The sequence below is a fragment of the Polypterus senegalus genome, chromosome 1 (assembly GCF_016835505.1).
Source record: "Polypterus senegalus isolate Bchr_013 chromosome 1, ASM1683550v1, whole genome shotgun sequence".
NCBI classification, from domain to species: domain Eukaryota; kingdom Metazoa; phylum Chordata; class Cladistia; order Polypteriformes; family Polypteridae; genus Polypterus; species Polypterus senegalus.
Window position 1 is genome coordinate 274,374,889 of NC_053154.1, and position 254,937 is coordinate 274,629,825.

The 254,937-nt window shown below is 37.9% G+C and overlaps 2 protein-coding genes across 3 annotated transcripts; both read right to left on the reverse strand.

The window, feature by feature from the left end:
* Positions 1–677: 677 nt before the first annotated feature.
* On the reverse strand, positions 678–129,224 carry loxl4 (lysyl oxidase-like 4). Its single transcript, XM_039774556.1, has 15 exons — positions 129,135–129,224; positions 122,816–123,126; positions 103,557–103,741; positions 99,588–99,802; positions 38,590–38,628; positions 35,198–35,408; positions 34,730–34,910; positions 22,765–22,919; positions 20,454–20,621; positions 19,384–19,546; positions 14,194–14,437; positions 13,102–13,217; positions 11,450–11,586; positions 7,037–7,148; positions 678–2,940 (listed from the first exon to the last, which is right to left on the reverse strand). Exons 2-15 carry the CDS (start codon positions 123,102–123,104, stop codon positions 2,870–2,872), a joined length of 2,286 nt encoding a protein of 761 aa, XP_039630490.1. The 5' UTR covers positions 123,105–123,126; positions 129,135–129,224; the 3' UTR covers positions 678–2,869.
* A 33,918-nt stretch (positions 129,225–163,142) lies between these two features.
* Positions 163,143–239,215, reverse strand: zgc:123010 (uncharacterized protein LOC641500 homolog). 2 transcript variants are annotated; one of them, XM_039774579.1, is made up of 16 exons: positions 238,807–238,891; positions 219,515–219,618; positions 218,689–218,772; positions 218,146–218,208; positions 210,879–211,046; positions 208,378–208,503; positions 206,616–206,658; positions 204,687–204,777; positions 204,411–204,552; positions 204,182–204,286; positions 194,927–195,017; positions 194,322–194,358; positions 190,659–190,736; positions 179,587–179,689; positions 166,152–166,279; positions 163,143–165,298 (listed from the first exon to the last, which is right to left on the reverse strand). In XM_039774579.1, exons 1-16 carry the CDS (start codon positions 238,856–238,858, stop codon positions 165,163–165,165), a joined length of 1,551 nt encoding a protein of 516 aa, XP_039630513.1. In that variant the 5' UTR covers positions 238,859–238,891; the 3' UTR covers positions 163,143–165,162. The 2 variants fall into 2 exon arrangements, with proteins under 2 accessions (XP_039630513.1, XP_039630504.1); XM_039774570.1 differs by lacking the exon at positions 238,807–238,891 and adding an exon at positions 239,028–239,215 and having other exon boundaries at positions 163,146–165,298.
* Between the last annotated feature and the right edge of the window lie 15,722 nt (positions 239,216–254,937).

Below are 254,937 nucleotides of genomic sequence, written 5' to 3' on the forward strand. Positions count from 1 at the left end.
GAATACAGCACTATCATGAGCACTACCAGGTGACCAAACACAAATGTCCCTGATCGTTAATCTGTCGCCAACGACCACCTGCAGAACAAAAGATGTCCATCCTTTTCTGTTAACATAATCCCAATCCCATCACTTGGTGCATGAATAGGGATACGTGAGCCATTGATTGCACCGTACACCGGAGGTATTTTGTGTGCCTCGAAAATGCAAAGCAAAAAATGCTGTGCCCTTTCCACATCAGGTAAAGTGATGTATTGCCTCATTAGTTTGGTGCATATGGCCTGACACACCCAATATACACACCTATGAACAGTGGTTTTGCTCACACCAAAAGTCTTGGCAACAACCCTGTACTCCGCACAGACAGCCAGTTTATAAAGTGCAATGGCAATGCACTTCTCAGTTGGGACTAATTCCCTTGTGTATTCTACGGCAGGGAACACAACAGGACCTACTATGCTGCATAATTCTATGAATGTTGAGCTGCTTATTTTGTACACACAGTTCCTCAGCAAAATTACTGCGGATGATTTCAAAGAAATCCCTAATACGTGGCCTCTGTCAAGTATAGGGAGTTCACCTTCCCTTTATTGTATTCAGTCGCTCTCATCACCTCCGATTAAAAACAAACACGGCAATTGTAGACGCAATTGAAATAATAAAACCAACACCCATCATATCATTCGTCAATTTTAATTTCAAGATTTAAAACAAACTTTATTCGCATAAAATCACTCAGTGGAAACACAGACAAGTTGCATTTGGGTTTTGTCGACTTTTCAGAAGTATCGCTTCTGTTTTGCACATATTTGCAATGGAAACGCAGCTAGAAACCTCTTCAGTGCCAGTGTTTAAATCAAGGAAGGTACTCTACATTTTAGTGTGGTAAGCTGAAGTTCATGTTTCTTTTCTATCATGTTCCCTTTCTGAGGATCTTGAAGTGGCATTGAGATGCCATTATGAATGTGAACTATGAACCAATAGATTTTCATACCACCCTGCTGGAATCCTCATTGTTTGTTTTCATTGTTATTAAATAAGATAAGATGTAAGATACTGTACATGGGAATCTTAATGAAATTGGGGGTTTTTGCAGTTGATGTGGACACAAACTCTGAGAAAATGTCTATACAAAGAGCAAAAGCAATGCCAAGAAAAAAAAACCTCAGTAAGCAAAGAAACATTTAAAAATGTCCACTTACTTATTTTTAGAAACTTTAAATAATAAGTTAAAATTTCCATTTGAGTGGCATTTGAAATTCTAAAAATAATAAAATAAGTGAGCATGAATTCTCAGAATGTACAGCAATGGAGACCAGTATGTATATGCAGAAACAGACATATATGCCAGTGTGTCAACAGAATAGCAAAATGGTGGTTTTAGGTATTATGGTGGATAAAAACAACTGACTGGAAAACACAGCAAAGAAAAGTCAACAGTAAAAATGAAGGTAAGACAGCACCCCTTTCTATCTAAACCTTACAAGAAAAAGTTACTAAAGAAAAAAAAAAGGAAAGAAAAACAAAAGAAAACAACATATACCCTGAGTTTGTCTATGGCCTTAGTAGACCAGAGCAACCTTACTTAGGATGTATCCAAAATGCATGCATTCATTAGATAAATTAGAAAAGCTAATGTGTGCAGAAGTAATACAAATGATGGCTTTTATCATCCAAGCATTGTTCGCAGCAGCACCATTTCCATTTGAGACAGGAACTTACCATAATTTCTGAATGGTTTTTCTACTTTATGACGTCTGTGGTGTTTTCTGGAGTGCTTCACATTTAAATACAATTTAGCTATGGTAATGATTGCCCTGGTTTCAATGCAATAGAGGGCCAGTACACTCTTTGTGTCTATTCCTTGCCTTTATTGTAGAATTCCCATATTTCAGTCAAACTGGCTTAATTTTCAAGAAGAATTTCATTAAGTTCCTGAGATTCCTGATTCCTGGTAAATGCTCCATGCTGTAGATGAAGTGTTTGTCATTTTGAAAATTCACAGTTTTCCAATCCAGTCATGCATTCAATAACATTGATAAAAGTCTATTGGCAAAGCATTCAGCCTTGGCAACCTGAAAAAGACCCCATCGTAATAAGCTCTATAGTAAGAAACTATGGCATTCCTCATAAATTGCCATTTATCTCTGAATACTCAAGTGCATGACATGAAGGACTGCAGTTAGAAGTGATACTTCATGGACATAAATAATATATGCTTCTGATGAGTTCATCAAAAAAAAAGACAAAAATCGTAAGAAATACATCTGAACACTGAAATGTTTAGCATAAAGTGCATTACATATACTGTAGCATGTCCCCCAGATTCCTGTTTCTTACAAAAAGAACAGATTGATTCCTGGAACGCGAATGCTTCTTCAATTACTGCTACTTTTATAATACATCTTGGACAATGAGGAAATGTATTTTTCTTTGAATATCTACATAGAAGATTTTTTTAATTAAAAAATAAAATATTTTAATTATAATGATATTTTACTGTAAAGAAAAATTCACAAAACCTTAATGTTTAAAGTGATACTTTTTAAAGATATATATGCATGGAAAAAAACTATCCTAACTCAATAAGACCCACACTTATCTTTTAACTGCTCCAGTATACTGACTGTCACAGGCTAGACGCTAAGCCTGCAGTTTGAGTTCTGGTTAAAAATATTCCTGGTCAGTCTGTGTTTACTCCTGATTTACTCGCCAGTCATCTGTGAAAATCTGTGTTGTAAGTTCATTTACTGTATCCTGTAGCGTTACTTGCGGTGAAGGTCCATGTGATTCTTTTCTGCTCATAATCACACTCTCCAGCTTATTCTTTTTTCTGTATCCAAGATTGAAGAACATCGCTTGAGAAGCATTAGATCTGATTGTTGGAGATCTGTCTCTGGTGCTCAAACAGGTCCTCAATTTCTGGACTATATGCATCACCTAATCAGGAGCCAAAATAAACAAAGTTATTATTTAAATAGAATATGTAAAATAGTAACTGATCATGTTAAGAAAATGATATAAACATTTTGTATATGAATGCTAAATTATATTTGCAGGATGCACACATTTCAAACACTTATTTAAATATTAAAAGTATACATTAGACAACTTGCTTTCTTAAAGATGTTGCAATTTTTTTATAACAGGACTATATAATATTGAAAGCCTTAGCCAGTGTATAAGGTTTGATTGTTACTTACATTCTTTTACTTTTATTGACTTATTAAAAGAGAACTCTTGGTGTGGGTTATAAAAAATATGAAGATGCTACATTGTTACTTGGCCCACTATTTCCAGTATAGGCAGAAGTAGACTTTTGTACCATGTTAGCCATTATGGATGTAGTGAGAAGTTAAATAAAACCTTTTATTGGCTAACTAGAAAGATTACAATATGCAAGCTTTTGAGGCAACTACATCTACATCTTGCCTGAAGAAGTGGCCTGAGTTGTCTTGAAAGCTTGCATATTGTAATCCTTCTAGTTAGCCAATAAAATGTGTCATTTTGCTTAACTTCTCACTACAGTATAGGCAGATAAATGAATAATTTGTAAAGTAGATGTTGGGATAGTGTTTGTTACTGTAGAATAAAGGGCCACCTGATGATCAAATGTACACACTTCATTGAGCTGGTGGTTCTGTTACGGTGGCTGACTCGCTTTGGTGTATCTGGGCTGACAGGCCTGTACATTAGGCTCTCTTCAAATCACTGCACAGCACTAGTGAATGTTAGACATGGATGGGGAGACAATAATAATTCTGAGGCTTTCAATACATAAAATCCATAAATCTGATGCCACTGTTGTATGTGTAATTAACATCCATCCATCCGTTATCCAAGCCGCTATATCCTAACTATTGGGTCACGGGGCCAACACAGGGCGCATGACAGGAAACAAACCCTGGGCAGGGCGCCAGCCCACCGCAGGACGTACACACCCACACACACACCAAGCACACACTAGGGACAATTTAGGATCACCAATGCACCTAACCTGCATGTCTTTGGAAACCGGAGCACCCAGAGGAAACCAGGGAGGACCTGGGAAGCGAACCCGGGTCTCCTAACTGCGAGGCAGCAGCGCTACCCACTGTACCACCCAAATTAACATTCAATTCCAATTTATTTACTCCAATTTCTGCTGTTTAAAATAAGTCTTATATTTTTAACATATGGTAATGTGTACTGAAACTAAACACGGAGGCAAACAACCATAAATTTACTCCCTAGAAATTACATTAGTTTCAAAAAATCTAAATCTATAAAACAAACCATACAGAAATAAAATCTACCGGGAAGAGACAAGGAAAGATATCTATGCAACTCAAACAAAAATCTTGCACATTTAGCAAAACTAATGTGCAAACCAGGTCTGGATATAAGCATATGAGGGAATTTTCCACTAGAAAATATAGAATGTGCTTTTAGCTAATTGGTCACACTGAACTGCTCTGACTAAACTGAATAAAGGAGGATGTGCGCGTTTCTGGGATGGACTGGTATGTTTGTTGTCCTGTGCCAATTGCTATTTACTGAATAGGCTTTGGCTAACCACATCTATAAAATTGAATTTAGTAGGTTCAGCAAAGGATGGATAAACTCGTGGAATGGTAGCCTTAGTGACTCAACAAATGCTTCTTACTAATCATGTGCACCATAACGATGTCGAGTGAATCAACCCCTTGTTGTTAGTCAGGTCCACATGAAAGTGGCTGCCTGGCAGGTTTAATACGGTATACTCGAATACAAGACAGGATTCAGCCCTAGATCTAACAAATGTGACAAGCAAGGGATGTTTATATGCATATGATTTTAAGTTAGGTGGATCATCAGATATCCCAGAGTTAGTAGACTCTATACAAATAGACCTGGGCAAAATTCAGATTCAGGGGATATGCAGAAATTAAGACTAATGTAAATAATATGTTTTAAACAGTGGGATGCACTTACACATTACATGTTTGTAGCTTATTCATACTGGGCCAATTTGATCAAGTCAGAAAATGGATGGATGGAGGGCTTATCACTGAATAACACACCTTATGTGATAGATAGATAGATAGATAGATAGATAGATAGATAGATAGATAGATAGATAGATAGATAGATACTTTATTAATCCCGAAAGACTTTGAAGTTGTAATTAACATGTCACTTCACGAGTTAACAGAGATTAGGAGTAGAGTTTAAAATGTGAACTAGATCAAGCAGGATGAACACCAGTTCCTATTTAAAATCTGTTTTTCAAAACGGACACGGGGGACAACAGGTGTTTTGTCACATTTTAGTACCAATCAAATAATCCTGCGTTTCCATAGAGAGCGCCTACACACATCCCGTTTGTACCTTTAACTTTCATTTTTTGATTTCAGTAGCATTTCTTGATAGTGGAATTTATACAGCTTTTCCAGTACTTTTGTTCATAAATTGCTATTTTACACATTTCTTATTTTAATTTCCTTGATGTACTTATACTATATACTGCCCATATTTGTGGCATTTTATTGTCTTCTTATGTTTTGTTCACTTTCATTAGTATTTATACATTAATATCTTCCAATTACTGAATATTCCTTTTACACTATGCCATTTCAACTTCCTCAATTCTTTTTGCCTTATATTTCCATTACTGTGACTTGCTGGAGTTTCTAATTTTGGAGTACTTGTTAAAACACCTTCTCGTGTTTTCATATTTGTTGAATTTTTGGTTGATTGTTTTTGCATTTGTAGGTTTTAAAAATGTATGCAACAGATATGTGATTAGCAAAGAGTCAATTTGCATCATTTACTCATGATTTGTATGATTGAGAGCTTCTGTTTCTCGAGTTAACTCTAGAATCCCTAAAGTCCACCAAAAAACTTGTAATCCTGGGCCACTTTAAATTCCTTCACACATCTCTGTCAGCATCTTTTGTTTTGCAAATGTGTTGATCAGAACAAGCAGCAAGCATTTATACTTGAAAACATCACTATTTGAAAACACTATGCCATTTGAACATAAGTTGTCATTTGAACACTTTTTTTTTTTATTTTGTCTGTACTCCGCATTATGTTGCATGATACTGAAAATGTATTAACATCAGTTGTTTCAAATGATTGAATCCTAAATAGAAAAATGTGTCGAGCAAATCTGACACATTTCATCTGTCACTGTTTTCATAATTACGGTGAAAATATTTAAATCAAAGTTTAGAAATGCATTTTACCCATATTATTTCCAAATACACAATTTCAACCATTCCTTCCTTATTTTTCCATTTTTAAATCTCTTCCTATGCATTTTTCTGTTTCTGTCTGTGGAGGCAGAAAAATCTGATAAAAAAGGGCGATCTATCAGCTGTGGGTGACACATTGTGCTCTCTCTGCTCTTGACACCAAAAGCAAGAAAATGTGATAAAGCGGCAACACCATAAGGAAACTTTTTTTACACATTAGAAAATATTCCTTCATACAGAAGATTGTGAAAGCATGAACAATTTGGCAAGGAGTATATTTGTAACACATTGCCATCCTTCATATCTTGACTTAGTATTATTTTGAAAATGTAAGGAATTGATGAACTAAGATTTTAGTAAACCCCATGATTTCATCAATTCTCTAATGCATTCTATTATTCCAAAAGTGTGATCTATATTTCTGCAGATTGGAGCACAAAATATCCTGCTATATTTTAATCACATGTTCTTTATCCAGCAGGTCAGCACATTTAACACATTGAAATGTTTGTTTTGTATAATTCTTTTAGGTAAAGTAGGCAAGTGGAACTAATTCTTGTAAACCTTGATATAGGGACTTAGATTTTTTTTCCCTCTTTTTTTTCTTAAGACTGGTATTGCTAATTTTATTTGGGCTCCCTTTTCCTGAAATAATCCAAACGAATATACAATGCATTTTTTATCTAAAATATTTTGATTCTTTTATGTTTAGGCCAGCCCTCATCTATATTATCTATATTTCATTTTTATTATCATCACAGTATCTACATTATGTTATATCTCTTGCAGGTATATAGTACATGCATGCAATGTCATACCTGTGTGGCAACCGTGCATCCAGATCCGATGGCCATCATATCTACACCTACAGCGCATCACATTGTTGGTGAAATCCGATTCTGCCATATCTAGATTTGGGTTGACTTCAACCTGTGAACCACAGAAGAAAGCAAGCAGATTAGAGAAAGCATAATATAGCTCGTGGAAGGAAAACAATTATTTAGTCTTAAGAGAAAGGGGACTTTTTCAGAACCATAAATTACTTTGCAGGTGTATCAGAAGCATACCATAGGGGAAAACTTCCTTTGTAACCTTGGATTGAGCTTTTCATCTCCATTCTGTCATCAGTGATATACAAATTACAGGACAGTTCTATAAATGACAGGAATGGAGTGACTACTGTTGATATTCTGTACAGCTTCGATAATCATGCAGGTTTTTGTGGTTGTACATCATCTCACATTTTGTCTTTTACCTACCTAGTTCTACTTTACAAATGATCTTGCTCCATCACAGTGATCTGTGTTTTAATTAGATAATCCACACAAGTAGAGTGCTGTTTTTATGGAAGCAGCACATTTCAGCGACACTCTTTGCAAGGTCTATCACTAGGCAGTTAAGATTACAGAATAACACAGTCTCTCCCTCTCTCTAGCTCTCTCTCAGTCAACAACAACAACAAAAAAAAAATTGTTTTAGTGAATACCATCACAGGGGGTTTAGAAGTACAAAGTTATTGTATAATTGTTAACATATACTTTGCAGTTTCAACACCATCAGGGTAAGCCAGGGTCCTAGAATGAGTCAGAGGTAGGGACTTCACATGATTTTGCTGCCTGTCATGGCAGTAGACCACTGGGTAACATGAATGTCTCATGGCACTTGAAGCCCTGTTTTAGCTCCACACTAAGACACCTTTGTGGAGATTGAGTGATTTCGCTGTTTGAGACATTTTTCCAGAGGCTGTTGTTTGCTCCCGCAATCTCAACACATTAATTTAGCACTTCAAAAGTAACCCAGTGCTAGACTCTGCTCCTTCAATGATCTGACACCCCATCTAATACAGTTTCCGGCCATGCAGTCACTGGTTTTCTCGTGAGGCATTCTAGTAATTGACCCGATGCCAAAAAGAAAAAAAAGAATTTTCAAGCAGTTGTATAAGTGGGAGTTCATTGTGCTAATTGCATTTACACTTACTCATTCTCAGCACTCAATAAGGATGTTGCCATTTCTTATTTTTTTTGTTCACATTTGTGATGCAGTTGCTTGGTGCGATAGGAGATGACACTATGTCTATGTCACATATGAGTTTAAACTCAGTGCAAAAATATCATACCTGTGCATGCAATGTGATAGTCTATCACATTTCAGTTTCTAGGCCTTTGAATTTAATGTAACATTAAATGACACGATTGTCCTTTTACTGCAGAATAGGGTCATGGAATATTCTTATTTTTTAACTATTTAATTGGTTGCATCTTCACATGGATAAAAGGTAAATACTGTAAATCCTAGTATGCTGTGTACAATGTTATATTAAGTGCTTCATATTGCAATGTATTAAAGGTTTTTTAGTTGAATATAGTTTTGCAATTAGTTTCTTCATAAAAAAAACCCTACTCCCTGATAAAGTCTCTTCACTTGCCTGAGTTACAGTTGTAGAAATATTTAATTTGTTTATATAAAGCATATTTGAAGTCCCTTGATATAAGATGGCTTTTTTTTGCATGCACATATTCTTAGTAAAGCACCTAATGGTAATGTTAACTGTAAAGTTTATTATAAAAATAAAAATTGGTTGCTGATAGCAATGTATAGCACTAAGAAGAGCTTGAGTACTAAGGGCTACTATAGTACTAGGAAGACCTTGATAAGACTTTGAGGTATTCTAAAATTGAAGACGCATTAAATTCATTGTAAAACAGAAAAGCTGTTGGTGCAGATTATTCTGTGTAATCTTAAAACATTTCCAATTCTGCATCATTATTGTTAGCAATGTTTATTGAAGGTAAAACAAAATTAGTATATTACCAAATACATTATGCCAAGCGTCAGTTACAATCCTTAAAAGAAAAATGAAGACTTGCTAGACTATGAATCATATTCACCAGTTTCTCTTTTGAATAATGATGTTAAGATCCATATGAAAGTTTTTGCTCAAAGAACAGAGAATGTTTTTTCCCCCTGTAATATCACAAGACCAGACTAGATTCATTAAAGACAGATGTTTTGTGTGTGTCTAAATGTTGGCACTTGCTTAGTGTACTGTATTTGCCTAGAGAATATATTTGCCTACATTACAACGTCATCGTGATTGTCGCCATTTGAGTTATATGCGAAAACGTTATATTGCTGTCTACTGTAAGCTGGAACACTTAATGCTGAATGTCTAAACCCAATACAGGGTGAGTCAAAATTATTCTAACATTTGAAAGGCAGGAATAATTTATTCACAAAATATACTTCATATGTGCAAAATGATTTACAGGAATATCTCATCCTGTTCGCTGTCATGTTCAACACATGAACCATATGTAGCACATAAATTGTCCACAAAAATTGTATATAAGTATATACACAGCAGTACCATTAGTGTTAACATAATTTTGGCTCACCCTGTACATGCATACCATATTCACACAAAGATAGACAATAAAATAAGCACTTTCTATCTGCCTTTACAAGTATTATATTGTGTAGAACTGGAAAATTATCAATCAAAGGGGGTCCCACTTTAGTTTTTAGCAGAACTCTCCTCCTTCATTCCAGTTCACAGTTCCATCTGCATCGCACAATTCAATGCCATGTCTTTTTCCCATTTAAGACATCTTCCCTTCTTCAGTCATTGGACAACCCTACACTGACATGCCTCAAACATGTCACTGAGTGGCTGCTACTCTTTGCCTTCAGGCTTCTCTCAGTATTACACCACATGTTAGTCTAGAGCAGGGGTTCTCAACATTGGTCCTGGGGACCCCCTGTGGCTGCAGGTTTCTGTTCCAACCAGATTCCTAATCAGTGACAACACCTTATAGCACTGATCTCATTTAATTAGCTGGTATTTTTTTTCTTTTATTTGACATTCAGAAAAGCATAGCAGCATGATTTTTACATTTATAAGACATTTATAAATATTTCTACTTTTGCTATAGATTTAAATGCTTAACTCTCTTTTGTTGATTTCATTATACTTTGCCCTTTCTCTGTGCAGTTTTTCCCCCTTCATTTTATCTTAATAATGCCAACTTAAAACGAGCAGAGCAGACACCCAGGCAAACAACACTGAATAATCAAACGCTGCAACTACTTTAGCGTCAGACCCACTAATTAGTAAACAATGGATTAATTAAACACCTAGAAAAGTAGAATGAAAATCAAGATAATACTGTTCAAAAGAAAAAAAAAATACATTATTCCTATATAACTGCTTGGTACATTTTAATATATTTTTTTTTAAGCAAACTTAGTTTTCTAATTAATATATTGTTCCTTAAACACAGAACTTGGCAAATATCAGTTCACTTAATTAGCCCAGGAGTTCAATTAAAAACAGAAGCTGGTTGGAACAAAAACCTGCAGCGACAGGAGGTCCCCAGGACCGACGTTGAGAACCCCTGGACTAGAGCACTCCATACACTATTATTATCAGCAAATATGGACAAATAAAAAAAACACATGTTGGCTAATTTGTTACATGTTGGACAGTACTGTGTGTGTGACTAATTTGAAGTGCTAGCTAACAGTATAATACTACAGTTTTCACTGAAGTTTGTGGTGTAGGTCACAATTTTGGAATGACAATGTGATCTAAAGGTGGATAAACTTGGACTTGACAGACCAGTTCTGAGTTTCTGTGTTGGTAATCCAAATGATCGGGGCATTCCAGTTGAAAATTCTGACTAGGATCTCAGAAATTCTGACTTCCCACTTCAAATAAAACACAGTATAAGTTACAAGTCAGAGGTGAGATCACCAAAGCAACTACCAACAACCTTCTATGTAAAGTTTTGAGTTCAGTAGAAAGTGTAATGATGGGGTATTTGGACAAAGACAATATCTGTCCACTAAACCTAGGGCTCCAAATTGGCTTTGAATGGCATTGTTCTGCACTGTACATTAAGTATGGTTTTTGCTGTTGTATATAATGTTGTGATTTGACATATTGTTTATTCTACCATCACTTTTGCTTTCCTGTTTTTTTTTAAATAAACATATTTTTGTCAGCAATATTACTTGATATTAAAATGAAAGGATAGTTTTGATTTCCTTTTATAATGCATATACTAAGTTGGAAAACGCAACAAAAATATTGATACATGTTTAAAAATATAATAGCCCTAAGCCTGCTTATGGGTACAACACAAAAGATTATAGCATTTTTTGGCAGAAAATTATATTTTAGCCTAATCAATTTTGACATTGAGAGTTGGAATGACAGATGTTTCTCCTACCTGAAAGATATAATCTCCTGGCCTGACATCTGTGATGTCAACCCATTGGCAGTCTATGTCATGTCGGTAAGTATCCCAGCAGCCCACAGTAATACCTTGATCTCCCATGTTAACACAAGCGTATCGTTTCTGCAATCCTGTCAGATAAAGAAGCAATTAAATGAATTAGTTAATGGCTCATAATTATAAAATTATATAGTAACTCTTATGATAAATACCATCTCAAAGCACAATAAAACTTTTAAACACTGTACAATCTGTTGCACTACTGTATAAAAAACAAAGCAGTTAAAGTAATAATTAATTTAAATACCCTGAAAAAACATGCAGTACCGTAAGCATATTTAGACTTCACACTCTAGAGAAGAGTGCATCCTCCATCAACTGAATGGATAACACTATGAAAGAACTGAAGAATAGAAATGTCCTCTTATAAAATACATACTAACGATGCACTGGGATGCATTCCAGGTGATCCAGCTTCATTTGATCAAGCCCAGACCTGCATCCCAATAGAAACTATCAATGCATTTGCCCTCTTAATCCAGAGCTACCTGTTGACTGTCCCTGCGGCTTTAGTAGCTGACTGGGTGACCTTCTTCTTCAACACCTTCATAATGTAAGCAGTGTTAGGGTTTTGAACATTGAGTGCCCTATAAATTTTCTACAGCACACCTCAATTGGGTTGCAGTGTGTTTGCCAGCTTTCCTTAAAACATTGTTCTACTAGCTCTTGGTAATTCACACATTTCCGCTCATTGACCTCCATCAAGCTCTCTTTCAAGGACACAGTGAGCATTACCATCTACCATCATCATTTGCCTGGTGGTGGGTGAGAAGATGATCATGTCCCAGTGGAGAGTTATAAGTGTGATTTTTTTGGAACCTCAACTGCCACTCTCAGCTTCCAGTCGGCTTTGGGAGGGACAAGAGGGGAAATATTCCTTCAATGATAGCAATGATTGGTGGCATTGATGCCTCTGGCAACATGATCTGCAATTGCCTTCATCACCTGGTTGCGACCTGATTGTGAGCTGATAAATCTGGTGTTTAACCGAGACCAATACTGTAAAATGTTAAATCTCTTTTCCTTATTCAAATAAACATTCCAAAGGTTTCCCTTAAGAGATCAATAGCAAAATGTTAATCTATCTATGAACCTTTGTAAAAACTATCAATATGTTTTTGTCTCTGTGTATCTTCACAGGTATTTATTGCCAAAAGTGCCTTATAAAGGTATTAAGAAGTTTACGAGACAATATAAATAATATGCTGAGGTGGAGACTGCTTTGTTGTGTCTCCATCAGAATGATATGTCCTGTAGCAAACCTTGAAGAACCCAAATTGCAAAGCAGTGGTGAGGAACAAACTAGTGGAATGGTGTCATATCTATTGGAGTGAATAGTGATTAATTTATTTACATTTATAAAATGTTTAAAGTGGGTCTCAACATCTGGGCACCATGTCTCAGAACAGCACTGAGATCTTTTGCTTCCTTGTTTATGTATGTCTGTTTGAAAAGATAAAGGTCTGACACGATAGGTTTGTAGGTGGTGAGGCTGCAATCTGCATAAACCTTACAACTTAAAAAAGAGTCTTTTATTATTTTATTCCAAAAATAATGATACAAAAATCAGTTTGTTATGGACCTACCATCAGGACAATAGGTGTCTTCAAGACAGAAGCTTGCTTTGTGTCCTTCAGCTACTTTGCTACCATTTAGGGTCAAGAGATCATAATGTGTGAATACTTCAATACTGTGGTAGTGTCTGAAAAGCAAAATAAAGAGAAAATGACCAACATTTTAAGGGAATAGAAGCATTATATAACTATTACAGACTCATACCAGAATCCTTGTTCCACCTCCAGTTTAAAAATGGATCTATATTATATAGCAGCTTTTCCTTGGCATAACTACAAGAGGATATTTAATGACCTTATTCTAGCACCATTTAGTCATGAAAGTGTGTTTGATACTCAACAACACCTTAGACAGAAGTCTCCTGTATCCATGCAGGTCAGTTCCTTGCTCCAATTTTGAAATATTCGTAGGTACATTCACAACTATTAATGCTGAGATTAATGAGGCTATGACTGGATTATTTAGAAGGCGACAGCTGGTGGTGCAAAATGACTCTTGTGTTTGTAAAAGGCAGACTGAAAGTCTTTCAGGAAAAGAAATTTAATGTCGAATGCTACAAGGTCAACTCATTAGCTTAGGAGTTCGGTTATAATTTTCCATCAAATCTCACGGGGGGAAGCCCAAGCACGACAAGGTCAGTGATGGTTGTTGGGCAGATGATGTTACATTCCACATAGTGTAAAGTATACAAAACATGGAGCATTTTCAAATAAGAAATTGCTTGAAAGTATATGTCTAGCAGTTTTGTTCTTTGTGTTTTTTCTCAGTAAAGGAATTAAGGTTCATTTTGCTATACTGATGAGAGGGTAGACAGACAGATAGATAAAACAAAAGCATTATTTTTCCCTAAGGGAAAATCTGACTTTTTAACAAGCCCAATAAAGAAATATGTATTATTATATTATGACAAACAATAAACGTTCTGCCAAATACACTCCAGAATGACTAAAAAGATAGATATCTTGCTCTTTTATTTTCTTTTTATAGCCATTTAAGATATTTTCCCATGGAATGGAATGCTTAAACACCATGTATTTATGTATTAAGGAAGACAGCAAGAGGAAAAATAATATATTTTAATTTATATAAACTTTTCCTTCTACCTGTGGCATTGGTGCCAGGTCCATGATTCACGTGATGCACGAGGACGGAAATCAGCTCGTCCTAAGTTATGGATACGAGAAGAAAATCTTAGCAGGCGGCGGTGCCCATATGGCCAGTTCATACGGTTTGCAGAAGAAGAAAGGCAATTCTCCTCATGGGCGCAAGTAAGGAGGTGCAGTGGCCTGTCCTCAAGGTATGCAGTTTCCTGGACCATCTGATAATTTAATACCAGATCAGGGGCAGCTGGAAAGAAAAAAATAATTGTTCTATAAATAAAGATAATTGTTCTATAAATACTTACATATTGATCTCAGTGAAGGACAGTTTATACTTGTAAATAAAAACATTTGCATATAAATACTAAATGACTGCTTCATTAGCTAAATGTATCGATACCTTTAACTCTAAAGGTAAGATATACTGGAGAGAAATATAGTGCTCTTTAGGTTTGGTCTCATGTTATTATTTAAATTATGTTCTCTGATGTCTTCTAGTTATATTGAATCTGTTGTCTCTGTTTTGGATTCTTGAGATGAGGGTGAGGTTATGCACATTTCTATCACATATATGCCCATTTGTGCCGCATATGTAACATTTATAGAATTTTTAGTAAATATATACTACTTTGTTACAATATAATTCAAGTATATACTTATATGAAATTATAACAATGAATTATTAAACATTAAGAATAAGGATAAGGATTTAATGTAACTAAAGGGTTAAATAAATGTAACTTAAAGCTTAAGGACATGAGGGTTTTGCCTCATCAGCCACCAGCATATTTTTCCAAGGTTAGAATGTGGTAAATGAGTAACAAACACGCCTCCAGAAAGTGAGGACACACTTATGGGAAGCATACGCATCCCTCCTATGGGGCAGTGCTAAGATCAATAAGATGATCTGCAAAACACCCCTCTTATCAAAGCAGAGTTCAGAGTAATGGGAGAGTTATCAGGAGTCAGAAATTACTGGTGGTGTTGGTTGATTGGAGAGGGTAATAAAGTTCTGCATATTAAGTCAGATGATTATGATGTATTAGATGTAATGGTAATAGAAATGTCTAAAAGTAAATAAATATATTAATTTATGTCTCACTCCAAGGACTGAGACATCTGTGCATAACTCTACAAACTCTGCATTCTCACCTGGGCTCCATGTCTGCCATCTTTGAAGGTAGAGGAAACATTTTTCCTTGACACATTCAGCCAGAAAATACAGAGTGATCCATGTTTTGTCATCAGTATATACTCATGCACTATCAAGGAGTTTATACATGTAGGCTACTAAAAGGCAAGTTCATTATTTTCATAGCACACCATGCTCTCGCCAATACCATCCCAGTGTATTCCCAATAAGTGTTCGTGCTGAACCCAGAATAAAGGTAAAATAACATTCATTTCCACGACAGTTCCTTAGGTCTATCAATGACCCTATTACTGGGATGCCAGATTAGATTAGAGATGTTTATTGTCACATACACTAAGAGAGCATAAGGAAATTCTTGTGCCATAGTTGCGGGGAGGGGTGAGAGAAATCGGGTTCAGGGAGGTAGGTACAGACAATAAAATGATGTATAAATAAATACAGTAAATAATTAGGAGTAGCAAAAGATAAATAATACAGTAAATACTGTAAGAGTAACTCATGCAAAACAGAACTATGCATACATACAGATTGTGTTAAATACAAGGGAAAAGAAAGGTATATTGCAGTACATGTTACGTACAATATAATTACAAAGAAACCAGCAGGTGGGTACAGTAAAGGGCACGTAATGTTAGGTTTCCATTTAAACATACTATGTATGCATTTATAAAGGCAAATTTATAATTGCTCATATTGCCTGAGCCATGGACATACAGTAGAGACAGATGTCATAGGAAATGGTAAAAACAAACAGTAGTTATATTTAGTAAACCCACAGTATACCAAACAGCATTTTTACTGTAATTGTCATTTTATATAAACAGTATCCTCTAAAGGGCAGTCAGCCAAAAAAATCTAGGTGGTAGATTAAGCAAAGTGAAGTGCAAAGGTGGCTATTGAGTCAATATATTTTTGGCTAAGGTACCAGAAGACATTGGAAAGTTTTGGCGGTAGGGAGGGGCTTGAGTTCTGAACTTAATAAGGGAAAGGCGAGTGGCTTTTAGAAAGAGCCTGACCGCGGTCTGTGTTAGAGATATCACTTAAAGGGTATTATGTCCTGGGACACTAAGGCACCCTGAAAAATACCTGGGCCCTTAAAATAATATTGGCATTTCAACAGGGGCAACCTCTACAGCATTGGAACTCACTATATTTTTTTCCAAGGGATGTAATGAATTGGAGGTACTCACTGCACAAATCAATATGAACAACACATATCAAATGTTATAGCTTTATCAAAACCACAAATATTTCATCTTTGTAAGACTGCTAGAGTATAACTTCACAGACATGCCTGAATACTGAAACAACCACCATTATCACCAGTTTAACAGTTACGCTCCAGGTTTAACAAGGGTTTTCCTCAACTCATCAGAACGTTTCGGGTGAGACCTTTATATCACCTGACACCAACTCAAATCACATCTTCTTTAGCCTCCAGCTGGGCCTCATTCCCTCCACCTCCATTTTTGATGCACCTCTTAACCCAGCACTCTGTGCTGTCACCCATGGGAGTAGAGGTACTCTATCGCATCCTGAAATGTAAGTTAAAACTCAACCTTCAAGTCCTGCAACCCATCACAAATGCACTATAATATCAAGTTTTTTCCAAGTATGTGACTTTGTTTTGAAATGTTTGTATCAAACCCAACATGTAACTTGGATGTTTTCACTTGGTTTGGAGTTTCACTGTGTTCAGGTAGCATGTAATGCCTGTTAAAAAAATGTGGCTTAAAAAATCTATACAAATCAGCCTTATCTATCCTCTTACAGCAAAGAAGTAAGTCATTGTGAGACAACCATCTCATCCCCATTTTAAATTGTTCACTTTTGTGGAAGCTGCATGGATAAAGTAACAAAAGTCATATTGTAGCCAGCACTGCTAAGATGGCAGTGATAGACATCAAAGGTAATGCTTAAATACTAGTACAATACAATTGCCCGAATCAGACAGGCAATGTTTTGATTAAACTAAATGTAGGGGCATTTTAAAGCCATCTCCTGAACTACTGCATTAAGTTTCATAGAATACTGCAAGTCTGTGGTGGGCTGGCGCCCCACCCGGGGATTGTTTCCTGCCTTATGCCCTGTGTTGGCTGGGATTGGCTCCAGCAGACCCCCATGACCCTGTAGTTAGGATATAGCAGGTTGGATAATGGATGGATGGATGGAATACTGCAAGCCAATACGATAAGAGCCACAGGTAAATAGCCCTTGGGAATAACTGGCCATTCACTGCCAGTGTTCATTCAGTCTAGAGTCAGAGCAGATAATCCATTATCAGGGAGTTAAAACTACAGGAATATTATGGAAAGAGACTCTGATTCAGTGACTAGGTGAGAGAAAATATCATTGTAGAGTGCATTTTGCATATGAGAAAGCTCCTTTAGCAAATAGGCAAAAAGGTAGGAAAACCTTAAAGACACACTCCACCCAAAAATTTATTATTTTTATTATCTGCTACATTCTCTGGATTGTATGTAGTAATGGCCAGGTCTTCAATTCAAAAGTCTGATCTCATTTAAACACACTTCCCGCCATTTATTAGAAGATTTTCCAGAAGTATTTTATTTAACAATATTTTAGCCAAAGAACATTTTTGAAATGTTATGAATATCTGACTAAAAATATGAGACATGAATTATGCAACACAAGTAATCAGAGATTTTTTTTCATAGTTGTTTTGATATTGTTTGCTGTTTGTTCAGTACTGGTCCTACTTTTAGCCATTTGTGTCAGGAATTTTGTTCTCCATAAAAAGAGGTTAGGAGCATGCACTGATAGAGTGCATTGCTGCACCCACCACATGGCGAACAAACTCAGGATCCTAGATTGGGACCCTAGTGTAGCCATGCGATGGGTGACAATTCAGCACCACACTAGTTCAGATGGAATGGAACAATATGAGGCTTTTATGGTGGCTGGAGTGCCAATTCTGCCACCAACCCCCAGGTTTTTCCCTGCAGGTTGCAGGGCTGGATGCAGATTAACGTCATACTCAGGACGGAGCAATTGCAGATTAAGGGACTTGCTCGAGGGCCCAATGAAGTAGAGTCACTTTTGGCGTTCATCTGATTTGAACCAGCAACCTTCCGATTGTCAGTGCAAATCCCTAGCCTGAGAGCTACCACTAAAAAAACATAAAAATATGAGATTTTTTTTTTGGCCATTACTACAAACAACTTGGGATGAATAACAAATAAAAACATGATCCTTTTTGGGTTGAGTATTCCTTTAAATATTTGGAGTATTAACCCTTTCAACCCTGGATTTTCTGTTTTTATGGGAAAAATGATTTTGTGAGATATTCTAACTTTGGGGTGTCCTGGAAGCTCAAAAATGAAAAAAACAAAAAAAAAATTACTATTAATGTACAATAGCTGCCAAATACTTGAGGAAGTAAAATTAAAAGTGGTGTGCACAGTCCAGAAGTGTCCATTTTCACTTCTGTGTTTCGTGGACTGTATGCCAGTGTCTCCAGTCTGCGCTAATAGTAGCACGCCTGGTTCCAATGGCTGCAAACGTACCTGTGCTTTACAAAAACGGCTGCATATATATGTACTAGTAATAGGATGTCAGGGCTGAAAGGGTTAAGCAGCTGAGTTTTATTCTTTCTTGATTTTAAACTTTGATGATCATTTCTATTCATTGGTCCACTTACTGAGCCGGGGTAATTCATCAAAAGGAATGCGATCCTCTCCTGACCTCTAGGTGCAATGTGGAAACCAGCTGTGTGCAATATAAGGCGTCAGTTCATGAAAGAGGGTGCTCACAAACCCACTCCTACCCCCATACCTGACATTATGAGGTGAAAAGCATCTAGTTTGTCTGTGTTGTGTATGAAATGTTAACAGTCATTTTTGCTTTCAATATACGTCATATAACAAAACAAATTTTTTATCAAATTGTGCAAAAATCTGAAAAAATGCAGCCTCAACAACAACATCCCTACAGTGATCCAATAAATCAAAACAAATAAGACATAATTAATCAAAGTGCCAAGGTTGGACTGATCCAGTGAGCTGCACAGGTAGACTCACCTTCTGTGCAGGTGACTCCAGCAGCATGTCGGCCCCCCCCTCGAGGGCAGTGCACCTGTGGGTTCCGTCGGCACTGTTGAATAGTGAGCTCAGTCCCAGAGCAGTATGTCCCACTCAGCACCACCTCATTTGCTTCAGAGTTCCCTGGCCAATACCAGGTTTCCTATGGAAATTTACAAAAAAGGGTTGTTAGTAACTAAACCAGAGAGCCAAGCCAAACAAAAAAGTGAAATAATATGTCATTGATTTTTTTTTTCTCTTAATGTTTATACAAAGTTCTTTATTGTTCTGTGTCACTGAATAAAAATCAAATAGTATTTCAGGTCACGCCTATCAAACCTCAGCTAAATTACATCCGCTTTAATCTTCAGAGGAAAAAGCCAATATTGCTGCATATCCCATCTGCATGATTTATAGCAAGCCAGTACTGTTGCTTCACTTTTGATTTCATTATTGAACTGACAGTATCAGCCAGCTGACAGACAATGCAGAGACGCACCATACGAAAAGAATTAGTATACTGTACAGAAAAGCTGCAATTGAAACTATGTATAGGGTGGTCCAGATCTAATTATGCAATTTTCATTACACTATAAGTTATTAAGTTTATTACATAGAAAATCACCCGAAAAATCCCGGACTATCGAGAAGTGTGCGAATTGACGACATGAAGAATCGTCTATGCGCCGAACTGGAATCGTCCCCGCATAAATCAAAGTCAACCAGATGATCTGGATCTGCATAATTAGATCTGGGCCACCATTTACATTATATATACAAACTTTCATGGCTTAAGAAACAGCAAAAATGATGCTTTTCACTAGAATGTAATGAGATTATTTTAGCTGACTAGGAATATCTTTAGATAATTTTGCCACCTTTGATTTTTTGAAAGACTTGATTATTTCTTATTGTTAAGTTTTTTAGTATAAAATAAATAAGAAAATATATATGTCATTCAGGTTCAACACAGATTAAAGAAGTAGTGTACAGAATAATTTATCAATAGCTTTCCACCATGCATTATTCATTCAAGTCTGAAGTGAGCATGTTATGCTGAAGATGATCACCTGCAATGCATGAGAAGCAAATCCAAAACCCAGTTGTCGACATACAACCATCGCTTCATTGATTCCCCAGGATTCACTGCACACCGAACCCCATCTCATTCGACCTCCCACTTCCAGGAGTACCTCAACACGTCCTTCTCCTTGAGCACGACCTCCTGCTAGGCGAACCTGCAAGCAACCCAAAAACAGGCACATTCCCATATATTGAATTGGTTTCTGACCTTAAACATTCATGTTTTTGCTACCCGAATGGTGCCCATTGGTTAGGGGCCTTAGAAAAACAAAAATGTCATATTTAGCACCTCTTTTTTTATTTTCTATGATGGCTGGCAAATTTGTGCATAGTTTTTGTGAATTTCAGTATTTTTTACAATCTATTGTTATTGCCCCATATTCCTCATTTAATTTTGTTTCACTGGATGTTGGTTTATAAGTACCAAACACAAATAAAACATTGAAAAGGTAACAGTAGGGTTTTGATTGGAATGGAAACTACCCTGTAATATGTTGTACCTAAAAGTATTCCACCACTTCTGTGGACTCTGACACAGTATATCGAATTCTGAATTTAACATACTGTATTTCATTTGCAGGGAGAGAAAAGAAAGAAATGAACGATTCATCAACTGTACTGCTAAATGCAATAATGGAGGTAGAGCACAGAAACAGCGAAGTAGGAATTTGCTGACAGAAAAACACTTTTAGATGTTATTTGTATTTTTTGGTTTCATACAATGAACTGTAAAATACAAAAAATGTACAATATTAAAAAGCTTTGTCCATGAAAATTTATAAGCTGGAATGTTAAAAGTTTCAACCATGAACTCAAGTTGCTGGAGACACTTTAAAAAATGAAAGATCAATTTTTGTTGAAAAGAGACTGGGTAGGCCAAATTTATACTCTATCTATAGTATGAAGGCCTGCAGTGTCAGAAGCTAATAATTGCAGGAGATATTAATTGCGTACTAAATCCTGATTTAGATCATCAACAGCTGCAAGTGCAATTTATAAAACTTCAACTATCATTTCAAATGTTTAGCATAGAAATAAATTGCAAATTAGAGTGATATCTGAACTAGTTGCTGAGATTTCTAAGACAAAGTCAGAATATGAAATTTCCACAATGATATGCCCTCCAAAAGCACAGTTTAATCTATTTTACCAGGCGAGAAATACAACACCTGATTCTTAAGTCATGCCTGTGTGGTGCTCGGCCGGGACGCCCAGGAGGACCAGAGGAGGGCTTGTGCCTCCTCCAGACCGAGAGGGGGCGTCCGTCCTGGTTATGCTGGAGGCCTCGGGTAGAGGGCTTGAAAGCCCAGCCCTGTAGGGACCCGTGGCCACCGCCAGGCGGCGCCCCAGTGCCTGATTATCCCGGTGTGGCGGAAGTGCCAGGGGGAAGACGACAGGGGACACACGGACGGCTTCCGGGTGCACAGCCGGCACTTCTGCCACACAGGGGTGTGTCCGCGGGAGATTGCCGGGAAGCAGCTGGAGCCCATCCGGGTTTCTATAAAAGGGGCCGCCTCCCTCCAGTTATTAGCGGAAGTCGGGTGGAAGAGGACGGAGCTGGAGTGAGGACTGGAGGCGGCCAGGAGAAAGAGAGGCACAGGACTATGTGGCCTGGACATTGGGGGAATCGGTGCTGGAGGCACTGGGGTTTGTGAGTGAACTAATTGTAAATATTGTGAAAATAAACGTGTGCTGGGTGGAACTATGTTGTCCGTTTGTGTGTGTCCGTGCCAGCGTTCACATCTGTTATGTTTCTGGCCTAAAGCTTCACAAAAGTTCTGAATACTTCACCAGGCTTCAGCTCCGCACTTTCAGTATTACTTAGGCCTAAAGGAAGGTCAGTTTTTTTACAATATGTTGTTTAATTGGAAAGTTTACTAACTGTAATTTTGATTGTATTGTCTTACTTATTGTGATGTGATTTTTAATTTAATAAGTTAAATTTAAAGCATTGCAATATTAAAATAAAAAATAACACCCACACTGTAATACCAAAATATGACATTAAATAACGGTCAGAAAAAAATAAAACATAGTTTTTGAGAACTATATGACGATCAAATCAAGACAGATATATAAACTGATAGATAGATGGGATGTGGCCCATGCTATGATAGCACATCATTTTCTTGCAAAAAAATAAGTGACTTGGTCTGTAGAAAGACCCAGGTAGATATTCTATGAGTAACAATTAGCATGACAATCCTTACAACATATGTTTTTATATATTTGTCTATATGTTGATCTATTCGTCTATATTTACAAAAGCATGAAGCATTAATATGATATAATACTCACCATGCTATCAATGTCCAACTTGGGCGCATTGCACCGTACGGAGGCATCTCTGTTATGAGTACATCCTACTTGGTTAATATCTTGAAAGGAGCATTCTGTTATAGTGCGTTCAAAACCTGTACAGTGCACAGCACTCATGTGAATGGGCCCCATTCCTGTAACAGAAGAAATATATTATCAATTACAATAAATCATTTTTGGTGCTTAGTTACTAAGGTGCATTATTGATTCTGAACAGACTTCATTTACTTGGAAAAATAACATTTATTGCAATGTCTAATTTTGTTCTTACAGTGATTCAATTACTTTTTGTTGCCCTTTGGGGGAGGCGGTAAAATTAGTGTGCTGACTTCCAGTATTACTATTATTATTAATAATAATAATAATAATAATATAACTGATCAGTTATATTATTATTGATAATTTAGAGCTATGTCAAGTAAAAGTTCTGAATGCCAACTAACAAACAGAACTTCCAAAAGTTACAGTCAAGAAAACAAGCAAAATGTAATTTAAACAAGAAATGAAGGTACACCACAATTATTAATGTTCAAATGTATAATTTAATTGTATGTTGGATTGCATATATAAGGCCCTGCGGTGGGCTGGCACCCTGCCCGGGGTTTGTTTCCTGCCTTGCGCCCTATGTTGGCTGGGATTGGCTCCAGCAGACCCCCCGTGACCCTGTAGTTAGGATATAGCGGGTTGGATAATGGATGGATGGATGGATATATAAGGCCAGAGCATGAGTTGAGCAGCAAGTAATCTATTTAAACTAGGAGCTTACAATATCAAGTAATTAATTCTAAAAAAAAAAATACATATTTTACCCATAATTTACAGATGTTACATTTTTTTTCCAAAATAAAACCACTAGATGTCACTGTTTTAGCAAGACAAAACCTCATCAAAGACTTGTGTGTTTAAAGTGCAAGTAGCACACTGGTTATGGAAAATGTAAAACTGGAATTTCAAAATCCAGCAGTATTTCTTTACATTTGTCACAGATAAAAATTGTTGGGATGATGTGGTGTGTTTCTACCTAAATAATGAATTAAAAGATTAAATAAAAAACCAGCAAGTGCAAGTGAAGCAGGCAAGGGAGCTCATTAATTCTCTCCTCATGAAAATGCAAGTAGATTTTGCTTTGTTTAAGTAGTTAGAGACTAGAAAATATTGATACGTCCTCCTTTGTGTCATAATAATAATAATAAGTGATTTCATTAAGGATGGGTTTGCTTTTGCCTTTCACTCCTCTGGTTGTTTATTTACACATGAATACAAGAGCCCTTCAGAAATGTATGCACTTTTATAAGAAGCTGCAATGAATTGTACATTTGGAGGATTTTAGAATGAAGCTTAGCATGCAATGAGCTATGCACAATAAAGAATGAAAACATAGTACTGCACAGTTTTTTGCATGCAACTTTCTCAGCAACAAAGCTGTGAGAGGTCTACTTGTATACATTTTTAGAACTTTAAAGGGTAAAGCAAACATACATCAAATGGAGCACAGCAACTTGTGTTAACAGAGTAGAAAGTAAAATAAATCGTACAGTACATACATGTGGCAAGTATAATTCATAAAGTAAGAAATTATGACAGTCCTGTCATTTGCCATGACACAGCTACACTATCACCCTATCACCGCATCTGTAATTAAAGTAAATGAAATACACTGCTTGTGTTGGTCACACTAAATGCCCAATACCTTCAATTAAATGTGAATTGGTCTGAAGATCACCTGCCTGATAGAGTTGGTTCTGTCTGATTGTAAGCAAGTCAAGTTATCATACTGCAAGACTATATAATCTACAGTACTATGAAGTTTTGTCTCACTTTGGACAAAAGTATGTGCTAAATAAATAATGTTTTATGGTGATTAACTGAAGATATGTATGGTACTGATATGCTTACATACTCTGCCCCTGTGAATATTCATAATATAACCAGACTTGAATGCTGCTGTTATATTCCAGTAATGGCTGCTTTTTAGTAGTGCAGCTCCACCGAGGCATTTTAAACATTGCTCTGGCAACGGTGCAAAAATTTGGTTTTGTTGAAGGTTTCCCAATGTCATTAATGCAAGAGGTAGTGGGTGTTTTTTCATCCTGGCAATCATTTACTCAGAAGTATACTTGTATTGTGATTCTCTTCCTTAACGGCTGTTTAGTCTCAGCAGTATTTTCTTTAATATAATATCTATACATCTCTGAGTGTACCAGCCAGAAGACCCTTAAGTTAGGCATCGCCCTGGAGACCATTACGTTTACATGGAAGGTCATAGTTTATCCTGGCCTCAAAGTCCAACATCCAGAGAGGAAATTAATTGAAGTGCACTCCCTTGAATGTTGAGTCAGATAGCATTTTTATGTCTTACAGGATGATGATTTGTTAAATGTGACTAATGCGGAATAGTTCATTGTACCATGTGCTGCACATTGTGGACTGCCCTCATTATTTTGCTTGTTAACCACTACAGAAGACCACTGAAAAGCAGTTCAGTACTCATATTGTCTTGCGCATAATCAAAACAGAACTTTAAACAGTGAGATGTGATTTGGAATTTTGGCTTTTTTTGTTGATCTCTTTTTCTCTTAAAGTGAGCTGTCACAGAATTCAGATTTGAAGATATTCTGAACATGATATTCTGAATGGGTAGTCGGAAAATCGAGAGTACACCTTATGAGAAGGATTTAAGAGTCATAGTGAACTCTAAGCTATCGACTTCCCGACAGTGTTGAGAAGCCATTAAGAAGGCTAACAGAATGTTAGGTTATATAGCACGATCTGTGGAGTACAAGTCCAAGGAGGTTCTGCTCAACCTTTATAATGCACTGGTGAGGCCTCATCTTGAGTATTGTGTGCAGTTTTGGTCTCCAGGCTACTAAAAGGACATAGCAGCACTAGAAAAGGTCCAGAGAAGAGCGACTAGGCTGATTCCAGGGCAATAGGGGTTGAATTATGAGGAAAGATTAAAAGAGCTGAGCCTTTACAGTTTAAGCAAAAGAAGATTAAGAGGCGACACGATTGAAGTGTTTAAAATTATGAAGGGAATTAGGACAGTGGATCGAGACTTGTATTTTAAAATGAGTTCATCAAGAACACGGGGACACAGAAACTTGTTAATGGTAAATTTTGCACAAATATTAGGAGGTTTTTCTTTACACAAAGAACGATAGACACTTGGAATAAGCTACCAAGAAGTGTGGTAGACAGTAAGACGTTAGGGACTTTCAAAACTCGACTTGATGTTTTTTTGGAAGAAATAAGTGGATAGGACTGGCGAGCTTTGTTGGGCTGAATGGCCTGTTCTCGTCTAGATTGTTCTAATGATAGTTTGGATGATATCACACACTTAGTGATGTCCAGTATGGTTTCAGCATTTTATTAGATTAACATAAAATAGTATTCCCAAACTGCAACTTGATCCAATTCAGATTGGCATGAGACCTGAGCCCACCCCGAACAGCAATAAGCACAGAGCTGGACCAAATACCAGCCCACTGCAGAACCCATTCAAGCACACACCCACACTCACACTGAACTGATTCAGAGTCAGAGATCAACCTGACAAGCACATCTTTGGAGATATGGGAGGAAAGTGAAGTGACTGGCGAAAAAATATCTAAGAAAATCTGGAATGAGGGTACTGAAGTTCAAGTCAGTACATTAATAAATGCAATGGGCAATGAAACAGACTTAAGTCTTACAATACATACAAGCATAATTATGACAATTTACTAGTTGCATTTGGAAAAGAAAACGCAGTTAGTGTGAATGAAAAAAAAGAAGATTAATTTATGAGCCTATTGCTACGATCACATCCAAAGAATGTGTGAGCTGTATGAGTTGTTAGAAAAATGAAGACTTACAGAGTAAAAGAATTGACTCATTAGTGATAAAAAGCTGTATAGATGAGCATAGCTACTGTCAGCATTGCACATGGAATGAAAACAACAACCACCTTTATTTACAGTATATAGCACATTTTTATACAAATGATACTCAAAGTGCTTTACATGATGAAGAAAGAGAAAAAAAAGACAAAGTAAGAATTAAAATAAGAACACTAATTAACATAGAATAAAAGTAAGGTCCGATGGCCAGGGAGGACAGAAAACACAAAACAAAAAGTCCAGACGGCTGGGGGAAAAATTACATCTGCAGGGGTTCCAGGCCATGAGACCACCCAGCCCCCTCTAGGCATTCTACCTAACATAAATGATCATGAAAAGCACAGGATGATGTGCAGTAGATCCCACAAGAGATCAGACGAGAGAGATGGTGTGAAGCAGGTATGTGTATTTCAAATGTGCTGTGCACAAATGGGTGAAAATAAGCATCAGAAGCACCCAAGAAGAACATAACAGAGAAGGTGCGGGTGATGCAGCTAAGTATAAAACATGAAGCAGTTTAGTTGACTCATCTTAAAATCAGAATGTGAAAGTCTACTGGATGAAGCAGTGCCATTGTCAAAGCTGTCCCCAAGGTGAAGTAAAAGGAGAATGACTTTATCAGAATATTCTACATGTATGTAGGTGCCATGAATAAAAAAAAGAGCCAGCTAAGCAGATTGCTAATTTACAGACATTGGCCAAGACTCTCTACCTATCTGGTTAGCATCTGGAAGGATAGATGGACAGATGAATGAATGTGTCTTCCCATATCTTTAACATCATTTAAGATTATGTTGGAAGTACAGGAGGCCAACGAATGAGGGGTAGCACTGGGCATTGAACATAACATATGGAGCTTGGATTAAGCACCAGCATGATAAATCATATTTCCATGCTAACGGAAGCAAAATGATATTTTAGAAACAGCAAACATGACCTTAGAAAAAGACATGTCAGCTAAAAGACAATGCCTGGGGGGAAACTAAGTCTCGGGATATGTTTTGAATGAAGAAGCTTTTTTAAATGGAAATATAAAGTACAGACTGCAGGAGCACTTGGGAAGCGTGCAAAGAGAAATGAATTTAGAAACATTGCTTAACATGATATTTAACTTACCAAACTGGCAGCGGTTACAAGAAAGCGTCACTCAAAAATCATAGTGATTCTTTTTTCAGGAAAAGCCGAGATTTATAACTGTATACTTTGACTGACGTTATAAATAGCCCTATTATAGGGTGGAAAAAAACTTAAAAATACTTTCTTTCTGTTCGGGCAGAGAGCCTTGATTACAGTTTAAAGCCAAAAAATGATATTTGAGCTGTGTACCACAAATTTAATTGTTTGCAATCCTCAGTAACAGTCCATTTCATATGTGATTGTCTAAGTGATCAGATTTTAGCCCTCTCATTACTGTACAATTTGGACTAATAGTATAAAGTGAGGCTTCTGTCAGAATCTGGTGGTACTTAAGGTTATTTTATGACATTCTTCAACATTTTTTACAACTCTCATCACACTGGTAAATAATAACTCTATTAATATGTTTTCATTTGGCCTTCCTTTTGTGATGTTGAGATTCATTATGTACCTCAATGGTGGAGTAACTTTGTCCTGCTGTATGTATGTGTTGATTTTCCCATGCGTGTCTCAGGTACAATTTCTTTCTTTTTTTTTATAAATGCAGTATTTCCATATTTTTTTTTTTTCAGCTATTTGAAAGCAGAACTCTGAATAGCAAACATTTAAAAAAAAAAATAACAAATTGGCAATTTAGAGTTTTGGACCAGGCATTTCAAAAAACTGCAGACTCTTCTTTTTATTTTGGGATATTGGTGACATATAGTGTATCTGATTATAAGCTTTCTAAAAGAAACAATTAATTTATACACTATTTTGAAAATTTCAAATCAAAAAAGGAATATCAAAATCAATGCAGGTCCCAAAAACAGGCTTTTAAAATGTCTTGCTAGGATTGCCAATGATAATGATGATAATTTACTATCATTAATAATAAAGAATACAGTAAAGTGTTTTAGATTCAACACACACTACACACATTTAGAAAATCAAAAAAAAAAAAAAATCAACCAGAACTAGAAACAGACATTTTTCCAGGCCACCTTATAAAATAAAATCTGGAAAATCACAAAAAAACAAACAAATTCTACAACAAACTAAAAACTAAAAATAAAGGGCCTTACTGGCAGTCTTGTGGTTTTTTAAATCAATAATATTAGAGTTTCTTTTTTCCCTTCATTGGGTGTGTAGTGTAAGTGGAGGTGGTTAACTTAGTTATGAAAGCCCTTATAAGACCCTCTATCTGTTTCCAAGATATTAGCTGGTCTTTTTTAAGACACTTGCTACACAGCCCCATTCATTACTGAATTTCAAATGAATGCCAGTGCTTTTCATATCTAGTATTTTTGCCCAGTCACAGCATTTCATTTCTCCCAGGGGTAAGCAAATACCTGGACCTGTTGCTCAGCAGTTCCTACTGCTTTGACATCTGGAAGTTCTGTTTTCTGGATGTGAATACCATGCTCACTGCTTAAAACGTGCAGTCTACAGAAATCTGACTGGCAGTTCTTTAGAACTTCACTTTAAAATGTTCTTTGTGTCAAATACAAATGTGCCTGCCTAGACTCCCATACTGTAAATCTGATTGCACATGCTCGGTTCTTTCATTTTCTGAAACCATTTGTTCTAATTCAGTATTTGCAAGCAGGTGGAACTTAAATGTGACTTTTTTCCTATTTCCTTAGGTTCAGGAGAATCTTATATATAAACATCTACATGTGGAAGAGTGTGTGTCTGTCTGTCCGGCCTGGAAGTGAGAGATGGAGTCGGGGTAAGGGCTCGAACCCCGAGGAAACAGAAACTCACTTAGCCGCTAATACACAAGCGAGGCAAGCAGATCGGTAAAACGGTATCCCTTTCACTTTTCCTGCCGCCCCTAATGCACAAATGATGTGAGCACGCCGACAAAACAAAACCTCCTAGGAGAGAGAGACCCAGAGTATTTCATTTCAATTACCTGACATCTCTACATTTTAATTATTTTTCTGACCATTTCAATAGTTTCTAGGACCCCGGGCTTTTTACAGCACAGGCTTACACAGCTAGTTAAGTACAGATAGATAGATAGATAGATAGATAGATAGATAGATAGATAGATAGATAGATAGATAGATAGATAGATAGATAGATAGATAGATAGATAGATAGATACGTTATTAATCCCCAAGGGGAAATTCACATACTCCAACAGCAGTATACTGATAAAAACAATATTAATTAAATAGTGATAAAAATGCAGTGCAAATTAAAAAATGCAAGGTGAAGAGTGTGAGGCAGGTATAACAGACAATAACTTTGTATAATGTTAACGTTTACCCCCACGGGTGGAATTGAAGAGTCGCATAGTGTGGTGGAGGAACAATCTCCTCAGTCTATCAGTGAAGCAGGACAGTGACAGCAGTCTGTCGCTGAAGCTGCTCCTCTGTCTGGAGATGATCCTGTTCAGTGGATGCAGTGGATTCTCCATGATTGACAGGAGCCTGCTCAGCGCCCGTCACTCTGCCATGGATGTCAAACTGTCCAGCTCCATGCCTACAATAGAGCCTGCCTTCCTCACCAGTTTGTCCAGGCGTGAGGTGTCCCTCTTCTTTATGCTTCCTCCCCAGCACACCACCATGTAGAAGAGGGTGCTCACCACAATCGCCAGATAGAACAACGGTTCTTAAGTTCAGTCCTGTTGTATCACTGTGGTGTAGGTTTTTATTCTAAAAATCAATGGGTCAGACTTACTTCTAATTGCTTTTTGCTTCAGAAAAATGTGAAACTCTGATATTTATATGTAAAAGTAATTCTAGAATTTGTATTGTTTTCACCATAGCTTTTAATGTTAACTTTCTTTATTTGTATCCATTTTACTTTTACTGTAGTAGTTGCTCCATTAATTGTATCCAAATACCGATAAACAGTGGGAAGCAGGGAAGACACAGGAGCAAATGACACTGAATGCTAAGGTGGAAGGACTACTTCAGTGAAAAGTTCACTTATGTGCTGATGATTAAGAAATGGCTTAAATAACCTGAACATAAAAAATCTTAAAAAGCAATAAAAAGACAAATAATACACCTTAGTGTAACCTTAACAAATGCTTGGCACAGTCAGATAAAAATTTGGCAAGTGCATTTTGTAATTGCTGGTTCTGGACTGAAACTGACAAATAACAGCTTGCTTAATGAAGGTAAGAGTTCAGTTAAAAGCAGAAGCTGGTTGGGATAAACACCTGCAGTTAAGGTGGTCCACAAGACTGAATCTGCAAAGCATCAATTTAAGCTTATTATTACTAATGAGAACAAAAATGATATTATACAGTATCATTGAAGCAGCCACTTCCTTTAGCATTTAGTGTCATTTACACCTGCGTATGCACTGCTTGTCACTAATGGTCAACAAGTGAATACAGTTAAGGAATCAAACATAAATTTAAAAACAAATTAAAAGACATTGAAGTGTTCAAAGACATTGTGCAACATACACATTTGTTATACATGTAAATATCATACCAGAGCACTTTTCTGAATGCAGAATAAGTAAAGAATTCAAGCTAAATAGACAAATGTGCGAAGCTGGATGGTATAAAAACGTGTAACCAAAGTGGAACCCCAGGACTGAACTTGAGAGACACTAAGATATGAAGAAACAGTAAAAATGGAAATTCTGATCAGTAGCAACAATAACAATGGTGCCAAAACAATGGCAATGATGTATAAAATTGTTTGCCAACCACCAAGTTAGTGTGTCGTGAATAACATGTACATTATTTTAAGCAAGACTCTTGGTTCCTGACAATGGGTTATACCAAAGCTTCAAAGTTTAGACTGTATGAGAAGAAATCAAAATAAAGATATAAAAGGGAACAAAGCAGCCCCCACTGCCTGGCATAAAGGGAGCCGTGATCAAGTGATCATCTTTTTGTTCCCTCATTGGGAGCATCATCAGCTGATACACAAACTCCTTTAAAGTAGAAGTGCCACATGTTTGCTTTCCCCACCATGTTCGTCACAGTATTTTTGAAGTCTTTATCTCAAAACACAAACAATTTTCTCCTTGCAACAACATGCGGCCATCTTTTAAAAATGACAATGCTCTCGTTAGTTCTGACAGATCGGCAGTCCAGGGCGGGCATTGCCATAGATGGACTTTGGGGGATCGGTGCTGGAGGCACTGGGACGTGCACTGAACTTGAACTGTAAATATAGTGTAAATAAACGTTTGTTGGGTGCAACAAATGATGTCCATCTGTCTGTGTCCGGGTCAAGGTTCACACCATATATATATATATACATACACTCACCTAAAGGATTATTAGGAACACCTGTTCAGTTTCTCATTAATGCAATTATCTAATCAACCAATCACATGGCAGTTGCTTCAATGCATTTAGGGGTGTGGTCCTGGTCAAGACAATCTCCTGAACTCCAAACTGAATGTCAGAATGGGAAAGAAAGGTGATTTAAGCTATTTGGAGCGTGGCATGGTTGTTGGTGCCAGACGGGCCGGTCTGAGTATTTCACAATTTGATCAGTTACTGGGATTTTCACGCACAACCATTTCTAGGGTTTACATAGAATGGTGTGAAAAGGGAAAAACATCCAGTATGCGGCAGTCCTGTGGGCGAAAATGCCTTGTTGATGCTAGAGGTCAGAGGAGAATGGGCCGACTGATTCAAGCTGATAGAAGAGCAACTTTGACTGAAATAACCACTCGTTACAACTGAGGTATGCAGCAAAGCATTTGTGAAGCCACAACACGCACAACCTTGAGGCGGATGGGCTACAACAGCAGAAGACCCCACCGGGTACCACTCATCTCTACTACAAATAGGAAAAAAAGGCTACAATTTGCACGAGCTCACCAAAATTGGACAGTTGAAGACTGGAAAAATGTTGCCTGGTCTGATGAGTCTCGATTTCTGTTGAGACATTCAAAGAGTCAGAATTTGGCGTAAACAGAATGAGAACATGGATCCATCATGCCTTGTTACCACTGTGCAGGCTGGTGGTGGTGGTGTAATGGTGTGGGGGATGTTTTCTTGGCACACTTTAGGCCCCTTAGTGCCAATTGGGCATCGTTTAAATGCCACGGGCTCCCTGAGCATTGTTTCTGACCATGTCCATCCCTTCATGACCACCATGTACCCATCCTCTGATGGCTACTTCCAGCAGGATAATGCACCATGTCACAAAGCTCGAATCATTTCAAATTGGTTTCTTGAACATGACAATGAGTTCACTGTACTAAAATGGCCCCCACAGTCACCAGATCTCAACCCAATAGAGCATCTTTGGGATGTGGTGGAATGGGAGCTTCGTGCCCTGGATGTTCATCCCAAAAATCTCCATCAACTGCAAGATGCTATCCTATCAATATGGGCCAACATTTCTAAAGAATTCTTTCAGCACCTTGTTGAATCAATGCCACGTAGAATTAAGGCAGTTCTGAAGGCGAAAGGGGGTCAAACACCATATTAGTATGGTGTTCCTAATAATCCTTTAGGTGAGTGTATATATATATATATATATATATATATATATATATATATATATATATATATATATATATATATATACTACACAGCAAAATATCTAATTGGCATCATCAAACGTTGAAAGGATTTGCTTAGTGAAGCTCGCTGGAATGGCAGACAGTGTTTTGCTCAGGCATAATAATAAAAGTGATTTTCCTTCACTGTAGACAATATATGAATTAGCAACAGACAGTCATCGATGTGCTGTTCTTACTGTTGAGAACGACTAGTGGCCTCACCGTTGGTGCCGTACTTAGACTGTATTAGAGCCAATGTATATCCCTAGTGCAGCAACGCTGCAAATAGGAATTTGACTAGTTAGGTCTGCCTGACATTTTATTCAGCTTTAAGCAGGATGAAATGTTCTTACCTGTGTAGAAGCAGCTAATTTTACTGTAGTCCCACACATTTATCTCTCAATCTGTACTGCTGATAAAGCATACTTTGTTGTAGTGGCATTACTTTGCTAGCAGCTCAAAGCATAAAAGGCAAATTAAATACTCCCCAGTAAACAAATTTACAAGGCTCAGTCAATTATAAAATGTCTATCTGATGGACAACAACAAAAGCAGCTCAGATGATCAAATTAGGCAAATACCCTCAAAAATAAATAAATAAATTAAACAATGGCCTCTGATTTAACTGGAAAACAATGCACTTTATCTCACTAAATTGCCCCAAACAGAACACTAAACAAAGCACCTCCCTAAAGGGGTTTATATTTTGACAGGCTTAGGTGTATTTTTTTGCTCACCTATAACACTGCTTTGTAGAAATACCCAAAAGGTCAGAATAAAAAGGAATTATTTAATCCATGAGATGACCAGGTCTGGTCAAAAAACAAAAAGAAAGTTACATTCTGTTTTTGTACATAATTATATGATGCCAGCTGAGACCATTGGGCATACGTTGCAAAGCTGGGCTGTCTGCGGCTGAGCTGAACAAAAGTGTAAATGCCTCCAAGCTAAACTTCTGCCAGGCTTGGCTGCACAGCTGGAACTCGAAGCAGATGCTAAATTAGGTCATGTGAGATGCTTAAAGATACCACCCTGTCAATAAATAAAAAGATAAATGCAAGGCCGTTCTCATTAAAACAGAAAATGATTCTACAGAATGTGTTAGAAGATTGTTTTAAAAGGTTTAGTTTACTGACCCAATGAATGATATCAGTGCAAGTTACATTTGCATTCATCCATCGACAACATCCACCAAGGCATTTTCTAATTTTATTTTCTTTTGCCAAACGTCAGGGGCCAATACACCATCCTGGGCAGGACTCTGGTCCATTGCAGGGCACAGTCAAGTAATGTATTGTGTAAAGCCAATTTTGAATTGATTAAAAGTACAGTGTATCTACTGTGAGAGAAAACTAGTGTGCTATAAGTTAAACTTGTGTGTCACTGATAACATGGCAGTATTTATGACCTGATTAAACAGCTAGGGACAGAGAGAGACAGAAACGACTAACCTTGACCCATATAAGCTCCAGGCAAGACTTCCTTAGCAGTGCCAAATCCAAGCTCGCGGCACACTACGCTAGCAGAAGTGAGGTCCCAAAGATGATCGCAAACTGTGCCCCATTTCCCTTCTTTGAGAACTTCTACTCTTCCCTCTCCAAGATGGGGGCCTGCCTTGAGTCGGACATTCAGCTAGCAGGAAAGAAGCAAGAAAATGTGCAAAGAAATATAAGGAAAAATAAATCAAAGAGCATTTAACAGTTACTGTGTTGCACATTTTTATTAATTTCCCTTCATTTCCAATTATTCTCTGCCATCTTTTTTCTCTTCAACAATTAACTCAGAAAGAGATTCTCCTCTTTTCCGTACCAGATTTTGCTTTATTCCTTATTTGTTTTCTGTGCAATATCCACACTCCCTATTGTCCTATGATACTTCTTACAGTTTTATTTTCTCATCACTGATCTTAGCATACTTACTTGTCTTAGTGGTTCATGGGGTCTAATTGTGGCAGTGTTGACAAAGTCGGGACCCAAAACACACCGCGCCACAGCATGCATGCCATTCCTGCATGGGACAATGTTGACGGACGAGGAGAGCTGAACACGGCAATATGACAGATTTGGCTCATTTCCTTGGCAGGCAATTTTCTCCACCCAAAAACTCTTTTTACGAGCCATGGTGCTGAGTCTAAGGAAATAGAAAACAGGGCCATAATTTGAAGAGATTGACTTAAAGATATATTGCATAATAGGCACTGGAAATAACACTCCAAATAAGCAAATGCAGAAATTAGGCAGAGGTTAAGAAAGGCAGAAGAAGAATACCAAAAATTTAAGCACCAATCAAGAGAAAAATGAAAAGAGCAGACTGAGCAGGTTAGAAAAGTCAATATGGTGCACTATTTGAGCACATGTAGATGGTTTATATGTTTATAGGCCCATTTTTGCCACATGTACAACGTGCAGAGTAAAAGGAAAGCAGGATGTGCAAGAAGGAGCTCTGGGTGGACCCTAAAAACAACACCTTCTTCTACTTTCGGCTGCTCCCGTTAGGGGTTGCCACAGCGGATCATCTTCTTCCATATCTTTCTGTCCTCTGCATCTTGTTCTGTTACACCCATCACCTGCATGTCCTCTCTCACCACATCCATAAACCTTCGCTTAGGCCTTCCTCTTATCCTCTTGCCTGGCAGCTCTATCCTTAACATCCTTCTCCCAATATACTCAGCATCTCTCCTCTGCACATATCCAAACCAACGCAATCTCGCCTCTCTGACTTTGTCTCCCAACCGTCCAACCACAGCTGACCCTCTAATGTACTCATTTCTAATCCTATCCATCCTCGCCACACCCAGTGCAACACCTAAAATTATAAAATTAAAGTACAATGCTACATTCACAGGCTGTAGCAATTTTAGGACTTGCAACATCTCACTTTCCCAATTTGTTGCATTCATGTGAATTTCTGGTTGTCACTTTGGGAGAAACTTTATTAATTTGTTATTTGGTCACACAAAAAGAAATTAAGGATTAGCTGTAATTTTTACTAAAAAAATAAACACATTAAGAGCATATTGCAGTGTTAAAAATACAATGTGTCCTAAAATTTCACTTCTGGACCTTGTGAGCATTATGTTTAATTTTAAATTAATGAATGAAATGAGAGGTTACAATAGGTTACTGGGTCACAGTTCAGCTAATGTGGGTAACACTGCTTTCGATCTACCACTTCAAAAGGCAGTCACATAAAATATTCTAATGGAATGGTGGTTGTTCTCATTTGTCCCATGGCTCATGAATGTTGTGTAATAATTAAGCTTCACTGGCTGCTACAGATAAGTGTGCCCTAGTTCAGTCTGCTTTTCTTTGTGGCTAATAATCAAAACACGTAAAGAAGGCTTATTAGAACATAGTGAATAATTAATTTTTTATTACTGAACACATTGTTGATTTTACATCCATCTATCCATTGACAGTTTACCTGAACTCAATTGTCTAAAGAATAAACTAGATGCCAGTTTGTGTCTGAGGTAACGCTGCATGACAAAGCAATTAAAATACCGTATATACTCGTGGACAGTATAATTTCTGGTATTTTATAATGTCAGTCATATAAGTCGAATGCGGAAAACTCACACTATTGGTCCAAGAAATTATGATATGCTAATGCCCACCTGAGAGAGTAACCACGGAGAAACACTGCCTTTTTTTCTATGTGGGTGCAGCAATGTGCTGTATCAGCGCATGCTCCTAACTAGGGAATCCATTCCCAGACATTTTTCATTTCCGCATTCCTGGAAATGAAACTCCCGGGAACGGCCAAGCTCACATATATAGCGTGTAAAAGTGTAAACATCGATCAAGACATAACAGAGTTATAGTTGAAAATAATTAAGTGACACGGTTTATTGGCCCACGGTGTATTGTGTTGCCAATTAATTCAGTCAACAACAGTATAGCAGCAGTCAGTCTCCCGGCTCCCACTAAGACTGAGCACAGTGGACTGGGAGGAGTCTGCACTCTGCAGCTCACAAATGCCGATGTCTGTCAGATAACAGCTTTGAACAGCAACTTGAAATTGCAATGCATCCATCTGTTGCATCCGCATTATCTGTGCCAAGAAACTTGCCATCACAGAATGATGACAAGAAACTGGATGCATCAGTAAAAGCTGAAATGGCTGTGTTTCAGAGCAACGGCAAGCGCAGGCGTTGTTTAGAACAAGTGTATCAGTATCTGATGACTGTGCCGCCTACTTCAGTGAAGGCAGAGCATGCTTTTTCAGTGGCTGGCGTACTCTGCATGAAGGTCTGCTCTTGCCTGGACGCTGGACACGTTGTGCTTTCTACGCTCTTATTACCGCAACTAACTACTGTAGATACATGTACTTATATGACAGCATGAACTGCTTGTAGATAAGGTTAGTCTTTTATTGGTGTCAACATATTGCAGTAGTATTACTAAAAATAAGTGTCGGTTGTTCTAAATAACCCAGGATTCCTGGGAATGACATGCGGGATTCCCGAATTCCCAGGAATGGATAAACCCATCCGGGAATGGATTCCCTACTCCTAACCCCCCTCTCTCTCTCTCTCTCACTCTCTCACTCTCTATTGTGCCTACGTGACCACACGGTAATACCTGAACTATTCCAAAGCGCCGTTTGCACTGATTTGTGTTTTTTGTATCTCATACCCTCATACATTATTATGATAAGAGCAACCCTTTAAATGTCGCTGAAGTAGCGAAAGAAATTGATAACTGCACTGCTGCAACAATTGATTGGGGGAGGCAAGAAGATGTAAAAAAAAATGTTAAGCACCACATTTTTGAACAGACGTATAAGTCGGGGTCTTATTTTATGATCAATTTTTCAGGTTTCAAGACCCGACTTATACGTGAGTATACACGGTAAAGAAAAGAATACAACTTTGTGAAAAGAGAAAGAAAGGATGTGAACTCGTCTCTTCTGTACAAAGAAGTGAGCACACCAAATGTAAAATAATCCTTTATTCATGTGTCTCTTATTTTGCATTAAAACATTTACCTTAACTCTACATTAGGCTATGTAACTAAACTAAATAATAATAATTTAATCACACAGCTAACCAGTCAATGATTTATTGTTTTTATAGTCCAATAATGATTCTCTAATTATTTTCTTTTAATTAACTAACTAATGGTTGATTTGAAGTCAAAGTTAAAGAACTTTCGCCCCGGTAACTGCAGTTGTGGTTCACTGAAGTCAAGACACTGCAGAAACATTTATTCTTGTATAGTTATTTAGGAGGAGTAATAGCTTTATATACAGGTAGATATACACAGCTACACTAAAAAGTACTGGCAAATGCCATGGCGGCAGATGTTACCTGGTATTTGGATTATTGATCTTGCTGTTCCAGAGTTTTCTGAAAGAAACAAAAGAAATGTTTATCTTAGTCATCATGCCCACTTACACAAAAATGAAAATTTTATAACTGTTTAAATATCTAGGATTAATTCTATTAACTGGACTTCTGTCTTAATTAAACATGTTACGATATCACAGTTTTACCTTTTTGTGCCAATTCAGAAGTTACAAAGCAGGTTTGCTTATAGAGTAATAACCAAGCATTTCCATTTTACACAGGAATGCTGTAGTTTTTTTTTCTTGATCTTGTTTTTTAACTCTTTTCTCTGATATACTGTATTTTAAAGGCTTTGATTATTGTAGATGTTGCATACAAATAAATACACCGGTAGATACGACATCAAACCTGCTGATTCTCTTTGACATTGAGTGTCTGCCTTGTTAATTGCCAGTAAGAGAGAGAGGTTAGGAGGATGCGCTGATCCGCGTATTGCCATACCCACCACATGACAAACCACATCAAGATCCCAGATTAGGTCCCGAGTGCAGTCGGGCGACACCTCAGCACCACACTAGTTCAGATGGAGTTGAACAGTGTGAGGTTTTTTATAGTGGCTGGAGTACCAATTCTGCCACCAACCCCCAGATTTTTCCCTGTAGGTTAGAGGGCCTACTTGCAGGGCTGGATGCAGATTAATGTCATACCCAAGATGGAGCAATTGCAGGCCTTGCTCAAGGGCCCAACCACATAACCGGACATTCTCAAACCCACTTGAATCTAATTCGACATTGTGAGGGTTCCATGCCTATGTTGGTAGCATCAAGCACAAAACAGCAGCCAACCCCGTAATGCAGTACCAGTCCATTACAGGGCTCACGGCAGCATACACCCAAACTCATGCCAGCTCAGTTAGGAAGCTCTGATTACCTCAATCAGCACACCTTTACAAGGATAAACAAAGGATCAAGTGAAAAAAAAAGCATTCAGGACATGGGGACAATGTACAGATTGCACAAACCCAGACATGAGATCTAAACCCAGGATGCCTGATCTGTATGGGAGTTTTATTAAGCAACATGTTGGCATATTTGGATGCCAAAACACGTAAAAACATTAATTAAAAACAAGAAAATGACAAAGGGGATGTTTCAGTTTTAGATCAATCATAAAAGTACAGATTTTGTCAATTCTCTAAAGAATTTAAATCTCAAACTGCTATAACTGGCTGAGTACAGACTTGGAGCAGAAAGAACGCGAGCTAATGAAACAATGAGCTCAATTAAAAATCAAGAATGAATCAATGATTATGAAGCTGTTGGGCTGAGCATGAAGCTCCTGTTCTAGCAGTATGAGATGGTGTTTATAAAGATTTGTTCTTATAATTTCATGAATTTATTTAAGTGACACTCTTCTCCAAGTAATATGGATATCACGAGTGCACAAAGACATCCGTTTCCATAATTACAGGTCTGGAACATTGGAAGACTAATCAGCTTGGAGAGTCAGGGGTGGGAATTAAACCTGTCATGTTATGCTTTTATTGTGTATTGTCTTAAAATTTAAAACATTAGAACAATCTAGACGAGAACAGGCCATTCAGCCCAACAAAGCTCGCCAGTCCTATCCACTTATTTCTTCCAAGAAAACATCAAGTCGAGTTTTAAATGTCCCTAACGTCTTACTGTCTACCACACTACTTGGTAGCTTATTCTGAGTGTCTATCATTCTTTGTGTAAAGAAAAACTTCCTAATGTTTGTCTCGATCCACTGTACTAATTCCCTTCATAATTTTAAACACTTCAATCGTGTCACCTCTTAATCTTCTTTTGCTTAAACTGTAAAGGCTCAGCTCTTTTAATCTTTCCTCATAATTCAACCCCTATAGCCCTGGAATCAGCCTAGTCGCTCTTCTCTGGACCTTTTCTAGCGCTGCTATGTTCTTTTTGTAGCCTGGAGACCAAAACTGCACACAGTACTCAAGATGAGGCCTCACCAGTGCATTATAAAGGTTGAGCAGATCCTCCTTGGACTTGTACTCCACAGATCGTGCTATACTGTATAACCTAACATTCTGTTAGCCTTCTTAATGGCTTCTGAACACTGTCGGGAAGTCGATAGCTTAGAGCCCACTATGACTCCTAAATCCTTCTCATAAGGTGTACTCTCGATTTCCTTCTCATAAGGTGTACTCACGGTTTATTGGCTCACGGTGTATTGTGTTGCCAATTAATTCAGTCAACAACAGACCAGCAGCAGTCAGTCTCCCGGCTCCCACTAAGACTGAGCACAGTGGACTGGGAGGAGTCTGCACTCTGCAGCTCACGAATGCCGATGTCTGTCAGACAACAGCTTTGAACAGCAACTTGAAATTGCAATGCATCAGTCTGTTGCATCTGCATTATCTGTGCCAAGAAACTTGCCATCACAGAATGATGACAAGAAACTGGATGCATCAGTAAAAGCTGAAATGGCGGTGTTTCAGAGCAACGGCAAGCGCAGGCGTTGTTTAGAACAAGTGTATCAGTATCTGATGACTGTGCCGCCTACTTTAGTGAAGGCAAAGCATGCTTTTTCAGTGGCTGGTGTACTCTGCATGAAGGTCTGCTCTTGCCTGGACGCTGGACACGTTGTGCTTTCTACGCTCTTATTACCGCAACTAACTACTGTAGATACATGTACTTATATGACAGCATGAACTGCTTGTAGATAAGGTTAGTCTTTTATTGGTGTCAACATATTGCAGTAGTTTTACTAAAAATAAGTGTCGGTTGTCCTAAATCCTTCTCATAAGGTGTACTCTCGATTTTCCGACCGCCCATTGTGTATTCAAACCTAACATTTTTACTTCCTATGTGTAATACTTTACATTTACTGACATTAAATTTCATCTCCAACAAATCTGCCCAATTCCATACGCTATCCAAGTCCTTCTGTAATGATATTAAGGATTCCAAATTATCTGCTAATCCACCTATCTTGGTATCATCTGCAAACTTAACCAGCTTGTTACTTATATTCCTATCTAAATCATTTCTATATATTAAAAATAGCAGCGGCCCTAGCACTGACCCCTGTGGAATGCCACTCTTAACATCGGCCAGTTCTGATGAGGTTCCTCGCACCATCACCCTCTGCTTCCTGTGTCTGAGCCAATTCTGCACCCATCTAAAAACATCACCCTGAACTCCCACTTCTTTTAATTTGATGTCCAACCTCTCATGTGGCACCTTATCAAATGCTTTCTTAAAGTCCAGATAAATAATATCATAAGCTCCACTTTGATCGTATCCTTTTGTTGCCTCCTCATAGAATTCCAACATGTTAGTAAAACACGACCTCCCTCTTCTGAACCCATGTTGACTGTTCAGAATAACTCCTGTCCTTGCCATGTGTTGCTCAATCTTATCCTTAATAATTCCTTCCATTAATTTTCCTGTGATGCTTGTTAAGCTTACTGGCCTATAGTTGCTTGGATCAGCCCTGTCACCCTTTTTATATAATGGGATGATATTTGCCATTTTCCAGTCCTTCAAAATCTCTCCAGTGCACAGTGACTTCCTAAAAATATGTGTCAAGGGTTTATATATGTACTCACTAGCCTCCTTAAAAACACGAGGATAAATATTATCTGGGCCTGGTGATTTGTTTGATTTCATCTCCTTCTACAATTTCCAAATCCCTCAGTACCTCCTTAGTAGTTGCGTTTACCTCTGGGAGGTTATCCACTTGCTCACTTGTAAACACCTCAGAAAAATGTAAGTTTAGGGCATCCGCTATTTCACTGTCTGTGTCTTTTAATTCTCCTTTACTATTCCTGATGCACTTGACCTCCTCCTTAACTGTTCTTTTACTACTAAAATACTAAAAGAATCTCTTGGGGTCTTCTTTCGCCTTATCTGCTATATTTCTCTCTAACTGTCTTTTAGCCTCCCTGATATCCTTCCTAATGCAGCGTTTCTCAACCTTTAAGTATTTGCGACCTGAGTTTTCATAACAGTTTTAATCGCGCCCCCCCTAACATTTTTTTGAAATGTAGATGCATATTTTATTATACCTACTTAACTTTTATTGACATTTATCTAACTCTATATTTATTGTTCTAGTATCAGAATGTAGTTTAAGGTAATTTGTTTTTGTTTCAACAGATGTTTTTTTTTTCATATTTTTGATTCTTGTTTTCTTTTTTCACATCTTCGCGTCCCCCCTTTTTGTTACTTCGTGCCCCCCTAGGGGGGCCTGCCCCACAGGTTGAGAACCACTGTCTTAATGGTTGCCCTCATGTTCTCATACGCTCTATGATTCACTTTGCAGTAATTAGTCTTATATGCCTAATACAGCAGTTTTTACCTTTGCAACTTCTTTTTTAAATCTTTATTAATCCACCGTGGAGTTTTTTTAGTTTCCTATTAATTCCAAATTTAGGTATGTATCTGTTCTGCATTACATGTAAAACATTTTTAAACCTGTTCCACTGCTCCTCGACTGTCTCCACATTTAAAAGCTTATCCCAGTCTATCCTACTTAGACTTTGTCGCATCTGCTCAAAATTAGCCCTACCAAAGTTCAACTTAATTTTAGTCTTTGCATCCGTACTCTTACAAAATACCGAGAATTGTATTATATTATGGTCACTTGACCCTAGTGGTTCAATCACCTCTACACCCTCAATTCTATCCTGATTATTACAGAATACTAAATCCAGACAGGCTTCACCCCGTGTTGGTGCTTTAACATGCTGTGTTAAAAAACAGTCGCTGATTACTTCTAAAACTCCTGCTCTTGTGCTCCTCCATCTGTAAGGTTATCCCAGTTAATATTTGGATAATTAAAGTCCCCCATGACTATAATATCTCCCTGTAAACTTGCCTTTTTGATATTACTAAAAAGATGTCTATTGAAATTACTGTCTGAATTGGGTGGTCTATAACACACTCCTAAAATAAGACCTCTTTCCCTAATATTTTCCAGGCGAAGCCACATGTCCTCACTAAGATGGGGCACATCATCCAACTGAAGATGACTTACATTTAAACCCTGTTTGGCATAAACAGCAACCCCACCTCCTTTTCTGTTCTGTCTATCCTTCCTAAAAAATGTGTATCCCTCTATGTTACACTCATCCCCATCTTTGTTATTTAGCCAGGTTTCCGTTATTGCTATAATATCATAATTATGCTCTGCTACATACAATTCCAACTCACTTACCTTATTTTTGATCCTTCTAAAATTAAGACAAGCTATTTTTAATGTGTTACTCTTTCTACATTTAAATGTTTGCTTAGAATTTACATTACTATGCATTTTCATTTCTACACCATTGTTTGTTCTTCCATGTATAGATCTCAATCTGGCCTGTCTTAAACTCCATTGGTGCCCCTCCAGTTCAGACGTAACCCGTCATGGCGGAACAGGTCCCATCTGTTCCAAAAGGAGTCCCAATGCCCCATAAACCTATACCCTTCTACTCTCCACCAAGATTTGAGCCACGCGTTAAGCCTTCTAATCTCCTCAATCTTACCTGGACTGGCGCGTGGCTCAGGCAGAACTTCACAGAAGACTACCTTGTCAGTTCTGCTCCTCAGCTTGGCACCTAACTCTTTGAATTTGGATCACAGAACTGACAGACTACCCTTATGTATGTCATTTGTTCCAACATGGACAATGACAACTGGATCCACCCCTGCTCTGGCCAAGAGCCTATCCACCTTCAGGAGGTCTCCCACCTGTGCTCCCGAAAGGCAACACATCGTGCGAGACTCTCTCTCTCTCTCTGGTCTACACCAAATACTAGACCGTTCACATATTTTTTCATCATTGAGCTGCTTTTGCCAATTTAAACACCAACCCTGATACCAGTACATCAGAGAGCACACTCCCCCAAGCTAACAGTATCCTGTACCTCTTGGAATGTTGACAGGGAATTTATTCGCAACATGAAAAGACACCATGCTAAATTCTGACTTTTAGACATACCTTCACTTTATGGGCAACCAGTGTGTAAAATCAATGGGACAAAAGGTTCAGCATACTGCAGTGTCATTTGACAAAACGTGCACTTCCCTTTAGAAGCCCACCCAAACATTTGTCTCCAGAGTTGGGAAGGAAGCCAGTAAAAAGCACATTTACCACAAACAGGGTATCTTCTGAAAATATTTCCTTGCATTGGAATGAGTGAGGTATGCTGTCATAAGGTCAATCGGATACTACACAGACTGCAGTGGAGTATACCAAACCTGCAAACAGGTCAGAAACATTTTAAGACACTTGAGCTATTCTGGGCACAAACATTTAAACATTACAAAAAAGAATATTGCTAGACACACAGAGTACTGGAAGTTCCAGTGGATTCTTGTTTATTGGTTACAGAAACACTGAAACAAAATGTTCAAAGGGAAACTCTGGCAGAAACAAAGGCATTTACTGAGCCTGTGTCAAAGACTATGATTTGTTTTATTTAGATTCCAAAGGATGTAGTATGGGGGTGGCAAAGTGGTAAGTGCTGCTGCCTCAAATCTCTAGTTAGAAGAGAGCGATTCTCGGTCAGGTCAGGTTGGACAGTTCACTGTCTGGACAGAGTCTGCAAGTTCTTCTTATGTCCTCATGGCTTTTATTTAATTACTCCTACCACTGCCATATTTAGGAAGCTCAGATTAAATTTTAAAGTGGCCAAGTGTGAGTATGTCCTTCACTGGACTTGCAGCCATTGCAGAGTTGTGTTGTTTGTTTGCTCCCAGTGATACAAGGTTAGCCAATGAAACCTTAAATGGAGAGAAAAGCTTTAAAAAATGGATGTGAAATGTATTATCTTTAAATTGCTGTTTTTGGGATTCCAAATAACATGCCACTAACCAAAAACATGAAAGAGATTTCTCTGGGCTTTCTTTGTCTAGCTCAGGGGTGGGCAATGTCGGTCCTGGAGAGCCGCAGTGGCTGCAGGTTTTTATTCCAACCCAGTTTCTTTATGAGAAGTCAATTACTGCTGATGAAGCCCTTATTGCTTAAGTGACATTTTGATGCTTCATTTTAGCGGTCTTGTTTGTGAACGTTCCCCACCCTTAATTGCTTATTTCAATCTTGAATAGCTGCATTCACTGTTTAATGGCAAAGCAGCCAGCAGTTCTCCTTCTAACTTGTTTCCATTTACACCTCTGTGGGTTCATCTTGCACGGTTTGATTTAATAAAACACTTAAAAGAAAAATGTGACAGACTGAAAATTAAACATTTTAGGCTTCAAATCATTTGGATGACATCCTTGGATAGGAAAATATCTACAATATAAGACACTTACATTGCAGACTAGTAAGCCATATAATTAAATAAGGTCTGAGATTTGCAAATATTGGTTTCTAATTAAGCAATTGTGTTGGAATGAAAACCTGTAGCCACTGCGGCTCTCCAGGACCGACACTGCCCACCCCTGATCTAACTCATTCATCCACTCATTCAAAGCAGAATATCTGGTAGGTACGTGAAGGTATGTAACTGGAATGATGTACCAATACAGACTTTGAGCTCTCATTGTACTTTTTTGCAACAAACAAATGAATATGATGTCTGGTTTTCTGAAACAGTGGTTAGATAACTTCACAGCTCAGATATACACACATTTGGATTCTGTCGCCACTGTTCCTATATTGCAATTGTCTTTTAAATGACAGTTACTAAATGGTAGATAGTAGTGCTTCTATTTTATGGATATGGCATCTTGTCTTTATACCTCTCAACCAGTTGCTGTCTGTGTGACATTTGCATGTTCTTTGTCAGTGTTTCTCCTGGTATTCCACTTTTCCTTCTACATCTAAAAAACGCACAAGTTAGGTTATTTAGGTTAACTGAAGATTCTAAATTGGGACTATGTGGAAGTGTGCATTAATAAGCTTTATGATGAATTGGTGCCACTCCACAAATTGGTTCATGCATTGTGACCACGCAGATGAGCTTAAGGCCTAAGAAGGTTTGAGAATGTTATGAATACACACGAGTTGTGACTTGACACAACTTCTCTATTTTCACCCCATTACAGAGCCTCTAGGTTAGTTCCTTAGTTTCTTTTGTATGGTGTATGTATTTTCACTCAGTGTGCTTGTGGCTTTTCCTTAGAAATTCCATCTCCACATTGGTGGAAGACTGGTTGAACTAAGCTCATGAGTGCGTCATGTGATGAACTGGTATCTCATCCTAAATTGTTTTCGACCTTGACTAACTGCCACCATAATTGGCTCTCATCATCCCTGAATGGGAAACAGGAGGCACAGAAAAAAGCATTTTTAAAAGTCAAGGTTTATACATTTATCCATTTTCTAAATCTGTTAATTTAAAGAAAGTTGGAGCAGTACGAGGCTTATCTCAATAATACTGGTTATAAAACAAGAACTCTAAAGGAGTTAAGGAAACAGGTTTAGTTTATGAATTGAAATACATTTTAAACAAAACATTAGCAAGATTTAACTCCAGGACATTAGAGTTATGAAGCAGCCATGACAACATGTCATCCTAAGTTTATACACCTATGATTGTCTTTTATTTTTTAAGCTGTCTGTATGTCTATTTTCAACCTAATGCAATAGTACAAAAAGTTTCTGAGTCGTGGATTAACAAGCTTTATCCTTCCAAAACACCACAGAAAAGGACAAATTTATAGAATTAAATGATTAAAATCAAAGTACAGTAACTTCAACAGTCATTAAATCACAGTGCCTGCCATCAGATTCAAATCTAAATCCAAGTAGTAAAGAAGTATGACTCATATTGTTTCCAAAATCCACATCTGCTGCTTAGAAACAAAAGCAGCCTGTACTGATATGTTCTTTGTAATGCTTCCCCTCCCAGCAGGAAAAAATGTAGTGGAGCTCCTGTGAGATGTCTTTTACAAAGAGAGCAGAATTCAACAGCTGTTCTTGGGTTTTCTACAAACTAACTAATTAATTTAATTAGACGAGAAAAACTAATGAATTGATACCCAGTGGTACTGCTGTTGCCCTACTACAAGTAGACCGAGGTTTAAGTCCTGGGTGCTCCCTGCATTGAGCTGGCATGATATCCATGTGGGGTTTCTCTAGGTGCTCTGGTTTCCATCCGCAATTCATAGACATGCAGGTTAGGTGGATTAGTGATGCTATATTGTGTATGCTCGCCATGTGATGGGCTGGTGCCCCTCCCTGGGATTGTTCCTACCCTAAATCTGATGCATGCTGGGATAGCCTTTAGCTTTGCAACCCTGCTCTAAATAAGAGCCATAATAATACTTGGAAGGTGGATAGGTAGAATCACTAAGACATCTGCCAAAGGGAATGCTAAAATAATATATGGAAGCCAATGATAGTGAGAGATTCATGAACAAAAGCATTTATTTAACTCTATAAATTCTATAAAATTACATGAAATGGCCCAGCCACACTAAGACCCTGCTATTTATTAAATATTTCTTTAAAAAAGTACTTGGAGAATGTAGTGAATTCTTCTCATGTAGTTTTTGCACTGCCTTTATTAAAATTAAATGTTAGCAGGTCAGGTCAGGTGCACTGGTACAGTAGGTTGCCACGCCAACCACACAACAAAACAGTTTGGAATCCTGGTCAGCAACCCTCCAGGCAGACAGGTGGTTCAGTTCCACCCTGCAGAAATGACTATCTGCCACAACCGGGTGTTACGTGGACATCTCCTTGTCCTGGTCCAGCCATTCAATGAGTCGGATCACCCTCAGGGAATCGCACCACATAGTCGTAGTGCCGTAACACGCGGTCCAGTCCCACCCTCTGGAAATGGCCATCTAACTGGTGTTACATGGGCATCCTTTTGGCCTGACCCAGCCGCTCGGGCTCTCAACAATGAGCCGGATTGACCTCAAGGAATCACCCCACTTGGCTATAGTGCCATAACTGACGCTCCATCACAATGCACAATGCCTCATTTGGGACTCTGTGAGCAACCGCTCATTCTACACAAAGTCAAACCAGAAGTACCCAATGATTCTCGAAAGAGACATAGTACTGAAGGAGTTTAGTCTTCATCTCAGGTCACTGGATTAGCGTCTATGTGTTTCAACCATATAGCAAAATGGAAGGCACCTGGAATCTAAAGATTTGGACCTTTGTCCCATAGCAAAGATATTGGGAGTGCCAGATACCCCTTTCAGCGACCTCATGATCCCCCATGCTCTGCCAATACATCTACAGTCTTCATAGAAGAGTCACCAGAGACATGAATGTCACTATCAAGGTAAGTAAACATCTCAACGTGGTAGACACTCTCTCTGCAAACAGGCACACTGCTGATGGCTGTGCCCAAGAGGTCAATAAAGGCCTGGATCTTGTTTTTTATCCCATTAGTTCGCAAGCCCAGACACTCAGACTCCTCATTTTGTCTCTTGATAGCCCCAATCAGAGCATCCATTGACTCCGCAAAGATCAGAGCATCGTCGACAAAGTCAATAGATGCCACACTGCCACAGGACCTCACGACCCTGCCCAACAGTCAGTCCATGCAAGCACTGAACAGAATAGGAGCAAAAACACACCCCTGACAAACCCCAAAATCAACTGAGAAAAATGCAGGGGTTCTACCTCCACTCTGCACAGCACTCACAGTACAGGCTGGCTATGACATCCAGCAGCTTCACTGGGATCTGAATTCTCCGGATGTCACACAGGGCAACTCGATTACCTGAGCTGAATGCATAATGAAAATAAACAAAGTCTGCAAAGAAGCACTTCTGATGATTGCATTTACGCTCAACCATCAGTACCAGGATGTGGTTGATGGTAGAGTTCTTAGGCATAAAACTAGCCTGCTTCAATTGCTGATAGGTGAACAAGTGATCACTGAACCTATTAAGGATGACCCTAGTGAGGGCCTTACCTGGCACTCACAGCAATGTTACCTCCCTGTGGAGGTGACACAATCCAGGCATTCACCCTTCCCTTTCCAAATAGAGATGACAAGTCCCTGTTTTCCAGTCAGCTGGCATGACGCCAGTCTCCCAAATGGAAGTAAAGATTGCTTGCAATATCAGGAGGACAGCCTTAAAAAAAGCCTGGAGAAGTTCACCCTGAATACCACAGATCTGTGCAGCGGTCCCTAACCTCAGCTGGTTCACCACCTGTGCAATCTCAGTGGGACTGTGTGCGGTTCACAGCTATTTGGAGGATCAGCCTTAAGAATATTAGCTACAATGAAAATACCTTCACCGAGCTGTTACCTGGCTTCACTTGGGAAATGTCCAAGACCAATGTGCTGCCAATTAATCAGGTGCATCAGATGTTCTATGTAACTAACTCAGTGCTTTTTTGTATACAATAGTTGTAGTTAATATTTATATAATATTATAATCTTACTGAAGTTCACTAGAGCTGCTTAGTGTTGAACATGCTACATCCAAGTTCCTAGTCCCTAGTGACTGATTTTGACTTTTGATGATGATCAATTCAAATCACAATTGTACAGGTAACTTTATTCTTTTGAATTGGATCAGGTTATCAGTAGTAATAATTTGAATTTTAAATATTTATGTCTACCTACCTTGCACCCTGTGTTTGCTGGGATAGATTCCAGCCTCCTGCAAATTTACTGGCTAAACATTTAGGTGTCCCATGCAATGACTTTAATGTTACAAATGCTTAATATATACTGTATACTAAAACACATATAGACATGTACCCCTACACGTCCTTGAGCCAGGAGGCCAGATGTTGGATTTATTGATTTTGGGAATGGAAGGGAATATACAATAATTGAATATAAGCTCATTTTTATTGGAACCTATCTGCAAAATGTCAAAAAAATGATTTGTCTGTGCTATGAGGAGAAAATATATCTCATGAGATTTTCAGTACATCACACCACAGTTTGAGTCTGAGTAACGCTCATGCCTAGATGCTGCAGGAACTTTACAGAATAAAACAAATTCACAATTTTCTTGATTTTTTTTTAGCTGTTACAGGTCTGTAACAGTCAAGTCAGTAAATGTTTGTACATAGTGCACAAGGCAAAATATCAACAAATGCTATATGTATATGTTAAATGTCATGAACAGAGGAATAAAACACTAATACATTTTGTTGACTATACAGGTTGGCCTCGAAGCGATTCTGCCAAACTGTTATGTGGCTAAGGAGGGATAAGCAGTGCTTCACCCATGTGGCTTATAGCAATGTTGAAGTGCTGCTGACCACACCTGAGGATATAATGGGGGTGGTGCAAGGAGCACTTACAGAACCTACTGCAGCACTACTCTTTGAATGTGCAGAGTCAGGGTACTTGGAGAAGGACTCACTCATCATTGGAGCTGAGGTCGCTGAGGTAGTTAAAAAACTCCTTGGTGGCCAGACCCTGAGGATGGATGATATTTGTCCTGAATTCCTAAAGGCTCTGGATGTTGCTGGGCTGTCTTGGGTGACACACCTTTTCAACATTGCGAAGAGGTCAGGAACAGCTTCCCTGAATTGGCAAACTGGGTCGGTTGACAGGATGCTGTGTTCCAACTTTAGGTGGCTCACATGCTCTCCCCAGCCTCCCTGAGAAATCCTTTGCTAGGGTTCTGGAAAGAAGGATCTGGCTCTTGATCGTACCTTGGATTCATGAGGAACAAAGTGGATTTTGTCCCGTTCGCAGAACACTCACAAGGATTCCAGAGGAGTATGTCCATTCAGTCTATATGTGTTTAGTGGACTTGGAAATGGCATACGACCGCATCCTGTGTCCTCTGAGGTGGTGCTTCAAAAGTATGGGGTACTGGGCCTGCTGTTGCGGGCTATTCGGTCCCTGGAAAACTAAAGCAAAAGCTTGGAATGGAGGGTCCAATTGTTGGTCAAACTCACAAGGATTCTGAAGGGTTCGCAGGAGTATGCCCAACCTGTCTACATGTGTTTTGTGAACTTACAAAGGTCATACAACTGCATTTTTCAGGGTGTCCTGTGAGGGATTGCTTAGGGAGTATGGGGTACCAATCCTACTATTGCAGGCTATTTAGTCCCTGTGTAACTGGAGTGAAAGCTTGGTATGCATTGCTGACAGTAAGACAGATTTTTTCCAGTGGGTATGAGATTCCACCATGGCTGCCTTTTGTCAGAAATTCTATTCCTAATTTTTTATGGACACAATTTCTAGGTGCAGCCAAAGGATGGAGGGTGTCCAGTTCAAAGACCGCAAGATTGCATCTCTGCTTTTTGCGAATGATGAGATGATATGTAAAGTCCCTTTAGAGAGAGATTGAACTCTTTTGGGGGCACTTCAGTTAACAGTAAGTGAGCAATGCATCTTACTAAATTGACAGAACAACTACATGTGAAGGCAGCTTCAGAAGTCGCAGTGTTTGTGCAGCTGGTGTCTTTTGCCCTTGACATGGTGTTACCACAAACTCCAGATTAAGCTGCCAAAGGGTCTGCTTTTATAAAGAGGTGTTAACACATTCTGGTCAACAACTAAATAAGTGCTCTTTATCAGCAGCACCTGACTCTAATTACATTTCTAATTTATTCTGGAATGTAAAAAGAGTACACACTTTTTTACATGTGATTTCTGTTGGTATATTTTTTAACCTAATTTTACATGTTGGTAAGGACTAGATGCTACTTATGGACTGTTATGTAAGCCATAAAAATGAATTTATTGATAATAATTAACAGTTGTAAATATATGATTTATTTTATAATAGAGTGTTCTGTATTCTAAAGGCAATATTTTTTCTGCCTATGTATATCATAAATTCTATTTCATACTAGCATCCTTTTTTCCATTTTGGGAAAAACATTGTGGAAATTGCAAACATTAAAAGAAGATCAAGACTCCTGGCAGTCTATAAGGGTATATGTTGATACATAAACAGATAAAAGCCTGTGTTAGGCAGACAGAAATAAGCTGAGATAAGAGCTGTTCAATATCTTTTAATGTGTCCTGATATCTGCATATACGCTATACACATTGTAGAAACATGCAAGTAACTGTGAAAAAGAAGCCACTTTCAAGCTCTTCAAATACAGTGCACAACATTAGTCTCCGAAGTAAACTGCAGTATGTGCATCTTAAGTGTCTCTTCTAGTGCTAAAAGGATTAGAAAATATGCAGGTTAAAAACTCACAAATAAGGCCCATGATTGCATAAGTCTCCAAACTAAAGAAATAGCAGGACTCAAGACTGGGCTAGTTAAAATGCCCAGCCTCAAACTCCCAAGTAACTCCCTCTGAGTCTCGTCTGCAGGGCTATTTAAAAAGCACCCTCATTATAACGTACTCCTATACACCCATATTAATTACTCTTACAGGCAACAATTACAATGGCTGGGTATTACTATAAAAATGGTAATCAGAACCTTTATCTACACTAAAATAACAAGCCACAAGTTAACTACTCTGTTTTGCTTTTAATCATATTTTTTACAAAAACGATTATTCATATTTCATCTTTTTCTTAGCTTTTCTGATTTCTAAACAGGAGGCTCACCCTAGGTGACCACTTCAAAAAACCTTATTAAGTTAATAATTAATAATATAAATTATTTATTTCAGTTAATAAAAATGCTCTGAATTTATAAATTAATAACATTTAAAATAAGGCAGCATGATGCCACAGTGATGAGCACTGCTATATCACATCTGGATAGTCCTGTTTTTGGACTCCAGCCCAGTCACTGTCTATGTGGAGTCTGCACACTCTTCTGTTCCTGCAAGGGTGTTTCTTTTACACCCCAAAGGTGAGTCTTAAAATCAAGTTTAATCAGAGATCCTAAACTGTAATTGTGACTGTGTACAATGATGGACTGGTACTCCATGCAGGCCCACCGCCAGAAATATTTGGGCCCCAGACAACTGGGTACGTGTGGGCCCCTCTGCCTTCCCCCGGGTCCCCACATGCCGAAACCTTCAAATACGTATACAAAATGATCAAAATGTAGTTTATCCGACAGCGACAATGCTGCATTTATGAATACCATACTTGATGAGTTAAGCCTTCTCGCACATCAAAGTTTCACTGCGAGAAGGAAAGCCAGTGCTAATGGAAGCTCGTAGCGGAATTGAAGCAATACATTAATGAGATAGGCCTATGTATTATCTAACGTGTAACGGTACAATTATACCAATGCAATAAATAGGAGTAACATCTGAATATTTTAATATATACTAACATTTAGGGTTATCTACATGGTGTATAATCAGTATGGTAACTTGCTGTATCAAACTTCAAAGTTTTCAAAAAATCCGGGTGATCCAGAATCTTTAGTGATGCACACAAAACCAACTCGCACTCATCACTGCTTTAAAAGCAACAATAAACACCTAAGCAAATGAATGATCAAACTACGGAGACGGACTTCTGCTACACAATATACGTCAACATCCACGATAGTGCACAACAATATCGCTCTTGTCTGAGACAGAACAGCGCCTGTGTGTGTGAAACGGAAGTATTCAATTACAGCGGCAAAGTCAATCCATTATCCACGTACCCTGTACAACAAATATACTACTCAACGTCAAGCTCAAGGACGTCAGTGTCGGCTCTCCTTTGTCTTTGAGAGACATGGCGCTGCCGGCCCCCTTTGACAAGCGTACTTCACACGACACAAGCACGATATCTACTTGCGTGGAGCGTGCGGCTATTAAAACACTCACTTGTATTGTTGTAAGCTAAATGATGTAACTTTTCTATTACATGTAACTTGAATAATTGTCTGAATATATATCTACACGCACAACATCAGCATAAAAAGAATCAGGATTGAAGGAGCCCCCTTCCGTTAGGGCCCCGGACCAGAGTCCCGTTTGTCCCCCTCTGGCGGCGGGCCTGCTCCATGCAGAATGATTTCATGCTTTACAACTAGATAGTGTCAGCACAGGCTTCATCCTGTTACTCAAAACTGAATTAAGCAGAAGAGATGGATGGATTTACAATGTTTGAAACAGAATTAATATAAGGAAATGCTTTAAAAAATCATAATTGAAGGAAAAGTGATTTCCAGTGTCTTTTTAAATTAATGAGTATGACTAGATGCAACAGCTATGTTCCACTGTTTACAAAGACTAGGAGTGAGCAACATGAAACATTGGCCTGTAATGAGTGTCATGAATGAATAACTATAACAAATACCCAGGTATACCTATTCAATTCACGCATTAAAGTGTTATGTAGACATACTGTATATGTGATTTTTGATAAATATCTACATTAAAACATGGATTTAGCCTGCATTTAAATTGTTGGGGAAAAAAATATTAGTTACACTATATTAGCGGTCACTACAGTATATCAGAATTTTTTGTCATTGTGAAGTCTGTCTGTCTGTCTGTATGCATGAAACAACTTGGCTCCCAGTGGACTGATTTTGTTAAAATTTGGCTCACTTACACTTGAAAAGTTCGGTCAAAATTGTCAGAAAAATTCAAAAGTGAGATATCTCAAATTGAGAATGCCCATTTAAAAAGCACAGAAGAATCTTCAAAGTTATCTACAGTATCTTAAAACAGGAAAACATTCAGTGAAATCTCAATTACTAAATAATTTACTATTTCAACTTTTAAGTTTTCCTGTTTTGTATGCCTGGTAGCTGCTCCTAATGGCAAGACAACTTGCTGCCACATTTCACTGCTTGTTCAACTTAGATTTTTACTCTCCATCAGCTGCTTCTTTCAGAAATTGTACACTTAACAAGTGTTAACTTTAACTAGCTATAGACTCTTCAAACCCAACAGCTAAAACCAACAACAGTACATCAAGCATGGAAACTGAAATCTGACAACTGTGGAAGCTATTTCAGCCATCACACACCTATCTACGCCTCGTTTTTAACTGCCTGATATTGTAAATGCAATTAAAAATTACATAGAAAGCATGAGGGATAGAGGCCTTATATTAAGTGTGTGTTGAGGACTGTTCAATGTCGGCAATAACTTCAATATACATCTTTTACTGACATTCAAAAGGCCAGTTTGCTGGGCAGTATTATATTCATGGGGAACTTTAATTAGGCTTTTAGGCCAACATTGATCTCCAATTTCATTTTACTAGGATTGGTCGATTCCAATACCGATTTATCTGCTTTATCTTTTTTTTTCTAAATTCCTGCATAACCAAACGTGTAAAGCCTTATGTTCCATATTAAAGTGTTACCCATGAATTTTTACAATAAAACTGAAGACTTACAGGTATTTCATGTTAATTTTTTATTAACATATTATAATTCTGTAGATTTATTGTTTATAAAAATACTAAAATAAATAAAATTACCTTACTATACATATATTTTCGTTAACTAATAAAACATTTACATAAAATCTTCATCATTAATACATATGACATAAAAGAGAATAAAACACTTGTTATAATTATAAGCCACAATTATAATACAGATTTCATGTTTATCAATAAGATACCAGACTAACTTACTTAAAAAGTTTGCAAGTAAAATCAACAAATTTGGCTCCTAAACTTATTTACTAAGCAGCTAGAACAAAATTTTCTGTATCTTTTTTTTTTTTTCCTAATTCAAAATTTGAGCTGCTGTACTAAACACAAGGTTGCTCACAAGCAATGTCTGTTTTAATTTAAGGAGAAAATGAAAAGGCCTGAACTCAGTAAAGCAGCTTCTCTTTTAATTTCTGCCAAATACACATCTGGACCCTTATCTTCTGCTCCAAGTTCAGATGGACAGCATCTATATCTGCTGTTCATCTCCATGCACAGGGTGACTCTTTAGATTACCTGTTGTCATCTTATTACTCCATATTTTTTAATATCAAATAGAATATCTTGGTCTTTCTCTCCTAAAGTCTGCCTGGCTGCTCTCTGCTTCCAGAACGTTCCAGCAACAAAACTACACATGTGGTTCTGACAAGTACTGTAATACACTATGTAAAAGAGCACTAAAACTAAATTTCAGTCAGCCTTACAAAATCAAAATGCTAAAAAAATCATTTTGGAGGCTAACCAATTTACCTATCACTAATCAAATAATTGTGGAATGAAAATCAGCTGATTTATGTAGATAGGTGGCTGATTGATCAGCACATCACTATTAATTATTGAACTTTGAGCCGGGCTTGACTTACAAATATCAGAGTGCAAGAATAGGATTTATTAGATGTAATCTGTGACTGTTTTTAACATGCTATGTTAAAGTACCAAAGAAAGTGAAAGCCTGTCATGATTTAGTATTCTGTAATAACCAGGATAGGATTCAGAGGATACATGTAGCTGATCCATTTGCATCTGTTGCATTGTTTTTAAATATGAGCTCTGCCAAAAGAAAACAGCTAAGTTTAATTTCCGTAGGGCAAACTTTAAGTTGATAAATTGTAAAAAAGTATAAAACATGCAGGACAAGTTTATCCAAATTTAAATGAAGAACTAAAATAACTTGCACATGAAAAAAACAACTATATAAGGAGTATAAGATTAATATTTTCAGCTCTAACCATAGGGCTTATGAAAGCAGGGGAGAGAGAGACATTTGGAAAGCTAAAAAGTAGTTGGAGAGAAAGTAGAAGATGACTTTCAATAGTTTAGTAGTAAAAGAACAGTGAAGGAGGAGGTAAAGTGTATTAGAAGGTGTGGGTGTGAGCTAAAATATACAGTGAGACAGCAATAATCTGAATTTAAAATTTTTGTAAGGCTTAGACATATGAAGAAGTTGATACTTTTCAAACAGTAAAGTGACTGCCAAGAAGGTACTTAGTGATCTGGAAATTGTAGAGGTGGAAGTACTCCTTAGATTAAATAGGATGAAATCTAACAAATCACCTGACCAAGATATCATTTATTCTATAACAGCAGTTAACCTTTTTCCTTGGCTTACCACACCCTGCTAGTGCAAACTTCCCTGCTATTAGGGGCCAGAGGGCATGCCACCCAGCAAATTCACTGCTAACTACATGGAAAAGTCACACCTCACCTCGTTTTCTCCTCTTTGCATTTACACTTGGGATGATCGTTTGCTGTTCTTCTTCACAAATCAACTGACTTGTGGCTACCTTTTCAGAATCCCTTTCCCCAAAATTAAATCATTAGTGCTCCCCACTCCTGCTTCCTCATCTGCTTCACCACACACAGTACTTTGGCTACTCCATTTATCTCCAGTCATCCACCCATAGGTCCTCCTCACAAACGCTATGCTTAGCTGTCACCTCTGCTACCAGGAATGCCAGATCTCTCGACCCTTGTGGTTCCCATGTTTAAATAATCTATGTCTAAAGATGCACAACCCCTTGACAGCACTCTATAGATAACTGTGGATCAAGCAGGATGTTGCTAGAGAGTTTGTGGTCAATCAGAATGCTGCCTTTTTTTGAACATTAGAAACATTTTAATAAGAACAGCCCACTCAATCCAACAAAGCTCACCAATCCCATAATTTCTCCAAAAAAAAAAAAATCAACTTGAGTTTTGAAGATCTATAAAGTCTTACTTTCTACCACACTACTTGGGAATTTATTCTGTGTGTTTATGATTCTCTGTATGAAGGAAAACTTTCTACAGTTACATTTGTACAAAATATACCCTCAAATTTCCATACAGTACATATCCGAGTGTTCTAGTTGAAAAGTATTCACAGTACAGTATTCAGTCTTTTCATAATTTTAAAACCTTCAATCATGTCACCTCTTAATCTCCGAACTGAAATAGAAAAGGTTTGGTAACCTTACGATCTATGAATGGATGTTTTTGGTGTACGTTTGCATGGTCCTATACAGATCTTCTAAATGAAGGATTGAGAATAAAGAATGTGTGGAATGACTGACTTCTTTCATAATCCCGTTCGCCTTTCTGGGGTAGCTATGTGTTATAGATATAAACAGAAGGATGCTTGGTGTCATTAATCATTTGTGTTGCCTGCAAACTTCAATTTCTTTACAATCGTTATCTGAACAGGTGCCATAAATCAGAATGTTATGCATCTAGCAAGAGTGGACTTCACTGTGTACTCGTAAACGTTATTAAGAATAGATAGAGAAATCTGAGTTTCATCATACATCTGAGGAGATAACGGCTTTCAAGGGCCTTCTTACCAATAGCTAAAATGTGTTGTGCTGTCATTTAATATCCGCAAAACGTCCGATTATGAAAACAAAAATATATTTAGCTTCATCCTAAACTGATTTTTGGGTACCTGGTTAAATTCATTACATGCTTCACAATTGCTAAGTGTTTATACATGCCTAAATATTTTAGATTGTTACGATGACCACCACCGTGCTATCTTGGAGGCATCACTGTTTTGTTCTAGTTTTGCAAGGTCATCGCCATTTTGTTTAAGCAGATGACATTTATTGCTAGTCTTGTGATAGAATATCACCGATATGCATACCTTCCTCAAGCAATCAAAGTTGTGGCACAGGCAAGTACTTTATCTGTGGATTTAGAAAACAAAACAAACATCAAGGATTCCATAAAGGGGTTGATGAAAGCTGCAAAAACATTTTTTTATTTTATTACCACATCCTGGTTAGGCACATTTCCAAAGTATTTTGGTAGAACGACAATGTCACAATAAAATGTTTGACACACATGTCTGATTTTGTGACTCTTTAGGCTGTTTTGTGTCCTTCTTTACATATAAACTCTCATGACAACAATAGCTTTTGTCCAGACAAACAAACAGAACTTATACTTAGCTTCAAAAAAATATTGTCAAGAATTTATGATAAAAACATATTATTTCCTACTTCCCTTTGTTTCCAGAAATACCTCAGAAAAGTGGAAGGCATGTTTTCTGAAAATGAAACTTCTGCTGCCTCAAATTATACATATTTGGCAAGATTTAGGTTTTTTGTTTTAGGTTTGGACTTGTGCCCTTTGGTGTCCAGTTGAAACTGCAAACACTGTGCTTTTTAAAATTTATTAAAAATGCTTTATTTTAGAGGACAATTTACTCTATTAAATTAATGTACAACTTGATTGTGAAAAAAAGAATATTTGACTTGAAATATACTAAATGTGAAGACACCAGACACACAAGACACAACAGCTGTCTGGTTCAATAAAAGAATTTTCACCGTGGGAAATCCTTTCAGTAAGTCACACAGCTCTTAAGAGGACAATTAACACAGCCAACACACTGAATAAATACTTGCTCTTTGGCCTCACAGTTTCTCTCTGTCCACCTCTCTCCTGAGAGTGTTGCCTTCCTTCCTCCCAGCTCTGTCTCTCCCAGATGTGGCAGGGTGGTTAGTTTAATCTCAGGCCCAGGAATACTTCTGGTGACAGGGCATTGCCTAATAGAAGTACTTCCACTTCTGATGAAAGCCTCTAGAAGGCAGAGATGGTTCCTCCCTGCACTTCTCCTTGGTAAAAGAGATAGTGTACCACCAGATTGTAGCATGGGACTACATTTCCCACCATGCCTATGGGTTGAAACCTAGGGGCAACAAGACAAGAATACTGCCCTCCTTATTGGAGAAGTTTAGGCTGTGGAAAGGCCAGCTCCTCCAATCCCTGCATACTTCTTGCCTCTCTTCCTGGCAAATGATCAGTAGTTGATCTGGTCAGGACACCAGACAATCCTTGACGACACTCATACAAATTTCGTACAACAACTTTTCTTCACACAAAAAAAATCATAGACACATGGACTGAATCCCCAAGTAGTGTGGGAGAGGGTAGAACTTTAGCGATCTTCACATCTTGACCATGTCATGTTATTTTGAAGAATTATAATTAATAGGATTAACAAGCTTTTAGGGACAAAAGACCAGTTCTCATCGCTGTCCTAATACATTTCAAATACTCTACTAATATATAAAGATATTTCTTTTATAATGGCTTTCTTGAATATATTGTTACAAAAATACGTATTATCAAAAATATTACGTTTGTTTTTGATGAAGTACATAAACAAAATAAAAAATGCTACAACATTTAAAAAAGTTACCTAATTCTTTGAAAAATCTGAATTTTACACCATCGTTGTTTCCTGCATCTACAAAATTTTGTGTTGGACCACTAATTCAAAAGTTTCCATTGCCACTACTGCTACAAAGTTATATAAATAAAGAAAATACACAGCCATTTCCCAGGACACAGTAAGATCTTTTCAAAGTTCACTCTATGGAAAATTCACACGCTCAGATAGCCATGTGGTTGCTAGGTGGCAAACAGTTAATGGATACTTGCGCTCTTCTCTACCATCGTCATTTACTTCCTTTTAGAGACATGTGGTAAAAATCAAAATGAGTCTCTTAAAATATTTCATGAAGAATATAAAGATAGCCCAGAATTCTAGTGTGAAATATAAACGGAAAGGTAGTTTTAATTCATTCATTCATTCGCTAGTTAATTAATTAGCACAAATGGAGAAGGATATTTTTATTCAATTATTTTGTTAGAGCTTTATTATAGCTTTACTTTAAAATACTCTCTGTATACTTTAGGAGTTTTGGCGAGTTTATTTTATTTTTTGCTATTTTATAATATTCATTATCTATAGTACATATTGTCTTGTGCACCATATGATTACACAGCCACCACCTTTATAGCCAGATTTCCTTACTTCTCCCCAGCATTGGTAAACTGGTCAAGCTATGTAGGTATTATTGTGCAACCCCTCATACTGACTGGTTTGATCAGCTAAATATCATTTATTTTTTGTACAATGAAGGAATACTGAAGTCCACACACACCACCTGCATGCCCAAAACATCTATAACTAACTTAAGCCTCGGCTTTTCAACATGCCACTAACAAACTTTGGTTTCATTAAAATTACACTTTACAAAGTAAAACGTGGCTTTGTATACCTGCTCACCTGTAAAGAATGAACCTCTGCATTTAGCTCTGTTACTTAGCACTTGTGTCATTGTAGTTACATTTTTAGTCTATTTATTTAGAGAATATTTTCTGTGTTTAATTATTGTCATGTCTTGTTGATTGATTTTATTCATTTGTTACTGATTATTGTTTTTGAAAATTAACTGATACAGTCCAATTTTCAGTGTTTTTAAATTACCTAATTAACAGAATTGTAAACAGCAATAATCATCAAAACCAATTAACCCACAAAAAAGTAATCGTAAACACCCAAATACGATGGAAATGATCAAGTGCCCCCAAACAGTGGCATTTCCAGTAGCTCCTCCCACTGCAATATCAGATTTCTATGGGAAACAATGCACCATGCATACATGTCTAAGCTGTTTATGGCTGGCATCACACTACATAAGTCACTAAGACTATGTAAATGAAGAATATGAAGAATCTCATGAAGTGTGATGGGGGCTTAACTTAAACTTTACGATGCGCCTTTTCTGAAATATAAACATCCAAATACTACAAAACAAGACGGTGCTGAAGGTCAAGGACAGCACTGTTTTATACTGGCCGTAATGTTCTGGCTACAGGGAAAAGCTAGGAGAAGGGGCATCTCGAGCATCCAAATGATTGGTTGGACAAGTTCATGTAAATAATATTTGAATTAGGTAATAATAAGAGGTGTAAAACACTCCTTGATAACTGTCTGTCTGTGCCAGAAGTTTAACATCAAGCGATCTAGCCTTTGTTACATTTATTTTGAACAAACTCACCTGAACACAGCTGAGCAGCCAAGACCTAAGGGACACAAAAAAAAAGGCGCCCATGATCCATTGAGTCTTGTTCTGACAATGGGATGCCTTCCTGTTCCTTAACTAACATTAAAGTCCACCTAAGTGCGATTTTCTTTAAAGTAGGAGGTTTTGTCCTTCTGTATTTACATTTACTTATTTGGCTGACACCTTTATCCAAGGTGACTTGCAACATTTATGATACATCCAGGAATGGTGCACTGCATGATAACGTGCAGTGAATCCACCTGACTTGAGCGTTCATAGTTTTCATCCTCTTTCGAATGTTTAGCATTCGTTTGCTCAGAGGTTGATGCGCTTGCTGCTTCCTGAGCAGCACTTCTTTACTCCACCCTAGCGGCCTACTTCTTCTCTTCTTTTGTCAGCATCTTTTCGCATTAAAACTGATTAACTCAGTGTTTGTGTTGTAATTACTTAGCACATTTTCCTTAATTTTTCACTTAAGCTGGCACTTAAGTCTTCAATCTGCTTCAAGAATGATTTAAGATATGAAGAGGTAGAGGAAGAATGACACCCGTACGCTTGTGCTGCATGGCAGCCCTGCTGAGAGTTGATTCTACAATAAAATAAAATTAAAAATAAAAGAGAAATAACCATGGAGGTCAATCATCACCTCGAAAGCGGATAGTAGACGTCACGTAGTATATGTGTACCAAATTTCAGGTCAATAGTTCAAATGGGTCCTGTGGTGGGTTGGCACCCTGCCCAGGATTGGTTCCTGCCTTGTGCCCTGTGTTGGCTGGGATTGGCTCCAGCAGACCCCCGTGACCCTGTGTTCGGATTCAGCCGGTTGGAAAATGGATGGAAGGATGGATAGTTCAAATGGTTTGCGAGCTACATGTGATTTAAAATCCTGGACAGATAAAAACAGACAGCCACGGTAGCGTATTATATAAGAAGATTGGTTACATTTCTTTTGGTTTTCCAGTAAGAGCACAGGCAGGTCAAGTGACTTGCTCATGGTCGCACAGTGCAAGTAACGGGATTTAAACCCACATCCTCGGTATCTGAGGTCTAAAACCTTAACCACTACACCACACTACCTACCTTCTGTCACTTATTCTGAAGTTTGTGCGTGGGGAGATTTAGCCAGAGCTGCACGATTAAAGAACCTAATTTTCAGGAAATAAGGACCGCTGCAAAAACAAGACTGCAATCTCAGGGTAGATTGATTTCATATAAAGAATTTCATTCTTGGTAATTAGTTGATTTTTTTTTTTTTGTTCATTTGAATGCACCAATGTCAAGAGCCCTGGCACATGGATATTAACTGGGAATCTTGAAAAATGGGTCATCAACACAAAGAGATGCTTCCTAAGTCGTTCATTTTCTGCAATTACTGTGCACTTTTCATAACATGTTCAATCAAAATCAGTAAACAACTGAAAGGGAAATTTTGTAATGCTGAGTTTTCCTCAATTATACCACTGTAATTACAGACTTTAACAATGTGACATTATTTCTAAGTAAAAACAAACATGAGAAATGAAGTATATGATGCTGACAAGCAATTACATTCAGACAGGTGCCTGCAGAGGTAGGATGAAACAGTCAGATGATGAAATCAACACTTTATCTGAAAAAATGCTCATCTGAGTGTTACTTTCCATGTAGTCATTATGCCATTTTAGGACTTGCAACATGATTCAGATACCTTCTTTAATGAGGTCTCATTATCTCATGTACTGTAGTCAAGCATTTTTTATCAACAATTTAGGAATACAGTATCTCAAAATGAACGTGGTGTCAAACGACTCACCTTAAAAACTGATTAACTCATCCAGTACTTTTATCTCCATCAGCTTTCGTGTCATCTGCTGCAAACTCGTCTGACCCTGCGTTCTTTCCCACAGCAATTTTTAATCTTTGATATCAGTATTATTTGATCTATATCTAGCAAGATTAATTATTTTAACATTCAGCTCTCAGTCAACCTACCATTTTTATACCTTTTAGCTATCATTTTTCATATTAATTAAAGCATGATATTGCTTTGTTTTAAAGTAGTAAAATGGCACAACAGTTAGCATTGCTTCCTCAAGGCCCTGATGACCAGAGCTCACTTCTCAGTGTGACAGCCATTAGCAAATCCTCCACTTGACTGTTGGTTTTCTCATTAGTTTGTGTTGCTGTCTCACTTTGCCAGAAGACAGGATTTGACATTGTCTCTGTTTTTTTGGAATATTTCATATTCTCCTCAACACCCTGTTGGATTCCTAAGGATATTCCATTTTTTTCCTCGCGCACCAAACTCAGAAAGTTTAGATTAACTGGCAGTTCTAAACTCATATTATGAAAACGAATGTGGTTATATATGAGCATGCATGGATCTAGACTTGCACTGGATGCTGTTGGGAGATGTTTCTGCAAATTTACAGTGAATAAAATGGCTACAAATGATGGACATGCATGACAATTTCGTATGTCAGTCACAGTGCATGGGATCTAATCCTTCTATTAGTCAACCTGAAGGGGTTATAATTTGTCACGTTTAACATTTGGGAATCAGTAATACTTTATTCAAAGGAAAGCATACTGTATTCAACAGAATCTGGTTCTGTATAGTGATGTGTAAAAGATACTTTTATAGCTCTATAAATAAGGAGTGACCCACTAGCTTGTTGTGTGCGCTTATCAACCCAGACTGAAATGTCACAATTTTCATTTTCATAATAGATTAATCTGACAGTTTTCCAAGAGACCCTATTTCTATTTCTCCCCTAGTGGTAACTAATTAGACTTCAGTGGAAGCTACCAGGACGACTCGCATGTAACTCCCCATCCCATCACCATCACCATCACCTTTGATAGTTTATTTGTTCTTTAGATTGTTAATCTTCTTCTGATGTTCAATGTTTTACACATTAATAATCTGGTATGAATTTAATATATCAATTTTTGTTCCACAGTACAGTACCTTTAATGCTTTGCTGTAGAGTGCATAAAGGCTTTCTTTAAAACATGTTTATAAGGTTTGATGTTAACGAAAAAACAGCTTACAACATTTTTAGTGGTAAAATAAAAATGTTCTTTTTCAACATATAAACTTTGCAAGTAAACTACTTACAAAATGTGTACCTAACAAACGCCTCTCATCCAGGTGGTCCTCCCAATGAGCATAACTGGTGAAATCTTATTCTGGAAGTCTATTCTAGTACAGACATTTATTTCAATCATCAATCTACTTTCTAACCTGCTTATTCATGTCTGGATTATGGGGAGCAGTGGCACTGAGTGTCATGCTCAGTAAGTTCACCTGCACGCTGCTGTGAAGCCGAGCAGCCACAGGTTTTTCAAGGGGGAAGCTAGCTGTTTGCTTGTTAACATACTCATCAGTTCCGCATTAATACTCTGCAGGTCACTAAGCAAAGTACCTGCTCCCAAAAATGTATAAAAAGGAGTCTGAGTAGAAGAGAAAGGAAAACAAGGATTGAAAAAGAAAGAAAGAAAGAAAGAAAGCTGTAAGACAGTAAAGTCAAGAGAGACGTTTGGAAAAAGCACGGCAGAAGATCAGAAGCGTGAGCCAGTGTGGTGGACAAGTAACAAGATGGTAAGGTGGCCACATGGAAAAATGTAAAATGGCACTTCAGGGATGGTTTGCTCCTGCTGAACAATCAACAATCAATGAAACAAAGGCAAGTGGCAGGACAATGGAGATCCACTGATCACGGATGAGGGGGAAGAGACGCGACGTGAGAGAGAGAGAGAGAGACAGAGGGAGATGCACTGGGGTTCAGAACAGAGAAGAAAGTGGATTCATTTATTTATGGTTTGATTTTAATTCCCACAGTGTAATTATTTATTTGGATTGTTTATTTGACTACAAGGCACTATTTTTAGACACTCTCTTGTTTATTGCTGAATAAAAAACTACAGCACACTTTGATGCACCTATCTTGTGTTCTTGAGTCCTTGTTGCACTATTCCATCACGATCAAGACTATCAATGTCCCGGATGCTACAAGACTGCATGTGACCCGGACTTCACAGGAGCCTATACCTGCAGTGGAAACAATGTTTGCAAGGCAGTAACCAAATCTGGTTCCAGCTGGTGTTATGAGTCATACAGACTCATACACACATACTTGACCAGTTTACAGTTGTCAGTTGACATAACATTTACCTTTTTGAAATATTGGAGAAAAATCAGGGTACCCATAGGAATACTAATGTAGGTGTGGAAAGAATGTCCAGGATTCAAACTCAGAGACATGGTGCTATAATACAGTAACACTAAATACTGTTTTACCATGATGATCCTCATTGAGTTTATTTTAAGTGTATTTCTAATCTAATTAAGGCTGAAGTTATTTTGTCATAATAAAATTTTTGCTGTATGTTTCTAAAATGAAAGCCAACACAAGTAAAATTGTATTTGTAAACTACAAAAAAATCTCTTAAACCACCAAAACATGTTAATCTGACCTGCTTCAATGTAATAAACCTCACAGTCTCCACTAAGGTCAGCGTCTGCTGTCACCTAATCCAGTATCTCAGCTCTCATTTTTGTGAATCATTGTGTCTGTTGCTTTTGCTATTCACTAATTTTCAGATTACCTGTTGTGACATCACATCTCAACAGATCATCATTGATAAGACTATTTAGTTGAACATCGAGACTCATGGGAAGAAACAGATAATGTTTTTTCTCAGAGGAATGGTGTCCTAAAATAGTTCAGACCTACTGCAGACTGAAAAAAGTAAATAACATTTGGAAAACTATTTAAAATTGTGCTGAACTGTCAACGGGAATCAATGAAGAAAGGTTTTAAACAAAATGTGGAAGTCTGTTTTGTCTCGCTTGTACAATATGGTCAATGACTTGACTTTTATTTCAGCATTTTACAATTTAATGGTCTTGTGGTATAGCGGGTCCACGGCTTCAAATGAAAAGGGGCCAGGTTTTAAATCCAGAAAGCCACATCACTCTCCTTGGGCACGATTGCATGGCCATGGGGTGTTAATTGAAGTAGTTGGAGTGAGTCGCTCCTGCATGTGTGGGTGCGATCATTCGCAATTGCTTCATTGGCTTCCTGTGGCGTGTAATTAAGGTGCTGCGTCCACTGAGGTGGGTGGGTGTGTGTGTATATATACAGGCCAGCACAAGGGAAATGGGGGAAGATCAAAAAATCTAGATGGATCGAGGAAGAAAAAGGAGGTTAAAGGACATGAAAGAGCAGTCTTGGAAGGTACGATGTGGTCACCTGGAAGGAGGAAACAGCACGAGCTGTGGCCCTGTGCAAGAGCGTTATTCGGTTGCGCTCTAGGGGCTAGTTCGCCCCACTGAATGTTCGGGTGGAGTGAGCAAGGCAGGTGTCCTCCCGATGGATCTGAGGAGCGACTACGGGAGCGCGAAGGTAGAAGGGAGGAGAGCCGACCTCAGACGGTCTGGCCATGATGCTGGTAGGCAGTGAAGACGGAGGTCGGCCGAAAGGTGTTCATGGCTGTTGGGTCTCCACTCAAGCAATGGGTGAGCCAGGGGGAATGATGAGATGGAGGTGTGCTGAGATCGGGAGGAGAGAGACTGCATTTTAACTTCTGATTTTAACCTTGGATTTTTAAGAGTCATTGATTTATTGTTTTATCCCCACTTTGCAATGTCTTTATGGATTATTTATTTACTAGAACTGTAAATAACTGCACTTTGTTTGGACATAACTGTTTGCTTTAATAAAAGCACTTTATGAGTGAGGATAGAAGGGAGCAGGAGATGGACAAGCAGACCAGAGCAGCATCCACAGTCATGCAGACATACCAGTCAGACAAGTTGTTGAATGCTTGATCTATTTTTCTTCCCTCACCTGTGGTCACAAGCTTTGGGTACTGACTGAAAGAACTGGATCGTGGATACAAGCAGCAGAAATGAGCTTCCTTAACAGGGTGCCTGGGGTCAGTTTTAGAGACAGAGTGAGGATTGTAGACATTCAGTTGAAGTTCAAATTAGAGCCACTGCTACTCCACATTGAAAGGAGTCAGTTGGGGTGGTATGGGCATCTGATTAGGATGCCTCAATGGATGCATCCCAGGGGAGGTGTTTCAGACATGTTAAGCCTGGAAGAGACCACATGGCAGACCAAGAACACACTAGAGAGATGGTATGTCTTGACTGGCCTGGGAATGGCTTGGTATCTCCATGGAGGAGTAGAGGGAGGTCAAAGGGAAAAGGGATGTCTGGGCAGCTTTGCTTAGACTGCTGCCGCCAAGACCTGGATAAATACATGTCATGCTGATGTGCTATTGGCTCATCCTGCTCTCATGAACATTAATCATTTTTTTCTTATAGTTTATCCACCATAGAAGAGACCCCATCAGCTATGGTCTGCTCCTCTAAAGATTGCGATGCTGATTCTAAGATCAATTATGTATAATATATATTAAGAGTTAAGAGTTTTGGACAAAAATCCACTGGTGTTTGATAATATCAAAAAGTGTTCAGATATCTGTCTTTCTAAATGATGTGTTAGCTCGTAATGATTTATCCAATGTTCTTTACGCACCACCTAGGCTTCTGCATAGAACCACAAGATGATAAATACACAAAAATTTTGTCTTTCATTTTATAAATAATTATTGCATTTAAGAAAAAAAATAATGCAGTCCATAAAAAAGAAGATAACCAGGCAGACTTGCTTAGCCATTAACACCAACAATCTTTTTCTACATCATACCCACGTGGAAATTCACCTAACTGCCCAGCTCTTATGCCATTTCCTCTCTTTCCAGAGGTGGTTTGTTATGAGGTGGGTGCGGCAACATCCTCCTCGACCTCCTATACTAAGAGTCTACTCCTGCCTGTACGTATCACAACCATTAAGGATAAAGAACAGGAGATAATCACTTAAGGGAGAAGACAGAGATCATTGTCACAGACAGGCGAAGGTGATAAATAGAATTCAAAACAAAACTAAAGCATCAAATTAAGGGGGCAAGGCAAATATGAAGGTCAAAGTTAGGTTGATACAGAAACAAAGTCCTGCAATTAATCACTTTAAATCTGATTAACATAAAGAGTTTTTTAGTTGTAAGGAATATCTACCGAGAGTTACTGAACATGGGAATCACTGCCTTATTTATACCATAAGTATACAGTACAGTATTGATGTCACAAACTATGATGATTTTAATCAAGTGAAATGTCTTAATAAACTTTCAAAACTGCAACATCCAAAATGATGCTATTGTAAAAAAAAATTAATTAACTAATTCAGAATCATTATAAAACTGTAAAATAAAGACATACACTACTTGGAATGTAGATATCCCAAAACTCAAGAACAAGTAATAGCAATGCCAAGGAAAAACTTATTACAACCAAAAAGAAAAAAGAAAGAAAACCATAAATACATAACACAGCTCACCAGAATCACATATGATTTCCTTCCTGTTGCAGGAAGTCACTAGTTTTAGTATAGATAGATAGATAGATAGATAGATAGATAGATAGATAGATAGATAGATATTTTATGAATCCAAAGGGGAAATTCACATAGAATACTTGAATAGACAAGTCAAGGTGTATAAAAATCCATCTCCAAGTATTAAACAGTGTCCATGGAACGAGTTCACATGAAAGAAGTGGTAGGAGTTAACAGTGAAATAAAGAAAAACAGAGAAAAAGGTAGAAAGATAAAGATAAAGTGATACACAGAGCTGCTGGAAAGGCTGCCACTCGCGTCGGAGTCATTTCTTTTTTTGAATCATCTAGGATAAAAAGCAATCTTTACGCCATTGTGGTTTGTTGTGGTGCCCAATTCCTGCAATTGAAAGGACACTACACTAGCTGCCTGTTTTCCAGGTTAAGGAAGTAAAAAGGAAATATTGTGCCATATTCTTGTCACTCTCAGACCAGACACTAGAAAACTAGTACCTGTAAACATTTTTCTTATCAGAGGCAATGGTATTAACTGTGGCTTCTGCACTTAGATAAGGGATGTTCTCTGAATATTAAAAGCAGTGTCCCACTGACGCCAGTGATAGGGGTAATTCTGCATTTAATATAGATAAATGATTTTAAAAAACAAATATAAATAAGTTGATTAAATTCACAAATGACACTTAAGTGTGTGGATTAGCAGATATCCCAGAGTTATCAAAATTTCAGGTACATGATACTAGACAAAAATCTGATAAGGGCATGTAGCAAAATAGTTTACTGTAAGAAATAAAAAAATAATAAAAAATGAACCTTAAGTAATGTAGTATTTAGAAAGTAACAATAATGAATATAATGACACAACTCCATCCATCCATCCATTATCCAACCCGCTATATCCTAACTACAGGGTCACGGGGGTCTGCTGGAGCCAGTCCCAGCCAACACATGGCGCAAGGCAGGAAACAAACTCCGGCCAGGGCACCAGCCCACCGCAGACTGAAGGATCCTAAGACACAAAATTGTGCATGCCCTATTATGAAAGCATGGAAGTCCTGGTGGACTTGTTACTGTCCATTTAGTAGAATCACACTTAGGAATGGACCTGATTTCTGTAGAGGGTGAGACAAATCAGAGAAAAAGAAGAAAGTCCTTACTGTCAAATTTTGTCAGATTTTAGTAAGGTAACAGGTCTGCTTTTGAAGCACAGGACCATAACCATGTGCATAAGATCAAGAGGATAATACATGTAAAATGTATATGAACCATGTGGTATACTGTGTCTGAGTGAAAACATCCAAGATCTGACAAACTGCACACAACAAAATGTATGTGCCATTTAGAAACAGAAAATGCACACCAGCAAAACAAAAATTAGAGTCATTAGAGTAACAAGTGTTTGTGACAAAAAGAAACTTGATTTGCTGTTTCTTTTTTTTTTTTGCTTTGCTGTTTGTTTGTCACCATGCTTCCCATTTCCTGCCAGTTCTAAGACAGCTTCTTAGCAAGCCCATATCCACTACGCCACCTGCTTGCTCAGTGCTTTCCACACCACTGCTGCTGCTGGATTTTGCTGACAGAGCAAGGCACAGCTGTAATTGCAAGCTGCTCTGGGAATGTCTAATTACAGCCATTTCATAAGACAGCCAAAAGACAGAGCTCACTAAATTACAGGAGCAAATGCAGCTAAACAGTATAGCAGTGTGTTTTCAGTGGGGACACGACTGAGCTGAAAGCCTGTGAATGAGTCCTAGGCTGACGTGACTCTCACCATGGACAAAGTCTGTGTGGGCGTAACTGCGGCCAGGCAGACCAGTGTTTCCACATCAGTCAAAGTCCAATTTAAAAGTATGAACAGCATTCACAAACACCATACGCAAGGAATTACTATGGCCACAAGTGCATTAGACATTTCAGTTAAATGTGTAAGAGTACTAGGAGTTGCATTGCACTTGCACTGTTAATGAATATGATAGTTTCTCAGATTCCATAATTTCTACCATGGTGCCATAAGGAAGGGCATTTTTTATTAAATAAATCAGACAAGGGAATACGAAGTCATAAAAAAAATCAGAGAACACAAAATAATCATACAAAACAAATAATCATCCTTTGATCTTTCTGGAATTCGTTCAAATAGCATGTCTTATCCATCTACCTACCATTAAAAAGCTGTAAAATTCACTTTTCTCAATTCTCAGTCCTTCTTCTCCAGATCACATGATGCTTACCTCCATCTCTATGCTTAGTTTTGTCAGTTTTGGGACAGCCATTTACACCCTGCTATAGCAAGTTCATCAATGGTTTCCCAGGAGGTCACCTAATTCAAACTATCATCCTCAATAACCCATTTTTACTTAAAAAGCCCTAACCCCTCTGAAGAGGGTCAGGGACTCCCACTAATGGATTCTTGCTGAACTCTCTAAAATGATGAAATCATGATGGCACTAGCCCATGCTTGTATAACATCTAAAATCACTAACAAAATGATGTCCAAGGCATTTATTGAAGGTAGCAGGGCCACTGCTATCTAGATGGGATGGAATGGCTCTTGCTGCCCACACAAATCACTCTCCTCCCAGACCCTTTGCCACTCCTTTGCCCTCCTAATGACAATTTATACTCAAAATGACTAAGCAGGAAGCAGATATCCTAACAGCAGTCACATGGCTTCAAGCTATTTTAGATATTACATTAATCCTTAGCATGAATAGCAAGGAATATCTGCTTAACAGTTTTTAAAATGCTTTTTGGTGTGCATAGTGCCAGGTAGGGAGGGTCAATTCATGAAACCTGATGAACCTTGTAATTTACTACAGGAGAAAGAAAGGAAGCTGAGAGGAGAGAGAATAATTAGAAATGAAGATGAAATTGTTCATGTAGCCTATAAAATGATGCCGAAATAAGGCTTCCAAATGCTATGTGTGCTTGCTGTAGGTAAGGCCATGAAACTGCTGAAGTCATGACATCTCTGCATGGAGAGGACCATGTGTTTTAGATCAGTGAGTAAGGTACAGCCAGAAAAATAAATGATTACCTCTGGAAGGAGGAAGTCTCAAAATATAGCACACAGGCCTCACTTCTTCATGTAGGGATGTGCCAGGTCAGACAGTGATTAGAGGCTGTTTTGTATATTTTTACAAACTCCGCTTATTAGAGTACAAGGTTGATAAAAGGTAGCCATCTGGAGCAAAAGAGTAGGCAAGATAATTTTATCTCATGTTCTCAAAGGAGTGTCTCTCTTTAAAAACTGAGTCAGTAAGCAATTATAAAGTTGAGGTTCAGACTCCACTGAAATCTTTCTAACATATAAGACAAACTTACTATAAACTATACGATATATTATAAACTTTAAAATAAACTATATGTATATATAAATACTGTATATGTTGAAAATAGGAGTATGTCAATGGAAAATGCATTTTTGACCATTACAACATTTTCTTCAAATGATACTGTGGCAGCATATTTAAACTTTGGTCAGTCAGTCATTTTCTAACCTGCTTAGTCCTGAACAGGGTTGAAGGGATTGCCAGAGCCTATCCCAGCTAGCACAGGGAGCGAGGCAGGAACAAATATTTAAGTGGTATGGATAACTTTCTGCCATGGTGCTTGACATACAGGAAAAATAAAAAAATAAAAAAAATTGCAGAAATGTGACTGTGACTGGTAATATGGAACAATAGGGTCATTGTGTAGGTAATACTAGCTTATGGTGTAATAAAACCATATATTAAGAAATATCTATTAATGTGGTTGACAATATAATAATATTTTTTAAACGTTTACAAGAAAAGGTGGCTTGATTTTGCATTTTGAAGATACTGACAGATGATGAGATCTTTGTGAAATAAGAGAAGCATTTCAAGTGTGCCATCTTACTTTCCTTAAGTGAGAGCTTCTCAGTTTTCAAGTTGCAGTTTTACTCTAATAGACTCAATTCTGCCTACTTATTGAAACAAGAATATATCTGAAGTCCAATCAGATGACTTTTATTATACCTAAATCATGTTATTTATGATAAAGCCAACTACTGTTAAACATGACCTTCATGGCAGACACTTGTTTGGCAGCAGACAATCCAGTATCAAAACCAATAATGTGAAGCAACAAACCAGTTTTCAACTTCATTATTCTCAGAGGTCAGTATATTCCATTATTAATATAGTCAAAAATTGTACTGAAGCATTATAAATGTGATATCTCTATGTCATCTGACCCTACATACTGTCTATAAAAAGCATTCTCTACTTGGAAGTTTTCACATTTTATCATTATACAACATTAAATCACAGAAACTAACAGAAGAAGACTCTTTAATGTCAATGCGAAAAAGTGGTCTAAATTGATTACAAAAATAAAACATAAAATAATTAATTATATTAGTATTCACCAATTTCAAGTTGGTGTTTAGTAGATGAATGTTTGGTAGCAATGAAAGCCTTGAGTATATGTGCTCAGGTCTTTATCAACTTTGCACCATCCAGATCCTGCAATGTTTCCAATTCTTCTTTGCCAAACTTCTCAAACATTGTTATGTTGCATGGAGATTCTGTGTGAACAACCTTTTTGAAATCCAGCCACAAACTTTCAGTTAAACTGAGACCAGGGTTCTGACTCAGCCACTCCAGGAGTGGGGTCCTAGTATTGTTAGAAAACAAATCTTCCAAGGCGCAGGTTTCTTGCAGACTGAATCAGGTTTTCCCTCAGAATTTCCATGTATTTTGCTGCTTTTATTTTACCGTCCACCCTCAGAAGCCATTCAGGGCCTGCTATAGAGAAAGCAGCCCCACAGCATGAGGCTACCACCACCATGCTTCACGGTGGGGATGGTGTGTTTTTGATAATGTGTAATGTTTGGCTTAGTCAAGCATGGCTTTAAGTCTGATGGACAAAATAACTAAATTGTAGTTTTATTAGATCATTTAACATTCATCTGTCTGACCTCAGCATCTCCCTTCTCGTAAACTTTAACTGAGATGCCATGTGCCCATTTTTAACAGTGACTTTCTCTTTGCAACTCTCCTATAAATCTGTGATTGGTGAAGCACCTATCCAACAGTTGTCGCATGCACAGTCTCTCTAAATTCAGCCACTGCAGTATTTAACTCCTTTATAATTATAATAGGTCTCTTGGCAGCTTCCCTCACTAGCCTTCTTCTCACATGGTCACTCAGTTTTGGTGAACAGCCTGCTATAGCCAGATTAACAGCTATGTTATACTATTGCAGTTTCTTAATAATTGATTTAACTGATTTGGAAATTTGCTTGTATCCACTTTCTAAGATATAGGGTGGTCCAGATCTAATTATGCAATTTTCATTACGCTATAACTTATTAAGTTTATTACTTGGAAAATCACCTGAACAATCCTGGACCATCGAGAAGTGTGCGAACTGACGACATGAAGAATCGTCTTCACGCCAAACTGGAATCGTCCCCGCATAAATCAAAGTCATCCAGATGATCTGGATCGGAATTAGATCTGGACCACCCTGTATTCTTTTTAATGTCCTTTTCACAGAATTGCTTGAAGTGTTCTTTTATCTTCATTGTGCAGGTTAGGCCATGATATCGACTCACCATAAGCTGGACTTTCTATATATGGGTTCATTTACACTACAACTAACTGAAATCTCTTAACTACAGGCAGGTAATCTTCATTTAACTACTTCTGCGATTCCTAAAACCAGCTGGCTGCACCAGTGATGTTTCAGGTGTGTTATATTAAATTATTTTGTGTGTTATATTTGTAATTTATTTAGAACCTTTTTCTGTCGAAAAGCCAAATGAAATCTACTGTGACTCAATGTAGTATAACAATAAAACATAAAAATATTCAGGTGGGTGAGACCATTCATATTTATCAGTGGGCAGGACAGTACGGGCTGAACGATAGCATCTTTGACAGTGGCAAGATCTGTTTTAAAGGTCATCTGAAGATCAAAGTATTGCAGTATATGTGCACCATTGTTCACATATTCCCATCAGTGTTGCTTACAGTGAACATGCATCAGGTTAAAGTATAAACACAATGTGTCTGCTTCAGTACTTATTAATGCGGTAGTTCAGGTTCAAAACAAACAAAAAGTAAAATCTACTTAATGTCACAGGATAAGCAGCTACTCTGTTAGTAAAAATGCTTATATAGTATAACAATGGCAAATTAAGCAACATGGTATTCTTTGATGCACTAATGATTAAAAGATTTTTAGTCCTTATTTAGAGATGACACATTTTCATTGAAGTAAAGACAGGTAAGCATTATTATAGTCATGGACAACAATGATTAAGAACTATTTATTGATAAAGTGCTAAACAGATGCAAATCCTTACTGATTTCAGACTTTTTCCTCATCTGCTGGTTAGTAACATTGTATTAATTTATCCCCATCTGTTAGTTCCTATTGCAGATTTTAAAGCACTAACATACATTCTGATCCCTATGAGACTGCATTATGGGAAGACAGATTATGGTAACCTTGTCTTATGAATCATAAATATGCAGTAGGATAGTTAAATGGTTAAGCATTTTAAGCTACATTATTTGCAGGAAAATGTGCTATATAAATAAATGTTGTTGTTGGTTAACTACAATATTACTGAAACTGTCTTGGATTTTTTGCACCTAGACTTTCAGATGTCATGACTAAAAAGCTCCCCGTAACTATAATAGTATTAAGTAGGTTTGAGCATGTTACAGTATTCTACAAACCAAAACCTAACATCTGGGTTTTCTATTCTCTCACCTGGTTCCTACTACTCTTTGTTCACTGTAGGGCCGCTGGGACTATTTATTCCAGTGGCGTTTGGCACAAGGCAGCAAATATAACACACATAGAAATCAATTTTAAAAGCAGTAATATGAGTTCTTTCGCATGCTGTCTTCATAACTAAGAATAGTAAGGGAGTGCTAGTAATACAAGCAGTGTGAAAGCTGAAGGTTCAGGCTGCAAATCCTGTCACAGTCATTACTTCATGAAGTAATCTTCAGCAAGTCATCTTTCAACAGTGTGCTGCTTCATTCGACAATAATTGGAAGACCAAGGTCCAGCTGTAATTTACTTTATAGTGTAAAGCCACTGCTGCAATACAGCCCTTTAAAGATGAAAGGAGTAAAAATTGCTTCCTCGTAAAGTTTCAAGGGTAAAATATACTCTCAGTCAGTGGGTGAAGAAGAAGACTCCATGAAGAAAATCAGAATAATGGAATAACACAGAGAAGGAGGAGGATGTTGGGAGGATGTACTGATTAGTTAGCAGATAATATAACTGTTCTTACCAAGTGTTATTTTTCATTTCCCTGGTGCTGCTATTAATCCATGAATTTTAGTGTTAGGCATAAAATGTTTAGCCCAGTTTTACTGTGTACCTCACTGTATCTAAATTAGATCATAATAGGCACAACTTTTTAAGTACTTGACGTGACAGGTCACAGCTACGACACTAGGATCTACAGCATCAGTGCTGTGAGTCTGATTCTGATTCAGAGAAGCCCTGAGTTACCAAATGACTTCTTTGCTTCTTATTCTAACCTTGTATTTTGCTGTTTATACATTACCTCCTTTATAATTAAAGACCAAAAGCTGAAACATTACGTTGCCATGTCTTTTTTTTAAACAAATACTGTCTTTTTTATTTTCCAAGGAAAACTTTGGTGTTTTATTTTAACACTACATTCTACTGTCTGCTCCACACTGCCAATTTCATAAACACATTTGTTCTGAGGGTCCTAAGTGGCCAGTTTTAATTTCAAGGCAAAAAAAGCTTTTAAATGTACAATGTATCCTTAAATTATAAACATCCATAAAAATATATGTGAATGTTTTTAAAGTCTGCATTTGACATTGAGCATTATGTTTTCAACTTCACTGTAAAGGAACTGGTAGAATAGCATGTCATGTAAAATTAAACGTAAGAGAGTTTACTCAATAACATAAGGAATCCAGGGACATAATATTTGAGTATGTGTAAAGTTAATTTTTGTTAATTAAAGATCATATTTTTTTATCTGTATTATTTGTCTAACTCCACATTATCTTAGTGAGCTTCAGAAGTACAGTATGAACATACCTATTGTAAAAGTTAAAAAAAAATAACATTTTTATGTTTATTCATTATAAATAGTCACATAAAAACAACTGCACTAGCTTGATAGTAGTAGTGGCTTTATGCTTCAAAATCTAGAGTGTTACAATTTAAAAGAAATCATTTAAAAATTACAAAGAAATGAATAAATCTGGGGCACACTGTGTAATGTTCAAGGCTTTCTGCCTCCTAACTCTGAGTGGAGTTTGCATGTTCTTTTGTTCCTGACATAAATTTCAGTGTTGTGGTTTCTTCTTGTATCCCAAAGACTTGCATGTTTGGTTAGCTGTTCACCTAAACCAGGATTGTATGACTGACTATGGGTGCCTATGTGTATATATCTGCTGTGATGGGCCGACATACCTTCCAGAGTCAGCCTCTGTTTAATGCTCTATACTTCCAGGACAATTTCCAGTATCCCACAGCTCTACACTGGAAAATGAGTTTGGTACTTCAGAATTTATTGTCAGATGTGCAAAGTACAGCAAAATGAATTTGCACGTCATACCAAAATGCAGCACATCATAGGCTTTGACCTTTTGCCACACTGTATTAGGTTAAGGAGGTTTAATAACTGCCTTTTCACATCAGGTCTGACACTTGAAGTGAGAGACACAGACAACAAATGCCTGTTTGTACAGAGCCAAGACAATGGCATACATCTTGTCAAATGCACATATTTCATTTTACTGTAGACCGTTCACATTGGTCAAGCATGTTTAGTTTACTGGGAGCTAAGCTGTTCATGCAGATACTTTTGTTAACAGCTATGAGGTTTCACGCTTCAGCTACACAAACCGGCATGTCAAATAACACAGTTTTGTGAATGTACTGTCCCATGCTCGTCAATGTTTATGTTGAATTTACTGTATGATTTATTATTGAATTTACAGAATGCTTCTGGATTAATGTATTAAAACGTTTAGGAATTTCAAAGCCCCAGCCTCAGCCTGACGCCACAAGGCATCACTAATTGGGTTTGAACTATTAAATCCTACTGTTACACAATTGTAAATAAAAAATGTGTTATAAAACTCATTCGTTAATGGTGATTTGTCAATAAACAGCTGTGTTGAGTACTGACCTTATTTCTTTGCTAGTCCTTTCGATTTGACTATTCCTTTATTTTCCAAGATTCTGCTACCACCAAAACTTTAGAAGGCGGGAAAGATAATGGCGCCAAGCCAGAGTTGGCTTTCGCCCTCTGCGGAGGATATGAGGGATGGAGCTCGCAGTGCTCGCGTAGCCATGGAGGCGCCTGACAAAATTGACAGCCTGTATGATTACTAGACAACCCCTCGAGCAGGATAACAATTATTTTTGTTAAGTTCACATTAATTAAAATGTTATAGGACAAATACTTTCTGCATTTATTAAAACTAAACTCCATAATGTTTATCACAATGCACAACAACATGGCTTTTTGATTTTGTAGTAGGAAATTTGAGGAGGTTCACTTTCTGTTTTGAAGAACATATTTTATGGTGCAGCAAGATGCATAAACCTGGTAGTCCAAATCTTTTACTTCCCTTCCAAAAGAATTTATCATTGCAAAAATTGTGAGGAGTGGGAAGAACAGCTACGGAAAATGTTGACTTTTGTATGACAGTAGAAATTAAACCGTAGTAACAAAAAGGTAAGGTGGTGTTCATGTTTTTAGTAGTTCGGTTGTTCAGGTTCAAATTTATTGTACACGGTACAGTTGCATTCTTAACTTGCCTATCTAACCAACTTGCAACATGTTGCTATGATCAGCAGGTCTTAGTGCAGGCGTACATTATGTGGTTTTAACCTGAATTGCGAGTTCCCAAGTGCATTTACAGTAATTATTTTCACATTTACAAAAAAAATCTTGTGAAAGATGTCGTAATGTCGCTTACACGTAAGACATGGGATATGTTTGGACCCTGGCCGCTGTTCATCAGAGATGAGATGTCCTACGACTTACCACGAGCAGATTCTGCAAGCAGTTTAGTACATCTTCTTTAGGTTGTACAGATGTATGAAACAGAGTGTTTGAATGATCTTAAGATACAGCCAATGGCCGCTATGTGGCATTCGATTGTTTAAGTAGAACAAGAAAGTCACTGGAACAAAGACAATGTTTACCTTTAGCAATAGCTGCGGAAAGGAAAACTGCAGATATTTGCTTTTTTTTTCTCAAATTCACATCTTTGCACAGTTAGTGTATCGATTCTTTGGTGAGGGCATTCGAAAGCTGATAGAAGACAGTAATAGCAAAGCATGTATCACACATGAAATTCCACATCACACATTTTTTTCAAACAGGCAGGAGTTACGGTTTACCGGTAACTTTATTGATGATGTCACATTTAAAAATAATTAACATTTCTAGTGCAATTAAATCTTACATAATGGGCATTTCTTTCCTAAACCATCTGAAAAACACTTTAGTTTTAAAATAAGATAATACAGGGTGAGTCAAAATTATGTTAACACTAATGGTACTGCTATGTATACTGTATACTTATATACAATTTTTGTGGTCAGTTTATGTACCCCATATGGTACATGTGTTGAACATGATAGCTAACAGGTTGAGATATTCCTGTAAATCATCTTGCACATATGAAGTATGTTTTGTGAATAAATTGTTTCCGCCATTCAAATCTTAACTCACCCTGTAATGGCCTCCTCCACTCTCATTTTGGGAGGGATTTGACCTTAATGCTATTAAATCGAATTAAACAATCACCTCTTATGCTCCTTTTAAGATAATAAGGTAACAAAATGCCATGGGTGTTTTACTGGGAGTTGAAAATCCTTCTGGGCAGAAGATCGCAACAAACAGATTCGGAGCAATTTAGTAGATGATTCAAGATTATACAAGAAAAAACATACAATCCTAGAAATAAGGTTTGTAACTGGATGAATTTATTTTTAATAATCCATTATAATGAGAAGTGTTTAATGGGTTATGAAGTAACCTGGCAGAATAGAACCAAGTACCTTAGTGGTTGTAAATGAGGGACGGACAAGACGTCTGTTTCATGCTTGGCCTACACAACTGGTCAAGCAAGATACTGTATATTCTTCTTTCATCCATTATTTTAATTCTTATTTCAGTAAATTGACATTGGATTGTCGGGTAGTGCCAGTGTGAGTAGTTTTGTGCATAATAAACACTGAATAAACACTGGACAGCACAGCAGTCTCTCTCAGGGCAGCCATACACACACACAAATTTAGCTAATTTAGTGATGCCAGGTAACCTAATCTGCACTAAAATCAGACAGGAAAAAGACATAAGACATGGAAAATCTGTACAAAGATTGCTTGAGCCAGGATTTGAACCCAGGCCTCTAGAGCTTTGATGCCACAGCAGTAAACACTCTTCTGCAATGACTCATATATTTCTCAATACTTTACATTGGTAGTGTTTAGTAAGTTAAAAAATAAACCAGATCTATAGTTTAAATGAATGTCGCACTAGCAAACATACTGGGCAAAATAGGAAGAACGTTTGAATTTGCTGACTGGCATTTTCATGCTTTACTAAAAAAAAACATCTAAGAACAGTAGTAGATCCTGAAATGAGTTTGGCCGTTTAATGTAGCCAAAGTAATTGCATGAAATTATAGACAATATTTGTAAAGTCAAGAAAAAAACAGTCAGAATTACAAAATATATAATCGTATTTAACAAATTTCCTACCTAATTACATGGTTACAAATCTGCTTAAAAGCCAACTACAAGGGCTTAAAAATACATAATATAATTTTAAGAACAACGTCATTATCCCTGTAAAAAACAGTGTTTCTTCTGGCAAACATTTGCAGCAAAAATAAAAATAAAATAAACAAGTTCAGTGTGCTTTATTTCTAGAACCTGAACATCTTTTAAGAATTTCCATTGTACAAAACATTCCAATTTAAAACAATGCACGAGAGTACAAATTGTGTCCAAAAATTAAGATCTCTGCCATTCTTGTTTCAGTTTAAGCAAATTAAACCATTTCTAAATCTGTATAATCAAGGGGATGTTCGTGTTGTACATGGCCATGTAGTGCTTCTGAATGATATTTCTGATGCTTGTTTGGTTTTAATCATTTTTAACAGTTAATTCTATGACAGCATTGTCATCCATTGTCTTTAAAATCACTAAATAGTGAAACTGGTAGGATTTTACAGTCAGACAAAGCATTCTCCGGAGCCTTTACTGTTTGCTTTAGTTTTCTGGGCTAAAATGTTCAATTTTAGTCTATACTGTTGACTCCTGATTTATTTTGTCTTGTTTTCACGTGGGGCAGACATTTTCTGTGTTTTTCAATTTCAAAAGAATAAATTAAGACACAAACTTATAACCTTTTTTGACATTCTTATATACTTTCTATAGTATGAGGTCATTGACTGCTTGGAAATGATGTCTGTAGACTTTTTAGACAGTTTAGCAATTGAATAAGCACCATGGTGTTTTTATTTTATTTTTTTATTTTCTGTTTTGTGTGAAAATAAAGAAAATGGCTATTACAGAAGATGAAACATGCAGATTTACAGTAGACTAGTATGCTTTTGGTAAAGACACCACATAAAAAGATCAAAGATATAATTAAAAATGTCCTCACATGCCCTTGCTTTTCTCATAGTACTGTTTAACTGCTTATTTGCTTTGTTGGCCGTGAAGAGAAAACACAGTATAATGTTACTAAAAAGCACATTACGGAAGACATTTCCACTATACATAAAGGCATATACAGTATATACACTCAGGGCCTGGAGATCCTGATCTGGATGAAGTGTGTTCAGTAATAGAAAGAATGACAAAGACCTACAGGTATGTTAGCGGTCATATGCACAACCAGTTTTCATCCATGATATCCACTGGAGTAAATATTTTTATGCATATTTACAGTTTCTATGAACAAAGTGTCTTTGAAAAGAAAAGACATGTTAATTTTCTTTAAGTCACCAATTAAAAAAAAACAAAAAACAAGCAGCTATAAGATTATCCAAAATACAACTAAAGTTTAAAAGGTATTATTTTATCTCAGTTATGTAATACATAGATCATGTAATTTAAACAAATCAAGATAATTTTATATAGCCGTTACTATCAGTTATTTATTTTGCTTCTGGTTTAGTTTTTCTTCTGCGCTTCCTACATAAATATGAGTATCTTTGTTCAAGTTAAATGTTTGGTTTGTTTTGTCGTGAACTTTTTTTGTTATTCTTGATTACTTTATCTATGCATGTATACTTACAGTTTCCTAGGTTGTTTCTCAGAATCTATATACAGTATAGAAAGCGGCGTGGATTCACTAAGCCGCCGACAAGTAAGACACCTATGGCGCACACAGGAAGAAGCCACGCCAGAGATGAGTCGCCATATGAAGCATGTAAAACGGTTTGCGAGGGGTATCACATGGGATCCTTAAAACAATCCTTTACAACTGAGGTTAAAACACAATGAAGTAAGCAGTCTTTAAAAACCGAGTTTTCAGTTACGACGCACGACCTCGTGCAGCATAGCAAACTGTTTTACAAGTTGCTACATACGGCTATTTGCATCCGTGACAAACATGCGTCTTCTTAGATGCTCCTGCAGGAACACGGAAAGTCTACGTGAGTCACAGGTGCATCTGGACTGTGCAAAGACAACAACGACTCAAGTGACGAGCTGGAGGTGGACTCATGAGCGATGGCGGTCCGCCAGTTTTCAGTCACGGACGATTGTGTGTTGGTTCGTTCCATGCAATGTTACAATGTTGCTTTTCATGCTGATTTATTTCATTATCGATTTTTCAAATGTTAATTTTTTCCCTGTGCTTAAAAATCATTAAAAAACCGGCCTGATTATGCGGCGTATGGTACGCCACGGGTTGGCTAGTAAAACATATTTTCTTTGGTTATTATTTACTTTAAATAATGGTCCTCAGTTTTTGTGATCTTTGTGTATTTTTAGTTTTAGATGCTATGTATGTAATGTTATACAGTATATAGTATTAATATCTGCTGATTTTTTTTTTTTTTCAGAAAAACAACGCAATATCATATTAGCACTGATCACTCCCTGTTGTAAGAGCATAGATGGATGCACTATTTATAAACATGCCTTACATAAAATATGGTGCAAACAAAGAAGACATGAATACATCTATACGTTCAACTAAAAATTCATATAAAAGCTACATTTATTACAGTGTTATAGAAACTAAAAAATGCAAAAACATCAAAAGCATATTATGGATCATACAAGTGAGAGGAGGTGCAGTGGTTAAGGCTTTGGATTTCAAACACTGAGGTTGTTGGTTCAAATCCCCTGACTGGCACTCTGTGACCCTGAGCAAGTCACCTGCCTGGGCTCCAATTGGAAAACCAAAAGAACTGTCACTAATGGCATCATAAATGAGTATAAGTCACCTTGGATAAAGGTGTCAGACAAACAGATTTCAATGTGCTGATATATGTCTAAATGAGATTCTGTTCTTTTCAAACATCTTTACAAAGAAAACACATATTAACATATATATTTTCATAAAAGCAAGACTAAGGTGTTGTACAGTGTTAGCCATTATGAATGTAGTGAGAAGTCAAGCAAAATGACGCCCTTTATTGGCTAACTAAAAAGATTACAATATGCAAGCTTTCGAGGCAGCGCAGGCCCCTTTTTCAGGCAAGATGGCCTGAGTTGCCTTGAAAGCTTGCAAAGGGCTAAATGCAATAGTAAGGTTACATTACATATATTAGGGTTTGGGGTAAATGAACAAAAAAGCTACAAATTATTGCATGCTGTAAAAGGTGCTATATAAAATATTTGTTTGACACAGGTACATTAATGGTAATGTTTTTACACATTAGATATTTTATTTTATGAGAATTTATTATGCACTTGAAGTTTATGAGTGTCTTTTATTACAGAAACAATTCAGCTTTCTTTTAACACTGATAAATGATGCCCTACAGCTCCCTCCTGACCACATCCTTCCTCCCTAACAGACTCTCTCTATCAACCTTATTCTTGGCAGGATAAAGGGCAGCAATTTTTTTTTTTTAATTTCCTGCTCATACCTTTGTTTTGAGATGAATTTACCAGTCAAGGATGGACAACAAAGTGAAGTCCAGCGCAATTTGCTGTGTTAGATGTTTCTACAATAACTGCAAAAAAAGAAAGCAGGCTTCATGAATGCTGTGACACAAGATTTTACAGGAATCAGAATCTGGCAACAGAGCTCCTTTTCACCTGCATCCAACGACAAAATACATGAAGAGCTACTGTCTCAGGCCAAAGGCGCTAATTTTGAAAAAGTCACCAAAGCAGCCGTGTGTTATTTTCACTTCATAGAAACCAACCCTACTTAAAAGTGAGGTTTGATTCTGATGTCCCTGTTTTAAAGAAGCTCAGAAGTCTAGTATGAGAATGAAAAAGGTATGTAAGAGAAACATGATAGTGGTCAGCAACATCCTTACACAGCTCTAGAGTCCTGTTGTTGAATCAACCTAATATTTATAGCCCGTTTTTCATTTTCTTCTGCTAATTTTAAAAACATGAGTGAAAGCTAATTAAATGAGCAGCACAGAAAACATGATTACATGATTACAAAGGTCATCTCATTTTTGTCAGGAAAATCAATTTTCTTATTGAAACTATTATTACATCTGCAAGGTTTTATTGAATTTACTAGTTGCTACTTATACTTGTAAGCACATTATGCAAACAATTGCTCCTGTTATCTTTCTGTCCCAAACATAATATTAGCTTTTTATATTAAACAGCCAATTTGTTCAATTAAATTAGTCTGTATTATGTAGTACATCTGTATGTTTTCTGTGAGTCTAGTCACTATGTACGTCTGGTACAAGAGCTCTGCTTCAAAGGGTGAGTAGATCATAGAGGAATAACTAGGAGTAACCAAAGGCAAGAATCACTAGACATAACCAAAGCCAAGAAAGATTGCAGAGAGTTCAAAAACCAGAGAAACGAAACAAAAAATGTTTTCGATAAGTCTGAACGGTTTTGGAATCTGTTTAGTTAGATGAGGAAGTATACTCTCCAGAGACCTTCAATATAATGCAGCATAGTGATTGACACTGCCATAAGCTATGAGGAAATGCACAACCGGGACAGTCCGTGCCGCAGCATTCAAAAATGACGCCATAAAAACTGTGGGGTTAAAACAGCTCAAATAGAAAATCAAAATCATTACAATAAGTGTTACTCAAGAATAAAATTTGAATTAATGTGAATTTCCCCTTGGGATTAATAAAGTATCTATCTGTCTATCTATCTATCTATTGCTATCTAAAACAAGAGTTCCGAAACTTTTTTGGGCCGCAGACCCCTTTACCAAAAACTTTTAAAACCGTTGACCCCCTAGTCATTTACTTTACTTACTCGAAATTAATACATTTGTACAGTACTCGATATTAAATATTTCACTAGATATCAAACTTTTCATTTTAATCACTCGTAATTAATGATTGAAAAAGTTAAAAGGACTACAGAATATGGCATTATCTTGGCAACATTTAATATCAAAACCTGCACTAATGAAAATTAAAGCAAAAAAATACGTGCAGAGTTTTTTTTTACATTTTTGACATTTATGAAATAAATATGTAAATTTAAAATAAGTACAAATAGTCCAAGCTGTACTGTCTGCATTCCTTTTTTTGTTCAGTCATATTATCATCTAAAGAAATAAAAACTTTCATTAACAAACAATTTCGACAGCCCATGTGATAAAAAAACAATAAAGTATGTTCTTACTTGAAACAGAAGATTTTGGTTAAACTCAATTAAATAAACTGTGTCATCTGATTTTCTTTTTCGTAGTACTGCTCCTCAATAAATAATTATATTCAAAGTTCAAATCACAAATAAGTACATGTCACATCAAACAAACCAACTTATAGTTTTTTATGAAAGCATGACCGTACAAGACTGATAGATTCTGCTCATATCGAATATCCGTCGTCTCGTCCCACCGTGAGCAAGTGCGGACATGCAACAGTTTTTCATATCCGCACTTGCTTTGATACGTTCGATAAGACAATCCACAGACATGTTTCTGCTACGTGTATTTTCATGCATTTTTACGTGTGACTCTTTTAATGACACATTTTACCTTTTCGTTCTCAGGTTTGGTATGTAATATGCTTTTTATCAAAAAAGTGTTTTTTTTAAATTATTTTACTTCTTAATTAGGTACCTATTGGAATCATAGATATTTTGAAGTAACAAACAAATAGAAGTAGTAAGGGGGTCTATTTTTGCTGTCGTCAACCCCCAAATTTTTTTATTGAAACTATCAACCCCTAGAAAGTTCAAATCGATCGCGGGGGTCGATATCGACCACTTTAGGAACTCTTGATCTAAAAGAAACCAATGGATTCCTTGAGGTAGAAAACCTCAAACACAGCCAAAAGTTTACAAAGTTAATCCCTAGGCAAGATACAAAAAATATTCAAAACTGAAGACCCTGACACATGCATAAAGTATATATTTTCAAAATGGATATTTTTAATAACTACAATAGTTCAATCTTGAATGCATTTTCCAAACCAGTTTATCTCTTACTGGTGGGATGTGAAAACCTTTGGACACATTAACATTCTGCTCTAGAATGTTAAATTCATTGTGAGCAATGTGTTGTACGCAATTCGTTCTACAATTTTTAAAGGCAATAATCAACAATTTAGTACCATAGAAGTTTGCTAGAAAAATAATAAAACATATGTGATTTATAAGTATTAAACTTCTCCTAACTTAAATTCACACCTTTTGAATTTAAAGAATATAAACATTTACAAATGTATTTGAACAGATCACAAGATTGAGGGAGTTATGCCTCAAACAAAAGCTGTTGTTTCCTGACTGCAGTTACTTCCCTACATATTCCCTGTCACCATCACCTAAGACAGTTCCTTATGAGACAACAGAAACTTGTGAAAATTAGTCTGAATGTGGTATGATTCTGTCTGTTTTAAAGTCCTTCTAGTTTCATTTTCAAGCAAGGCTGGTTATAATTATAAGTTGTATCACCCAACCAATATTTTTATACTCAATCTTTACATGCTGGGGCGTGAATTGCTTCATGAACTAGGAGACCACAAATGAGGAAGCATCTACTTTTAATTTATATCCATTTACTCAAGAGTTCACCCCTATTTGAGCATGACATAAGTGAATGTGAAAACCCAACAAAGGAAATAATAGGATTGGGATTGTAACCTTTGTTAATGCATTGTTAAGTGGTAGAGCTAACCATTATGTCACCTTGCTGCCTGGTTTCTGAATTACTACGTAAATCTTATTAGGTAAGTTTCATGAATCTAACAAACTCTGTCTAAAGTAGGTTGCTGATACCATTTACACCCTAATAATCATGTTTTGTCTTTTTCTTTATCTGTCTCACCTGAGCCTTCCAAGTGCTTGCCCCCTTCTCTATTATCTGTTATCATTTGTACCAGGGCACAAGAGTTATAGCCTTGACTAACTGCTGATGCTTCACCACTAGGGTGGCAGCTTCTACAAGTTAGATTCATCTTGAAAATTTTTTGATTCAAAAAGGCACAGTGGGATATCTATATTACTAGCATGATGTCCTCCACAACTAGTGACTTTGCTTGACGCAAATAGGTGTGCTGTTAACAGAGCAGTATAACTTTTTCTGCTGGTCACTGTGCTTCTCTGAATGTATTCATTTTATTAGAGTTTACTTCTTCTTTCCTACTATGATTCCAAGATCTTTACTCTGCTTTTATCAGGTAAAGACTTCTGCTCCGTTGGCTTATTTGCTTTACAGTTTAAGCAAAAGAAGATTAAGAGGTGACATGATTGAAGTGTTTAAAATTATGAAGAGAATTAGTACAGTGGATCGAGACTTGTATTTTAAAATGAGTTCATCAAGAACACGGGGACACAGTTGGAAACTTGTTAAGGGTAAATTTCGCACAAACATTAGGAAGTTTTTCTTTACACAAAGAACGATAGACACTTGGAAAAAGCTACCAAGTAGTGTGGTAGACAGTAAGACGTTAGGGACTTTCAAAACTCGACTTGATGTTTTCTTGGAGGATACAAGTGGATAGGACTGGCGAGCTTTGTTGGGCTGAATGGCCTGTTCTCGTCTAGATTGTTCTAATGTTCTAATGTGACTTTCATATATGTTAAACCAAAATTTTAAAAGGCAAAATGTTGCCCTAATATAAAATGTAACATGAAAGTGTTATTGTTTCAAATACTTCTTTGTCTCTGATTGCTCCTGTCATGAAGCTACACTCCCTTTGTGACATGATTGCGTTTCTACAATACAAGCTATTATAGTAGCAGAACTACTGTCACATGTGCAAGTACTGTGACACGCAATAATTTGCCACTATCCACCACAATGATAAATAAAAACAGGTAATGCAACCAGTCAAAATGATAATCACACTTTTACAATATATTATTCAAATTGCCATTGGATGTACTTATTACAAACATAAATGTATAAATTAAAAGCAGTATATTAAGAGAATGTTTCAGGACAGAAGTTGACTACATTATTCTAGTTTTACTTAATTATACAAAATCCAAAAACAAGTAGCTCTTAAGGTTTCTGGCTCAGTCCATACCAGTACTAACTGTGTGACCCTAATTAAGTTTCTTACCCTTCTCCAATTGTAATTAAAATATATATGCACTATATAAACATTTGTATATTGATGAGCATGGAAAGCACAATGAGATCATATAGAAAGACAATGAGTAAAATAAAGGGTGTCTTGTGTTTTAAACAACATAGCAATACTTTTAATGTGGTGAAGTTCCTGATGTTCCAGCTAAACAAATTCTTACAGAATCAGGAGTAATGGGGCATCTGTATACAAACTATAAAAATGGTTTTTGGAAGAAAACAAGCCAGTCTCCTTGGAAGCACATGAATGCACCTCAACAGGAAAATGTCTATATTTATCCTCTAGAGCTGCTCTGCCCAGCGACCACTAAAAATAGTCCATCGATGTGGCACTGAGACGGGACTCCACGGCCACAAAGCCTTTCAGGATCTGGCTTACTCACGATACCTCCTCAGAACTGGGCAGACTAGCATTCAGGAGAGTGCCAAAGGATTTAGTTTACTTAAAAATAACAGGAGTATAAATGAAGAATGAAGACCATTAATTATTAGAAGTTTACTTTCCAGTACCGGCATGTCATAACTATGCATTTTCAGGACTGAGTGTATATTATCCACTCAAATCCAGTGAAAAATGCTTGAGCAAGCATTTAAAGATAGTTACTTTATAGTGGTGGTTTGTCATAAACATATATTAAGGAGGGAGGGGATGCTAATTCACTGTATCATCTACATGAATATTCATCCTGCTTGCATAATCATCCAAACTGTATTGCTGATTGTGTAGAATTTAACTTTTCATATGCAAAATAAAAATTTAAATTAATCGTAGTATACTGAGGCAACTAATGACAATTAAATGTGCTTGACAAAAATTGTGAAAATCGCCAACACAAATGTAAATACATAAACTTAAAAACTATCTCCTGAGTGAAGCATTTTACACAATAGTCTCCATTAGCATCTTTAGCTCCGGTCTCTCATATTCCTATTGCATTTCAAGTACTGCAGTCCAATAGGCTAGCTTGGTAGTTAGTAACTATGCATATCAAATGGCTGATCTCGATATGGTTGGTTAAGATTTGTTTTTATTCTTTCAACCCCACTTTCTCTGTTAGCACCTACAGTGCATTTAGTTACTGTATTATGTACATTTATTTTCTTGTTTTTATTTTAAGATTTTTCCATATACTGATTCCACTTTGAAGTATCATATTTTTAGTTCTCTCTTTTCTTATCTGGTTGTATTGATTGTATTTTCTTATACATTATAAATTGTTACTGTATATGATAGAGTGTTCAATAAAAGGTACTGTATAAATTAAATAGTGATCAATTGATTTCAGGACAGGCTAATTTATTACAATATATTTTTACAACTTTTAAGCACAAGAAAATGTTGTACTGTATGGTTTCATATGATATTTGTCTGTGGTGATACAGTGTATTAGATAATCTTCTCTAGTTGTGGCATAACTATCGGAGGGAGGAGGTTAAAATATTTATTATATATGCAAAGTAATAATTTAAACACATTAGACCCATGTGTGCAAGTCCCCTGATCAGGTTTCATGCCGATGCTGATAACCGATTCCAAAGTGTGCTTAGAACTGACTGATTACAGTACTCAGTTTTCTTTTTTTACTTTTTTCTTTTTCATAACTGGCCATATGTATCCTTTATTTCTTCTTGTCGCCCTTGGTATTTTTATACATGAACTGTACTCTGCAGGTGTTAGTTGTTCATTTTTTTTATTAAGGAAAATCCAATACTGTAGCCTAAATTAAACTTTTTATTAAAATAATAAAACCCCTTAAAAATACATATTTTAATAAAAAAATATGTACACAAATCATTAGGCAAAATACATACTATACAGTGTACATCTGGTATATACTGTTGTGAACGGAACCCGGGCACAGAGAGGCAGACATGTTGTTTTCCACCACCACACGTTTATATACAAATATATTTACAAGTTATTAAGGGCTCACACAACCCCCAAAGTCCTGGCCACACACAACGCCTCCACACTCGCTTCTCCTGCTTCGTCCTCTCCTCATCCGACACCAGCCTCGAATGAAGGGAGACGGCCCCTTTTATCTTCACCCAGACATGCTCCAGGTGCTCCCCAGCAATCACCCGCCGACACGCCCCCGTGTGGCAGAAGTGCCGGCTGTACTCCTGGAAGCACTCCAGGTGTCCCTGCTTCTCTTCCCCCCAGAACTTCCTGGTGTGGCGGAAGTGCTGAGGTCCAGGGTTCCCAAGGCATTGGGGCGCCCCCTGGCGGTGACCACCGGCCCCTACAGGGCTGGGCTTCCAAGCCTTCAACCCGTGGCCCCCAAAGCAACCAGGGTGGCGGCCCCCACGTGATCCAAGGTGGGCGCACACCCTCTTCCTGTCCCTCAAGGCATCCCGGCCGGGTCGTCACCCCTGGAATCCCTGAGACTGTATATATATATATATATATATATATATATATATATATATATATATATATATATATATATATATATATATAGAATATACGGGGGCCTTTATTATATTTTACTATAGACTTTATTATACTTTATTATGGAATAATACACCCTTGCAATGTAATAGCCTTGTCCCAGTGCTTCTTTTACTCATCTTTTGTTGCCGCGTCTAGAGCCTCCTGCAATTTTTTCGTCCTTTTTTTTTTGTTTTTCTTTTTTTTTGCAGTTTACTGTAATGCTGACGATTAACAGTCTGTTCATTCAGAAATTCTATTTAATAAGTCCATTAATGTTAAAAAACATGATCATCATTGTCTTTGATATTTACACTGACCTGATGTGCCTTTTTGGCTTGTAGAAAAAAACATGCATCTCGATCAAAAATGCCCCTTGTAAAATAGATTAACAAGATTGCAGGCCTACGATACCCAGGCCTAACTACGACATAGTTGATTTTTGGGTCCCCCCTCCATATGTGGGACTGTAAAAACCCACAACTTCAATAAAATAAAATGTTCTTAAGATGTTTACCAAGAAGATACAAGGCTATAAAGGCTTAACAAATGTATAAATAAAGTAACTTAATTTGTGCCTTAAGTTAACAAGCCTATTGTTCACTAAGTAGAAGAGCCATATTCTTCTTTATCGATATGAGCTTCTCTGTGTTTTTTTAAAACAGTTTGTTCCTCTTCTCAATCAAAATGTTAGCTGCTTTATTAACAGAGGCGTCTTCTCTGTACTCCCTCATACAGTGTGTTTCTGTTCAAATTAAAGGACATAGTTCAGTAGAAGGCACATGTCTGTTTTTTAATCTGAGTTAGTTGCAGGCCCTTTTTCTTCCATTCACAGTTCAGCTGGACAACATATTTGAGATAATAATTCCTCAAGTAGTTTGCCTAGTGGAGCATTACAACGTCACAGCTGTAATACTTAGAAAAGCATAACAATAAATAGTTTCTGGACTCCTGTTCAAGTAATTGGAGTAAAAATCAGCTGATTGAAAGCAGCACCCAATTAATCGGAGCATCACTTTTTTTCCCGTGTTTTCATATTGTAAGCGGTTGTATGGCACAATTGTTAACACTTAATATTACTAGACTAAGGATCTGCAGTTCAAATCCTTTTACTACCAGAAGGGATCCTACTCCGTTAGGCACTTGAGCAAGACCCTTAACCTGAAAGTTCTCCTCGGAAATTAATAGAGTGTAGCAAAAATACTAGAGAGCTGAACAGTACAAATAGTCACTGCTGACACTACATTTGTTATTTACCAGTTATGAGGGCAATACACAGAAGGTTAAAGTGCCCCGTTGGTCTTGCAGTGATTCTCATTTTTTTTTTCTTTTTGTTTTTATTGTCTTTAAATCTTAATTTTCCACTTCATCAAAGATCACCTGCTTGCTTCTAAAGGAATAAAATGGCAATTTGTCATATTCTTTTGCTATTACCAGCTACACTTATTTTCTTCCTTTTTGCATTTTGTGTAAGCCAAGAAACACAACTAAGAAAATGTGCATACTTTGTGCAGATGTACTTTGACAAAACTGGAACAGTGGGCTCGTTTTAAATGAGGAAATCTGAAAATACAGGCGGATGTGCCATTTTTGGAGCTTAAAGTGTATGTAGTTAGTTTAGGTACAGTAGGTGATAGCTGGCCACGGAGTACAAGATATCAGCCAGCTTACTTTATGCCACAAAAAACTTGACTGATTAGATAAGAATAAATTGTGCGAACTCTTTCATATTGTGACTTTGTGTGTCCCAAATAATGTTTTCTAATTACAGGTCAATATTTGCAGCTAAAGATAGTAAATACACCAGTAAGTAAACATTACTATAGTTATTTATGCAAAGAGAAGTTAAATGTTAAATTCGGTGATTCAGGTCCATATCTATTCAACAATAATAATAATTACAAACATAAAATTGTAGAAACAATTAATTAATTAATATCCTGGGAAATTGCTGAGGAAATGGGGAACCTTGAAAAAGAATTAAAAATCAGAAAAGTAGGAGAAAGACAAATTCAAAAGCATAAATTTACCAGAACAGTCTGAAACTCTGAACCAGTGGTTCCCAAACTTGGTCCTGGGGACTCCATGTGGCTGCGGGCTTTTGTTCCAACCAACTTCCATTTTTCGTTGGACTCTTAGCCTAATTAAATGAGTCATTATTTCCCAGTTTCTGTGTTTGGAAGTCAATGTAGAAATTACAAAACATATTTTTATTAAAATGTACTAAGCAGTTCTATCTAGAATATGTAGCTTTTTTAACTGTTAAGAGTGTTTTCATCCTAATTTTTGTTCTGCTTTTCTGGGAGTTCTGGTTATTTAATTGATGATTTGCTAATTAGCGGGTCTGACTCTGAAGTAGTTGCAGTTTTCATCATTCTGGGCGTCTGCTCTGCTTGTTGTTAATTGTCACTATTAGGGTTAAATGAAGGGAGCAAGTTATACAGGAAAAGGGGAAAATAACAGGAAAACAACAAAATAGAGTTAAGCATTTATAGCTTTAGAATGCAGAATAAAAGAAGTGAAAAAAGACCAGCTATTTAAATAAGCTGTCACTGATTGTGAACCTGGTTAGAACAAAAACCTGCAGCCACAGGGGGTCACCAGGACCAAGTTTGTGAACCACTGCTCTAAACTAAATAAAAATGCAACAAGGCAAAAAACATACATTTAAAAAAATGTTAATAAGATTTGTGCACAAGAAAGAGGCTAGAACATCAGGCTACCTGATAAAATACGTTAGGAATTTCTTTAAGCATTGCTGTCATCTTTGTAGTCAGAGACAACAGCCATCAGAAACTAAAAAATAATGGATTGCCATTACATTAATCTAGGAAGGACCTATAGCTGTAGATCTTATGGCACCTAAAATGCTGAACTTTATTGTTATCAATGGTGATTCATTACAATAGGTTTCACACTACAAAACACCAAACAGGAAAGGCTATGAGCAGAACCCAGACCTAACCATGACACTGCGACAGTCTATTTTCAAAGCTTTCTTCTCGTTACTATATTGCTTAGAGTTCTATACAAACAATTCAATGCATTACTGCAAATCAATGCAGAAAGTGTAAAACAAAATAAGGTAGAAGATTCCCAAAATATAGCCAGCAACAAATCAAGCAGATGTAAAGCCTTTAACCATGACTTCGAACAATATGTTTCAAAATAAATAAAGTAGATGATTGTGTATATAATTCTTGGCAAGGATGCTTCAGAAGTGGCACAGAGAGGGGATGACTCTCCAATGAAACCTCAAAAAGAGAAGGAGATCCACACTAACAGAAAAGTAGAGACAGAGAATAAATGTGCATGCTGTTGTGGTAATCTTGATGTGCTAGAGGTACAGTAGGCAGAGGAATCAGTCCAGAGTTGCAGTTTTGCTGGAAGCATGTAATGATTGATGAGGTGACCCAACTGGAGCAAATGCTACCTGACCCCCTCTGGAGTGGCCATTGAGGACTGACAAGAGCTACATGACTTTTTGGTCACCAGGTGAAACAAACATTTCATCCTTATAATGGGAGTAGCAGGTTACTATCATGGTGGAGTGAACAGACGCAGTGGCTTCTCTAGGTCTGGTAAAAAGTGCATGTTGTCGTTATTATCATGTTTGTCCTGAGTGTCCTGAGCATCTCATGTGTAAGGTATGATCAAGAGATGCTGCTGACTATAAAGTGCAATCTTGAAAAGCGTGTGGAAGATTATAGACTTTCCATATTGAAATAGGAACTTTCTCAGCCTCCGACTGCTGTGGAGATCTCCAGAGTGGTCTGATAGAGCTGACCGATTTAAGACATGCAGGAAACAGTGTGAGTGGAGATGAAAGCAAGGAGAGAGGGCTGGAGTCCATGCTAGGCTAAAAGCAAATCTGAACAAACTGACCATCTTATTGATTTTGCTCATTAAAGTTTGATCCTTGGAAAATCAGATGGATTATCTATGGCTACAGTTACATACTGTATGCAGCATGAAGTGAAAGACCGTTGTGTTGTTGTTTTGAATGAAACCTGGCTCCATAGCAGCATCTCCAACGTAGCAATCCAGCTGGACAGGCTAATATCCTTTGGTGCTGATAGAAATGCAGAGAGCTCTGGTAAGACCTGAGTTGGAGGATTATGTGTGTATATCAACACTGTGTGGTGTAGTAACAGTGAAATTGTTACAACTCACTGTTTATATCTGGTGGAATATTTGCATGTGAAATGCTGGCTCCTTTACCAGCCACGGGATTTCACTGCCACACTTGTGGTGGCTGTGTACATTCCTCCCAGTGCTAACACCCAGGAGGCCTTGTGGCAGTTCTACAGTGTCATCAATGAGATAGAGACTGACCATCCAGACAGTTTTATTGTGGTTGCTGGAGATTTCAACCACGCAAATTTAAAAACGTCCACCTAAATTCCACCAATAACTGCACTTTACATCTAGTAGAGTTAAAATGTTAGATTGGTGTACACAAATGTCAAAGAGGCTTACAAAGCAGCCCCTAGTCTCCACATTGGAGACTCAGAATACATTTCTGTTATGCTTTTTCCAGCACACAAAATGGTACTGAAACACAGTAAGACTTATACAGAAACAGATTAGAGTCTGGCTGGAGAATGCAACCTCGGTATTTCAGGAATTGAGGAGCTGCCTCATATGATGATTTTCACATTAATGTCAATGAATGATTTTGTTTTTGGCTATATAGTGAAGTGCATAGGTAATGTCACAGTTATTAAAACCTTCACAACAAAGGTGAATCAGAAGTCTTGGATGACATCAGAGATCTAGAGAAGGCTAAGGATCAGGGATGCTGCTTTCAGATTGGGGGAAAAATGAGCTCTCAGGATGGCAAGAAGTGACCTCTTCTGAGCCATCAAGAAGGGTAAGCTGGAGTACATAAGAAAAATTGAGGGGAAATTGTGTGACTCCAGCGACAGAAGGCGCATGTGGCAGGGAATGCAGGCCATAATGGACTATAAAATAACACCGCAGGTTGAGGTTATTGATCACTCTCTCCCTGAGAGGCTGAATGCATTCTGTGGCAGGTCTGAGGCACTGAATAATACACCAAGGAAGAAGAACACCCCTCCTGATGGTGAGCTGGTGCTTAGACTGTGTACAGCAGACATAAGGAGAATATTGAGCAACATCAATCCACATAAAGCTGCAGGACTAGTTAGCAGGAGTTTTTATAGACATCTTCAATATTTCTCTCCAGCGGTCTGTTGTACATACACAGTTTAAGACTGCCACCATTGATCCTGCGCCCAACAACTGTAACCTGCCTCAGTGACTACCGGTCTGTGGCACTGACCTCTGTCATCATGAAATGCTTCAAATGACCAATCATGGGTCACATTAAAGCTAGCCTTCACTGGGCTCCTTACAGTTCACGTATCATGCCAATCGGTCCATAGACGATGCAATCACACTTGCCCTATACACCATTCTACCCCAACTGGAGAAAAAGAACAGCTATGCCAGAAATTTTGTTTATTGACTTCAGTTCAGCCTTCAATACAATCATCCCACAGTAGCTAATAGTGAAACTTTCTGAAACGATTGAACACCTCAACATTGTAACTGGATCTTGGAATTCGTGTCTGAAAGACAACAGAGAGTACACGTTGGCTGCTAAGACTAAGACACTAAGACATTGCGGACCATCAAACTGAACATGGGGGCTCCTCAGGGCTGTGTGCTCAGTCCATTGCTCTTTACACTGCTAACTCTTGATTGTACTGCCAAATCCAGCACAAGTCCATTAAGTTTACTTATTATACAACAGTAGTATGAGTCATCAGAAATGAAGATGAATCATCTTATAGAGCAGAAATGGAACAGTTAGTGAGCTGGTGTGAGGACAACAATGTCAAGAAGACAAAAGAGTTGATTGTGGACTTCAGAACAAAGGCTGAAAATTTCCCAATGCATATCAGTGGCTCTCCTGAGGAGAAGGTCAGCATCACAAAATTCTTGGGCGTCTACCTCACTGAAGATCTCTCCTGGACTCTCAATACCACACACTAGGTCAAGAAAGCTCAGCAGAGGTTGTACTTCTTTAGGAGGCTGAAGAGAGTGAGAATTCCTTTTCCCGTCCTCACCACTTTCTACCGGGGCACTATTGAGAGTGTCCTGACAAGCTGCATCACATCTTGGTTCGGAAACTGTAGTGTGTTTCACAGGAAGACTCTGCAACGTGTGGTGAGGATGGCTGAGAGGGTTATCGGGGTCTCTCTCTCCTCCATTGAGGACATTTTTAAGGACAAATGCAAGAAGAAAGCCCTCTGCATTGTGAGTGACTCCTTACACCTCTCTCTTTTGTTGTCCGTCGTACACCAACTTTGCCACAAGGATTTGCCTTTTATCACATTTAGGGTAATGCTGTTTGCCTTCTCCCAGTTCACCATGATGTCATTTTTCATCTGAAGAAATTGCTTCAGGCACATCATTTACATGTATGTGTGGATGGGGCAGAGATCTTGATGGCTGCTGCCAACCCACTCATTCTTCAACTGTTAGTTTTGGTGTACATTTTTTTTACATGCCCCATTTTAGGTGCATCTCTGTCCCATGATAACAACTTGTCATCACTGTCTCTGACAAACAGCATGTATACATGCTCTTCAATAAAATGATTATTCACAGAAACCTGATTTCTAAAATGCCATGTAAATCCTTATTCAAGATGGAGCAATTGGGTTATTGGCTTCTGAGAAACCTGGCTAAAAGAAGTAGATTTCACCTCAAATAAACTGATTATGTGGCCAAGTAAACCTTTACTGTTAAGGATTTTGTAGTCTGTTCATGTTTGTTGTATTCTGTCAACCTGCTCATGTAAGCAAATGTTTGGGTGATTACATTATTCCTTGCACTGGCTGAAATAAGCTAATCTTAGCATTTCAGAAATCTCTAAATTTATGTTGATCAGATATGAATGTACAGTGCCAAGCTCAGCAACACAATCTCAAGAGCAGTAGGGTAACACATTAAAAGTAAAGTGTGTTACATAGTCCGATTACTTTTTAAAGTAACAAGTAACCTATCACAATACTTATCTTATTGAAGTAACAATACCATCATTATTATTTTTCCAGTAGCATTGGTTGTAAGGCAAGAAGCACATATACTGGGTGGTTTAAAGGGCTGTTTCGCACAGCCAATCAGAAAAGAGTTTGCTGCGTACAATTCAGTAATAGACACCTATAAACAAAGTGTCAATTTGACAAAACTTATTTATAAAACACAAGAAAACTATTCTATGTGTCATACTTATTTTTGAATTCATGGTGGTCAATGATGATGTTTAAATCTTTTTTGCACAGTTTAATGATGTTGGAGCATTTTGTCAAAGGAGAACTGAAGAAGATTACTTGTACATGTAAACATGGATTATTAAGAAAACAGATTTCTGCCTTAACCAGGTTATTCGCGTTAACCCGATTGCAAGTGTGCATGTAAACACACTAAATGTCTTGTAATACATATTATTGCACCATTCTCCCTGTAGTATTGTTAAGACATAGTCAACAACCTGGCAAAATTAGATACAAAGCAGAGGTCATCTTTGGATGGGGACTCAATAAATCACATTGCACTTTAAATTGAAGGAGGAAAAGCAGAGCACCCCTAGATAAAAACCTACATAGAAAATACAAACAGTGCCCAGAATGCTATTAGGGCCCAATCTCCTGGGGCACCGAGGCTGGAGTAGTAACCAATGTGCTAGTCTGCTAACAAGGAAACAAATTTCCAAAGACTAAAATACATAACACTTTTATTTTGAAAAGTTCTATATAAGGGCCACCATTTAAATATTTTCATTGCCTTGGCTTACCTAACAGGTTATTTACCAAACAAATATATTTCTGTTGATCAAATTTAATACACAATATATATGACAGGCAGACAAATATGACAATATGTTAGAAAAATATTAAGTGGACTTACTTATACATTTTGATATTTGGCTGTGCTTCTGATGGAAATCCCAGCATTCCACAAGCCACCCTGCTGGCAGTGAGGGTCCAGCCCATATCACATACTTGCCGCCATCTTCCTGCATGTTTAACTTCAACAACTCCTTCTGTGATGGGAGCACGATTTTTGGCACTAGTCAGCAATGGGCGAAGGCGGACCTCTTCTATTTTCACAGTATTGGGGTTCTAGGTAAATAGGATTCAAAAAAAGCCATTAAAGGTGAGCTAATAGGCTTATAGTTTAGCTAGATTGATACTCAAAACAGCTACTCTCCAGCAAGAGCGTAATATCAACAATCAAGACCTGATAGACTATCTGGAAGAATCAACCACAGTGTGATGTAACATTCCTGAGCACAATGTTATTTTCTCCATTCATTCATTCATGAAACCATTCTTATTACATCTTATGTATATCATGCATATCTTGGGTAGGAGACTGAGGCTTACATTAGGAAGAAACTGATCATTACTGTTAGTATTACTGCCAGGAACTCATTAATATTTATTTTTATTGTTACTTAGGTGATGTCAACGCAATGCTATTTTATTGAATGTCTTCTTGATAGACACCAATGTTTCCTGAATTTTTTGGGTTATTGGCTGTAAAATTCTTGATGGTCACAAAACTCGTTGCTACCTTGTGATTGGACAGCAACATGACAAAACAACTTCCATTGTAAAAGATGATAATACGCAAAGATTTCTGGCTGAACTTTGTGTCAAAATGTAGGGAGGGGATCTGACAAAAGAGTACTTTATTAAAAATTAAGTATAGCAGGGTATTGATTGGTTTTGACTTTGGAAAGTATTCTTGATATCCAATTTGATTAGCTATTTGGTTATGTTGGAAATTAGGTAGTATGATGTATGAACTCTGCCTGTTATTATTTCGAATTGCCATATTATTAGATAGTCATCCCCTGTGACAAAAATCTTAAAGTAGGTTTTTTGGATTAAAAGTATTTATTATGACAAAAACCTTCAAGTAAATATATTGTGTTGCTACAAAAAAATGAATTGTGTTTAACTTGCTAAATGATTCCTAACAGGTGTACAGCAAAGCCAATTTGAAGTACTGTAGGAAAGTCCCATTCTAATAGAACTAAAAATTCCCAATACTTGTTCTATATGTATTTCCCCAAATGTTAAATATAAAAAATCCCCCAAGTATAAAAATCCCTCGATATTTTTTTACGTGTGTCAGAGCCTGAAGCAACTGGCAAGAGCATGCAGCTTCAAGCCTTACTCCCTCACAGTCTTTGGGTCACAATTCATATCCTAGTAGTTATGCTTTCTGTGTGGAGTTTTCATCTTCTAAAATTTATTGTCATGTCTAACAAGCCCAGCGAAATTCTTACTTTTATTTCACCATAGACCAACTGACACTATTATTTGCCCATTTGCTTGTATACTGTACTAAGGCTGTCCTTCCTTTACTGTCTACTGTATATAGGTGATTTCATTTAAGGGAGAGATTTGAAGCCACAATATTTGCAAATCCTTCAAAGGCATCTTGATAATTTAATTGTAATTTAACTTATATTTATCTTAATGTATATCATATTATTAGTTATTCTTACATTCAAGTTTGATTATAAAATATTTAGTGTAAGCTGTTGCAAAAAATAAGGATTTATTCGTTAATTCATACCTCACCCTTTTGCCATTGGGATTGGCTGTTTCTGTATATCCAGTAAATATAAGGGGGTTACATAACAGTTACGCTGTAGAAAAACGACCAGTTCTAACGTGACAGATCTCTGACAGGTCTCTGTCAACACTGAATTTCTACTATTGATTTTGATCCTCCTTCCTGCTTTCTAAAATGTCAAATTAATTTTTAAAAAATTGTTCTTAACTTACTCAACATGAGTATCTAAAAAGTATAAATTTCCATGATTTTAATAGTGTCTGTCGAGTTATTATTATTATTATTATTATTATTATTATTATTATTATTATTATTACCATGGTTATTTTAACTTCACCTGTTTGTTGTCTGGTACAAATCTTGTAATTGATATTTAACCCACTTCCTGTTGTCCAAATGACTTGACATTTTGCACACTTACTCACTTCCAATGACAATACATGAATCAATAAACAGTTTCACAAACTGATCAATTAATCCATGTTAATTAAAAATGAAATTTTCATATGAAGAATAGGTAAAGATTTCACCAATAGATGGCGCTAGTAACAGATAAAAATATTAAAGGAAGCATTAAAATATTGATTACAAAATTATACTAAAACAAAACTAAAAATACTTTTTAAAAACCACGCTTAAATTAAGTTAAAAAGTGTACTCAAAAGTAAAAAATAAGTCACTCATACATCACTCGTAAAATAAAAGGTGGGCGCTTTTGCTAAGATTTTACGAAGTGTTTTTTGAATGTTGATTGATGAAAAGCGCCCACGCATTTATTTTACGACTGATGTATGAGAGAATTACTTTTTACTTTTTAGAACACTTTTTAACTTAATATAAGCATGTTTTTTAAAAAGTATTATTTATATATATATATATATTATTATATATATATTATTATATTTGAGGGATACTACACTAAAGTATGGGGGAAAAAAACCTTGTTACAGTATTTAGTTTTTAAAAAGCTGAACCGGACATTAAATATGGAGCTTCAGTCAAACTGTACATATGATCCAGGACACCTGACATAATAATAATGTCTCTTGCTATTTTTAATGCGTTTGAGACTGGCCAATGTCTCAAAAAACAATTTTGATGTCTACATTTTGTCGTGATCTTTGAACCACACCATTTTGAGTCAGCAGGGATAGCAGCAGCTCAAATAATTTTCTAGCAAATTGAAATCAGAGTTTGGGAAAAAGCTAATTAAGTTGTTTTATTTCTCCTTTAAACTGCTGACCTCAGCACACATCTGGTTTGGTGTGTCCCGCTGCTCATTTCTTGCTTGTCTTGAGCTCTTTTGAATTCAGTGGGTTTTTTTTAGAAGTCTGAAAGCATCTGTCTTGCACCACTGCTTCACAGGCACACTCCCAGCATCCACATCATGTCTGAAAATGTTAACTAGACTCATGCACTCACAAATTAGCTCATTTGCTGACATTACTGTTGTTGATGAAGGATATGCTGAATATAATAGTGAGAAAAGAGGTAAAAAGACAGCTGTGAAAATTCCTTTTTGCATAATCAGAGAAATGCATATTGAAACCTGTTTAACTTTGCACTCAACCAGCTCAAAGTTATAGGAACATTGGGCTTTACTGCTTTTGTCTGTCTGCATAGTTAAAAATAGTGGAAGTGACTTGTTCTGGAAGGTTTCCCAAGGAGTTGGACACAAATCTGAAGCAAAAAGAGCAAAGGCAGGAACCTATCCAAAATGGTGCTATAGCAGACGATTATAGTGCACACAATATCTCTCTATTTTTTATAGTACTTTAAAGCTGTAAGTCAAACTGGCAGGTTTTTGTTAGACTGTGGGAGTAAAAGCCAACCCAAGAACAAATAAACTGGTTCCAGCCACTGTGATGTGCATCTACCATAAAACTTGTTTAAATATAAGAACAGTGTAATAAATTGTGCTTATCATATATTACAACTAAATGACTTTTACTATCAAGGATTCAACTCAGTGTCCAGTTCGCATGTTCTCCCACATCTCAAAGATCTGCATGTGAGGCTAACTGGCCATTGCAAATCCATTCCATCTAACTTGATGTGTGTGTGTGAGTTGACCGTGTAATTTATTGGCATCCCCATCAAAGGTAACATCCTACCTTCCTGCTGCCATGATGAGCTCTGGCAACGCCTATCTGTGTTGATGAACTAGACAGATCTGAAGATGTTATACTTACGTATATGTCTTGTAAAATCTGAATAAATCATATAAAATATCAACGGAAGTTATCAAAGGAAGTTTATCAGCTTCTGTAAATTAAATGACCTTACCTGATTGATTATGTTGTTGGGTCGTACCTCCACTCTTTGCACATTCGCCGGTCTTTTCTCCTCAGTGCAAATCACGCCCAGGTCTTCTGAATGCTGACAGTCACTGATTCCCCATCCAGCAAACTTACAGTCAGCTAGTGAGTTCTCTGTGCCCTGGCAGTGCACATTATCTAGCCAGATTGGCCCTGGGTAAAACATGTAAAACAAGTTAATTATTGTGTTACCCTAAAGAAAGGCCTTCCTGAACACATACTGTATGCTGTGATGCAAGTCTAAGCTTCTGAATGAAATCTAACTGCCAAATGCTGGAGGGCCAGGAGCAAAAACTAGAAGCAATATTTGCCTAGCAAGTGTGCTTGGTGAATTTAAACATACAGTATACTATGCTTTAGTTACTTGTCTATTTTTATATGCTTACTTGCTCAGAATTTATGTTTATTATACTAAAGTTTGTTGCCATCTGACCTGATTTTGCCTTTTGACATTGTGAAGAAGTATCTGGTCATCTGTGTACCAACCTTTTGACAAAATTCCACTTTTCCCTCAAGTTCTCTCTCTATTAGTTGACCAATCCATCTTTGTGCTTCAGAAGGCTTGTCATTGTGTGCATCAGAGTCTTGCTATATAATTATTTAGTACTGGTTTATACATCATCATTTTTCTTTCCAAACTCTTTAATTAATCACTGTCCCCACCTGCTTCATTTCCTAGCTTTTCTTTAATTTTTGCTTTGTGCCCTCCTCCATCCTAACCTATCAGCTATGGAGGAGGAACAAAAGCTTTAGATTCGTCAAAAATTTCGATCTCTGGTTTTCAACCCTGATACCGGAAACATTGATATCTCGATAATGGATGTCTGTGTGTGTGTGTCTGTGTGTCACCGTTTCTTGAGGGCAGTCTAGAGCTAAATCAGCTGGATGGAAAAATACCAAACTCGAAACTTAAGCCTGTTATGAGTACTTTTTGAGCCACAAATTTGGATCTCTGGTTTTCAAAGGATCTTGATGTTTTAGGGTCTCCTGATTCCCGAAAACATTGATATCTCGATGATGGATGTGTCTCTGCCTGTGTGTCACAGTTTCTTGAGGACAACCTAGACCTAAATCAGCTGTATGGAAAAACACCAAACTCGAAATTTAAGCCTGTTATGAGACAACAATCTGCTGATTAGTTTTTGAGCCAAATCGTGCAAGAGAAAGAGGAACTCTAGAGCAGGGGTGCCCAATGCGTCGATCGTGATCGACCGGTAGATCGCAAAGGTAGTGCAGGTAGATCGCGTTGCATTAAAAATATATATATTTTTAAACGTTAGTCTATCATATATCCTCCCAATGGCATTTGCCACTTGATTGACATACAGGGCAGCCAGTCTGAGATCTCTTTTCTTCTAACACACTGGTCATCCCGCACACACGATCAAACGCGCAAGCTACTGCAAAACTCTGGCTATCTAAGTGATCTAGTTAGCCTTCCAATTTATATCGACTAAAGAAGGGATTTAAAAAAAAAATTGTTTGGGGATGGTATGGGCTGGATGTGGAATTGCAAGAGGAATTTTTTCTCACAATGTCACAACTGAAGTGCGTTTGTCTGATCTGTCAATCTATCATTGCTATTCCAAACAAGGAAAATGTGGAAAGGCACTTTCAAACTGTTCACAAAAACTACGAAACTGACTTCCTTCCGAAAAGCGATCTGAGAAAGAGAAAGGAGAGGAAACTAAAATCGCAGTTAATCAGACAGCCGTCATTTTTCACTCGGCTGAATTCAAAAGCTCCTTGACTGCATTATTTGGCTCTACTTAGTTATGCGAGTCGGCCTTTTCTGACATGAAGATTATTAAATCCAAACAGAGTAATAAATGTATTGAATTGTTATTGTGCCATAAAGGTTATTCAGTTATGCCAGGTACGACAACATACATTTTATGTATAAAGTATACTCAGTATATATACATATATATAATTTTTTAATGTAGGTAGATCATTTTGACCTGGTAATTTCAGAAGTAACTCGCAAGCCGAAAAAGTGTGGGCACCCCTGCTCTAGAGGAACCTTCAAATACCATATTTCTGCAATTAATTATAAATTCTTCTCGTCAATTTGTATCATAATGACCTATTTTATGATCAGAAAGATTAGCATCAGAGTGGTAAATAATTAGTGAAATGCTATAGAATAGTTTGGGTAACTTGGTTCCTGGGTCGTAAAGCCTACTGACTCTCACGTCCATATTTTTTTTTATCTGTACTTTTGCCTGAAAAGTATTAAGACTCTACCCTGGCTGACATAAAGTCCAGATGATTGATCTGGTGCCTGCGATGTCAAATATTTGCACATGGTTACAACATTCAAAGCATAAGACAGAGCAGTCTGCACTGTATCCAACAATGTTGTCAATATATTACTCCACAAGCACCAAACGCATAATAAAAAAAATGAGAAGAAATGCAATATTTTGCATAAAGAACAAATGCAGCAGTGCTTTCAAGTACTCTGAGATCCTGACAAATACAAAATTCTTATACTGCTGTGCAATTTGCCTAATGCATACTTATCTCTTAAACAGACTGGCTAAAAGGCAAACTAAATTAATACTGTATATTCACATTACTAAAAGGAAGAAGAATTATTAACATCCATCCATTTTCTAACCCGCTGAATCCAAATACAGGGTCACGGGAGCCAATCCCAGTCAACACAGGGCAGGAACCAATCCTGGGCAGGGTGCCAACTGACCGCAGGACACACCCAGACACCAAGCACACACACTAGGGCCAATTTAGAATCGCCAATCCACCTAACCTGCATGTCTTTGGACTGTGGGAGGAAACTGGAGCGCCCGGAGGAAACCCACGCAGGCACGGGGAGAACATGCAAACTCCACGCAGGGAGGACCCGGGAAGCGAACCCAGGTCTCCTTACTGCGAGGCAGCAGCGCTACCACTGCACCACCGTGCCACCCGAACTAATAACAATGATATATAAAACAAAAACTTAATGAGAAACAAAATATCAAATCAAAGAAATTAATAGAATCATTTAGTGCACCAATGCCACACAGTAATCAACAAAAAAAAAATAATAAAACAAACTAAAGGAAAGGAAACTGAGAGCAGGGGTGGTGATCTGGTGAAAACCATGGCACCTACAGCATCTCCATACTATTGACTACATGTGTGAATACGTTTGATGGGGATATTTTCCAGGTTGTCCTGACATAAATAACTGGGTTACTTATCCCAGGAATTTCCTGGGTTCAGTGTGTGAAAGAGGCTTTAGAATGAGATTTGGGAAAAGTTAATCAAAGAACTGTTTTTAAAATTTTCACACCAGCCAAACCCATTCTGTAGGGACCTCACGTGTCCTTGTACATTAACACAGGCTCTTGTGTTTTCTCAATACTTGGTCGCCTCAGTTCCAGTTCTGGAAAGCTGTAGTGGCTGCAGGTTTTCATTCCAATTAATTTTTAATTAGGTGCCAATTCCTGCTGTTAATGAGACTTGTCTCTTATTTACATACCCCTCAGCTCTGCAGTCTCAGAAATTATTTAGAATGTAAGTTTTACTTTACTGTGAAACTTTATAAAATGTTCAGTTTTCATACACAAGAATCAGATTTTAGATTTTGTCTTACTTTTTATTTTGATGTTTTTATTAACAATAAAGTGTGTAAAAATATGGAGTAACTGGTTTGATATAATCTGCACCCCAGGCTTGTTCCTAATATATAACATTTTTGAAACAATATAAGAGAAAAATGTGGAGGAATAGGGTGTGCCAGTCCATGCTGGTCTGCTAAAGCCACCAAATTAAATGACAAGTTATTTAATGAAAAGAAATAGCTTTTAATTAAGAAAGTGGCTAAAGAAAAAAAAAAACACAACAGCTATTACGCCCTTCTAAGACAGGAACTAAGGACTCACGTTGTAAGCTAACTATCGATGTGACTCTACGCTATAGTGAATATAAAAGTGTCATTTAAAATAAAAATTACCAATAAAAGAAGATAAAATATATGTATGTCACTAAATGCTCTCAGCACAACACTGAAGAAAACAAAACAGCCTTGAGGGCTATTGGGTTTGCATGCTGGTTTACTAAATAAAGTATTTTTTCCTTGAGATTTGTTTTAGAGCAAACCAAAGCTTTCCTTTTTTTAACCTCTTTCTTTTTCTAATTACAGTGCTCTACTGCCAACGCGGCACAATGTTTTAATGTTTGAGGTGCTTTTTATTGATATAGTTAGCTAAATTAGAGGGCAAAGGAAGAAACAGCAGTACATAGTAGTGCAGTAGTGCAAACTGAGAAGGTAAAACCCCATTCTAGGCTTGAGATGCCAGATCATTCAGAAGTATAAATTCCACGTTTTAGCTATCACATTTAGAAGAATTATTTATGTTGCTCCAGTGTTTTTAAAAAAAAAAAAATACTTGTTATTTAATTTAATCAGAAATATACTGTAAATCTACCAAGACATATGCAAACACTTATGAAGTGGCGGGTGATGCTTTGCAGACTGCCTTTTATAGGCTTGCACATAGCTACTAATTTTTAATTTGTCAGATCCACTCCTGCAAAACCACTAACAGTCTCTGTTTCGCCTATTAGCTGGGTCAAAACATTTGCTTTCAAATGATCATTGTTTCTCATGGCCCCACAGCCCTGGCACTTTACATGGCAACTGCCTGCTGTTTGCACATTCAGATTCCTAATTAACAGTACAACTGCAGTCGTGACTTTGAGGAAACAGCTGGAGCCACCACTTGATTCATTCTCTTGATTCACAAGGCACTGCCCATGTGATAGATAGTGTTTGTCATCCTTCTTTATTATTAGCCACTGCTTTCAACCTTCCTGGGCCGGATTCTTGTAGGTTTACAACACCCTTCATTTTTTAACAATACTGTACAATGAATGTTTATTTTGGTGGCCATCAGAATTGCTGGTCTGCTGTAACATTTCCATCACATGCATTCCTTTACACTAGAACCAGTTCAATAAATGACAGGACACTTCTCACATCATACTTTGATTTCAGACACAATAGATTCTCAAAGAACAAGCATGTTACCTGCACATGTTCTTAAGGCTAAGGTCTTTAAAGTGAATGGTCATGACCTTATACTAATTAATTATGGGATGTTTTCATGTTGATTCATACAAAGGCAAAGATGCAAATATCATTTGGGTGAAGTGGTATTCCCTTTGGGATAAAAAAGTGTTTTCATTGGTTGTTACATTAGTCAATCCATCTCTCCAACTGTGTAATTACGGTTTATCATGTCTTTACTGAAATTTAAATGACACTGAAAAGTATGGAACTGTATTTATTCTAGAATTATCAGTGCTATTAAAAATCAATGTTTTAGTTGGAATTAGTTACACCAGCGTTTCTCAACCTTTAAGTATTTGCGACCCGAGTTTTCATAACAGTTTTAATCGCGCCCCCTAATGTTTTTTTGAAAGGAGCCCACTAATACCAATTTGTTCTTTTTTAATTAATGATATATCATAGATGCATTATTTTATTATACCTACTTAACTTTTATCGACATTTATCTAACTCTATATTTATTTTTCTAGTATCAGAATGTAGTTTAAGTTAATTTATTTTGGTTTCAATAGATGTATTTTTCATATTTTCGATTCTTGTTTTCTTTTTTTCACATCTTCATGCCCCCCTTTTTGTTACTTTGCACCTCCCTAGGGGGGCCGCCCTACAGGTTGAGAACCACTGAATTAGATCATAAAATGTTTTTGTAGTAGTAGGCACAGTTCATTGAAAGAGTGGGAGCCATTGGTCACAATTGCCTCTCCATACCTTTGTTTTTATGATATAATACTCTGCATTTTCATGGTCGTCTATGGTAAATGCCAGAGGTAGTCACACAGTAGGTAATAAATGTGCTTTGAGCTCCATTGTGCTTTGTTACCCAAACTATTCCATAACAATTCAGTAATTATTTACTGCTATGATGCTGATCTTTCTGATGATAAAATACGTCATTACTATAGCAATTGATAAGAAGAATTCATAATTCATTTCAGAATCACAGTGTTTAAAGGTTCCTCTAGAGTGCCTCTTTCTCTTGCACAATTTGACTCAAAAAGTAATCAGCACTCATAACAGGCTCATGTTTCAAGTTTGGTATTTTCTCCAACAGACCATAGGTTATGGTGGAGGAAGGCACAAAGCTAAAATTAAAGAAAAGCTAGGAAATGAAGCAGGTGGGGAAAAAATTATAAATGACAGAAAAGAAAAATGACAATAGAATACAATACAATTTATTTTTGTATAGCCCAAAATCACACAAGGAGTGCCTCAATGGGCTTTAACAGGCCCTGCCTCTTGACAGCCCCCCAGCCTTGACTTTCTAAGAAGACAAGGAACAACTCCCAAAAAAACCCTTGTAGGGAAAAAATGGAAGAAACCTCGGGAAAGGAAATTCAAAAAGAGACCCCTTTCCAGGTTGGTTTGGCGTGCAGTAGATGTCAAAAAGAAGGAAATCATTACAATACAATACACAGAACAGAACAAATCCTCGATACAGTATACAAATAAAAATTTTAGAAGTACGTAGCAGAATTTAACAGTAGATGATATCAGATAATATGATTTGGATTTGTTTAGAGTCCTGGAGACCTCAGCCATCAAGCTGCCTCCCCCATTTGGCCGATCCACGGCTGGAACAGTGCTGGGCCAGCCAATCCGATGAAAGGACCCCTCTATATATAAACCAGTACTAAATAATTATATAGGAAGACTTTGATGCACACAATGACAAACCTACCGAAGCACAAATATGGATTGGTCAAATGTAATGAAGAGAGAACTTTAGGGAAAAGTTGAATTTCTTTCTGAAGTCAATAATTAAATAAGTATTGTAAATTTCTTAACATGCCATTTTTAGCTTAGCTAACAACACTTGAATTATTTTCATCAAGATGTAAAGCCCAAAATAAATTAAACATTTGTAGAACTTACAACAGATTTTAAAACTGGTCTTTCACCAAACATACAAAAAAAGTTCCTTTCAGAATTCAGTGGCCCAGGATAGACAGTGCATTGTCAGTTTTACCCAATGAAAGGAGTCTAACAGAGAGATCATCAAGGATCAGTTTGCCTCTGTGACTGCCAACTTTGGAGCATCATGCTAAGTTCATGAGCAGCCTTCAAGGCCCAGTCTGCAGAAGTCTGACAGATAAGCAATGTAAAGCCATGTGACCATTTCCTCATCTTTGCCTGTCTTCTTCTTTTTGCCTTCTTATGTCATTCCTCCTTAGAAGGAATGATTCTTCTCACTTCCAAGATTTGATTCTCTGCTTTGTAATTTTTGGCTGCACTTCATCTTTTTGCATTCACAACTTTGACTGCAGAGAAAGCTACAGCCCATATTGAATTAAGAATCTGGTTAACTGAATCAACACAAAAAAGCTCCTAGGATTGGATTTCTGGTAAATCTTTGAGGATCAGCTTAGTAAGTACTGATGCCAAGGAATGGTACTTGTGAGATCTGATCTCTAACACACATATAATCTCTAATTTACATTCCACTTCACAGCTACTGTGTGAATTTCTCAAAAGGTTGATGGAGGACTTAGCAAAAATGAGATTGCAGTGATTGTAGCCCAACAAGTAATTAGCATCACCACTGTTATCAGAACATATCTGGGAAACTTCAAGGAAAGCAAAATTAGCAAATGTTAAGACAAGCAAGCATTTTGTTTATTGGTTTTCTTTGACTGAGGTTCTCTGCATGCTTTCAGCTACAGATGCAGTTCCTTCACTGCTATTGAACAAATTTAGGCTTTCCTCAAATCACTATCTAAGCACAACAAGAATGCACAACACAGGGTTTCTGGTAAGCATTCAATTACTGTAGGAAATTCTTGTACTACAGCTCAAAATGTTTGAATTGATATAATGGTAGGAATGCTGTATAAGGTGTTTAGTGGACATAACTACTAATTTCTAAAGCAATTTAGGTCCTGCTAGTCTCCATCGTCCTCATCAGCTGCCAAGTGAGTGTCACTATAGCATAATGGCTATAGAACTAAACTACAAAGTGTATGAATGCAGCACTGCTGGGTTGTCATGAGAAGAAAGGACTGTGAGAGGAGGACTAAAAAGTAACTTTACATAATATTACTTTAAAGGAAACAAAATATTCCTAACAGGAAGTGAAGACCTGGTGAGGCAACCCTCTACATGCAGTTGAAAAACTGCAAAATCTTTTATCCTAGCTTCTCGGAATATCCGCACAATCATGTATTCAACCATTTCCAACCAACCCCCTCAGAGAACAGCCATCGTAGCCTCAGAGCTCCAGTTCTACTAGGTGAACATCTGTGCCCTCATTGAGACTCATTTTGTTGATAAAGGATCCGTCACTGAAACCTCAGTCAGATATACATTCTTCTGGAAAGGCTGACCAAAGTCTGAGATATGGATCCATGGAATCAGCCTCGCTGCCAAGAATGAACTCTTCTTGAAAATCAAGACTGTTGTTTTGGCCTCAGTTCACACATAATGATCCTACACGTTCCACTGGCTAAAGGCTCCCATATGACAATCATCATATGCTCCTATGCCGGATTTAAAAGAGAAAGAAAAGAACAATTTCTATGTTTCCCTTAACAAAGTAGTCCAGAATGTTCCTACTTCAGACAAGATCTGATTACTCAGAGACTTCAATGCACGAGTTGGAAGGGGCTCTGACGTCTGCAGTAATGTGATTGGGAAACATGAAACTGGAAATTTGAACACAAACAGGCTCCATCTCTTATCCTTATGTGCGGAACACCAACTGTCTATTACCAACACAATGTTTCACCTCCCCAACAAACACAAGACAACATGGATGCATCCTCAATCAAAGAACTGACACCTCCTGGACTAAATGGTGGTCCGTTGGCATGATCTCCAGGATGTATTGGTCAAATCATCTCATCATATACCAAATTATATATTCTGTACTTAGACTACCTACTAGAAAACAATCTACCAAGCCACACCTCAGTGTTGCATCCTTTGCCACCATTAACACTAGAAACACATTGACAAGTCATCTTCACACTCAGGTTGAACACATCCAGGTCCCAACCACGGATGGTGACATTATGACTACCAATCCTAATGTTAATGAACTGTGGATATCACTACTCACAGCCCTGCAGTCCTCCTCCAAGAAAGCCCTTGGATTCTCCAAGAGGAAAAATCCAGACTGATTTGAGGAGGCCACAGACAAGAGTTTTCCCCACCTAGAAATCAAACATGCAGCATTCCAAACTCATCTTGCAAAGTCTTCATCAGTTTCCATTCTGAAGAGGTGGAAAAAGAAAACTAGATCAATTACACAATGTAAGCTCTGTGAAACACAGAACAACTGGTAGATCAACAAGGCTACTGAAATCCAATGCTACACAGATGAAAAGAGGACCTATGAGTTCTAAAATGCCATTAAATGAATTTATGGTCCATCTCAATGTAATGTAGCTCCAGTCCAGACTGCAGATGGTGCAACTCTCCTCAAAGACAAACAACATATCTTGGATCATTAAGCAGACCACTTTTGAGAACTGTTAAAGTAAATGAACCCAGAGAATTCTTCTGTCCTCAAGAAATTCCCCACACTCCCCCAGGTTCCTGAAATAGATGAGTGTCCAACTCCAAACTGCCATCCAAGCCCTGAAGAACAAGAAGGCTCCTGGTGAAAACACTAACTGCCGAAATATATAAATATGGGGGACTTAATCTTCTTGTCAAGTTGACCTATTTTTTCACTCTGTGTTAGAAACTTGGCAAAATTTCCAGCTCATAGAGACACGCCACCTTTGTTGCCATCTACCGGAAGAAGGCGGACCAATCGGGCTGTGTCATACTTCTCCAACTACTTTGTCATGTTGCAGACAGAATAATTCTGGTGTTGCAAGCTGGCTTTCATCCCAAACGCAGCACAACTGACACAATCTTCATCATCCGCCAACTCGTAGAGAAGGCTCAGAAACACCAGCAAGACATCAGCTTTGCTTTCATTGACCTGCAGAAAGCGGTTTGTCAACCGTGAAATGGTTTGGGAAGTAATCTGTAAGTTTGGATGTTCCCTGAAATTTCTTACTATGCGCCATCTCTTCCATGATGGAATGAGGCCGAAGGTCCTTGTTGGTGGGAAAACGGCTGCTCCCTTCGAAATCACCGTTAGTGTCAAGCAAGGATGTATCCTGACTCTGGTCCTTTTCAGCATTAACCTTGTCACTGTCACACTTCTCACCAGAAATGCATGGAATACTACTGATGGACTTCGGATCCGGTACTGACTGGAAGGCAACATTTTCAACTTCCGTATTAAAATTTCCAATTTAAACTACAGTGATCCCTCGCTATATTGCGCTTCGACTTTCACGGCTTCACTCCATCGCGGATTTTAAATGTAAACATACCTAAATATATATCACAGATTTTTCGCTGGTTCGCGGATTTCTGCGGACAATGGGTCTTTTAATTTATGGTACATGCTTCCTCAGTTTGTTTGCCCAGTTTATTTCATACAAGGGACACTACTGGCGGATGGCTGAGAAGCTACCCAATCAGAGCACGTATTACGTATTAAATAAAACTCCTCAATGATATACGATATGCTTCACACACATCAAAGCTCTAACAGCCCGTATTGATTTTTGATTGTTTGCTTTTCTCTGTCTCTCTCACTCTCTCTGACATTCTCTGCTCCTGACGAGGGGGTGTGAGCTGAGGGGCTGTTTGCACAGTGGCTGATTGCTTAGAAGATACGGACGTTCCTCTAAAAAATGCTTAAAGACTACCTTCACATTGATCCCTTCATTGCGGCCGCTTTATTGCAGTGCTCGCATATTTAAAAGGCCAACAGTCCTATTGATTTTTGATTGTTTACTTTTCTCTCTCTCTCGGACATTCTCTGCTTCTGACGCGCACTCCTTTGAAGAGGAAGATATGTTTGCATTCTTTTAATTGTGAGAAAGAACTGTCATCTCTGTCTTGTCATGGAGCACAGTTTAAACTTTTGACTAAAGGGTGTTATTTCATGTCTAGAGGGCTCTAATAATGTTAAAAAACGTATTTAGAAGGTCGTAAACAGGTTTTCTATGCTCTAACTGCGAAAATATTACATTTATAAATAAAGAATCCTACTTCGTGGAAATTCATTTATCTGTCTGGAGCGGATTAACCGCGATAAACGAGGGTTTACTGTGTAACTGTGCGGAGAATATTTATAAACAGTGTGGGAGAGTTCTAAGGGCTTAAAATATATAAAAATAACCATACAAACATATGGTTTCTACTTCGCGGAGATTCACCTATCCTTTTCTGGAATGCAGCCCCCGTGATCGAGGAGGGATTACTGTATTTTTTTCTTCTAGTCTTTTGATAAAATGTAATCTCTTTTTCATTTTGTAAGTTTTGTCTATTGTTTAATGTTACTCAGTATTTCTAACTTCTTTAATAAATAATATTAAAAAGCTCAACGGCATTACTGCAGCCTTTAAATCCAGACTTTAACAAGTTAGGGTGCTTAAAAGTAGCAACACAGTAAATACACTGCTATTCGAAAGTCTTAAGTCACCAAGAAACTTTCATTTTTTTAATAGAAATTCATAGTTTTTTTTTTATCATGAAAATTTCTTGGTGACCTTAAACTTTTGAATAGTACTGTATTTACTGTGTTGATGCAAAGCACACAACATATAAGATACAAAGCACTTTACCACTGCCAATGTGAATAATCTGGCTACTTTTAAGCACCCTAGTACTATATATTATATTACAAATATCAAAGTCAAAGTTGATGGTCAAATAAATTGAGAAGTCATAGTTGAAGATTTTATGTACTGACTTCATGACCCTGCTCATACGAGGTACAGACAGCAGACCAATAGTATTGCTAACACAAGAGATGTTGTCTGCCATGCCTGAATTGTTTTGGGAGGAGACATTTAACGAGTCATTTGGCAGAGCTGGTAAAGATAAGCTGATGTCATATTTTCACATTAGCGAGTCTTAGGATTACTGTATTGAAAATGTATTGAATATACTGTTTTGTATTAAATCTAATCATGAATTTTATTAATACTATATTTTATATATATATATATATATATATATATATAGTAGTGGACGGCCAGCACCCATGCTTGGCTGGGACATCTAGAAGGACCAGGAGAGGGACTATACATCCCCTGGACCACAATAGGGCAGCCTCCCTGGTCGGTATGGGGGCCATGGGAACAGAGCATGGAAGCTCAACCCTATTGTGGCCCGTGGCCACCACAGAGGAGCGCCCGAAGGATTGGAGAGCCCTGGATGTCAGCACTTACGCCACACCCGGAAGTACTGTCGGAAGGAATTGAAGGGACACCAGGAGTGCTCCCGGGTGCTCATGCGGCACTTCCACCACACCAGGAAGTGCTGCCGGAAGACCGTCACAGAGTACCTGGAGCACATCCGCATGGCTATAAAAGAGGCCACCTCCCTCAAGTAGACGAGCCGGAGTCGGGACAAAGAAGCCAACGCTTGGGAGGAGAAGTGGAAAGGTGGCAGGAGAATTCCGGAAGGGAGAGAACTGAACTGGAAAAGGGTGTTTGGTGCATGGGCACTGTGTTGTGTGCTGGACTTTCTAATTACAAATGTGTGTTTTGAAACATTCTGTGTTTGCCTGTTTGTGTCCGGGGCTGAACTTACCACTATATATGTGTGTGTGTGCGTGGGTGTGTGTGTATGTGTAATATATACATATATTGATTTAATAATTTAGGCTTGTGTTAAAACAAATACACATTTTAATTCATAAGAGTAAAAAAGTAAAGACTGAATGGTATGAATATCTTATATTTTTAACAACAATGTGGAATGTGCTTTTTCCATCATAAGAGATAATATTATAGTAATAAACTATGTCTTCATCCTGTGGAGCAGGCATAGAATTACCTGCAACTCAACATCCGCAAGATAAAAAAGTATGAGGTTGACTTCCAACATGCCAAAGATCCTCTAAGACCAGTCTCCATTCAGAGGCAGGACATGGAAGTGGTGCAGAGCTACAACAACCTAGGGGTTCACATAAACAGCAAACAGAACTGGTCTGACAACATAGTGGTACTGTGCAAGAAGGGCCAGTACAGACTGTATTTCCTGAAGAGACTCCTTTTGGTGTATGCAGTAAGCTGCTGGAAATAGTAGCCAGTGTGCTATTCTATGCTGTGGTCTCCTATAGAAGCAACTTCAGCTCAAATGAAGTACAATGCCTAAACAAACTTATCAGGAAAGCTTGTTCCTTTACAGGGCTAACCACAGACAAACTGAAAGCTGTTGTGGAAAAGAGGATGGTGGCAAAATTCAATGCCACAATGAAAAATCCCCTCCATTAGACCCTTTCTTACGAGAAACACAAGGAGAGGGCAGTTGGATCAATCGTCTTGCATGCCGGCGTAAACGATATAAGGCACCGACAATCAGAAATCCTGAAGGCTGATTTCGCAGCTCTGATTAAAGACACGAAGGAGAGGACCCCATCGGCAAAGATCTTTGTTTCGGGTCCACTACCTCTCGTCAGACGATCCAACGAGTACTACAGTCGTCTGCTAGGGTTGAACAACTGGCTACAGGGTTTCTGCAAGAAGAAGGATGTCGGTTTCATCAACAATTGGAATCTCTTTTTGGAAAGGCCGCGTCTCTTCAAGCGTGATGGCCTGCATCCGAACAGTTTCGGCGCCCGGGTCCTCTCCGAAAACATATCGAAGGTAATTTGTTTTTCTTGACTATCTATCCTTGCTCTTAACCCCTTCCGAAATAATACTGCTGTGCCAGGACATGATGAATGTTTAATAGAGTCTTCCGTTAAAGTGCACACCATTAATACTGTAATAAGCAATCTCAATGCACGTAGAAAACCTAGGAAATACGGCATAAACTCCAATAATCTAATTAAAATCACTATTTTAGAGGAACAATGTATTAAAACTATAAAAACAGATCACAGATTAAACAAAAAATACACACAGAGCGGCGCTAATAATAATAATTTAGTTCCTATTCCAAATAACAATAACGCACATAGTACTCATCTCTGCACCTCTGAAACATTAAATATGGCACTATTAAATGTTAGAGCTTTAACTAACAAAACGTTTTTATCAACGATCTTATTAGTGATAAAAATAGATCTTATTGCACTAAATGAAACATGGCTTAATTCAGATGCGCGCAGTTTTAATCGAATCTGCCTCCGGATTACAGTTTTACTCATTCAAACCGCCAGGGAAAAGGGGCGGATTGGCTAACATTTACTCGAGCGATTAAAATGTAAAGATGTCAGTTTTGGTAAGTTCAAGTCCTTTGAGTATCTCGCCGTTGTTATTCATGGAGATTCTCAAGTTCTAGTACTATCCGTGTATAGACCTCCTAAATATAACGCGTCTTTTTTTGAGGAATTCTCTGACTTAATGTCAATTTTAATTACTAACTATGACACACTCCTAATAGTTGGCGACTTTAATTTTCATATAGATAATCAGTGTGATCTAAAAGTAAAAGAATTTATGAACCTCCTGGATTCTTTTGATTTGAGACAACTCATAAATCAGCCTACACATAAAGCAGGTCATACATTAGACTTAGTGATTACTAAAGGACTGAAAGTTGATATAAAACAGATCATTGATATTGGTCTATCAGACCATTTTCTTCTACTTTTAATATAGAAATAATGATAAAAACACTCATGAGAAGCATATTGTTAAAAACGCTTCTTTGATTCGCAGCAGCTTTAAAACTTACAAACATTTTAAGCAATCAGTCCGTTTATAGTGCCAGCTATAATAGCGAGGACAATGTAAATAGTAAGGTGGAAAGATTTAATTCTAAAGTGAGAGCTGCTGTTGACATAGTTGCACCTGAAAAGACAGTGAAAAAATCTTCTAGCATTGTTATACCATGGAAGACCCAAAGAGTGTCTGATTTAAAGAGAACATGCCGTAGAGCTGAGCGTCAATGGAGGAAGACTAAACTTACTATCCACCACGAAATATTAAAAGTCAAAATAACAGAATACAATAACACTGTCCGTCTTGAGAGACGCTGCTATTTCTCAAGATTATAAATAACAATGCTAGTAATCCCAGAGTCTTATTTTCAACAATTGATCGCCTACTAAACCCAGGTAGCTCAAAGGAATGCCTCCTAAGTGCTTCCAGTGAAACCTGTGAGGCTGTCGCTGTATTTTCAATCAAAAATTAATGATATTAGAAATAACATAGTATATCTCCCCAACACTAAGGATCCTCCTAAACCCCAGCATCCTGTTATAAACAAATTAAACTCTTTCACTAGGATAGATTTACCTGATTTAAAGAAAATAATCTCAATTAAAACCCTCCACCTGCGTCCTTGACCCGATACCAACAAGGTTTTTCAAAGAAGTATCAGGCGTGCTAATTGATAATGTTCTTGACATAGTAAATTCGTCACTAGATACTGGGGTCTTCCCAGACTGTCTTAAGACTGCTGTAGTTAAACCCCTACTTAAGAAACATAATCTTGACCCTCAGCTCTTGAAAATTTTAGACCCATCTCTAACCTGCCTTCTTAAGTAAAGTTCTGAGAAGGCAGTCATTATGCAGTTAAATGACCACCTAAATAAACATGCTATTCTTGATAAATTTCAGTCAGGTTTTAGAACAAATCACAGCACAGAAACTGCACTCGTTAAAGTAGTAAATGACTTGCGGGTAAATGCAGACAGAGGCCATTTATCTGTTCTCATCCTCTTAGATCTGAGTGCTGCATTTGACACCATTGATCACAACATTCTTAGAAATCGCCTTAGTCAATGGGTGGGCCTCTCTGGCAGTGTCTTAAATTGGTTTGAATCCTACCTGACAGGGAGAAAATTTTTGTTAGTTGTGGGAATTACAACTCAAGATACATGATATCCAATATGGTGTTCCACAAGGCTCTATCCTGGGTCCGCTGTTATTCTCAATCTACATGCTTCCGTTAGGTCAGATTATCTCAGGGCACAACGTGAGCTACCACAGCTATGCTGATGACACACAGCTGTACTTATCAATAGCACCTGATGACCCTGATTCTATTGATTCACTAACACAATGTCTGACTAGTATCTCAGAATGGATGAATAGTAATTTTCTCAAGTTAAATAAAGAGAAAACTGAAATTTTAGTGATCAGCAATAATGGATACAATGAGGCTATTAGAAATAAACTGGATACATTAGGATTAAAAGTCAAGACGGAGGTAAAAAGCTTAGGGGTGATTGTTGACTGTAATCTGAATTTTAAATCACATATTAATCAGATCATTAGGACAGCATTTTTTCACTTAAGAAACATAAGTAAAGTTAGACCTCTTATATCACTGAAAGATGCTGAGAAATTAGTTCACGCGTTTGTTTTCAGTCGACTAGATTACTGTAACGCACTCCTCTCAGGACTACCCAAAAAGATATAAATCGTTTGCAACTAGTGCAGAATGCAGCTGCTAGAATCCTAACTAGGAAAAGAAAATCAGAACACATTTCTCCAGTTTTGATGTCACTACACTGGTTACCTGTGTCATTCAGGATTGACTTTAAAATTCTGCTTATGGTTTATAAAGCCTTAAATAATCTCGCCCCATCTTATATATCGGAATGTCTGACACCTTATATTCCAAATCGTAACCTCAGATCCTCAAATGAGTGTCTCCTTAGAATTCCAAGAACAAAACTTAAAAGAAGTGGTGAGGCGGCCTTCTGCTGCTATGCACCTAAAATCTGGAATAGCCTGCCAATAGGAATTCGCCAGGCTGATACAGTAGAGCACTTTAAAACACTGCTGAAAACACATTACTTTAACATGGCCTTTTTATAACTTCATTTTAATCGTAATTTAACTTAATCCTGATACTCTGTATGTTCAATTCATCATAATAACTATTCATGGTGGCTCTAAAATCGTACTGACCCCTACTCTCTTTTCTGTTTCTTTTCCGGTTTCTTTGTGGTGGTGGCCTGCGCCACCTCCACCTACTCAAAGCTTCATGATGCTCCAACAATGATGGACGGATTAAAAGGCAGAAGTCTACGTGACCATCATCATCATCAAGCCCTTCCGTGAGAACCCTAAATCCAAAGAGGACTGTTTCATTTATGTTAGGTAGAATGCCCAGAGGGGACTGGGCGGTCTCATGGTCTGGAATCCCTACAGATTTTATTTTTTCTCCAGCCGTCTGGAGTTTTTTTTGTTTTTTCTGTCCCCCCTGGCCATTGAACCTTACTCTTATTGATGTTAATGTTGATTTATTTTGTTTTATAATTGTGTCTTTCATTTTTCTATTCTTTAATATGTAAAGCACTTTGAGCTACTGTTTGTATGAAAATGTGCTATATAAATAAATGTTGTTGTTGTTGTTGTTGTTGTTCTTGGGGCACTATCAGCCAAGGTGTACTAACAAGTGCCTCTGGGGATCTTTTCTGTCTACTGCTCTCAGGCAATTCAGCACTTCCTCCCCATGTCCAAAACTAAAAGCTTATACTGTACAAATACACTTTAAGTTTTTTTAGCAACTTTTGCACAATATGCACTGTAAAAAACTTCACCGTGTTACAGTGTGGTGCTGAGATGTTACCTGTTGCACAGCGGCACTCGGGTCCCAATCCGGTTGGTTGGTTAGTCGTGTGGTGGGTGCGTCAATGCACTGTATTCAGTCTCAACCTCATACATCTATTTGTTTATTTGTTTATTTGTTTATTTATCTAACTGATTGTATTATTTGTCCTGTTACTCTGTATCTTTGTTTTTTATGTTTCTACTGCTGTATGTCTCTAAATTTTATATAATTTAATATATCTACTCCAATCTAATTTAAACAAGTCATCCTCTTTTCATACCATGCAATATTAATAAATATTCTTCTGTGTATTTTTTATATACAAAATATAAATAAAATCAGGATTAAAAAAGGATATAGGCACGACATAAACCATGATGCAACTGTGTGGCGATATGATATGCTACCATACCATCTGTGCCCACCATAGACCCATCATTTCTCTGATTTTTTTCAGAATGATATTTTTTTCAGTAAAACTGGATTTTTCTGAACCCCAGGACCTTGAGATTGAGACATTAGAAAAAATAATTTTTCCTTAAGTTGTCGGCAAAGAGTCAAAAATGTCTTTTCACTCAGTCAGCAAGTCAATTAAGGGGCTGTAACTTTATATACTGTATATACAAGGCAGTAGTTTTTTTTTTATTAAGATGAGATAAAGAATATAATTCGATCCATTATGTGAATCTGCATTTTCAATGCTGTGAGCCACACTATCCCATCGGCTTAGGAGTTTATAAGGACATATTGTCACATGCACAAAGTATAGTGAAACTCTTACTTGCATGTGTTAAGCAACACGCAACATGGCACCACTGCACTTATCACATTCTTATTTTGAAGAAGGCAGGAAACAACCCAGGGTGGTATTGTAGTTCATGGCAAGGTACACTCAGCTATATGCTCCCTTGTATTCCTCCAATTTAGTGTCATCCATTAATTAGATATAATAAAGTATTTCATCTAATAAAGTGTTTAAACAGAAATTCGACCCAGCAATAACATAAGTACATCTTTGTATTCACTGGGTCAAAAAGTGCTCCTAAAATGTCATTGTTTTTAAGAGACATCTGCCACAATAGTTGGTAAAGATACCATTTGCATTATAAGCTATTACCACCATTGAACAAAAAATTAATCTTTAAAATATTCAAATGATTCATGCACACATGTAGTTAAAAAGTCATTCGTGCCCCTTTATAATCAACCTTACTGTATCTACACATGTACTGGGAATTCACAAAGATTCTCTAACTAACTCTTGCAGTCGAAGGCAATATTACATCAGTTAGCACATTTTGTTTGGAGAATGCCTAAACCAACCACTAAGTGGGCCATCAGCTAAAACGTTCAGCAAATTGGAGTTTTCTGGAGATGACCGTGTGTTTATTCTCTTATATGTAAATTATGTCTTCATTAACCAAGTTTCAAGAATTATTCTTTCCATAGGATTGTTTTGTTCAGTACTTTGTGTCTCCTGGTAAATGTATACACTGCATAAATCTGTAAACAAAAAGTTTTCATTCCAAACTTTTAGAAAAAATTAAGAATTTCGTACTTTCTTTTCTTTCACTGCATTTTTTTTTTTTTTTTGTCAAGCATGCCGGGTTACTCACCTTTTCCTTCTCCATACTTTGCACTGTGCGCCCACGTTAGGGCACCTTCAAAGCCAAGTTCTCGGCAGGCTACATTGGCTACGTTAACGTCGACATCATCATCACAAACTGTTCCCCAGGTGCGATTGTAAAACACCTCAATACGTCCTTCATTGGGACCCCTGGAGACCCCAGCAAGGCGCACCTTGATCAGGGGTGCACGACGTTGACGAGAATGTCGCTCTTCTGGGGATCCCTGTACCACAGACAACAGCAAGAGAGCTGCTGACAAGAAAAGTCCCAGCATCATGCCCAACAGGTCTCACAGAATCCTATAAAAAAACAAATAAAAGTATATACATTTTTAACTGGCTCATCTTCAGTTAGGATTTGTCACCAGAGATAAGCCATTGCTTCTCTCATTATACTGGCAAAGATTGATCATGAAGGGAATAGTCTGTTTTATTATTATTATTATTATTATTATTTTTTCAATTTAAAAAAACATATTAAATTCATTAAACAAAAATGCAGTGATGAAATACTGTATGACATTGCTCCGGTTCCTACAAAACAGTGGCGGTGCCTGCAGGAATAATTGGTGACTGCACTCTGACCAGATGAATTCCAATATGGGAGCTGTCACTCTCTGCACCACTTACACTTAGGAGTCAGTGTGGATTCCTGTCAGAAAAATGTATGTTGGCATTTGAGAGAAATACTTTTGTAACTGAACAGAAAACATGAAGTCAGACTGTGCTTTGCAAATGATGAAGACTGTCTTTCTTCTACTTTTAGACAGGAAACACAAAAAGGGACCTTTCACAAATTCAGATCCTGCATTTTATTATGATTCTGATTTATAGCAATACCATTGAAAAGGCAATTTTAAAACAGTACATCGTGTCATACACTCTGTGGTGATATGATTCATTTTGTCAAACAGTAAGCAATTTGACAACTCTGGATGGGAAAACGAGGTTATACAAATTATATGAATTGACGGAAAATGCTTTAGTTACACACAGTATTAAGTTTTGCCTTTAATTTTCCACAAGTGAAAATTTACCTTCCACAAGTGTAAACATTTTCACTAGGTTTAAAAACATTACTTAAGAAGCATTTTATTCTACATCTTATGATGTATGGTACATAATGGTTCCTTTTCATTTTCACCAAATGCAGTGTAAATATATATTCAGAAACTATTCAGACTCCTTTCAGCACGATTCAGGTCCAAGCCTTTAGAGCCCTGGTGCTTCCTGATTTGCTATATGGTTGCGAGACATGGTCGTTATCCAGTGAACTGAGACAAAGATTGGACTCCTTCGGTACCATATCTCTTCAGAAAATCCATGGGTAGTGTTGGTTTGACTTTGTGACGAACGAGCAGTTTCTCATGGAGTCCCAAATGATGCACATTAGTTGCATTGTGGAGGAGTGTCAGTTATGGCACCACAGCCAAGTGGCGCAATTCCCTGATGGTGATCTGGCTCATAGGATCCTCATTGTCGAGGACCCGAGTGGCTGGACCAGGCCAAGGGGATGCCCATGTTACACCTGGTTGCAGCAGATAGATGGTCATTTCCAGACGGTGGTACAAGACCGCATGTTTACCTTGGGAGTTGCCTACCAGGATCCTGAGCTGTTTCCTTGTGTTGTGGGTGTAGCAACGCTCTGTACCAGTGTATGCTCCTAACCTGACCTGTAAATGTACTTGTAAATGTATAAATTTGCCATCTTTGTCAATCAATCTACACTCAATAACCCAGAGTGACAAAGTGAAAACGTCTCTTCAGAAAGGTTTGCAAATTTATTTAAATCTAAAACAAACTTCTCATTTATATAATATATAATCCCGACATCGCCGCGCAGGGATATTAGTTTTCCCAGAAACATCTCCTGCAAAACTTGCATGGATCTCCACGTTGTATGAGCTGTTGTTCCATCCTATTGAAACCAGGCATCAACCACCTCCACTTCTTCCAGCTGGGGCTGGAAAAAGTTCTTTAGCATTTCAATGAAACGTTCTGAAGTGACAGTGACCATTGCACCCCCCTCCTCAAAAAACATAAGGACCTACAATGCCAAATTTTGCAATGGCGTACCAAACTGTAATACACTCACTGTGCAGGAATCTCTGATGGAGTTCACGAGGGTTGGTTTCAGCCCAATAGTGAAAGTTTTACTTATTTATGCAACCATTGAAATAGAAATCTGCCAAGTCGCTGCACATGACAATGGCGTCTCGATGAACGGTTTGCAGAATGCTCGCACACAACTCTCTATGGCTCGCCCAGTCTCTCTCAGTGAGTTCCTGCACTACCATCATTTTGTATGGATGGAAATCAAGGTCCTCATGAAAAATCCTCCTCAACGATGTGTTGGAAATGCTTAAGGCAGAAGCATGTTTACATGCTGAATGTCTAGGAGACTACAAAACTGATGCCCTTACAGCTTGGATGTTTTCAGGTGTTCATTCAGTATGAGGACGGCCTGGAGATTTTGTGTACGATGTTGTACCCCATCCATCCATCCATCCATTATCCAACCTTCTATATTCTAACACAGGGTCACGGAGGTCTGCCAGAGCCAATCCCAGCCGGCACAGGGCGCAAGGCAGGAACAAACCCCGGGCAGGGCGCCAGCCCACCTCTATCTAAATTTAGCCACCCACTGAGAAATTGTTTTCCAATTTGGAGACGTCACCGTTAGGAGGAATGCTGAAGTGCGTTCAGAAAGCGCATTGCGTAGAGATGATGGATTAATTGTTTCTTGAAGAATGCTTCGACAGCGAAAGCACAGTGTGTACCAAACCAAGGCATGTTGCCAACTGAAAACTACAAAGGATCACCTATCAAAGGAACACCCACCCCAACCCATTCGGCTGCCACAACCTCGTGCAATGACTTTGAGAAATGCTGTACTTCATTTTGGCTCACTCTGTATATATACAGTATTAGGAACACTTTTTAATCAGAGTATAGCATTAAGTCAGTGAAATTTCTGGGCTATTGATCTGGTCAGTTAAGTAGCAGAGGGAGTTGTTAATCAGTCCCAGATGCTTTGGTGTTAATGAAATTAACAATAGGTGCACTAGAGGGGCAACAATGAGACAACCCCCAAAACAGGAATGGTTTAACAAGGCCGTAGAGGGTCCTTAACTCTTCAGCAGGACCGGTATCTGCTCCTTTGGGCAAGGAGGAACAGGATGAGCACTGCCAGAGCCCTACAAAATGACCTCCGGCAGGCCACTAGTGTGAATGTCTCTGACCAAACAATCAGAAACAGACTTCATGAGGGTGGCCTGAGGGCCAGATGTTCTCTAGTGGGTCCTGTGCTCACTGCCCGGCACAGTGGAGCTCGATTGGCATTTGCCATAGAATATCAGAATTGGCAGATCTATCACTGGTGCCCTGTGCTCAGTGCTCGGCTCAGGTTCGCCCTGAGCACATGTGACAGACATGAAATGGTCTGGAGAATCCGTGGAGAACATCATGCTTCCTGTAACATCATTCAGCATGACCAAATTGGCGGGGGTTCAGTGATGCTCTGGACAGTCATATCCATGGAGGGGTGCATAGAACTCTACAGGCTAGACAACGGCACCTTGACTGCCATTAGTTATTGGGGTGAAATCCTTGAACCCATTGTCAGACCCTATGCTGGGCCAATGTGTCCTGGGTTCCTCCTGATGCATGACAATGCCCGGCCTCATGTGGCAAGAATATGCAAACAGTTCCTGGAGGATGAAGGAATTGATACCATTGACTGTCCCTCACGCTCACTTGACCTAATAGAACACCTTTGGGACATTATGTTTTGGTCCATCCGATGCTGCCAGGTTGCACCTCAGACTGTCCAGGAGCTCAGTGATGCCCTGGTCCAGATCTGGGAGGAGAGCCCCCAGGACACCATTCATCATCTCATTAGGAGCATGCACCAACATTGTCAGGCATGCATACAAGCACGTGGGGGCCATACAAACTACTGAGTAAGACTAGCATGCCGCATCATTTTTTCACTTTGATTATTTGGGTCTTTGAATTCAGCCCTCTGTTGGCTGATAATTTTCATTTCCATCAAACGATGTGGCATCCTTATGTTCCTAACACATTACCTAGTCCATATCAGTATAGATACCCAGCATGATTTTTTTCCCCATTGAGATCAGGTGCGTTTTCAAATTGTTCCTTTAATGTTTTGATTAGTTTATATATATGTGATCATTTCAGATTACATTAACTGTCGATTCAGAATTGAATGTAAGAGTGAATGTGTGTGTGACTAGGCTCTGGGAATGACTGGAACCCCGTTCAGGGCTGTTTCCTGTTCAGCTATCATGTCATAGGCAGACAGTGGGCCTAGTAAGTAAAAGCTGATTATATAATAAAACCAGGAAGATCCAGTCAAAACTGACTGACTGTGTGGCCTCAATGAACCACCAATTTTATTTCTTCAGTATAAATTCAGTTCAAATTACGAGGAAACTATTCATTTCCACAACCTTGCCATATTCAATCCACTTTTTTGGTGAGTAGTTGTCATAGGAAACATCCTTTGATAAAATATAGGGTGGTCCAGCTCTAATTATGCAATTTTCATTACACTATAAATCATTAAGTTTATTACATAGAAAATCACCTGAAAAATCCCAGACCTTCGAGAAGTGTGTAAACTGACGACATGAAGAATCGTCTTCGTGCCGAACTGGAATTGTCCCCGCATAAATCAAAGTCATCCAGACGATCTGGATCTGCATAATTAGATCTGGACCACCCTGTATTTCAGGCTTAAACTAAGAAGTAGAAATTCTACAATTTTTTTTAAAGTAAATGGTGACATCTGCTGACTGGAGAAAATATGGTACATGCAATCTCCACAGGGCAGCCATATGTGGTTACACAGAACCAAATTAGCTTTGCATCCGGCTTAGTGGTTACTTAAATTTCTGTGTGCGTCTGTACAGGTTTATACAAATACATAAAAATACATTTACAGTATATTTTTGGTATAACCTCTTTTTCTATAACTAGACCAAGCTGGTTTGTTGTATAACATAAATAAATAATAAATATATATGTTTGTGCATATAGTAGGTATGCGTGTGTGTTTTTCTGTGTTTATATATACACTTCTATTCATCCATTCTCTCAATTGGCTTTTGCCATAGCAAGGTCCCAGATAGCTGCAGCCATCAATGAGTGAATGACTGGAAGCAACCTAGGCGAAGGCATCTACTGTACATGCATCTGAGGACCACTTTAAAGACCCCAGCTACTAGAACAACATGTCTTTAGGAGATGATAGAAAGCCAGAGAACTCAAGAGAAAAACCATGCAGACACATTAAGACTGGGCTAAAAACTGAATTAAGGTCCCAGAAATTCCAATACACGGTGTAACTTTATTTCTGCCCAGAGTGAAATCTGGTCTTTATCGAAGCTCATTAAATAAATATATACATATACAAAGACAAAAGATATGAATATTTTTTCAAATAGCACATGTTGCTGGTGTAACAGCCAGCAGTATCTGCTACAGAGGGACATTACTATAAAGGAGCCGGACAGACTGCAGGGTGTAAATACGTTTACTTCTTTTGACCTCACATTTCCTTACTTTTACTCTTTCTTTGCAGAGACAAATTACGATACACTTTTCAATCCTATTATTTTAAGGTTGAGCATTAACTACAAACCTAATAATGACAAATATACACCTGAATTCACATTTATTACAATTTTTAAAAATCACCTCAATTAAAAATGTTTTAGTTAAAGTAGACTTTAACAGCACTTGACTGAGTTTCAGACTTTTCTGTTTTGTTTTGTTTTTTATCTTTCTTTTTTTTACTTTTTGTAATGTGCACACTTTACAAATGCATTATTGTGCAGGATGTTAAATGTGGATTGCATGCATTTAGGAGTAAAAAATAACCCTTGATCCTGGGTGTATTAATAAAACAACTTTCTTTACAATTTTAGAAACTTGAGTCTTTTGTTATTCAAAACAAATATTGTTTTACTGAAATATAATCGACTGGATGTATTTAGTGTTTTTTTAAATATTAAAACATTTATTTTGTCATTCTTACAGAAAACACTTTAGATTCTCGGTCATGATATTTTACAACTCAACCACGAATGAGTGACCTATAATAACAGAAATGAACACTCTGTGAAAGTTTGAAATAGTTGAAATATAGTAAAACAAACTAAAGGAAAAACATTTTAGCACTTTATATAGCACAGCATACATATAATTAGGTGAACGTCTGTGAGAAACAGAGAGTCAACAAGGCTGCAGCCTAGAGATTAAATAAAAGGCTACGTACTCACCTGAGCTCACTGGTGCTGGGTGACTCACGCCTGAACTGCAAAGAGAGTGAAGGAGGCTGCCACTCTGCCTACTCTCTTTCTGCTTCCCGCCCTAACCTCGCTCCCTCCTTATTTCCCTCCTTCCTTCCATTTCTTTTTATTGACTCCTAAAATGCTGCTCTTCACAAGAGCTGAAGTGCTGCCTGTTAGCTATGCAATCCCCCACCACCATCACCACCCACCCCACCTTTGTTCACTTTATTGTGCCAAGTATACAGCATTTCAGTTCAGTTCATTACTGCTATTTAGACTTTTAAAAATACTGTTAGAATTTTATTTTTAAAATATATTCGTGTTTTTAACAGATTCAAATATTCACCACATATATTCTAATATATGCGGTGGGCTGGCGCCCTGCCCAGGGGGTTTGTATCCTGCCTTGTGCCCTGTGTTGGCTGGGATTGGCTCCAGTACACTCCCGTGACCCTGTAGTTAGGCTATAGCGGGTTGGATAATACAATATAATATAATATAATATAATATAATATAATATCTGCGGTGGGCTGGCACCCTGCCCGGGGTTTGTATCCTGCCTTGTGCCCTGTGTTGGCTGGGATTGGCTCCAGTACACTCCCGTGACCCTGTAGTTAGGATATAGCGGGTTGGATAATGGATGGATATATTCTAACCCTTTTTTTTTTTTTGCTTTATTGTTTTACCATTTTTCTTAACACTTTTTAAAGTAGGCTTGACAATCCTGCCCAAAGTCGCACTTTAAGGTTGTATTTTCACTCACATTGTCATTTTAGCTTACATTCCTCTTTGCTGCAAATCTCCTTACCATATGTCAGATGGTTATGAGTTTTGCTGGCTTCCCATTGTAATGTTGCATTGTCCTAGTTTGGTTCCTGCTTTGATCTCAGTGCTGCCAGGATAGGCTCTTGTCTCTTCATGGCTAACTGGATTATGCAGGACTGAAAAGTAATACATTTGTTATTGTATTTTGCCTAATTCCTTTTTCTTTTTATTCTCCTATTTGCGACAAAATCAACAGATTTCCAAAATGCTCACTTCTATAGTTTTTCATTGATACATATGGGGAATATTAAAATCCTTTAAACTGATTCTAGGGGTACATAACAACTGAACATCACTTCAGTCTAAACTCTGACCCATTAACTAAGCACCATTTTACATCTCACTTAAGTTTGAACATACATCCATCCATTATCCAACTCGCTTTATCCTAACTACAGGGTCATGGGGGTCTGCTGGAGCCAATCCCAGCCAACACAGGGTGCAAGGCAGGAAACAAACCCCGGGCAGGCTGCGCGCACACACACAGCAAGCACACACTAAGGACAATTTAGGATCGCTAATGCACCTAACCTGCATGTCTTTGGACTGTGGGAGTAAACTGGAGTACCTGGAGGAAACCCAAGCAGACACGGGGAGAACATGCAAACTCCACGCAGGGAGGATCCGGGAAGTGCAGGTCTCCTAAGTGCGAGGCAGCAGCAGTTTGAACATTAAACCCAAAACTTTTGGTAATCTTTGAGAGGATTCCACCCCTTCTATAAATCAGGACCATTGGCAGTACCATGATATGGATAGGACTTCCTGGGTCAAGGCTGGAAAGACTTTGGAAGATATGAGACTAATTGTAAAGAGTGAAGTGCCGAGAGAAATCCTGGACGGAAACTGTGAAACCTGCAAGAGATGTGGGACTTTGGAAATGATTTGTTTTTAATCAGATAATTATTTAAAATACTATAGCAAAGATACACTGGAGTGGCAGCCACTACTCAATGGAGAATACATCCAGGAGTTGAAAATGTCTGTTCTTCATCAACCCTCAACACAACTTGTGGCAGTTTGTGCAACTGACCTGTTGTACCTTCCCCACCCTCTGACTGCTCTTCTTCCAGCTAGCAAACAGCTTAAAGTTGATCAAGCCTATTCCACCCAGATATTATAAAAGAACTTACACACAAGCTGAAGTTCCATGTGAACTTAACATTTTAAACGTAATGATTGTCTACAGTAATGTGAGGGACACCTCTAAGTATATTTGCATTAAATTGGAAGTTTGGTATTTGTTAGGGAGCATTTTTATGGTGTATGTTTGTGATGATATTATATTTACATGTGTTTCACAAATCAAATTTCATGCAAGATACATTGTTGTCGCAATAAAGTATTTATTTACTTAATAGAAAATAAAAAATTGCTAAAACAATCAACGTCCAGATGTGCAAAGCTGGTAGAGACTTATCCTGAAGCTTATTTCTATAATTCCTGCCTAATTTGCTTTTACTAAAATTGAGTTGAGGCAACTTTTGTAGAGTTGCCAAAGAATGGTACCAAAACCTCCTCCGAGAGCAAACATCCAAGAAGAGTTTGGTGATGAACAATGCCTTTTTCAGCATGATGGAGCACCGTACCATAAGGCCAGAGTGATAACCAAGTGGCTCGGGGAACAAAACATTGAAATTTTGGGTCCATGGCCATGAAACTTCCCAGACCTTAATCTTATTGAGAACTTGTGGTCAATCCACAAGAGGCGAGTGGACAAACAAAAACCCACAAATTCTAACAAACCCCAAGCATTAATTATGCAAGAATGGGCTGCCATCTGTCAGGATTTGGCCCAGAAGTTGATTGACAGCATGCCAGGGCGAATTGCAGAGGTCATGAAAAAGAAGGGCTAACACTGCAAATATTGACTCTTCACATAAACTTAATGTAATTGTCAATAAAAGCCTTTGAAACCTTTGAAATGCTTGTAATTATACTTAGAAATATCTGACAAAAAGATCTAAAAACACTGAAGCAGCAAACTTTGTGAAAACCACTAGTTATTGTCATTCTCAAAACTTTTGGCCACGACTGTATAGACACAAGTGGGAATGTGCAAACTCCAGGATTTGAAACCACTCTGTGATTAATTAGCCAACAGGACTGACGTATCAATGAGTGCATTCAAAATCTGTCAGCAATGTAATATCCATTCATACATTTTCTGTACTAATCTATTTGACTACTGGTACTAGAGAATCATAAGCCCATTCTGGCAGCATCGGGTACAAAGCAGAAACCAACCACTGCATACACATTCACTGGGACAGACGTGGTCTGTCTGTTATGCCATATTTAGCATGTGGGCAAGACCTACTGCTCACTTGTTTAATTGCATCAGGCCCAGCCTTGTCTTTATTTTAGTCTGCGATCTGCCTCCTTCCACGGTGCCTCATTTCTGTCACACAGCCAGCTAAATAATAGGTTGTAAAAAAATAAATAAATAAAGGTTTAGTAAAAAAAAAAAGGCAGAATGCCTGTAAAATATGTATACAGCTACTTGTTTTCTACAGCGAAGGAGAAGAATTCCTGCTGAAGTGAGACTTTGGTTAAACTCCTGAAAACTGATTTCCTGTTGCTGCAAACAAAATTCTAGCCTAAAGGATTAGAACATTTCATTACTTTGAACATGCCAACTGAAATGGGCAGTATACGTGATTATACTGCACAGAACATCACCCACACACATACGAATTCTGACCGATGCTTAATCTACAGTAGTAGTCAACGCTCAATCAATCATATGAAGCATGAGAAAACAAGACTGTTTAGTTCATCAAGCCTGTTTGGTTAGCTTAGTTGTCCAAATCCAGATATCTCCATCCATGTTCACCATTTTAAATGGAGTCTATTCTCATAGACATATAACATCTTGGTACAATACCTGTTCAGCTCAGGATCACAAAGCACTAAAGTTGGATCAGGATATTAATGGTACACAGTTTCCTTCTGTTTAGGACACACAGGACACATATTGCCTTAGAAACGCTGTCAAAATTATTACAGATCTGAGCCATCTTACACAGCTTATAAGGCTGCTTAAAAGGGACTTATTTCATAATTTCATAATTGTACTTGTCGCGCATGAGCAGATTTATTGTGCGTGCTTTTAATATATACTGTAGCAAAGCGTGGTGCAAGCACGGCTCATATCGATTAGATCCCTTTTTCATGGCTGTTTTATTGGTTTGCTGTCCTGAAAAGGACTCGCTTACCCAGCTGTCAGTGTTAGACTAACGGTCACCCGATTACCGCTATGAGTTTTCCAACTCGGATAATACAGCATTTGTGTTTGTCACTGCTCTCACAGTTGCTGGTACCACCGTTACACAGACCCTTCCTGTAAATACCACTGTCCCGTCTGTGTTCTTTTTAGCACTCAGATGGCAAACAAATCCCATGGAGGTCTTTGATTGCACTGCGGTCTTGCTGGTATTGGAGAACCCGCTGTTTCTGTAACATTCAGAGAGTCAGGAGATGATCTACCTATCAGGACGGTTGGAGCTGGGGCGACCAAGGTGCCTGATGCTGTGGAGCTGTAGGGTTCCAGCTCACCCTTGTGGTGCTATGGGGCAAGATGATCGTGGTGAACCAATTGTTGTGCGGTGTCCTGTTTTCACTCAGTACACTACATCCAATAGTCGAGACAGGCTGTGGAGTATACAACCACAATCTGACACCAGGGTTCAGGGGGAATTCTCATTGATAATGGCTGTAGTGCACCCTTTTCTGACAGTTGCTGGATACAATATACAATACAATACAATACAATACAATACAGTTTATTTTTGTATAGCCCAAAATCACACAGGAAGTGCCGCAATGGGCTTTAACAGGCCCTGCCTTTTGACAGCCCCCCAGCCTTGACTCTCTGAGAAGACAAGGAAAACTCCCAATAAAAACTTTGTAGGGAAAATGGAAGAAACCTTGGGAAAGGCAGTTCAAAGAGAGACCCCTTTCCAGGTAGGTTGGGCGTGCAGTGGGTGTCAAAAGTAGGGGGTCAATACAATACAATATACACAACAGAACAATTCCTTAAGACAGCATAATAATAAAAATTTTAGAAGTACAGTTTAACAGTAGATGATATGACATAATTAGGTTTGGATATTTTAGAGTCCTGGAGACCTCATCCATCTAGCTGCCTCCCCATTTGGCCATGCCACGGCTGAAACGTTGCTCCGATGAAAGGACCCCTCTTTCCCATGATTCCTGTGATCCTCCATCAGGGATGACTTTACCATAGGCAGGCAAACAACTTGGTAGGTGGGCCGTGGCGCCAATGGCCACATTTGGGTACCGAGAAAGAAACAGAATAGGTGAGGGTTAGTATTCAAATATAATTATCATGTTACTTATGTTATAGTGCTAATGACTAACAACAGAGATGCAGTCTGTACAGTTAATCAGCAGCTCTAGTCAGGATATGCTAAACTGAAGTAGTGAGTCTTCAGCCGGGATTTAAAGGCTGAGACTGAAGGGGCATCTCTTATGGAAGCAGGAAGACCATTCCACAGTTTAGGGGCCCTGTAACTAAAAGCTCGACCTCCCACTGTTATTTTATTAATCCTTGGAATCCTAAGCAGACCGGCATCTTGAGATCTTAATGTGCGCTCAGGTTTGTAAGTCATGATAAGTTCAGACAAGTAAGCCGGACCTTGGCCATTTAATGCTTTATATGTTAAAAGGAGGATTTTGAAATCTGCCCTGAACTTAACTGGGAGCCAGTGTAAAGATTTAAGAACTGGGGTTATGTGTTCATATTTTCTTGTTCTTGTAATAATTCTTGCAGCGGCATTTTGGATTAACTGGAGGCTGTATAGAGAACAGTTTGAACAGCCAGTGAACACCGCATTGCAGTAGTCAGTCCTACTAGAGATAAATGCATGAATTAATTTCTCACAATCCTGTTTATTTAGAAAGCCTTAATTTCCTAACATTTTTAAGATGGAAAAAACATGTTTTGGACGACTTTGTAATATGCGCTTTAAATGACATGCTATGCAATGGATGTGTGCTGATGGATCTGGGTGAAGGAATGAATGACTTCAAGGCTCCGTCTCACTTTCACAATGTATTGGGGACTGGGTGTGGGGTGCAGGCCAGAGTTTCAAAAGCAAGGGGTACTGGGGTACACAATTCCTGTCTGAACATTAGCATCATGGGAGTGAAACCAGTGGACTCCTGAGTCACAGATTGATAACACCCACAGGATGGTGGGCAGCTATTGATCTCAGTCCTGTTGGTGGTCTGCTGTGAGCATGGATACCTGAGTGACCAGGGTGCGCAAGAAACACTCCCCAAGGCTGTCATTTTGTGGTATGCAGGAGAGTGGTCTGGGTCTTATGGACTTGGAGGAGTCTGCAGACCTCTTTCATCATCTCTGATTCAAAATTACGGCCCTGATCAAAACATCTCCTCCACGAGCCTTTCAGCGTATGCAGCCACACTCTGATTGGGAATTGCATACACCTCTGGCTATTTGGTAAAATAGTCCATTGCAATCAGGACATAGCAGTTTTTGGATTAAAATTGAGGAAATGGGCCCAGGATGTTCATTGGGGATCCCACTTGTACTTCAGGAGACTCTGTGGTACTATCAGTTGCCAGAGAAGCTGACCAGAATAGGACTTTCCCAGCGCTAATAGAGCACTCCATCTCTTAATTCCAGGGAGTCCCACTGGGACATGCAGGATTTCAGGGTGGGGCCATGTGGTGTAGTTTCTGCCCATGTTGGATGTTGCCCCTTCTTGAACCAATCCTTGGGTTTGCTGAAATCACCATGTAAGTCCTGCGCCTGTTTGAGCTCCTCTGTGGCATGATCATGCATGCTGGGGAGCACTTTAGTTTTATTGTCAATGCATGGCACTCAGAGCAGGCTCCCTGGCGTTGTTCTGCCTGGGTGTAGTGATGGCAGTCACTAACGAGGCAGGGACAGCAAGAAAGAGCGTCAGCATTGGAAGGCCATGTTTCAGCCCTGTGCTTGGTGTCAAACTGGTATCCTTGCTGAGTCTTGAGCTAGTGCACCAACTGACCCCTTGGGCTCTTTAAAGTGTAAGAGCCAGGTGAGCGAGGTGTGATCCTTCCAAAGGGTGAAGGGTTTACTATACAAGCAGGGTCGGAAGTGGAACAGACCATATACTGTATGACGGCAAACAGTTCTGTCCTTGTGACACAATAGTTTCTCTTTGGCTTTCTCAGACAGCAATTGAAATACCTGATGACTCTCTCGCCATCCCATTCGTCTTGGGATAGGACCACTGCAATTTCCTGATTGCTGGCGCCAGAGTCTATATTAAATTATTTCATCTGGTCTGAAACAACCAGTACAGGTGTGATGCTAAGGATTCTTTTAAGCTGATAAAAGTTGACCTCGTACTCAGGGGTCCATTGGAAGGTGGAGACCTGGGTTGTGAGCCAATGCAAGGGAACTGCTGCTGTATGTGGGCAAAACCACAAACAAACCTTCGATAATATGACGCCAGACCCAGGAAGCTGGGAAGCTTGGAGGGGGTTGAGGCGAAATGCGCACAGCAAAGTCTTTGTCAGGGTCAGTGGCAACCCCTGTGCCTCTGACCAAATGCCCCAAAAACTTGACCTCACAACTTAAAAGCTGGCATTTTCCTGGGTTTGAGCCATAGTTTGGCAGCCCTAATGGTGGAGAATACTTCTGCAAGATGCTTCAGCATTTTATCGAAGGAGGGGGGTTGTGTGCCAGGAGAACATCCAGATATACAATGCAGCGGTCAAGTGGTATACTGATAAGGACCAGCTCCATCCACCACTCGAATGTGGCGGGCTCGTTTTATAAATCAAATGGCATGACATTAATTGTAATGATTGTAAAGTCCATCTTCTCCTTAGAGTCTGGTGTGAGTGTCACCTGCCAGTTTCCACTGTGCAAGTCCAAGGAACTGAACCAGCTTGAGCCACGGATGCATTCTAGTGTGTCTTCAATCCAAGGTATGGGGTATGAGTTGGGTCTGATGACTGCATTTAGCTGAAATTACAAAAAAAAAATACATAACATCTAAACCCTTAGGGAAAATGTGCAAATAATGATAGGAGTTGAATCCTTGTTCTGAAAAACCTGTAATTCAAGTACAAGATTGGACTACTTAACTATTCAAATAAGCTAAAAGAACAAACAGCAAAACCAAATCATGGCAGCATATATATATATATATATATATATATATATATATATATATATATATATATATATATATATATATACAGTGGAACCTCGTTTTGCGAGCATAATTCGTTCCGGAAACGTGCTCGCAATCCAAAGCACTGGTATATCAAAGTGAATTTCCCCATAAGAAATAATGGAAACTCAGATGATTCATTCCACAACCCAAAACTATTCATATAAAAATGATTAATACAAAATATAAAGTAAAATACATAATACAAATTAACCTGCACTTTACCTTTATAAAGAATCATGGCTGGTGTGAGTTTCTAAACTCATGTGGGATTCCACCCAACGAGACAACAAATCCCAAAGCAATCGCAGTCTCCCAGCGCTGTAGCAGTTCGCCATATAAGTGCATCCAAAAAGATCGCAGACTGCTATAAGCACCTGTCGTCAATGGGTCATACAAGGAACATTATAAAGATCCCGGTACAATAAATAACGGCACTGTTGCTGTTTCAAGCTGAATAAAGCTGGTGTTAAAGTACTGAGACTCAGCTTCGTGCTTTGGGGAGCAAGGTGGGGACTCGCACTTCACAGCGCACACACACACAGTCACAATGCTGTAGTAAACATAGATATTGACTATATGAGTGAGGCAGAGAGAGAGAGAGAGAGAAGAGAGACGCGCTGGGCGAGCGAGTGAGCGAGATAAGGAGAGAGAGACGCGCTGGGTGAGCGAGCGAGCGAGATAAGGAGAGAGAGAGAGACGCGCTGGGCGAGTGAGATAAGGAGAGAGAGAGAAGAACCATCAGCTCAGTTGTGTTTACATGACGCTCAGCAGACAAAGTGTATCCATACTACTCGTATTGCAAGACATTGCTCGTTTATAAAGTCAAAATTTATTAAGAATTTTTGCTCGTCTTGCAAAACACTCGTAAACCAAGTTACTCGTAAACCGAGGTTCCACTATATATATATATATATATATATATATATATATATAAATATATATATATATATATATTGTCACACATGTGCACATGGGAGGCAGGTAAAGGGCTTCAGTAAGGGCAGTTCTGAGTCATACCGGGATGTGGCAGAGTGCACTGACTCTTTTTCTCGCTTTCCTGTAGACCATTCATGGGCAATACCACCTGGCCCTCTTGATGTCATTTCCGGGACCGAGCCTATGGAAGGAGACCTTGCCGGCTCCAGCCCCTGTGATGTCACGTCCGGGCTCAAACCAATGGCTGAAGACCTTCATGAGCCAGACCTCTTTGATCTCACGTCCTCTTTTCCCCTTTACTGTAAAAGCCTCCACCTTTTCCCTATTCCCTCAGTTCTATTTTGTACTTGCTTTTGTGTAGGGAATCCATTCTCGGACGGGATTATCCATTCCCGGGAATCCCGGGCGCCCGGGATGACACAGTGCACGGGCATCTCACATGTGAACGCTTTTAGAACGACCAACACTTATTTTTAATAAAACTACTGCAATATGTTGACACCAATAAAAGACTAAACTTATCTACAAGCAGTTCATGCTGTCGTATAAGTACATGTATCTAGTTCAGGGGTGACCACACTTTTTCGGCTTGCGAGCTACTTTTAAAATGACCACCTACATTAAAAATGCTATATACAGTGTATATATATATATATATATTATTGCATAGTTTTACTGTCAAATAATGCAAAGACGCAACACATGCTTCGCCCTTTACATTGCGCCACAGCGTTTATTTGACAGCATGTAGATAGGGGTAATTAAATTCATGGCATTCGTAGTCTGAATCACAATCTGATTGTATGGGTGGTTACCTACCAGGTAACGCTTGTGTTGGCAAACATCGGCCACGCTCCCCTCTTCAGTTGCAAGAAGCAGATCATAGAATGTTGCAAAGTTTTACTGTCAATTAATGCAAATAGTACGCGACACATGTTTCGCCCTAATTCTGGGCCTTTCAGGCGTACACACTCACTGCACACTCACTGCACGTCAGCGTCAGAGGCGAAGCCACGGCGTGTGGTTTGTTTATTTGACAGCATGTAGATGGGGGTAATTACATTCATGGCATTCGTAGTCTGAATCACAATCTGATTGTATGGGTGCATGTGGGATGACCAGTGTGTTAGAAGGAAAGAGATCTCAGACTGGCCGCACAGTATGTCAATTAAGTGGCAAATGCCATAGGGAGGATATATGATAGACTAACGTTTAAAAACATTTTTTTTTTAATGCAATGCAATCTACCTGATCAGATACTGATACACTTGTTCTAAACAACTCCCACGCTTGCGTTACTCTGAAACACCGCCATTTCAGCTTTTACTGATGCATCCAGTTTCTTGTTATCATTATGTGATGGCAAGTTCCTTGGCACAGATAATGTGGATGCAACAGACTGACACATTGCAATTTCAAGTTGCTGTTCAAAGCTGTTGTCTGACAGACATCAATGAAGTCTGCCCTGTTCCGGCATTCGTGAGCTGCAGAGTGCAGACTCTTCCCAGTCCAAAGCATGCAGTCTTAGTCGGAGCCGGGAGACTGACGACTGCTGCTTGTTGACTGAATCAATCTGCAACACAGTACACTGTGGGCCAAAAAACAGTGCCACTTAATTATTTTCAACTATAACTCTGTTATTTCTTGATGGATTTTTACACGCTATATATGCGAGCTTGGCCGTTCACGGTTTCCCAGGAATTACAGCCCGGGAATGGATTCCCTGGTTTTGTGCACATCAGTGCTGTATTTATATGAACGACTTTGCAGCCATGAAATCAATTATACGGGTGGCTGCCCCAAACCTTTCTATGATTCTGAGTCGAGTTTGTGACATATATGTATACTAGCCATGTGTGCCCAACTATGTTGCGCGTGTTAAAGTTATCTGTGAAGGGCTCCCTGTTTAAACACGGCTGCCAGTTGTGAACTGGGCCCTTCGTCACACAACATTATGATTTTTTATAAGGGAAACAAAATTACAAAAGAAAACCCTTGGACATTGATTCGATAGGAACGGCCTGCTCGGAATCACTTTCCGAATCGTAATTATGTGGTGGTGTAGGAGCATTTCTGCTTCTGTCCATTCACAGTCCGTCTCGTTTTCACGACGCTATCGTTTCCCCTCACGATGTCTTCTCAACCTTTCTCCAATCTCGCAGGTTGCTTTGTGGCAATCCAAAGAGTAAGGCAATATACATAGAGCAATGGTTATAAAAGGGGGACACATAGGTGTCCAGGCTCTTTAAAGCATAAATAGGGATCACTTCACTGACATGTGAGCAAGCCACGGTACAACTGTGAGATGCGCAGCACTTGCCGGCTATAACGTAACAATAATAATTTCCGGAACGTGCTGTTACGTTGTCATTCATTTTACCCACTGTCTTTCTTTCATTCATATGTTACGTAGGCACGTATCCTTTTATCTTCGGCAATCTCATTCTCTAACCAGGCCTCAGAAGCTAACCAGCGTAACACTGTCCACCACCCCTTTCGTTATTCCGGCACATTGTTGAAATCCGTGAGTAACAACAACGTACTAAACTGGAAGGTGGTCTACGCATGCGTGGAATTCGCGGACAAACAAAGATCAAGATCTAAATGAAGATCTCTTTAGTTAATTTAAACCACAACAATTTGTTTAGTTTGAATGTCTGTGTTTTGAGGTGTGACTGGCGTACTACAGTCTTCAGTAGTATAAGCCTGGAGGAGATTCGTAATGCAATGCCTGTGTTTTAGCTGTCTCTCTACTGCCATCTAGTGCTTCTTTTTCTAATTCATTCGCGGACAAACAAAGATTAAAATCCAAATGAAGATTATATATATATATATATATATATATATATATATATATATATATATATATATATATATATATATATATATATACAATATATACTGCTCAAAAGAATTAAAGGAACACTTTTTAATCAGAGTATAGCATAAAGTCAATGAAACTTATGGGATATTAATCTGGTCAGTTAAGTAGCAGAGGGGTTGTTAATCAGTTTCAGCTGCTGTGGTGTTAATGAAATTAACAACAGATGCACTAGAGGGGCAACAATGAGATGACCCCAAAACAGGAATGGTTTAACAGGTGGAGGCCACTGACATTTTTCCCTCCTCATCTTTTCTGACTGTTTCTTCACTAATTTTGCATTTGGCTACAGTCAGTGTCACTACTGGTAGCATGAGGCGATACCTGGACCCTACAGAGGTTGCACAGGTAGTCCAACTTCTCCAGGATGGCACATCAATACGTGTCATTGCCAGAAGGTTTGCTGTGTCTCCCTGCACAGTCTCAAGGGCATGGAGGAGATTCAAGGAGACAAGCAGTTACTCTAGGAGAGCTGGAGAGGGCCATAGAAGGTCCATAACCCATCAGCAGGACCAGTATTTGCTCCTTTGGGCAAGGAGGAACAGGATGAGCACTGCCAGAGCCCTACAAAATGACCTCAAGCAGGCCACTGGTGTGAATGTCTCTGACCAAACAACCAGAAAGATTTCATGAGGGTGACCCAAGGGCCCCATGTCCTCTAATGGGCCCTGAGCTCACTGCCCAGCAGCATGCAGCTCGATTGGCATTCGCCATAGAATACCAGAATTGGCAGATGCACCACTGGTGCCCAGTGCTTTTTACAGATGAGAGCAGGTTCACCCTGGGCACGTGACAGAAGTGAAAGGGTCTGGAGAAGCCATGGAGAACATTATGCTGCCTGTAACATCATTCAGCATGAGCAGTTTGGTGGTGGGTTAATGATTGTCTGGGGAGGCATATCCATGGAGGGTCACACAGACCGCTACAGGCTTGACAAAGGCACCTTGACTACCATTAGGTATCAGGATGAAATCCTTGGACCCATTGTCAGACCCTATGCTGGTACAGTGGCTCCTGGTGCACAACAATTCCTGGCCTCATGTGGTGAGAGTATGTAGGCAGTTCCTGGAGGATGAAGGAATTGATACCATTGACTGGCCACCACTTTCCCGACCTAAATCCAACAGAACACCTCTGGGACATTATGTTTTGGTCCATCCAGTGCCACCAGGTTGCACCTCAGACTGTCCAGAAGCTCAGTGATGCCCTGGTCCAGATCTGGGAGGAGATCCCCCACAACACCATCTGTCATCTCATTAGAAGCATGCACCGATGTTGTCAGGCATGTATACAAGAACACAGAGGCCATACAAAGTGCTGCGTACAATTTTGAGTTGCTGCAATTAAATTTTGGCAAAATGGACTAGCCTGCCACATAATCTTTTCACTCTGATTTTTGGGGCGTCTTTGAATTCAGGGCTCTGTAGGTTGATCATTTTCATTTCCATCAAACGATGTGGGATCCTTTCGTTCCTAACACATTACCCAGTCTATATCAGTATAGATATCCAGGAGGATTTCTTTTTCCCATTGAGATCTGATGTGTTTTCAAAGTGTTCCTTTAATTGTTTTGAGCAGTTTATATATTAATATACACACACACAAATTTCTGTTTTTGGTGAGTTTAACTCTAACCCTGAAATGATGGAATTCTGCTATACCCTATATGTACGTACTGTTCTGTTAGTTAAATCTACAAGCAAAGCAATAATATCAGTTTTGCTAGAGATGAGAGATTTCTAAAGATACCCAAAAAATATTAAATTCCTTTATTTTTACTAACATTACTTATTTCTTAATGATTTTACAGAACTATTTCTTAAGGTAGATAAACACTTAAGCAATCACTTAATATCTGGTATTAAGAATAATTAATTTAGAATTTAGGAATAATATAATCGCTGGTAGTGCTGTATTGATTTCACAGCTCCACTGGCTCTCTCTTGGCGTTTGCTTGATTTCCAGGTGTCTGAGGTGGTTTTCCTTTACTTTCTTTTTTCCCCATATAAAAAGGCGCATGTTAGTTTATCTGATGACTATATATTGGTGGCCATATCATTTTGAGGGTTGTATCTGTAAGTGGGCTCTACAGTGGATTAGCAACCATTGCAGGTTTGATTCTGTTTGTACTTAACGCATCAGGATCTAGAACATTCTCTAGTTCCACTGTAATTGACACAGAAAACTGATAGCTGTATAAATGTACAGCTTTACTCCGATCAGCCACAACATTAAAACCACCTGCTGTGTGAGTCCCTCTTGTGCCAACAAAACAGCTGCGATTCACAGAGGCATGGACTCTACAAGACCTCAGATGGTGTCCTGTGGTATCTGGCATCAAAGTGTTTAGCAGCAGATCCTTTACGTCCTGTAAGTTTTGAGGTAGGGCCTCCGTGAATTAGACTTGTTTTTCCATCACATCCCACAGATGCTCAATCAGATTGAAATGTGGGGAATTTCAAAACCAAGTCAACACTGTGAACTCTTTTTCCGTGTGGTAGGGGCTCATTATTCTTCAAAAAGAGGCCACTACCAACAGGGAATACCATTGCCATTTTGGGGTGTACCTGGTTTGCAGCAATCTTCAGGTATGTGGTACACATCAAAGTAACATCCCCATGAATGCCAGGACCCAAGGTTTCCCAGCAGAACAAGGAACGCAGCCCCATACACAGAAAGCTCTGACCCGGACATCTACCCATCACAATGTAGCCCTTGCAAAGTCATTCAGATCCTTACATTTGATCATTATTCCTGCTTCTAAAAAATCACTTTTAAGCACTGACTCTTCAGATGCTGTCTATTATATAATATATTCCTTGACAGGTGCCATTGTAACAAGATAATCAATGTTATTTGCTTCATGTGCCAGTGGTTGAACGGTGTATTTTCGCTTTGAAATTTAAGTGATTGTTTGAGCTGCACAATAAAAAAATAAGTATTATACATTATTTAAGGCTTCGTTTTATAACAAAATTAAATGTGTACAAGGCCAAGTGGATTTTGCCATTGCAATTATTCATGTAGTCCAGTACAGAGTGACCACGTTCAAAATACCGTTCAGCCAGACAGCCTTTCATTTAAATGGAAGAATTTGTCATACGGTCAACTGGTCAATACAACTGGCTGCCGATTATTATTCAGACTAAAAAGTCAATCATGGTTTAAATGAACTATTTATGAACTTTATATTACTACCGTAGAGTGGCACAGTGGTAAGCACTGCTGTCTCACTAACGTCTGGGTAGTTTTTCCACATTTTCCTCCTGGTAGTCTGGTTTTCCCCCCACATAAGTGTTAAGTCAACTGGCCTCTCTAAATTGCCCCCCTGTAGCTCTTAACTGAAATTAGCAGATTTGCTGGAGGACAGATGGATATTATCTTTGTAGATAATGCACTAATAAGTCACAGATATAAAACCTTAAGTAAAAAATGCACTGACATTTACTGACCAGGGACATGTTTAAATAATGCAAAAATGTCTGCCTTTCCAAACTGTGTAAAGCAAAATGCTCTAGTTGCATATTAACATATTGTACAAATTAAAACACTCATTTACACTTTGGCTAAAAAGGGTCAGTCTTCCATAATGATATTCCCTTACATGGCAAGAGTTTGGGCAAGGAACATTAACATATTGACCTTTACGGCAAGATCTTATCTAGGTGAAAATGTGGCCGGATATTTTGGATTCCATTCCTGTGTTCCTCAGATCCACTAACCCATGTGAAGTAATGCATCACCTGCCCTGCCCAGGATTCCTTGCCTCATGGAAGATCCAGTCCTCTGATTCATTCCCTTCATCAGACTTCTTCACTCTCAGCATTCCTGCTCTTTCCAAATCTTACTTTGAATGTACACATTCTCATCCACACTGAATTGCATTCTCCTCCTTGTGCATTACTTTCTCAGGCTTGACAGATTCAGTCACCCTTCAATACTACAAAATCCCTTTGGCCAAAAGTGTGCTTGTACCAAGGCAATAGTTAACCTGAAGCAGTCTAACAGTGTATGATACAATCTGATGGACTTTTTTAAAATCTTTGATTTTATCTGGAAATGAATGGGTAAGATTAAAAAATCCAAACATAGAAACAAAAGTGCTTGTGAGTAACCAATAATGATTTGAGTTAACTATAATTTACTCCTTGACCTGGAGAAATCAAGTGCTGTTGATACAAATGCACACACAAACATGGGGATCACAGCAGCAGCAGAATTTTAGAGCTACTATGGGCAACACAACTGCAGAAGAGACCTGACCCTTAAGTGTACACTTCACATACAGACTCGACAAACGAAGGAGATCAAACACCACTTGGCCCCTCAATGTCCCCAATACGCCCAAATTCTTATTTTATAGCAATCAAAACTAGCCACTCAGCTCTTAGACGACTACCTTTATTGTAACTTAGTATGCTGAATGGCTAGCTCAAAGAGCCATATGTAAATCAGTCCATAGGCTTCATGACACTGAGCCAAGCTGAGGCTACTGTTATGTCAGCAGTACTATCTTTTCATTGGAAAATGCAGACATTAGTATCCATTTTTGCCTTTTGTACACACAACCTGGAGCCTTTTGAAAATCCTCTCCAGAGTCATATATTCCTGAAAACACCAGCAGGAAAAAACAAAGCCTTTTAAAAACATGGCCTCAACTCATGCTCTGATAGGTTGGTGCTTGTTACGTAGCCCTTCCCTGATTGGATCCTGAGCATTACCACGTCTCTTTCCTTGATTGGTGGTCACCTTTCACGGAAGAAAATCATATCCCCACATCACAGAGACAGATGAGATGCTTTCTATGGTGCTTTTTGTGTTGCTTCCCTGTTTGCATCAAAATTGCAATTTGTACATTTTTAATGCTGCATACTTGTGCAAAAGGCACATAATTTACTGGTTGTTACAGTTTTGTGATGGTAGCATTACCATCCCTTTAAGGATTTTTCTGCTGATGTACACATACCTAGTGTAGGTGAATGTCTACATCATATGCATTTTTGGTCCCTTTTGGGAGGTCAGAGATACTTTCGTAAACAATGTAAAAATACTAATGTGGATGGAAAACATTTTCATTTAAAAATGGTGTTTTGCAGTGTGGATTTTGCCTGAATTTGAGGGTGCTGACCTGGGGCCTCATGCATAAACGGTGCGTACACACAGAAATGTTGCGTAAGAACATTTCCACGTTCAAATCGCGATGTATAAAACCTACACTTGGCGTAAAGCCATGCGCTTTTCCACGGTACCTCATGCCTTGTCGTACACAAGTTCTCCGCTCGGTTTTGCAGACTGGCGGCACTCAGCGTCAAAGCAGTGCTACTGTTCCTGTGTAGTTACACCTTATTTTCCTGACGCGGCTTTATAAATACATTGAAACTAACCGCATATTGTTTATTAGTGTAATGCATCTGATTGTAATTAACCTGTAACAATATAATGGCCCAGGGAACAGCCATAGTATTCCAAATACCATAACTGCTTTAGCGTTGTTACTCTCACTGCACCTTCTTCTTCTTTCAGCTGCTCCCTTTAAGGGTTTAAGCGGATCATCTTTTTCCATATTACTCTCACTGCACCACTCGTGTTGTGGCGAAAAATTCATCATCAGAAGGCATTTTACCTAAAAATAAAGGCTATTAGGACTCAAGATAGACAGACAGAGTTTTAAAGCTTTATTGCAATAAAACAACACAAAAATAACAAGGACTCAACCCAATACGGCCAAATTGAGCTGAGCCCTGAACATTGCCATAATCCAAGTTTTTATAACAATTTCTTATCATTTTAACCTTGTTCAATGAGCTCTATTCTGCACCTGGCTATACTGTCTATTGTTCATTTCAGTTTCTGTTTTTCTTATTCCTGATTGGTTATTCAACTGGGCAGATGTCCTCTATTCCATATTTGGTCTTTCATGGTGCCACTTCCTTTTCTAACCTTTCATGCTATGCTATGCTATATTGGTGGCCTAAAGCTAAGCTTTAATTAAAAAGAAATATTGTATATGCTTTCATTTAATCATTGCTTGGTATACTTGATTTGTCTTAATTTCTACACTAAAGCTAATTTCTAATATATTCTTCTAATATTTTTCTAAAGCCTGAATTTACTAAGATTTTCTCTTCCTGCATTACAGTGTGACCTTGCTTACAGCAATAGCCTTTTGTTGCCTTTCTGCTGTTTCATCAATCCAGCTGGTTTTGTCACATGCCTTCCAGAGCCATCTTCTCTGTGTTATCGCTTCCTAGCTTCCTAGCCTTGAACACAGATGTTCTCAGCCTCTTATCCTGTTCTAAGCTGGTTTCTGTGCGTCAAATTTCTGTTCTTTTCTTACTCTGGAAATTTTACTGTAAGCTTAAAAAATAATGCAATATAACTGATTTTTATTTAACTATTTGCTTAACCTATCTTTATTTGATTAACATTCTAATTTATGCTTAATCTAATGTTTTAGAAGCTTTTAATTACTTTTTATGGTTCTTTATGTTAATTTGCTATTCTGTATGCTAATATAAAAAATTTCCTTCTACACTCGGAGTATTAATATCACTGTATCTGAGTGGGGAATCACAGCAGCAGCTGATCGGAAAGAGAATTATCGGTATACAGCATCAAGGACACGCTGCCAAAGCCACAGCAAAACATTTCCAAGCCTTTGCTGTACGGACTTCACGGTTCAAAAAGAGTTTCATCCCAAGAACTATAAACGCACTCAATCAATTGCTCCTTGTAGAACTGTTTGTACTTATAAGTACAATTACTCCACTGTAAACTTGCACTACAGTTATAATATTACACAACCTGCGACACTTTATAAAGCACGTATTTACATATGATGACAATATCATTTTTAAGATGAAATGCAGCAAAATAAGTTGATTATACTATACAGATAAAACTTTAACTTAATAATCTGTATTGTTAATAATTAAACATGTGAGGACACAGTGCCGCAGCGCTAGCAAGTTCACGTATTGTTCCTGCCTCGCGCTGTATATTTGCTGAGGCTGGCGTGACACTGGAAAAATAGATGAACAGAATAATTAAACACGTACTATGAAGATTTTTCAATGTTCCTTAAAAACCATTGTGTTTCCATGTTTAATAACTTGCTTTCATTCCAATCATCATGAAAATGATATCACGTATAAATCTCAGTATTTTAATTTTTCAGAGAGCTGTAATATCACGAATGTAATGGATTCTGTGTCCTGTCGGAGAAAGAGAAAGAACGGAAGCACATAGTGATTCACACACAGAGCACAAAGAAGATCAAATACAAAACAAAGCATTTAATGTGCTACTTTAGTTACAATGGGATTTGAGAAACTAGTAAATTAAATGAATTTAAGATGAAGTTTATGATGTTCTACTTTAATGACAAAATAAACTACATGGTCAAAGTGGAAATATTGAGATTAAAGGTGACATTTTGTGCTTTTTTTCCCACTGTGTGTCTATTTTTTTATCTGTACCCTAATAAGCTCAGACAGTGGGCTACAACTCGCCTTTTCACGGCGACTTTGATATGTGACTTCTTTTTTATTTTGGCACTGTGCAACTTTGTGAACTTGAGCTTTCGAGTTCCTCTGACATGCTATGTCACACGATCGACTTCCTTTTGTTGATTATACCACGGTTTAAATCAACAAATAGTATGCTTTTCCTTTGCCTCCACTTGGTATTCGCTGAAATTCTTATATTTTCCCTCTTGCTTTTGTCATTGTCCTTTCACAGAAGGCTGAGCGTAAGGGTGATTTATATTGATTTGCATATTCAAAGAGGCGTAATCTTGGGAGGAGACGGGGCAGGACAGCAGGCGCGTGCACGAGCGTTACTTTTCACGCTGACCGGGATTTATGGAGCGGAAGAACCCGGAAGTTGGAGTATTTTGTGCATCAGTTACAATATCCACCCTGTCACCAAGCTAGTATATTACGGGACAAATCTTTTATCTATACTAATAAAAGGCAAAGCCCTCACTGACTGACTGACTGACTGACTGACTCACTCAATTCTCCAACTTCCCGTGTAGGTAGAAGGCTGAAATTTGGCAGGCTTATTCCTTACAGCTTACTTACAAAAGTTAAGCACGTTTTATTTCGAAATAAACAGTCGATAACGGTAGACAACGTCCGCCATGTTGAACTTTCTTATTTATGGCCCCATTTTCATGAAATTTGGTAGGTGGCTTCCCTGCGCTAACCGAAACCGATGTACGTACTTATTTCGATGGTATGACGCCACTGTCGGCTGCCATATTGAATTTTACAAACGTCACTAATTCTCCAACTTCCCGTGTAGGTAAAAGGCTGAAATTTCGCAGGCTCATTCCTTACAGCTTACTTACAAAAGTTAAGCAGGTTTCATTTCGAAATTCTACGCATAATGGTCATAACGGTCAAAAATGTCCGCCATGTTGAACTTTCTTATTCATGGCCCCATCTTTACGAAATTTGGTAGGCGGCTTCCCTGCGCTAACCAAAACCAATGTTTATACTTATTTCGGTGGTATGATGCCACTGTCAGCCATATTGAACTTTCCAACATCACTAATTCTCCAACTTCCCGTGTAGGTAGAAGGCTGAAATTTGGATGGCTCATTCCTTACGGCTTACTTACAAAAGTTAAGCAGGTTTAATTTAGAAATTATACGCATAACGGTCATAACGGTCAACAACGTCCGCCATGTTGAACTTTCTTATTTATGGCCCCATCTTCACGAAATTTGGTAGGCGGCTTCCCTGTGCTAACCGTAACCAATGTATGTACTTATTTTGGTGGTATGACGCCACTGTCGGCTGCCATATTGAACTTTCCAACGTCACTAATTCTCCAAATTACCGTGTAGGTAGAAGGCTGAAATTTGGTACTTATTTCGGTGGTATGATGCCACTGTCGGCCGCTATATTGAACTTTTCAACAGTCTTTGTTACTTATGGGCCCATCTTCAAGAAATTTGGTACGCGGGTTCCCAACGCTAACTGAATCCTACTTACGTACATATATATGTCCATAGCCTGCAGCTCAGTCACCGTGTGAGGTGGCGTTGGGTCCCCCATCCCAACGCCTCCCACGTTGTTGGCTGCCTGCCTATATAAAGCCGTCCGTTGCTCCAGTCTCTTCATTCCCTTCCTTGCTTTGCCACGGGATTCACGTCTCCCTGCTGATAACTACAGCTTTTTTATTTAATCCACGGCTTCTCCACTGTTTTATTGTTCATTTATTACGATTATAGTTATTGTGTAGGTATTTTAGACTTACTTTACATTGTTCAGGTACCCATTTCCTTTATCATTCCAACCGTACCCGCATTAACATGTCTATCGAGGTGATCACCATCGATCAAAGAACTGTCACTTACTGAGTGGTTTCCATGCCCGGAGATGGCACCTACCTTTTAATTCTCTTTGTTACATATTGCACGGCCATATCAGGCTCACTCTTGATATCCGGAGGAACATTGTGTCTTATGTATTGAATGACTGGGACAGGTTCAAGGTGTGGACTGATGACGGTACAGGAGATAATTTTACTACACAGGAGCACTAGAAGAGTGAAATGCTTAAGCCGTTCACCTATGGTTCTGCATGTGAGTTGATGGCTGCCGCTGAATTGTTCGGTTGTCGCTTTCAAGTGTACTGAAATGGTCAAATATTTTACACCTTTGGACAACTGCCAATGCCTCTTAAACATCTTAGATTCACAGGTGACGATTTCAGTAGTGGACACTTTGATGTTTATGAATGTTTTACTCTCAAAAGCTGGATATGAAGTTATCGATGAAACTGGTTGTATACTTACAACGCTTGACAGATGCCGAATGTCACTTCAACACAAGTCCTACAAATACTGTCGTAATTGAAACAAACCATGAAACTCAAACTGATTATGACAGCAGCAATCCAAGCTGTGAGATTTGAAACAAGATTACTGTTCACATGGCCAACTGTACGTTGCATGCTTAAGAGTAAGCTCAGCGCACAGCTTGGTCATATTACAACCGGAGGACCGAACTGACAAGGTGGCATACAAAGAGATCCTTAACAAATAATTATTGGTATATTTTCCCTCAGTTTAAAAAGGTTTAATTTTCTTCTTAATAAAAGTTTTAAGGCAGTACTTCGCCGCTGCTAAGCGCGGGTATTTTTATATATATATATATATATATAGATATAATGTGTGTGTGTGTGTGTATATACACACAGCAACACTCATAATAGTGACAAAACAATTACATTGACAATCATGTTACGTTATTTTCAAAATGTTTCCTTTAATTTTTCATTACTTCTTTAACACGAAGCGCAGGTATTTTGCTAGTTTAAAATAATCCAAACATTATTTGCCTGTTTTAGATCAGGCTGACATGCTTTTAAGTTAAATAACGTAAATCAGCTGCAGTGAGGCTGGATGCACAAGACCGACATGTGTGTCCTCCATAAATCTGATTTGAGACTGTCTACTACCAGACAGGTTGTCCCAATCCCAATTCATACTTGAATTCTTAATTGAAGTATGAATATTTGCTTGAGTAATGCAATAGACCATATGACATGCTCTGTGAAGAGCTCCTTCTTGGTGTGTATCCTTCACTGAGTGTCTTAGTGTATAGCTGATTTGGAACTTTGGTTATCACTGCTCCCTTAATCGGTCATGCAGTCAAATCCCAGCCGACGGAAACCCAAGATCGATGTGGAGTTTGTGCTTGTGTGATAACACTTGCACATTGTCTGGGTTTGATTTCTTGAATTCAGGGCTCTCAGGTAAGGTGACTGTTGTTCAGTATAAACCTTCTTTTGACGTGGCTTTGAAAGATGGATGGATAAACTGTTTAGCTGCTAGATTAAATTCATTGTTACCTTTGACGATCCTAAAAACCTGTAGCAGTCTTTCTTTAAGACTGCAGTGATATCATTCTTGTTAAATACAGACATGCTCTTAGTATTGAAGTACACCAGCGTACTTGGAGAGACTCTTGGCTTTATTAGACACCACTCTGAACTGGTGGTGTAGCCCAGTGTTTCTCAGCTTTACTATTGTGACCAACTTTTTTCTCACGTGTGATCGACAGAGCACTTCCCCTTATGGAATTGAGAGCATTTTTCAAACCAGTTCTAATCTTTGACGAACTGAATGCAATAGTTGGACTGGCAGCCCACCACAAGCAACTTGTGACCCACAGTGAGCAACTTCAGGAGCCTCCTCCATTATAAACAATAGCAGCTTGCGACCCACCAAAACATAAAAGTGGATGATTGAGAAGCACTCGTATAGAATACTCTACCCAAGAATGGCTGCAAAATTAATTCTTCTCCGTTATTCAGCTGACTTTAACCATGTGCTTATTCTGACAAAACTAGATGCAAGCCAGTAACAACAACAAAAACGAATTTCTTGTATAGCCCAAACTCACACAAGGAATTCCTCAATGGGCTTTAACAGGCCCTGTTTTTTGATAGTCATCCAGCTTTGACTCCCCAAGAAGACAAGGAAATCTCTCAAAAAAAAGGCAAAATGCAAGAGTAGATTATACCACTCACTAAATACAGAACAATCACATATAAGGATACAGCTTTGTTCCAATACACCAAAAACAAAGTAGAAACTAATTATCCCAGGATGAGGTACCAGGCTATCATGGAGCCCTCTCATATATATTGCATTGATTTTCAAACCTTCTTAATCCAATTTAGGATATCAGAAGGCCTAACCCTATCCAGAGAGCAACTGACCACTGACACCCACACTGGCCTAATTTAGAATCACCGGTTAATCTAGAATCTACATCTCCTGAGATGTAGGGGGAAAATAAGAGACGCTGAGAAAAAGTCTCGCAGACAAGGGAAGGATGTACAAACTCCACAGACCATTCCTGGCTGTGAGATTCATTCTTAGGATACTGGATCTGTGATGTACAACTCTAGCTACTTTACTCACCACTGCTACCTTCACTTAGAATTACTACTTTTATTACTGACAAAAACAAAGGAGTCCATGTTTTGTAATTGTTAGATATCCTGATCATAATGGAGAATGCTTTGTTCAAATTCCCATGACTAGAAACTTGGCCGCTTTTATTAATTCGATTTTAAAATCTTGTTGCTAGTTTTTAAATCTTTACACAGACTTGCTCCTGCCTACTTATCTGAATTGTGTGCTTTACACCAGCCATCCAGAGTGCTTAGATCTTCTGGTCAGTTGTCTCTTGTTGTCCCTCGTACCAAGTGTAAAACTAAGGGGGACAGGGCTTTAACAGCTGCTGCTCCTCGCCTGTGGAACTCTTTATCTCATCACATAAAGGAGTCGTCTACAATTGAACTGTTCAAAACAAGATTAAAGACTCATTTCTATTCACTTGCATTCCGTGACCTTCAGTAATACTGATGGTTTCCTCATTGTGATTATATAACATTACTTCTGTTTATTATGTATTTTATTTAAGCTCTTATGTTTTATTTCTATTTGTTATTTTTTTTCTTTTATTCTATTATTGTAAAGCACTTTGGCCACAGCATTCCTATGTTGTTTTAAATGTGCTATATAAATAAATTGACATTGACATTAATACAGGAAAGTGACAAACCTCACTACTCCAAATTACAGTTCAAAGCTTTAATGAGATAGGAAGTAAAATCTCTGTTCTTGGAGACAACATATGAAACATTTCTTTTTTTCCCCTTCTTCCAGCAGTGGAATTTTTTTTTTCCTCTTTCCAGTGTGAAAACCCAGTAATTTTCTTGTTTGTTTGTCTATGGAGTTTTGTGTGACTGTGCCACTGTGTCCTTGACAGGGCTTGGTACAGGAAAAGCAAGCCCCTGTTAGTAAGCTCTAATCGTTGAAATCTTCTGACTTGCCTCTCCCTCAATAACCAAAAAAATACACCAAAAATATCATCTTGTGACTTTTTACAGCTCTCCCCTCCCATCGCTGCCCGCACGTTCCTTGGAGTATTTTTAGAAGGGCCTATTGAGTGCTGAGACATAGTACTGCATATTGTGACTCAAGTGCCAGCTTCAATTGCACTGTAAAGCATCAGCAGGTGAATAAAGCATATGGCCAAGGCCGGAGTGTAGGAACAGAATGATCTTTATTATGTAATAACTAATCAGTGGTGCCAACAATATTTTAATCTGCTAATTTTGGAATGCAGAAATCCTCAGATAAAAAGAGACAGAAAGTCCTCCCCCTCAGTTCATTGAAAAGCATCAGCTGGATGTCTTTAGGTCTGTCAATCAAGCTTTCGCTTTATGAAGCACCTCACACCAAGTAAAGCACAAGTCTAAAAATGCTTGATTCAGTTATAGGGTAATGTGGTGGTAAAGCCAATTCCATCAGCATCAAGTGCAAGGCAGGGTTTACCTCAAACACTAGATACCAACAAGGATTACAAGAAGATTTCATTTTTATTTTTACTTCTTCATTAGATAGAAAATGGAGAAATCATCCATCCATTCATTTTCTAACTCTGTTTTTTCAATTACTGAGTATGATTTCTCCATTTTCTATCTAATGAAGAAGTAAAAATAAAAATGAAATCTTCTTGTAATCCTTGTTGGTATCACTGACCGTAACAACAACAACATACTCATCCACATATTTACAGCAGGCCAATTCAGAAGCCATCTTTTAACCTGCAGTGCACATATATGAGAAGAAACTGGAGGAAATTGATATGGTCCAAATATGAAACTATTCATAAAATGAACTAGTCAAAACAGTAACTGAGAACCTAGGATGAATAACATTTGAAAGCCTAATTACAATACAGAACGTAACAAATTAGTGGATGCAAGTTTTTTATCCTGTTGTTTTTTTGTTTTACTCTCTATGTATTTTAGCTCATGATATGGAGCCCCCATCAGAGTATGTTTCTTACCATCACCCAACTGCAGCTATCCTTTATCTTTCTGGCATTCTATTTTAAATAAAACATCTAGTAAAGTGGAAGAATAATACTATTTTATTATATACACACAGGGCAGCACGGTATGGCATTAGTTAGTGTTGTAACATCTGCTTCACAGATTCAGTGTCCCAGGTTCAAACCTGGGCACTGGAAGATCACCTTAATGGATTAACCAATATATCTTTTACTACTCCAAGACAGAAGAAGGCACTGTCATTAGTTATCTCATCCATAGACATATATAGGTAGACGCCGCATTCACTGTGTTGCCCAGTCGACACGATACGTCAGCGTATCCGCCCTATTGCGAGTGGCAAAAGTGCCATTTAAACTAAAACAGGTAGACGAGGAAATCGGGTTTTCTGATGAAAAAACAATAACGTTTAAAACAGTATCATTTACATACAACAGATTTTGGCGAATCATTAAATGCAATTATTTATATCCATTTATACACTAACTAGTCAATCAGGCCGGTTTTTTAATGATTTTTAAGCACAGGGAGAAAATTAACATTTGAAAAATCGGTAATGTAATAAATCAACAAGAAAAGCAACATTGTAACAATGCATGGAACGAACCAACACACAATCGTCCGTGACTGAAAACTGCCGGACCGCCATAGCGCCCTGCCTGCTCATGTGCCCAACTCCAACTCATCACTTGAGTCGTTGTCGTCTTTGCACAGTCCACATGCACCTGTGACTCACGTAGACTTTTCATTGCTCTGTGCGGTTCTGGCTGCTTTTCTATATATAATCCACCAAGACACTCGACCACGGTAGTAGCGCGAATTGCTGTATGTAGCGTGTAAAACAGTTTGCTATGGTGCACGCGGTCGTGCATCATAACCGAAAACTTGTATTTTAAAGACTGCTCACTTCATTGTGTTTTAACCTCAGTTGTAAAGGATTGTTTTAAGGATCCCATGGGATACCCCTGGCAAACCGTTTTACACGCTGCATGCAACTATGCGAGAAACATGCCTCTATGAACAGTCAACGTGTCTTGGAGGTGCTTGTGGCCTCTACGACAGACGAATATAAATGATGCCATTTTTTCTGTCTCGTCACGTCCGAGTTGGTGGGCGTGGCTCCTTCCTGCGTGCGCCATAGGTGTCTTACTTGTCGGCGGCTTAGTGAATCCACGCCCCTTCCGGCGTGCTTTCCATGGGTATCTTGCCATAGTGAATATTTTATATATATATATATATATATATATATATATATATATATATATATATATATATAATGGCAATTATTAAATAATAATAATAATTATTATTAAATAATTCCTCCCATATAAGTAACATTTCTCAGACTGCCTTTTTCCATCTCCGAAACATTTCTAGACTTTGTCCTGTTCTTACGCCACACAGTACTGAAGTATTGGTTAATGCCAGAGTCACCTCATGTTTAGATTACTATAATGCTATTCTATCTGGCATCCCAAAAAACTTATCTATCGCTTACAACTTCTTCAAAATTCTGCTGCCAGGATAATAACCTGCTTTTCTAAATCCACTGAACATATCACACCTACTCTCTCTCAACTTCACTGGCTCCCTGTTAACTACAGAACACAATACAAAATACTGCTCTTAACATTTACGGCGCTCCCCTACCTCACTGATGTCCTACAGACTTGCACTCCTCTCGCTCACTCAGATCCTGTAATTTGAGAGTATTCAGTCTGGCAATATGGTGCAGCCTTAGTTTGTGGAAGACAAACACAACTAAAGACATGAGCATAAAATGATGGTTGTCAATTTCAAACTGTGTTTCCTCAATGTGCTCCTTGAGAAAAAACACATCATCTGAACCAATCTCAGCCCGAACAAACTGATAGGTCAAAGATACACCGACAGTTTGCCCTAATATTGACTGTTGGATAACACGCTCAGCTACTTTGACCACCTTGACTGTACCCTCAGAAGGAATCATCAAACCTCCTTTGTTTTTCGATGTGAGCAAGTGGTAGTTTTGATCATATGATGCCGGTACAGCATCTGTTACCAAACTAGCACGGCACACGTCACAGGACAGCTTTCTCAAAATCCTGTCTAAGGGATACCTCCCACTGCTTCCTGAGGTGGGTTTCTTTGGGAATCCTTCAAAGTTTGAGAAATGTTAACAGCTAACACAATCTACATAGTTAGTGACTAAATACGTTTAGCCAAAACGTTGTTTGGAGGCTCACTCGAGCACATGAATGCATAGCTTTGCTGTCTTAGCCTGGCGTAGGTAAAGTTAAGATTATAAAATGGGATTTTCTAATGGCCAAATATAACCAAAACAATTGTTCAGCCTTACCTATGAAATGTAATCCCCCTGGATCTGGTTTGGAGCATACAGCGGTTTGTACAATCCCAAGCAGCACATGCATGAGGCATCTTTATCCATTACTTCACTGCACAGCAGTGCCACTCGCAATATGGCGGTGACGTTGACATATGATGCTGCTGGTCATGCGGCGTCTAGTAATTCCATTTCTATGATCTCATCTCTTCCCTCTAACATCTCAGAGAAAACGTCCAATGAGGGTATCCGACATGCCCAGAAAAGGCACCATCCCTTCTGGTTGGAATCTTACAAAAAATGAGGATTCCTGGGAAACACGCATCACATTTGGACCCAAGCCTGCAATAGGATAGAGCTCCTAAACTGATCTGCTGTAAATGAGCTACTCTGAAGAAATTAGCCTGATGAGGCACTGAAAGATGGCATCTGCGGGTCTTTTTTTGTTTATGTGACGCCATCATACCTTTTTTTTCCTTTGCTACAAGATTAAAAGGGCTGGCCCGTTTGGCTCCCCAAATTTTCTGATTTATTCCTGCAATTACATTGGTCATTCTCCACGTGCAGTCTGCACATTCTCCCTGGATTTGCAAGAATAGTACCATGTGTACTCTAGTATTCTGATCCATCCCTAAATATATGAAAGTTATTTTAATTGATAATTCCATAGTAGCCATAGATTGAATGCGTGCTATGAGTCGGCCCTGTGATGGTCTTCTATTCAGTACTGCCAGGATAGACTCCAGCCAACCCATGTCCCTGAAGTGAATGAAGAGAGTTTGAGAATGTTATGGACAGGCTGATTTTGCTTTTTTATACATAAATATCAATCCATTTCTGAAATGCTTTATCCAGCTACAGGGTAATTAGATGTGAAAGTCTATTATGCTAGGGCAAACTAATGCATATATCATACTCCGTGGCATAAAGGTAATTTGACCTGGATGTCTCTGGGATTTGGGAGGAACCCAGAGACATAAGGAGAGCATGCTGTAACACCTACTTACAGACAGTGACTGAACTGGGATTCAAAGTCTTATGAAGCTGTGATATAGCAGTAATACACACAGCACCCCTGGGGCACCTTATTCGTAGCATGATATACACTTGTTTTATTAGGTAAACTTAAAGAGAGAATGAAACTGAAGCCAAGAACACACTGGTAATGCTAACATTATGCTAAAACAGCCTTTGATGACATGGTTTAAAAAAATAATACTTAAGAATAAAATCATCATTCTCAGAAGGGTCTTCAAAGGACCCAGTGGCTCTGCTGGCCTTCTTATTTTGAAGGCTTTGTACAACCTACAGTTTGCTACAAAACTCTCTCCATTAGACAGCAGCCATTGTTTTGTAAGCAACACCACAAGCCACTGTGGATGGCTAGCTTCAAAAATGTGTCCAGGACCTTCAGTCACATTCTGTTTTCATATAACTGCTCTGATGGCATGGGGAATTCACGTGATGCAAAAACCAGAATGGAAAGCTATGGTTCCTTTAAGAGCTGCTGTTATTGCGGTGGCTGCTCCACCTCTCTCTATAATTATATGCTAAGACACTAGCTCTGCCATTACCCACAATTTGCGGCTGCATGTAATAAATATGTACTTTTCAACAATAAACAGCTGCATTTTGAAATGCTAACACCTCCTTAAGTTGGAAAAAAGTCAATGACATTCAGCTTTCTCTTTTTCACATTCAACACTTTGACTTGTAATCTTAACATTTACAAAATGCTTCCCAAATGCTACTACTAGAACATGGATAATACTGCCAATTCAGAAAACAAGTTTGGTTTAATTACCATATATAAAAAACATGGTAAGATTGGAATCTTTTTCCACTACGTTTTGCTACTTTCCATGAAAAATCCTACAATGGACAAATATACCAGCCCTTAATTTCAGCCCATCAATTCTTTACTCAGTCAGCAGTAGAATCGTTCCTTTCATTACATGTGCTATCAACACTAAAGAGAGGTACATTTTCAGTACCTTTTGCAGACAAAGCAGATTCAAGCAAAATCCAAAAAAACATTATGTACAACCAACCAAAAACACCCCTTTGTTCCAAGTGAAAAATGGCAAAAGATATTCAAGAACAAGAATTGGTTACCCATAAAAATACGGATATTATTTTTTAATAAAAAAAAAAAAGAAAATATTTTTGAATTAAACCCACAAGTAAATCAGGGTCCACAGTTCTAATCCAGTCCCAAACACTATTTAAAATTTGCACATTCTCTCTGTGTCTTCTGGCTTTCCTACCATTATGCATACCAATTGGTTACTCTACATTGGCCCAGTGTGAGTGGGACTGTCCACCCAGCAATAGATTGTCATACAATCCCCAATGAATGCCCAGTGATGCTAGAATACTGTAGGTCCCCCAGAACCATACTTAGCAGATTTGTAAACTGAAAATTTTTCTCAAAAACAAAATTTCAAGTTTAAGTATAAATGGAATGGTGGCATAATTAGCACATCTGTCTCTCTTCTCCAGTGCAAAGTTCAGTTCAAGGAACTGCTTGTGCAAATTCTATCAGCGTCCCACATTGCAACATTCCAAAAGGTTACATGTTGAGTGACCTGTTGTGAGTGAGCACTTCTGGTATGGCTTACTGTATATATAGAGTTTCCCCTTGATCAGTTCCTTGTCAAAAGAACAAATGTAGCTTACCAAATAGTCCTCCTGGGTTTAGTCAATTTATCCAGAAATCAAACATATTTTTCTTTCTATAATGATTTTGGGGTTACTTTATATATTTTAGTGTCCAAACCTACACCCACGTTAGAAGACTCTAGCGTAACGCACAATCACATCAATGTCTCGTACGATATGAACTCTGGAATATGGGCACAATGCTTACCACTGCCACTTTCTAGTACCACAGTCCAAAGTGCCCTGATCCTGAATATGTCACTCTTTGTATGGGGTTTGCTCTGGGCAACCTGGTGACCTCTAAAATACCTTTTTTCAGTTTGTTTCAAAGTTTCATCACATTTTATTAAAAATCATCTTTTAAGAAATGAACAATATTATCTTCTCTTAAAACTGTCTTAGAAACCCCTTCCTGTGTGTCAAAAGTATAGCCTAGTTACGGATGGCAACCATTATTGATAATGCGTGACTAAAGGAAACAAAACTGTTTTTAAGATTCGGCCTCAAAACCCAACCTGGTAATTTAATCTTATGGAGATAAGACAGTTCTCATCATTTACAAAATTCTCAATAATATGAATTTTCTTTGTACAGATTTTTCAGTGGTTCTATAAAAAGAAACAAGCAGCTGTCCATTTTTAGGTTGTTCTGTTTTCCTTCTGCTTCCCAAAAATATGCATGAGCAAGTATGATTTGTGATGGACAGGTGCACTGTTAACGCTCTGTTCCTGTTTTGATGTTGGCTTAAGCAGTCCATTACCTAGTTTTGGGCTAAGACTTGATAATTTTAGATAACGTCATTCATCCACATTTGAGTTGGTATGGATGGTATGGTTAATCTAGCTCGATTCAAACACATTTCTCCTGGAATATTATGGCAGCCATACTAGTCATGGCACAACAGTATTTCTTATATCAATGAACAGCATACCAAAGCCTATCCCTTTAGCATCACGCAGAAAGCTGCAACAAGCCCTGGATATTAGTCTTATGCACACCCAGACTTGCTCATGTAGTGTTAAATTTAGAGTTGACAATTAACATAATCTGCAATCTTTGGAATGTGTGAAGAAAACTAAAATGGCATTTTCATCGAATTTTAAACCTAGGGTTTCAATCTTGTGGTGTTGGAACTCAACTACAAAAAATCTTGGCATAATTTTGCAAAGGCAAACTGGAAACAAAAGTTGAGAACACAATGCATGTGTCAGACCCTGTAAGCTGTACTGAACAATGAAAGAAATACCACTGACATCACCCACCACCAACAACTTGCTTTCTAATGGGCTAATTAAATCTTACACTCATCTTTTTGCTTAAAATAAAGTGCCTTGTATTAAGATTTACAGTGAATAAATGTTTTTCTACACCTAAATAAACATCACATGTGGTAGACATTTAAGATAACCACCCACAAATCACCCAAAGTTGTCAAAATCCTTCCAAAATGGCTAAACCTTTGTAATGTCAACTGGTCACTGTCATTTCTAACTAGTGCTTTAAAAAGGCTCAAAGTAATTCTAGTCCCATATAAAAGACCTATAACACACATCTAAATGAGTACCACTCAGTGACAATTAAATATTTGGACAGGCGATTAATGACTTTTGCCAAGTGCACTATTCAAGGTTCCCAAGACCTGTTTACTCTGGTTTGACAGTTTGAAAAACAATTTGATAAGTAAGACACTGATATAAAAGATACTGTTTTTTCTGTATGCTGATTCTGTTAGAAATTCTGTCTGTAAGCTCCCCTTAGACAACAACCAAAGAAGACTTCTGCACAGGAAAAAAAAAACTGCAATGAACTTGCATTTTTAATGCTGTTTTAACTAGTCAAGAGCAAACAGTTGCAGAAAGCAAAGACAGACACCAGCACAAAAAACAAACAATTGCTCACAGTCATGAAGGCAGGAACAGATTATCCCCTTACTCATGTTGATGCCTACAAGCCCTCTAAGTGCATTCTGGTAGCAATATAGGAACTGGCTGGTAGATAGGAATAGACAGCAAAAGTCCACGTGCCATAAGGGGGAGGTTTCTATATACCTGTTTTAGAAGTTTACTAAATTACAAATGTCCATGTTATTAGATATGTGCTTTGGTTCCCAAAAAATGGTCAACCTCCATGCAGTTTTAACATTTTTTTCTCTTTTGTTTCTAGCTTAGGTCCTTCTTGTTAAACAAACTGTTAATGTTACTATTAAATGTCCTGCTTTAGCTGGGCTAATAGGAATTGCCTTCCAGCCTCAAATAAAGAAATGAGCTTCTGGGCCCTGATTCAACAGAAGAAATAACCAAACACAGCAAAAGGGCACCTCATTCAGACTTGTCATCCTAATCGAACTTCTGAGCACAGACAAATTGTGGCATGACACAGATCGACTCAGGAGGAGTAAGTACAAAAGGATTTGCAAGCAGAGCAAGTTTCAAAGTGACACTTACTGCATTAGACACACCTTCACAGACTGGCCATTGGGTTGAAACAGTCTTTATTTGGTAAAGTGACAAAAATGTTGTTCTGTAATCCCAAGGACCAACTTTAAGATCCGCTGCTGCCATCTCATTACTGTGAGTGGAGTGTTGCCCTGAACAAATTCCTGACCAGATATTACCCATTTTTAATATATCCACATATGTATCTATATATTACATAACATCTGAGAAAGAGAATCTACTGCATAAGAATACCAGGTCATATCAGTTGTAAAAATCTTTGATGATTCTCTACTAACGGAGAGGTTGATGAGACAGTATGGGATCAGGTTGTGAACTTTGTTTCTTGATGAAAAGTGAATTGTCTTCCACTCAGCATCAGCACAACTAGACTGTGACTACTTTCTTATTATTAGCCATGTCAGAGTTATTTTTTGTCATTGGTTATTGTAATTCTTAAAATGCTTAGTGTCTGAGGTTGGTGGTGGTTGTTGTTTTACTATTTTTGTATTTTGTGAGCTTCTGTTAGAGCTGAATTTTCTATTGGGACAAATAAAATATTATCTATCTAGAAATATGTAAGCATAGTATTGTAAAAGCACTGTTGTAAATATAATGTAAAAAAAAAAAAAAGTTTGATATGTTAAAGAGTCCAGAAAGGTGAAGAGAACAAAGTACATGATTCTCGGCAATGCAAAACCTTATCAAGCTGAATATCTGAGACAGTGTACTACCCAAAAAAGACATTTATAAGTGAGTCTCAGTGAAACGGTGTGATTCTCAATTTAATTAAATATTCCACTTTCATAAATGTGATAAACACCAAATAGGGCAAGAAAATATAAGATAAAAAAGTGTATAATCTCACTTATTGATTCACTTTCCCTTTTGTTTTATTTAGTCATTTCATCCTAAATTGAACACCCGCATCAAAAAGAAAGCAGCAGCCACCGGCTATAACTACATACTGGAAATGAAGGATTTTTTTTTTTAATATAAAAATTTCAAACAACTTAAAAAGAAATGTCAGATACCCTGAGCAAAAATCTAAATATGGCACTCTTGTAAAATACAGTACAAACTTTATTTTGTGAAGATTTCATCTGTGTATATACTCAACTTAAAGCAAAAACTAAAAATGACATATTACACTTTGAAAGCTTTGTGAAAAAAAGGCAAATAGCAACCCATTTTCAAAAAATGGATGAACAAATATTAATTTAAAACCCCCACCACAAAAAAATAAAACTGAAATGAAAAGAAATAACATTTTCACGTTTTCCATATTGTTACCACAAAACTGTTTCTTTAATCTGATTGTGATTAAAAAAAGGTAATGCATTAGGAACAAATGTTTAAAATCAGTAAAATAAATAGTATAAATCATGTAAACAAAAAAGAAAAAAATAAATATGAATAAATACAAAGCACTGAGATTTATACATACTAATGTTTAAGAAGTTTAAAAATATTAAAATGTTAACAAATACAGTGATTATGAATACATCGGCATTTTATATGTTCAAAAGCATTATTTTCTATGACAGCTGATAAGATGATGCATATTCTAAACAAAACGGACTTCCTTAACAATGCAGGTGTTGCTTGTGCACTACAGCACTAACATGTAGCAGCAAACTAACCACAATCTAACTGCAGCCCAAATTATACTACAATCTGGCATCTGAACTGTAGACTGAAGCTTTGGGTTCTCCTGACACCTACTGATGCATTTCAAACACTACAGTAGAACTTTTTAAAAATTTGAATAAAATAGCAAAAAACCATAGAAAGAAATTGTAGAAATACAATAAAATTAAAGAAATAAATATTCAGATAAGGTTGCCTATATACTAAAAAAAAGAAAATAACGGTAAAAAAGCAAGTTTTATATGTGATGAAATCTGATCTCATGTAACAGCTCCCAGCATGTTATTGCACAAATGCTGTAAAGAATTACTGTTTTGAACTTTATGTTGGATACTTTCTCAAAATGCACCTAGGTCACAAAGTGTTACAGAATTCTACTGAATAGAAAACTAATGGAAACATCAAAGTGTGAATTAACAGATAAACTTGAAGGAATTAATAATGTAAACAGTAAAGGTTATGGTATTCTGATTCTTACCAGATCACTGCCTTTTCATTCCAGTTTAGGCAGTGTGTAAGGAGATACTACATATAGTTCATGAGATACATATGAAGTAAGGGGCACAGGAATTATGGGAACGACTGACATTACCAAGCAAGCCATCCCTTGATAATGTACAAAATACCTTTTTTTAATAAATGCATCATATATTATTCATGTATTAATAAGTAACTAAGAATTATGACGTACATTCACTGCCATAGCCCTTAACTGGTTCGATTGTCCACTAGTACTAGAAAAAGAACAACTAATTATTTAACTACCCTGTATGGCCAGATGTCTGAATAAGAAAAAGGCACTCTGATAAATTTGTTATAAATCAAAGTATCTAAAAGTGACAGTGCAATACTACTTATCCCACATTAATCATTTATGGATATTATGGTTTCAGGAGACCTTTGCCTTTTAAGTTATGGCCACAAATTTAGTGTGGGAGTCTTACATTGCTTTCTAGCAAAAAAGATTGTTTAGCTATTGAAATTTAAAAACCTTTAGAAAACAATACACAAACCCTTTGTTAAACAGCTAAAAAAATTAACATTCTCCTCGACTGCATAAATATACTGATACACCAATTAGAAGAAATATATTTTTATCCAAAACCCTTCTAGGTGAATTTCCAATAAAAGTGTTTATGCCCATTTTAGACCTGAGAGCACAGCTTCCATGCCAGCGCTCAGTTGGAATTTGTGTAATACAGTGCTTATGACTGCAACAGTCTCTTGTCCCTCGAACGATGTTCAGGAATATGTTTGTAACGACACTTGTCACCAAAGTAGCAGCCAGTGGTTCTCCAAAAATAACACTCATTGCCATTAACAGGACCTCTACGCTTGGACCTAAAGGAGGAAATTAAGAAATAAAGGAGATAAAAGTTATAAGGACTAGTTCAAAAGAAAAAAAAAAGTTTGCATATACTGATGGCTGCAATACACACCAAAAGATATCCTCTATAAACCATCCATCTTTCCACTTTTGGGTCTCAGGGAACAGGTACCAATCCTGCCTGCTTTCTCACTTCAGTCTAGATATTAGCCTAATCTATACAAGATATTTCGATGCAGTGTGTTAAAATTAATCTTACACAAATCTATAAGATGCAGGAAAAAGACTTAAGGAGAAATTCACCTACATGGGGTGAATGTAAAAACTCTACACAAGCAGGAACTACACCAGGAATTCAGAAGGCCTTTAGAGTTATGAGGTAGCAGCATTCGTGACTATTCAACATGCTACCTGCAATACAAAGGTTTCAATTTAAAGAGTAAAAATTTGACCAAAAACTTACAATTGATTTTCTACATTTGTCACAACAGTGTGGGATTAATATAAAAAAGTAACAAATTCACAATATGTTTATATAAGCAGTTGCTGCAAGCACAGCACCTAAACACAATTTCACCCCCATTGGGGTGCAATTAATCATTTTGTTTTTCATATTTTGTTATTTATTTTAGATAACACTGCTGAAATCTGTTTTCAATTTGACATTAATAAGTCTTACTGTTGATTAGCATCATGAAAGTCAATTTAATTCTAATATCATTAAATGCTGTATAAAAATAAAGTGTGAAAACTTTCAAAGGGGGTGAATACTTTTTATAGGCATGATGCTTAAGATTTCAAAAGAATGTGACCAGTAACAACAAGTAAAGTTTAAAACTGCAGCTCTACTGAAACAACATTCATTACCCAGGGATGAAAGGTTGTGCAGATAAGGGTACTGACAACTCAGGTGCCTGCTGCGGAATTAGGATCGCCTGTGAAATATGTCTGTCTGGATATCGGATTACCAGTTTAGTGTTTTCAATCTCTTTGCCCTGAAACACAATGCATGCAGAAAAAATTAAGGAACATTAATAACATATAGAGTTCCACATACTGTAAATTTGAAAAATAATGCCTTTTTTTCCTCTTAACTCCAGGCTTACTAATAACAAATGAGGACAACCAGCTGATATTGGCTGGTTCCAGGGGCCTCATGTATAAATGGTGCGTACGCACAGAAATGTTGCGTAAAAACGTTTCCACGTTCAAATCGCGATGTATAAAACCTAAACTTGGCGTAAAGCCATGCACATTTCCATGGTACCTCATACCCTGTCGTACGCAAGTTCTCCGCTCAGTTTTGCAGACTGGCGGCACCCAGCGTCAAAGCAGTGCTGCTGTTCCTGTGAGGCTATCCTTTATTTTCCTGACGCGGCTTTATAAATACACTGAAATTAACCGTATATTGTTTATTAGTTTAATGCATCCGATTGCAATTAACAGTAACAATATAATGGTCCACGGAATGATCAAACTATTCTAAATACCATAGCTGCTTTAACGTTGTTACTCTCACTGCACTTTCTTTTTCTTCTTTCAGCTGCTCCCGTTAGGGGTTGCCACAGCGGATCATCTTTTCCCATATTACTCTCACTGCACCACTCAAAGCAGCTGATCGGAAAGAGAATTATCGGTACACAGCATCAAGCACAAGCTGCCTCAGCCATGCTTCCTATTTGAACCTCTTCTCATATGACAAACATTTCAAAACCTTTCCTGTATGGACCTTGCGGTTCAGAAAAAGTTTCATCCCAAGAACTCTAAACGCACTCAATCAGTCCATCAACTGCTCCTTGTAGAACTGTTAGTACTTATTAGTACAGTTACCTCACTGTAAACTTGCAGTACAGTTATAATACTGCATAACCTGAGCCACTTTATAAAGAGTGTATTTACATATGATGACTTTATCATTTTTTAGATGAAATGCAGCAAAATATGTTTATTATACAGATAAAACTTTAACTTCATTTAAATAATCTATATTGTTAATAATTAAAGTAAATGGTGTTGCTACGCTAGCAAGGATCTGGCGCTCCGCTCCGCTCGCTCTGTACGCTTCACTGGGACGGGCGTGAAGGATAGTATAATTAAACATGTACTACAAAGATATTTTAATGTTCCTTAAATGTTTTGAAGAATCAGCATTATAATCTTACAGATGGCTTAACGTCCATTATGGTTACTTGGAGAAAGAAAAGTAAGGATAGGAATTGGAGGTTAGTATGTTTGAAAGAGACAGTACTGCAGGGGCGGCCTGAGGCATGTGCAAACTGTGCACCTGCACAGGGCCGCCAAATCAATATATATTGAATACTAGCAAAATACCCGTGCTTTGCAGCAGAGAAGTAGTGTGTTAAAGAAGTAATGAAAAAGAAAAGGAAACATTTTAATAATAACGTAACATGATTGTCAATGTAATTGTTTTGTCACTGTTGTGAGTGATGAGTGTTGCTGTCATATATATATATAACAAAATACCCGCGCTTCACAGCAGTGAAGTACTGCATTAAAATTTTTATTAAGAAGAAAATTAAACCTTTTTAAACTGAGGGACAATATGCCAATAATTATTTGTTAAGGATCTCTTTGTATACCATGTTGTCAGTTCGGCCCTCCAGTTGTAACATGACCAAGCTGTGCGCTGAGCTTACTCTTGAGCATGTAACTTACAGTTGGCCATGTGAACAGTAATCTTGTCTCAAATCTCACTGCTTGGATTGCTGCTGTCATAATCGGTTTGAGTTTCATGGTTTGTTTCAATTACGACAGTATTTGCAGGATTTGTTGTGTTGAAGTGACATTCGGCATCTGTCAAGCGTTGTAAGCACACAACCGATTTCATCGATAAAATCACATCCAGCTTTTGAGAGTTTTAACATTCATAAACATCAAAGTGTCCACTACTGAAATCGTCACCTGTCAATCTAAGATGTTTAAGAGGCATTGGCGGTTGTCGAAAGGTGTAAAATATTTCGCCATTTCGGTACACTTGAAAGCGACAACCGAACAATTCAGCGGCAGCCATCAACTCGCATGCAGAACCATAGGTGAAGGGCTTAAGCATTTCACTCTTCTAGTGCTCCTGTGTAGTATAATTATCTCCTGTACCGTCATCAGTCCACACCTTGAACCTGTCCCAGTCATTCAATACATAAGACACAATGTTCCTCCGGATATCAAGAGTGAGCCTGATATGGCCGTGCAGTATATGTAAAAAAGACAATGGAAAAGGTGGGTGCCATCTCAGGGCATGGAAACCACTCGGTAAGTGACAGTTCTTTGATCGATAGTGATCACCTCGATAGACATGGTAATGGGGGTTGGAATGATAAAGGAAATGGGTACCTGAGCAATGTACAGTAAGTCTAATACCCCTATACAATAACTATAATTGTAATAAACAAACAATAAAACAGTGGAGAAGCCGTGGATTAAACAAAAAGGCTGTAGTTATCAGTAGGGAGACATGAATCCCGTGGCGAAGCAAGGAAGGGAATGTAGAGACCGGAGCGACGGACAGTCTTATATAGGCAGGCAGCCAACAACGTGGGAGGCGTTGGGATGGGGGACCCAACGCCACCTCACACGGTGACCGAGCTACAGGCTATGGACGTATATATGTATGTAAGTAGGATTCAGTTAGCGTTGGGAACCCGTGTACCAAATTTCTTGAAGATGGGCCCATAAGTAACAAAGACTGTTGAAAAGTTCAATATGGCGGCCGACAGTGGCATCATACCAACGAAATAAGTACGTACGTTGGTTTCGTTTAGCTCAGGGAAGCCACCTACCAAATTTTGTGAAGATGGGGCCGTAATTAAGAAAGTTCAACATCGTGGACGTTGTTGACCGTTCTGCGTAGAATTTCGAAATGAAACCTGCTTAACTTTTGTAAGTAAGCTGTAAGGAATGAGCCTGCCAAATTTCAGCCTTCTACCTACACGGGAAGTTGGAGAATTAGTGACGTTGGAAAGTTCAATATGGCAGCCGACAATGGCGTCATACCACCGAAATAAGTACGTATATATATACTAGCAAAATACCTGCGCTTCGCAGCGGCGAAGTACTGCATTCAAATTCTTATGAAGAAGAAAATTAAACCTTTTTAAACTGAGGGACAATATGCCAATAATTATTTGTTAAGGATCTCTTTGTATACCATGTTGTCAGTTCGGCCCTCCGGTTGTAACATGACCAAGCTGTGCGCTGAGCTTACTCTTGAGCATGTAACTTACAGTTGGCCATGTGAACAGTAATCTTGTCTCAAATCTCACAGCTTGGAATGCTGCTGTCATAATCGGTTTGAGTTTCATGGTTTGTTTCAATTACGACAGTATTTGCAGGATTTGTTGTGTTGAAGTGACATTTGGCATCTGTCAAGCGTTGTAAGCACACAACCGGTTTCATCGATAAAATCACATCCAGCTTTTGAGAGTTTAAACATTCATAAACATCAAAGTGTCCACTACTGAAATCGTCACCTGTCAATCTAAGATGTTTAAGAGGCATTGGCGGTTGTCGAAAGGTGTAAAATATTTGGCCATTTCGGTACACTTGAAAGCGACAACCGAACAATTCAGCGGCAGCCATCAACTCGCATGCAGAACCATAGGTGAAGGGCTTAAGAATTTCACTCTTCTAGTGCTCCTGTGTAGTATAATTATCTCCTGTACCGTCATCAGTCCACACCTTGAACCTGTCCCAGTCATTCAATACATAAGACAGAATGTTCCTCCGGATATCAAAAGTGAGCCTGATATGGCCGTGCAATATGTAACAAAGAGAATGGAAAAGGTAGGTGGTATCTCCGGGCATGGAAACCACTCGGTAAGTGACAGTTCTTTGATCGATAGAATTTCTTGAAGATGGGCCCATAAGTAACAAAGACCGTTGAAAAGTTCAATATGGCGGCTGACAGTGGCATCATACTACCGAAATAAGTACGTACATTGGTTTCAGTTAGTGGAGGGAAGCCACCTACCAAATTTCGAGAAGAAGGGGCCATAAATAAGGAAGTTCAACATGTCGGACGTTGTTGACCGTTATGCGGTCAATTTCGAAATGAAACCTGCTTAATCGTTGTGTATATATATATATATATATATATATATATATATATATATATATATATATATACACACACACACACATACATACATACATACATACATACATACACATATATATACACACACATATATACATATATTTCCTCACACACATATATACATATATATATATATATATTAGGGATGGGACTTGATTAAAAAAATGTATCTAATTAATTAGAGGTTGTGTAATTAGTTAATCTTGATTAATCGTACATGAAAATTTGCCCCAAATTGCAAATGTTTTTTTTTTTTTTTAATTTAAAAGGGTTTTAGTGGGCGACAGAATCAAATAATAGACATGGACATGAATATTGTAAACTCAAGCTCTTTTAATTTCTGAAAAAAAAAAATGTATTTAAACTCCATTTCAATTCAAAACAGAAACAAAAATATCATCCCTGGCTAAAATTGGGCAGACTTATAAATAAAGTGGTATTTTAAGTACTTTAAGTACATTTTCAGAATGGTATTGTCTTTAAATAATAATAACCAAAATTTCAACATAAAGTGCAGTTTTCTTCTTAAAAAAATAAGTCAGAAACATAAAAGGTAATTTGACCAGCTTCACCTTTAAACTCTGAGTAACCTTAGCCAAAATTATTTTGTACATTAGGCTAAAACAGTGCGATCATTGAACATTTTGTAATTAGATGTAATTAAAATTACAAATGGTCACGGAAGTCCAATGATTCCCAGTAAGAGCCACAAAGTCAGCGCTCTGTAATGCATCTAATTTTGCTTTTCAGTGTCATAAAGCTGTTGAATTTTACTTGAAATAGTCTTTCAGCACGGCAGTTGGAAAGTTGGATCTCCTGACGCTAACCATAGCACAATTTCTAACCCCCTATCTTCCACCACTTTTAGTGGTCTACAGTCCAAAGCAATCCATTTTGCAAGAGAATTTGTAAGTTTTACCGATGTTGACTTACTAATTCTGGTCCTGAAGCCAGTCTTTTAATGAGGTTTGGGCTGTTGACACCTTTTGTTGGTACTCGAACTGCTAGTGCAGTTTCTGTGCTCGCTGTAACATGTTTTGCATTTAGATGGTACCATAAGGTTGAAGTGCGTTGGTGGTATGCAAACTCATTTTTCCATAGTTTGCACAAAACTATGCTTTTATCAAGGCTTCCGTCGGGTAGTCTTTTGAAATTAAATTTGCCTCTGATCAATCCTAGCAATGCACTTTCTTCCGACTCTTACATTTTTGTAGCTCTGATGTGTGCATCAATGTAATCAATGTACCAGGATATCATGCATTGACAAAAGTTCCCCTTAGCTTGGAATGCAAAGTGTGATTAAATGCGTTATTTTTTTAACGTGTTATGGAGTACATGCATCGAAGCTTCTCAGCTGTGCTTGTGCTAATAGAAGGAAACATTTTAAAAATAACGTAACATGATTGTCAATGTAATAGTTTTGTGACCGTTACGAGTGTTGCTGTCATCAAGGATTTGATTATCATTATTTCTTTCAGTCAGGTTTGTATTTGGACAGTTTGCACTAAACCATGCTTTTATCAAGGCTTCCGTCGGGTAGTCTTTTGAAATGAAATTTGCCTCCGATCAGTCCTAGCAACACGCTTTCTTCCGACTCTTACATTTTTGTAGCTCTGATGTGTGCATCAATGTAATCGATATACCAGGAAATCATACATTGACAAATGTTCCCCTTTGCTTGGAATGCAAAGTGTGATTAAATGCGTTATTTTTTTTTAACGTGTTATGGAGTACATGCATCGAAGCTTCTCAGCTGTGCTTGTGCTAAGAAAAGGAAACATTTTAAAAATAACATGATTGTCAATGTAATAGTTTTGTGACCGTTATGAGTGTTGCCGTCATCAAGGATTTGATTATCATTATTTCTTTCAATCAGGTTCGTATTTGGAGGATGTGTTGTGTTCAAGTTATATTCCGTGTTTGTCAACCGTTGTAAAGATAACAGGTTTCATTCATCGAAGTGTTCATCACCCAAATCGGTACTCGTGAATGTAAGATGTTCAACAGGCATTCCCGGTATTAAGTTGTGGAAATTGCCTGCGAATATTTAGCGGTAGCGTGTGTATGAACTTAAATTAATCTTTTCCAGTCCTGCAAAGTCAGTTGACATGAGCAGCTCGGGGTACATGCATCGAAGCTTCTCAGCTGTGCTCGTGCGATGTCAACGGCTTTATTTAATGTTAGCTAAGACCCGGCACTTAAAAGTTTCTTGCTACAGCAATTTTAACTCTGTTACAAAGTGATGTAAAGTCTCGTTTATACCTTATGTCTTCTCATTAAACTTGTATCTCGCGAATACCATATTCGTCGTAGACATGACAAACGGCAGCGGTAGTGTGTCTATAAACTTAATTTACACTTACGGTTCACACCGTGCTTTGTTTCCGCAGTAGCTGCACTTATGAATATGCTTGTATGCATCACTTGCTTCATAATCTTTTGTTGCCTTCTCAATTGTGAAATAGTGTTTTTTGTTCAGCGCTCTTTGGAGATCTTCCTTGTTTTCTACGTACTGCATTCACAGTCAGTTCACGTGATTATGTGGGAGACGTGATCATGTCACATGCAACTCCGCCCCCCCACGGTCATCCAGCTGAAGTCCATTACAGTATATGGAGAAAAATAGGTTCCAGTTATGACCATTACGTGTAGAATTTCGAAATGAAACCTGCCCAAACTTTTGTAAATAAGCTATAAGGAATGAGCCTGCCAAATTTCAGCTTCTACCTACACGTGAAGTTGGAGAATTAGTGATGAGTGAGTGAGTCAGTGAGTGAGGGCTTTGCCTTTTATTAGTACAGATAAAACAGAAAGAGAAAATAACGACACAGCTAAAAACGCAGCAACAAATTTCGTCAAAAGTTAAAGCTTGTGTCATGAGCACGAGGCGGCTATGCAGTGTCCGCAACGGATGTGGCCATCCTCCGTGCATAAGATACCATATTGACATTGGCGGGTGAAGGAGCCACCGATTCTTCCTCTGCCCAGGGCTGCCACGAGCCTAGAGCCGCCCAACACCATTTTTAAGATGAAGTTTATGATGTTCTACTTTAATGACAAAATAAACTGTGTGATTAAAGTGGACATTTCGAGACTGAAGTTGACATTTCATGCTTTTTCCCCCCCCTGTGCGCCTTTTTTTTTTTTTTTTTAATTATTGTACCCTAATAAGCTTTAATATGACACTCAGAAGGTGGGCCATGACTCGCCTTTTCACGGCAACTTTGATATGTGACAACTTTTTTTATTTTGGGCACTGTGCGACTTTGTGAACTTGAGCTTTCAAGTTTCTCCAACACTCTGTCACTTGATCAGCTTCCTTTTGTTGATTATAGAACTGTTTAAACAAACAAATAGTACATTTTTCCTTCCCCCCACTTGGTATTCGCTGAAATTCTTATATTGTCCCCCGTGCTTTACCCATTGTCTTTTCACAGAAGGCTGAGCTTATGGGCTATTTATATAGATTTGCATATTCAAAGAGGCGTAATTCTGGGAGGAGTTGGGGCGGGACAGCAGGCGCATGCATGAGCTTTACTTCTCATGCTGATCGGGATTTATGTAGCGGAAGAACATAGAAGTTTGCATACGCACAGATTCCTGCATCTGGATTTTTCTGTGCGTACGCACATTCCCGCTTTTGTGCTTACACCATGTTGTAGTGCGAGTTCTACGCACGGCGTTATACATGAGGCCCCCGGTACTTTACAGAGGAATTTCCTAGTGTGTCAATTACTATTTTTGCTGATTGTGCTATATATTATATATATATATATATATATATATATATATATATATATATATATATATATATATATCTATGCAAGTCTTGCTTAATTTTTTCCATACAGATGGCAAAATTTTGTTGATAAAGAGCTTTATATTTACTTGTGATATTTACCCCAGGTATCGAAACTGATCTGCAATGATAAAAGGGAAGGTGTCCAATCTGATACTGTATGCTTGAGAATTCACTGGAAAGAGCAAACTTTTATTCAAATTCATTATGAGACCAGAGATCTTTTGAAATTCTGTAAGTGCTGTTAAGACTGATATACTGTATACAGTACCATATCATCTGCATATATAGAAATTTTCTGTTTCAAGTCATTCTCTGATAATCTCCTTTATCTGATAAACATTTCGACAGTGAACTGCCAGTGGTTCAAAGACGATTGCAAATAGCAGTGGTGATGTGGGGCATCCTTGTCTGGTACCACGTTCTAGTTTAAAGTATCCATCCATCCATCCATTCTCTAACCCGCAGAATCCGTGCACAGGGTCACGGGGGTCTGCTGAAGCCAATCCCAGCCAACACAGGGCACAAGGCAGGAACCAATCCTGGGCAGGGTGCCAACCCACCGCAGGACACACACAAACACAGTCTGAACAAATGTTTTTAATACAAACTGAAGCTTCTGGATTGGTATACAGTAGTTTGATCCATGCACAAATATTCGGGCCAAACCCAAATTTCTCTAATGTAGTAAAAAATGTTCCACTCCATCATGTCGAATGCTTTTTCTGCATCCAACGATATCATCATCTCTGGGGTGTTTGACTTTGCTGGTGAATATATTACATTAAACAAGCGTCGGAGATTGGAAGCTAAGTGTTGGCCTTTACTAAATCCAGTTTGATCTTGTGATATAACCAAAGAGAGCACTTTCTCCAGCCTTCTAGCTAAGACTTTGGCGAGTATCTTAACATCATTATACAGAAGTAAAATTGGTCTGTATGATGCACATTGTAAGTCCTTATTTTGTTAAGGAATGATGGTGATTAATGCTTGGCGAAATGTTTGAGATGGAATTTGATTGTCTCTAGCTTCTGTAAATGTTGCTAATAAGAGGGGACCTAGCTGAGTGGAGAATTTCTTATAAAATTCTACAGGGTAGTCATCAGGGCCTGCTGCTTTCCCACTTTGAAACGACTTTATAGCATCTAGTAATTCTGACAGCGTTTATCCAGTTCCTCTGCACTAAAAGTATCTATTTGTCATATCTGTAATGTATCTAGAAATGCATTAGACTGTGTGTTGTCTTTTTTAAACTCAGTAGAATATAAGGATTTATAGTAGTCTCTGAATGTGTGCATTATATTTTTATGGTCAATGATTTTATCTCTGTTTGTGTTGGCGATTGCTTGGATTGCATTGCGAACTTCTTGCTTGTGGATTTGTTGAGCTAAGAGCTTATTAGCTATCACTCCGTGTTCATAGTAATGATGTCTTGATTTAAAAATGAGTTGTTCAGTTTCTTTGGTTGTTAAGAGGTTGAGCTCTGAATGCAGAGTCTGCCTTTTCCTGAAGAGCCTCATTTGGACACCTGGCATGCTCTTCACCTATTCTAGTAATTTTGCTGGTTAGCTCGGATACCTGATTGGTTTATTTCTGCGGTAAAGGTACGAAATAATCTGCCTTCTTAAGAAGGCCTTTAGAGTTTCCCAGAGTATTACTGCAGAGACCTCTGAGGATGTATTTGTCTCTAGGAAGAAACTGATTTCTTTGGATATAAATTCTGTACAGTTCTCGTCTGCTAATAGAAGTGGGTTAAGACGCCATCTGCGAGATGAGTGTGTGGAGCCTAATGATTTTAGCTCCAAGATCAAAGGGGCATGGTTGGAAATAACAATAGCGTCGTACTTGTAAGATATAATTGCAGGCAAGAAATTATTATCTATAAAAAAATATTCAATTCTTGAGTAACAATGATGCACTGGTGAGTTGAAGGAATACGTTCTTGAGTTTGGATTTAGAAATCTCCAGGGGTCTGATAGGTTGTGGTCAGTTAAAAACTATGTAATTGTCATTGCAGTGTTAGATGTCACCCCCCCATTTTGCCTCCCCACATGAGGCTGGACCCCACTTCACAAAGTCCTGGGGCCTCATGTATAATGCCGTGCGTAGAACTCGCACTATAACATGGCGTAAGCACAAAAGCCGAAATGTGCTTACGCACAGAAAAATCCAGATGCAGGAATCTGTGCATACTCCAACTTCCACATTCTTCCGCTACATAAATCCCGATCAGCGTGAAAACTAATGCTCGTGCACGCGCTTTATGTAACGCCCCAACTCCTCCCAGAATTACGCCTCTTTGAATATGCAAAATAATATTAATCGCCCTTAAGCGCAGCCTTCTGTGAAAAGACAATGGGAAAAGCACGGGGGAAAATATAAGTATTTCAGCGAATACCAAGTGGAGGCAAAGGAAAAACATACTATTTGTTCAAATAAACCGTGGTATAATCAACAAAAGGAAGTTGATCGAGTGACATAGCGTGTTGGAGAAACTTGAAAGCTCACATCCAAAAAAATCGCACAGTGCCGGAAATAAAAAGAAGTCACATATCAAAGTCGCAGTGAAAAGCCGAGTTGTAAGCCCACTGTCTGAGTGTCATATGTAAACTTATTAGGGTACAGAGAAAAAAGGCACACGGTGGGGAAAAAGCACGAAATGTCAACTTCAATCTCGACATTTCCACTTTAATCACGTAGTTTATTTTGTCATTAAAGTAGAACATCATAAACTTCATCTTAAAATCGTTTAATTAACCAGTTTCTCAAATCACATCGTAATTAAAGTAGCACGTTAAATGCTTTGTTTTGTATTTGATCTTCTATATGCTCTATGTGTGTGAATCACTACTTGCGTCTTAAACTGGCTCTCTTCCTCCAACTGGACACAGAGTCCATTACATTCATGATATTACAGCTCTCTGAATAACTAAAATACTGAGATGTATACGTGATGTCATTTTCATGATGATAGGAGTTAAAGCACGTTATTAAACATGTGTTTCACTTGATGAAATAATTTATTGCAGCAGTACTCAGGGGCTCTAGGCTTGTGGTGGCACTGGGCAGAGGAAGAATCGGTGGCTCCTTCGCCCGCCAATGTCATGCACGGTGGATGGCCACGTCCTTTGCAGACACTGCATAGCCGCCTTGTGCTCATGACACAAGCATTTAACTTTTGCCGAAATTTGTCGCTGCGTTTTTTGCTGTGTTGTTAGTTTCTCTTTCTGTTTTATATTCAATATATATTGGCGTAGTCGTCACTGCAGTCAGTGCTTTTCTTTCCCCAAGTAACCGATCGCCATACAATCAGCTCTGTAATAGACGTTAAGCCATCTGTAAGCTTAGCGCCGATTCTTCAAAACGTTTAAAGAACATTGAAATATCTTCGTAGTACATGTTTAATTATTCTATCCTTAATGACACTCCCAGTGAAGAATATAGATTATTTAAATGAAGTTAAAGTTTTATCTGTATAATTTAACAAACATATTTTGCTGCATTTCACCTTAAAAATGATATCGTTATCATATGTAAATACGCGCTTTATAAAGTGGCTCAGGTTGTGCGATATTATAACTGTAGTGCAAGTTTACAGTGGGGTGATTGTACTTATAAGTACACACAGTTCTACAAGGAGCACTTGATTGACTGCATTTAAAGTTCTTGGGATTAAACTGTTTCTGAACCGCGAGGTCTGTACAGGAAAGGCTTTAAAACGTTTTGCATTGGCTGAGACAGCGTGTCCATGAAACTGTATACCGATAATTCTCTTTCCGATCAGCTGCTGCTGTGATTCACACTCAGATACAGCAATATAAATACTCCGAGTGGTGCAGTGAGAGTAATATGGGAAAAGATGATCCGCTGTGGCAACTCCTAATAGGAGGAGCTGAAAGAAGAAGAAAAATAAGAAGAAGAGGAAGGTGCAGTGAGATTAACAACGCTAAAGCAGTTATGGTATTTGGAATACTATGGCTGTTCCCTGGACCATTATATTGTTACGAGTTAATTACAATCAGATGCATTACACTAATAAACAATATGCAGTTAGTTTCGGTGTATTTATAAAGCCGCGTCATGAAAATAATGAGTAACCACACAGGAACAGTACCATTGCTTTGACGCTGGGTGCCGTCAGTCTGCAAAACCGAGCGGTGAACTTGCATACGACAAGGCATGAGGTACCGCGGAAAAGTGCGTGGCTTTACGCCAAGTGTAGGTTTTATACATCGCGATTTGAACGTGGAAAAGTTTCTGTGAGTACGCACCGTTTATACATGAGGCCCCTGGTCCTCTGACAAACCTAGAGACAGAGCACATCCAAAACAAAACAAGCCCCCCAGCAGCGGCATTTGGGGATTAAAAAGTATAGATATCTATTGCCGATAAAGTTTAAATATTATAAGCATAAAATATAATCATTAACAGGCTATAAGCATAAAATATAATCATCAACAGTCTTAAAATATTAAGACAGTAAACCCAGGGAGTGGTGTTAAAAAGTGGCCATAGATAAGCATAGTAAACCCTAATGCAATAATAACAATAAACCAAGGGTATGATGTTAAACAGTCTCCTTTAGAATAGTAGGGAAAAAAAAAAAAACCTGCTTTAATTTCTTCCACACATACGCCTAGAATTATAATTAAAACATAAACAAAAAGTGTCCGAGAAGAGAAAAGAATGTATAATTATGGTACCCATATCACTGCAAGCAGATCAGACATTAGGTAATATCATTTTGCCATACCATGACGAGATGCGACTCACTTTCGTATTTCAAAAAAGCATCGGGATCAGCTTTCTTAATTCCATTTCTGCTTCATCCGTGGATGAAATGCTCTTTTTTTATTAACACTCCTGTTGTTTCTCTTCTCAGCATGCTGCTATGGCACTTAAATTCACCTCCTTCACTCAATTACATATTACAGAAAATCCCAAACCCTCACTTACTAATGGGTGCTTTTTAAGAGTAATACATTTTGTAAATAACTCCCATTCTAGTTTTTAATGAAAAGCATAATTTTTCCTGTAATAGTATGTATAAAAACATGAGAATGAGGTAAAAAAGTTTGTTAGTTACATAGAACAAAATTGCATGTCAAAGCAAAACAAACTTAAAACCCAAGTTTATTCAAACTTAACTCAAGAATAAAAAAAACCAAAAAAAAAAACCAAAACAAAGCACTTGATGCTAAAAACATTTGTGTGTAATAGTTGAAGAAAATGGGAATCAATGTATTACCTATGATAATTAGTTTAGTTTTACTCGCTTGGACTTTCACCATAGGTTCCGGTTGCAGGTAAAAGTAATACTAGTTTACATACATATATGCATAAAACCTCAGGTAAGGAAAACTTTGTGTAAGAAATTCTTAAAGACAAACCTGAAGCTTCTCTTTCGCTCTGCTTGCTGCAGCTGCACTCTTAAAATTAACAAAGGCGCAAAATCTTTCATGAAGAATTCTTATGCTGTTGATCTCTCCATAACTAGAAAATTAAAATATTTTTACATATGATTAAAAACAAGAAAAAAAGTTTAATATTTCAAAATAAATCAAACGGTGAGATTCACATTTATTTTAAACTATTATCAGTAATTATACAAAATTTATATTAACTAAATCAGTACATGCTCTTTAGCCATACAGCTATATGAAACACTGCCCAAATTTTCTCTTTATATAAGAGGATAGTTAGAATTTCAAATTTTCTCATAACAAACACCTCCTCAAGTATAAAACTACCTTAATACTCACTGTGACATTCAACTTTACTACGCAAGTATTTGGCTTAAGAAAAATCTTTATAAGGAATGCCACAATGCAGGACAGGTTCAAGAGAATCCTATTAGATAAAACGAGGGACGACATAACTCTCTATGGTGGATTGACAAGTTAGGGTAGGTATCAGATGCCATTCATTTATCACACACACATATTATATATATATATATATATATATATATATATATATATATATATATATATATATATATATATATATATATATATATACAGTAATCCCTCCTCGATCGCAGGGGTTGCGTTCCACAACCCCCCGCAATAGATGAAAATCCGCGAAGTAGAAACCATATGTTTGTATGGTTATTTTTATATATTTTAAGCTCTTATAACCTCTCCCACACTGTTAACATTATTAGAGCCCTCTAGACATGAAATAACACCCTTTAGTCAAAAGTTTAAACTGTGCTCCATGACAAGACAGAGATGACAGTTCTTTCTCACAATTAAAAGAATGCAAATATATCTTCTCTTCAGGAGCAGATAATTTCAGAGAGAGAGAGAGAGCGCTCGCAAAGAAAAGCAAACAATCAAAAAATCAATACGTGTGCTTTTAAGTTTACTGAAGCACTGCAATAAAGTGGCATTTTTTAGAGGAGTGTCAGTATTTTCTAAGCAAACAGCCTCCTCCGTCAGGCGCAGAGAACGTTGGGGAGAGAAAGAGAGAGCGCGAGATTAAAGCAAACATTCATAAAATCAATAAGTGTGCTTTTGGAAGCACCGCGATAAAGCGGCATTTCTTAGAGGTGCGTCCGTATCCACTAGGCAAACAGCTTCTGTGCAAACAGCCACTCTGCTCACACCCCCTCCGTCAGGCGCAGAGAATGTCAGAGAGGGTGAGATAGAGGCAGAGACAAGCAAACAATCAAGCACCGCGCAGGAAGCATATCTTATAGCATTGAGGAGTTTTAGTTAATATGTAATACATGCTCTGATTGTGTAGCTTCTAAGCCATCCGCCAATAGAGTCCCTTGTATGAAATCAACTGGGCAAACAAACTGAGGAAGCATGTACCATAAATTAAAAGACCCATTGTCCGCAGAAATCCGCGAACCAGCGAAAAATCCGTGATATATATTTAGATATGCTTACATTTAAAATCCGCGATAGAGTGAAGCCGCGAAAGTCGAAGCGCGATATAGCAAGGGATTACTGTATAGTTTTCTTTTCAAAGCCAGACATAAATACTATATCCTACTTACCTTTTAAATAGAGAACCCGGTCCAAGGCTCTGAATACTAAGGGGAAGGAATCTGGGGCATTAATGAACATGGCGATTCACCATAACTTTCAGATTCAGGCAATGATATACTAAGATGCTTCCCTAACTTTCAAAATATCAAATTTCTAGGACAGAAATCAACAACAGAAAATATACTTCTAATGGAAAATCCTTGTACCTGAAGCCTTTGATAGTAAGCCATGTTAATTTTATTGGCTGTCAAACATTTTTCTAGGAGGCAAATTAATTTTTTCCCTGACATTTGTTTAACAGTGACTAAAGTCACAAACAAAATTAATCCTTTAATGAAATGAGCTCAAGAATTGTGCTTGCTGCTGCATTTGTACCCAGAGCATTAAGAAGCAGGATGTACGATCTAAAGGAAAACTCAAGGCTACTAACAATTTTCAAACTAAGGTTTTCATGTGTTTATTTAGATTAAACTGGCGACACTGGATGAAAGTGGACAGTTGTTATAGAGAATCAGTTAGGAGTTTCATATGGGTAGGTCTGCATGTAGCACCATATTAGCAATTCCTGATGATTGTGCTGTCAGCCTGATGATGGAATGGTCAGGTTGTATTTTCATTTCGTACCCTATTTCTTACTTCTAGTCTCTTGCTCTGCATTCTTTCTTCTATCATCCTTGTGGTTAACTTTACTTTTGCTGAAATATGCAAGGTGTTGATGTAAATTTTAGGAGATCAAGCAATCAAGGTTATTATAGTTAATGAAAAATAAAATCAAAACTGAAACTATTAATAAAAATATTTTAGTAAACGGAAATAAAATAATTATTTCATTCAACTAAAACTAAACAAAATTATTAAAGTAGCTATAAAGACTAACTGAAATAAAATAAATAATTTACTAAAAATATTTTTAGCCTCCATAACAACCTGGGCTTCAGGGGTCTGGAAATTAATCAAAATATATTAATAAGAATTTCATATTTGGTTTCTGAATAAATATTCCTGCTGTTAGTTTTTAAATCTGGTAACTTTTAATTCTAAAACAGAAAGTTACCCAACATGTGCCTCCTGCATATATTCACCCAGTGAACAGTGGCTGGCGAAAGAGGTCTGGCGTTGACACAGCATTTGTAGGGACAGAGCAAGCCGAATACGGGTGTGTAAATTGTTTGTTGATGAAAGCAATTTACTGTGTGATAACAGTGACAGTTCTTCAGGAGCTGATATTGACAGCATGATCAATTCTGATTAAAGTGTTAGTGAAGCATACCAATGGTTTTGCTTTGAATGTGTTCCGTTCATTGGATCTCCAGTGCTCAAGAGGGAAATATTAGATACAAATAATCCCTTATATAATTTCAGCCCAAGATAAAGTATGTACACAGCAATTACTACAGCAGCACACACTAAGTCAAATTTCAGGCTGCATGAGTCTGATGTTCATTATGATGAGCTCCCGCATTTCTTGGCACTTCTTGTATATCAAGACGTAATTCAAATACCTGAAGTCAGAATGCTCTGGTCAACAAAACCTTTACTATATGGACAAAAAAAATCACTAGTAAGTAACGTTTTGGTTTATTTTTCAGGAGTCTGTGTTTTATTGACAATATTTCACCAGCCACTTCACACAGGAGAAATTCTTTTTGAAGATAAAAAGGCACTGATCGAGAGACTGACAAGGTTAGCATACAAGATCAGCATATTGTTGCTAACCAATCACTTTTGATTTAAAAAGGCTGTTTAACAATAAAGCGATACAAACCTTATAAAATTCTCGAGTTGGCAATGTCACTACTGAACTACAGGTAGGTATGTGAAGAGACTGTACCAACTGGTGAAAAACTAAACCTACTAATGTGTTTTTGTACTTAATCTTTATTTATTGATTTATCTTTTTATGTTTACATTCACAACTCATAATACCTGATATTGTGAAAATAATCCAATGGCAGAATTATGCTTTAAAATATTTGTCTCCCTCTTTTCAATCTCCTGCTCTCTCAAAATAGTTGAAATATCATACTCTTTTTGTTCTTTCACGCATGCGCGAGTAGGAGGCCGCGGGCGGACTCAAAATCGCTTCGAAGGACGTTTGTCGGTAGGGAATGACGGGGTACTAACCTTTCTGCTCTCTCTTTCAGGAAAAAAGACGCTCCGCCATCATAACCTGACCGCACCACGTCCACTTCCGCCCTTCCTCCGCCATCTTCCCTGACGTCACGAATCCCGTCATCCCTCACGCCTCCTTCCCAGCATTCCTCCACTTCCGGCTCCTCCTATATAAAAATGGCCGCCGGCGCATGTGAAGACGTTGCGTGCATGAACAATATTTTTGTTTGTAACCTTGACCTTGGTTTTTGTTTACACTATACGGGGCCGGAAACCCCAACTCTTTACGCTGTGTTCTGTGTTTATTTTTTACAGTGGCGTAGCCGGCAGGATAACTGCACCGAAGAAGAAAGAAAATGACTGAAAAGCAGAACCTCAACACCGTGCTGCAGGGCATGAACGCCCAGATCCAGTCCCTGCAGCAAGCACAGGCTACTACTACCCGGGAACTGGAGGCCGCGAAGGCGAAACTCGCGGATGCCGAGAGGGTAAGGGCCGACCCGCCTCGTCCAAAACCTCCGTCCCTTGTCCCGATGACGGAGGCGGACGACATTGAGTCCTACTTGGGGATCTTCGAGAGGACGGCCACCCGGAACGAGTGGGCGTCCCTTCTAGCGCCCTACCTAAAGGGGCCCGCGCAGCGAGCCTATTATGACCTCCCTGAGGAGGAGGCCGCGGACTATAAGCTCCTGAAGCGGAGATCGTGGCACGCTCACGGCATTACGCCGAGCCAGCAGGCGAGTGAATGGCGGAGCTGGCAGTTTGACCCCGAGAAGCCGGCCCGAGCACAGGCCTTCGACTTCTGGGGCAAAACGGGCCGGTGGCTGCGGCTCCGGCAGCAACATAACTATTGTCGCTCGCCGTTATGTCTTACCGCGACAGTGGCTAAGCAAACATGTACGAGTCACTTGTGTACACGGAGAGACCAAGGCTTACCGTTCCGCAGCATGCTCTCTTTCCTGGAGGGGGGAATTGTCCAAACTGTTGGTCGCGGTGTTGCCCGAACCCCCCTTTCCAGTGATCCTGGGACAAGACTGGTCACAAAGAAAAAGCGGTAAGGCAGGCACCGCTCCTGGGGCCTCACTGGGTCTGGTTATGGAGGGACAAGGCACCCTTCCCGCGGTCTCCACACCATGCACTGAGGCAAGCCACAATGGCGCAGGCACAAGGGGGGAGGTTTCTCAGGCAACGGGCTCTGAACCGGGACCTCCCACCGGCGAAGGGGCGAGCCAAGGAGCACATCCCCCCAACCTTTCATTAGATCCCCTGAGCGGCTTGGACCACCAATTTCGCTCCACGCCTCTCGTTTAAGAGAACAATGGAATGACGATTCCCTGCAGTTTGCCAGGAATGCGATTGTTCTGCCAGGCAGCTCAAAAGCGGATGGTTCCATGCCACGCGGCCCCTTCTTTGTCTTGGAGAATGATCTGTTGTATCGGGTGGCAACTCACGAGGGCGAGGTGCGGAAGCTGCTGCTAGTTCCGCGTACCTTCCGGCAGGAGGTATGCGAGCTAGCTCACGCACACCTCTTAGGCGCCCATCTTGGGGCCGAGAAAACATTGGAGAGAATCAAGCTCCGCTTTTACTGGCCCGGGATCAACGAGGAGGTCCGGCGCTTCTGTCAATCCTGTCCGGACTGCCAGATTCACCAGATTCCTAGGAGGGACCGTGCTCCTCTCGTCCCGATACCCCTGATAGATGTACCCTTTGACCGGATAGGGGTCGACTTAGTAGGACCCCTGGAGCCCTCCAACCGTGGCCATAAGTATATATTGGTCATGGTTGATTATGCAACCCGGTACCCAGAGGCGGTTCCCCTGCGCTCCGCTACCACCAAAAACATCGCACGGGAACTAGTCAACCTCTTCTCACGAGTGGGTATCCCTAAAGAAGTCCTCACGGACCAGGGTACTCCCTTCACTTCAGATACGTTCAGGGAGGTTGCCAGATTACTGAGAATAAAGCACCTGAAGACGTCTGTCTACCACCCCAAACAGGCGGTCTGGTAGAACGTTTTAACCAGACGCTTAAACAGATGCTTCGCAAGGTAGTCAGCGCTGACGGCAGGAATTGGGACCAACTCCTCCCGCTCGTGCTCTTTGCCTACCGGGAGGTGCCCCAGGTCTCTACGGGCTTCTCCCCTTTTGAATTATTATATGGGCGACAACCCCGGGGACTTTTGGACATTCTAAAAGAAGGCTGGGAGGCTGAGGCCCTTCAATCCTCTAATATATTGGAATATGTAGCGCAACTGCGCGACAGGCTCACCAAAATCAGACCACTCCTCAAAGACCACGTGACTCATGTGCAGGCAGCGCAGGCCCGGTGTTACAACCGCAACTCTGTCCTCCGGGAGTTCCACCCGGGGGATCGAGTGATGGTACTCGTTCCCACCTCCCACTCCAAGCTACTAGCTCAATGGCTGGGGCCATACGAGGTTAAGGAGAGAAAGGGGCTCGTCGACTATTTAGTCAAGCAACCTAATCGTCGACCGAGCGAGAGGATCTATCACGTTAATTTGTTAAAGCCATGGAAGGACAGGGAGGAGACTCCCGAAACACAATGATCCCTCTCCCTATTCGCTAGCACGGCTGCCCTTAACCTTGGCGACAAGCTAACGCCCGTACAACGGCGGGAGATTACCCAGGCCATCTACGCCATCCCCGAAGTGGTGAGCAAGTCGCCAGGCCGGACCTCGCTGATTGCCCACGATATAGTCACGGAACCCGGAGTAGTCGTCCGGGAGAGGCCCTACAGACTCCCGGAGGCAAAACGCGCCGAGGTGGAACTGGAGGTACAGTGGATGCTGGACTCGGACATTATCGAGGAAAGTCACAGTCCCTGGTCCAGTCCGATTGTCCTCGTTCCTAAGCCGGACGGATCCTGGAGATTCTGTAATGACTTTAGACGTCTAAACCAGGTCTCCAAGTTCGATTACCTACCCAATGCCCCGCATTGACGACCTCCTCGAGCGGCTGGGTGCGGCTCGATATCTGACTACTCTTGATATGACAAAAGGGTATTGGCAAATTCCCTTAACAGGATCTGCAAAAAAAAAAAAATGCCTTTAGCATCCCTAGCGGACATTGGCAATACAAGGTCCTCCCATTTGGGCTGCACGGGGCCCCTGCGACCTTTCAACGTCTGGTGGATAGAGTGCTGAAGCCCCACCAGTCCTATAGTGCCGCCTACCTGGATGACGTCGTCATCTATTCTGGCACCTGGGAGGAGCATCTATTGCAGCTCTCTGCTGTCCTCGCAACACTGGCTAAAGCCGGCCTCCGCATTAACCCCCGTGTTTTTTTGGCTTGAAGGAGGCCAACTATTTAGGCTACCTTGTGGGATGAGGACAGGTGAGACCCCAATGTTCCAAAGTCAAAGACATCCTGGAATGGCCCCGTCCGAATACCAAGAGACAGGTGCAAGCTTTCTTGGGGCTAGCGGGTACTACCGCCGTTCGTGCCCGTTTCTCCGAAAGGGCAGCACCCTTGACTAGCTTGACGAAGAAGGGCGCTCCCCTGCATGTGGTATGGAATGACAAAGCAGAACACACATTCAGTGACCTGAAACAGGCCCTTACATCGACACCTGTATTGCAGACCCCTGCTTTTGGGCTACCCTTTATCCTCCAGACCGACGCTTCGGACACAGGCCTGGGCGCCGTGTTCAGCCAAAGCGTTGATGGTGTCGAGCACCCTGTGATGTACCTAAGCCGGAAATTGTTGGACCGAGAGACCAGGTACGCGGCAGTGGAGAGGGAAGCCCTGGCTATTAAGTGGGCCGTGACTTATTTGCGGTATTACCTATTGGGTCGCGAATTCACTCTGGTGACTGATCACGCTGCGCTTCAGTGGATGTACCTCCACAAAGAGTTGAATCCGCGGGTCACCAGGTGGTTCCTGGACTTGCAGCCCTATAAGTTCACGGTTACTTATCGCCGTGGCGGCCTTCAGGCCAACGCCGGTGCCCTCTCTCACGTCCACGACCTCTCGGTTAGGTCCGCCCGACCGGACGGTCTTGGGCTGAGGGGGGGTCGTGTCACGCATGCGTGAGTAGGAGGCCGCGGGCGGACCCGAAATCGCTTCGAAGGACGTTTGTCGGTAGGGAATGGCGGGGTATTAACCTTTCTGCTCTCTCTTTCAGGAAAAAAGACGCTCCGCCATCATAACCTGACCGCACCACGTCCACTTCCGCCCTTTCTCCGCCATCTTCCCTGACGTCACGAATCCCGTCTTCACTCACGCCTCCTTCCCAGCATTCCTCCACTTCCGGCTCCTCCTATATAAAAATGGCCGCCGGCGCATGTGAAGACGTCGCGTGCATGAACAATATTTTTGTTTGTAACCTTGACCTTGGTTTTTGTTTACACTATACGGGGCCGGAAACCCCAACTCTTTACGCTGTGTTCTGTGTTTATTTTTTACAGTTCTTAACATCAGCCATGTCAAACATATTGCAGTATTGTTGCAATCTGTCTATAAATTGTATATGCCTGTGATGGAATCAGAGATCAATATGGCTGGTAGAAAATAGCAAAGCCCAGTATAAAAGATTGTTTAATACAATATTGGCATTAATTGTAAGCACATTGTCTTGGAGCAGGATATGCTGTGTGCTGTAGAAATTTAGAGTAAAGACTCGTTAAACCTTAAAATTCACCCAAATTTCATCACAATTTGGCCCATTCTTTGCAAGAAAAGAAAATGACGAAACGTGCCAACAGTCAGCATACATTTGTTCAGTACAAATGACAAAAAATATTTCAATAATTAAAAAATTGGATTAAGATTGTTCATATTCAGTATCTGGTTTTGATTTGCTTGTTTTTAACAGACAAAAACAAAACCAGATAATAAGCCATGTAGTGAAGTAAGCTTCCACTAACATTAAACGGATATTATATCCAAACCCATTAAGCGTACAGTTCTGTCTGATTATAACACAAAGCTTAACTCCATAGTAGCTCTTTAACCATATCATAATTACTAAAACTAATATATATAATAGAAATGTTTTTGTAAAATAACTAAAAATACACGAAGGAAGACTAAAACGAAATTGAATTTCCATGTAAGATCAGAAATAAAAACTAATATAAAGGCAAAACTATAATAACCTTATAAGCAACCCTTGATTACCACACACGTACATTTTTTTTTTTTTTTTAAGAAAAATCTAGGCTCTCAGCTAAATATACAGTGGTGTGAAAAACTATTTGCCCCCTTCCTGATTTCTTATTCTTTTGCATGTTTGTCACACAAAATGTTTCTGATCATTTAACCATTAGTCAAATATAACACAAGTAAACACAAAATGCAGTTTTTAAATGATGGTTTTTATTAGTTAGGGAGAAAAAAAAATCCAAACCTACATGGCCCTGTGTGAAAAAGTAAATGCGCCCCCCCCCCCTTGTTAAAAAATAACCTAACTGTGGTGTATCACACCTGAGTTCAATTTCCTTAGCACCCTTCAGGCCTGATTACTGCCACACCTGTTTCAATCAAGAAATCACTTAAATAGGAGCTGCCTGACACTGAGAAGTAGACCAAAAGCACCTCAAAAGCTAGACATCATGCCAAGATCCAAAGAAATTCAGGAACAAATGAGAAAAGAAGTAATTGAGATCTATCAGTCTGGTAAAGGTTATAAAGCAATTTCTAAAGCTTTGGAACTCCAGCGAACCACAGTGAGAGCCATTATCCACAAATGGCAAAAACATGGAACAGTGGTGAACCTTCCCAGGAGTGGCCGGCCGACCAAAATTACCCCAAGAGCGCAGAGACGACTCGTCCAAGAGGTCACAAAAGACCCCAGGACAATGTCTAAAGAACTGCAGGCCTCACTTGCCTCTAAGGTCAGTGTTCACGACTCCACCATAAGAAAGCGACTGGGCAAAAACGGCCTGCATGGCAGATTTCCAAGACGCAAACCACTGTTAAGCGAAAAGAACATTAGGGCTCGTCTCAATTTTGCTAAGAAACATCTCAATGATTGCCAAGACTTTTGGGAAAATACCTTGTGGACTGATGAGACAAAAGTTGAACTTTTTGGAAGGCAAATGCCCCGTTACATCTGGCGTAAAAGGAACACAGCATTTCTGAAAAAGAACACCATACCAACAGTAAAATATGGTGGTGGTAGTGTGATGGTCTGGGGTTGTTTTGCTGCTTCAGGACCTGGAAGGCTTGCTGTGATAGATGGAACCATGAATTCTACTGTCTACCAAAAAATCCTGAAGGAGAATGTCCGGCCATCTGTTCGACAACTCAAGCTGAAGCGATCTTGGGTGCTGCAACAGGACAATGACCCAAAACACACCAGCAAATCTACCTCTGAATGGCTGAAGAAAAACAAAATTAAGACTTTGGAGTGGCCTAGTCAAAGTCCTGACTTGAATCCAATTGAGATGCTATGGCATGACCTTAAAAAGGCGGTTCATGCTAGAAAACCCTCAAATAAAGCTGAATTACAACAATTCTACAAAGATGAGTGGGCCAAAATTCCTCCAGAGCGCTGTAAAAGACTCATTGCAAGTTATTGCAAACGCTTGATTGCAGTTATTGCTGCTAAGGGTGGCCCAACCAGTTATTAGGTTCAGGGGGCAATTACTTTTTCACACAGGGCAATGTAGGTTTGGATTTTTTTTTCTCCCTAAATAATAAAAACCATCATTTAAAAACTGCATTTTGTGTTTACTTGTGTTATATTTGACTAATGGTTAAATGTGTTTGATGATCAGAAACATTTTGTGTGACAAACATGAAAAAGAATAAGAAATCAGGAAGGGGGCAAATAGTTTTTCACACCACTGTATGTCTCAGTCTGGAAAATGACACTATATTGTAGCAACTTCTTCTGCTGTTGTAACATGTGTTAACAAATTTGAATTATCTCACAAAAGATGCCAGGGCAAAACAGCATCACTCAAAGATGATTGCTCATCATGAGCATATAACAAATATATTAATGAAGCATAGGAAAATTCATCAATTTAAATAAACAAAATTCTATACCAAAGTCCATAGAAAATTAAAACAAACTAAAACTGATTTTTGGAATGAAACATGAAAAGTTTAGATTTTTTGTTTTGTTTTGATTTAACGCCATGGTCTACTTTTATTCATTTTAGATTCCTGGAAAATTATGACTTAAGCTTGCATGCTTATTTATATTTTTGTTCATGTTATAAAAAAAAACTATGCCACTGTCAACATAGCTACATTGTTATAGATATATTTTATACCCATAGAAAGGACAATTAAACAACAAACAACCAGGTAACCCAAAGTAGAAATATGCATTCAGTACTAGTGAAAAACAGATCTGGCATAAGTAGGTAACATTTTTACCTCTTAAACAAGTCTAGAAGTTGCTTCTCCTTCACTTCTGCTGTAACGTTACCCACCCAGAGTGAAGCACAAGCAGTACTGAGAAAATAAGGAAAACATCCAATTAATCTATTAAAAAATTGTACAAATTAACCTTTTATGCATCAGACATTTTTAACTCACTTATTCAGTTGGGGTCAAAATTAACCAGTGTCTGTATAGGCATTGAGTGGAGCACTAGTCCACTGTGAAGGACTCTTGCTTGCACTGAACCAATTTAGAATTGCCAATTAACTTAACACAAATCAGGGGAAAACAGAGAAAAATCCATACAGACAGGCAGTGATCGGGACTCTGTAGAGTAGAAATGTTTGTGTATGTCCTTTGTTAGTATTACTGTGATTATTTTGAGAGGACATGAAAAAATTTCACTCATTCATTTAAACATGACAAACTTCAACTTGAAGTGCAGATATCTGATTATACCTACCTAAACATAACATCCTGAGATCAGATAGTGCGGTCTAATACTGGGTAAGCAATATACAGGTATTCTGATTCACATTCCTGACTACTTTATAACGAAAGTTTCTGTCAGCACTGTGTATATCGGTGTGGACTGTGAACATTTCTTTGATACAATGTGAAAAGTAATTGATAATAAACAAAAAACCACAAGGAACACTGGTAGGTGAACTTCTACTATGCTTTTAAAAAGAATCTGCTTCTTACATTTGCACGCTTGGTTAAGCTAAAATGTTAATTTCAGTTACTATGAACTACAATTAGGTTGCAGTTGTATATTTTTAATTATAATTCCAAAGGCCTTGTACCTTTTTGTTTGCAAAAATATTGAAAAATGAAAGAGTAAAAGAGTTAGCATTCATTTTACTAAATAACATTAACTCATACAAGTTTACTCATTCTTTAAAAAAAAAAATGTTTAATTCACTATGGCTTCATATAAAAAAAAAGTTGTACAATTAACTGTTTTTGAAAAAGTAGCATCAGTGTTTTCTTTCTAATAAGAGTACTCATTATCAGTATAGAGTATTCATTCAGTATTGGTGTAGCCTTACTTAACAGTAAATAAACCCAATCACTGGACTACCGTGCTGTTTTGTTGAAGGACAGCTGTGGGTCAGACTGACTGGCAGGATGACACCCGACCTGTTTCTGCATCCAAACGGTGCCATCTTTCGGCTTTACACCTGGTGCAGCTACATTGTTCTTACGTGTGACTGGACATTTCTTGCGGGGAGGGCTTCCGTTCTCTTTCTCCGATGTATAACCCTGAGCCTCATCTGAGTTCACTTCTGCTATAGCAGGTCTTAATTTGAAAAAGTGTCAGATTGGGGGGAGCGTGAACGCGAACGAGAGAATAAAACTAAACAAAAAAAAAAAAAAACGTTAACTTTTATAAGCACTATACATTCACATTTTGATCTGAAACCATTTACCTTCACTTAAATACATTTTTACTTTATATTTTTAAAGTAACAGTAGTTTGGCATAAGTGCAGGTTTCGGCCACTCTAAGCCACAATAGCATGTGCTGATATACACTGTGTGCACAATTATTAGGCAAGTGAGTATTTTGACCATATCATCATTTTTTATGTGTATATTCCAACTCCAAGCTGTATTAACTTGAATGCTTATTGGATTTAAGCACGTCAGGTGATGTGTATTTGTGTAATGAGGGAGGGTGTGGCCTAAGGAGATCAACACCCTATATCAAGGTGTGCAGAATTATTAGGCAGCTAGTTTTCCTCAGGCAAAATGGGCCAAAAAGAGATTTAACTGACTCTGAAAAGTCAAAAATTGTAAAAAGTCTTTCAGAGGGATGCAGCACTTTTGGAATTGCTAAAAAAGTACTGAAAAGTAACAACAAAGCATGAAATATATTTGATTCTTGCATTTTTTGGAATATATAAAAAACATTAAAGATGTCACATCATGAAAAAACTGTGCTCGGTCACAGTCGCTCAAATTGTAAGTTGTATGATAAACAATTTCACTATATAGAAAACTGTGCTTTTAGACTTTCCAAACAGTGCCAATGTGGACTTTTGATGTGAAACACAAAAGTAATAAATAGGGATGCTCCAATTGATCAGTCGCCAATCTAAATCGGATGACTTTCACAAGAAAAAAAAATCAGCAAAAAGACCGATAACAAAAACTCATATTTTCAGGCTGCTTTTCTACTTTACTGTAATTTAGTTTTAGAGCTCCTTTATGCAAGGCATTGTGGTAGTTGAGCCAGAATCTTTTTGTCTTTTGATGCAAACTTCCTGCAGTGTAAACAAAGCAGCAAGTGGAATCTTTATTCATCAGTGAGCAAGAAGTGATTGAAATATCAACCTTACGATAATTTATGTTAAAAAAAAGTGAAGTGATAAACTGAAAAATAAAAATCTGAGAAGCCATCCTGTGCAATTAGACAAACAGCAAGAAAAGCTACTTTAAAGAATTTAGACCTTTTTATTTCGTCCTTTAAATTAAAAAGGACACTGCTTGAATTTGTACAGTGATCTTGTTTAAAATGCAGCAGCTTACACTTCTAATTGGAAAAAAGATAGAAATGAATTTGAAATTGCTGCCTTAATAAACAATATATATATTTTTTTTTAAAGATTTCTACCGTTTTTAGTATTTGTTGCTGGGTGTCATACCGCGTAAGATTTGGTAAGAAACAAGTACTACATCATTTAAATGGTAATCCATATTTTATAAATACACCTCAAGAATTCTGAATGTCTTGCTGATACACCGAAGGAAAAAAAAAACGTAACAAAAAGATTTAAATGATTAAAACCTATAAGTGCATGTATATTCACATTTAAGCAGTGTTTAACTGCCAGTATCGATTAACTGATTATGTGAAAATATATAATTTGTTTTTTTTTTTGTTAGAGAAATGGTGAATACTACTTTTTAAATTAAGGCTTGTCTCACATAGGTACATAACAGAAAACTTAACAATATGACATTGTGTAATTATGAGAATCATTTTATGTTCTTTTATGCCATATTTGTTATGGATAAATATTTTTGTACATATTGCATTAGGTAAAGTATGTACTTTAAGGAAACTTTGCTTATTTAACTATTTTATGGTCACTGAACAATAAGGCTACAGAATTATAATTTTGTTTAAAAAAAATGAACAGTTAACATCTATGGTCTACAGTTTAATTATAAAAATAAACTTAGGACAAAAGGCTTTGGTTTGTCTGGTTATGTAGAAGATTAGTGTAAAAAGTTTTTTAAAGGGATAAAGAAAAACAAAAAAAAAACAAAACAGAATTTGTATTGGAATCAGCCAATAAAAGTAAAATGATCAGAAAGTGATCAGTATTATCCTTAAAAAAAACCTAATTGGGGCATCCCCATTAATAAAATATGGCAAAAGCTAAAAGTTACTTGATGAAAAACTAAAATTAGGATGAAAATCTGAAAAAAAGAAAAACTAGAAAATGATAAAACTAAAATTAAAAACTAAACAAACAGTAAAAATAAAAGTATCTTAAAACTAGATTATTCTGGAATTCCAGATTGAACAAAAGCAAGAGATTTACAAATTTCTATCAATAATTTACATTTTGATGTAAATGTTTAATGGTTAAATTGTTTGAGTTTAAAGGGAAGTGGACTATTATAAAAATGTATTGGTACCCACCTAGTTTTCTGTAGTAGGGATTCCAAATCTTCCAGCCCTGTAGAGATCATTCAAAAAAGTGAAATTTTGACATTGTCACCAACTGCAACACAAACAGTGTGTGTTGTGTGTGTATATGTGCATATCCATACTGTACATAGTACATAATTGTACTATCATTAACTATGTACACATGACAATATATCTGACCTTGACTTTTCTGATAGTTTAGAAAGAACTACTAAACATTAAATAAAACTCTCTAAAACCTGAAACTGTTGTATGTCTTTTCATCCTAATGGTAAATACATTTTACTATACTGTAGCTTTACCAGTAAGTTTTCATTTTATACTACAATATTTACCTGCTAATTAAATTAGGTTTTAATGCTGTGCACAAACTTTAGATATATTTTTTCTGCGCTTCATGAGTTATATTTGTACTATAGCTTAAATAATGCTCTTAAAATTCCAACAAGAACCCCAGTAAACATTTGATATACAAATGTACATACTGTACTTCAATCATTTAAGGAAATGTTAGTACAGGCCTTAGACAATATAAAAAACTACTTGAAGAAGCTCACCTCACATACATTATTAAACATAAATAAATAAATAAATACCTTTCGCTGGAAACTCAGAGTTCACAACCTCCTGAACTGTGTCAAACTTTTCCAACAATAAGACACTGTGCTCATGAGAGAAGCCCATCTCCTAAAAGACAGAAAAAGAATAATAAATGTAGGCAAGTCTAGCTTGTCTGCTGCCGAGTATGTGCAGTGAAGTTGCAGATGTTCTGTCACTTATGTTAACTTTTTATTTAAATAATCCTATTTGAATAACAAACTTCTAAACTATAACATTTCATTGTGACCCTTTAGCTATAGTCTATATTACAGAAATAACCAGTATGTTAAATGATAATATTGAATGATTCTACACCAGAATTGATTATCAATCAAAACAAGAATTATGGAAAAATGAAACAAACAATATGATAATTCACATTCCATGGATAAAATGGCATGAAGGAAGCACCTTTTTATTGATTAACTAAAATAACAAAAAAAAAACTCTTTCTTGTATCCTCCTCAGTGCTTTGATAAATGAAAATTTAAATGAATCACAATAAAGAAAAAATATAATGTAAAAGTTGGACAACTCCGTGCCCTGAATATAGGAGGATTAGAAACAGAACAAATAAGGTAAATAAAAATGCTGCATTTGTAGAAAAAAGAAATTGAGATCATACAATTTAACATTTACATAAAACAACATAAAATTGGGCACAGGACTACAATCAGCCCTAGACCCAAGCCTTCACGCCAATTCCAAGATGACCATTGTGTGCAGAAAAAAAAAAATAGGGTAATTTTGACAGCCATTCCACATAAAGATTGTCAGAATAAGAACAGGAGCATCACTGCATGAATCAAACAAACAAACACACACGATAGACATCTTGGACGCAGTATAATCCTCTTCAAGATTTAGAGCGATTTGATAAATTAATTAAATTTGCTTTATGACTGGATGCTACAACGCCTACTTATTGATCACTGGATGAATGGTCATTGGTAGGGTAAACACAGGCACATAGAATAAGATACATAGAAATTCAGCAAGACTATTAAAGCTATAGAATGTAAATGTAAACGATATGTAAACTCAAACTTTCCGAATTATTTTCCTATACACTTAACATGCAAACCAAAGAGCACTGCAAATTTGGGGACAAAAAGTTCCATCTATCTATGCTTACAAATTAACAAACAATTTTATTATACAACATTCCATCTCACCTCTATTCTGTCTTAAAAAACCAGGTGATGCTTTGGCACATAGCATTTGTGTACTTCCAAAAGTAAATGATCAATCCTGCTTTCTAATGTTATATTCTAATGAAAGAGCTGAATTTATAGAAACAACAATTACACCATAATGCCAAAATTAATTTCTCTTAATTCTAATCAAAACAGTTATAACAAACTATACTTGTCAGATATCAATCACATAAATGACACAGTGACTTCGCAGAAGGCACAAGCTTCACTAGGCAGAGAGAAGACTGATAACAAATAAAAGCAGAAATTTTAATCTGAAAACAAATAAATCACTTAGAAAGTAACATGATTAAAATGTAGCCAAGGACAATGGTGGTAACAAATTAATTCTGCAAAGTAATTAGGCTAAAATGTAATGTAAAAAATGACTGACTCTACTACATTGTTTAATTTTCCTTTGGTTTGAAATACACTACTTTTTTATGAATCAAACAATTATCCCCATAACTGTAGTTATTACAGAAATTTAGTTCCAAAACAGAATGGGTGTTTTGACTGCCAATATAACACAAACATATAGCCACTTCTGACCACTTTGGACAGTTGGTGCTTTACAGTGGTAACACTGCTGCCTTGCAACTAGGAAACCAGAGTTAATGCTTCCTGTTTCAAGTTTACATATTCTTCCTGTGTCTGGGGGAGTTTCCTTCAAGTGCTCAGATTTTTCTCCCCCAGTCCAATGACATGCACGTTAGGTAAACTGATGTTGTAAAAATGGTTTGTGTGGGATTGTTCACCCAGTGATGAACAGTCAACCTGCCTTTCTCCCTGTGCTTGCTGGGACAGGCTCCATCTTCCCCATGGCCCTACCTTTGATAAGCAAATTAAAGGATGGATGAATTAATGGATCAAGACAAGTCACTGGCACTTGCTACTTCACATAGAAAAAATGGTCACATCATTATTTCAAGTATAATGAAAAAAAAGCATACTTGCAAACATACAAGCAAATCCCTCAAAATAGGGTGATGACAGTACATGTACAATGAGGGAGACATATGAGGACTTACCATCCTGACACTGACGTTAACAGTAAGCGAATCCACAAGTAAGGTGTTGTTTTATTTTTTCTTAATATAGATAGCTTTATATGACATACTTTTCATTAGTTGTTTCTATAATTTTGTCTTTGAATAAATCATTTACTAACCAGGTAAAGCCTTTTTAGATTTTAATATTTTCCAATTTTTCCTTAGAATTGAGAGAGAGAGACAGGAAGAGAGTGGCACAAAAAATGACCTTGTTCATAATTGACTAGCTACATGACTGAGCATTTGTTTTGTGTTACTAAACATTCTACAGCCAAAAAAGGAAATTGACATGGAACTAAATAAAACTCATAGATACATTATTGTAATTTGGCAAGTTTTGTTCAAAACCGTTTGTCATATTACTTGGAAATTATGTATGCTTTGGAAGGTCACCAGGATGGCTAATGCAAAACTCTAGTTTAATAAAACTGAACTTTGTGATGGATTCTTAGGTGTGAATCTTTTGAAAAGAATGGCAAAAAAGCAAAGATGAATCACTGAACATAAATGAAAAATACAATATATGACATTTGCTCCCAGAAAGAAATTCATAATTACACATTTCACCTTGATCTTTAGAGTTTCAGGGAAAAAAAGTAATGTATATGGTTTAATTAATGTAATTTTTAGTCATATTAGCAACAATCAAGTCATTAAATAAAGTTTAAAGAAGAGGCAATGGCATGAAGGCTAGATAGAACCGAATAGAGGGGTGATCAGTTGCTTATTCCACCTAGAGGATAATATTTTTTAACATTCGCTGCCTTTATTTCATACATACAATGCTGTCATTAGACAGAATTGACTAAAATGCCATGAATGTTGCATTGTATGTATGAAATAAAGGCAGTGATCTCCTAATGTTTGCTTTGCTAACCGTCCGAGTAGTTGGCTAGCTTTGCAACACCCAGAAAGCCAACAATTTGGTATCAAGATACCCAACTGTGAATGTCATCTGGCTGAATTCTCAGGATGTTTGTGATGTTATTTTGAAAATCTTTGAAAAATATTGAGAATTTTTGCCTAGTATTTGAATTTCAGTCATCACTGGGAGAGTGCAGAGTGGGCAGACATACTGGCACTGTTCTTGAAGGGACCAGTGCAGTGGGCCTATTATGCTATTGACAAGCAAGCTGCCATACAGTACAATTAACTAAATGCTGAGTTGTTGTTGAGATACAGTACCAGCCCGGACCAGCTAGGGAGGGCACGTTGAGTGGAGGTCTGACCCCGAGAGGCCAATCTGTTCCTAAGCCTATGAATTATGGGGCAGAGTTGGGTGCTGGTTGAAACCATAGGACAGCAGTCCTTAAAGAATAAAAAAAAATAAATAAAAAATAACTGAAAAGGTGGCCAGTAACTACCTGATGAATGCCCTCTCTGGTTTTCTTGCCTAGACAGTTCGTAGGTAATGAATTGAAATCATCGATGATCTAATCACAACCCTTAAGCAACTTTGCACAGCCTCACAACCCGGGTGTACAGAAAAACCTGCTGATTGCCAAAAAGCCCAGATAGAGCGCATTGCCATTCCTGAGCCTATCCAACGTCATACAAAACTGGCAGTCAGACCATAGAAGAAGAACCTTACCCCTCCCTGCTGTTGCAAGTGCAGGGAGTTGGGCCACACCATCCTATACTGCCCCCACTTTCATGAGCCGATGGGACTGCAGTTGGGCGCAAGGAAAAATGTACTGTTTTATGGTCAACCCTCTTTCAATTTCATTCACCAAGGTAGTTGTAGTAAATGGGCATAAGATCACCATAATTATTGATTCTGGCAGTAACATATTGTTACATGCTTCCATGACAATGCCAGTCTGGAGTAACCACTCTGACCTGTATTCACATGGAAACTCTATGGTACAGGTCTGCCTCTTGTATCATAACATACCATTGAAAATAGGATAACTTGGAAAATTTAGGGTGGCTGTTTTGTGCAGCCCACCTCGTCCAGTGATATTGGGGTGAGACTGGTCACACATTAAAAGTGGAAAGACATAAACCCACCCTGGGTAAACCTCTGGGCCTTATTATAGATGGTGAATCGCTGTCTCAAGCGTCCCCACACGGTGTCACCCTTGAAGTTAGCGGGCAGTAGAGCAGCCATTGGCAATATCCTGTTCTCCCATATGGATTGTATGGGGCTCTTGCGACTTTACAACATCTGGCAAATAGTGTGCTTCGGCCCCACAATACCTACAGTGTCACCAATCTGGTTGACACTGTCATCTAGTCAGTCACCTGGGAAAAACATGTTCTGCAGGTTCGCACAGAGCTCCTGAAACTAAACAAAGCTGGCCTATGCATCAATCTGAAAAAAATGTTTCTTTAGATGGACCGAAGCAAAATATTTAGGCTAGTTGTTGGGCAAGGATACAATTTGCCCACAATGTGCCAAAAATTGATGCCATCATGAACTGACCCTTTCCAAAAAACAAGTCCTCAAAATCTTTCTTAGGATTAACGGGTCACTACTGCTGGTTTGTTCCTCATTTTTCTGAGAGAGCTGTGGCCTTGACTGATGTTACAAAGAAAAGGGCACCTAAATAGACACCATATTCAGGGACTTAAAATAGGCCCTTACATCAGCACTGGTATTGATATCTCATTACTTTTCTTCTCTTTTTATCTTAGAAGCCGACACTTTAGACACAAGTGTTAGTGTTGTACTGAGCCAAAGTGTCAATGGTGTTGAACACCGCATCATGTTCCTGAGCCAGAAGCTACTCAATCGGAAAACCAGGTATGTGGTAGAGGAAAGAAAGGCATTGGCTATCAAATGGGCTATTAACCAGTTGCAATACTACCTCCAGGGTCGTGAGGTCACTCTAATGACTTACCATGCTCCATTACTGTGGAGGCCTCTTCACACGGAGTCAAAACCTGTTACCAGGTGGTTCTTGAATCTGTAACCTTTTCATTTTAAAGTCTTTCATCATCTGGGCTCTCTCCATGCCAAGGCTGATGCTCATTCACGAATTCATGACCTTGCACTTTGGAACGCCCAACCCAACCGTTCTGGGTTGATGGTGGGGGAATCCTATCACATGCATGTGTATTAGCTCAGATAATGGTAATTTCCTGTCTGAACACAAGAGCGTGCCATTGACTAAAGAGACCTGAAGATTGGCAGCTTTAACATTCTTGACATTAATTCTGGTGTCCATCTGACTGGATTCACCTCTTCCTTGTGGATGCTTTGCTATCTTGAGTAGTCTATTTAGAGACTCGCATCTGTAATGACATTTTGCTTTTCTTTAAATGCAGGCCTATTCAAAAGGTGGTCCCGTGGGCCACATGCAGCCCAGAAGCAACCTTTAAGTGGCTCAGCTTGTGCTGCTGCCAGAGCTCCAGACTGCAACTAAAATGGTCTCAAATGCAACCAAAAATAAGATTTGCCGATTATCGTTTCTAGTTTGCCAGTTGTGAATGAAATCATTTAAAAATTAAAACAAATTATACTGTAACAGATGCAAAATGGCCATTTTTTTTTTTTTAAATTGTTAAGCGGATGTGTCATTAACGTATGTGTCAGTACGGGCTCCCCCTTGCATATCCCTGAGCTGCATAAAGGCTAGTTTATGTCCTGCGCTGGGTGTGAGGAAGTCACAGAGAAAATGACATCATGAGACTTGGAGACATGTGTGGGAAAATATTTCCAAGTACACGGCGCTGCTGATGGGACGTCCATGAATTTCAACGAGAAGCTGCTTACACTTGTGCCAGAATAATGAATGAAGGGCTGAATATGATATAACCTGTCATCAAGACAAAAGGTAGGCATGCAAAACATTTGAAATTCATCTGCCCATCATATAGGTTTCCTGTTATGAATATATCTGTGCACTGTGGAATTCAGTTGTACCTTCTGATTTGGAACGGCACACTAAGGCGTGATTGTTGTTCACATATCTTTGCATCTTTGATTTAACGCATAGTCCATGCAAAATGCATTCCTGTCTGTCAGTAAAGATGTACGGGCAGTTGTATGCCTGTTGTGTTTTAAGGTTGCAAGTGTATTACAGTCATTTTACCGGGCTGCTTTGTGATTGACAGCGGATAGTAAACTTTGTTAAAATGGTATCAAAAATGACACTTTGTTAATTGTTATTTCAGTCATTTTAGCATGCGCACTATATGTTCTGTTACCAATAAATTCTTCAAAAGGGAGTTCATCAACAAAGAAACATGAAAAATAAGATTTAGTGCAAAAAAATAAATAAATAAAATAGTAATAATTATAATTCATTACTTGACACCCAGGAACTCTGTGCAAAGACATTTTAAAGACAAATCATTAAAATAAATTTGCCAATGCACTTTCATGCCATACGTGGTGCCTTGTTCACATTTACTCAGGTAAGTTGTCATATGAGTGATTAAAACCGTGTGAATGAAATATTTTAAGTTCTATGAAAAGAAAAATAAAACACCTTGCCTGTTATGACCATCCATTTAAATTGGGGGAGGATCTCATATTTCAAAAGGAAAATAAAGGTTATTGCTAATACTGCATACTTATTTGATTTTATATACTTTGAGATGTGCCTGGGTCAGATGCAACCATTTATTTATTTATTTTTTAATTTCAAAAGAGGGAAAAAGTATTTCTAGTACCTCAGATTCTATTCAATTATCACTTTTTTTAATACATTTTTGCTGTGTCTGTGTCAAATGTGACCAAATGTAAAAGAGAAACAATGAATAAGCATTACTTGTTTTTAAATATTTCCATTGATTTAAAAATTGTCATTACTTGCTGCTTACTGGCTGCTGAAAATGTCTGGCCCAGCTAAATTTCTTGGTTTGAGAATCTGCCCCAACTGAAATTGTAATTGATTAGCCTTGTTTTAACATGTTTATAACAAATGTTTTCTTTGAATTATACAGTGTTTGCCTACAGGTGTCACAGCTCTTCAGTGTTATCTGTGTTCTTTCTTACAATAGATAATAAATGCATACGCTAAATGGAGAGATCACCTAACAATAAAATAGCTTTTAAATCAAATGACAGTTAACTTCTTACTAAAAAAATTCTGAACACTTATTTAGACGTTGCTGCTTTTTGGCTGATGCTACAAGAATGCACACATTTTATTATCGATTTAATTGCTGTTCAATTAACTTACATTAACAGTTTATACTGAAAAATCATTGAATATGTCAATAATTTAAATTTGCACAGTAAAAAGTATTGTCCTAATGCACTTTTTTTTTTAACACTTTAAATTAAACCTACATGAGGAAATTATTTAAGTTACTGAAAGTGTCAGTTAATTTGATGTCTAGAGGAAGAAAAAAAAACAGCATGCTAAATATAGTAGTTCAGACTATGAGTATTTCTGGCAAAATGGTGACAAAGTTTGCTAAAGATAGTGTTATGCTTCAATTCAAATGCAGCAAATTTACAATGATTTATCACATACAAAACTGGCACTCTACCATAATGGAAGCACTATCGAGGAAAAGCTGTGGTAAGACACACACTCAGGGTGTATATGATGATAGAAAAAAAAAAACATGTTAGCAATCAACACGGTTTACAGCAAAGACTTTCAGAAGCGAATCAATTATTTTGAGCCAATGTACCACATTCCAAGAGGCACTTTCACTATTTAAAAATACTTAAATTAGAAGACGCAAAAGGTGAACATCCATGTTGCCACAATCAATAGAGGATTGTGCTTACAACTGTCTTGTGGGCTATAACAATAATCAAGAGATACAGTATGCTACAATCATGTGCCACTAAACACAGTAACAGGTAAAGCTGATGTTACTTCAGACACAACATTTGCCTGCCAGCGATAGAGCGGATAACCTTGCTGAGAAACCAATTGTTACAGAATGGGCAAAGGTGCTGCTGACAAAGCAATTACATGCATTATGATAATACATCAAACTTTTGTGGCTGCTGACTCACCTGCGTGTATGGGGTAGATCTCAGTAGTATGCATAAAATGCTTTTTGGTAATGTAAAGAAACAGACTGTAGCACATTTTTCACTTAATGTTAAAACATTCTTCCATGTATAATGTATAAATAAAATACTGTGTGGAAAATGCATCTCTGCACTAGTTTCTGTGATAGTGAGTATTTTTTGTTTGTGTGCATCTTTTTTTATTTATAATTCCTAGTTATTCATGACTAACCAAAGGGAGCTTTTGATTATGAAAACTTTTAAAACTTGCAGTATTCATGGTATATATTTATTACCTTCCGAGTGTTAGACATTATGATGATGAATACTCTTGAACAGAAATGTGTCTGTGTGAACAATTTCGTCACATTTATCACGATGTGTTATGGAGAATCAACTGTCAGTAAACTTTGATATACTGTAAAGGTAAGTAGTAAATGGACAATTCTCTTACCTATGGCCAGCCAAATTAACATGTGGAGAAATCTCAAAATGCATTTTAAGATATCAGGAAATGACTTATGTTTATTTCAGGATACAATAAATACATTTTAAAATGTATAAAACATATTTCAAGTTTATGTAGATTTTTAAATATTTCAAATACATTTTAAGATATCTTAAAATAAGTCTTTAGGATACTGCGAAATTTAAAAAGCAATGCAAGATATCTCAGAATTGCCTATGTTCCAATGGGACTTCCTGTCTCTCTGAAATGAATTTGACATATCTCGAAATAAGAAAGATATAATTTTGAGATATCTTGAAATATATTGTTGACAGGAAGCTATTTTAAGATACTTGGAAACTTATTTAATACATCTTAAAAAGCATTTCAGAGATATTAAAATAGTCTGGATGTTATTACAATTCCTGTGTGTGATGTGCTAAGAAAAAGGGGTTGCGAACCCTGTTACTGGGAGTGTAATCCTGATGATAGAAGCTAAAATGAAGACGTAGATTTTTTTTACTAGCATCTAAAGATTGTTCTGAATGAAGTGACCTTTAAAGTATGCCACCAGTACTGTTATACATTACAAAAAAAATTGCAAATATGCCATTAATAAAACTTGTACGCACCATAAGCTGTTGCACTTGGCAGGCATAAAGTTCTTTCTCTGCCTCCTGGCAAGCATGATCTAGTTCTAAAACCATTTCAAAGGCTGCCACTGCTTCACTGTACCTCTAAAGTAAACAGAAAGAACAAAATTGTTGATTGTGGCAAAACCATTTCTGAATTTTCTATTTGCTACCATAAGCTATTTAAAAAATGCTTTACATATGCCAAAAAGAGCCACAACATACATACCTTCAGATCAAGCAATGCTCTCCCTTTACGGAAATAACCTTTTGGCCAGGTAGGTGCAAGCTGGATCGATTTTTCAGCATCACTTAAGGCACTATCATACTGTCCAAGACAATGGTAGCAGTAAGAGCGATTGCCAAAAAATCTATATACAGGAAAATTTTAAACAGAAAATAATCTTTATGTTGTATTAGCCAACACATCTTAAAAAAAATAAAATAAAAATAAAACTGAGATTCTCAAAGAAAAATAAAATAGAGAAAAATATACATGCTCTACCTGTAATCTCTTGGGTCAAATTTAAGAGCCTCTGTAAACATCACTATAGCCTGAGGAAAATCTCCTTTTTCCACATATTTGATCCCTTTTTCTAACAGAAGAAAAACAACTTTGCATTAATGTTAAAACTGCAGCGTCAAACAAAATTACTTATAAAATATTAACATTTTCTGAAACACTGAGTAAATGCCATTCATCCAAACAGTATAAAAGAGCAAAAGTTTACAATTGTAAGTACAATTGTACTTGTTTGGAAGTCTATATTAAATGAAAGAGAGAAAAAAAAAATAATAATAATAAATCACATAATGTAGTAATTCTCATCACATCCTGAATTTATGTTTAATGTTTGTTTAACTACCTTATTGTCTTTGTGCCTGTACACAGTTTATTTTAGTTTTATACTTAACAGATAGGTCTTAAAAAGCAAAACCCAATTATTGTGAAAACTTATATATACAGTACATTTTATGTGTGCTTGACATGTGGAGTAAAGACATTTAGATGCTTTCAGTATAAATATAAATTTTTTCCATTCACTGGTCTGAAACTGCAAGCAGGAATTTAAGAGTTATCTTTAACAGTTTCCTTATTTAGAATACAAATCAACTGCAAATGTTAATACATCCATACATTCACTGAACCAGCTCTTTTACATTGCAAAATTATGAGCCAAACTCTATCCCAGCATTATGAAAGGGGAAGGCATTGTCAGTGCAGAAAGGGAGGAAAAACAACAATGTAGATATGAAGCAATAAATAATATACAGTCGGCCCTTGACATACGACCGGCCTGACATACGAAGAACTTGATTTACGACCAAAATTTTTGTTTTGATTTACGACCAACATCTTGAGTTACGACCCGAATGTGGTCATGTGTATCCACTTGTGCGATTGTAAACAAACAGCTGAGAGCATTCGTAAGCGTCAGTCAGAGCCCAGATACATGTGTTTGTGGATGTAATTTCAGTCAGTGCAGTGATTTATCTATATATATATAATTCACTAAGACCATGGCAAGCAAGACGCATAACTGCTAAGGAAGGAAGAGAAGGTAACAAAGGTAAAGAAAGCGATTGTTAAGGGATGTTAGCTAGCGGGCTGGCGCAGCACATGATGATGTCATCAGGCTGAGTCAGCACCGGCTTGCTTTGGAGTGTATTATTATAGCAGTTAACAACACGACCAGCTTTGAACTGAGTGCTCGACTACTGTCATTATTAACATGAGAAACAGTGATCACAATCGAAACGAAGAAGGAAATTGTGCTGAAATATGAGAGTAGCGTTCGTGACCGATCTCGCTAACATGTACAGCATGTCGAAATCCACCATTTTGACAATTTTACAAAGAAAAGATTTGCATAAGGAGGCTCCTTGTAGACAATAACCACCTTCCGTTTCATTCTCCTCTTCCTCCTCCCTTCCTGCAGCCCAAAGATGTCAAATTAAATGGTAAGTACAGTTTGAAATTGTTGTTTCTGGTAGTCTTGGCACTTTTTATAACTTTTTGGTTAGTACATTAGAAAAATTATTGGTGTTTTGGTAAATTATGCACATAGTAAGTGTTGCTGTGGGAGGTTCTGAGCGCATTATGGGTATTTCCATTATTTCTTATGGATAAAAAATAGTCTTGACTTACAACCAACTTGAGTTACAATCAGCCCTCGCGAAATAATTGAGTTCGTAAGTCATGGGTCCACTGTATTCTAATATAAATTCATAAAAGAGGGTGTGGTAAACACTGAGAAAAGTTATCACAGTTATATAGAATAAGTGGCTGAAATCTGTCCATTTAAAAATTTGGTAGCCATATCTTTAGTACCTGCATTACCATAGAAAAAAGCCTCTATATCACTGTTCAAATAAGAAAAAACAAAAACCACAACACACAATAATAGCCATATGGAAAACAAACATTCCTCACCTGCAAATGGTGTGCTTCTTTTAACTGAATCCGTAAGGTTCACCTAAAATAGTGATTTGACATCAGTCTGCAGTTTTTATATAGTACTTTCAGTGAGAAGGCCAAGAATGAACAATTAGAATCCTATGCCACAATATGCATTATTATGACATTATGATTCCATAAAAGAAGAATCTTCTGAGGATCATTGATGGAATCACAAATGAAAGCCAAAATGTTTCCTCAGAAAGCCAAGTAGCATGACAAAATGCTTATAGTAAGATGTAAGACAACAAGAAAAAGGAAACAAAACTGTTAATTTTCATCGCCCTCTCCATGTTAGTACACTCATGTATTATGTGACAAATACTTTATTAGAAAACGTAATAAGACAAGCAATAACTGCAATTCAACTGTGTTTTCCTACAAATAGAAAATAAAAATGTATTGGCCGTGTAAGTGCTAGTTGTTCAAAGGGAAATAAACTTTTAAAGCCAAAATCAGAAGATTTCCTAATACATTTTTGTATTTTGTTTTCTACATTAATTCGATTTATTAATACCCCTGGAAAATATTTAAGGTCATTCACAACTGTACATGGACATTCTGGAGATGGACAATGTAAATTCTACTGACAAACTCACTACTTCAGCATATACATCTTTTCCAGAGGAAAGCATAGATTATGGTAGCCACAACCATGGCATAATTTTATACAACGTACTTTGAATTACAGGAACATTTGAGTAACATGGAAACCATCACATGGGATTATGTTTATATGTTTCTCTGAAATTACTAAATTACAAATTAAAAGCTTTTGCACTCCAAAGTTTTCTGCACTTTTCATCAACAAAATGCACCAAGCTTAACATTACTGCATGCTATTTTACTGATAAATCATTAGGGGTTACTTCACACAGTATTAACAAGCTACTTACCAAGTGCTTTAAATTGTGCTACTGTTAGAGAGATGGTAATAAATACAGTACAAACTGATTGGCTGGATATGTACTTCATTTTAATCCAACCAATGGTTTTAGAATGAGCAATGTATTGTTTAACAAGTCAGTATTCTTCAAATTCCTATTCAGCAGACATTTTAAAAGATCTCTTTAAAAACCATTGTTGCTACTTCTGCCTTCGTACATCTTTGTTATGCATTGATATGCATCAATGCACAGGCAGTTCACACAAGTGCACTTGTCCTTGCATGCCTGTAAGCCATATGAGTTGAACTGCACAGAATTTAATAGGAATCCAGCTTGAGAAGCTGCTCAAAAATGAAATATCTTATACTGTTTTTCTTCCTAAAATCATTATGCTATTGCCAGCATTCTTTTGTACCTCCTAAAAATCTCCAACAAGCAATGCTTTTCTTGCAGGGCAAACCAAGGCCTTCTGCATTTCCTGCAAAAACCATCTTCCAGATTTTCTTTTTCAAAAAGATACTGTGATGATTGTTTTGATGATAATATTTTTAAAAGGTGTTTTATTTCTTTTTGAAATTTCCACCACTGAGTGTTGACTTAAGAATGTGTTCTGCTAAGAATGGAATCTGTGAATGTCAGCTAAATTAAGTATACCTGTTATCAAGGAACAGTGATCTGAAAGATCTCTTCATCTCACGAGGTACATCTCTGCTCAGACAGAAGCATGTCACAGCACTCTTTTTTTTATACTTTTGAAAACTTTTTATGCAAATTGATTTTTGTAGATACTATAACTTTCTCCAAGTGTATATATGAAAAGGAGGACAGGGAAGACAGCTAGGGATGCTTACCCCCTTTTCTTTGGTCTCATTTTCTTTATTTTCTTTGGATTTGCACATCACTTTGGTTGTGCTCTTTGGTTTAATGTGACTGGCTGCATTGGCTACAAAGGCGCTGTTGACGTCCCACTCTGGCTCCTGTGGTAACAAAGTATTAAGAAATAAAACAATGTTTTACCAACAGGTACAGTAGATGGTTTTTTAACCCAAGCTTTTTCCAAGTTTTAGTACTTTTACAATTAAGACCATAATGTTGTGAAGCACTTACATACATAATTGAATTTAAGTTTAACTTCTGTTTAACTGAAAAAAATACAGGCAGGATTTATACACAGGATAATACCTTACTCAAAGGGTTCAAAGTTATGGTTCTTGAGGACAGGTATTCATTCCAACCAGTTTTATAATTAGAAGCCAAGTCTACCAGACAATTAAACTTGGCATTTAATATGGCTTGTTAGTGGTTTCATTCTTTCAAGACAAATCTTCCTCACATTGTACATTTTTCATTTTCTGAGAATATTATCTATTTGTCTATTTTTCTGGTCCATAAAAGATTTGTACCTCTTGGTCCTCCCCTTCTTTCTCATTTATTTCAAAAACATTTTATCAAAACAAATACTTCATGGTTAAATGGAAGCACATTAGTTGGAGAGCTGGCAGTTCCTTTGTCACTTATTAACTGGAGGCTGGCTAAATAAAAAGATCACAATTAAACCTAAACTCAGCTGTTTATAATTAAAGTAGGCAATTAAGGGTACTGGATAATAAAAAGCGTGTTAACAACAACCTAAGTGTTTCATAAAAATGTTCTGATTTGGCAAAATATCATTTAACCCTCTGCTTCGGTTTGAATTTATTATTTTTATTATTTGGATATGGTTAAACACGTCAATGAAAGAAAAGTAGCAACTTTAAAAACAAGTCATGAAAAGTTTCAAATTTAGCATATAACAGTGGAAGACAGGGTACATTTTCTTGATTCCGTAATGTGCTGTGAAATTAAAGTTAAGTAAAAATCCAGGTGATTCATTTATAAATACATGCATAGAATTATCCTAAATGTGAATGTATGATTATCATTCATTCTCATCACTCAAAACCTTTTACATATCACCATCCTAAATTTTATCCACATGAAAATGTACTGTATGTCATCTCCACTCAAAGAATACCATCAACTATCCCTATAGAGGATATTGTAACATATAAATGGAAAGAAATTGCCTGTGTTTAGCTCTGCTAAAATGGTTAGTACACAGCAAAAGAAACAATTCTGTCCAAATCAGCTGGCTGAGGTAAAAGGACACATCAACTATTTTATTGGGTACCCTAAGCATTGGGATTACTGGAAAAAATAATATATTTCTTGATAGGCTCTGACCGGGCAATCAAAATTAATTAAACTAGATTCAACTGAGAGCAATGAGGTATTCCCCACATATCTCCAAATTCTCTCTGAAAGGTCCCTATCGCAGGGAACCCGAGTACAGATCAAAATGGCACCTCCAGTTGAATAGCTTGACTGAACTGAATATATCTCCAAAGGGCAGCTGCTGGAAGAGTAGCATAAGAATGACTTTTCATATCCAATAATATCTGATGATTTGTTCATCATCATGATCTAACCAAAGTGAAATCATTCTCTGTGTAATATGCCATTGGCGAAGAGCTCTAGTTAAGCAAGTACATCCAACATTCCTTGGTCTTCAAAGATTTCTCTCCAAATTATATGTATCTGTATATATATCTATATCCCTATATTTATATGACCAATAGGTGTTTATAGTCCATTCCAAAATCAAGAAAACAATTTAAAAGTAATTGAAATTGCTCTCAGTACTCTTTCTGAATTTCCCTTCTGTCTATATTAATATGTTACTTTCAATTTGTTTGCCCTTTCTTAGGTTTTCACACTTCATGTTTGCTGAATCTAATATATTTTGTGTTATTTTGTTTTTTGACTCTTCAATACCACCCGGGGTTTGTTGTGGGTAAGGGGTAAACATTAACATTATACAAAGTTATTGTCTCTTTAATTTAATATTGTTTTTTATCAGTATGCTGCTGGAGTATGTCAATTTCCCCAAGGGATTAATAAAGTATCTATCTTTCTTATAGCTTTCGTAAAAAGTCAGTCTCCCCAGCCTGGCAATCATTTTTGGGAGGATAGTAAGCAAGCATTAGTCCTCCAAGGTATGCGCACAAAGGAGAGTTTGTATGCTTATTTTTCAGGCTGATTATGTGTAAAAATGGGTATGTCAATTTCAGGTTTTACAAATACAAGTTTGCATATTCATTTTCATATATTGTACACAGCATACAATCATACAGACATTCTGTAAATTAGGCTTTAGCACTTTGCTATATCAAAAACCTAATTCAACACCTTTCTCCTTCTATCCTGATAACTGTCACGATGATTTAGGCAAAAGTCTGAAGGAGTCTATTTTGCCAAAACAGACTGAACACCTCAGTCAGTCTTCACTAGTTTTATCAACTAAACTACTCACTTCTTCAGTACTGTCATATTTAAAGTTATGGAGGTTTTTGTTTCCTGTGGGTGCCAGGGGCAGCGTACATTCTTCCTTGTGTTGAAAAATAACCATTTCAATCTGTCCATTTTCTTCAAAATGTTCAGCTGCATTTCGCTCTTCTATATTGCATGTATTTTGCACTTCCTGAAGAAAAAAAAAAACATGACTGTGTTAAATATTGCTACAGTTGTCTCAGGCTATGAGAAACTTCTAAGGATACATTTCGGTCAGAAGTGTTGCCTATATAATTGCTTCAAGTTTTACAGTATGCAGGAATGAGCTCAAACCTGTGTTAAACACACTACAAGTTCTGTTGATGTGGTAGAGAAATGTTAAAAGACACAATCTAAGTATAGCAGTACTTCTTCCGGTCTGTAATATTATGTAAATGAATATTCAATGAAGCATACGGAGATGAGAATAAACCTTTGGATTTATTTAGTAGTTGTACAAAAATAAAATAAATCAAATATATTCACCACAGGATACACAGTTTTGAAAAAAATATATTTGACAACAATGCTCAATCATTTGTAGTAACTACAGAAACAATGTGTCACCCAGATTTAAAATAAAACACAGACATAATGTTACTAATAACAGTAAGATTTGCAAAAGTGTACGTATTTTTTACATAGTTAATGCTTAAATCATTGCAGAAAAAAAATGTCTAGCTGATAGTATGTCATTTAAGAGATAAATTGAACTTTGAAACTTTATCAAGTTATAGTATATTAGTTTAGAAAATTGATTTTTTTTTTTTTAAACACTAAAACATCACACATATGGTTATTTAGAATTCATTAAAACAAATGGACTTAAAATTAATAGTATAAACACACTGTTAATTAATTGATTATAAATTCTTTTTTATAAGTCTAATCCTTTGTAATTTCAGCCTGTTTTTAAAAAGATAAAACCTTCTTGTGCTAAATTATGTATTTGAATTATCCTTTTTAATTCTATTTTCAAAAATACGTGTAACAAGTGTTATAACACACACACAATGCTATAAACAAAAAAGAGAAAAAAAATAGCTCAATGTGTTATTAAAACCCCACCCTTAGACAGCTAATGAATAACAAAATAAAATGAAGAAAATGCAGTTTCGTTATACATCCTCTTATTGATTAAAACAATAGGAGCTGATCAGAAACGTTGGTAAGAGCAAACATAAACTTATTTTAAACTTAATTTAGAATAATATTAATGAATTCTTTCCAGACTCAAATAAAGCTCTCCACAGTTATGCAAAGTGTAATTTAATATTGCAAAGTTTTATGTAATATAAAATATCTTTTCACATTGAGTCATGGATAATGCATTCGGGTTCTTCCAGTTCAGCAAGATTAATCAATGTCCTAACAATGTAATATAGAAGAAAAAAAAAAAAACAAAAACACAAATATAGTAGATTATATTATTGCTGCTATATTTCAGTGACATACCTGTAAACTTGCAAACATGTATTTTTTTATGATTGGCAAAAATCTTAAAATCATTGTAGAATTACACTGTTATACCTACAACTCCCCAACTCCCCTAGATAGATTTACACTTAACCTGTTTTACTGCTAAAGGCTGCTATCCTGCCCAAAATGCAAAATGCTGTATGAAATGATACTGTTGATATCTAAACTGTATCAACTACCTTCACAATAACCAATGTAACCAACAAACATGTAGGGTCCTAACTATTGTCTCAATTAGGCAACATTTCAATATCTATAAACAAGAGACATACTCATGGTAGGCAATACAGTAGTGTTTGTTCATAGACATTTTAAACGATTTACCAGAAGGCCAATGCTTTCATATTTAATAATGATCCTAGAGTTGGATCATTTCATTATAAATATAGAACTAAAACAGAAAGATAATGGCCTTTAATGGTGAAAAAAATAAGACTTTCTCAACTGATGCATCTTGTTGGGATGTAACCAAATATGGAATTGGAAATTTAAAATGGCAGTTTAGCAATTTAAATTCACAATTATGCAAATGATAAGTTGCTGCACTGCATAGTCGACTATGGAGATTTTCAAATTTCACATCAGGATCTTTTCTTGACCCACATGTACCTACAAATTCACTTTACAGAACATAGTACCATTCAGTTCATTATCATCTTTTGACGGATCCACAGTATGCTACGGAAATCATCATTATTTACCTCTGACATGGTGCAGTAAGGATAATAGACCACCAATTGACATAAAACTTCTGGAATCCACAACTATTATTTTTGATGCTTTAAAATATTAAGTATTTAGAAAAAAGGTTACATTACCATGTACATGGTCTGCTTTTAGTTTAATGTTACATCTGTGTTTTTGTTATATGTGCTTTTTAGTTAGTAATGCTCTGATCGATCAGCCATCAATCTAATTCAGCCAGTTTTCACTACAAAAGACTCAATTGGTGATTGATAAATTGGCTGATTACAAAATGTGATTTTATTTTTTCCAACTTCTGCTTTTCTAAGCTTTACAGGAATATAGATGATGTGTTCCTTCACCTGAGGTATTATGGTAATTTTTTTGCTGCGATCTTCCTGTAAAAAGAGTGCAGTAAGGTAGACTTTACCAGTTTCAGAAAAGATTGGAAAATTATCCTTTACATTAAAAAAACGGAGTACTAAACTGAGAAAAAGAAATTGGAGCAGTCACGCTGTAACATTAGACCAGCTGCAAGAAAAACTACTTTAATGAATTTCAGACCTTTTATTTTGTTCTTTAATTAAAACATATACACTACTTGTCCGAGTGTGGACAATGAGTGACCTTATATTAAGTATAGCAGCGTACATGTTCAAATTATTAAAAGATAAAAAGAGAATTTGAAATTACTGCTTAGTAAACAATAGGCTTATTAGGTTAAAAGCAAGATTTGTCAATTTTACTTGTAAACTTGTTAAGCCTGTTATTTTTATCATGAAGATGCAAGGCTCTTAGAAAATTTGACAGATTTAAAGGCTGGTACTATATTTATTATTTTTTGCGTTTTAGGTTTTAGCAAGAAAAAAAACACTAACAATTAAAACGGTAATTCACATTTATAATTACACGTAAAAAATTAGACGTGTAACTGAAACACTGTTAAAAATAAATAAATACATTTTTTTTTAGAAAGACCTGTATTAAAAATTGTATATTTAAATGGCAAAATAAGTTGTAGTGCAATTAATGATTAAAATGTATTAAACCCATAAGTGCATGTATATTTACATTTAGGCACTATATAACTGGCGCAGTGGTAGTGCTGCTGCCTTGCAATTAGGAGACCCGGGTTCGCTTCCCAGGTCCTCCCTGCGTGGAGTTTGCATGTTCTCCCCGTGTCTGCGTGGGTTTCCTCCCACAGTCCAAAGACATGCAGGTTAGGTGCATTGCCGATCCTAAATTGTTCCTAATGTGCGCTTGGTGTGTGTGTGTGTTTGTGTGACCTGCCCGGGAATTTGTTCCTGCCTTGCGCCCTGTGTTGGCTGGGATTGGCTCCAGCAGACCCCCGTGACCCTGTGTTAGGATATAGCGGGTTGGACAATGACTAACTGACAGTATATAACTGCTAATAATAATAAAAATAATTGAATCAAAGTGTAAGAATATATATTTTGTTACACAAATGGTGAAAAATACCTTCCAACCAACCATCCAGGACACACACAAACACACCTACACACCAAGCACACACTAGGGCCAATTTAGAATCACCAATCCATCTAACCTGCTTTTTATTTTAAACTACATCAACACATTACAGAAGAAAATAAACAATATCATAGCTTATAATTATGAGAAGCATTTTATTGTTTTCTTTGCCAAATGTATTATGGAAAATTATTTTCTGTACATATTTTACTAGTTATAAAAGCATGCATTTTAAGATAATTTTATTTATTTTAGTATTTTTATGGTCACTGAACAATAGCCCTACATAATTTCATTTTGTTATAAAAAAAATGAACAAGCAACATTTGCTGCTAGTGATTTGCTGAAGGGGGTGGCAGAAGAACAGTGGAGGCAGGCAGAGGGTGTCTGGATACCCAAAGAGAATTCAGCTAAGCTGGAACAGTTCAGATCCATCTCACTTCTCATTGTGGAGAGGAGGATCTTCTTCAGCATGCTATCAAGACGAATGACAGATTTCTTCCTACAGAATGGGTAACACTAACAACTTGGTAAAGAAAGTTGGAATTGCTGGAGTTCCAGGGTGCCTAGAACATACTTGACCCAGCTGATCAGGAAGGCAAATGACAGGAAGGGAGAACTAGTTGTGGTGTGGCTTGATCTTGCCAACACGTATGGCTAAATACCCCACAAGCTGGTTGAAACTGCTCTAGATCGACAACATGTACCCAGCGTGATCAAAGACCTCATCCTCAACTACTATAGGAACTTCAGGCTTAGAGTAACAACTAGGAACTTAACATCTGACTGGCACCCACTTGGAAAGGGGTCATCACTGGGTGTACCATCTCAGTTATTCTATTCGCCCTTGCTATGAACATGATGGTCAAGGCAGTTGTGGCTGAGTCCAGAGGCCCACTGTCCAAGTCTGGCACCAGCTCCCCATCAGAACATACATGGATGACCTGACTGTCACCACTACTTCTGTGCTTGGTGGCAGGTGAATCCTCCAGGGCCTGGAGAACCTCATCTCCTGGGCAAGAATAAGCTTCAAACCAGCAGAATCCAGGCCCATGGTGCTGAAGAGGGGAAAAATGATGGACAACTTTCTCTTTTTTGTGGATGGCATTTCAATACCATCCATCACAGAGAAACCATTCACAAGACTCGGCAAGGTCTTTGACTGTAGCCTTAGAGATACAATGCCCATGTAAGCAACGGTCAAGAAGCTTGAGGACTTAGCTCACCACAGTAAACTAATCTGGCTTACTTAGTAGGTTCAAGGCTTGTTTATACCAACATGGCATCTTGCCCGTGTCCTCTGGCTTCTGCTGGTATATGAGGGGACTATATCAATTGTTGAGACCCTGGAAAAGAAGATCAGTTGTTACCTCCACAGGTGGCAGTGTTTGCCACACAGTTTAATCAGTACAACACTGTATGAGAAGAGCAGTAAGCTCCAGTCCCCTATAAGCAGCCTTGAAGAAGAATTTAAAGTGTTGAGCACAAGAGAGGCTCTGCTCTATCGGGACTCCAGAACAGGATTAGCAGGCACCATGGTATGGACAGGTAGAAAGTGGAGAGCCCAGAAAAGTCTGAAGCTAGCAGAGTCTCATTTGAAACACAAGGATCTCGTGGGTGGGTTTGGGAGCAATCTCTCAACCTTGTTACGGCAAGACGTATGGCAAGAACAGAGGCCATCTAGTTCTGGAGAAGGTGAGAGTTGGTTTGGAGGAGGATTGAATCAGCAGGATGATAGGCATGCGGCAGTAGGGAGCACAGACAAGGTGGGAGGGACTGTTGGAGGGGAAATTATCTTGGAGTGACATCTGGCAGGCTGAGTCACAGCGCATCAAGTTAACGGTTCAAGCCATGTATGACGTTCTACCCAGTCCAGTAAATCTACATACTGTACTTGAAGCAAGAGTAAGTTTTTTGTAATATTTGCACCGGAAAAGGCTCAATGGAGCACATGCTCAGTAGCTGCACAAAAGCCCTCAGTGAGGGCTGCTACCGCTGGTGACATATCCAGGTGCTCAAATCAGTGGCAGAGGCCACCTCTAAAGCCATAGCTAACAACAGAGTCATCTGTAGCCAGTGGGACATCACCTTTGTCAGGTCGGGAAAGCAGCCTCAGCCACAGCTTACAGTACCAGCCGGGCTGCTCATCAAAGGATTGGACTTAGAGCTGGAAGTAGACTTGGGCAGGCAGCTCAAGACCTTGGACCACATTACACCAACTTCTTTGAGGCCAGATGTGTTGTTAACATTTGCCTCTTCAAAGCAAGTACTCATAGTGGAGATGAAAGTCCTTTGGGAGGTCTACAATGAACAGGCTAATGAATTAAAGCAGTCCAAGTATCATGAGCTGGAACAGTGCCGGAGGAGTGACTGGAATGCTCATTGTGAGCCCACTGAGGTTGGGCGTAGAGGTCTAGCTGGTCACTCATTATGCAAGGTCTACACCCTGCTTGGCATCACAGGAACTGCAAAAAGGAGAGCCATAAAATCCACCATAGAGGCTGCAGAGAGGACCTCACTGAAGCTTTGGATCAGGAGGTCTGAATCATGGCAAATTACTTCTGGAGCACAAGCCAGGGCCTAATCAACTCTGGCTGGGTCACCTAACCGAGGGTGTCTGATGCTGTGAGACCCAAAACAACCGACGACCTCAGGAAGCATCACTGAAGATGATCCTATGATATATCTTTAAACAACAAACACTTGTGGTCTATATTTTAAGCCATTAACTTTGGTATGTTTATTACAGAACATCAGGATTCCATGTATCTGGTTATGCAGAAGGTCAGTGCAAAATGTTTTTTAAAGGGATAAAGAAAGGAAAGGAAAAAAAACTCTGTATTAGAATCAGCCAGTTCAGTAACATGAAATAGGCGATTTATTGGCCCTAAAAATCCGATTGGAGTATTGACATTATTTATTTTAAGTATGCTATATTTGTGAAGAATATAAGGTGCTGAACTTGTTAGTGGAACTATTTAAAAATAAATTAATATTTTAATTTTACACAATGATCCACTTAGTGCTAGTATATAAGTCAGTAAAAGCGTATAAAAATACAACATTTTTAGCTAAAAAAATAAAACACTAGAGCTATAGGATTTAAAATTATCTCATTTCAGGTTTTAAACATATCTTTTAAACAACCTGAGCTGTTTTTAGTGTGCAGGGTTACATGGCTATAGACATTCTGGCCAATATGAGACAAAAGAAATTAAACGCATGATTGGCTATAATGTACACAAACCTATCATGGCACTGTTTTGATTAATTTTAGCAGAAACAATGAAATCTAAATTCTAACCAAACAGCAGTATCAAAATTATAACTAGAACACACTATTAAATGATGCAATCCTGCAGGAATGATTCTGGATGATGTGGTAGTATGACAAAGGTATTAGTCAACATCCATTTTGTAAAATACCCTTGATGTCTTCATGTAAATGTATAATGCAAAAATCAATTTACAACAACCTTACTATCATTGCAGTGCAGAGAAACTCAAATTGGCTCACTAAAACTTTCACAAAATGCTTAAAACATACAACTACAATCTACCAAATATATTGGCAAAAAACATTTTTTTAACTTTACCTGATCATTTTGTTCATGTTTGTCATCTTTAATGTTTTCTATCTTCTTCCGGTGTCTTTGTCGCTAAAGAGTGATAAAAAAAGCATAGTTGCCTTACGCAATGTGTGAAATTCTGCACAACAAATTGTCCTGGTAAGTAAAGACAGCAGACATCCATTAAAATATAAAGGCCATCAGTAGAAAGCACGCCTTGTATTCAAACACAATGCCAGATGTAAGGTGTTTTTACTTTTATTTTACCAGAATGTGGTATAGGTTGAAAATGATGAAGTAACTTCTGCCTTGTATTATCATTTGCAATTTAAATTTAAGAAAATACTTTATAACTGGTTGGAAAAATATTTTAAAATGTTCACATTATGATTTTAACATAAGCCAAGAATTAAAAAAACTGCAAGCAAAAAAAACAAACAAAACAAATTTAAATTATTCCTTTAGAAACGACAAAACATGCTTCCTGAAAACTGAATGTCTTAATAGATGTTACAATTTATGATCTGAGGTCTCCCAGGATGGCAGGAATCATTTCATCAACTCATTTACCTTCTTCTTTGCCCTCCGCCGTTCTGCCCGCCTCTTTGCCCGCTCTTCATTATCAAGACTCCCATCTGGATTCATTTCATCATCCTAAATCATATACATCTTACTTTCATTAATATTAAAGTGCTTAGCAAATAACAATAAAACATATGTTGTTAATATCATTTTTAACTTTTAAACAATTGTGGAACTGGAACATTCTTACTATGTCTGCATAGGTTTCTTCTAAAAACGCAAGTTTGTTCCTACACTGGCAACTGTAAACTGGCTCGAGTAAATGTTTTTGCGCAAGTATGTCCTACAGCTAATATACTATATTAATCCCTGAGAGGAAATTGTCTTTTCTCATGACCTTATGGGCTCATTGGCACCATGACAGTGTCACTTCACAATTTCATGGACCTGGTTTTAAAATTTGGACAAGTCAAACTTGGTAGACTCTGTGCTTTTCCTATGTTCATGTACATATATTTTATATATATTTATATATCATATTTAAAAAGATACAAAGCTGTGATGCACAAAATAAAAAAGTAATTACTTTAAACCCAGAATGATCAAGAACAATTTGTTATACACTAAAATCTGCAATCATCTGACAAGGACAGCAGAATTGTATGGCAGAATTATCTGTAGGCACATAACAGAAACAGGAGGTATAACTTATAAATCACATTATAACTACAATGTACATCTATGCTATATTCTGTCGATATTTACTATTACAGTAGGCTATCAAGGAAACAAAAATTATCATGCCACATTTGATTTTAACTTTTGGGTAGCCTGTTCATTTTGTTAAGAATGCATACACAAAAACATGACTTACCTTGATTAACATTATTTTATTGCTACCATTCTCTATAATATGACCTCTGTACTCCACTTCATCCTCAATTTCCTCTTTATCCTCTCTGGGATTTTTCTGTTCATCTGATAGAACAAAAAATACAGGAAAAAATTAACAAGCCACATCTGCTAAAAATTGAAGATCACCTGTATAATGTGTCAATTTTTACTGAATGATAATATTAGTATGCCATGTGTGGTAATCTGAAACAAGTACCGTAGATCCCGTTATATAAGCCGAGAATTTCGTCCTAGATTTTTGGCTTGGAGTTTGGGGGTCGGTTTATACGATGAGTATCGTTTCAGATTCAAGATTTCCAGCACAATGCCGGTTTTGCCGATGAATACGGAAGTAAATAATGACGAAACCACAGAGCCATCTTTCAGATGAAGTAACTTTGCATGCCGGTACTTTAAATTAAATAAAGAATTTATTCAAAAAAGTGTTTTAGTTGTTGATTTTATTAATAAAATTTATAATAAATTATCGGGAAGTTTAAAATAAAAATTTTTGTTTTGATTTACGATCAACATCTTGCGTTACGACCCGGATGCAGTCATGTGTATCCGCTTGCGCGATTGTAAACAACCGAGAGCATTAGTAGCGTCAGTCGGAGCCCAGATACATGTGTTTGTGGATGTAATTTCGGTCATTGCAGTGATTTACCTATATATATATATATAATTCATTAAGACCATGCAAGCAAGACACATAATTGCTAAGGAAGGAAGGAAGAGAAGGTAAAGAAAGCGATCACAATCGAAACGAAGATGGAAATTGTGTGGAAATATGCAAGTGCTGTTCGTGTGACCAATGTCGTGCATTTGTACAGCATGTCGAAATCCATCATCTCGACAATTTTACAAAGAAAAGATTTGCATAAGGAGGTTCCTTCTAAACAATAACCACCTTCCGTTTCATTCTCCTCCTTCTGCCTTCCTGCAGCCCAAAGATGTCAAATTAAATGGTGAGTACAGTATGAAATTGTTGTTTCTAGAATAGAATGCCTTTTATTGTCACTATACACATCTACAATGAGATTAAAAGCAGCTCCTTCAGTGCAGAAAAAAGTTCTGTATAGGGCTTGTATGGTTTTTTTTTAGCCTTAGCATAACGCTGGATCTGTAGCCCCGCTTCTGCTTTCTTTCCCTCCTCCATCTGTGTCGTCTCCTAGACCCAACAACAATCCATGGAGAGCCCGCTGGTCTCGCTATGTTGTCTGGGATGTTCTGTGTGTGATGAAAAACACTCGAAACAGATGTCTGGCTCTGGATACCAATGTCTATAAGGTTCTGAGGGGTGTAGCGGATGTTCGCCGAACCGATCGTGCACAAACAAGGAGAAAAAAAAAGTACAAAAACAACAAAAAAGTGCACTGAAAAGGAGAGCCCTGAGCTGCTGCAACCATGCGCGCCTCCATGCTCCTAGCTTAATCTAGCCTACTTCTGGTAGGCTAGGCACTTTTTATAACTTTTTGGTTAGCACATTAGACATTAGAAAAATTATTGGTGTTTTGGTAAATTATGCACATTATACAACCCTTTTTATTATGAAAAGGTTAAGTAAGTGTTGCAGTGGGAGGTTCGCGAACGAATTAAGTTCGTATGTCAAGGGTTCACTGTATTGCGTATTTAAGTTAATCAAATTTATAACAAGTCTCCGGAAATCCACCCGCCGATGTACCGTATTTGCGTATATAGTTTCAACACAAAGTTTCATTTAACCAAACTTCTCCGCAATCACTTCCTGGTTTCCATCAAAAATGCCGGCAGTCTCAAAATTCTCGCCGATAAACATGATAAATATACCTGAAGAGACACTTTTAAGGAAATTTAGAAAATTTTGCTTGGAGAAGGGGGTCAGTTTAAATACCAGTCATCGGCAAATACATGTAATTTAGTAGGTAGAGAAGGGGGTCGGCTAATATACCAAGTCGGCTTGTATTCCGGGATCTACGGTACAACATTTAACTCCATAGTCATAAGCCAAAACATACTTTACAATATTTACCTACATTTCTTTCATTTTCAAAATCATAACAGATTTTGAAATATTGTCAAAGAATGTGCAACTTCAACTTAGGAATAAGGTGTATGTTTCAGCATTGCTGTATCTGGGATGTCAGTTAAAGTCTGCTGATATTTTAAGAAAATTGTCTTATATTGACCAGGAAAATGGTCACAGGTGGGTAGAGTAGCCAAAAATTGTACTCAAGTTAGAGTAGCGTTACTTCAAAATAATATTACTCAAGTAGAAGTAAAAAGTAGTCATCCAAAAAATTACTCAAGTAAGAGTAAAAAAGTATTTGGTGAAAACACTACAAGTACTGAGTAACTGTTTGAAAATAATAAAGATTTATTTTTTAGAAATGTTGTAATTAGACAAAAATATAAAATAATGTGCAAATTCTGCTATTTCCAAATTATAAAATAAAAAATGAGTAAAAATAAGTAACATCTTTACAAAATAAAGATGCACAAAATAGCACAAAGTTCCAAATCTCAGTTTTTCACAACAACGCTTTTGAAGCCAATACCTACAGTAGGTAACATGTATGTTTGAACAGTGTAAACTACTTACAGTGACAAGATATACTATACACTGACAGTATAATCTATATATATAATTCACTAAGGCAAGACAACCATGAAAAGCGGATTCACTAAGCCGCCGACAAGTGAGACACCTATGGCGCACACAGGAAGGAGCCAGGCCCACCAACTCCATGACCATTGGATTCGACGACAACTCGCAGGGCCAGGGCCACGGCCACCAACTCGGACACGACGACACAGAAAAAATGGCATCATTTATGTTCATCTGTCGTGGAGGCCACATGCAGTGCAGGTCAGGTTAATGTCATGTACCTCTGAGCTACGTTGACTGTTCATAGAGGCATGTTTCTCGTGGAGGTGAATCGCCATATGCAGTGTGTGAAACGGTTTGCGAGGGGTATCCCATGGGATCCTTAAAACAATCCTTTAAAACTTAGGTTAAAGCACAATGAAGGAATCAGTCTTTAAAAACCAATAAGCCCTGTGCCTCTGTTTCATTACCGTCTCACCTGCTTCACCAATGCAGGCCCTGCAACAGTCGAGACACTCTGTCAGCAGCTGACCTTCTCTGTGCCGGTTCACACAGAGGCAGCGCAAGAGAAAGCCGCGCCAGAGACAGACAGGGGCACACACACAGGCAGCTGGTGGGCGGCTCTCCGTGAGTTTCTCTTGCGAGCGGACACATAACCAGGCGGTGTGTATGCTTGAGAGCGAGGCTGGGCGCGCTTGCGACCGGGCACATGAGCAGGCAGTGTGTATGCTTGAGTGCGGGTGGGCGCGACAGGACCATCTAGGAAAAATCATGTCGCGGATGTGATTCGCTGTATGCAGTGTGTAAAACAGTTTGTCGCAGATGTGAATCGCTGTATGCGGCGTGTAGAACAGTTTGCGAGGGGTGTCCCTGTGTCTTTCCAGAAGTGTTCAACCATCAATAAAAAAATTATGCTGCGTTTGTTATGCCGCGGGTTCACTATTGTGTTGTATTTTGCTCTCTCCAGAGTTCCATCTTTTCATTCACTTACTGTTATATTCTCACACTAACCTGTTTTAGACAACCGTGTCTTTCCAGAAGTGTTTACCATTCAATAAATAATTATGCACGAGATTGAGCATGTGTCTAGGTGTGGGTAAGCCGCTGAACCCCATTCAGGCTGCAAACCGTGGAATTACCACTAAGTGCGACTCATACGCTCCCACTGTTTTCGTCCCTACCCTTTGTAAACACCCCCCCTCCCACACGTTGACTGTTAATAGAGGCATGTTTCTCACGGAGGTAAATCGCCATATGCAGCGTGTAAAACTGTTTGCGAGGGGTATCCCATGGGATCATTAAAACATTCCTTTACAACTGAGGTTAAAACACAATGAAGTGAGTAGTCTTTAAAAAACGAGTTTTCGGTTTCGACGCACGACCACGTGCAGCATAGCAAAGTGTTGTACACGCTACATACAGCAATTCACATCCGCGACAAACATGCGTCGTCTTAGATGCTCCTGCACTTTGTACACACCCCCCTCCCACCTCGCTATGCCGCACAGACGATTGTGTGTTGGTTCGTTCCGTGCATTGTTACAATGTTGCTTTTATTGCTGATTTATTACATTACCGATTTTGCAAATGTTACATTTTCTCCCTGTGCTTAAAAATGATTAAAAAACTGGCCTGATTATGCGGCGTATGGTATGCTGCGGGTTGGCTAGTACTGTATATTCACTTTGTGGTGTAGCGGGTCCGCGGCTTCCAAAAAAAAAAGGCAGTTTTAAATCCATAAAGCCATGTCATTCTCCAAGGGCACAATTGCACGACCGCGGAGAGTTAATGAGGTAGTTGGAATGAGTCTCACCTGCACGTGTGGGTGTGATTGTTCTCCATTGGCTTCCTGCGGCGTGTGATTAAAGCCTACGGAGATGGAAGTGTATATATACGGGTTGGAACAAAAAAAAAAAGAAGGGGGAATCAAAGAAAAGGAAAAAAGAAAAGAGGTTAAAAGACATGAAAGGCAGGCTTGGGAAGGACGATCTGGCCACCTGGAGGGAGTAAGCAGTGCGAGCTAGGGCCCCATGAAAGAGCGTTAGCTGTGGCGCTTTTGGGGCTAGTTTGCCCCACTGAACATTTGGGTGAAGTGTGGTGAGCAAGGCAGGTGCCCTCCCTAGGCTTCCGAGGTGCGACCACATGAGCGCGAAGGAAGATGGGAGGAGAGCCGAAAGAAGCTCGTGGCTGCCGAGTCTCCGCGAGCAATGGGTGAGCCGGGAAATATGAGAAGGAGGTGGGCCGAGATCAGGAGTTAGTCTGCATTTTAACCTTGGATTTTTAACAGATTTATTTATTGATTTTTTCATCCCCACATTTCACAATGATTTTTATGGATTTACAGTATATGTGTACTGTTTTTTTAGAACACTGCCCCATTGACACTTTTGTTGATTTTACTTTTGTTTTGACTGGTTTTAATAAAGGCACTTGAGCACTTTTTCCACCATCCTCTGTCCTCATTAGTTAATGATCCTCATATGTCAGCTCATCTCGGTCATAACTATTGACGGTATTAGTTCAGCAGACTCCCATGTGGGAAGAGGGAGTCTATAGGGGACTGGCATCGTCACACGCCTGATAGAAAATAACGTTACAACAAGGCAGCTTGTGCACATACAAGAAGTCTCACTTTACCATATGACTGTCTGTGTATGTTTGGTTAAAACATGCTTGTTCTTCATCCTGTGAAGTGATGGTTAATTTTCAGCAGGTGTTGGCTGTCAATGTTCTTGCAGTGAACATATGACCGTTTAGTAGTGAAGAGGAGCCCCACATGACTAAAAAGTCTCTCACAGGCTGCAGACGCAGGAAGTTTGTGTGTGGTCATGTGACTGCATGGCTACGTCTGATTGGTGAAACGGAGTCGTGATTATTGTTGCTACATCTGATTGGTGAAACAGTCATGCAGTAGATCCACTGACAACTTTTTTCTGGCAAAATATAGTGCATCTAATGTGTAAATTGAAAAAAATAACGAGTCGAGTGTTGCCCAATGTAGCGAGTAAGATTAGCATTTCTTCTTCAACAATGTACTCAAGTAAAAGTAAAAAGTATGATGCAGTAAAACTACTCTTAGTAGTACAATTTTTTTTAAAAAGTTACTCAAGTAAATGTAACGGAGTAAATGTAACTCATTACTACCCACCTCTGACAATGGTTAATACGTGGATGTATTATTTAAAGGAATCACATTAAGTTCAAATTAGATTTTGTATTACATTAGTTGTACAAACTGCATAATTAGTAAACTACAAACATGTAAGAATAGTTGAGTGGGGATCATGCAGAGTAAGTTAAGAATAAATGATTTGGGGAAAATGCATGAAAAGCACTAGTCCCTTCCTTTTAATTTTATACAGCTCAGATACAGATCTTAATTTATACTTCCACCATCATTATATCTTAATTCTGCTAAAAATAAAGACGTTGAAGTAGCTGCTTCGCTATAGCATTCAGTGTCATTTTCTCCCACGTTTGCATTGCTTGCATTTGGATACAATTAAGGGAGAAAGCGCCACAGAAAAAAGTGAGTTAAAAATAAAATTAATAAAGAAAGTTAAAGTTCTTAATGCTATGGAAAATATTTTAAAATCTCAATATCATACTAGCACAGTTTTCTGAATGCAAAAAAAAAAAACTAGGAAAAAAAAAGACTAAGTAGACAATTTGAAGTAAGACTGGACAACTGATTATAATAACACCTGCAGTGAAATTCACTGGAGTGAACTTCAAAACTACTGCAGTCAACAAAAGTAAGAGCAATTAATTAAATAAACAATACAGAAGTAATGTTATTACCTTAATCCATTACAGACCCCAACATCAAAACCTCATTAATAAGTATGTGGGTACTCGCAGAAAAGGGGAGTTTTCTGATAACTTCTCTATAATGGTGAGGGACCCCACAAAAATCAATGAAGCTGAGGAGCTGGTTTCAAAGAACTCAGCAACAAGCACTAAATAAAAATTCTCTACATATTTTTTGTACTAATGACTCACATTCTGATGCCCCTGGTCTCTAGTAATATTTATATGTTGAAAATGAAATCACCATTAACAGTCAGGCAAAGTGTTATTTTTCCTTCAATGTCCAAAAAAAAAAATCAATTTTGAGTTGTATGTGTTGATTTGAGCTTGAAGGTGGGTATGAAATGAAATAAAAAAACATTCAATTTTTCTGAAAGCATGTATAAAGAAATTTAGAATGGATAAACAAAACCCCCATGTACTATAAACTACAATAGTTTTTAAAGCTCCCACCTAGTATAAACTTTAATGGACAAGTCCGAACAAAAGGAAACCAAAAAGAAAAGGCATGGTCATTTATCGTCTCAGATACATTTCCCAAAAACAAATGAGATATATACAGGTAAAATTCCGTTATAACAAACTCCCAGGGACCTCAAAAAATATTTAGTTGTAACGAAAATTTAGTTGTAATGAGATTCTGTATTTGTTACTATAGTGCTTTCTTTAACTTGTGTCCAGTCGTTTTCAATCACTTCAATAGCTTCTTTCGAGTTAATTTTAATCTCCTCCTGCCTACAAGTTATGCTGACAAGAATTTTTCTCAGCATTTCTTTGCCATAATACACTTTCAGGGTGTGAATGATGCCCAAATCCAATGGCTGAAGCACTGCTGTGTAATTGGGTGGGAGGAATTCAACACAAACATCATCTAACTGTAAAAACATGTTGTGTTCAGCACAGTTATCGATCAGAAGCCAAATCATCCTTTTCTTCTTCATATTGTGAGGTTTCTGAAGCGTAATTGCAGTGTCTGTGAAAGATTGTTGGTCCGTTGCTTGGGCAGAGCAATAGCAGGCTCACAGCGGAGCAGTGAAGCACCAAAGAAGCAAAGTTTGGCGTCGCACTATAACTCCCTGTCTTGCACCCTAAAACACGAGTCTTAGTCTCTGTACTTTAGCAAAACCAGCTAAATTCCGCCTGAATACAGGAACAGCACAGTTATTTATTGAAGTGTGATCTGCCACTCTGCTATACACAAACACAGTAGTCAAGCATGGTCGTGGCCATGTCAGTGACCAAGTAATCCTGTTATCTGCCTTTACAATGTATGTGCTCCTATCCTAACCTTGCATCACCCATCCGATCTTTTCTGTTTACTTTGGCAGAGACACGCAACATAGCTGTGAGCCTGCTATTGCCCCATACAGATGCAGAGATCGCACTTCGGCTTACTGTCTTGTTGGGGGAGGTCCCAAGAGAGTTTACAAACCTCACAATTTCTTGAATGAGTGCCGCATTAATAGGAATGTTTCTTGAACGAGCATCACTTAACCACATACAAACTGCTTTTTCGACGTCTTGAAATGCAGTAGTTCACATACGTTTGCAACCCGAGATTTTTCTTCTTTTTTTGCTGTCTTTCAAGAAAGTTGACAGTGTTGATGCTAAAATTCTGAATTCATAGGCAACGTCTTTTCTTTTTGCCTCAATCAAGACCTGCAAAAAATGAGTTTTTTTTTTTCCTAATATGTACTGTTACCATTTTTTCGTGTTTGCCGTTTCTATAGGAGGGTGACAATGAGTTAAATTCCAATGGATGTTTTTCAAATGTTGATAAGCAATAAGCAAAAGGTATCACTGAAAACCGCAGGAAACAAAAAAGGCAAAAAAAAAAAAAAAACAATATAAGGAAAGTTCAAAGAAAGAAAAAAAATTACTGTGTTTCTGTTTGGGGATCATTGTGCACATCTGAGCTGCAACCACAAAACTAACCGCTCTGCGGATGATTCATTCAGGCATTTTGAATGTCTTTTGTGCACTTCATTGTAATGAAAGTATCTGTGAAATGTACTTCGTAGTAAAGAGATTTCTATAGACTTGTGTCATATGGGGAAGATGTCGGGACCCTAAAAATACTCCGTTGTTATGAAAATTTCATTGTAAAGATATTCGTTATAACGGAATTTTTACCTGTATGTGGTTTTCAAAACTCCACAGTTAGTGCTGGAGTTAATTCTGCCTTATTTAGGTAGGCGTAATCTTTCTTTTTTCCTTATATTTTCTCCAAATTCTGTTAATTTTCCCACTGAAACAAATTTATGATGTGCAATGATAATTACACTCTATTAAGCATACTTTTTATCTGCCCTTTTTTTGTTGAATTGCAAGTTTGTCAAACTTTTCTTCAAGGCATTTCTTCAAGTGACTGCTTTAAATTCACTTCTCAAGTTTTTTTTGGAAACCCTGTACAACCCCTATATACACTGGGTAGTTATTCACTTCAGTATTTCAAACTGTGCCTTGATTATCAGGAAACCTCCTTTCAACCTTTAAATTGACAAGAAGCCACCCCTCTCCGGAGAACATTTCTTAAAAGTGCTCAATTCCATTAATGCTCCACAAAAAAATATTTTATATACTATTGCTATATTCTAGAACTGTAACTTTTAGGCCAAATTAATAAGGTCAGATTTCTGTGACAGCACAATGTGGACAATATTGAAATGTCAGTGTATTACCCTATTTTCACAATATAAAACAGTACATTTCATTTTAGGGGTGTGCACATATGTGAAAAGCACTTACTGTCTTTACTATGTCTGTCTGTGTGACTGTCGGCAAAATTCACTAAACTAATTCACAGCAGCAAACCTCTCCTGCTTCTTGAAATCACAGCGGGTAAATTACCTTATGCTAATAACAGTTAAAGTAAAAAGAGCTAGCCATGTAAAAATTTATTAAAAAGGAAACAAGTTCCTTTGGCATGGCTTAGTGTATATAGTAAATACATCCGTATTCCTGCTTTCTGCAATACTAAAAACAACCTCATGGATGCATTGTCTGCACATTACAATGATTCAATATTTCTCCAACACTATAATTTATTATCAAACTGATGTGCTATCAAATTCAGATGCAGCCAACAGCTTCAGACATTTTTTAATGTCCATCAAGTAATTTCAAATATTGTTTAAGAAATTTGAACTAAAACTAGCTAGAGACCTTGCATAACCAACAACTTACAATAGGACATCAATCAATGAAAATGTTTTCATCACTTGAGTTGGAATCTCTAAAAACTTTTTCAGCCCCCACAAGCCTATTTGGTTCTTTCTGCCAATTTTTACAAAAATATCAGAATCTTTAAACACTGTGATTATTTCAAAGCTCCTATGTGAAAGGGTACTTTCACAATTAGAAGATGAAAAATCACAACTGTTCATCGTTAAGGAGTGCTCAGAATTCTACTGCCCCAGTCCTTGTGGGTTATTTTTGAACAGCTTTTAAATTAACACCGTTACTAAAAAAAAAAAAAAAGCTTCTCTTCTTTTCCAAATTTGCATTACACATTCATACCTGTTTTATATTTTTCAAATATAAAAACCATGAAGAATAACTATTAACACCAAATAAGTGATATCAAAAATCAGTAGTTTTTTGCTATAAAATATATTACAGAAAAAAATATTGTCCCACATTCTTCTAAAAAATAGAATATTTATATAATTCAGTCTTTACTTCTATGCACATTGTGGGTGGATGGAAGAAAGATTCTTAGCTCCTGCAAAGTGTTTGGGCGACAAACAGATCGCCTCCTTTATTCTTGTAACGTGCAAAGTAAATAGGCGATCGTTGACGCCGAAATAAACTAAAACTGCTTCAAGGTTCGGGTCCAAATGAGAGGTCAACATTAAGAGGTGTCTCCGTTTTTTATATCAGTCTCGCCTGAGGGGGCATGGTTTATTACCCTCAAGGGGCATCTTCTCTGGGCTGAAGAAGAAAGAGACAAGTCAGTGTGCGGCAGCCCGGTAAGGTATTACATACCTTGGATGAGTCTTTGTGGTGACACTCAGATGTACGTGCGAGACAATATCTTATGTATTAAGATGTACATTTGTTATTTTATTGTGTGGAAGCATAGCATAATTTGATTTCCTTTGAATTATACACAGCCATATTCTATATTCTTTCCTTTAAATAAATTACATTACCATTGTCTCTCAAGAAATCAGGACTGTCATCATCTTTATGCATTTTGCACAGTTCTTTACTAGTTCATATACATATTGCTCACACCGTTTTCCCTCACCCCCTCCCCCAAAAAAAAGGGGTAAGAGTATAGGGAGTAGGGAGTATAGGGAAATAGCGCCACTTAAAAATTATCGAGATCTTCAAATAAAGCCAACAAAATCAACAAGCTAATTAAAATGGAAGGCTTGGTTATGGGGCACACATTTTGTCCCCTTGAAGCTAGTATTAAAGGAGAGAATTAAAATGCAAAACTGGGTACCATTATGAACAATGATACACATCCTCTCTCTGAATCTCCAACACCTGAATATTGTCAGCCAATGAATTATTCATTAGAAGTATGTCAAGAAACACCACGAATACGCCTGCATAACGCCTCTCTGTGATTTTGATTGACAAGTCATAAGCTCTTTCTATTTAAATTGTCTTTTTTTTTTTAGTCATTATAGTGTGTGTTCCGGCCACATTGTGTTTAAGTGTATATATTATAGTTAATTATATGGCATCTGTAAAAAAAAAAACTTTCCCCTGTGGAAAAATAAAGTTCTTTTTATCTACCTATCTAAACATTGTAGTCAATAGAAACAGTAAAACAGAAACAATTTATGCAGTTTATGCATCTTAAACATACTAGTTAACACCAGAAATGGCAAACATGCTCCTCGGCATTTGTCAGTAGGCAGTCTGCTTCAACATGACCTTGAACATTTTGTTTCAACATGACCTTGTAAAGTACTCTGTCTTACAGAATGAAATGTTTTCAAACAAATGATAAAAGCAGAACTACAGATAAAAATTCACATCAAGGAGCCAACAGCTCCTAAAAGAAAATTAGTAGCCAATAGCTTTGACTTAGGTACCAAATGATCATATATGTAAAACATGAATCTTTCAGTCAGTCTCTTCCCTTTCTAGCCTCCATGTACGTGTGCCTAATTCTTTTCCTTCTCAGTACAAATGAATGTCATAACTTTCAAACAATGTACAGACATTAAGAACCGTGTATTTTATTCTGGCTCAGAGTCTGTGTAACTGAATGTCAGTGTCAGAGGGCCATCCAGTGTAACTTAGTGTTCTTTTCATCTTGTTTGAGATTAGCCAACAACCTTTTAAAATACATTTAGAAGAATATTAGCTGTCCAGTGTTCATTTTGTAAGCAAAAGACATAGGGCACACAGTTCTACAGCTCTGCTCCTTCTAGAGAAATAAGTATGCCTTCCAGTGGATATGACAGAAGAGCACAGTTAAGAAAAAAAGTGACAATAGATTCATTTTAAATAGGATTAGCTCAATTTTTGCTGTCCAGTGTTCATTTGGAAACAGAAGAGCATTTCAACAACAATGGCTCAGCTGTGGAAAGTGGATGGGATGGAGAGGCACATCAAAAACGAGATGGATACAGAAGACTTTCTACTGTCTTTTAAAATACACTTTGAAACTTTTTAGCTATACAGTGTTCATTTTGAAAGCAGCTTACAGTAGCACAAATTTCTACAGAAAAGGTTCAGATGTAGAAATAATTGTCCCCTCAGGCGGATGGGATGGAGAGGCACTGCAAATATGAACATACTATCTGATATGCTTATTAAAGACACTGTGTTCATTTTGCACGGGGGCACAGCAGATAAAGATTACAACTGTATTCTTTATATTATTTTTTTTTTAATGTAATCAGTTTTAATCTGACATGATCAGCTGTGCATGTAGATATATGTGATTTCCATGATGCAGAGAACACAAACATAATCACAGAATTAACACAAACAATGGATTTTAGATTTAATAAATTGAAATGTGCAAAATTTAGGGACTGAAGGGATAACTGTTAAAAAAACATTCCCAAATCAGCAAATGTTCATCCAGATAATATTTTCTAGTTTGTTGTTTTTCAAGCGAATGCAGTTCTTTGTAGAAATTCAATCTTGCCTCTATCAGTTTGTGAGCATGTTTCTGTATGTTTGTTTAAGGCACACATGCTACCTCGCTGCATGAGACAGGTGGAAATGTTAAAGCGGGCAGTATCATATACCCCAACTTCATCCAAAAAACACAAAGATTAACTGCAAAATTAAGGGCATAACCATATCCCAGGAACTTTTACAAATCTGGACAACAACTTTTCTGCAAGTTTTTCCAGCATATCATAGACTGGACACAAAAAGGTACTTGCAATGACCATATCAAGTCTAAAACCCATCTGAAGAACAAGGAGAAATTAAGATCAATGAGTGTTCCCTTTCAGGAAACAATAGAGGAAACAACAAAATCGTCAGATGCAAGACACCATTTTGTGGAGGACTTTGCGACCATGTGTACAGAGTCAGACATACTGCTCAGAAAAATGACAAATGTGTGTCCTTTCTTTATTAAACACTGTAAGGCAGAAAATGACAGCAGTCTTTGTCAAGCTCATGTGCCACGTGTCTTTGAACAATGTATGGATGCAATTCTTCGAAAGATTCATGGCGAGAAATATTTATGTTGTTCTTGATGAAACCACTGATAGCCGATGCAACAGCATTCTCAACACAGTGATAGGTGAATAAACATTTGGCTGTATGGTAATTCTTTTATGCAGGCAGTTCTAATTGCACAGGATGTATTTACTATAAGTCATTGAACTGATTAAATTAAATTTAACCAGTCTTTCCCGTGGCAAAATGTTATTGGTGAACGGCATTGGTTTTTAATAAGTTCCCTTTTGAAAATTAACATTTCTGGATTTAATAAACATTTTGCGAGGCATGCAAGGTCCTCATTTGACTCTTCCATTATAAACACGGCATCTACAAACCTGGGTGGAAGAGCATACTTCACCTGAAATGCAACGAGCCCTTGAAAGCAGGTCTCTTTTTTTTCCCCCTGTTTAATTCCCAGATTTACCATCTTCCAGATTAGTTAGCTTTTGCTTTGTAATTAATTATTTTAAGATATATCCTGTGGAAATGGTTTTTTTGGTCCTAAACAAGAGATCACATCTAGCAGGAGGTTAAAGTGGCTTGTTGGCTTCCTTAGCCACCGTCAAGAAAGACTACGGGGAGGGAATTCTATTCAGTACTAATGAAAAACACAAGAGTTCCCTACTTGAATATCACAATCAAAACGGCCTGTACTGTCCAAGAGGCTACAGCAGTGTCACTAGGGCCAAGTATGCAAGAAATTATAGTTTCAAATAATAAAGCTGCTTGTGACCCTGAATCAGAAAAATCACAATCAGAAAACATATGAACAAGTGGACCGAATTACCAGTATCTAAACGAAGCATTAAGTATTTTGTATCATGATGAATATATATATATATTTATTTTATAGTAAAACAATCATAATTGTTAGGCACTTGAAAAACACAATGCATTAAAAAACATCAGTAATCGTTCTATTAGAGATCTTTCCCTAAAAATCCCACATAAAGGAGTTTAGGGTTTCTCAGATTTAAACGAGAGGGGAACATCACTTTGATGATCTTTGCTTCTATCATTTTTTTGCCTTTTTTAGTTCGGAAGTTAGTACCTGCCTATAGTAAAAAAAAAAAAAGTTAGATGCTGAAACTAATTAAATCCTCTGGATTAATTATTTTAATCCGTTAATTGAAAAAATTGAAAAATTAATTTTCCATTTATAGAAGGGAACAAACAGATTCTGGGGTCATTAAATTCCTGGCCCTCCTAAGAATATAGTTACTTGAACTACATTGTACTACACTGAATTAAAACATTTAAAGCAGAAACTGCAAATGGAGAACCATATACCGAACTAGCAGAAAGATAAACCAACCACACATGATAAAGTATTAAATATTGTGCTTTTTACTCTACATACCAAAAGCAAACACTTACCTTTCTTAGACATGATTACTATGAATATACTGTAGGTGGCAGCTGGAATTTTTGCAACTAGTACTATACCCAGGATGAATCTTTTCCTTTTAAACATATTTCTATTTGCTCTCACTTTCTCTCTCCATTTCTGTATTCAAAAATACCAGACAGACAAATATGTGAATGTTTTTAATTGTGACAAGTGAAATCTGCTTCGATAGGAATGTCCTTGCATCTATAGCTATCACGTTAGCCAATAATGCAGATTTGAATGTACATATTAAAAAGAAAAAATGTGCACATTGCAATATACATATTCAAAATGATGTTACTATCTGGTATGTTCCACTAGCAAGAATGCCATTAATGTCATTTTTATTCTCATTTTACAACTTTATACCATTTTTCACCATGGGAGCAGGAATGGGATAATACTTTTAGAGTGCAGAATAAAAAGCCAGTTATGTGCTGCTTTGTAGTTACAGTAGTTCAACTTTAGAGATAGAAGGGGAAGTTACTGGTTGAAAAAGCTGTCCCAAAACAGTTTATGAAGGACTGTGTTTTCAGGAGCAGCAGACAGCAGAAGGCTGTCCATTTTGCTAATCCAGTTATAAATGCAAAAAGGCTGCTCCTGAAAACTAACGCCACTTTGTTTTGTTGGTCAGGCTTAACATAATGATAGAATTAACTTGTGTCAAAGTAAATCCCTGTCCTTGTACATTTGCTATTTTTTTGCATGTCATTTAATACATTTGAATTACAGTTGACAATTTAAATTTGATTTAGCAGCACTAACTTCCTGCAGTAAAGCAGTCATACATACAAATCAACAACTCCATTACCTTATTTTTAACTAAAGTTTTAATCAAACAAAGTAGCAATCATAAAACAAACAGCAACAAAAGTGAACAGCCCAGTAAACTGACACCTGTGTATTTATACATTGTTGTATATGCTTCTGCAATGTTAAACTCCAAGGTTTCCACAAAAGGCCAGTTTAACAAATCTAAAATGACATAATTTAACTTGGTGTTCAATTAAAAACAACAAACAAAAAAGAGAGATGGATGTCTGTCTTATGATCTGTTCTAGTGGTGCCATATATACAGATATTTTCTTAACCGAGTTCCTTACAATCTGCTAATGAGTGAGAGATATTATTTATGTAAGAATATACTCAAGCAATTCTTTTATGGAAAGTGACTTCCCACTCGCCATACTAAAACTGTTCACATTTTCTACAACTGAAGCAATGTCTCCTTCAGGGACTTACTTACAGCTACAGAACAAGTGGTAAGCACAGAAATGGCAACCATTCAGTTTTCATTTCAATGACTTTTCCATTTAGTTACACAACCATCCATTTTCTGAACCAGTCTGTTCCATTATAAGGGTACAGAGAGACAGAGTCCCTTCTGACATACTTACAGGAAAGGCTGAGACCAATCATGACAGGATGCCAATTCACCTCTAGATACTTTTACACAAACACACTCACTCACAGTGTATCAGTTAAAATTTGCCAAACAGCTCAACACACAAGTCTTTAGATGTGCCACCCAGATGGGGGAGAAAAAAAAAAAATCACACAGACCCTTCAAATATGCAGAACCTTCACACAGTAACTGAAGAAAGATCAGAAGCAGCAGTATTAACTACCATGCAAATGTGCTAACCCCACACTACCATTAAAAATATATATAAATATCAGTTTCTGAAGATTGGGATCTTTCTTATTTATCCATTCTTCTATTACTTAAAATTTGCCAGCTACCACATTGTTATAACAGTAAGATTCTCAACAACTCAGTTTCTATAAAGGAGTTTTTATTGTAGGACCGTGGCTTTCAGTTTATCAGTTTCAAGTAGCTGCCTGCTTTAAAGTGAATTCTTTAAATAGACTGATAAATGTCTAACCAGTCTAAAAAACTGAGAAAAGAAACAGGTGGGTCTCAATCAAGGGTGCTTACATTTTGTTTTTGTTCCAAACCAATTATTTAATTAGAAGCAAATCCTTACAGGTAAGAGAAGTTATTTAATTTTATAATTAGTAATTCTCAGCAACTCCCTTTTCTCTCTACTTGAATTTCCAAGTACTTTATTCAAACATATATTGCATTGTGAACACACAACTGTAAACGGGACCAAATAAGGCTGTGTCCACACTACTAATGTTTTTCTTTAAAAATGAAATCATCTTTCTCCTTTTTTACCTTCTGTCCACATAACTTGGTGTTTTTAACACCAAATAATGGAGACTTTTGAAACAGCCCTTCAGAGCCATACATCACTGGACTTACCGACTCAGCATTACCATGTAGACTTTTGAAAACACAGGCATCTGATTTGTTATCATGAAGACATTCCCTGACTAGATCCTGCCCTTTACAGCATCTCTTTCCCTGCTTGGTCACACTTCACGAAAGAAAAACACATTCCAGCACTGCGGATATTGAACAGTTACTTTCAATTGCACTTGTTGTGTTGCTCAGCTATAGGCAACTAAATTTTGTTTTGTACAGTCTGAGCACTGCATACATACACAACAAATAATTTACTGGTCACTACAGTTTAGCAATATATCCCATGCTTGCTGGTGTTACAAATCCTTTAAGGATTTTTCCGCTGATCTGAGTATGCCCAGTGTAGATGAACGTCATATATGTTTTCAGTTGTTTTGGTGTAGACCACGGGTATCGAACTCCGGTCCTGGAGGGCTGCAGTGGGTGCAAGATTTCATTCTAACCACCTTCTTCATTAGAGACCAGTTTTTGTTGCTAATTAACTTCTTTTGCCGTAGTTTTAATTAGCTTGACTCAGGCCCCTTAGTTGTTTCTTTTTCCTTAATTAGCAGCCAAACAATAATGAGACACAAAACTAGCCGCCACCTGACCAGCTCACACAATATCTGAAAGTAAAGAACGGTGAAGGTCTCGGGAAGGTTAACCTCTCAGGTCACCAAAACATTTTGATGGTGTTCTTAGAAAAAAACAGAAAAATCAACAGTTTTGGAAATGTCTGCTGTGGCAGAATGAGAGCAGGAACAAGCCATGGAATTAAATAATGGGTTTAATTAACAACAACAATCAGCTTCTCATTAAGAGATCGGAGTGAAGTTGGTTGGAGCTTGAAATCCCAATTTAGCAGGTCATCTGTTGAATCGATTCATGTCTCATTTCTGTTTGGCGGTCATTTAATAAAGAAAAGAATTAATTCAGACTACTGAACCCTTGCAAACAGTGCTATTAAAATGAGGGAAAAAGTAGTTAATTAGCAGTGAAAACTGGTCACTGTTTAGGAGGCGAGTTACAATGAAAACCTGCAGCCATTGCGGCCCTGCAGGCCCAGAGTTTAACACCCCTGGTGTAGACTGTGATACTTTCATAAATGTAAAAATGCTAGTGTGGATGAATATCGCTTTCACTTAAAAATGCCATTTTTAAATGAAAACAGAGTAGTGTGTATGTTGCCCAAAATATGAAATGCTTCTTACTTTATAATCTCATTATTAATTAGCAGCTGGTTAAGAAAACAAGAAGCAATTAAAAAGTGAATGAAGATTTTAAATGAAAACAAGCCATTAAGGGTTGGAAATCTTAACAACTGAGTCAGCAAAGATGTTGCCTGAACAATAACTGCTTCGGCAGTAAAGAACAGCTAATTCAAAAACTGGATTGAATTGGGACAAAAAGCTGGAGCCAACTGTGGCCCTCCTGGTCTACATGTAAATTAATACCAATTTCCGCAATTGTAACTGGTTGAAAAAAATGACACCATCATCTTTATTATACTCCATGCAATCTTTAAATTTTAAGCTTAGAAACTATAACAAGTGGAACAAATAAGGCATTGTATACAGAGACCATTGACTCCATGTTATTAGCAACTGTATGTTAAACATCCTTGTTACTGTTATACAGTATATTTGGGTGACACCTACAATAAACTCTTAAACTTACAAAATTCCATTATTTGCATTTTAATCATGGGAACACAAGCAGAGACAGGAATTTAAAGTGTAGCATTCCAGCTGAAAGTCATTGTTTTTCCTAATGCTTTCCTCTGTCAAACGGCTCAAGTTACACACTAAACCGTTTAAGATTTGACAGTTTATTATTCGAGTTTCTTGGACATTCCTGGTTTAGATTCCGATAGGGATAATTAGTGAAGTACAGAAAAGTGCGCAAATGACAATGCATGCCTAAGGGGAGCCACACTGATTCGTGGTTCCTCTAAAAGACACAAATTTACTGCCCACATCCTTTTCAACAGCATTTAATTTTCAAGACTGGAGCCATAAAGAAATAAACTGGCAAAGTACAGCATTATTGACTACTATGAGCCAATTAAAATGGACGATTGACCTGTTAACTCGAGAGCGGTTTAAAACAAATTGTTCCTCACAAAAAAAGATGCTGTGAATCAACACATTAACGGGTATGTAATTCACACTACTTGCCGAGAAAGGAAATCACGCCCCACTGGCAGCATTTGGGCTCCACTTAGTAAAGTGGGTGGAATAAACCCCAAAAGCGATAAGGGCGCAGGCAGGGCCAAGATTATAAATACCTGCCGCAGAGTTAAAAAATTAACTTTAACAATCTGCACGAACGTTAAAAGTAATACTATAAGGCTATACATTCATGAAAATAAATGTTTCGATTGTCTTGTCGGTGGAGAACGAGAAATTTTGTCTGTTTAACCACAATTATTAAGGCTACACAAGAATAAAAGAAAGAAGCATGGTATACCCTAACAATTGAAATGCATCACGAAACACCTCAAACATAACCGATTGGGAGCTACGGCCCCTCAGTCGCAAGCGAGTTTATGCGCATCCCGCTTCCCCCCGAATGACTCACAGCGACTTTGTAACCTCCACCCTGTTAAGGATTTCAACCTCACCGAAAACATGGATTAACACAATAGTAGATACTCAAAAGGACGTTAACAGACCGTCACTAATTACACCGCTACTTCGAAAAAGCTGAGCCGCGGGGCACGGAGAATCAGCGCCGCTTTCCCAAACTCGTTAAATCAGGAGTGCGAGAAAAGTAAAACGTGATCAGAAGAAATTTCCTACCGCTGCCAAATCCCAGTAATCTGAAGATGTCCCTGGTGATTCTCATTGGAACATTCATTCGGCATTATTGATGCAAAGGCCACTAAATAAAAATAAACATTACTTTTAAAATAGAAAAAGAATCCCTAAACAAAGTGCTGTGTGGGAATCTCAGCGCTCTCAAACGCTTCCTCACTGCGCATGACGTCATCATGCCCGCTCCACCCTCTTTCATACATTTTTAAAGGAACCGCGGAAGGATGGAAACGCATATTTGTGCGTTGAAGTGTTGCGTTAACTTCCTTTCAACCTTAAAGTCTGTTTTTCTCATCTGTTGCCTGTGGGGTACGGAAAAACCTAGAGGAATGTTGTGTTTTGTTTTTGTTATCAATGTTATCGTTTTTTTTTGTGGTTAAAAACAACGTAATTACAAGTCTTTCGCAGTTTATTTGCAATGCAACCCAGTCCATTTCTTATGCTCTTGTCAATTTTGCAAAAAATAACTCCCTTTGTCATTCATGCGGTGAATATGGAGTGAAGTACAGTACTGGTAAAAGTATAAAAGGTGTTAGTAATAGCTATTTCTTTTTGCAAGCGTTCAAAACGCTCAACTCTAAATGTTCCTTATATTGCAATGAAACTTAATGACCGTTTATTTCCTTCGATTTTGATGGAAGAATTAAACGCTACCGGGCATGATAGATCAAATTCTGGGTTACTAAAACGAGGTCTGAGGAGAAACGAGTTACTAAAACGTCGGTCTCAGCTTTGATTTTTTAATGTTTTGAGCGTATATGCGTAATAGCACATGAATACACATTAAAATGAACTGATTTAAAAAAATTAAATTCGTGTTTCACTTGCTGGCGGCTTAATCTGTCCGCGAATTAGCAGTGAACTGTGCAGTAGACGCGTGTTACGTCACTAAACAGAATGTCCCATTAAAGCAGTTCACATTTATGCTAAATTCATTTTAAAAGTTTGTCTACTGAGCAAGCCTCACATTGTTTATTTCGAATAGTGTCCTTATTTATTTATTGGAAGTACTACAAGGCCAGTATACAATACCGTTATGTGTGTGTATGTCTGGATCACAAGCCACGTAAAACAGGCATTCACAGTCATGGATTAAGCTGACATCGTTTGGTGTAAACAGTGTTCTTGGCACATTGCACGCTGATTAAAATAGTGTGCAACGTACACAAAGTACAACACTGTCAGCTTTAAACAAGTCGAGAGGTAATTGGTATTCAATCGCAAGGTATATGTGCAGCTTTCAAAAAAGCAGAGCTCTAAGTTAGTTATGAAAAAATGAAATGCAAAATGTATTTTAAACGGTTTTCTGAAACACCTAAAACACTCAAGTGCACATTCAGCCACAACATTAAAACCACATGCCTGACATTGTGCAACCCCCCAATCCCCCCAAAATAGCACAAGGCCTCCACAAAGACCTCTGGAGGTGTCCTGTGGTATCTGACACCAAGATTTTAGCAGCAGATTCTTTAAGTCAGGGGTCCTCAATCACAGTCCTGGAGGGCTGCAGTGGCTACAGGTTTTCATTCCAGCCAGTTTCCCCAATTAGAACTCAGCCCTTGCTGATAATGAAACTTGGTATTTAACCCTGGGTCTTTTTAGTGCTTTCATTTGTCAAAGACAAATTTTAGTTACATTGCTGAATCAGTAAAACTTAAAGTTTAAGTCCTAGAAGTTGTGAGATGGGGCCTCCATGGACTTGTTTTTTCCAGCACATCCAATAGATGCTAGATCAGATTGAGATCTGAGTAATTTGGAAGCCAAATCAACATCTTGATCTCTTTGCCATTTTCCTCAAGCCATTCCTGAATATTTTTTGCAAGGTGTATTACCTTGCTTAAAGAGGTCGTTGCCATCAGATAATACCATTACCATGGTCTTCAAAAGTGTGGGTAACATTCAGGCCTAGACCTATCCAGTTCACAAGGCAACCACATGCCAATGAAGCAGGTACTGTCCTAACATTAGTAGTGGTGGTATGCTTTGTGTGGATTCCTGCAATGCTGCTGGTCCCATAGTGACTTTTGTCCATCACCATCGTCAATTGTGTGGTCAAAGTTCAGATAAAGTGAGGTGGTGTGTTGAAAGATCCTGCTATCAAAGTTCCACCCCTGATCTGAATGCAGTTCTACGAGCATGCCAAATTAACTGAATTTACCCTCAATAAAAGCACTGGGTATAGACTCTGCTTCCTGGTCAGGCAGAGGGTGATCTTTCTGTCACTTAGCGAATAAACCTTCCACCACTAAAATGTGCTCATTTCCCTGGTAACATAGGGGGAATTAACCCAAAATATCAATGCCAACTTAATCCATTGGCAAGCCAATGTGGTGCTTCTTGAGCGGGGCAAGGCACTGCCGAAGGGGTCCCTCCCTGGCCATGGAGATATTACAGCTGCATCAGTAGTTCTTTACATCTTGGCTGCACTGCCCCCAATAAAGGTTCCACCATATTTGTTTAATGATCTTATTAACCCCAAAAAGGTCAGACCCCTGTCCCACTTGCATTATTTTGAGAAATGCCTCTTATACTTCCATAGGTACCACCATCTGCCAGATTTCATAGCAAGTATTTGCCATCATCAGTCAGCGACTATTGAACTGTCCCAATTAGCCCAATGACCCAAGCTGTCAGGTACAACCTCCTCCAAACTGGGTCAGTGCTCAGCTACTACCCAGGTTCAAACCTTCTGCTCATATTCTTGGTTCTGCCACATCTACAAGTCAGTTTGTCCAACTGGGCACCATTAGAACTGTACAACAGTGTTCTTTCTCCCTGAATAGCTATTGCCTTTCCTTTTTAATGACAGTACCGACAGTCCATTAGGATGTGCCCATGGTGTGCCGTCAGTGTTGGACTTCATAATGAAAAGACTGCAGTGACACCAGCCACCTAGCTCTCTGCTCCTCTGCCTCCCAGAAAGACAGTAGCCATTGCTTGGCCACAAAATCAGGGTGAAAAGTAAAAACTGGCCACCTATCAACAACTGCATCAGAAATCTAGTGTTGAGAACCAGCTCAATCCCTTCTCCTGATGAAGCACTTCTTTTAGGGCAGCACGTAGGAATTCTTCTGTGTGACTGCATATACTTGCCAATGATCAATGCAAAACTGCCATTCTCCATTCTTTTTTGGACCATCTTGTCACAAACCTGTTTTTCATCTCAAACTGCTTTCTTAATTTGTAATCTATTGCATATTTAGTTTGTCATACTAACAGAGTTGACAGATACCAAATACTTTGTCACACTGGTATGCTTGGGAGACAGCTTAAGGGTACAGATAATTGTAATTTCCCACTAGATCACTTGACTTGATGCCCTTTCTCTTCCTCTCTCTGCAGACCTGGGGCCTCATGCATAATGCCAAAAAGCCAAAATATGCTTATGCACAAAAAATTCCAGATGCATGAATCCGTGCGTTCGCCAACTTCCACGTTCTCCCGCTACACAAATCCCGGTCAGAGTGAAAAGTAATGCTCGTACACGCGCCTGCTGTCCCACCCCAACTCCTCCCAGAATTACTCCTCTTTGAATATGCAAATCAATATAAATAGCCCTTAAGCTCAGCCTTTTGTGAAAAGACAATGGGAAAAGCACGGGGGAAAATATAAGAATTTCAGCAAATACCAAGTGGAGGCAAGGAAAAACGTACTATTTGTTGGTTTAAACAGTGGTATAATCAACAAAAGGAAGTCGATCGAGTGACATAATGTGTCGGAGAAACTCAAAAGCTCAAGTTTACAAAGTCACACAGTGCCCGAAATAAAAAGAAGTTGTCACATATCAAAGTCGCCGTGAAAAGGCGAGTCATAGCCCACCATCTGAGTGTCATATGAAAGCTTATTAGGGTACAGAGAAAAAAAAAATAGGCACATGGTGGGAAAAAAGCACGAAATGTCAACTTTAATCTTGAAATTTCCACTTTAATCACATAGTTTATTTTGTCATTAAAGTAGAACATCATAAACTTCATCTTAAAATTGTTTAATTTATTAGTTTCTCAAATTCCATCGTAACTAAAGTAGCACGTTAAATGCTTTGTTTTGTATTTGATCTTCTGTGTGCTCTGTGTGTGTGAATCACTATGTGCTTCTTAAACCGGCTTTCTCTCCCTCCGACAGGACACAGAATCCACTACATTTGTGATATTACAGCTCTCTGAATAATTAAAATACTGAGATGTATAAGTGATATCATTTTCATGATGATAGGAGTTAAATCATAGTATTAAACATGGGAACATGGCGGCACAGTGATTGTTCATGTCTCAGATGCTTGCTGCGCCATGTGTGACCTTCGATGAAATGCTTTAGTACAGAAGTACTGTCTCTTTCAAACGTACTAACCTCCAATTCCTATCCTTACTTTTCTTTCTTCAAATACCAAATCGCCACACAATCAGCTCTATAATAGACGTTAAGCCATCTGTAACCTTAGAACGCCGATTCTTCAAAACTTTTAAGGAACATTCAAATATCTTTGTAGTACGTGTTTAATTATTCTATCCATCTATCCTTCCAGTGTCACGCCAGTCCCAGTAAGAATACAGTGTGAGGCAGGAACAATCCGTGAACAGAGCAAAAGCTAATAGCTAGCGCTGCGGCACTGTGTCTTGGCATGTTTAATTATTGACAATATAGATTATTTAAATGAAGTTAAAGTTTTATCTGTATAATATAATAAACATATTTTGCTGCATTTCATCTTAAAAATTATATCGTCATCATATGTAAATACGTGCTTTATGAAGTGCCTCAGGTTATGCAATATTGTAACTGTAGTGCAAGTTTACAGCGAGGTAATTCTACTTATAAGTACAGACAGTTCTACAAGGAGCACTTGATTGAGTGCGTTTATAGTTCTTGGGATGAAACTCTTTTTGAACCATGAGGTCCGTACAGGAAAGGCTTTGAAACGTTTGCCGTGTGAAAGCAGTTCAATAGACAGCATGGCTGAGGCAGCGTGTGCTTGATGCTGTATGCCAATAATTCTCTTTCTCAGCTTCTGTAGATCTTTGATTCCTCACTCAGATACAGTGATATAAATACTCTGAGTGGTGCAGTGAAAGTAATATAGAAAAAGATGATCCGCTGTGGCAACCCCTAATGGGAGCAGCTGAAAGAAGAAGAAGGTGCAGTAAAAGTAATAACGCTAAAGCAGCTATTGTATTTAGAATAGTTTGACCATTTTGTGGACCATTATATTGTTACTGGTTAATTACAATCAGATGCATTAAACTAATAAACAATATGCGGTTAGTTTCAGTGTATTTATAAAGCTGCGTCAGGGATGTTGATCTAAAAAAGAAAGGATAACCACACAGGAACAGTAGTACTACTTTGACGCTGGGTGCCGCCAGTCTGCAAAACCGAGCGCAGAACTTGCGTACGACAGGTACCATGGAAATGTTTAGAATTTATACATCGCGATTTGAACATGGAAACATTCTTACGCAACATTTCTGTGCATACGCACTGTTAATATATGAGGCCCCAGAAGATTAACATCTCTGACATCACTTCTGGTGTCCATCTGCCTGGACCCATCTCTTCCTGCTAGAAGTCCATAAGACCAGAAACTCTGCCATCTTGAGCAGTTTACTTTAAGACACGTGTTGATATGATGTTTTCTTTTGCTTTTTAATGTGTTTTGAACCCACATTTTGTTTTCATTATACAGGGCTAACCTTCGGGCGCTCCAAAGAGTTAGATCTTTTGTCTCTTTCATTACAATTTATACTTTAAAATGAATATTGTTTATTATACTCAGCCTGGAATACTTTCATATATTTACTTGTTATGACCTATTAGGGCACCATTTATTTAAATAATTGTATATTTTTCTTTTTATTGCAGAGCAGTATAACAGTCCCTGCTTCTTTCTGAATTCATCACTTTTTAAAAAAAAATAAAACAAAATGTACAGTTTTACTAACACAGCATGTGTCAGTTTTTGTGAAGTTTGGTGTCATGTCTTGGTTGGATTACACTTTGTGTCTGATTCTGTTGTCATAGGCTTCTATCTCTCTATGATTTTGTAATTTGATAGAAAGATTCAGAAAATAAATCAATTGACATCTGTCAATTTGTGCAAACCCCTTAATCCACCTGCAATAAAATACATACATAGTTTTGCAAAGAATTGTACTATGCTTATAAAATAGCGCATAAAGGTGTTCAGCCACACTAAAACATGATATTTTAAAATGTTTATGTAAGAAGTGCTGGATTTAATGTCTTATAAATCATTATGATGTTTAGAGGAAATGTAATTTGTAGCTGGACCATCACTCATCACTGAAGTAACGAGTGTCTCCCAAGTACTAACAGGATTGTCACCACTGCCACATATCGTGTTTGTTGCCATAGCCAAAAGACGTGTTGGTTCACTTGGTGATGCCAGCCTAGCCTGATAGTGAGTGGGTATGACATTTTTTTTCTTGAGTGGCAGAGGTTAGGTGAACTATACATTCGACATACACTACATCAAGTATCAAAGCAAGGTCAAAGCTGGAAATTACTATCGGAATCATCTCATCTAAACAGGGCAACCACTTTTAAGGAGACAAATGGAGTGGTCAGAACCAAGCCATTTAAAGCAAAAGCAAACTTTTTTCCTTTGACGTATCCAATGTACATTTTTTTGTAATTTACATCTTACACAATATTGTTTTCTTAGCTAAACACATAGTGTTTCCTTGTTTGTTTTTCTCAGCTAACTCTGGGCTCCTTTCAATTTTCTCTAAATTATTTTAATTTTTATTTTTGCTCTGTGATGGTCTGGCACCCTGTAGAGAGTGGATTTCTGCTTTGTGCCTAGTTCTGCAAAGATAACCTCCAGCTGCCTTTGTCCCTGACTTGGATTAAGTGGGTCTGAGAATGAGACATTCTGAAATTTTTGTGTTTGGTTTGGTTAACTGCATTTTTGCCCTTTTTGTTGATTTTCCTTGTGTAAACTAGGATTTTCACATCTTTGCTAAATTTGCCTCCAAGTCTATGCTTGCCATCACTGAATAAGGATATGACGAGGAAGCCCTGATTTTTGCATGCTTATATGAGATATGAAAATGGTATGGATATGGAATATGTGATAGAGTTAAGTAACGAAACATAGAAACTAAAGGAAGAATAAGTCTAAAATGAACATTAAAATGATGAAATAAACAAGGGCACACCTGTCTTTCTCAGCCTCAGCCATCTATATGCATGGTGCACAAGGCTTATAAAAGAAATAATAAAATTAGGTGGGTTCCAAGTTAATTCTGCATTCCAATACTATACTAAAACTCATTCTGTACAAGCAAGGTGGCAGTACAAAATGAAAATATTGGTGAGAAGCCACATTAGTGGCATAGACTTCAGTCTGCTCGTCTACTAAGGTATTACCTTATCATGGAAGCTCTGTTTCTGCAACTGACATTTTTCACATAACTAAAGATAAGTGAGCAAATAAGGGATTGATTTGAAGTTCTGTCTAAAAGAGTGAACCTCAACATATAACAACACACTTAAAATAATAACGCTCCTCCTTCCACTTTCATATGGAGGCAGTGACTTACAGACTGTATTGAATCTGCTTTACCAACTGGGCAATATTAACATGCTTTCACAAAATGTCAAAAATGACAGACAAAAAATAAATTTAAATAATATGTATGATGTAATTTCTTAGGATCTTAATTAATGGACCTACCTAGTGCTGCCTGTGCTGTAGCAATTTCATATTTCTTACTGTTGGACCTGATTTTGCCAAACCTGTTAATTGTAAGCCTTTCATACTCCTTAGTTAACCTGTATCCCTTAGTTCATGTTACAGTCATTTTGAAGAAGGTTTATAAAAACTGGTTTTATGAAAAGGGAAGAATGCATAAAATCTTTTTATTTTTTGCTTTTACTAATCCTCAGGTACAATAAGGTATTCATTTTATGTCAGTATTGCCATTTTGAAACTTCCTGGAAATGTTTTTACATTTTTGTCCTTTAGCAAAAAATAAATACATGAGACAGCATCAGGAAAATTATATATAGTCACCCCTGCAGATTCGCAAATTTAACATTCACAGTTTCTACTATTTGCGAGTTGGCCATGAACAATTAAATGGGAATATATTCAAGCCAAAAATACATAAAAAATACTGAATATGATTTGTATAGTATTAATATGCAACAAAAGAGTAATGGGAATGGAAGTACAGAGGAAAGAGAAAACAAGGAAGGCCACAGTAGAGGTGAATGGATAAAGTAAAAGAAGATCTGAGGGAAAAGGGCTGTTTGGAGAAGGCTGATCAAGCATATCAACCCCATATAGAAGGGACAAAACATGAAGAAGAAGATTTACATAATCTATACTTATAAAAGGCAAAGCCCTCACTGACTCACTCACTCACTGACTGACTGACTCACCACTAATTCTCCAACTTCCCGTGTAGGTAGAAGGCTGAAATTTGGCAGGCTCATTCCTTACAGCTTACTTACAAAAGTTGGGCAGGTTTCATTTCGAAATTCTACCCGTAATGGTCATAACTGGAACCTGTTTTTATCCATATACTGTAATAGACTGCAGCTCGATGGCCGTGGAAGGCGGAGTTGCGTGTTGCATCATCACGCCTCCCACATAATCACGTGAACTGACTGTGAACGCAGTACATAGAAAACAAGGAAGAGCTCCAAAGAGCGCTGAAGAAAAAACGCATTCAAGCATATTCATAAGTGCAGCTACTGCGGAAACAAAGCACGGTGTAAACCGTAAGTTTAAATTAAGTTTATAGACATGCTCCCGCTGCCGTTTGTCATGCCTACGATGAATACCATATTTGTGAGATACAAGTTTAATGAGAAGATACGAGGTATAAATGAGACTTTGGATCACTTTGTAATGGAGTTAAAATTGCTGTAGCAAGAAACTTTTAAGTGCCAGGTCTTAACTAACATTAAATAAAGCCGTGGACATCGCAACATCACACAAGAGAGCAGCTCACGTGAACTGACTGAACACAGTACGAGTGATCACTTCCAAGAATCAAACCTGTTCAAAAACGCATTACACAATTGACAAGGTAGGAAAAGAATATGCTCCGAGCTGAGCTCCACAGCTAACGCGGTCTTGCGGAAGCAACTTCGTCACGCTGCCATCAAATATTCACAGAAAAATCCACAAGTTAATACACACGCTGTCTGTAGAGTTTCTCCACACTCTGAATGTATTCCTTACATCCCCGTTATACCCTCTGATCTCCCATTTCAATTCAGATGCCTCCAATTTCCAGTAAGGCTCTTCTTCACGATGACAAGTAATAAGTCTCAGGGACAGACCCTACAAAAGGTTGCCATTGATTTGAGGCAAGATTGCTTTTATCCTGGACAACTATACGTTGCATTCTCAAGAGTGAGCTCGCACAGCTTGGTCATATTACAACCGGAGTGCTGAACTGACAACGTGATATATAAAGAGATCCTTAACAGATAGTTATTGGTATATTTTCCCTCAGTTTAAAAAGGTTTTCTTTTCTTCTTAATAAAAATTTAAAAGCAGTTCTTCGTCACTGTGAAGCGTGGGGATTTTTCTATATACAGTATATATATATATATATATATATATATATATATATATATATATATATATGTAGATATGTATATATATATATATATATTTAAAAATATATATGTATGTATGTATGTATGTGTATATATATATATGTAGATATGTATATATATATATATGTGTATATATATATGTACCGTAGATATGTATATATATGTAGATATGTATATCAACAACAACAACATTTATTTATATAGCACATTTTCATACAAACAGTAGCTCAAAGTGCTTTACATAATAAAGAATAGAAAAATAAAAGACACAATAAGAAAACAAAATAAATCAACATTAATTAACATCGAATAAGAGTAAGGTTCAATGGCCAGGGGACAGAAAAACAAAAAACTCCAGACGGCTGGAAAAAAATAAAATCTGTAGGGATTCCAGACCATGAGACCGCCCAGTCCCCTCTGGGCATTCTACCTAACATAAATGAAACAGTCCTCTTTGGATTTAGGGTTCTCACGGAAGGGCTTGCTGAAGATGGTCACGTAGATGTGTATATATATGTGTCTGTGTATATATATATATATATATATATATATATAGATATATATATGTGTGTGTATGTATGTATGTGTGTATATATATATATATGTATGTGTATGTGTGTGTATATATATGTATATTTATGTGTATGTATTGTGGCATCCCGCCCAGGAGGACCGGAGGAGGGCTTGTGCCTCCTCCAGACCGCGAGGGGGCGTCCGCACTGGTTATGTTGGGGGCCTAGGGTAAAGGGCTTGGAAGCCCAGCCCTGTAGGGACCTGTGGCCACCGCCAGGCGGCGCCCCGGTGCCTGGATATCCCTGGAGCCCAGCACTTCCGCCACATCAGGAAGTGCTGGGGAAGAGACAGGGACACCGGACGGCTTCGGGTGCGCAGCCGGCACTTCCGCCACACTGGGCGTGGCTACGGAGGAATGCCGGGAAGCAGCTGGAGCCCATCCGGGTTCCTATTTAAGGGGCCGCCTCCCTTCAGTCGTTGGTGGATGTCGGGTGGAAGTGGACAGAGATGGAGAGAGGACTGGAGGCGGCCAGGAGAAAGGCATTGGAACTATATATATAACTATATATACTATATATGACAGCAACACTCATATCAATGACAAAACAATTACATTGACAATCATGTTACATTATTTTTAAAATGCTTCCTTTTCTTTTTCATAACTTCTTTAACACACTACTTCTCCGCTGCGAAGTCTGGGTATTTTGCTAGTATTACTGCTATTTGTTAGTGTTAGTTCATACTATATCTTTGATATTAAAACCTTTTTTTTGGTTAAAAAAAACAAAACAGATCTATGCCAGCTACCTTCTGCCATCGCTGCACAGCAGTTCAAAACATCTCCTCCCACCTGGTTTACTCTTGGACTCTCTCTCTCCCCTCTACTGAAAACCCATGTACAGCTCTAGCCATCCTTGTTGGCTCTCGTCTTTCTCAAGCTTGTTCACTCCAGTTTCTTTTCTGCCAAATTCTCTTTTTCATTTCTTAACTGCTTCTCTCCTTTTTATTCATGCAGCTAACCCCAGCCCCTGCTAAATGTCAATCAGCTCATTAAGGTGTGCCAACCAGTAGGTTGTGTGGTGCCCCATGCAATGGTATTGTTGCATAGTTTCAGACTCCGGGGTCCTGGAGTTATAAACAAACAACAAGGGGATGGGAGAAGAAACAATGATGACTGCAGCAAAAAAAAAAAATAGAATTCTGGTTTATTCCCGATGTATAAATAACTATTTATAATAATGCCATGCAAATATATACAGTTCAATGCAAGAATATTAACAAAACAAGAAAAATAAGTGCAGGTGCTATATACTGTATAAAAATTACAGTGACTCAAAAAAAAAGTGATCAAAAACAATCCAAGAAAAATAAACAAAAATCCTTTTCTTCCTCTTTCTTTTTTAAAAGACAGTTCACGAAGGACAGACAGAGAAATAATTCAAAAAAAGTAAAAAAGCACCCACAAACAAAGATTAGTTCCACATCCTTCTATAGAAAAGCGGTCGGGATTGTCCTTCCGTCCCGTGAGTGCTACGCAGGCGCGGAGTTTCACACACGCCCCGTCCATTTTGCAATGCACGATGGGATTTGTAGTTTCGTTTTCCAGGTAAAAGATGATTTTCTACTCCAGACTGTGCGATATCTTCTTCTTCTTTCTTACTATATAATAGTAGTCGGGATTGTCCTTCTGTCCCGTGAGTGGACAGCGTAGCGGTATTCCGCTTATCACAGACTTACTACTTGCAGCTTGTGGTACGACGCAACATGATGTGAGCAGAGTTCTGGTGCTCCCATCATTCCCTTGCTTTTGTGCGCGATGCGCTGGAAAAATAGACAACATTATGTCTCTGGAAATAATTAATGTTGATGGAGTACAAATGCCTCACCTTGTAGTAAATATCAGGGGGTTCAAAGGGCGACCTCAATATAGAAAAAAAGTTTAAATTTCATCACAAAAATAACAGAAACTACGAGTATTAAAGTAATACCGCTCAAATGCAATATAACCAAATTAATGAGTTTGTATAAAATATCAAATTGATCTACATATTGAATTGCCTTAAGAAGTGGTCAACTTAAAAGGCGAGTGAGCCTAGTAGAAAATAAAAACAATTTGGAAATAAGCTGTCCATGCTAATATATACAAACCATTTAAACACTCTTCTCTCTGCTCTCTGCTTAGCAAAAAGAAATGACTACATGCTCAAAGACCGGTCAAAAAACGCCCCCTGTCACTTGGGACTTCACTTTTATATCACTAGTGTATTTGCCTAGCCAATCATTGTTCACGTCTTCCGGAGAGCCAAATAGAAAACAATGTTGAGTCACACACCTCACATCCTCCTTTGATCAGGTGCTGCATCAGTAATAAAAACCTTACTATCCTCACGCACACACATGTTTTCAACCACGTCACGTCAGCTGCTCATTCATCCCTTCAGCCAAGTTACATGGTGAACTTCTACCTACTTTTCTTCTCTGTGTGCATTCTCACTTTCTTTTTCTCTCTGCTGGCAGGCTCTTACTCTCAGCACTCTGCTCTAGCCTTTCTGCAGTGGCTTCGGGCGCATGGTTTGCCATAGTCCCACTTCAGTTTGAAAATGTGCTTTGGATAAATAGTGGCTTTGGACACGTGCCTTGGTGTAGTGCCAGTTTAAACCAGGAGCAGCCCAGAGAAACCCTTTACCTTACAGGACTTCAAGGTAAGGGGGCAACACAGTAGAGGATTCTAAACACTGGTGCAGCATTACTCTACCATCGTCTTCTCACACGCTGGAGCACTACAAACCATAATAAGCTAAAGTTAGCTACTCAGCTTATTACAGTAAGTGTAAAATAAATTAATTAATAAAAAAGCAATTAATAAATTAAAACACAAACATATCTTGCTGTCACACACCCCACTATAGTTAGAAGGGGCCAAGTGTTATTTGCAAAATTTTACATTTGCAAGGGATCTTCTGCCCCAACCCTCATGAATGTCAAGGGGTGACATGTATATTAATGATAGATAAATCAACTGAGCACCTTTTTTCATTGTAATCATGAATAAAATATTAGTGTATCACATACACTATTTGTTCAAAAGTTGCCTAAAATACCTTTAACATCCTAGTCATTTTTTATTCACACAATAGCAATAAATCATTCTTACCCAGTTTAGCAGCACTGAGATTGCTTGGAACACATTGATTTGTACTTTGCCTCCTTCCCCATCACCTAAGTGTAACTGAAACAAACACATGCATTCCTCTGACACCTCATGTCCAATACCTTCCTACGTCAACCAGAGATAGTAACAAAATAATTATGAAGCTTGTTACTTTTAAGTCTAGTATACTATTTTTTTACTAATACTTTTCTAACATTACATTCTTAAGTTCAGTTCAGTGTTGTGGAGAGCAAAAACCCATAAGCATCAGGTACAAGGCAGAAATCAGTCCACAAAAGAGTTCCAGACTATGATGGGGCCTAATGCAATAGTATTTTTAGTATGAGTAAAATGAAAGGATCCGTCACTTAATATTTCAGAAAAAGAGTTGAAGGCAGCCATGCTCGGAATACACTCTAGCTCCATATGTGCAAAGCACTCAATCATTTAAATTAAAATCTTTTATCTAGCACATTTATCTTGTTTAACATTGTCCAAAATGTTTCCCGGGCAAGATTCAACCTGCAAACATTGCAATCGATTTCCAGCCTAACTGGGCCACATGTTTTGGCCTGCACCAAATTAACATCATTTTGGAGCAAAATCTTTGAATGAATAGCAGACAACCTTGATGTCACAATCACTCCTAATATGTTAACAGTTGTGTTTGGTGGTCTCCTAGATGGGCTTAAAGTGGAGAAGGATGAACAAACTGTAATTAGCTTTACCTCATTACTAGCACACAGACTTATCTTGTTCAACTGGAAGTATCCCACTCCACCACTTTTAAAGTCAGTGGGTAACTAATGTTCTATACTACTTGAAATTAGAAAAAAAAAACAACTAATTCTCACTTGGAGGATCTGTTGAAAACTTTTTTAAAACATGGCAGAATCTAATCTATAGCATTTTAGAATACGCTGTCACTTCAGAGAAAATGACACTCTTCCTTTCTTGTTTCCTTTTATAGAGTAGCTTTGGCTCTCCACTCTCTCTCTTGTGTGGGGTTGTATTTTGCTTTATTTGTTTACTTTAAGTTTGACTTAACTGTATGGAATGTTATCTGCTTGTAATTAAAATAAAAAATCAATATGAGTAGTAGTCAAAATAGTAAAATACGTCACTGTTGATATGTTTAGTCTAAAATTCTGTTAACATATACATTCTTTTCATATTGTAATTTCACAAGCAGATGCCATGCACTACAGTTTGCATGTGTCTTCCCTTCCTTTAACAACCTCCTTAATACAATTCTCCTTGGAAACAAATAATCACATTTGCTTTAACTGATTTACATGATAAAAGTGCAACAAATTGGGAAAAATCTTTGTAACTAGCATCTTTTCATGAGTAAGTCAAATTATTCAGAAAATGATCAGAAGCAAGAGCATTTGTTATGATGTTTAATTTTATTTTTTCCTTTTTTTTTGGTAATGATTGTCGTACAAAATGTAATTTTGTATTTAATTAACAATAAAGTTTCATGGTTTTGTAAAGAGTAGTGCATTGTAGCTCTGGGCTTAAATTGTTGTGATTATTTTTGCTTAAAATGTGACATTCAGTATTTTTTGATATGTTCTCAACCGACCTTAAAGAGTGAATATCAGCACCATATAAACATGTATATGCACGATTTCTACAAAGTGCAAAAGCTGGTCTATTTTATTAGAATAATGAGATATTAGCAAAGGAAACATTTTTTGTTTGTCTTTAAAATTTAACCAATTCAAGAATAGCTAATCCTCAAAGACACAGTCAGCTCAAATAAGCAGTCAGCTGAAATAACATTCTTATATCTCCTCTACTTATATTTGAAATTTAGTTGTATGTATTGGCGTTCAACATCTTTCCTGATGATTTGCTAGCATTTGTTTCTGCCAATTTTTGTTTTGACTTTTTATAGAAGGAAAGACAAAGCTCTTGATTCATTACTGTACTTATTGCAGTTTACAAAAGCACTATGTTTGTTTATAATTCACATCATCTGTAATGATTATAAATTATGCACTTGCATATATGTGCTTCATAAGAGCTTCTTGAATCCTTATTTCTCTAAAAAACTAGGGTGCTTTGCCCCCTGCTCGCTTCGCTTGCCAACCTCTTCCCCCCACCAGCGCTATGTGCTGTTGTGAAGAAGGGGGCTGAACGCACCACCAAGGAGACATGCCCACCCCTCGAAACCCCTGTTAAATGATGATACAATGGGAAACAAATCTTTTTTTTTTATTTCCTCTTTGCTTGATCAGCTGCTGGCTTGCTGCTGCTGCCGTGCTGCATGATCTGCATATCGCACGGCGCTTCAAACATTTAAAAGCCTGTACAGCACCCATCCTTGTGTTTCACTGTCTTGTCTCTCTTGTCCCCCAGACATCCTCAAACACTATGTGATCTCTTTTCACTATTCCGTTATTTCACTGAGTAATATTTTCCGTTTGTTTGCGCTAATGCGATCTTTACTCTCATTTTTTTGAGACTTTCAAATTGTCCTACCTTCATTATCTCTAACCTGCTCTGCATGTGTGTCACAGGACTTGCGTCTGAAGGTTGTAAGTATGATGTGACTTGACCGTCTCGTGGGATGTGAAAGTGTCTCTTTGTCTCTCTTCAAAGATCTCTTTTCCAAAGATCATGTCT

Excerpts from the sequence above, each read along its gene's own strand:
- loxl4 (XM_039774556.1), bottom strand. The coding sequence starts at position 123,104 with ATGATGCTGGGACTTTTCTTGTCAGCAGCTCTCTTGCTGTTGTCTGTG. Across the intron at positions 99,803-103,556 it reads CCAACAACATAATCAATCAG|AACCCCAATACTGTGAAAAT; the intron begins GTAAGGTCATTT and ends CTATTTACCTAG. Across the intron at positions 7,149-11,449 it reads CAGGAGATTATATCTTTCAG|GTTGAAGTCAACCCAAATCT; the intron begins GTAGGAGAAACA and ends TGTGGTTCACAG.
- zgc:123010 (XM_039774570.1), bottom strand. The coding sequence starts at position 239,085 with ATGAATGTTCCAATGAGAATCACCAGGGACATCTTCAGATTACTGGGA. Across the intron at positions 218,773-219,514 it reads ATAAAATAATGTTAATCAAG|GATGATGAAATGAATCCAGA; the intron begins GTAAGTCATGTT and ends TATATGATTTAG. Across the intron at positions 179,690-190,658 it reads CTTCTAGACTTGTTTAAGAG|TTATGGAGAGATCAACAGCA; the intron begins GTAAAAATGTTA and ends TTAATTTTCTAG.